The sequence below is a fragment of the Temnothorax longispinosus genome, chromosome 8, assembly GCF_030848805.1.
Source record: "Temnothorax longispinosus isolate EJ_2023e chromosome 8, Tlon_JGU_v1, whole genome shotgun sequence".
NCBI lineage: Eukaryota > Metazoa > Arthropoda > Insecta > Hymenoptera > Formicidae > Temnothorax > Temnothorax longispinosus.
Window position 1 is genome coordinate 6,842,099 of NC_092365.1, and position 288,358 is coordinate 7,130,456.

The 288,358-nt window shown below is 37.9% G+C and overlaps 5 protein-coding genes, 1 long non-coding RNA gene and 2 pseudogenes across 18 annotated transcripts in view; 4 read left to right on the plus strand and 4 right to left on the minus strand.

The window, feature by feature from the left end:
- Nucleotides 1-9,133, minus strand: part of LOC139817835 (putative nuclease HARBI1) — a 9,528-nt pseudogene extending 395 nt beyond the window's left edge.
- Nucleotides 9,134-36,257: 27,124 nt separating this feature from the next.
- On the plus strand, nucleotides 36,258-39,211 carry LOC139817785 (uncharacterized). Its single transcript, XR_011733309.1, has 3 exons — nucleotides 36,258-36,413; nucleotides 38,236-38,560; nucleotides 38,722-39,211. It is a non-coding gene; the product is annotated as an uncharacterized lncRNA (long non-coding RNA).
- Nucleotides 39,212-56,722: 17,511 nt separating this feature from the next.
- LOC139817836 (uncharacterized) lies at nucleotides 56,723-62,038 on the minus strand. Its single transcript, XM_071786121.1, has one exon. The coding sequence runs from the start codon at nucleotides 62,036-62,038 to the stop codon at nucleotides 56,723-56,725; it is 5,316 nt and encodes a 1,771-aa protein (XP_071642222.1).
- A 4,016-nt stretch (nucleotides 62,039-66,054) lies between these two features.
- On the minus strand, nucleotides 66,055-71,462 carry LOC139817837 (putative fatty acyl-CoA reductase CG5065; annotated as a pseudogene).
- Nucleotides 71,463-86,377: 14,915 nt separating this feature from the next.
- On the minus strand, nucleotides 86,378-200,891 carry Retn (retained). Of its 2 annotated transcripts, none has more exons than XM_071785927.1 (9): nucleotides 199,692-200,891; nucleotides 160,272-160,445; nucleotides 159,052-159,489; nucleotides 115,732-115,804; nucleotides 96,435-96,618; nucleotides 94,292-94,611; nucleotides 91,958-92,228; nucleotides 91,688-91,878; nucleotides 86,378-91,278 (listed from the first exon to the last, which is right to left on the minus strand). In XM_071785927.1, the coding sequence occupies exons 1-9, from the start codon at nucleotides 199,803-199,805 to the stop codon at nucleotides 91,121-91,123; spliced, it is 1,923 nt and encodes a 640-aa protein (XP_071642028.1). In that variant the 5' UTR covers nucleotides 199,806-200,891; the 3' UTR covers nucleotides 86,378-91,120. The 2 variants fall into 2 exon arrangements, with proteins under 2 accessions (XP_071642028.1, XP_071642029.1); XM_071785928.1 differs by having other exon boundaries at nucleotides 160,340-160,445; nucleotides 199,692-199,831.
- Nucleotides 200,892-261,849: 60,958 nt separating this feature from the next.
- On the plus strand, nucleotides 261,850-264,372 carry LOC139817839 (maspardin). The gene is made up of 7 exons (XM_071786124.1): nucleotides 261,850-262,358; nucleotides 262,542-262,676; nucleotides 262,799-262,904; nucleotides 262,982-263,102; nucleotides 263,224-263,332; nucleotides 263,666-263,914; nucleotides 263,987-264,372. The coding sequence occupies exons 1-7, from the start codon at nucleotides 262,260-262,262 to the stop codon at nucleotides 264,044-264,046; spliced, it is 879 nt and encodes a 292-aa protein (XP_071642225.1). The 5' UTR covers nucleotides 261,850-262,259; the 3' UTR covers nucleotides 264,047-264,372.
- A 1,535-nt stretch (nucleotides 264,373-265,907) lies between these two features.
- On the plus strand, nucleotides 265,908-270,334 carry LOC139817708 (major facilitator superfamily domain-containing protein 12). 11 transcript variants are annotated; one of them, XM_071785981.1, is made up of 8 exons: nucleotides 265,908-266,148; nucleotides 266,364-266,611; nucleotides 267,151-267,408; nucleotides 267,489-267,771; nucleotides 268,219-268,333; nucleotides 269,067-269,435; nucleotides 269,664-269,917; nucleotides 270,108-270,334. In XM_071785981.1, the coding sequence occupies exons 3-8, from the start codon at nucleotides 267,225-267,227 to the stop codon at nucleotides 270,226-270,228; spliced, it is 1,326 nt and encodes a 441-aa protein (XP_071642082.1). In that variant the 5' UTR covers nucleotides 265,908-266,148; nucleotides 266,364-266,611; nucleotides 267,151-267,224; the 3' UTR covers nucleotides 270,229-270,334. The 11 variants fall into 11 exon arrangements, with proteins under 11 accessions (XP_071642082.1, XP_071642089.1, XP_071642088.1 ...); XM_071785988.1 differs by having other exon boundaries at nucleotides 266,364-266,434; XM_071785987.1 differs by having other exon boundaries at nucleotides 266,508-266,611.
- Nucleotides 270,335-276,632: 6,298 nt separating this feature from the next.
- The window catches only part of Inr-2 (insulin-like receptor-like), a 60,013-nt gene continuing 48,287 nt past the window's right edge, over nucleotides 276,633-288,358 (plus strand). The window contains exon 1 of one of the 2 annotated variants that reach the window (XM_071786997.1): nucleotides 276,633-277,118. The gene's annotated coding sequence lies outside the window, so the exon portion shown is untranslated. Of the gene's footprint in view, nucleotides 277,119-285,540; nucleotides 285,850-288,358 lie in introns of those variants that run through there. The other variant, XM_071786995.1, reaches the window with a different exon arrangement.

Genomic DNA, 288,358 nt, shown 5'->3' on the forward strand with positions numbered 1-288,358 from the left:
ATATAATAATTGTCACAATGGGAGGAATTTTTCTCCTTCATTGATCTGGTTGAAATGCGACCAGATTGTATATGGTCAGGAGTGACAAAGATAAGTACGATCTGGCCCGACAAAAGAAAATCGGATACAATAAGGTAAGTGGTCAATATTGACCACAATGGTGTAATGCATAAGGTAACATAAATTGATTTTATATAATATGTATAATTGTATTTATTTGCCCAAAGTATAACATGATATAATAGTAATTAAGTGTAATAAATAGAACATGAAAACCATTACGATCAATCAACTCGTTGCTTCAAGGTAACGTGGCAGAAATTGATAACAGAGTCATATTGCCGCTGCGAGGACGATTGACTATCTGAGTAGCAACGCATCTGGAGGTGATCGAAGTAATACCACTTAACCGCAGCGGCCGCAAAACTATTAAGCCAGCCATTGATATTCTTTAAACAATTCCAGAATTTTTTTGTCGTAGTAACGACGCGACATAGTATAGCGTCCAGAATTGTGTATCTTCCTAGTTACGTCGTATTGTTCCGGCGCTATATCGTTTCTGGCAGTAGTCTCGGCAACAAGCATCTAAGGCCGAAAGTAAGCACAAAATTCTTCGTACGAAGATGCCATGTTTCCGACTCCACACCACAAAGTGCCCGGAAGTATTTTAGGAAAGGTGCGCGGTTGATTCTGAAAAAAAGATCGTTGTTGATTTAGAAATTGAATATTATTTTATTCAAAATAACATTCAATTATTTTATTCAAAATAATATTCAATTTCTAAATCAACAACAATCTTTTTTTCAGAATCAAGCGCGCACCTTTTCTAAAATACTTCCGGGCACTTATTGTAGCGTGGAGCAGGAACCATGGCATCTGAGTACAAACAATTGGGCTTACTCGAGAACTTAGATGCTTGTTGCCGAGACCATGACTACTGTCCAGAAACGATAGCGCCGGGACAACACGACGTAACTGGGAAGATACACAATTCTGGACGCTATACTATGTCGCGTTGTTACTGCGACAAAAAATTCCGGAATTAGTTTAAAGAATATCAATGGCTTAATAGTTTTGCGGCCGCTGCGGTTAAGTGGTATTATCCTCCTTCGATCACCTCCAGATGCGCTGTTACTGAGATAGTCAAAACCGTCCTCGCAGCGGCAAATCTGTAACACTTACTACTCGAAAACTTTATAGCAAACGTTTTTTAAGGTGGTGTATATATATTTGTAGTCGTTTTGAATCTTTCGTCTTTGACACTTATTCGAGTATGAGCGTTCTCCCAATGCGGGTAAAATGGATCGCAAGGCATCATTGTTTTCCGTTTATCTCCAGTGGTTCTTATCCAATCCTAGGGGGAGGGATATAGATTTGATTCTTTGTGTTGAATTCATCGAAAATATCGGTAATCCAATGTTGATACAGAGGTGGTAAAGTGTCGTTTTTTTTCTTGAGCTGGACAAAGCTGATAAAGAAATCCTCTATTCCCCCTGCATTGCCCCAATCATTGTTCCACAATACGGATAATTATATAAATCGTTAAAATTATAATTTGGGGACGGTCTGTCATTTGTATCACATGGCGCACCGACAATCTCATTGGTTGCCGATAATTCCTCGTTACTTCTGTATGGATTTTGCATATAGGTAACGAAAGGTGGTTGATATTGTACAGAAGTAGGTGTTGCCGCCGTATCGGCGTATTGGTAAGCTTTCGGTGTCACTTCAGAGTAAAAAGGAATTTGTAATGTCTTATCCTGGCTTGGCTCTGCCGTGTTGATTATGTTCATATTTGTGATTTCCTGTAACATATATAATGCGTTTTATTAAAATTTGTAAAAAAATGTTTCGTTCTTTTTCTAAAAATATTATATAAGATATTTTGTATCATAGACCATACAAATATTTATATATTTTACATTGCAGAAAATAATATTTTTTAGACTTTATGAAACACATTCATAATGTTCGACAAATGTTCCATTTTCCAATATTAAAATTTGTGCACATAGTGCATTTTATATTAATCAGATTTAAATTGAGAAATTTAATTAAATTTTTAAATTTTAATTGAAAAATATTTGAGCAAGAAATCCCTATCATTTTGGTCGTAATAATCCATTAAATTTCAATAGATCGGACAAAAATAAAAATTTTTATGCACACATAAAAGCTAGAATCTTTACCTGCAAAGATTTCTTTTTAGGTTCGTGGTGTGCAGCCCGTCCACATGCTTCCTCCATATAATATCTGGTCTAAATGATCAAATAGATTTAATTAAAGTATCATTTATTCAAAGTGCCGTGTATAATAATTCCGCCTCCTCCGTGAACCGAAAGAACTCGGTGCCTCTCCTCAAAAAGGGGCACAACAGATTAGTTAATGACATCTTAAGATTGTACTTAAGACGGTCTTAAATATAAGAACCGACTATAAATACCGGCCTTAGAATCGTTCATTAGAGAATCATAAAACAGTTGCAATACTGTTGCGTTCTGCTGAACGTAGTCAAAATGAGAAATTAATTTATAAAAAAAAAAATGCAAATCAGGATGCGTCCGTGCGGTTCGACGAGAAGCTGCAGCCTATAGGCAACGTTCACGTTGTAGGCGCGTGGCGAGGCATTGGGAGGAACGCTAAGGGTCACTTCGACCAACGCCGATTAACTTTAATCGACGATTAACTCAATCAGCAGTGTCGCCAACAACAAGATATTTGTCGTTGTGTGTATGTCGTTCTTAACCAATCTTTTCAAATATTATACTACTTCTCTTTAATTTGAATAAAGGTGTTTCTATTTTTATTTAAAATATCTACGAAAACGTGTTTATCTACAATAACATGGATAGAATTATTAATTTTTTATTATTTGATGAATATATGATGAAACGAGGGTTATGATCTTCCAATATGAATCGACGAAAACCACATATAATCAGGCCACGTATAAATTATTTAGAAATTTTTGATGATGATCATTTTAAAAGAAGATTTGCAATATCAAAGGAAAACTTTAACATGATATTAGAAAAAAAATTATGTTAAATTACAACATAAAACTAATCGGTATGTATTAATATTTTATACAACAATTTAAAATTATATATAATATAATAAACAAGACAAAATAAGTTTATTATAAAAAAATAAAACAAAATAAGAAGCTTCCTTCGCCAGTAAATAAATACAAAACAAAAAGTCGTGTTTGTTCGACCCGACTGGCCAAATAATAAATATATTCAAAATTCACAACGTTTCAACCGCATTTTCGGTCCTTCTCAAGTGATTCAGCTATGCATCCTCAAAACCGCGTACAAAATATCGATTAAAAAATAAAACATTAAAAAATTTTATACATACTATGGGAATGCATATATGTATTCTGTCAGCTTATTAGTTTATTTTAATTAATATTCTCTCAGTTCTCTGGTGAATAGTATATTATATATTACAACAACACAAATTAGATTATTAACACACACAGCCATTTGTATATAATTAAATAAATAAATATACATGTGTATATATATATATATATATAAACATACAAATATTTATTTATTTATATATATAAATAAATGTGTGTGTGTGTGTGTGTGTGTGTGTGTGTGTGTATATATATATATATAATAGGAATAATGCCATTCCACCTGTGATCCAATTAATGGTTGCTTTGCGGTTTTATGCAACTGGATCATTTTTTATGACTGTTGGTGATTTCTGTGGCATCAGCGAAGTAAGCGCTCATAGTATTGTTCATCGAGTATCTCCTGCCATTGTTGCGTTAAGAAATCAATTTATAAAACTTCCTACTTCACCAGAAGAAATTTGTCGAAATCAGCAAGAATTTTATCAAACAGCTAAATTTATACGTGTTGTTGGTTGTATGGATTGTACGCATGTGAAAATTCAATCATATGGTAAGAATAATATAATTGCAGGATATATAAACATATATCTTGTTTTTACAAAGTTTCTTTATATCCTATAAGGTGGAGAAACCAGTGAGTTGTACCGTAATAGAAAGGGATTTTTTTCAATAAAGAAAAAATTTATGTTGAATTACAACATCGGTATGACGCGAAAAAAAATCGCGAATTACGAAAAAATCGACAGATGATGACAGCAAAAAATCGCGAATCACGAAAAAATCGACAGATGATGACAGATTGCGTGTTCACGCGATTTTTTTTTGCGTCATACCGATGTTGTAATTCAACATAAATTTTTTCTAATCATCTCTGCGTGACATATCTATTGTATGTGCATATTGTGATAAGTGATAGATTAAAATATCTCTCTCAAAAACATGCAAACAATACGAGCAAAAAATTTTACGAATGAGGAGAAAATTGATTTATTGGATAAGATATTCGTAAAGAACAGAGTGATATAACTTTTAAATTATAAGCCAAAGTACGAAAATAAGTTTTTTTTATGAGTTAACTATATCTATATAATACTAAAATATATAAACAGTATTAATAAATAATTTTAATTTTTACGTTTTATGTGCATTAGGTACTTGTTTATTTCAAAGTAATCATTTCTTGTTCCTCTTAATGTTAAGCAGGGAAAGATATTTTGTATGAATAAGAGAACATGTTTGTTATAAAATGTTTCCTTATATTGTAACGTGTCAAAATAAAATAAAAGATGTTATAATAAAATATATACGCAACATTCTAGGCATTAATTATTATTTTTACAATTCGTTTTACTCCTTTTTTACCAAAATATGAATGCACAAACAGATTCAAAGTTGCCCGCAGATAACATTTATCTGCTGTTTCCAAATATGTTCTTCTTTAATTATATGTTTTACAGTAACCTGTAATTATTGAAATATATATATTAGTCATAATATCAAATATAAGATTACCTATATGTTATAATTGATTCATATCAACATTACCTATTAAAATATTGCAAAATTAAATCTTTTTCATTATTGATATTCATCTCATTATTTACATATCGCATTTGCGCAACAGCATTATTGTATATCTGGGGATTAATTGGATTTGGAATAACATTCTGTTGAACAATATTATGCAGAACAGCTGTTGCCACAATAACAGGAATAAGCGCCCTTTTAACTGTATGAAAACGTGTTCCAATTGACAAAACTGCAAATCTTCGTTTCCAAATTCCAAAACATCTTTCAATTTTTGATCGTGTTCGAATTTGTGCTTCATTATAAAGATGCTCTGCTGGTGTTGTGGGATTTAGTACCGGAGTCATCAAGTATGGTAAATTTGGATAACCGGAATCTCCAAGGAGTAAACCGTCACCAAATGTACCCAATTCAAATAATGTTTTAATTCTTGAGTGATTAAAAATAGTAGAATCATGTGTAGATCCGGGCCAACGCGCTACTATGTCAATTATTTCCAATCTTGCATTAATAATCACTTGTACGTTTATTGAAAAAAAAACCCTTTCTATTACGGTACAACTCACTGGTTTCTCCACCTTATAGGATATAAAGAAACTTTGTAAAAACAAGATATATATGTTTATATATCTTGCAATTATATTATTCTTACCATATGATTGAAAGGGTCAAAGTGACCCTAAGTAATTAAATAACAACGGCATGGACAAAATTTTTGAGTGTGCAAATTTGGAGTTTGCACATTGCATCATCAACATTTTATTGCGCTTACCTAACTCCTCTTATGAGGAAACTGTATTTTATTTGATGCATAATTATTAGTATTTATTATTTAGTATAGTATAGTTTGGCTTTCTCACAAAGAAAGTTATATGAGCGCAATAAAATGTTGACGAAGCAATGTGCAAATTCCTAATTTGCACACTTGTTTATTTTTATCTCCATCTTTATCCATTTTATTTAGGCTCCATCCTGTTCCGGGTGCCATTCCATTGAACTTTACGACCCGGGGGCAGGCCTTTAATCGGTTTTTTGCTCAATATTAAAAAAAAAAGAATTTCCACCGATTATCGCCAAATTCAATACTTCAATTCAATATTAACCTTTCTTTAATGATACTTATTTATCGATTAAAAAAAAGTCAGTCCGAAATTTCTAAATTTGCAGAAGTTAGAGCGCAACCACGGATATTTCTCACTAAATTTCAAATTTTATTAGAAAAGAATCCTTTTATTGATTATCGCCCAATTCAATATCAACTTTCCTTTAATAATACTTTATTAATTAAAAAAAGTACATTTATATTTATTAAATTGATTTTTTCCCAATGCTTTTGTTACAGCAAATGCTGCTGCAAATACACCACACAATGCTAGGCTCAGTTGTTTTGTAACTTCTTCAAATATTACATCATTCTGGGACAGAATATGTGTCTATATAATATGTGTTCTAACAATGAATAATTAAGATTTCTTTCAGTTTTTTCTAGCACCAATAAACCACTTGTCGGATGGATAGAGAATATGTTTGGGCCACTAGGCCTTATGGTACCTTCGCAACTTGGAATCACAAGATTTTATCGTTATACTCCCGATTTCGAAACAGATATAGTGCCCGTCGACTTTGCGGTAATTTTTTAATCGCTAGTGCGTGGGACGTTTTTAATCGATTCAGGTATGATCAGGTACTTGACCAACATCTCCATAGCTAATTTACTCTAAATGTTATTTCTTCTGTTTTGAACATTGTCAGATAATGTTCAAAACTGGTTCATTTGAACCAGATAATGGCATAATAATGGTTCAACCTCATAAATTGTTTAGATTGTATTTTAGACACGATTTTTAATGACTTATTATAATTTAATATTATTTCTCAATGCTTATAAGAAACTAACATCATGCGAAAGTATAATATAACAATTAAATATAAAAGTTAATATAGATCGAAAAAGTAAAAGAATTAGTATTTAGTTGCTATTATCATTTAGAATATCGCAAATAAAACTATTCTAAAATACTGTAGTTTGTGGGGAGCGGGGGGGGGGAGCATATTTTTAAAAAGCATGAAACACTCGGACGGATATGTGTATTTAAATACGTTATAGTTACTTACAATTAGGTATTACCGTAATCACACACACATAATGTACAATATTATGTAGGGGAGACCGGAGCGAAGTCGTTACCGGGGCGGAGTCGTCACTACAATTATCTCAAAATCTATATATGTCGTGTGAACTTGCCATTAATATTGTAAACGCTACTTATAATGCCCATGTAACCAACGGAATTTAGTGAGATTATATGCCATGTTGTGATTTTTATTAAGGCAAACATGTTTTCAAAAGTCAAAAGTGAAATTTCTTGTGCGTCGAAAATTTTAAATATTTTAAATATTATCTTCTCTCCGAATCTCGAGATACTTACGGTTTTATAGGCAATTGTGCGCCGACCACAACAGTTAGAAGACAAGGACCCTGTATATAGAGAGACACGGCCTGATTCTAGGCGACACCGATCGGCTGGTGAAAGTGGGTGCCGCACTGAGAAAAAAAATTTGTCAATCCCAAGAAATATTTAGTCCGATACGTTCAACTAAACATTTTAGTTAGTTAACTAAACATTAGTTGAATTAATTAATTCTTGATTAAAGAAACGAAATAAATTGTTAAAACAACTAATATTTAGTTAACTAACTAAAATGTTTAGTTGAACGTATCGAACTAAATATTTCTTGGGATTAACAATTTTTTTCCTCAGTGCGCATGCCGTGACCATATAGGGGCCGTACAGCAGGGAGCTCACCGGGGGGCTGTGTAGAATTAATTCGGCCGGCATCGCTATCGAACACATTTAGACTAGTTTCTCGCAGGAACGACAGGCTCCTCGGACGTGACGGAGAAGCGGATTTAAATAACTCCCACGGGCTCACCGCTCCGCTTTCTCGACGTACGTGCGATGTGCCACCACCGTCTTCCTTCCCTCCTCACGCGGTGAAGCCTTCTTTTTCCCTCTTGCTCCGTGAAACTTCGACGACCGGCGACCAAGTTGTCAGTTGCAGTTTTTATTTGCGTTTCCTTTCCGGGAGAAGTGACACACGTGTCTCTTGATTTCCCTCTCATACGATTTTGAGCTCCGCCCTCCCCCCCGCACCCCCCCTCGTGCACTAGGCGGTGTGGGTGGGGTTGAAGGGTGGGCAGGGGGGCGTCGCCCCCCTCGCCCCCCCCCTAGGATACGCCTTTGGCGTACCCGGGTAGAAGATGTACTTCACTTTATGTGGCACCTCGTTTCGCGTGGAAAATGTATACGCAGAGAAGCAGCAAATTAATATATTTGTACTTTGTATATGACTTCATGGTTGTTTACATTACTTGAGAGCTGTTTTGGTTTGTTTCGCGTGGAAAATGTATCCGCGGAGGCAGCAAGTTAAAAATATTAAAAAAGTTGCTAAACTTTGGAGTCGCAAAAAATCCTTTTGGTATATGTGTTCTTTTTATCTAAAAGGAACCTATTCACAAAGTTTCACCTAAATCTGAGTACGGACGTTTTCGGAAGTTTCGCCTATTGTTCCACTTGCGGTGAAAGGGCCACATTCACGGCCGTTATAATCGTAGCCAAAAATTTCGCGCGCGTTCGGCTGTTTTTCCGTACACAGCGCGACCTTCTCTCCACTCTACAGTGTTGCCACTTTTCCATGGCGACACACTTCTAAATACCATAAAAATACCGCTAGTGAAGAACTTCGGATTACAATTACACATAATAACGAAAATGACTATGCTGGAACATTTTCGTGATCACAGGCATGTCCGTTGATTTCATATAACGAGTCAGTTAAGGAGGGTCCACATTATCGAGCCAAACCGCGAACCGAGTCCCGAACCGAATCTCGAGCAGAACTTGCAGACGAACCTCAAATCGAACTCCATCGCGAACCGCGAACATGAGTTAAAATTTTTTGAAGTCAAATCTCGTATTGAAATTTATAATAAAATTTATATAAATTCTTAATACATGTATGCAAAATGCATATTTATATTTACAATCGTATTTTTTAACATTGCAATATATATATTATAAATTTATTGCGTATTTATCACAGGTTTAGAGTATGTTTATGCAATATTAATTCTAAATTTTGTTTTATGGTTTGAAAAGGAATTAAGTTTTGAATACAGGAAAATAATAAAAGCACATATACATATATTCACTCACCTTTTCCTGTTTCCATACTTTTTTTATTTTTGCTTTTTCTCTTTGCAGAGATGCCAATAATGTCGTCATCTTTTTTTTGCACATGTCACTATCACATTCGAGTTCTTTACTTATTTCTTCTTATAAAAAAAGTATGAGAACAGGAAAAACTAAATGTGTATACATATGCGTGCTTTTATTATTTTCTTGTATTCAAAGCTTAATTCCTTTTCAAACCATAAAACTATATTTAAACCTATATTTAATATTGCATAAACATACTCTAAATCTATGATAAATACGCAATAAATTTATAATATATATTGCAACGTTAAAAATACGATTGTAAATATAAATATGCATTTTTTTAATTGTTATAATGTTCGGGATTTTTAGCGTCCCGTATATAATAATCTTTTCTGCTCATAATCACTAATTACTTTTAAACATTTTTTATCAGACCATTCCATTTTGTCTATCAGTAGTCGTGTAGACTGCACATACGTGCATAGAATCAAATACAGCGACTGGGCAATTACTCACGTTTTCTTTCATCGTTCATTTGTTGTTTTTTTGTCTAGCTCGAAGCTTAACTACCAGTCTACCACCCGACAAAGCGTATAATCTGATCATAAAAAGCATCTTTTGATGTTTCGTCGAAATACCGACTTTTGGTGGGACACTGCGAGCCAAACCGCGTATCATCAAAATCCTTGCAGATTCGTGGGGTGAGTACGCGATGGTTCGCACTGATGTTCGATTCGAGGTTCGCGAGCCTCGCGCGAGCCCGTCGGCTCGACAATGTGGACGCATGATCGGCTCGCAACGAAGTTCGGCTCGCGGTTCGGCTCGATAATGTGGACCCTCCTTTAGACGAATAGACCGCACTTGAGAAGGGCTCGAACCTTGAGCCGAAACGTAGTGCATAGGGGAGAGTGGGGTAATTGTGAACACGGGGTAAACGCGATTACTATTGTATTGTAGAGTAGTGATATTTTCCGACTTCTCGTACTCGTACCACACTGAGCGTATATCGGACTATCGCTGGGTGCGAGAAGTATTAGGAGAATATCACTATTCTAATTTACAACAATAGTAATCGTTCGCGTTTACCTCGTGTTTACAATTACCCCACTCTCCCCTACTTTCTACTTTGTAACAGTTAGTCGAGCAATAAAATAATATTTATGTTAAGCAATAATACGTTAAATATTGATGAGGTACGATTTAACGCATTCGGCAACTCTCTCTTACTTGTTTATGTTAATAACGAGGTTGTAAAAGTGCTGATAATAAACTTGTCTAAAAAAACCTTGACTTCTTATTTCTTCGAGGAACTTCTCAACCAGAAAAAGCAGGAGTCTTCAGGCGAAGTCTTCAGTTCGGAGTGAAGTATACGTAGAACGTGAAGTATCCAGATTGACTTGTATGTTTAATTAAAGATAGACGAAAAAAGTTTACTCAATTTCGCAATTACACTATTAACTGCATATCGACGTCGTGACGATCAAAAGGCATAAGCGACAAGAATCTAAAGAGTAAGTTTAGCTAAACTTCAGTTTAAACGACTATTGAAAAACTGGCCCTAAGTTATTCACCAAATTAATAAATATATACATTAATACTAATAATATTAAATGTATTACTCAATTATATTATTCGTCTCTTTCTAACTATAGTTACAAAGAGACGAAGAGTGAGTTAAGCTAAAATTAGAGTTAAAAGCGACTATTGAAAAACTGGCTCTTAATCCCATAACAATTACATTTATTGATTATTAATTACATTACAATTATGTTTATTGATTATTACATTATAATTACATTTATTGATATTATAAAGTAATGACAAGTCAGATATATAAATTCAATGCATGAAATTATAAAGAAGATATTCCCTTCGTTTAACAAAATCTTATCATAAATGTTAAATTAAGCTTGAGATCCCTTTTTTACGAAATATTTCCAGATAAATTCTAGGAATAAAGTATGAAAGAATATTCACTATATTGAATCATCTTAATAAGTAAACTGGAATAATAAATGATCTCCTCTTTGTGTAGAATCTTTAAAAGGGATTACATCTTCGAAAACAACACATCTGTTATAATAAACAATTAAAATGATATAGAAATAATTAAGAAAGGTTAATACAGTTTGAGTTAACGAATATGGAATAATGTGAACTAAATATTTCAAAAGACGTTAAATATCAACATAACAAGTCTTATCCATAAAGAATTATGAAAGAATTCCAGTAGATAATGTTATAAATTGGCAGTATACCAGTATCTATCCATCGGTTTAGGGTTGCACGAGAACTCAAGACTAATCTTGGTATTGTCTTGTCTTGCCTCTAAATTCCTTCAAATTCGAGACAAGATCAAGACAAGATTACAACAAAATTTCAAGACAATACCAAGACAAGATGTTCGAATTCTTGGTCTTGTCTTGATATAGTATTGGTTTTTTAAAATTTATTTATATTTGATTAAATAAAAGAGAAAAATTATGTGTCTATACAAGAAACTTTATTTATATGATAGAAACATTTTAACAAAACATTCAATAAAATTATAAAATTTTTAAAAATAAAATCGCAAAAAATGTCTCGAACCATTTTTGATCTTAGATAATTATAATCCTCATTTTTCCATTATTTTTAAATAAATTATAAATTATAAAAAAATTATAAAATTTTTAAAAATGAAATCCACAAATTTTTGACATCAAAGGACATTTAATCCATGAATTTATACACATTAATGCTTTCAAAGAATCATTTTGTAATCGAGTCCTATTTTTTGTCATAGTTAAAGCTCCTATAGAAAACAATCTTTCTACTGGTACAGACGAAGCAGTTGAACTTAAAATGTCTCGAGCCATTTTTGACAATCTTGGATAAATGTCAGCATGACTTTTCCACCATCTTAAAATATTTACATCTATACATTCTCTCGGAGTCTGTAAATAATTATTAATTTCTGTCTTCCATGAAACAGGAGAAGGTTTTTTGTGTAAATAGACAGTACTTATATCTATTAGATCATTATCATTGACATCTTCGTTTTCAAAAGTACGCTCTAACATATTTTGAGTTGTATTGGCTGTCTCATTAAGATTATTTGAAGAATAATCTGAATAATAATGATTTTTATAAATATCTTCAAATTTTAAAATAGTACAATTTTTAAGTTCTTTGCCCCATGATGTTACATCAAATCCCTCAATTTTGTGTCTTGGATCTAAAATTAAAGAAATGCAATAAATCCAATTGCATTTACGATAATGTTTTAATAATTTATTACGCCCAGTTTGACATGCAAGAAGTAGAGTTTCATCTTGTACGTTTCTATCAAACTTATTATTTAAATTTAATATTATTGATTCAATTTTATCAACAAGCATATTAAATGCTAACACAACAGTAGGTAACGTTACGTCTGAATCACTTGATAAAATTTTAGAAACGTATTTAAAATGTTTTAAAAAATGTACTATTTTTTCCAAAATAACCCAGTCTTTTTCAGCAATTTTTAAATTTGTTAAATCGGAATTATCCCACATCATCACTAACTCTGATTTTAATACTAAAGCTGTGTGTAACATATCATAAGTGCTATCCCATCGTGTTCTTACGTCTAACACAGGCTTTATAAATTTAATATTGGCAGCTTCACAAAATAATTTTAATCGAATAGTTAATTGTTCCGATCTTTGTATTTTTTTACAAGTATTTCTAATATTATTTATTAACCTATTAGAAGTTAGCCCCCCACTTTTAGAATTAACATATTTTCACGGTTGTGCTGAATTGTGCTAGGTTTGTGCTATAGTGTGCTCGAATATTATAACCATAATGTGAAAAATACGAAAGAAAATTTTAAAAAACGAATTTTTAGGCCAGCCCCCCACTTTTCATTTTTTTTTTATTTTTTCGATTGTGCTGAGTTGTGCTAAGTTGTGCTAACATTGTGCTAAAATATTATTTAAAAAAAATAATAACAGAAAGAGTTATAATAAAAAAATAAATTATATCCAAAAATGATTTTTTTATCGTAACTTTTTTGTTATTATTTTTTTTAAATAATATTTTAGCACAATGTTAGCACAACTTAGCACAACTCAGCACAATAAAAAAAATTGAAAAAAACGAAAAGTGTAAGGGATTGACCTAAAAATTATTTTTTTTTATTTTTTTGTATTTTTCATATTATGGTTATAATATTCGAGCACAATATAGCACAAACCTAGCATAATTCAGCACAACTTCCGGTTTTCTAGGAACAACAATGTAAAGAGCACTTTACTCTTGAACGCTCAAATTTTATAATTCAGATTTGTAATAATCTAGTGGTGAGTGTAATATTAATTATCTAAGACGTCTCTTTGTCATGCACTTATTGCATGCATATAAGCCGTTTCACCGCGACAAGGTGGAGGTCATTGGAACAGTTTATTTTGTTTTTTTTCTTTTTGTTTTTTTTTGTTTTTTTGTTTTTTATTTTTTTTATTTGTTTTGTTTTGTTTTAAATTTTTTTGTTTAATTTTTAAAATATTTTTTTATGCCATTTAAAATTATAATTAAGAAATTTATTATTTAAATGTAAAATAAAATGTATTTTAAATATCTAAATGTAAAAAAAGAACAATATCTGATTTTTAATATTTGAATATACTCTCTCTATAATTTTGAAAGTGTTATGCTCGTTTTTAACTTTTATAACTCTGCTTTTTAATGTATTTTTATGTATAAACAAAGTACTGGATTTACAGTAGTATCTTCAGTGACAAATTGACATTTTTTTAATAAATCGTCAAAGAGAATCCATTTTTGTCCATAGGAAGTGTAAGCTGAATAATGTCCAATCGAGTTTATGTTGCGTCCTTCTCTGTAATGTATAATGCCAATTAAGGAAAATGATGCGTTATCAAGTATAAGAATTTTCGGAAAAGTTCTAATCGCTACTTCGACGTTTTTGTCGAAGATACATTCAATTAACAAATGCGAATGATAATTTACCCTTAACTCTACATTTTCTTTACATTGTTTGCATTCTTTATAATTATTTGTTGTATTATTTTGAACTGCCTGAGCAATAGCATTATATCCATGTAATTGAATGGTTTCGAAGTCAAGATTAATAAGAATCAAGTTTTTAGTCGTTATTTTTGTACAATTAATCCATTCCATTTGTATTGTGCAACTTGGCTGTTCATTTAAAAGATAGTCGCACAAATTGCACACATTTGATTCTGCGTCTATTGTTATAACACCAAACTCATTTTTTTTTTACAAAACATTCAATTTTGCGTAATATTGATGCGCGTTGTTTATAAATAGATTTGAGCGGACCTTTATCGATAAAATTTTTAATGAATTGAAACATATCCAATGTAGCATTTTTTATAAAATCATAAAATACTGGATGTTTACATGCAGCGGCAAATGACTGGACAATACTGTCGAATCCACATGTGTTTAGCACTATGAGTCTATTTTTTCCATCTTTAAATGATTCACAAAGATTTCCATTTTGCAACATGGCAATATCAATCTTTTTTCTTTTACAAACTCCTGTAAAGTCAGGTCGTGGTTGCAGATACGTTCTTTTACCTGTTTTTCTCTCATTTTTGTTTCGCCAATTATGTTCAATATTTAAATCAGAATATTCATCCTCTGAGCTTTCATTGATTATGGATTGTTCACTTAAATCGCATTTGTTATTTTCTTTTTTATTAGTATTTATAATTTCTAAGGTTTGTGGAGTTTCGATACGATTTATATTAGTAGCATCTTTGTTCTTTAGATTGTCGTTTGTTGTGTGTGTGACTTCGGTATCTATGTATGTCAGATTTTGTTGTGGATGAGGTTGTAGTGAATCCGGTACAATATCTAAATCTATTTCTTTTTCTTTAATTTTATTTTCTAGTTTATTTTTTTCGGAGACACTTTCAGGTATTTGTTCCGCTACTGCGAGTTTTGCACGACCAGAAAATGATTGTAGATGTAAAGTAATAAATTTATCGACGCGCATCGGACGTGAAATATTTTTTAAAAGTCGGTGTTTGCAGTCATTGAATTCAGCCTCTACTGCAGAAGATGTTGCAGTTAGAGACCCATAAGTAAAAATAGGCAACATCACGTTCGAATATGTTGGGTAGGATATAAATATTGCACTCTTGGCTTTGGATGCAAAAGATTTATTCGGATAAAGAAAAAACACAGCCGTAAAACGTGGCGTGACTTGGCAGAGAGAAGAAGGCGCGCGCGGAGATCGACAATCGCATATCGTCGACCTTATCGATTTACATCGAATATATCAAGAACAAAAATGGCCGCTGGCGCCAATTACAAAACCTTATAAATCTAACAGAATACATGAAACACATTCGTATTTATTAGCAACAGAATATAATGGAAAATAAAATAATAAAGATATTATTTGTTTCCCTATTCCTATCGAATAATACGGATTTACATTACATCCCGGATTGTTTATAGCATTATCTTTAGCTATTTTTATACATTCAACAGAGAATGTTGTTAACCATGTACTAATATTAGATTTGCTCTGAATCATTTCTTCTGTTTCTGTATCAAATGCATCAAAATCAACTGTATATTTTGTTGAATCTTTTTCATTGTCAATAATTTCGCATGAAACAGTATTCTGCGTAACAACTGCGTGTAATATTTTAAAGCAGTGTTCTGCATAAGACGGAATATTATCTTTCGTATTGCCATACATTTCACTATTTGCAAGAATAATGGCACATTTTGCTACTTCTTGAAATTCTAAAAAATCTGTTATTTTTGTTAAAAATGCCATAATCGTAATATAAAATAAACGGGCCTGAGGATGAATAACTTTTAATTCTTTCCATCTTAAGATCATGTGGATAAAATGTGATACATCTAAGCGCAAAAATGTAGGTGGTAGATTTTTTGATTTTTCATTCAAGCTCATGAAACATTGAGACAAATAGTCTTGTAAATTTTTACATTGACAAAATGCTCTGACAATAGCGCCTATTAAAGCTTTATCAAAATCACAAATTACTTGTTTCGGCAATGGAAAATTTGGTTTGTGTTTCATGCCAATTCGTATGATCTCTATCAACCAAAAATGTATAGTGTTTGTATTTTGAGATGCGCTCAACATTTGAAACACTGGCATGTAAGATGTATTAGTTTTTGTAACGATTTGATACAGATAAATATGGGATGATAGTTCACCTGACGGTTGTTTTAATTTTTTTACTAAAGATCCTGTTCCGTCTATATATGCAGATATATTCTGAATTTTGCACAAAAATAGCTGTTTGTTCTGGTGTCCAGTAGTGTATATAAAATGGATCTAATCCAATGCCATGTATTTGTCCTGCAAATCGATTGTATTTCATACTCTGTAAATTCTGAAGTGGATCAGAAGAAGTAAGCGCTAGATTGATTTTTTCACGTTCCTGTTTTGCTTTTGAGAGTATTTGATTCTTAGGTAAATGCGCGGGTTCTGGATCACCAAATTCCATTATTTTATTTGCTTCATTTTGACGCCAAATGCATGGTAAAATATTTTTTTCTAACATTTTATTTGAAATTTCTATTCTTCGATTTCCTTTTAAGTGTCGCTTTTTTTTGTGTTTTACGGAAAAATCAAAATTTTCGAGAATACATTCCATAACAACATCTTTTGCTGGTTCCGGTTTATTTGCAACCATTCCCGAAAAGCTACAATTACATTCCGAACAATTAGCAACTATCTTTAAAAAAATTCCAGACTCGGTCATTTTACTTCGTTTGAACGATAAAGCACATGGTATACGTATTTGCTGCCACAATTGTTCAAATAAAACGTCAGTCTAGATTTTTCGAAATAATACATTATAAGTTCTTTCCGATAGTTTTTTATCATCATATTCTACTTCTTCAGGACCCATTGCTATCCATATTTTAAATGGCAAAATCAATTGTAATTCAATTCTTTCATTATTACAAGAGTCATCTAAAGTACTTTCCGAAACATTTAACATAGACGTTGAAAGCTTTTCAATACCGTGATAATTCAGAAATTTATTCCAAAGAGCATATCTATCTTCCAGTAAAATAGTATAAATGTACTTTGGCGACAATTTTTTCCCTGTTTTATTTGCAAAATCATTACTAATATTTGTATATATCTCTGAACTTGGCACAACAGGTTTTCCGAAAGAGTTCGAAAGAATCTTATACTTTTCTGTCAAAATTATATCTAAAAGTTCCGATGCGTGTTGAGCCATATTCATAAAATAATAGATTAATATGACAAAAAACAAGAGATCTCGCGCTTGAAAGAGCTATTCGCAGCGTTAAAGCCACCGCACAAGACTCTCGTATGATCACGTAGCGTAACGTAACGTGAATCAACGCACAAGAAACGTATCGGTTAGAGCCTCCGCTCAAGCTCTCGTATGGTAACGTAACGTAGATCAACGCACAAGAAACGTATAACGCCGTAACGGCCGTAACCAATACGTTTCTTGTGCGTTGGCTCACGTTATGTTACGCTACGTGACCATACGAGAGTCTTGTGCGGTGGCTCTTACGCCCAAAATTGTGTCTCTTGATATATCTTGCGTAAGAACGGAGAAACAAAAACCTATCGCTTATTGTCCGCGCGTTCAACTATTACCCAGAGACCAGATCGCGGTGCCGCTTTCTCCACTCCAAGCACGTGTTAACGGCCGAGCGCCGTCGAAGAAGTCTAGAGTGGGGACTAGTAGGGAATAGCCGGGCTATAGACTTCTATCCCCACTAAGCGATCAAAAGAAAGAGAGAGGATCGCCACGGCTATGTCTGCACCGTAGGTTTTCCGACGCGTGCTCTTATGGCAGGGGCCGGATTATTTTTAAGTTAGCCCCCCACTTTTCGTTTTTTTCAATTTTTTTGATTGTGCTGAGTTGTGCTAACATTGTGCTAAAATATTATTTAAAAAAAATAATAACAAAAAAAGTTACGATAAAAAAATCATTTTTGGATATAATTTATTTTTTTATCATAACTCTTTCTGTTATTATTTTTTTTAAATAATATTTTAGCACAATGTTAGCACAACTTAGCACAACTCAGCACAATCGAAAAAATTGAAAAAAACGAAAAGTGGGAGGCTGACCTAAAAATTCGTTTTTAAAAATTTTCTTTCGTATTTTTCATATTATGGTTATAATATTCGAGCACACAATATAGCACAAACCTAGCACAATTCAGCACAACCGTGAAAATATGTTAATTCTAAAAGTGGGGGGCTAACTTCTAATAGGTGACATCTTATCTCTTGAGTAGCACTGAATTTTTTCAAAGATTATCATCAAATTGATATTTTTCCAAGAAAACAGGTTTGCGTCATAAAACGGCGCTATCGAGGATCCCGAGATAGTCTAAGAGCTGGCTACAGAGAAGGCGACATGCCTCGGTCCACGAAATATCTTACCTGGAAAAGGTTCGTTTGCTGCCGGCAAAGCGAAAGCTCGATCGTCAGAAGGCGCGCTGGAGGCTAAGTGGGTGGGCCGCCCGCCCAAACGTGTAAATTTTTCGACCAAAAAAACTGTCGATCGGCACGGCTGAAAATTTACATAGGTATCGAAGAGTATGAGAAAAAGCAGGGAAAAAATTGTCAGAAGAGTAAGTAGAGGCTAAAGGGTTGTCAGAAGCTGCCAAAGTTGCGAAAAATTTCGGCAAATTTACATGTTAAGCAAAACTTCTGACAATTTGCATTTGTATTGTTTACGTATAGAATAAACTAAGTGCAAAGTGTCAGAAGGCAAAGTGGAGGCGATCGTGAGAAAATCGGGTGCAAAGTGCGAGAGCGTCTTTCGGCGCGCGGCGCAGCGCCCAGTGGACCGATCGCTTTTCTCTTGATTTTCACACCGTACTTACATATTTCATAGCACTACTGACAATTTATCTGAATATTCATAAAGGACTAAAGGAACTATTATTAAAATGTCAGAAGTCAATTGAGAAGAATTAATAAATTTAATTTTGCATCCTCATAGAGGAAGCTTTGTGATGGTAAAAAATTTTTTTTTCGAGATTTTAAAGGAAATAGGTTTAGAATGCTCCAAAATGTCGAGAAATCATATTAGTAGGAAATGTCCAGAAGTATGTATGTATATGAGTGTGTGTGTGTGTGTGTGTGTGCGTACGGATTTTTGTAATACACGTATCTACTTCTACAATTTTTTAGATACCGGGTTGAAGTTTTGCACACCAAATAGAGTATCATAGAAAGTATGTCCTCCTCTAATTTTATTAAAATCCGTCGACCGGTATGAATTTTAAGGAGATTTTTATTTTTCAGAAAAGCGTATTTTACGCTGTATCTTTCTCAATATTTGAGATATCGATCTATTTCTAATTCTATTATATTTTTCAGTTTTTTCTACCCCTATTTCATATACAATTCTTTAAAATTTGGTTAATCAGTTCTTGAGTTATAGAAATTTCAGTAAACTTGACTGTTTTTTTAACAGAAATCGGTAACCCCTTTATTATTAACAATTTTTATTTTATTATATTTTTCAGTCTTTTCTACCCCTATTTCATATACAATTCTTTAAAATTTGATTAATCAATTCTTGAGTTATAGAAATTTCAGTAAACTTGACTGTTTTTTTAAACAGAAATTTTAAAGAATTATTGATTGATTAACCAAATTTTAAAGAATAATATATGAAATAGGGGTAGAAAAGACTGAAGAATATAATAGAATTAATAAAAATTGTTAATAATAAAGGGGTTACCGATTTCTGTTAAAAAAAACAGTCAAGTTTACTGAAATTTCTATAACTCAAGAACTGATTAACCAAATTTTAAAGAATTGTATATGAAATAGGGGTAGAAAAAACTGAAAAATATAATTATATTAGCCGCTTCCCACGTCCCTTGGTATGGTCTTTGTGACACTTGGCAGCTCTCAACATCAGCTACTATATAGCGATCATTTATTAGTTTTCGGATAACGCGATATGGTCCTCTATACGCTGGAGATAATTTACCGCCTGTAGTCTCAAAGTTTTTAACCATTAGAAGATCGCCTTCGGAATATTCTCGCGCTACCTTTCGCCTTTTATTTATGTACTTTTTGTTATATTCGCTCGTCTTTACAATTTTCTCAGCCGCGCTAGCTCGCATTTTCACTAAATCTCTTACATTTTCATTCTGCATTTCCACGTATTCTTTTAACGCATCATACACATGTCCACCCTGAGATACACCGAACAGTAATCGACTAGAAGTCTCGCCTGTCGCTCGATTCACAGTATTATTCATAGCAAATTCTATTTCTCTTAACGATTTATGCCAATCTTTCCCGTCATACAATTTCCCTAAAGCCGGCGTTAAAATCCGATTATATCTCTCGACCTGTCCGTTAGCCTGAGGTGACGCAGTCGCAATCTTTACATGTTTTACATCAGTCTCTTTCATAAACTCTTCGAATTCTTTTGACGTACTTAAAGCTAGTTCCGCAATCCGATATCAAAATCTTTGGCTTACTATAAGCGTTAAAATAATCCTTAAGGCAATCAATTGTCTCGCGCGATGTCGTTGACTTAACCGCGTACAGTTTTACAAATTTCGTGAATGCATCGACGACTAAAAATACATGTTTTTTTGACACATTCGCTCGATTTACCGGACCGAAATGATCAACATGTATCGTTGTAAAAGGCACATCTTCTTTAGGAATGTAATGCATAAATCCCTCGGTTTTTCCCGACGTTTTCGAAAAAGCGATACACTTCGTACAGTTTTTAATATGATCGTGAACTTTATTCTTCATACTTGGAGACCAATAGGATTCTTGTAACAATGCTAGCGTTTTCTCTATTCCGAAATGCCTGAAATTATTATGATATTTATGGAGTAAATCCTGCTCTATTGCTCGCGGAACTAAAAATCAAACTTGATCGCCTTTCTTACGATACACAAGACCATTTCCCTCATTTCTCTCATTTTGTACAAACTATCTTGCTCTTTCTCTAAACGTGTCCTCAACTCTGTAATGACTGGATCTTGCATTTGACATACCGATAATTCGAACTCGAAAGTGTTAGGCTCAACTATTAAAATACCATTCGCCCTGCTCAATGCATCCACATGTTACATTCTTTTTCTCGGCCTGTGTTCCGTGGAATAATCATAATTCTGCAACTCAAGTGCTAAACGCGCGATTCTCGGATTTATATCCTTTTTATTTAACGTCAAAACCAACGCGTTGAAATCAGTAATTATTTTAAACGGAATACCTTGTAAATAAATGCGGAATCTTCTTAAAGCGTATATTATCGCTAATGTCTCAAGCTCGTAACTATGATAGCGTGCTTCGACTTCCGTAGTTTTCTTAGAAAAATAAAAAATCGGATGAAATTTCTTATCTGACTTACGTTGAAGCAACACCGCGCCAAATCCCCGTGAACTCGCGTCGCAGTGTAGTTCTGTTTCGTCACCCGGATTGTATATTGACAAAATCGGCATCGAGATTAATTTACTCTTTAATAGTTTGAACGCCTCTTTATGTTTTAAGCTGAATTCGAATAACTCCTTTTTTAACTAAATCATATAAAGTCCAGCAATTAACGAAAAATCTTTCACAAACTTTCTGAAATAGGAGCACAGTCCCAGAAAACTCTGTACGTCTCGGACACATTTAGGAGTCGGAAAATCTCTTACCGCCGCTATACCTGAAGCATTCGGACGTATGCCTTTAGCCGATATTATACGTATCCTAAAAACTCGATTTTTTCGTACAAGAAGTGACACTTACTCAAACGCAACTCAAGCAGATTTTCTGTAAGTAACTGATAAATACATTCAAGTACCTCTAAATGCTCCTCTATAGTTTCGGTCGCAATAAGAATATCATCCATATATATTACAATTTTACCGTCTCTAATTAGCTTGTCCAAAGTTTCGTTAACGTGACGCTGAAATCGCATTGGCGCATTCTTCAACCCGAAAGGCATTTTCACATATTCAAACTGACCAAAAGGCGTAATAAAAGCCGTATATTTTATGCTCTTTTTTTCAATAAATACATGATGGAATCCATCCTTCAAGTCTAATGATGTAAAATAACGTTTACTCTCTACCGCGTCGATCTCCCTTATAGAATTTTAATACTGTAAGTGATTTTTTGGCTAGTGATTAATCATTTAAAAGCATTATTAAAAGCACTATTAACAGTGCTTTTAATAGTGTTTTTAAGTGATTAATTACTAGCCAAAAAATCACTTACAGTATTAAATTTCTATAAGGGCTGTTCTTCTATTACCGGCTTAGGAAAATTTTCTCATGACGTGATCTTATTTAAAGTGCGATAGTCTACACACATTCGTAAACTCCCGTTTTTTTCCGTACTAATACGATTGGCGATGCGTACTCTGAAGTGCTAGGACGAATTATGCCTCGCGCTAACAAGTCATCTAAAATAACGCGTAAATTCTTTTTCTCATCGATCGTTAGTTTTCTAGGCGCAAAATGAAAAGGCTGTTTCTCCTTTACATGTAATTTAAGTTCGGCTTTTATTTTCGGTTCCGACGGTCTCTCAGGTTTTGTAAATATCCCGCTCGAAATCTTTCTTTAAACTTTTTTTTAATCGCATAAAGCAAATTCGGATTCACGACGTCTAACGCATCGATTTCGTCACTGACCACCTCATCCGTTTCAATATTTAATATTTCACTTATTTCACTCGCGGTACTTTCATTATCTTTTTCGTCAGACCGTTTAGCTATCGTAGGATTTAATTGCTTTAATACGTCTCTTCCCAATAATAAATCGCATTTCATAGTGTGTTCAGGCACAACGCGTATTACCGCATCATTCGTCATAGCATCTTCGAGACCGATTTTTGCTACTATTACGCCCTTAATTTCTAATACGGAACCGTTTATACCTTCGTAATGCTCACTCTTTAACTGCGTAATCGAACCCGGCGGAACAAATTTAGCTTTAATTAAACTTATTGGACATGCAGTATCAAGCTGTGAATTCGCGAAAAATTTACAGTCCACACCATTTGTACTTATCTGAATTTCCGCTCGCTTAAGATACTCGTTACCGCATTCGCGCTGTACTGCCACGTTAAAAATCTGAGACATTATAATAGAGTGTCGAAAACACTGTAAATTTGCATTTTAAATAATTCTTCGGGTGTCATGCTACTTCTTTCATCTGGTGCTTCATCTATTTTCATTTTCTTAACTCTTATCTTCCGTTTATTAGGAAATCCAATCTCTATATTCATCGTTTTAGCCAAATTTTTTGCTTCTAGAATGAAAATAGATGAAGCACCGGATGAAAGAAGTAGCATATGACACCCGAAGAATTATTTAAAATGCAAATTTACAGTGTTTTTGACACTCTATTATACTGTCTCAAATAGATTGGCGTTATGAACAACTGAAAACTGTTTGTGACGATTTTTGCTTTCTCTATGGCTCATCTTTAGAATCGATGAGCGTTGCTTATTTACTAAAATCAGCTGCAGATCTCGCTATTAACTATAGCAAAGATTTAAATATGTACGAGCTCACATGTGAAATACAAAGCTTTAAGTTTGATGCCTTGATATTAATACAAAACATTAAAACTGCACTTGATATTTCACAGGCTCTTCATGACTTTGGATTAATTGAGTCATATCCGAATATCAATGTTGCTCTCCGAATATTTCTCACTCTTCCCGTTTCAAGTGCTTCGTGTGAGAGAAGTTTTAGCAAGTTAAAATTAATTATGAAATAATCTTGTATATTTCTTGTGTACACAAAAATTATTTATATACAATTGGTATATCGTATTTGTTTTATTATTACTGTAGGGCGCGGAGGAGAGAAAATCTTAAACGTAAAATAATTAAGAGACGATGTGGCTTGCTCGACAGTTACTTTAATTCTGACAAAAACGGGAGAGACGCGAGAGTCCTTTGTCCGACGATCGTCAAACGTACCCCGTCGCTAGGCGATTACGCCAAACAATCATCCTCCTGTTACCGCGTTCTCGTCCGAACAAGAAGACTCTACGTCTGTCTCTTTTCCTACTACATTACTTTTCCTCTAAAAAATTAAGGGGCCCAAAAATAAAACCTTGGCCAGGGCACATGAAAACCTAGTTACGGCACTCCTGGGGAGTTTAGAAGCACGCAGGTGAGAAAAAAAACGGATTTTCAAGTCATAGTATAAGTCTTAATTTTTACCGGATATTGATAATTGATAACTCAGGAACATGCAAATAAATTGCCAGTTTGATTACTCGGGGGAATTAGTCCGCCAGGCTTAATTATAAATAATTAAAAATAATTATTTTCAAGTCATACTATACTATAAAAGCTGAGTTTTTTTTACTAACAAGTATAGTGCTAACACATACCACCCAAAAAAAGCCAAATAAAAATTTTGGTGGCAACATGTCTAAAAAAATTATTGAAAATGCACAAAATCCACAAATTCGACACTTCAACAATGTTTCTTCAGAAAAAAAGACAACTGGACCACCACCACTATCTTCACAAATAACGCAACGCTGCGCCAGCAAAGCCATTTTTTTATTTTCACACACTATTTATTGGCTGGCGGTCCACTTGACGCTACAAATTCTTTGGAGCGTCCTTCTTCTCCTTCTTTCTTCATTGAAAGAAGAAAGAAGAAGAATGCTTCGAAGCATTTGTAGCGTCAAGTGGACCGCAGCCTATTTATCAATCTTTTCATAAATTGATACGATAATGATAGTTAATAATACACGTTTTTAAAAACTCATGGACGCTAAAAACAATTGAGGCCATCGTCAGACCCCTTCGCCGCGCGTCGGCTTTGTGCATTTTCAATAATTTTTTTAGAGATGTTGCCACCAAAATTTTTATTTGGCTTTTTTTTAGTGGCATGTGTTAACACTATACTTGTTACTAAAAAAAACCTAGCTTTTATAGTATGACTTAAAAACAATTATTTTTAATTATTTATAATTAAACCTGGCGACTATTCCCCCGAACAGGCAATTTATTTGCATGTTCCTGAGTAACCAATATCAATATCCGATAAAAATTGAGACTTACACTATGACTTAAAAATCTGTTTTTTTTTCTCACCTGCGTACTTCTAAACCCCCCAGGTACTGCCAGCCAGGTGTTCGGATTATCGAAGGAGAGTCGTCCACGCAGGTTAAAACGGAAAATCGTATTTTACAAAATCACTCGGCCAAAAGTGTCGTCAGCTCTTAGACTATTACTTTACATGGAATTTACGCTTTAGCACGCTTTACTCAGAGAAATATTAAGAATTACTGAGCTGATCTTCTATTAATTCATTCTTTTGTTAATTTATATTTTGCTGATTTTAATTAATATAAACGAAAAAGTATAATTAAAGAAAGTTAAGGAAGGATAGAGGCAGATAAACTTTCAGGAAAGAAGCAAGAAGAAAATGCAGCCTGTAAATTTTATGAAAAAGTTTGAAAAAAAATTGTGCAAATTAGTGCACTTGACTTCCTCATCAAATTAAAATTGTGCAAATTAGAAATTTGCACTTGGATTTCTCATCAAATTGAGGTGTGCGATTTGGAAATTTGCACATAGCAAAGTCACAATTTTAAAGTGAGAGAGTAGGAAATTAGCAAATTGAATCCACAACGTATTGCTACGCGCAAAAAGCTTCCTCTATGAGGAACTCAAACTAAAAATTATGCATCTAATAAAATACAAGATTTCTCATAGAGGAGCTTTGAGCGCGTAACAATACGTTGTGGATTTAATTTGCTAATTTCCTACTCTCTCATTTCAAAATTGTGACTTTGCTATGTGCAAATTTCCAAATCGCACACCTCAATTTGATGAGAAAGCCAAGTGCATATTTCTAATTTGCAGAATTTTTTTCACTTACATTATTATTTATTGTAGCAACTAGTCAGTTTAATAAGACTTATAACACAGATAACTGTAGTAAAAAACAAAATGGTTCATTGTAAACTATATAACATTTTTTACGATAATCTCCAAAAAATACGGTAAAATAATGCACACACACACACAATTGAAAAAAGTTGCTTACAGTATTACAAAGCCAAATATACACACAAAATTATAGAATAATGAAAAAAATTATAGATATAACAACAAAAACATGAAAAATACGTAAAACTTACAAAAAAAAACTTAGTTTGTCACCCAAAAATCACAAAATGTGGTCTCAAACAACCGTCCTTTCCGCTATTTGCCAGCCGAAGAGGGAGCCGAAGAGGGGTTCAAATGCGAGTCGTTGCAAGACAACAAGTACAATCCAACAACATTACATTTATGAAATATCGTAATAGTTTATAGTGTACTACTGGTTCACTGCTGTTGGACTACCTACCCTACAGCTAGTTCTACCATATATACCCTGATAGAAATATTTTACTGAAATTCTCTCTCCATTGATCCCAATTCATTATTATTCTATAAGTTTCATAATACCTAACGTAAAAGAAATTTTGTTATTGGTTTTCAATAATATAATATAATTTTCCTTATATTTCACAGTATTACATATATTACATTTTATAAGGAAAATTATATTATTGTTTATTTTGAAATATAAGGAAATTCAAATTATACTATTAAAAAGTAATAAAATTTCTTATATGTTAAGTATCATAAAATTTACTGAATTTAACTGAAAAAAAAACTTTTCAGATTTTTACTGAAATATTAATGGAATAACAATAAAATGAAGTCAATTGAGAAAGAATTTCAATAAAATTTTATTATACAAGAGTCGGTATGAAAGTAATGCCTTTTAATTTTTTTCTAAGAAAATTTTATTCCCGGAACTTCGGCGTTTACATGAGTTTAATCTTACATCTTTATGGTACACATTTATTATTTTTCCACATAATTACCATCTCTTTCTATACACTTTTTGTGAATAAGACGCTCAAGTAGTACATGCATATTAGTTTCACGTACGTTTCTTGAACGTATACATATAGTTTCGTAACCGTAAAGAACCATTAAGAAACGTTTAAACAAATATTATATTGTGCACCAAGGGGAGAAAGTAGCGTTTTTCAGATCAGTCTGAAAAAGCTTTCGACCCGAGGTGCACACGATATTTTTCACAACACTTTTACGGAAATATTCGACTTCCATGCAGAGTGGCCAATTTTACGCCAGGGCTTACTTTCCTCCCTAGGGGAGAAAATGGATATACTTTTCATCCGGCATAGCGGGTGGCTTTTTGAAATGTTTGTCATTTTAATTTTGTATTATGTGTGGGGCTTCGTCCCTGGACCCCGCATCACTCTATTTTTCTCTTTTTATTTAACGATACGCGCGTATAAACTATACGAATGGAATACCAAACGCACACATTCTACAGGCATTCAAAAGTCGGACATTTCCGTAAAGGTATTGTGAAAAATATCTTGTGAATCTTGGTGTACAACATATTATTGTTAAATTTTTCCTTTTAAAATTATAATTTGCTTTATCCATATAAATAATAGCTTACACAGCCTTTGTTGAAACATTTAACCCTTAACGTGGCTCTACGGCGTCCGAGCTAAAGTGATATCTGTTCGTAACTGTAAAATTTGCAATACAAGCCTATTAGAAGATTAACGATGTTTATCAAAATGACTATACAATCGTCAACTACAATGTAGACAGATATTTCATAATTTTTTTTTAGATTTTTTAAAATATACTTTAGGGTAAGGAAAAATAGTGTTGAATGTGACAGTCCCACGTATACGCTTAGAATGTACCGAAAAAACGTATACACTTTAAGAGTTAAATTTATATTAATTTATACTAATTATTGCATAAAATAAATTATTTTACTTATGCACATATATCCACTTATTTATTTAAATTAATTTTGTCCTATCGGTCGTAATCTATTGTCATCGGACAAATCTGAGCTTAGAAAACTTCCAACAGTTGCAAAATAAATGTTCTGCTAAACGTGGTTATTGAAAGAACGTTTATATGTATATATATATATATAGAGATATGTTTGTTCTGTTTTAAAAAACTTCCTGAATTGATGCCACCTCTTGAATTAGAGTTTTCTTTTTTTTTTATTGTAATACTTGTTTGATTTAAATAAAACTTCTAAAAGTATCTATGTGTGTCATAAGAGAGATATTTTGTGATAAATTTTCCATTGTTTCTTTTGTCATAAATACATAAACGGAATTTGCCTCTTGTTACAACGAACCCCGGTCTTTCCTTAGAGTGAGATAAGTATATTTTATTTCACTCTAACTTATTGCACGAATGTGCACCAGTTCACCAATTTCTTTGTAAAAGAATAGATGGTATATGCATAAAGCTTCTAGAACATTCTCACGCATGTGTCAAAGACATAATAAACACGTTCAAAAGACGTGGAAAATAGGAATTTAAAATGTCTTTATTATTAAAAAACGTTTCTATAATATATACTTTCTTAAACGTTATTTTATCAAAAAAGAAATGTTCTATCGAACGTTTTTCGAATGGACATTTTTACTCATGAGAAACGTTTCTAGAAATCGGTTATAAAATGTTTCGGAAAAATGCTTAGAAAACATTTCCGAACCGTGTATGTGCCACCTGGGACACTGTATATCCGTGCGGTAAAAGTCTTTGCTTTTATTCTTAACGGCTCGATTAGCACTTTTCTTTAGCTCATCGTCCTTCATCTGTAGAATATTTAACCTGACAAAAATCTGAATAAGGTTTTTCTTCTTTATTCATGACAACGCACGACCCAATACCTGTTTGCGGATGAGGGAGACAATTGCCAAACTATAATGGACTGTCCTTCCTCATTCTTTCGTAGCCCGGATTAGGCGTCCCCTGATAATCACCTTTTTAGTTTATTGAAAAATACACTTCGTGAACACCATTTTTCAGATGACAATGAACTGAAGAAAAGTGCTAATTGAGCCCTTAAGAATAAAACCAAAGATTTTTACCACACGGGTATACAGCGTCTTATTCATATACGGCAAAAGTGTATAGAAAGAGATGATGTTTATGTAAAAAAAATGATAAATGTGCACCATAAGGTTGTAAGATACCAAAGTTCCTGCAGGAATAAAATTTTCTGAGAAAAAAATTTGAAGGCATTACTGTTGTACCGACTCTTGTATTTTCAGTAAAATACTTCCGTCAAGGTATAATACAAAGTCATCTTTATTCCTTAATAATAATAAATATAAAAACATATTGCTTCCTCATAGAAGAAGCTTTGTAATAGTGAAAAAAAAATTTCGAGATTTTGATGGAAATAGGTTTAGAATGTTCCAAAATATCGAGAAATTATATTAGTAGAAAATGTCCGGAAGTATGTATGTGTGTGTGTGTGTGTGTGTGTGTACGGATTTTTTGTACATGCATTTACTTCTACAATTTTTTAGATGCCGGGTTGAAATTTTACACACAAATAGAGTATCATAGAAAGTATGTTCTCCTCTAATTTTATTAAAATCTGTCGACCGGTATGGATTTTAAGGGGGTTTTTATTTTTCAGAAAAATGTGTTTTACGCTGTAGCTTTCTCAATATTTGAGATATCGATCTATTTCTAATTCTATTATATTTTTTAGTCTTTTCTACCCTTATTTCATATATAATTTTTTAAGATTTGGTTAATCAGTTCTTGAGTTACAGACGTTTGAAATTTCGGAGAATCTGTACAAACATAGACACCTTATAAAGTTTGGTCTAATCACCAAAATTTTAAAGAATTATATATGAAATAGGGGTAGAAAAGACTGAGGAATATAATAGAATTAAAAATAGACCGATATCTGAAATATTGAGAAAATCCAGACAATTAAGCCAATTAAGGAAATTTATTATTTCCTACACTGTTGGAAAATTTGTGTTAAATATAACATAAATCACATGTCCAAAACGGTCCACTCAAATTTTTGTGTTAATTTAACATAACACTGATATTATGTTAAAATATTTCAACAGAAAGAAAATGTAATTCTGATCGTAATTTGAAGTTAATTATATGTACAATTAACATAACTTTTATGTTGAAGTTGTGATTGTAACATAAAATCAACACTCTATTTCTGTAAATTTTTATTCCTACTTCTTTTATAGAGTAAAATCAACATTCTTTTTCTGTAAATTGTAACACATTTAATAAATACGTTCAAATTGTGTTACTTTAACATATTTTTTAAGTTATTTTAATTATTTTACATTTTGAATTTGTAAAATTCAATTAACATAACAGGCATATGTTAAATCTACACATGTATGTGTTAATTATTTTACACAAAAATTTTAACAAGGACTTTTTCTAACACACAGGACCTCTGTTTTCAACAGTGTAATTTTATTAATAAAATCAATTTTTACATATTTAAAAAATTATTTTAAAGTAGAAATAAAAAACTATTGTAATACACTCAGAGAAAAAATTTGTACCAGCAACTAGAATTTTTTTAGTTAAACCGACTAGAAATTTGTGGATAAATAGCGCCTCAACTATGTATAATATAGTTGTAATAACAACAATAAATAAATTATTTAAACTACAAGAAAGTAGTGGCATTAACGAAAAATATATTGTGTATGCCAAAAGTATGTTGTAGTAACATGAATAATTATTCATTGTAGTGATATCAACATAATTTTTAGAGTTGTCTAATAAAGAATAATTTCTTATTTGTTAAACTAAAAGATTTATAATTAATATACCTAGGCGACTAGCGCCTGAAAATATCTGCTTTGGTCTCGTAGGGGGTCTCCTTATATACAGGTCGGTGCGGAATTTTGAACTCGAGAGAATGTACGGGCGATGCGACGCCTAGCGGCGTCGATGCAATCTATTTATAATCCAAAATTGATTAATATATATATGGGTGAACACACCCTGACTGGCGAACCTTAGAAGGATCGCTGGAAAAACCCTGCTGAGCGACCCTAGTTATAGGAATCGATGTTGAATTTTAAACACGCAAAAGTATACTGGCGATGCACCGCGTAGCGGGCGCGAGCCGAACTCTCTCGCCGCGCGAGTCCGCGCTGCCGCCCGCACCAGCTTCTGGAAGTATGCTACACAACAAAAAAATATTTGTCTAAACAATAAGTCAAGGAGTTGTCTAAACTTGAAAAATGTTATTGTCATATCTTGTTTTATGGAGTCTATATAACTATAATAATTATAGTTGAGGCGATATTTAACTATCAACTAATAGTTGACAAATATTGTTTCTGTGACCATACTTTTATAGTATTCAGTACTATTTAGTTCCTATTACTTTGGAAAACTAGTTACAAGTAGTTAAACTGCAGAGTTGCCAAAAAAATAGTTGCCACAACTATTTAGATTTCTCTCAGTGTAGTATAACAAATATTAGTCGCAATGAAGATTATCACAATAAAAAATCAATGTGGAAAAAACGACAATTTCTCCCGCGGGTGCACCGGTAGCAACGTAAAAATATCTCGGTGCACTTTGCAACTGTGATAATCAACATGCGTATGCAAATTGGGCTGCGACTTTATTTCCGACGGATCGCGTACTTGCATGTATCTGCATGCGTCTACACGCAGAATGCATTTCCGTGTGTGTCTGTGTCACATCAGCGAATATACACAGTGTCACGACCGTAAATCAGAGTGATCCTCCGTGATTAAACTATCATGAAGCCCCATCGCTAACGAAAGCGCCTCACGTTTACATCCCGATACGAATATCCGAAGCGATAAATTAATAATCTGCTTATCACTTAAGCACGTTAATTCTAGCATGGGGTTCGACAATTAAGAGAAAAGTTTATGATTTCAAAAGGGATACAAGTTTACTCGCCGAATAGGCGATCGTTACCTAACATTCCGTATCATAAAAATAAAATTTCGAAATATATATCGCGCGAATAGAAGCTTAATTAAAAGATTAAATCAAAATTCTTTCTTTATTGATTCTCTGAAATATCGTAGAACTTTATGGAAGTATGCAACACTTTAATCGAATTATAGTAGTATTAATTGACTGTGATTGAATTTGAAATATTATTAAGAATTTATAGGCATTTTTAATTGCACATAGCAAAAATTCTAAAGAATGTGGGATCGACATGAATGACCTAAAATAATTCTATCTCGAATAGGTATATGAAACGGCGACCTGTCGGTAACGTGAAAACCACGCTCGCACACGTCATTTACACGTCCACCGCATTTTCGAAATAGCGGCGGAATGTGGCTTAATTAACTTGTCAGCGAGCGCGCAGTGTCTACGGTCCATGCAGACTTCAGACGCTTTTGAAATCCGACATGACAACGTGTGTAAGTCGTGCGCTTCGCGAGTTATTAACCCGGCATGCTTACGTGTAGATACATTTCGAACAATTCGCTGCTTTCATTAATTAATTAAATATAAAACCACTTGTAATTAAACGCTCTCATTCAGAAAGCAATATCAAGTATTTTACCATAAATAAAAAATGTAATTACGTTTTTAATTTTGTTTGAGATTCGATCATTTTTGTTACGTCTCTGTTATTTTTATTTACATTACACGATATATAAATTATTTGCATCGTTTTTATATATAAATCATGCTCCGTTATAATATTAATTTGCCTTTAAATACTAAATATTTTAATTATACTTACAAAATTAAATTAAAAAAAAAAATAATAAATTTTTTGTAAAATCTATCGTACATAAATATTATCTATCAAAAATCGCGATAATATTAATCAGGACGTTATAATATTTTTTCGCGATAAAATATTATCAGAATGTAAAATAATTAGACATAATCAATACTGCACTTCTTTTATATTTTAGTACTCGAATATTTTTTATCACATTTATAAATTACAGAATTTCTGATTCAAGCTATATATATATATATATATATATATATATATATATATATATATATAAATAACATCAATTAAATGTATTGTTTGCGATATTATTTTGCGATTAGTTAACTTAGACTTTACACCGATTCATAAAGAAAACTGACCGGTAACAATGACGTAACAAAATTGTCGAATTATAAGTCAGCAGATCCATATGCCAAAAAATTTTTCCAAAGTTTAGAATGCCACAATTAATAACTTGAGATCCTAAATGAACAAGGGACTATAAGTACGATCAAAATTACTGTTGGTACAAAATTTTCATATCTCGATGTTTTTAATAAATTTCCAATAAATTATCTCATTACTATGTTACTAGATAATAGAGAATTAAACAATTATTCAATATATAATTATAATTACTCATTTTGTAAGAATTATTTTCAATATAATACATTAAAAATAATTAAAAAATTACTATAGTTTTAAATATTTTAATGCAACTAACACATGTGTAATTGATTAGATTTTTGATATAATAAATAAAAAAATCTGTTTTGTTTTGCGATAAAATATTTATTGGGAGGGCAGGAAATCTCACGTTGCACGTTATTTTGTTTCAAAACATAAATTTAAATCATTCAACAAACATAAATGGATAGGCTATGTAAAAGATTTAGTGTAATGTAAGTATAAGTGCAAGTAACACTCTCGTCTTTTTATTAAATATAAATTACGTCTCTGTTCTGGTTATGTATTGTTTCGGTGCTACATCGCACGATTAATTAAGGATGGATCGCGGATTTTTCACATTGAAAGAGTGACCCCAAAAATCGCCTATTTTTGGTCCCGCGATATTGGAACTGAATTGTGTGTCAAATGATACCTTATGACAAGACATCAATCACAAAAAATTTTTAAGTTGAGGTAAGAATTGATTCCAGAGATATGGGAGGTCAAAGTAGTCAAAATTCATTAACTCGTCAGCCCGACGATAAGACTGAAATTCATGTCCAGCGTTTTAAAGTATGAATCACGGCTAGATGCCGTGGAGTTGATAGGGACGTCAGAATTAGAGAGGTAATTAAATAAATGTAAATTGTTAAGATTATAGGTAAATTAGATATGATCAATACATATATTGATCATTATTTGTAAAAGGTATTATAATCATTAATTATATAAGTAATATTCAAACTTTTTTTATTTTCTTAAGAGGGTATTCTTGTCTAGAATGCTGTTTTTAGAAATGATTTTTAGAACAAAATAAATTTAAAACTTGGAGGGATAAGGCTCTGTTGGATGTCCACACGAGGAAAGAACGGGCTAATTAAGAGCCGATCGCTGTTGGTGGCGCGAGATTATAAATTTAAAACTGTTCGAGTACTCTTTCTGAAAATTTTCACACATATTTATTACTGCTTTAAAAACATGTTTAAATTTTGTTGGAAAATAAAGAAATTTAACATGTGGTTTTGTACGCTCGGGCATAATGATGCGTCTTTGATTAGCGACCAGTGTTGCGGACATTGTTTGTATCTGAAGAGAAAAAAATCAAACATATTCTTAATCTGTATAAGTTGTGAAGATTGATATCAGATTCGGCCAGAAAAAAATTTTTTTTACAAAAAGACGCTATATTAAATGTTGATTGTCGATTTTTCCTACGTTTTTTCCTCTTCAGCGAGTTATAAAAAGCAGAAAAAAAATTTTTGTACTCAAATCTGGTACCAACAGCATTCTAGACAAGATAGAATACCTTCTTCATCAACTGCAAATAGTCTTGCCATCAGAATATTCACAATTTCAATTTAATTTAATTTAATTTAATTTAATTTAATTTAATTTAATTTAATTTAATTTGACACCTGATCCTTTTGTTACAGGAACGATGGCAGACTCAATTTATCATTCAAATCATTTGCTTCTTATGAACACTTGGAAGACATCAACAGGAACGATGGCAGACTCAATTTATCATTCAAATCATTTGCTTCTTATGAACACTTGAAAGAAATCAATTTGGTGGATCACCATGACGATTTCAAGCAACATTGGAACAATTTATCTGTGCTCCCTGTAAGTATGTACGATTGCATGTGTGGAATATAATATAAGTCCCCCAACAATTATACCATGCGACTCTCTGCGGGTCGCGATGGTATGACTCTCCACACGTATATATGCCCCGCTTATAGCTCTTCCGACGAGATCGTCATCGGTAAAAGCGTCGATCGGGGCAATGAATATTGTTGTCGAATTTGTTTATATCTTTAAGTCGTCGCGGTCGAGCGCTCGCGAGAAAACGCGGTTGATTAGTGTGCTGCCATCTTTAGTAGAAGCACACGCGGCCACCACATGTAATCTCATGTATTAAAATTTTATTTTTTATGTTTGCAGGACGAAATAATTATAAAAATATTAAAAAACCTAGATATGAGGTCGTTGAGCCATATCTATGCAGTAGATAAACGCCTCAGAAAAATAACACGGGATCGTAGTCTCTTTACATTCAATTGTTTAAATTTACGTAATATACAATATAAAAATTATACTCACGTCCACAACATTATAAATTTTTTCGCACCATGTAAATCTTTAAAACAATTAGATTTGACATCAAGTAGAATGTCTCCTGATCATTTATTAAGATTAATAAAAATATTTGGCAGATTTTTAACACACCTGCGGTTAAGAGACTTCGCTTCTGTCAATAACCATGTTTTATTTAAAATTTCGAGGATATGTAAAAATTTGAGAGGTAATTAAATAAATTTGAATTGTTAAGATTACAGGTTAATTGGATATTATCAATATATATATATATATATATATATATATATATGTAGGTCTAGAGGTATGTTCCGGGACTGTTTACGTTTTTTGAAATGTACAGTCCTGGAATATAACGCATATATATGTAATCAGATTCAAAAAATTGTCCCGAAACGTGCCGTAGGACATGAATTTTTTCCAGGACAGTCCTGGAAACTGCCAAATGTCCTGGAATATACCGATGTAAAAAAATAAAAGTCCCGGAACATACTTCCGGACCTACATATATATATATATATATATATATATATATATATATATATATATATATTGTGACGTTGCACCGGGTGCCCGTCACTGGGACCGGACACGTGGAACCCCCTCGACCCTTTATACGGCGCGCGTACCCGCTTGTCGAGTTATCATGTTTTTAGTTTAGATATTAGTTACAGGAGGAAGCGTTCGGGCGACCCGAATAGGCCGGGTGGCGCCATCCGCCGGCGCGGTGAAGCGTCCCAAAATTATAGGAGGCCGCGAAGCGGGCCCGCCACGATCGTCACTGTTGAGCCGATCTCGAGCGTGCGTGGACGTCCGGCGAGGAGTCCTGAGGGTGTATTAAGCGAGGGCGGCGGCCCTACAAGCCCTCTAAGAAGGAAGGATCGAGGACCACGAGAGGGTTGTAAACGACCGGCAATCCCGAAAGTAAGGTAACGGGGCCAGCGGGGCGGAACGTCGAGTACCGTTTCAAGTATCGTATTTTTGGAGATGTGCGTAGGATCGCCTCCCGACCTACGCACGAATGTCGTGAATCCCTCGGGATTATTGCTTAGGTCATTTTTACGGGTCTGACAGATCCCGCCCGCTGCTACCCTGTGAACAAAGTAAAAGGGGGGTCCTTTTCCGCTCGACTCGACAATCCGGTGTATAAGTGCGTGTGATAGCGTGTCGGCGTACGACGTGGCGGCCTTGCCACGCGTCACGATCCTTGAGAGTGTTAAGCGATTAGGCGAATCGGCTCAACAGTCACCCTACTATTAGTTTTCGCGTTTCCGTTAATCCGAGTGTATATTTTCGCGTTTCCGTTAATCCGAGTGTATATTTTCGCGTTTCCGGTAGACTTAGTGTCTCGTTAATCGTAAGTCTTGCGTCCACGGTGGCGTGAATCTCGTCCGTGCGTTCAGTCTGGGGCGTATCGGCACGTAGACCCGTTAATTACCGCGCCCGGTGCTTCGAGTGTGAGGCGACGGAATAACGAGTCGGGGGTGTGCATTTCAGATTATTCCATTTTTGGTTTCGCGTTTCTGTTAGTCTTAGAGTTGCGTTCCTCCGGGTGGAGATATCGCGCGCCCCGGATTGTATCGTGCGGAAGTATCACGCGCTCGCGGCGTGGACCGAGGGGCGAGGAGAATCGTGCCCAGTATACTGCGTGTATTCTTTCGTAAGCTACGATTGCGAGTATCCTTTCGTGTGCGTGTATTATTTTGTTCGATGGCCTAGGTGATCGCCATTCGGGTATAACTTATATCATTGCATTTCGTGTATGACTTGATATTAGTTTTCGCGATCCCGTTAAGCTTGATTACCGCGTTCTGCGTCGTTCATCGCGTGTATTATTTCGTCATCCCCTAGCGTGGATTATGGTGATTGCGTGTATTATTTCGTCGGCGTATATTATTCCTTTTCGCGTAGTTCATAGAGTAGAGTACTTCTTGCGTGCATTATTTCGTCGGCGTACATACATGATTACGTTTCGTGCGTTCCATCGCGTGGATTATTTCTTGCGTGTATTAGTGGTCGACATATATTATTACGTTTCGCGCATTTCATCGCGTAGATTATCCCTGGCGTGTATTATTGTGTCGGTGTATATTATTGCGCCTCGCGTACTTCCTAGCGTAGAGTGTCCCTTATTGCGAGTATCTGTTACCCGTACGTTTTTCCGGGAATATTATTCCTGCGTCCGAGTTTATTTATACCGCGCAGACCCTTTGAAAGACCTTACGTGGTCAGTGGAGTGCGATTGATCGCGGCGAATATTTCGCTCGCGTTCTGCTAGTTGTAACACAATTATCACGCTTTCTAGTATATTATATTTTGATTTACATGTTATTTGAGTGCTTTCTTTTGTGTTTGTCTTCGCCTCACCACGGTCAAACCCCTCAGCATTCGGCCTATGGAAGAACCCCGACCCTCTACCGAAAATCCTGAGCAGTCGTTGCGATCGGTCAGAGCGGGTGTATCTGGATTATTGAATTAAGAGTCATATCGATAATGAGAGTTGGTTTCGGATCTATGTAGAGTTTATGTAGAGTACTTTTCGCGGGTTAGAGTAAACGGTGGTGTGGCCGTATCCACACCTGGCGCCCAAAACAGTTTCGTATCGCTTCCGAGACCCGCTCTGCCACCCGATCAGAGATTTGCTGCGCGAGTCAGTCCCGCCTCACGGCCCGGGGAAAATAAAATATCGAGAAATAGCGTCGCAATATATATATATATATATATATATGTATATATTATTTTTTAGTATTGGATCTCGCTGCATGTCGAGGTGTAACAGACAGAGGCCTCTCGTACGTCAAAAATTTAACAGGTCTAGAACATTTGGACCTAAGAATGACGTACGTAACATCTATATCTGTTTGCAAAATATTGCAAAATACTCCACGAATGCGCGTCTTACTTTTGCCCGGCGAGGCAGAAGATCTGGATGCAGACGCAATTACAACGCAATTGAGAAATTCGTGTCCAGATTTGGAAATTCTAGACATATCGGGAGGTATTATTTTGTCACGAAATATTGACGACCTCTGTGAATGTAAAAATTTACAAAAACTGCATATTTTATGGATGTAAGTTTGTGCTATATTTTTTTAAATGCATGTTATCATATTCTTTAATTCTTTGTTGAAATTTGTATGTTTTCAAAATTTACATCTCTTGCAAACATCATGAACGGTTGTTTTTTTTTCTTTGCGATTGAACCGTAGTAATAGTATGGTTTTTGTTACAGGAACGATGGCACACTCCATAGACATTTGTTCCATAGATTGTTTTCTTCCTGTCCACGCTTGGAAGAAATCAATTCGGTAAATCACCATGACGATTTCAACGAGTTGACACTGTCCAAAGATGTAAAAGGACTATACTTGCGACAGTTGTCTAGTTCCGCAATTGTTGAGCAGCATCCCAAATTAAGATCAATTCATGTGATGGATGACAATATTCACAATTGCGACTTCTTGGGACAGATCAAGGATGTGTCTATCTGGAGTTTAATATCTGGAGAATGTCTTAATGGAGAAATCTGACTATGAATGACTATGAATCTGACTCTGAATTTCTGACTATGTCAAGAGACATCGCAAAGTAACTCGCAAGTAGAAATAAGAATAATGTGTAGTAATGTATTAATGTAATAATGTAATAATATGATATATAAAATAATCTAATCATAGAATTGAAATTATAAGAAAAGGAACAATAAATAAAATATTTACAAATTCGTTTGAATCTTTAATTTCGCTTATAGATATAAATTTAAGATTTAAAAAGAAGATAAACGATTGAGAAAATGATTTAAAGAAAAGTTGCCGCATGTACGAATTTATTTAAAAAACATTTTTTTTTATTTTAAGCACATTTTATTCTCTCCGGAAGAATCTTAAGTTTCCCAGGGTCCTTCCACTAACGCACGCGAGGACAACCGTGGAGTTTTAGCCGGTAAGAATCCGGCACTCCCCCTGTCTTTGCCAGAAGACGGGGGGGTCTGTCTCCTCTTGAGGGGGCTACTGGGTAAACCGGGCTCGCCCGGGATCCCAGTAGTCGAAGATTTCTCCACGTTAAAAAAAAAAGCACATTTTATTCAAAACTATTTTTTCTATAAATATAGTGTAAAAAGTTGTGTTAAATATAAAATAAAGATTTATGCTAAAATGTATATGTATAATTTAAGTTATTTTTTAAATTCAATAAAATATAATCAAATTGTAGTTTGCACGTTTTTACATTTGACCGTCGAGAAGTGAGAAATCAATCCCTACGGCTATCGAGAGGTAAATTCTCTAACCTATTAGAAGTTAGCCCCCCACTATTAGAATTAACATATTTTCTCGGTTGTGCTGAATTGTGCTAGGTTTGTGCTATATTGTGTGCTCGAATATTATAACCATAATATGAAAAATACGAAAAAAAATATAAAAAAACGAATTTTTAGGTCAGCCCCCAATTTTCGTTTTTTTTAATTTTTTTGATTGTGCTGAGTTGTGCTAAGTTGTGCTAACATTGTGCTAAAATATTATTTAAAAAAAATAATAACAGAGAGTTACGATAAAAAAAATAAATTATATCCAAAAATGATTTTTTATTGTAACTTTTTATGTTATTATTTTTTTAAAATAATATTTTAGCACAATGTTAGCAGAACTTAGCACAACTCAGCACAATCAAAAAATTGAAAAAAACGAAAAGTGGGGGGCTAACTTAAAAATAATTTTTAGGTCAGCCCTCCACACTTTTCGTTTTTTTCAATTTTTTTTATTGTGCTGAGTTGTGCTAAGTTGTGCTAACATTGTGCTAAAATATTATTTTAAAAAAATTACAACAAAAAAATGAAGATATTTTTTTATCGTAACTTTTTTGTTATAATTTTTTTAAAATAATATTTTAGCACAATGTTAGCACAACTCAGCACAATCGAAAAAATTAAAAAAAACGAAAAATAGGGGTTTGACCTAAAGAGAGGTCTTAGGTAATTAATATTACATTCACCACTAGATTATTACAAATCTGAATTATAAAATTTGAGCGTTCAAGAGTAAAGTGCTGTTTACATTGTTGTTCCTAGAAAACCGGAAGTTGTGCTGAATTATGCTAGGTTTGTGCTATATTGTGCTCGAATATTATAACCATAATATGAAAAATACAAAAAAAAAGTAATTTTTAGGTCAACCCCCTACTTTTCGTTTTTTTTCAATTTTTTTGATTGTGCTGAGTTGTGCTAAGTTGTGCTAACATTGTGCTAAAATATTATTTAAAAAAAATAATAACAAAAAAAGTTACGATAAAAAAATCATTTTTGGATATAATTTATTTTTTTTATCGTAACTCTTTCTGTTATTATTTTTTTTAAATAATATTTTAGCACAATGTTAGCACAACTTAGCACAACTCAGCACAATCAAAAAAATTAAAAAAAACGAAAATTGGGGGCTAATCTAAAAATTCGTTTTTTAAAATTTTTTTTCGTATTTTTCATATTATAGTTATAATATTCGAGCACAATATAGCACAAACCTAGCACAATTCAGCACAACCGTGAAAATATGTTAATTCTAAAAATGGGGGGCTAACTTCTAGTAGGTTATTTATTATCTGAGAAAAGACATTTTCATTTATTTCATCGTCACTTAACTCATATTCATCTTCACTATTGTTATATTTGTTTGAATCTGAATATGGATTATTATAGCATTGCTTAGTATCGACTTTTATTAGTTTTAGAACATCTTGTACTGCTAAGTTGATAATATGTGCAAAACATCGAAAATGCTGATTTTCTACATCAAAAATTATTCCTTTATTATTTAATAATATACTAAGTTCTTGAATAAATGTTGTATTTGCAGCAGCATTATCTAACGTTATGCCTTGAACTTTTTTTTCTATGCCATAATCTTTAATTATATTAAGAAAAAGGTTAGCAATGTCTTTTCCAGTATGCTTTCCATTTGATGGAACAAAATCTAATGCCAATGACTGAAAATTCCAGTTGTTGTCTATAAAATGTATAGTAACCCCGTAATACGATTAAAAATTTGGCGCAGTCCAACCATCAATTGTGAAAGAAAATTTACAGTTATTTTTACTTAATATTTTTTTAAGATTATCCTTCATTTTGTAATATTCAGTCATAACTTTCTCTTTCATAATATTTCTTTTAGGCATATTTATATTAGGATTTAATGCACGGAAAAATTTTTGTGTTATTTCATCATCAAAAAATGAGAATGGAAGTCTTTTATAAGCCAGCCATGAAACAAGCCTTTGGTCCCAAACGTGATCACTTGATTGATTTTCATTCTGCAAAAAATATACATATTTTTAAAAAATAATTTGTATTTTTGCACACATCATAAATACACATACACATGCACACATACGGATTAATTGTTTATTCATGATTTCTACGCAATACAATAATACAGGCACACAAAAAAAAGTGTTTTAGCCGAGACACTACACTAGTATATTCCCATGTATTTTGACCCGCTATCCGAATCCGAAGTCAGAATTGTCAGTTTGGCTCTCAGTTCCGAGCAAACCTCAAAAAAGTTCAAAACTCCACGAAACGAACACTTTTTTTGAGGTTTGCTCGGAACTGAGAACCAAACTGACAATTCTGACTTCGAATTCGGATTCAGCGGGTCAAAATACATGGGAATACACTAGTGTAGTGTCTCGGCCAAAACACTTTTTTTTGTGTGCCTGTGTAATTAAAAACAGTAAAAAAAGCAAAATTTAAGTGTTAAAAAATATAAATACATATGCATATAATAAAAAATAAAGACATCAACAATCTGTGCAGAATTTGTTGAAAGAAGACGTATATTTATTCTGCACACATGCAGTAAATTTAAAGTAGATAAATATAATTGCAGAATAATATAAAGAAAGAATGTGTATAAGTAGTAAGTATGTATAATAATGTGTGTATGTGTATAAGTACAAAAAGCACGCTAAAGATTATTTATATAAACATACATATAAAAAAGCTATAAAGACAATAATATGTCATATAAATATAAAATAAATATATAAAATTTTATAGTATTGATTTATTCAATCTACCCAATACAAAATGAGGGGTAAATAAGATACTTTTACATGTACATGTCTTGCACTCTTTACCATTACACATTCTTATGTAATATAAAAATAGTACGGATTTAATAATACGTTATACATAATTTATAAAATTTAATTTCAATACTTACATTTAGAAATACATCCATAGTTTTTTGATTTTCTACCAATGTTTTACGTTTTATTGCTTTTGATCCAAATAAGTGTTCATATGCTTTTTCATGATTTCTCTCCAAGTGTTTTTTTAATCCCGTGGTGTTACTGTTTTTCATTTTTAATTCCTTCGTTATATTTTTCTTTTGACACAATAAACATACGCCAACTCTTTCATTGTTTCTTGTTTCATATTTAAAATAGGTCTTATAATTGCACTGTTTAATTATAACTTCTCCCGTACTTTCGTCATCATTTTCGTCACCACTTTCATGTTCAGTAGAAGTATTTGGCCTGACTTTTATGGTTGGATTTATATTAGATTTACTGCGTTTCATTTTAATTATAACTTCTCCCGTACTTTCGTCATCATTTTCGTCACCACTTTCATGTTCAGTAGAAGTACTTGACCTGACTTTTATGGTTGGATTTATATTAGATTTACTGCGTTTCATTTTAATTATAACTTCTCCCGTACTTTCGTCATCATTTTCGTCACTGCACTTTCATGTTCAGTAGAAGTACTTGGCCTGACTTTTATGGTTGGATTTATATTAGATTTACTGCGTTTCATTTTTATTAAAAGTATGCGACAAAACAGTTGTTCGAACAATTAACAAGAAAAACTCTCTTATTTGATGTAAAACGCTAATGCCCGATCTACAATAGCTGTAGTAAGCTGTAGTAAGCTTCAAGCCGTAAGAAATTGACCAATTACAGGCGAATGTGAGGAGAATAATCAACTGTGATTGGTCAATTTCTTACATCTTGAGGCTTACTACAGCTTACTACAGCTATTGTAGATCGGGCATAACGCAGCGACCGGTGAGTCTCGGCGACGCGACACGCAGTGACCGGCAGTGACATGCAACAGAGAGAATCTGCGCGAGTTTGTTAAACAAATCACTATCGCCTGCATTTGTTTTTTCCTAATTTCTCCCACCGCGAGCATACTAAAAATCTATAGGGTACGTATATTATAGATTTCAATATAGGCTATGCGTTCCGATATTCACTGCCAGTACTACAAATTTATAGTTTGTGTCACGCACATTATAGTGAATTTCGGAATGCAGCATATTTATACTTCCAGTGGAAGAAATTTGGAGAAAACACGCAGACATTTCATGTAAGTCGCGTGTATGTAATACGCACATACACACACGCACATATAATATATGGTAATATCTCGCGTCGCGGGGAAGAGCGACGCTTTTTTCTGCCAGATTCGGTCGTTTCACGCAAAAACGCGTCGATTAAGCCTAAGTTCAACGAAATCGGTGAGGAGGCCCAAATTCTTCAGATTTACCTAATATATTTAGTATTATGAAAAATAAATAAATGCATAAAAATTAAGTAATAATAGTAATATATGTTAAATCATGTTAAATATTATTAAAATTATATAAAATATTACTTTAAACGATTATTTAATATTAGATAAAAATTATTAATAAACTCAAGACAGAACAAGACAAGACGAGATTTTTGCTACGAATATTCATCAAGACCAAGACAAGATTAAAATTTCCAAAATTTTCAGTACCAATACAATATTTTTATAAATATTGTCTTGTCTTGGTCTCGTGCGGTTTAATAAAAATAAACTTCTTCATTGGAATTCATCAATGTAATTATTCCATATACGTTGCTGAAAACAGTAAATATTTGTAAATTAAGTCCTTATACTTAATCGCAAGAAATATGGAAACTATCGCAAGAATAACGTAAGTTAATGAAATCGAGTATAAAAAGTTAAAGAATTCGCACGGTTGATATAACGCATAAAACCTGTTAATCACCAAGATAACATAAAAAAGATCGAGTCGTAAACGCAGTATTTTAGACAATAATAATGTATCGGATTAATCTAAAGTTCGTTATATATAATATGTACAAGAGGCTTTTATCAAACAAGCGAAGTATGAGTCTTTAATGCAAAGGAAAACCACAACGAATCCACAAGAACATGAATTCACAACGAGTTAAATCCTTGTACGATTACCAATCCGAGATAGTAATAGTAATTTCTCGTCTCAATACGTGTCGTCCTCGAAAGATTCTGTTGACTACAGAATATGCGACGTCTCTCTTTTCCTTTGACTTGGTCGTTGATATGCTTCTTGATTTGTATGATGACCGCGTATCGCGGAACTCGTGTATGAATTTACAATAACGTAATATGCCACGACATTAGCAATTAATACGACACTAGCGATTAAGGACGACAAAAGCAATTAACATGACACAAATGATCAGTTCTCAACTGAACTTGAAAGTATTCCCGATAAAGTATTATCGTGGAAGAAAACCTAGTACGTGACTCGAGTATTTCTAACAACATGAGAAGGTAAAATGATTCGGTTAATATTTTTATGCAGCTTTAAGATTTTCTATTAATACGTGAACTTTGGAAAAGGAATTATTAGATTTAATTTCAAAAAAATTCAATTCAATAAAGTTCCAAAACATTGAACTTTCAATCGGAAAATTTAAATTAAATACATAAAAAGTTTTAAATAATATATCAACTGCCCTAAGAAAGCTGTTAAACGAATATTTAACATCGTCGAAATACACGTAAATATCTGTTATTCTTGAAATGTCTTCGCCAACACACATAATAAAGGGTTGAATGCACTGTTTTTGATTTTTGAGATACATAAGATGATCCTCTATTTCTTGATGAGATTTGCCAAAGTAAACAAAAGATTCCTGAGAATCTCTAATAGTGAATTTTATGGTACTTTTTATGCCAGTCAAATCTTTTTTCACAATTTTGTTGGTTGGAACCAAGTAACCGTGGAGGCTCCAAAAAACTATTGCATCACGACCATCTATACAAATAAAGTCAAATAAATAAAGAATGTTTACAATTGAAAAAAATATAAATTTATAACAAAATAATATAACTTATTATACTTTCAGAAAGTGTCTCCTCTTTTAACATTTGTAGGTATGCTTTTATGGATTTATCTTTTGCATGATTATCTGTGCATAAAAACGATGTAAGATTATTTAAACAACTCTCCCACTTATTTAATAGACCATTTCCCGTGTCAAATAAGACATTAAAATCCATGTCAATCTGTAAAACATTTTAAGAATTAATTCGTTTGTCAGTTCTAAATTTCCATTTAATATAGTTAATATAATATTTCCGTTTTAATATATACCAATCTAAAGCCAGATGGTTTTTTTATAGAAGGGCCACTTTTCAAAAATAGCTGCCGTGTTTGCAGCACTGTTTATTTCTTTTAATCGGTGTTGGCCACATGCTTTCCAACAGTTGTCAAATTTTTCTGATGTCAGGTTGTCAAATTTGAGTGCATTAATGCAACTTTCCGCATCGTTTTCTGGAACTAAAATATTTAACATCATTGACATTAGACATATAATTTTTAAACTTGTAAGAACTTATCAAAGATTTTCTGATTCCGTTGAGTTAGTTTTGAACTTTCTGGTTTTTTTGGCAAAATATGTTTTCCAACTGCTGTTTTAAGAGAAGATTTTAAATTGGCAAGTTTAATATATAATTTTCCGCGTTTACCTGTTCGATAATATTCCTATAAAAGCAAATCTTATAAAGATAAAATAGTTGATAATGTTATAATAGTAGTTTCGTCAGATGGAGTTGACGATCTTCTATAAGGTGAAAAACGAGATCTCGATGTCGAAGGCAGATCAGATTCAGTTGATAGAGCTGGGGATGGTGGTCCGCTTAAGTTGGAAAAATTCATATTTGGTGTTTCCAGCGGAAGGTTTAAAGAATTTCTCCACTTCTCCAAGTTATCTTTGAATAATATTTGAGTGCCAAGATCGAATGATTTCAGAAGTTTTTCGATATGATGCGGCTTTATGATTTTAAGTATTTTTATTACAACATTCTCCCCTAAAAAAAAGTATATTTTATATTGAAACATAGGTGTACACAAGAAATTTACTTACTTAGAAGATGATCCACTAATTCTTCTTGATTCCAACTTTGAAGTAGCAATCTTAATTCCTCTCTGTCTCTATTGTCCTCTAATAGTCGAAATGTATCTTGTGCAATTAATTCGTTTGGAGAACTTAAGTTTTTGAGTATTAGTTGGGCAGTTTCATTGTCAGGATGTTGGAAATTTTTATTCTGATTTTGATGAATTTGTGAATTTGCTGTCGTAGCTGTCAATTGCGAAGAAAAAATTTCGAAAACTGGAGGTAATTCATACTGATAAATATTTTCGCTCAAAGAAACGGTAGAATTGATATTTTCGACGCCTTGAGGTACCAATGAATTATTATTTATATGGGTTTCCATTCCTAACTGTGTAGTATCTTGACAGCTAGATTTAGAGATATCATCCATTATCTGTATTCTATAACAGTCACAGAGCGACGTTTGGCTGCGGGATATAATTTGACCGTCAGTATAATATTGTAATATTACTAAAAGTATAAATAATGACATTGACATTGCTATAACATTAATTTCTGGAATTTCTCCGGGCGGCGAAACACTTCGTCGATATAATATACGTATAATATACATTCTATTAACGAACAACGATTCGTGATTTAATGAATCCTATCATTGATTAATGAAAAATATTCAATGTACGATTCGTAATATCAACGATATAATTATACGAGCGTACTCGAAAACGCGACAACTTGAGAGATGAATATTGCAAAGAGGATGGCCATCCGAGGGCCAGGGAACGACGCAATGCTATGAAACGAGAATGAGTGTCGTCTTTTAACACAATTATCCGAGATAATTCGGATGTGCTCGTACGAGCGTGCAAATGCGGTACACGCGGTATCCGTGAACCGGAATTGAGAGCAACGAAGTACTTATATATCGTTGTTGTTTGTCGATGATCATTCGGCATGATCAAATGTCCGCACGAACTACCTTGTCCGATTCCGACCTCGAGGAACAGCAGTGTCCAACGCAATTCGGGAAGTCGATCCGAAAGGAAGATCCTTTTCCCTGAGCCTCCGAGAAGAAACGTACGCTTTTCCTTTTCTTTGACGCAGAGGCAGGGACGAGACTGCCGAGACCTCGCTGGCCCGCACGCACTAAAATCATTCACCGAATATCGCGTTCCGCGAATATTCTTGTTAACGGAACACAAATGTCACTACCCTATGGCATGCCGTTTTACTTTTTAATAGCATAAATAAAATTATACTCAATATAAAAGTTTCAAAAAATAATTGTCTTCAGAAAAATTGCGATTCTTATTAATGAATTAAAATTATGTCTAGACATAATAAAAATTGACGAATTAAAATTATGTCTAGACATAATAAAAATTGGATGAATTAAAATTATCTGTACACAAAAATAAAAACAAATTTTTATTATGTCTAGACATAATTTTAATTCATACAATTTTTATTCTGTCTAATAAAAATTGGATGAATTAAAATTATGTGGGTATAATTAAAATTCAAAGTTTGATCATCTAAACATTTATGTATTTAAATAAAATTTTTATTCGTTGAATTAAAATTATGCCTTGACATAATTTTAATTCTGAATTTTAATTATGTCTTGACATAATAATAATTGTAGGATTAAAAATTATGTACTGCTATAATGAAAATCTGGTTTTATTTTTATACACGTTGTGCGTTGTATTTGAGCATAATTTTAATTTAGTAAATTAAATAATGTCAGGATGCGTAATACAAATTCTAAATTATTTTTATATTTGGACAGAATTTTTATTCAGTAAATTATTGTGTCGAAACATAAATTTAGTTTACCGCATTATTGACTCAACATGATAATATTTTAAAGAAATACTATTTATCTAAACCTTCTTAAGCTTTAAATAAGAAAAGTGGGTAATACGGAAATAGTCTTTTATAAAAATAATGTGAATAAATTTTTTCTTTTACTAAGAGTGGTTTTATAAAGTAATTTACTTTCATAATGCAACGCAAAAATAAAATGCTTCTAAATTTAAATAACTGATGTCATAATAAAAATTGACACGCTTAAGGACGTTCTCTCGTCCTTATACTAGAGAAAATCGATTTTCTTAGGATTTTCTTGAAACTGTGAATATACGTTAATTTAGGTGTGCTTTATGCGTGGTATAAATTTCAGTATCTCTTCCGGGATAAAAAATGAAGATACTGAGCCTCAAAGTTTAAAAAAAAATTTTAAAATTTAATTTTTTTTAGTTTTGGCATTTTTTCCTTATAGAACTCGACGAGAGAAGCAACTTTGGTCCTCTTGGCCAACCTCGTATCTCTTACTGTTTGGCCTGGAAAACCTTTTCATTAGTAAAAGGTGAAACTTTGAGGCTCAGTATCTTGATTTTTTATCCCAGAAGAGGTACTGAAATTTATACCACGCATAAAGCACACCTAAATTAACATATATTCACAGTTTCAAGGAAATCCTAAGAAAATCGATTTTCTCTAGTATAAGGACGAGAGAACGTCCTTAAATTGTGTGGCAGCATGTAATTTACAAAATTTAAAAATGCGATTTATTCTGTACATTTTAAATAATGCATACTTTCAATGTGTTCCTATGAAATTGCATTCAATTTTTCAAAATTTTGCAAAGTGAAAGATTATATTATGTTAAGACATAATAAAAATGCATTATAATTATGTCTACACATAAGAATAATGCTACATTTCTTTATAAAACGCTGTAAAACGCCGTTTTATTTTTCAATAGCATAAATAATATTTTACTTGATATAAACGTTTCAAAAAATAATTGTCTGAGAAAAATTGCAATTCTTATTCATGAATAAAATTATGTCTAGACATAATAAAAATTGGATGAATTAAAATTATGTCTAGACATAATAAAAATTGGATGAATTAAAATTATGTCCAGACATAATGAAAATTAGGTAAATTAAAATTATATCTTGACATAAAAATAATTCCGAATTTTTATTATGTGTAGACATAATTTTAATTCATCTAATTTTTATTATGTCTAGACATAATTTTAATTCAAGAGTCGCAATTTTTCTTAAGACAATTATTTTTCTATCTTTTGTATTGAATGGAATATTTTTTATGTTATTAAAAAGTAAAACGGCTCGCCTTATCAATTTTTATTTTGTTATGACATAATTTTAATTCATCCAATTAAAATTAATTGGATGAATTAAAATTATGTCTAGACATAATAAAAATTCTTTTTATGTCCCGGCATAATTTTAATTCATTCAATTTTTATTATGTCTGGACATAATAAAAATTGTATGAATTAAAATTATGTGTACACATAACAAAAATGCGGAATTATTTTTGTCAAGACATAATTTTAATTCATCCAATTTTTATTATGTCTAGACATAATAAAAATTGGATAAATTAAAATTATATGTTAAAATTTAATAATAATTGTCGAACAAAATAAAAATTGTATGAATTAAAATTATGTCTAGACATAATAAAAATTGGACGAATTAAAATTATGTCTAGACATAATAAAAATTAGATAAATTAAAATTATGTCTTGACATAAAAATAATTCCGAATTTTTATTATGTGTAGACATAATTTTAATTCGTCCAATTTTTATTATGTGATTTCACTTTATGTCACTGGACATAATTTTAATTCATTAATAAAAATCGCAATTTTTCTTAGACAATTATTTTTCGAAACTTTTATATCGAGTACAATATTATTTATGCTATTGAAAAGTAAAACGGTGTGCCATCCAATTTTCATCAAATTTTACTTTGACGAATTAAAATTATGTCTAGACATAATTTTAATTAATTATTTTTATGCCTAGACATAATAATAATGTTTCTAAACCATTTTTCTCTTTATTGTAAATTGGAGAATTAGTTTTTATTTGTATATTAAAAATGTTTGCTATTAAAAAGTAAAACGGCATGCCATACTACCCGGTTAATCAGAGCATACTGTTATTCTTTTCGCGAAAGGCGAACTGTATCTCGCAACAGGAGAATAATACGTTGTCGAATAACGAACGCTCCTCGCCGCGCCCGCCGTTGTCGCTAACCGGGGACACTTTTCGAGACCTCTATTAAGCTGGACCCCTCACCAGCGCAAATCAAGTTCGCACTAGGTCAAAAATTTAGTGCTATTTAGGTGTTAATTAAGTGCCCTAGTCCGAATTTTGGTGCTCGAACCGTTTAGCAGGAAATCGCGTAAAAAATGGGGGGTCCAGCTTGCCATAAAGCTAGACCCTCCCATATCAGAAAATGGTCCTACAGAGAAGATAAGTACACTATAATTTAGTGCTAATTAAGTGCTAATTAAGTGCTCTAAAAAAACGATAAAATATTGACAGATTATAACATTTATTTAAATATACCACTATATATTGAACACAGTACCGTCGCGGTCGACACAAACACTTAAAAAGATTGCTGCATGAATATATTCGTTACTAAAATGATCGAAAACATATATTTTCCAAATCTGAGTTCATTGCTAACAGTAAAACAATTACAATAATTAACTTAGACCAGCCGTTGGCGCTGAGCACTAAGTTCCGTCATCTGATCGTCTACGAATTAGTTGCTCGCATGATTATAGTATTAAAATAATTCTCAGACATTGTACTTTAAAAGAATTACACGATTCGAATTTAGTGTTAGCTGCTTAGTGTTGAAATTAATTAATTAATCAATGGAGCGCGCGCTTCGCGGATAAACTAATTAATTTCAACGCTATACAACTAGCACTAAATTCGAGTCGTGGTACTTTCTTAAAGTATAATGTCTCAGGATTATTTTGGGACCAAAAACACGCGAGCACCTAATTCTTTAACGATGCAGTAACGAATTGAAGAGCGCTGCGCGCGCGCTCCATGAGTTAATTAATTGATTTCAACCCTTTGCAGCTAGCACTAAATTCGAATCGTGATATTTTCTTAAAGTAAAATGTCTCAGGATTATTTTGGGACCAAAAACACGCGAGCACCTAATTCTTTGACGATTCTGTAACAAACTTTAGAGCTCGGCGTGCACGCTTCGCGGATAAACTAATTAATTTTAACGCTATGCATCGTCAAAGAATTAGGTGCTCGCGTGTTTTTGGTCCCAAAATAATCCTGAAACATTGTACTTTAAGAAAATATCACGATTTGAATTTAGTGCTAGCTGCAAAGGGTTGAAATCAATTAATTAACTCATGGAGCGCGCGCGCAGCGCTCTATAATTCGTTACTGCATCGTCAAAGAATTAGGTAGTCGCGTGTTTTTGGTCCCAAAATAATCCTGAGACATTGTACTTTAAGAAAATATCACAATTTAAATTTAGTGCTAGCTGCAAAGGGTTGAAATCAATTAATTAACAATGGAGCGCGCGCGCAGCGCTCTATAATTCGTTACTGCATCGTCAAAGAATTAGGTGCTCGCGTGTTTTTGGTCCCAAAATAATCCTGAGACATTTTACTTTAAAAAAATATCACGATTCGAATTTAGTGCTAGCTGCAAAGGGTTGAAATCAATTAATTAATTCATGGAGCGCGCGCGCAGCGCTCTTCAATTCGTTACTGCATCGTTAAAGAATTAGGTGCTCGCGTGTTTTTGGTCCCAAAATAATCCTGAGACATTATACTTTAAGAAAGTACCACGACTCGAATTTAGTGCTAGTTGTATAGCGTTGAAATTAATTAGTTTATCCGCGAAGCGAGCGCTCCATTGATTAATTAATTAATTTCAACACTAAGCAGCTAACACTAAATTCGAATCGTGTAATTCTTTTAAAGTACAATGTCTGAGAATTATTTTAATACTATAATCATGCGAGCAACTAATTCGTAGACGATCAGATGACGGAACTTAGTGCTCAGCGCCAACGGCTGGTCTAAGTTAATTATTGTAATTGTTTTACTGTTAGCAATGAACTCAGATTTGGGAAATATATGTTTTCGATCATTTTAGTAACGAATATATTCATGCAGCAATCTTTTTAAGTGTTTGTGTCGACCGCGACGGTACTGTGTTCAATATATAGTGGTATATTTAAATAAATGTTATAATCTGTCAATATTTTATCGTTTTTTTAGAGCACTTAATTAGCACTAAATTATAGTGTACTTATCTTCTCTGTAGGACCATTTTCTTTATGGCAAGCTGGACCCCCCCCATTTTTTACGCGATTTCCTGCTAAACGGTTCGAGCACCAAAATTCGGACTAGGGCACTTAATTAGCACCTAAATAGCACTAAATTTTTGACCTAGTGCGAACTTGATTTGCGCTGGTGGGGGGTCCAGCTTAATAGAGGTCTTTTGTGGTCGTTGACGCTCGAAGACGCGATGCGAAATACACATGAAAATCGGTATAAGTTGATGTGGATACGTTACCTCAACAAATATTTCATTCAGCCAATGTCCAATTTCACATTTAATGAATGAGTTTATTGATTCTACTAAACACATTCATTGGGAGAATGAACATTTTTATTGATTTAATTAAATGTTACATTAAGCTAAGAAACGTTCAAGTACATTTTATTAACGAACAGCGATTTGTGATTTAATGAATCCTATCATTGACTAATGAAAAATATTCAATGTACGATTCGTAATATCCATTAAAATTCACTGTATCAATAAATTTTAAATCAATAAACGTTATTTACTAAGAGGCAAAATGGAATAAAAAATCCTATAATACGAAAATATGGGCTATATGAGGTTACAATAGTTTTTGAGTTATAATTAGTGATTAAAATTTGCCAACAATATTGCGCAATAATATTGCGTACAATTCGCGCGCTTAGGTTCGTAACTACACTTATACCGATTTGTCATCTGTTATTAATTTTTACAAGATAGATAATAAATAAATTGATTCTCACAAATATTTCTCCGCGTGATAAAAATAAAAATAAACTTTGTTTCTTAAATGTATCAAAATATAAACTTTATAATTGTTCGGGAGGCGATCTCGACGAGATCGTCCTGATTGAATCGCCGGAATTCGCTCAGAGATGAGCGCGAAGACGTTCGGTGGCGCGAGCTTTGAGCCCCGCTGAAAGATGTGGAGCAGGAAGAAACTTACTTACCTTGTAATTCAACACAAGATAGATCGCCACGCACACAAGAGTTTAATAGCGAACGAAAAGTACTTTTGTCGAGACGAGCGGCTTGAGATTTTCGTTGAAATGCGAACGAGCCGACGATTCGAGAGATTCTGCCCGCTTCGCGCTCGATTCGACAGTCGCGCCGCGCGAAACGGGGATAGGTAGTCAGTCACTCACGGAGCGGGTGATTTTGTTTTCGATTTTATTTGTACTTTTGTCTAAAGCCCCTTGCACAATAGGCGATAGCGATAGCGACAGCGACAGCGACAAAGTTGCCGACAAAGGTATAGCTTTTTCGGCAACCTTGTCGCTGTCACTATCGCTATTGCTATCGCCTATTGTGCAAGGGGCTTAATGCTAACGCGTGGAACACGCGTTCCTGTCGCTAGGCACGGTGCCTCGACAAATAAGCGTGCGAGACGCTCGTCGAGGCATGTGTCTGTGGTTCGCGACGTTCGTGACTGGGCTGCGCATTTCGAGCGCTCGAGAATCCGAAATTTCGGTTTGACTTTCAAACAATAATTCTATTTAAATGTAATAATTAATCAACCATTTACATTGTTATTTAAGAAAGAATTAAATATTTTACGTACAACATTTATATAACTCGTTAATATTAGTTGACCGCCGTATGTAATACCCACACAGGCACATATATAAGAAACAAATCAGCTGTGCAATACAAATCAATATCACCTGATTTGTAGAAATCAATAACAGATATGACAGATCGGTACGCGCGTATATGTATATGTATATAGTTACAGATCTGAACACGCAAATTCTACGCGATATCATTGACGATTGCTCATAACTCAAAAACTATTGCAGCCTAAAAATTTTGGTATTAGAGTTTTTGACTCTATAATTTTCCTTTAGAATACACTGTATTAAAGTATTGTGAGACACTCTGTATATTTTTTCGTTATTTATTGTATTAATTTATTTGCCGTTGCGCTAGTAAACTATATATACATACATATATACGTACATATATGTAAATATTAAAGTAAATTATGTGATACATTGACATCTTATATTTAAATGAATCCAGTAAAGCTAATACGTTAATATAATTATGTGAATTTATTGTATTTACATATGCGTTATTAAGTAAGAACTGAGTTTTATAGTTTAATAAAAAAAATTCATTAATATAATGGACAGATTATAAATCCTTCTTCGATATTTCGATACATTGGTTCAATGAATTCGGTTATTGAGCCAATGTACAAACTTTACTAATTTATAAAATAATACGTTAATATGATGAATGTATTTTATCACTTCTATGAAATTTTATGGTACCATATTTAATGAATGAGTTTTTTTATTTCACTGAACACGTTCATTGGAAGAATAAACTTTTTTATTGGTTTAATTAAATGTTACATTAAGTTATGATACACTTGAGTACAGTATATTAATAAATAGTGATTTGTTATATTAATGAATCCAATTATTTGTTAATGAAAAATATTCAATGTCATATCACATTATCAATTAAAAGTTCATTGTATCAATGAATTTGTTTAAAATATAATGTATACAAGCAGTGAAATGTTACTAAGGTGAACGAGCAACAGGGATTTAGTTATCTCAGTATATTTACAAAAGCTCTTCCTGATGAGCAGAGACACAATATTAATAAAGCATACAATAGTAATAATATAAATGACAAACACATAGAATAATAGCACATTTTAACTTAAAGTCGAAGGATAATCATCCTTATATCCTAAAAATAAAGAGCAAATTAAATATAATATAAAGGTTGGCAATAATTATGTTATTATTGCCTCTTAAAGACACTGTACGTGTCGTGATCGCAAATCACATTACTTTTCTATCTCGCAACGAAAACTTGAACTAATTCTTTGAATAATGCGCAACGTAATATCGAAACTAAGAAATATAAATGAATATTAATAGAACGCTATATAATTTGGTATAACATGTAATGCCTTTTCCGAGAATCTTTACTTTTGTTACTGGAACGTAAGAGACCCGCGTGACGGGCTAAACAATGAGGTATCAAATATCAAGGTTGTTTTACCGTACCGACATAAACACAACGAAGCGTCTCGAGTCAAAAACAACTCGGAATTCGGTAGAAATACAATTAATGCGTGTACACGTGGCGTAAACCGATGCGCGGCTTATCGATATTGCGATCTATCTCGCGATAGAAACCGTCATTAGACAGCGTTATCCGATGTAATCGGAAGGGCTTGAAAGAGCCCGCAATGGCGTGGTCCACGCTTATCCGAGACCCGGACAAGAAAGAAACGAAGTACTTAACGTTGAAGAACTCAGCTCGATCGTCATAGGCTGCATTAACCAGGGATGTAATTCTCGAGCGCCAGCGGAATTCGTCCTTCTTATTAAGCACGCGTCCTTCGTCCTTCGGGGCGTCGGCTGGAATGTTCTCGCTCTCTCTTTCTCTTTGTCTTAGGCAGTAATAACCACGGAAATCGCACGCACGCAGGAATCAATCTCGTCGTGATCTCGAGAATCACACCACGCGTGTTAACGCGGGCACGAGGCCGAAAGTACTTATTCAATGGCGCAGCTTTATGCGATACTTTCCGAACAGAATATTCTTCCGTATTTTCCGAATCACGCCTCGTACAATTAATGTATACGACCGAACGATCTAACTCGATCGCACTTTATCGGGATTACGCTTATTCGAACGAATCTTCCTAATCGAGCCAAAGAACCACGATCTCGAAACGTGCGTACTGTATCTTAGACCTTGAGCGAATGGCGCGGAACGCGGCTCGTCGCGTCGCAAGCTCGGACCGGTAACGACAAAAGAGAATCGGTAGCGCGCTCCTAGCTTCCGGCACCGTGGTCGCCGCTACGCTATCGATTTCACGAACGAGTCGATATTTTTGAGAACGCGCTAAATTCGAACATTCTCCCCGCCTTCGTTGACCAGGGTCAACGAACATTTATAATACTTCTGTTTGAATTGGTAACGGGCAAACTTTTACAATGGGTCGCTTTAATACAGAATTTTGTGTACGCACCGAGACTATTCGAGTATGCCCATCGCTGCCGGGATGCGTATCTATTATTCGGCCTAAGGGCCATTTGGATGGAGGATACCTTTCATCTACGACTAATACAAGAGAACCGATATTTAAAGAAGGAGAGACTTTATTCCATTTATAAATGGACAGGTACCGTTGCAAACATTCTTGTGACCATTTCGTCCAAAAACTATCTAGCATTTGTCGGATCATCTGCCATCGAGATAAGCGTGCAACTTTAACCGACTCTAGAGAAGGTTCTGGAATGATTGTTGGAGCACTTCCAATCAGAAAGTGTCCGGGAGTTAACGCACTGAGATCGTCAGGATCGTCAGTCAGTGGACAGAGAGGTCGCGAATTGAGGGTAGCCTCAATTTGAGTCAGTAAGGTGTTCATCTCTTCGAATGTAAGCAAGGTGTCTCCTATCACTCGCTTGAGATGGAACTTAACCGAGCGGACCCCCGCTTCCCATTTACCTCCAAAGTGAGGAGCAGCAGGTGGATTAAATTTCCACTGCGTGCCATGATTGGCTAAGATGGTGGCCAACTCTTCTAATTCCTGGGAAGAAGCAGCAAAAAGTTTTTTAAGCTCAGAATCAGCTCCCTTAAAATTCGTACCGCAATCACTCATCAGGGTTGCACATATTCCCCTTCTAGCAGTAAAGCGTTTATATGCAGCAATAAACGCATCGGTGGTGTAGTCTGTCACCAGTTCGAGATGGATTGCGGATGTGGAGTGGCAAACAAAGAGCGCTATGTAAGCCTTGTATGTCTTGGCGTTCCTTCCTCTCCAAGTTTTAAGGACCAGAGGTCCTGCGTAGTCCACGCCAGAATTTAAGAAAGCACGAGATGGAGTTAGATTCTCCACCGGAAGCGGCGCCATCAATTGTTGTGCTCTTATCTGTCTAAAACGTGCGCATCGTATGCATTTCAGAATTAGTGAACGTATTGGAGCCCGTCCTCCGATTATCCAGTATTCCGACCGTATAAAATTCGTCGTTATTTGTGTACCTCCGTGCATAGTACGTAAGTGAGCGTCAGAAATTATCAGTCTAGTAATAGGTGAGTCTTTAGGCAAGATAAACGGATGCCTTGTATTCATTGAAAGAAAAGCGGAATGGAGTCTGCCTCCCACTCTGAGAAATCCGTCGGAATCTAATATTGGTGTTAGTCGAAGGAGAGGGCTAGATTTATCAAGAGGTTTACCGGAAGCTAAGGTTTGCAAGTCATGTTTGAAATGCAATTGTTGTACTATCTTTATCCAGAAGAGTCTTGCTTTGTTTAACTCTTGTGGAGTCAATGGTGTCTCGGAGAGTATCTCGGTTGTCCGTCGAAATCGAGCGGCTGCTCTCATACATGTAGCTGTGATGCGCAATAAACGCGTTAAGTTCGAGTATCGAACTGCGAGATCCCACAAATCAGAGTTCAAATCCTTGGCGATAGTAACAACTTTAACTGGACGTTCCTCCAAGTTTACTTCGGCATTGTGAGCTTGTAACTTGTTCGGCCAGGTTTCAGATGGTTCTGAAAGCCAGAGCGGTCCTTTCCACCAGATTTCAAATTTTTGGAGTTGACCGGGTGATAACCCACGTGTAGCACAATCCGCTGGATTTTCTTTACCTGAAACAAATCTCCATTGAGCATGTGGGATAGTTTCCTGAATAAAGACTACACGGTTGTGCACGAAGTCTTTCCAACGAGACGGATGTCCATTAATCCAGGTACCTGCGACTTCAGAATCTATCCAACAGAAAAGAGGTAGATTGGCTAATTCAAGAACCTTTAAAACTTGAGAACTTAGTTTCGTGAGCAGAACTGCACCTTCGAGTTCCAAACGAGGTATGGTAATACGCTTAAGTGGTGCTACCTTTGTTTTTGCACACAACAGGGTGACCTTTGTAACGCCGTTAATATCTGTGGCACGTATATATACCACAGCAGCAATTGCCTGCTGAGAGGCGTCGCAAAATCCGTGTAATTCAATGCGATGATTAATCTTTACCCCGATCCATCGAGGAATGGCAATTTCGTAATTTTCTTGTAACTGATTTACAAATTTATTCCACTTGGCAGATACAGCGTCGGGTAGAGGGTCATCCCATTCAAGTTTCAGAGTCCATAATTCTTGTATGAGAACTTTTGCAGTTATAATTACTGGAGCGAGCAGTCCAAGAGGATCAAAAATTTTAGCGACGACTGACATGATACTTCGTTTCGAAATTATTTGAGTAACCGGTAATTCAATTGTGAAGTGGAAGGTGTCCGTAGGAGGATCCCAACACAATCCCAATGCGTGTACAGTCGTTTTCTCTTCTATTTTAACAGGAGATGTAATAGCTTGTTGTTCTGGGGGAATTGCACTTAGGATTTCTGTGTGATTAGCAGCCCATTTGTGCAGTTGAAACCCGCCTGCTTCGCAGATTTGAGTTACCTGTTTGACAGTTTCTTGTGCCAATTTAATAGAGTCAGCGCCTCCGAATCCGTCATCCATATAACGGCCCTTTTTCAAGACTGGGACCGCAAGAGGATACTTCATACCTTCATCTTTTATCAATTGTATCACTGTCCGAAGGGCTAAGAATGGGGAACAGATAAATCCGTAAGTCACAGTGTTCAGTCTAAAAGTTCTAATGGTAATGATTCCTTTTGATCGAAGAATCCACAAAATTCGTTGAAAGTCCCGATCTTCGGGATGTATCAGAATTTGACGAAACATTTTTACCATATCGAACGAAAAGACATAAGGAAATCGTCGCCACCAAACCAGAACATCGAATACGTTAATTTGAAGTTTAGCTCCTGTATGTAGCAGATCATTCAGAGAACATCCCGTGGTCGTAGGGCTTGAGCCATTAAAGACTACTCGGATTCTATTAAGATCGTTTTCCCGTAAGACTCCGTGATGTGGTAAGTAGTATACTAATTGAGGTTCCGGATCGGATTCTGGAACTAGCGTCATGTGTTGCAACTTTTCGAATTCGTCCATAAACCCCTGATAAGCTTCCGCATACCTAGAATCTGAAGTTAATCGTTTTGACAGACTATTCAGCACCTGAACGGCTTTCATACGAGAATCGCCTAATTTATGGGCTGGTTGTTTAAAAGGCAGTCGAACTTGATAACGTCCACTGGCATCTCTAGTATGCGTAGATTGAAAGTGCAATTCGCATTGCTGATCCTCAGCAGTTAATGACGAATTATTCGAGAAAGGGACCGTTTCCATCTCCCAAAATCGTTGAATTAAATCATATAGCTCCCGATCAATGGAGACGTGAAGACTTTGAGTAAGGGAAGAGGTAGGAGCATTTCCTGCGGGACCAGAAATAATCCATCCTAATTTTGTGCATTGTGCGAGTGGAGTATCCACAGCTCCCTTAACAATTCCTTCTTCAATGAGATTACTATAAATGTCTGCTCCCAGAATTACGTCTATAGAACCTGGAACTGTAAATTTAGGGTCTGCAAATTGTAAATTTTTCAGATGCTCCCATGCTGATTCTTCACAACGCAAAGAAGGTAACGAAGCTGTTAGTTTTGGTAAGATGTGAGCACAAATAGACCCTTCGTACTCGCTGTTGAAATGTGGCTTAAACTTGAAATTCACAATTCCTCTTGTTTTACGGGTTTTCTCAGCTCCTATTCCAATCAAAGGAATAAACGAATGTCTTCTCGGTAGGTTTAACCGTTGTACAATTCTTTCCGTTATTAAGGAAATCTCTGATCCTTGATCTATTAACGCACGAGCCTTAGTAAATTCCCCGTTGGGGCCCTCAATTATGATCTGAGCTGTGGCTAATAATACAGATGTTAATTGTGAGACCGAAGTGGAATTCACAGCCTTTGCATTCGTATTGGTAGAAGTAGACTGTGACGCCTGTTCCTTCGTAGAAGTAGAAGATGAATCCGTCTGTGGTTCGGCCTTGGCCGTAGCTTGATCCGAATTGGTCTGTTTTCCTTTGACTTTGTGAATGGTGGTGTGGTGTTTGCTTCCACACTTCAAACATCGCGTGGTTACGCGACATGCCGATGCTCTGTGGAAACCGAGGCAATTGAAACATAACTTATGCTTCGCGATAATTGCTAGACGTTGTTCAATGGTTTTAGCGGTGTACTGAGGGCAGTGGGCTACGTAGTGTTTCGCCGAACAAATCACGCACGAATTCTTCTTACCCGCTTTATCGTCCTTTGGTTTTCCCGAAAAATGTGATTTGGCAGATGGAACAGATTTTCCCAGTGTGCATTTTTCAAATGCTTGTAAAGAATGCAAACGATTAAACAAGAAATCCTTGAATTGTTCCCAAGTGGGGGGCTGTTTATTCGATCCTAAATGATTCTCCCAAGCCTTTACAGATTCCGAATCCAGACGTTGAACGGCAGTGAAAACAAATACATCATCCCAAGTTTCTACAGGGCGTTGTAAAGTTTCCAGCGTACGATATATTTGAGTGAGATTAGTATAAAGCATTTCCATTTCCTTATGTGACTCCTTCGTCATGCGTTTCAAAGAAAATAAGGCTTGAAGAGCCTCGTTAACAAGTAATCTAGTGTTTTCGTAAAACGCAATTAAGGCATCCCAAGCCTTTTGAAAATTGTCAGAGGTGAGCGTAGTATTTTTAAGTAATAAGGCAGCTGATCCGGACAATCTCGTTTTTAAATACTGTAATTTCTCGACAGAGGTCAATGAAGGGCGTTTTATAACAATTGAACTAAATAGATCCTTAAAGGATAACCAATTAGACTGCACTCCGTCAAACTTGGGCAACTCGATTTCCGGCAAACGTGAGTGATAATGGTAATCTGGATTATTCGAACGAAATTGCGTAGAAGTCGAAGGCGGTACTGACTCTTGTTCTCGCGAAAGAGGTTGAGTAAAAGTCGTAGGCGTTGCTGAAACTTGTTCCGGCGCGGGATGCTCAGGCGCGAGTAGAGAATTTAACTTATCTATTTCCCGAAGGTAGCTTTGATGCGTCTTTGAAAACAAGCCTTCCGAAAAATACGCGTGATTGATTACACTTAATCTTTCCTCTGCATTTAATCCGCGCACAGCCATTCCGATGGCATGGTGTCGTATCGAGAACTGATCCCAGTTATCTTGTAGATCTGCAATACGCGTGTGCACCATATGCGGCATAACATTTTCCCGCCCAATAGTCAATAAATTATCAACTGTTTTTGCAATTATGCCCATCAGGGTGAGCTGTTGATCTATATGATTTTCAATATGACTGAGTCTCATCTTGCAGCCGTACACCGTATCCGGCTCGAAGGACCAAAATGTTTAAAATATAATGTATACAAGCAGTGAAATGTTACTAAGGTGAACGAGCAACAGGGATTTAGTTATCTCAGTATATTTACAAAAGCTCTTCCTGATGAGCAGAGACACAATATTAATAAAGCATACAATAGTAATAATATAAATGGCAAACACATAGAATAATAGCACATTTTAACTTAAAGTCGAAGGATAATCATCCTTATATCCTAAAAATAAAGAGCAAATTAAATATAATATAAAGGTTGGCAATAATTATGTTATTATTGCCTCTTAAAGACACTGTACGTGTCGTGATCGCAAATCACATTACTTTTCTATCTCGCAACGAAAACTTGAACTAATTCTTTGAATCATGCGCAACGTAATATCGAAAATAAGAAATATAAATGAATATTAATAGAACGCTATATAATTTGGTATAACATGTAATGCCTTTTCCGAGAATCTTTACTTTTGTTACTGGAACGTAAGAGACCCGCGTGACGGGCTAAACAATGAGGTATCAAATATCAAGGTTGTTTTACCGTACCGACATAAACACAACGAAGCGTCTCGAGTCAAAAACAACTCGGAATTCGGTAGAAATACAATTAATGCGTGTACACGTGGCGTAAACCGATGCGCGGCTTATCGATATTGCGATCTATCTCGCGATAGAAACCGTCATTAGACAGCGTTATCCGATGTAATCGGAAGGGCTTGAAAGAGCCCGCAATGGCGTGGTCCACGCTTATCCGAGACCCGGACAAGAAAGAAACGAAGTACTTAACGTTGAAGAACTCAGCTCGATCGTCATAGGCTGCATTAACCAGGGATGTAATTCTCGAGCGCCAGCGGAATTCGTCCTTCTTATTAAGCACGCGTCCTTCGTCCTTCGGGCGTCGGCTGGAATGTTCTCGCTCTCTCTTTCTCTTTGTCTTAGGCAGTAATAACCACGGAAATCGCACGCACGCAGGAATCAATCTCGTCGTGATCTCGAGAATCACACCACGCGTGTTAACGCGGGCACGAGGCCGAAAGTACTTATTCAATGGCGCAGCTTTATGCGATACTTTCCGAACAGAATATTCTTCCGTATTTTCCGAATCACGCCTCGTACAATTAATGTATACGACCGAACGATCTAACTCGATCGCACTTTATCGGGATTACGCTTATTCGAACGAATCTTCCTAATCGAGCCAAAGAACCACGATCTCGAAACGTGCGTACTGTATCTTAGACCTTGAGCGAATGGCGCGGAACGCGGCTCGTCGCGTCGCAAGCTCGGACCGGTAACGACAAAAGAGAATCGGTAGCGCGCTCCTAGCTTCCGGCACCGTGGTCGCCGCTACGCTATCGATTTCACGAACGAGTCGATATTTTTGAGAACGCGCTAAATTCGAACAGAATTTCAAGTCAATAAACTTCATTCATTGATATTACGAACAATATTTTTTTTAGTGATACGATTGTATCAATCAAAAAATTCAAGAATCGTTAAAATTGAAGTTGAAGTGGTGCAAGCAACCAAAAAATGCCCAATTTAAAAAGCCATAAGCGACAAAAACTAATAAAAATGAAACCAGGTTGTTAACACATATTTTGTTAATAAAAAAGCATTATTATTAATTTTATTACTAGTTAATAAAAAGAATTGCATTTTTTTTTATTTTTCTCAATGGATCTCCTGTGAAAGGTACAAGGCTCTTACGTCTCTTTGTCATGACGATGTTGATATGCTCACTATCAAAACATATATTTTTAATAACGTGAAAACTGGAAATTGTATTGAAAATACATTCCTCTTGGATGCCATGAGTATTTGAGGCGCAATCAGCAGCATAATTTAAGCGAGTTTTTAATATTTCAGAATCTTCTGATATTTGATTTTAAAGAGTGATTTTATTAGCTGAACAAGCTCTACACGAATATAATGAATTAAAACTTTTGGAGAAACCAAAAATTGTATGGAGCCCTAAGTTATCTCCTACAATACCTGCTAACGCAAAATATATTTTATATATTGCCTACTATTAACGTTTACAACTAAACCATTACTTTCTAGATCCTTAATTTCATTTATTAGATTACAAAATATACTTTTGTTTCCTAGCTGTGAATGATCCTTCACATTGTGTAATTGAAGCAAAAAGATATTTTCAAGCATACTTGAATATTCATTTGGAGTAGTAGGAATAGTACAATATACGGCACCAATTTTATGTACCCCACTGTGAGATCCAAGAGGATTGTTAATTTTGAAATCATCGAAATATTATAGTAATAAAGGCAAAACAATTTTTTCTGCATATTGCTCTTCAATAAGTTTCCAAACAATTCCATCAACAATAGAAGTTAATATGTCATTACATTTACTTTCACACGTGTGTTTTATTATCACTAGACACTACAGACGCGCGCTACGCGCGCTATTTATCTTTAACATTTCACTATTAACCCTATTATACACAACTGTCAAAATATACAATGACAGCTACAAATGAAGTAAGCGCAGCAAGAAAACCAATCGGCATCGCGGAAAAGAGGCAACAATAAACTATCCATGCCTTTTTTAGAAAGGGACTAGACACTACAGACGCGCGCGCTTCGCGCGCGCCATTTAGCTTTAACATTATGCTATTGTATAATAATCGCGACACGACGCGGGACGATTAACCTCGCGACACGACGCGAGCTGTCACATCATGACACACACGACGCACTATACACGCACGAAACTCGCCACACTCCGCGATGACAGTCCCTCACGGGATGAAGCAAGCTACGCGACGCGGCAATCAATCGAGATAGCCAATCGGCATCGCGGAAAAGGAGGCTTCAATTTTACGATACAAACGAAATTCACTCAGGTAACACGCCTTTTTTAAAAGTGGATGGATCTGCAAAATATTTGGTAACTGTAAGAATCTGCTTAATACAAGTCTCAAAGGAATAAGTTGTAATGATTTATTTGTTACATGCATGCCTATGTGTGTTTTTATACGTTTTGGATGTAATGCAGTGGCAATATCTATAAACTGTGGCATAATTATATAACCGCGTTGTATAAAGTATATTGTAATGTTAGATGTACAGTTTTGAACTGAGCAAAAGCATTTTGTAAAATTGTGCACATATCGAGGCACATATCTTTTATACTAAATGATACATTTTACTTACTCTCTGTACTTTCATATTTATGTATAATAATTTCAATAGTTGATTTATAAAAATTGCTTACATATTGTATTATTTTATGTGCAAGCGATCGTGATAAAGAATTATTAGAATATTGAAACAAATAAAGCAGCGTTTCTTGTTACTATATCATCAAATTTTTTTAACGTTATTGACGGATCGTTCATTATTTGTTCGCAAGCCTCTGTGCTCAATAAATCTTCAGCATTAGTGTACTTTTTAAACAAATCATCAATTTTAAAAATTTCTGACAAATTATTATTTAGTGAATGCAGTTCAGATATAACAAAAACATTTGTATTATTTTGACTGGGATGTTTTAGTATTAAATGGCGTTTAAATGAATATAAATTTATGAAGGTATGCATACAATTGTCTTGTTTACATATAAAAGTAGAATGTGACGCGTGTTGTGCACCATTTTTAAATGTGCTAGAATTATTATCGCAAAACGAACAGATATACATGTTATGGCAGATAATTATACAATAATCTTTTTTAATGTTTAGTAGTCTATGTAGTTAAAGGAATAAGTAATATTTATAAGTAAAATAACTTATAAAACTATTGAAATAATAATTAATATATACTGTTTTAAGTATAACATAAAATAATATAGCATACATCTAAATAAAGTGATTAATTTGTCATGGAGTTGAGAGTATTAATAATTGGCGTTACATATGAAATTTGTTTATCACATTTTGTAGAAAACTTGTAAAGACAAAGCTGCAGTGTATACCAAATGTGTGTCACATTGTTTTGAGCCTTTCGATTCACGAGACTCCTAGAGATATCATTGCCACCTTTGACTAGAGAGGATACGGCCTTAGAGGCGTTCAGGCATAATCCCACGGATGGTAGCTTCGCACCACCGGCCGCTCGACCGAGTGCGTGAACCAAATGTCCGAACCTGCGGTTCCTCTCGTACTGAGCAGGATTACTATCGCAATGGTCATCAGTAGGGTAAAACTAACCTGTCTCACAACGGTCTACTTCTAGTAAAGCAACTAAGTTATAGGATTTTGCTGGCCGGTGCAACAGTTGTAGATCGGGATGGTGTCGGTGCGTTGCGTGGCGATCCTCCATGCCGCGCAAATCATCAAATTGATTAAAATGTCAACGGGCACCAGATCCGCCACTTTGTCCTCGTGGCATAGCATAGTTCTGCAAGCAAGAGATCGCGATTTGTAAGAAAGATTTATTCGCACGAGAATAATGACTTACGAAGATTGTGAGCGATACTGAAATAACAATACCGAGAGACGTCAGTATTCATTCTAATTCTATTATAATACCGATACTAGCGATCGCTAATTATGGCCGCCCGTTGTCATCTCACCTGAAGACGCATTTCCCAGCGGCGAGGATAAGCCCCGTGGACCCGTGGTAATTATCCACCCAACCGGCGACTGGTTCTTTGTACGCCGACAGCACGATCGATGGCCTGACAATCGCCACCAGTAAAGAATGCCTTTCCTGCTGGAGCAATTGCTCGGCCAGTGCTTTGGTAAATGTATACGTGTTTGGTCGATCGCCGATCAGATTTGGCGTGAGTTGCTCAAACATTTTATCGTTCATCCATTCCGTCAGAGCGATCACCTGTTTAGGTTTAGGTTTCGGTTCCACCGGATAAATCTCCTCGACGACATAGGTCTGATCGCAATTACAATATGCCGTTGACACGTGAATAAACGCCTGCGATCAAACATTTGCATTTATCGCATATTGCAGCTATAAATTGTTAAAAATACGGAATGCGTACGTCCATTATTCTTTTGCCTCGTGTCAATCGAACGTGCGCTTGTAATGACGATAATGCGTAAAAACATGTCGACGAAGGAAATTCTAAGACTAATTTACGGTAGTCTAATTTTGATAGTTTAAATTGAGCAATTCGAAAAGGAAGAATCCCGCTGTTACCTCCACGTTGTGCATGTCTTTACATAGTTGGACCAATCTTTTGGTGCCCAACGTATTTATCCTGACCGAAATTTTCAAAGCCTCATTGAAATTTACGGTTGGTGCTAAATGAAATACGATCGATATACGGATCGTATTAATAGATTTTTGTCTTCTATTGAGATGCCCAGCTCCGGTTGCGTAATATCGCTAGCCACGGGTATCATCTTGGTAAGCTCGCCAGGTGAATCCCGCCGTAGTGTCTCAAAAAGCTGCCAAAAGTAATATAACTTTAAATTTTTTGAAATAGCGATTGAAATAGCAGGAGAAAGGTGATATTATTACTGTCCCGTTTAAAAGTTCCTGCAACCCCTCTTCTACATTCTGGTTCTTTTTAGGTCTCATTAGAAGGTAAATGTTTCTGATGTCCGGACACGATCTCAGTAGCTTCTCGACAAGAACCTTGCCCATGAAACCTGTAGTTCCGGTTATAAAAATCGATCTGTCTCTGAGAATCCTTTACGGATGTATTCTCACCAGCCATCGTGGTCAGATCAATTATTACGCGTCCTTTAAAAAAATATCAGGGATTAGAAAAAGACAAAAGTATTTAATAATATATAGTTATTCATTAATTTATCTAATTATTGTGGCGAGTATCCTACCTGAATTATTTCGTTAAATCCTTGAATATTGTAGAAATTTTTAGATCGAATGTCCGTTTGACTTGACGTTGCTTATTCGAAGACTGACTGTTATAGAAGAAAGCTTGTCCTATATATATTAACATAAATAGAACAAAATTTACATAAATAGAATCTATTTATTCTTTTTATGTAGCAATGTACTTTAATCTTCACGCGTGTAATTATAATTTTTTCAATTTAGTCTCAAGGCCTTTAAGTATGAAAATTTTCAGTGATTGACTATGAGATAACATGTTGTTTTTGTTCTTAATAAGGCCGCGTTAATCAGCATCGCGAAAAACAGGCAATAATGAATTCGATTATCGACTTAACGCGGCCTTATTAAGAACAAAAGCAACATGTTATCTCATAGTCAATCACTGAAAATTTTCATACTTAAAGGCCTTGAGACTAAATTGAAAAAATTGTAATTACACGCGTGAAGATTAAAGTACATTGCTACATAAAAAGAATAAATAGATTCTATTTATGTAAATTTTGTTCTATTTATGTTAATATATATAGGACAAGCTTCCTTCTATAACAGTCAGTCTTCGAAGCAACGTCAAGTCAAACGGACATTTGATCTAAAAAATTTTACAATATTCAAGGATTTAACAAAATAATTTAGGCAGGATACTCGCCACAATAATTAGATAAATTAATGAATAACTATATATTATTAAATACTTTTGTCTTTTTCTAATCCCTGATATTTTTTTAAAGGACGCGTAATAATTGAAAATGGATCCGATGAAAATACAATAACTTCCGCTTTAGATCAAGTTACTATGTTAATAGATTATTTTGCCTTAAATTCTCGCGATGAAGAAGCAAAACAACATTTATATATAGAAATTCCACGTTATTATACGTTTAAAAAAGAAAAAATTAATGGTAGAAATGTATCGCGTTGGAGCAAACGCAAAAGTCATTTTAATTGTATAGGACGAATGTATTCTGTTAGTCCAACACAAACTGAATTATACTATTTACGACTATTATTACTCACTGTAAAGGGAGCTACAAGTTTTGATAATTTAAGAACTGTAAATGGAGAAGTTTGTCAATCGTTTTCAGAGGCATGTTTGACTTTAGGTTTAATTGAAGATGATGATGAATGGAAACGAGCTATGAATGAAGCTATTGGATGGATGATGCCAAGACAACTTCGTAGATTATTTGTACGTATATTATTGCATTGTCAACCATTGCATCCTGAAGAGCTCTGGGAAAGTTTTAAAGTAGCAATGTCGAAAGATTTTATCCGACACTTTGGAATGTTACAAGGACAAAAGAAAGCATATGCGCAAATTAATACTATGCTTTGTGCTGAAGGTAAAAGTCTTGCCGATTTTCCACAAATGGAACAATTGATAGAAAATGATGAAGAGGATAATTATATGACTATTGAAGAAGTTATGGAAATTGGTATTAGACAATATGAACAGTTAAATGACAAGCAGAAAGAAATAGTAGATATAATATTAAATAGATTAGATAATAATAATCATCACAATAGTAATTGTTTTTATATCGATGGTCCAGGTGGTTCAGGTAAAACATTTACATATACAGCTATTTATCACTTAGCTAAAATTCGTAATAAACATGTATGTACAATGGCTTTTACGGGTATTGCAGCGACGTTATTGCCAGCAGGAAAAACGGTTCATAAGACATTTGGATTGCCGGTTCCATTATTTGTTGATTCCTCTTCCAGCATTAAAATCCAATCAAAAGAAGCTCAATATTTGAAAAAAACAGATATTTTTATTTGGGATGAAGCGCCAATGGCACCGCGATATGCTCTAGAGATTATGGATCGAACGTTGCGTGATATTATGAATAACGACTTACCTTTTGGTGGAAAAATTATTGTATTAGGTGGTGATTTCAGGCAACTTCTTCCTATTAAAATACACGGTACTCGATGTGAAATTGTGAATCTTTCTATCAAGTTTAGTTCTATTTGGAAACATTTTATAAGTTTTTCTTTAACGGAAAATATGCGAGTTCTTCCAGAAGAAACTGAATTTGCAAAATTTTTATTGGATATGGGAGATGGCATATTAAATGATGCTAACGATAATATACAACTTCCAGATTATTGTATTGCACCCATTAATGCTGATATTGTAGAAGATATATATGGTGATCTAATACGAAATAAAGAATTTAATAATATGGCTAAGTGTGCGATACTTTCTGCAAGAAATGCTGATGTAGATGAAATTAATAAACGAGTTGTCGAATTATTAGATATATCTGAAGAACGAATTTATACAAGTACAGATAGTACTGAAAATTGCGATGATAACGGTGACATTGGTGACGTTTTATTGCCAGAATATTTAAATACTTTGTCTCCGTCAACTCTTCCTCCTTACGAATTGCGTTTAAAACCGAATTGTGTCATTATGTTGATTAGAAATCTTAGTATTAATGAAGGTCTTTGCAACGGCACTAGATTAATGATTATAGAACTTGCGGATCATTTATTAAAATGCGAAATTTTAACAGGTGATAAAGTAGGAGATATCGTTTTCCTAAATCGTATTACTTTGTATTGCGAAAATGTACCGGGTGGTAAAAAATTATATGTCATGGCTTTGACAGATGATTCTCCAGATCGAGATCGGTAAAGATCTGAAAAAAGTTGCATCCGCAAAATTGATCTTGACCTTGAAATTTAAGGTCAAACTTTTTTATTGGCTTAAAAAATTCTGCTCATCAAGAGGAACAAAAGTCTTAAAGAGACCATAGGTCGCAAATAAACCCTTCAACCCAAAAGAAAATCATAAAGTTGAAAAAATTGGGATATGTGATTTTGTCGCGAATATTGATAAAAGAAGTTCTGTCTTTCTCTATCGACAAACTGACAAATCAATTCATGCTTTTCTTTTCCCTCAGGAACAGAGAAAACTCATGTTCCGCTACCAACATAAGCAGTCTATTGTTAATATGTCTATGGTTTAAATCGATTTATCATTTATATCAATTATATTAATATATGTGGCGGCTGGCCCTATCGCGCCTAAGGGCCTTGGCACATAGAAAAACTTAAGCAGTAAAACTTAAGCAGTAAGAAATCAACAGTATGGATTCGCTACCGCTTAGGGCCGTGCCTTAAGTTCTTGACTGTGATTGGCTGATTTGCTTACTGCTTAAGTTTTTCTATGTGCCAAGGCCCTTAGGCGCGATAGGGCCAGCCGCCACATATATTAATATAATTGATATAAATGATAAATCGATTTAAACCATAGACATATTAACATAGACTGCTTATGTTGGTAGCGGAACATGAGTTTTCTCTGTTCCTGAGGGAAAAGAAAAGCATGAATTGATTTGTCAGTTTGTCGATAGAGAAAGACAGAACTTCTTTTATCAATATTCGCGACAAAATCACATATCCCAATTTTTTCAACTTTATGATTTTCTTTTGGGTTGAAGGGTTTATTTGCGACCTATGGTCTCTTTAAGACTTTTGTTCCTCTTGATGAGCAGAATTTTTTAAGCCAATAAAAAAGTTTGACCTTAAATTTCAAGGTCAAGATCAATTTTGCGAATGCAACTTTTTTCAGATCTTTACCGATCTCGATCTGGAGAATCATCTGTCAAAGCCATGACATATAATTTTTTACCACCCGGTATATCCTTTCACTTTTAAAAGAAGACAATTTCCGATAAAATTAGCTTTTGCTATGACGATTAACAAGTCACAGGGTCAGACATTTGACAGAGTAGGAATAGATCTTCGCAAAGATGTTTTTAATCATGGGCAACTTTATATGTTGCCCTTTCACGAGTTAGATCTTGGGAAGCATTAAAAATTTATCTTGGCAGTCAGCGGAATAATGAACAAGTTAAAAACTATGTATATAAAGAAATATATGTATGATTTCTCTTTCTTTCAATTTTAATATGAGGATAGTTTTTTGACATATATAATTATTTAGGATGTGTGCGTATATTATTAAAAATGTACAGTGTTAAAGAATAAATGGTGCTTGATATATATTGATATATATATATATATATATATGTATGTATGTATTTATTATTATATATATGTATTATATTATATATATGTAATAATGTATATATGTATTATACATATATGTAATAATGTATATATGTATTACATAAATACGTAATAATTATATATATGTGTAATAATGAATATTATATATATATTATTTATATATATATATATATATATGTAGGTCCAGAAGTATGTTCCGGGACTTTTATTTTTTACATCGGTATATTCCAGGACATTTGGCAGTTTCCAGGGCTGTCCTGGAAAAAATTCATGTCCTACGGCACGTTTCGGGACAGTTTTTTGAATCTGATTACATATATACGCGTTATATTCCAGGACTGTACATTTCAAAAAACGTAAACAGTCCCGGAACATACCTCTAGACCTACATATATATATATATATATATATATATATATATATATATATATATATATATATATATATATATATATATATATATATATATATATATATATATTATATATTTTTATATATATATTTTATAGTAAAAAAGCTAAATGGCGCGCGCGCAGCGCGCGCTTGTGATGTTCTAGTTTCAAAAAAAATATGTGAAATCTTTATTTTTTTCTTCATAAAATTATATTACCTAACTTAACTCAAGTAACATGTATTTCAAAAATAGATGTGAAATCTTTAAATTAAATTGCGCCAATTGTAAAGAAAATATGTATTATGCAACACGTGCATGGAAAGTACCCCATTACGCACGCTACGCGTGCGTGATAGACCACTTTCCACCACTTGCAACATAAAATAGGGACTGTAAGTCGAGTGTAAAGATGAAAATTCTCGGGTGCGGTTACCGCACTCGCCTTCGGCTCGTGCGTAAACTCCGCACCCGGGAATTTTCATCTTACCTCACTTGTTACACAAATAACTATATTGCTTTGAAAGATAATTGTTATACAAATACTTTAAATAAATAAAACCCAAGTGGTATCTTCGTATTCTTATTTAAGGGTCTTCCTATTCTAAACCCAAATGATAATAGCTTTTTAATTCTCTTTAACAAATTTTTAATATTACAAAGAATCATTTTAATTACAAAGAATTAAAGAAGTAACAGTACAAAATAAAAATATTTAATTAAAACAAAATAAATAAATTTTTCTTGTAAAAAAACTTGGCGCTGCTAGACTTTGAAATTTAAACATTAAAATTTAAACATTAGTACTAAGATTTTTGATTGAATAAAAAAAACAATAAACATAATTTAGGGAAGAATGCGACAGGAGTAAAAAAATCGCCAAGTTTTTTTACAAGAAAAATTTATTTATTTTGTTTTAATTAAATATTTTTATTTTGTACTGTTGCTTTTTTAATTCTTTGTAATTAAAATGATTCTTTGTAATATTAAAAATTTGTTAAAAAGAATTAAGAAGCTATTATCACTTGGGTTTAGAATAGGAAGACCCTTGAATAGAAATACGAAGATACCACTTGGGTTTTATTTCTTTAAAATAGTTGCATAACAATTATCTTTCAAAGCAATATACATATTCTTTTTACAATTGGCGCAATTTAAATTAAAGATTTTACATCTTTTTTTGAAATACATGTCACTTGAGTTAAGTTAGGTAATATAATTTTGTGAAAAAGAAAATAAAGATTTTACATCTTTTTTTTTAAATACATGTCACTTGAGTTAAGTTAAGTAATATAATTTTATGAAAAAGATATAAAGCTACTACTTATATATATAGGTTAGATACATGTCACTTGAGTTAAGTTAGGTAATATAATTTTGTGAAGAAGAAATTAAAGATTTTACATCTTTTTTTTGAAATACATGTCACTTGAGTTAAGTTAGATAATATAATTTTGTGAAAAAGATATAAAGCTACCACTTAGGTTAGATTTTTGAATTTACAAAATACATTGCGTGTACTTGGCACTTTTTTTTACTTTTTTTGAAAAAAGTAATTTTGTACTAATATCACCTATTTTGTAGTGTTAAGCAAGAATCTGCAAAACATTTTTATTTTTTATTTTTCAATTATTCACAAAATTAGCAATAACAACAAATACATAAAAATTAATAATATTTAAGTAAAAGTAAATTATACATTTCTCACAAAAATTGAAGGAACACTAAATTTATCTTTAAAAATAGGTAAAATTCAAGCAGCTGTAACTTTGTTAAAAATGAATAAAATTTGAATTTTAAGCTTAAAACCTCTATTTTCGAAAGGTTACTATTATTTTTTAGTTTCTGTAAGTTTGGTAACTTTTGCATATAGAAAACTATGAGCTGGACAAAATAGAAAATTTTTCTGTCTTTTCTGTCCTTTTGTAGGCCTGTCACGTGCAAAAAAAATCTGCGAAAATTTTTAACTTTCTAATGTGAAAGCTTGTAGTTTTCCTTCCAAAATCTTCTTTTAAAAATGTTTCTATGTGTCTGCGTTGTTGTTCTGTACAATTGTTTTCTAGGTCAAAATAAAAAAGATAAAAATCGCTAATTTTTACATTATTTTCATCAATTTGTATCATATCTACGTTATTTAAAAAAATTTGGCAATTATACCGTTTAATAGAGCAAAATTTCAGCTTTAAGAATCTGTTTTTTGAATTGCAATACGATGATTTCTAAGGGAGCTATGAGCAATCAAAGTCAAAAAGCTTATTTCTTGTTCAATCCGCGATAAATTAGTAACAAAAAATTGTAGAAACATTTTTAAAAAAAGATTTTGCAAAGAAAACTTCAAGCTTTTACGTTAAAAAATTGAAAATTTTTACGGATTTTTTTTGTGAACATGACAGGCCCACAAAGTGAAAGAAAAATTTTCTATTTTGTCCAGCTCGTAGTTTTCTATATGTAAAAATTACTAAATTCACAGAAACTAAAAAATAATAGTAACTTTTTGAAAGTAGAAATTTCAAGCTTTAAAATCCTTTTTTTAAATTTAAATTTTGTTCATTTTTAACAAAGTTACAGCTGCTTGAATTTTGCCTATTTTTAAAGATAAATTTAGTATTTCTTTAATTTTTGTCAGAAATGTAGATTACTTAAAGAATTGGTAATTTGTCAGAGAAAAATATCTAGTTTGTGAAAGTTAGTATTTAGGTAAATATGAATTAATTTCTTTTGTAAACTGGTAATTAGTAGCAATAAATTCTTTATTATTAAAATAACTAATAGATAGTTTATAAAAAATAAATAACTATTTATTTGAAAATTAATAATTAGTGTAAATAATTATTAATTTTTTTAATAATAAATAAATAGTCTCAGATAAATTACTTATTAATCAAATATACACAGTATATATGCGTACATCTGGATTAATTCTAAAGCTTAGTCTCCATCTTTTGAAACATAAAGTAATTTTATGCCACGACAGTGAAGTGCGGAATACAAGTTACCAAAAAATAATGTTCAAAAGACGAATCTTTAAATAAATTACCAACCTTTAAATAATTTGAAAAGATAACATGAGATATTAAGTAAAATGCGCCATTTAACAATAACTTCTAAAGTAACAAGTTTAATCTACGGTGACCTAAATTTAAATGTGAAAAGAAATTAAATTATTTTTCTTACTACCTCGGTCGAAAGTACGTACTTTCGGCCCCGGTTCCACGGCAGAAAGTCTCATTTTTATGCCTTGGTTAAACTACATGCGCGCCATCTAGAATAGCGGGAGTAAAAACTTATAGCGTTTTCGATTTGCGACTCAAACCGACTCGGGTCGCATCATGTATACAGGACTCTAGCATCATTGACGTGGAATACATACATATCTATGTATGTATTCCACGTCCATTGATGCGACCCGAGTCGGGTCGAGTAGTAAATCGAAAACGCCATTAGTTGCGTGCACTGGCACTCAATATATGACAAGATCCCTACCACAATATTACCACAAACCCAATTCACATCGCCCCAACCTCTACTTTTACTTTCACTCGTATAACCTAAAAATTTGTTTACAGTTAGTCAATGATAATGTTTATTAGTAAATTCTATTCAGAAAGTGATTGTGATTAGTGTAATAAAAATAAAAATAAGAAAATGCATGAACCATCATCTGGCGAGTCAACAGATGAGGAAATCAAATGCTTGATTTGATGCCTGCCCCCGACCAGCAGCACTCGCTTCGCTCGTGCCGCAAATGTCGGGGCAGGCATCAATATCTTCAACACACACATGTCATTCTTCCGTACTTTCGACCAGGCAGCAAGAAAAATAGTATACACTACACGGGCAGAAAGTTTGAGAGCCCTGAACTGCGCGCCATCGTGCTCTCGGCTTCGCCTCGAGCACGATGGCGCGCAGTACAGGAATCTCAAACTTTCTGCCCTTATAGTGTAATATACTATTAATAAGTTCTCGAATCGTCCCCAATCAGAACTAGATATTAGTCACGTAGAATAGTATATTACACTACAAGGGCAGAAAGTTTGAGATTCCTGCACTGCGCGCCATCGTGCTCGAGGCGAAGCCGAGAGCACGATGGCGCGCAGTTCAGGGCTCTCAAACTTTCTGCCCGTGTAGTGTATACTATTTTTCTTGCTGCCTGGTCGAAAGTACGGAAGAATGACATGTGTGTGTTGAAGATATTGATGCCTGCCCCGACATTTGCGGCACGAGCGAAGCGAGTGCTGCTGGTCGGGGGCAGGCATCAAATCAAATGCATCTATAAATAAAGGTATAAATACACTTTAATTAAAGGAATTGTGTTTATGTTTAGACATGACTATTTATTTGTATCACAATTACAAAACTTATTTTATAACAACTGAGGTTATTATATCTGTTATAGCTTATATATTAATAGTCATTTTTTTAAAGTAATCATCACTTTGAATATATTGCATGCTTCTAGAATAGCGGGAGTAAAAACTTAGTTGCGTGTACTGGCACTCAATATATGACAAGATCCCTACCACAATATTACCACAAACCCAATTCACATCGCCCCAACCTCTACTTTTACTTTCACTCGTATAACCTAAAAATTTGTTTACAGTTAGTCAATGATAATGTTTATTAGTAAATTCTATTCAGAAAGTGATTGTGATTAGTGTAATAAAAATATGTCGGGGCAGGCATCAATATCTTCAACACACACATGTCATTCTTCCGTACTTTCGACCAGGCAGCAAGAAAAATAGTATACACTACACGGGCAGAAAGTTTGAGAGCCATTGAGTGCCAGTGCACGCAACTAAGTTTTTACTCCCGCTATTCTAGATGGCGCGCATGTAGTTTAACCAAGGCATAAAAATGAGACTTTCTGCCGTGGAACCGGGGCCGAAAGTACGTACTTTCGACCGAGGTAGTAAGAAAACAAATTTCCTAATTCATCTGAGTTATTCGATACAAATGTTCTAGTTTAAATGTGACACTACTTTGTAAAATCAAAAATGTTAAGTTATTGTTTTCTCTACTCTATGATCAATATAGCAATCTTTATAAATTTCTTTCTTTCTAAATATAAATATTCTACACAATCGTAAAACTATTTTACAACATCAGTAAAAAACAAAGTCAAAAAGCGAAATAATCAATTTTGACGCAATTAAAGGGGACCATCAATAGCGATTGTATATTAATTAAACTCTAGTCCATACTGACTAAGAATCGCGGATTATGCGTGAAAATTATAGAGTTTCTTGACAACTCTTATATACAGATGGATTCAAGTGTTTCTAGCTTCATCTGGTCCCATGCTACTTGTTCAGCATGTCCGTTCATTACCAGTTCTTCAATAAGAGAAATTAGCTTAAAAAATTCAATTAATTTCAATTAATTTGCGCTTCTGCAAAAAGATTCTCGAAGATTGGATAATAATAACTACTTACCCCATAATTTTGTATCATAAAATAAATATTTGTATAAATATTAGTTTGAATGCAACCTTTAATCTGAGCTTGAGCAGCAACTCCCTTTGAGGAACAATTTTGTACCACATTGTAAGCTTCTGTCGACCATTTACCTGCAAAGAAGTAACATCAAAGTATAATTACATATCCAAAGATAAATAATTTTGAGTAGAGATGTATATAATCTGGAAGAATAGTACATATAACGTCAATATGTAGTTACCATTCTTTGGCTGTTTAATGCATCCTCTAATCCATTTGTCGCTCCAATATACAGCCACGTAATCATCCTCTACAAAGTAAAAATGTATTGTATAATCAGAATATAAGATTATATCACTTACTGTTCAATACATCTGGAACTGGCAGCAATTCATTGTTATACCAACCAATACATCATGAAAAAAAGGAGAAATGATGAATGAGTCGGAAGTTGAACAAAGAGCCAATTTGGCTTGACACTTGACAGTGTGAGAGATATTAATGTCATTATTAACACTCTCAACCAGGGACAGGGGCCGTTGAATCGGGACATTATGCACAACTTCTTCGATCACATCGGCTATTGTCGCGATATATATTCACGCCAAACCGCATATATAACATCGTGTTATTTTTACATTTAGGAAAATTATTTCATATTAACTCAATAGGCGTTAAACTTGCATACATAAGTGAATCTCGCGTTTTATGTAAGAAACCGGTAATCTATAACCTATACTACATTTACGCGAGTGTTACTTAATTCTGTAGTAACTTACGAACGATACGATAATTCCTCCGCATAAACGGAAGATTTTATAGTATAACTACGATGATATCGTTCGTATAAATTACTACAGAAGTAATACTCACGTAAACGTAAACTACTAAATATAATTCCTGTCACATGCACTTAGTCGCGTAAAAGAGTCACGGTGCGGTCTCGCTTCGCGTCGTATAATAATAGGATAATTACATGTAAATAAATAAAACAATTACCTTGATAGAAAAAAATATTAATCGTCGCGTCGTGTAAAGAGTAATCACGGTCAGTATCGCTCCGCGCGTACTTGACGCGAGACCGGCGAGACAGGGGGCGTTTTTTCAAACTTCCTCGGGTGAGGATGGTCAGGTGTCTTCTACCCAAGTAATTGACACAAGCGGTGTAGACCTAAAGTATATGTACAACTAATTCAGATGACCCTCCCAATTTTTTAAAAAAATTTAACAATAATATGAAGAATTTTCCAATTCTGTCTCCTGATAAGATTAAAAATGTCAATATGTGCAAGAAATCCAACGGCTCTAAGTTCCGCATCCATGTCAATTCTCAAATCGTCATATTTTCTACATTGTAACAACACGTGTTGTAAATCCTCAATCTCGTAGCCGCATAATCACACCTCTTGCTGTCAACATAACTCTTTTTGTACAGGGATGATCCCAAATTGAAATGATTGGCTCTCAATCTATTGATGAATGTGACAAAGTATCTCTCCTTATTCAGACCCCAAAACCACGGTTTCGTTGTACGATGATCGTAAAAGTTTTTGAAGTAAAAAGATCCCTTGACCGCAGACTCCGCGACGATCGACCTCTGCGTGAACTCCCAAGTTTCTCTCCTGACGCGCATCATAATGTCCCTCACCGGAACAACAATAGATGGGTCGGCCTCCTCACAAGCCGCCTCCCTAGCTAACTCGTCAGCCATCTCGTTTCCAGTGATACCAACATGCGCAGGGATCCATATCAAAATAACTCTCTTCCCATGATCATGTACCAAGTCATAAAGCAAGAGTCTAGCCTCAGTAAAATATGGATTTTTGTACACATTTAGGTGATTATTACTAATGGACTGCAGGACCGATTTACAGTCCGAAAAGATCACAATGTCACGTTTTCTGTATGCACTCTGAAGGAGCATAAGCTGCAACGCCGACTTAACGGCAAATGCCTCAGCCGTATAAGACGAGCACATAAAAGACAAACTCATTTTGTAGGCAATATCCTGATCACAAATGATTATGCTGGCACCAGTCGAACGTTTCGTAACATCATAGGAACCATCCGTAAAAATGATCTCCGGGGACTCCAAATTGTATTCACTAATTGCATCCTCAATAAAGATGTGGTCAGGATATTTTTTTTTGTTTTCTGGTTTTGCCAATTTCAGTATCAACGGTGGGCAAGAAAGAGTGACCCATATGACCCCTGAAAGATCTCGAACCCGCGCGAAGGTCCCAACGCCGTCCTGTAAGTCTGAGCCCTCCTCCAGATGTCAGAAAGGAAAGAGAATCTGTACATAGGCTGTTTAAATCGACAGTAACCCTCCAAGTCAGACATACGCTGCAATTTTTGGCTGAGGCCATTCCGATTGTAAACGATAGTTTTATTTACAAAGTTACTGCCCAACATAAAAGCCCGATCACGTAAGGACCTAACTTTGGCCTCAGCGACAATAACATTATTAGGTGAGCTAGTTCGGTAGCCCAAAGCAGTACAAATGCCCATAAACTGGGCCCTCTCCAGATCCCTTCTAAATTTTTCTTGTCAAAAAGTTTGGCGCTGCTAGACCTCAAAATTAGGTCAGCCTGGTGTGTATGTGCGAGCGAGTGGGTGTGGGTGATGTGTGTGTGTGTGTGTGTGTGTGTGTGTGTGTGTGTGTGTGTGTGTGTGTGTGTGTGTGACGGTGAATAATGCGGCTTATGATTAAGTATAGGATAAGTTAGGATAAGTTTAGATTTGTAAAGCGATTAGAATTAAGTATAGAATAAGTATAGAATAAGTAATATTTACATTTGTAAAAGGTCTCTCTCTCTCTCTCTCTCTCTCTTTCTCTCTCCCTCTCCCTCTCTAGCAGCGCCAAGTTTTTTGACAAGAAAAATTTATGTATTTTAATAAAATATTTTTATTTTTTGTATTGTTACCTCTGTAATTCTTTGCGATGTGATTAAATCTTTTAAAATACATATATAAACTTTGTATTTAAATACCTTGTATTCCCTTGTTGGGTTTAAATATTTTAATAAAATATTTGTATTTTGTACTGTTACCTCTGTGTAATTCTTCATGATTCAATCTTTTATTCTAATCGAAGAAAAGCAGTGGTAATATTATACCTCGAAAAAACCTAAGTAACAAGTGGTAGACGTAATCTTTGTATCTCGAAAAATACACTGAGAAAAGAAATTGTTAATCCCAAGAAATATTTAGTTCGATACGTTCAACTAAACATTTTAGTTAGTTAACTAAATATTAGTTGTTTCAACAATTTATTTCGTTTCTTTAATCAAGAATTAATTAATTCAACTAATGTTTAGTTAACTAACTAAAATGTTTAGTTGAACGTATCGGACTAAATATTTCTTGGAAGTTGGGATTGACAAATTTTTTTTCTCAGTGTATGTTCTCTGTAATTGGCGCTGTAATTTAAAAAGAGATATAATTTCTTTTTTGTAATTGTAATAATAGTAGATCACTTAAAGCGCGACTCATTTTTGATAAGGTAACGTAATTTTGTGATGTGTATCACTTGAGTTATAATTTTTTGGAAATAAAAATACTACTGCTTAGGATTTTTCGAGATACAAAGATTACGTCTACCACTTGTTACTTAGGTTTTTTTGAGGTATAATACTACCACTTTGTTTTTTTTTCGAGGTAAAAAGGTACTACTGCTTAGGTTTTTTTAAGATTTTTCGAGATACAAAGATACTTAGATTTTTTTTAGGTATAATATTACCACTGTTTTTTTATCGAGGTAACAACATATACACTACTATGCGTGTACTTGGCGCCTTTCTTTACCTTTTTTTAAAAAAAAGGTTATTTTGTACGGATATCACGGCTTTTTGTATTTAAAGTGATCGTGTCACTTTCAGATATTTCGCTGGAGTAACCAGCAAATTAGGCCCCTTACAAATCGTGTCGCGATCTTAATTAAAGATTTGTATATTAAATTGTAACACAAGTAGGAAAATGGATAGGTAGATCGAAATACGGGTAGGCAGAGACAAGAGGATGTGTAATTCGATAGATATAGTTGATAAAAAAGATTGTAGACAAAATAATATTGTAGTAATAATTTTAATATAATAATAATAATAATATAATAATAATAAATATAATAATAATAAATATAATTATATTAATATTATATTATATCAATATTATACATATTGAATTCTGATACTTTATACACTTATTTCAATATTTTCAGGAGTATGTAATCACAGAGGGAAATTTATTGATTGCTTCATTGGAATGCCAGGTCGAATGCACGACGCAAGAGTTTTCAGGCAAAGTCCACTATTTGAGCACATATCGAATGCAAGAATAAATTTTATATCACAACTACATTTAATAGGTGATTCAGCACTTATTAGAAGTTAGCCCCCCACTTTTAGAATTAACATATTTTCACGGTTGTGCTGAATTGTGCTAGGTTTGTGCTATATTGTGCTCGAATATTATAACCATAATATGAAAAATACAAAAAAAAATTTAAAAAAAACGAATTTTTAGATCAACCCCCCACTTTTCGTTTTTTTCAATTTTTTGATTGTGCTGAGTTGTGCTAACATTGTGCTAAAATATTATTTTTAAAAAATAATGACAGAAAGAGTTACAATAAAAAAATAAATTATATCCAAAAATGATTTTTTTATCGTAACTTTTTTGTTATTATTTTTTTTAAATAATATTTTAGCACTATGTTAGCACAACTTAGCACAACTCAGCACAATCAAAAAAATTGAAAAGAACGAAGAGTGGGAGGTTAACTTAAAAATAATTTTTAGGTCAGCCCCCCACTTTTCGTTTTTTTCAATTTTTTCGATTGTGCTGAGTTGTGCTAAGTTGTGCAAACATTGTGCTAAAATATTATTTAAAAAAAATAACAATAAAAAAAGACGATATTTTTTTATCGTAACTTTTTTTGTTATAATTTTTTAAAAATAATATTTTAGCACAATGTTAGCACAACTTAGCACAACTCAGCACAATCGAAAAAATTGAAAAAAACGAAAAGTGGGGGGCTGACCTAAAAATTATTTTTAAGTTAGCCCCCCACTTTTCGTTTTTTTCAATTTTTTCGATTGTGCTGAGTTGTGCTAAGTTGTGCTAACATTGTGCTAAAATATTATTTAAAAAAAATAATAAAAAAAGTTACGATAAAAAAATCATTTTTGGATATAATTTATTTTTTTATCGTAACTCTTTCTATTATTATTTTTTAAAAATAATATTTTAGCACAATGTTAGCACAACTTAGCACAACTCAGCACAATCGAAAAAATTGAAAAAAACGAAAAGTGGGGGGCTGACCTAAAAATTCGTTTCTTTTTATTTTTTTCGTATTTTTCATATTATGAATTTATATTCGGTTATAATATTCGAGCACAATATAGCACAAACCTAGCACAATTCAGCACAACCGTGAAAATATGTTAATTCTAAAAGTGGGGGGCCAACTTCTAATAGATTGATTCAGCATATCCATTGATGGCGAATCTAATGACACCGTATAAGGAAAACGGCCATCTGACAGTCCCGCAAACTCGATATAATATGAAATTAAGTTGTATTCATTCAATTATTAGAAGATCCTTTGGTTTGTTAAAAGGAAAGTTTAGAAGACTCAAATATCTAGACATCTCAGATTTTGATCTGGGGAACGAAATGATTGCTGCGGCGTGTATACTGCATAATTTTATAATAGAGGGTGATAACTTAAATATAGATGATGAAGATTATTTAGAAGAGCAAAATTTACATGAAATAGAAGAAGATGAAAAAGAACAAGAAGTAGTAGAGGCTGCAGAAAAGCGTAGATATATTGTAGCTCAATTATAAATAAATATTAAAATGTTTATTTCGTATATATTATATATTTATTTCCTTATGAATATAAGTACATATGTGAATAAATGCGTTATTCCATTCGTATTCCATACTATTTCTTCATTTTTGTCTCTTTAATTCTATTAAAGTTTCAAGTAATTCGTTTCTTTTTGTTTGGATGTTATTATTTTCTTTAAGAGAAGCAGTGAAGTCTTTTATCACTTGTATTTTTGTCTTTTCACATTCTATTTGATTTTTCCTTAAGTCGTACAATTGTTTCGATCTTTGAGCTTTTTGCTTCTTATTATTATTTTCGTTAATTCTATTTTGAGCAGGGGACTGTGAACAAAGACTATAACAAAATGGTATACGTTGAATAAAATCTTTATACAAATAATTATTGCCCAAATCATTTTGATTTAGGAAATAAGATTTCATATAATGAAAGAAATTCAAATTTAAACACATAATTGTGATTATGAGTACGCTATGTACATAGATAAAAAAATTTGGAGATATCGATCTATTTCTAATTTTATTATATTTTTCAGTCTTTTCTACCCCTATTTTATATATAATTTTTTAATAATTTATTTATTTTATTATTTCTAAACCTATTTCTATCAAAATCTCGAAATTTTTTTTTTTTCATATTTATGTACGGATTCTTCGAAATTTCAAACGTCTGTAACTCCAAAACTAATTAACCAAATCTTAATTAATTATATATGAAATAGAGGTAGAAAAAACTGAAAAATTTAATAGAATTAGATATAGATCGCTATCTCAAATATTGAGAAAGCTATAGGATAAAACACTTTTCTAAAAAAAAAAAAAAAAATCCAATAAAATCTATACCGGTCAACTGATTTTAATAAAATTTGAGGAGAACATACTTTCTATGATACTCTATTTGTGTGAAAAATTTCAACCCGGTCTAAAAAATTGTAGAAGTAGATGCGTGTATAAAAAATCCGTACATATACACACACACACACACACACACACACACACACATACATATATACATACTTCCGGACATTTTTTACTAATACGATTTTTCGACATTTTAGAACATTCTAAACTTATTTCTTCAAAATCTCAAAAAAAAATTTTTTTTACCATTACAAAGTTTCCTCTATGAGGAAGCAATTAAATAGCAAAATAATTATTTTTATATATTAATAATTTAGAATAATCTGCGTGTAAATGTTCATTTTCATCAGACGTTGAGGGTCTCGAAATGGATGGAACTTCAGGAATGGAAGGTGTTTGTTGACTTGTAATTAGTGTGGATAAAGTTGCAGTATTCTCAATTTCAGGTAATGTATTTTGCTGTTCTGTCAAAGGCATAATAAAAACTAAATCAATAATTTCCGTATTTGAATAAGTTTTAAGTAAATTATTTTAAGATGACGGTAACGCGATGATATTGTATTGCCCACATTAATAGTACAATCTTAAAAAAAAATGCATTAATTCGAACCATTCTCATTGTATACGTCCACGTCCTGTCGTGCTCTTTTTATTATCTTTTGTTTTAAAAAAATGCTTCATATTACGCATTTTTCTATCTAATGCATCAACAGTAACTATAGCCTTTACTCGCAAAATCTTTTTGAATTGCTTCTCATATATTCTTTTTCTTTATTTTCGGATTTCGAAAATCATGTTTTCTTTCGGCATACTTTCCTAAAAAATATTTAGTAGCTTCACGAGTCCAAATAAAATTTTTCGGTAATCCTGTTAATAAAAGTAAAGTAATGTACTCTTTAAAATATATAATAACATTAAAAGTATAAAAATTAGGTTAGATTATATTTTTAGATTTATACATATGGATATTGTATATAGATATTACCTTCTTGAGATGCCTCACAGGATTGTAGCAAATCTTGTTCTAAATTCATTTATTGAAATAAATGTTTTGGATTAACAAATATGTGTATATATATATATATATATATATATATATATATATATATATATATATAAAATATATGTAATTTATACATACCATTTTGTAACTTTCTGTGCGTTTCCACTGTATCTGTGACGTTATAAATAATATTTTTGTATGTATATTTATAATTATACAGTCTGCGTGATGTTGATACACTAGGAGCAGCCATTTTACTGATAATAACGTTTTGCTTGATAAACAGCGTACTTTTAGTTCGCTGAAAACCATGGCAACCGCTGAGTGAACCAGAGTGAACGTGTTGAGATTTTGAATGCGCTTACAATCGTTCAGCAGAGAATCATAAAACGGTTGCAAACTGTTGCGTTCTGCTGAACGCAGCCATTATAATCAAGAAAAGAAGAGAAAATTGAACGTTCGCATATCAAGGTAAAACACTAGACGATATTCAAGAAATCTTTTGTTTGTAAAATTTGTTATATTTTATTTGAGTCTGTTAATTTACTTAATATATTAATTTATGACGTAGTTCGCTATTACGAAGGAAACAATACGAATGATCGCAATATGTCATCTTCTTTAGCGTATGAACTGGTTAAATTCGCATAATTATAATAAATGTAATAATATAATTATTAATTAATGAACTGTTTTAAAATTAGATTAACAATACGCGTTAACAATTAAACGAATTTGATTACGCGTCTTTGGAGACGCTGAAAAAAATCGTAAAAATTATTAGAAAAAAATATTCCAATACGAGGCGAGAATTGATTTTGCATTGATATTTCAGTAATATTTCTAATAGTCAATGTTAACTTCTGAAATTGATATGTAATATATTAGTTTTCAACATGCAAAATGGAAAGTAATAAAAATGTGACAAAATATTATTTTAATTATTCGTTATTATTATTCACATTATAACAATTCATAATGTGTGACAGTGTGATAATATTTATAATAACGATAGTATAATAGTATTACACTAATAATACACTTATTAATAACTATTCTAGCAACTATACTATCCTTTCTCGCTCTGGTATGGCAGTAAGCGCCTAGCATATTTCAAATAGAAATCTTATATACGCTTGGAATAGCTTCATTTTGACGCTAATAATACGTTTGGACTAGCGTCATTTTGATGCTATGAATATACATATACATATGAAACGTCCAAACATATAGTACAAGCTAATCCTTCATAACGCTCATTGGGTTTAGCAGAGGAGGATAAAATGAAGGACGTTTCTCTTCTTCACTATAAACACGATAATGTCAGAATTGGCTACACATCGTTTCGCCAATACAAAATTATTTAACATTTTACTTCAATATTCTAATTATGTAACATTCAAATATGTCTACAGCTGCGAAACATCAAAGTTGAAGCAGCAACACCCTGTTAAAGTGAGTCCTTGCTAGAGTTGCAAAATTCACGAGTACAAAATACAAAAAAGAAATTATAAAAACGTTGCGCAAGATCAGATTACTTGATCTCCAATTCGCGTGCGGGTTTGTGCGCAGCATGTGATAGTGGTTACGAATAACTATCAATTTTTTTACATTTTCGTCAAGTATATTTGAAAGATGCTAGACAAACTGCTTTCTACTACTAGCCGAAAGCTATAGAAAATATACTACGACTTAACGTAATAAACAAAATGATATTATGTATGTGATGAACAATGATATCGTGTAATAATAATCGTAACTTAAAATTACTAAAACGTCACTTATATAATTTCACGACTTAAAATTCTAAAAATGTAATTTTTAAAACTATACAGTCTTTTTTGGTAAAACTTTAATATTGTACAATAATCTAGGAATCTCTCAGAGTTTAGTCTCTGAAAAATTGTACGACTTGATAATATCTATTTTTATCTATCTTAGTTCTTAAACAGCCTTGCGATAGATTATCGCTATAGTTTTACCATTACTTCTACACTAAATACATATTTCAATAACCATGACTAAGAATGTTTTATTTGATGTATTTAACATATATAAATCTTGTGTAGATTATTTTTTGTAAGATACGCTCTAGCACACATATATCAAACATCAGGCATTGAATAATGCGACATATGTGTATGATTCACGTATTTCTGTCGTTCTCATCGAATTTTATTTTTCTCGATGTTCTATCTTCATGATCTTTTAACTACTTCTTTTACTGACCCTCATAATTATTTTTTAATATAACTAATCATTCTAAATCAATAACTCTAAAAATGCATTACATTTATTTACATTCAGGGAGAGAAAAAAAAAGAAAGAGAGAGAGAGAGAGAGAGAGAGATTCACGAGAAGTAAATATCTACTGGAGTATAAACAAAAAAGTTATATGTTTGTTATATTAATTTATAATAGGATTGATTTATAAGATTACGAAATATAGATGCATAATTTATTTCGTAATTTTTATTAGATAATTATCAAGTATTATCTCTACTTTTGAAACTTCTCCGCGCCAAAGATGAAACAACAACGAATGTCCTTTAATATCTAAATTAAAAAAAAAAAAAAAAAATTGTGTTATCATCAAAACAACTAATTCGTCCTCTAACGTTCGTTTATCTAACGAAAGATTGTGGAATCGATGTCGAAAAATCATCTAACTATTCTAACTCATTATCATTTGTGATGCGGTCATCACACGTATGCTTTCGATTAAGATATCCTTTAGAGAATTCAATATGAGAAACAAAGGATACTTTGCTTAAAAAATTTACATTTTATATAATAAAATCATGTAAGCTAGGTAATGCAAATAATACAAATACAAAAAAAAGAAATACATGTATTATTATATAACATTTTCTATATCGATAATATCGTTCGTCCAACGAGAAAAATAGCTTATGAAATACACTTACTTAAAGAATATATTGTCTAAAAAAAGTTTGATTTTGATAATAGTGATCTTAAAATAAGAATAAAATAATCTAAATTATTACAAAAGAAATACATACATATATATACATAATATATTTTGTGAATCAATAGTTCCACATTCCTTTAATGAAGAGAAAGAATATGGCAGAGAGGTGGCACAAAAACTATTTCTGATCCTCGTATATCTACAAGTGCAAAATTTATCATGAAGCAGACAGGAAAATGTTGCATTTAAAATCATTTAATTCGGATGCACCGAGAATTAAAAATGTTTATGCCATTTGCCATTAGTTTGTTTCGATTGTAAGAAAACATACAAATGTTGATACCGTTTAAAATAATGTGATAGAAAAAAATGTGTAGATGCATATGTAAAAAAAAGCAGAAAAATCATATTTACAAAATTCGATATCTATCTAATGTATCTTAAAATAAGGTCTAACTCAATTTCAACAATTATTATAATTGTTACTTAATTTGACAAACTTACGTAAAGCTGTGTCAAAATTTGCATCGATAGTTCTTTTCACGGTTTCCACTTAAAATGAACATATCGAATAATATGATATGTACTCATACTCCGTTTGCGCATACTCCAATGATAAAAATCTATAGTCAAAATATATTGGAAAGTACAATTGTATACATTAATGGTATTCAGTGCGTTTACATTAAGAATGATACTTCATGATATGCAATTCCTTGATTTTTTATTTACGTGCATGAAGTAGTTGAACTATCATAGTAAGTAAATCAGTTGGAGCTCATTGATTGAACAAATTATGCATAAACGTATATTATTTAAATATTACAGTAATAATAAATTTAACTGTCGGATGCAAGCGCACGAAACATCATTAGTGCATATTGTATATAATAGTCACGAAATCTCTACGCATTTACAAACATACATTCATCATAATTGTTACATTTAACATTCTGTATCTAATATCACATTACATCTAAATTATTTCAGTTTATAAACAAATCTCACTTTGGTAAAAAAGATCACTGATATTTCAATACCAATAAAAATATCTAAATTCTCCTAATGATTTATAAATTTTTATCTCTAATAAAAAGTGGAGTATAGCAACGGAGCGATACAATTATTCTTTTGTTTGTTAATTATATGCATCTAATTATATGGCGTATTTCTTCGTTTTTCTTTTCTTATCAGTTCTTATGTGAAAAAGTTGCTTAGCGATGTATATGGAGCATTCTATGCCAAATCGACTTGGGTTTAACCCTCGACCTCTCGGATTTGGTCGGCGATTTTTTATGTTATTGTTCCAACTCTAAAATGCACTCAGAATTTTTTTAGATTTTTTTTTTATAAAATTGATTTAGTTATAATTTTTTAAACCGACATATTGATGGCCACAATTTAAAAATCTGGAAAAATTCTCAAAAATCCTGTGTCAGATATCAAAATTTTTAAACCTTGACCCAAAGTGGGCCGGCGTTCGCTTCTAATTTTTTCGAGCTTTTTTCAAGTTTTTTTTTGAAAAAAATATTGAAAAAAATTAAAAGCAGACCTCAATCTACTGTAGGGTGTTGCTTGAACATTTTAAACCGACATATTGATGGCCACAATTTAAAAATCTGAAAAAATTTTCAAAAAATTCTGTGTCAGATATAAACATTTTTAAGCTTTGACTACAAGTGGGCCGGCGTTCGCTTCTAATTTTTCCGAGTTTTTTTCGAAAAAAATATTGAAAAAAATTAGAAGTAGACGTCAGTCCACTGTAGGCTGTTGCTTAAACATTTTTATATATAACACAGGATTTTTGAGAATTTTTTTGAGAATTTTTTTCAGATTTTTCCGACGCAATTTTTTTTATTTTGGAAAAATGCTTTAAAAAAATTTGAAAAAATTCTCAAAAATCCTGTGTTGTATATAAAAATGTTTAAGCAACAGCCTACAGTGGACTGACGTATACTTCTAATTTTTTTCAATATTTTTTTCGAAAAAAACTCGGAAAAATTAGAAGCGAACGCCGGCCCACTTGTAGTCAAAGCTTAAAAATGTTGATATCTGACACAAAATTTTTTCAGATTTTTAAATTGTGGCCATCAATATGTCGGTTTAAAAAATTATATCTAAATCAATTTTATAAAGAAAAAATCTAAAAAAGTTCTGAGTGCATTTTAGAGTTGGAACAATAACATAAAAAATCGCCGACCAAATCCGAGAGGTCGAGGGTCAAACCCAGGTCGATTTGGCATAGAATGCCCCATATATATGCGGAACTATTCGGAACTATTAATTTCCGAGCGCAATAACTCCGCTCTTCAAACATATTTGAGATATTCGGATAGACAATATAGACAACTTTTATTAAAATTTAAGTACTTGGTAATACCCAAAGTAATAAGAAAGTTTGCAACATTACACTGCAAGCAAACGAAAAGTTGATTTATTTAGTTTCCAATTAAAACGCAGCTGCGTTTTCATGTTTGAAAAGAATCGCTAATTCCTCTAATAAACCTTTCACAAAGAAACTTGTAAAGAAACATTAAAAAACAGGATAAAATGTTTTAATATATAAATGCTGGAAAGTTTTATCCTGTATTTAAAAAAAGGAAATAAAAGAAGGAAGTGACTTTTTATTTTTTAATTAAATATTCACAATGTCTGCTCGAATGTCTCGTTTGGAAAGCGGAATTATTGATTAGACTCTCCGAGGCTAATTCGTTTCGTATCAAATCACGTGTCTTCAAAGCGTTCACGATTCGTTATTTTGTGCCCGTTTATCATTATTATTAGGGCTTGACGGAGTACTACTGCTCTCATTATTACTCTCACTACGTTTAACTGACAGGACACCTTCATACAAAATACCATCAATATTTACACTAATTTCTAGTTCTCTTCGTCCACTTTCTAAAAAAGAAAAAAAAATTATTTTAATAAATAGTTTTTTCCCTTTACGAATAATGTAAATTTAATCTCCTCAACCTTCCTGAACTCACCCTACGGTCTCTCAGACCTACGAAACACAAAACCATGTTAGCTTCAAAGCACATTATCAGAAATAAAGATTGATTTTATTCACTATTTTTTTTCCATAGGAGACATCCCCAACTTTAACAAGAAATCAAATTTTAGCTAAAAACAAACTTAATGTATTATATTTTTATTATATAAGTCGATAAGTCTATGTGTCATAAAAAATAGGGTGAGTTCAGAAAGGTTAAAAGAAAATTATAATTTCGATAAAAGAAATTTTATCTCATTACCGTGTCTGTATCATAGTAAATTTAGAATTTCTTAATTCTAAACCTAGACTCACCTCGTGTGCTAACCTGCTGTCTAATGCGCAGGGAGTGTATATTATTTCCCTCCTCATCAGATAACATCATTCTTTTAATAGACGGCGATAAGAGTTCAGCAGCCTCGTGACTTCTCTTCACTTCTGGATTCGAAACTTCCGGTGGCGAACTCACGGATCTACTAGCGTTTGGAGAGGATATCGAATCCAACCTAATCGAAAGATTTTTATCATTAAACTATACACTTCCTTCCCGCCTGTCCATTAAAGCAGCCGGGAGCTCTTATTTACCTGTTTCCGGAGTTTGCGAGATCCAAGGCCTCTCTCTGTTCGGGGCTATTTGCCGGTACCAATGGCGAGTGGGACGACGTTGGAGAGAAGGCTGGCTGTCCCATCGCTGGATAGATATTACTATTGGCTTGACTGTATATATTCCAGAATTGCAGTCCGGATTTAATTCCCTCCGCCGTTGTCGGCGGTGGTGTCGATGTGCTACCTTGGATCATCGGATTATTGGGAATTGTGCTTCTGTCTCTCAGTAGCCTCATCATGTACTCTGAAACTGTGTACGTGTTCGACATTAGAGGTAAAATATGATAACTGAATTAGAAAGATAAAGAGCTGGAGCGGCGCGCTTAGTTACGCGTTTTCGATAGTTTACCATCTTGAATTATAATGATGGGATAATTATGAAAAATGATCGATAATCCTAAACATATGTATATATAAGATGAATAAAACTCATATAATTTAATGATCATTTTCTTCTCTCTTTACGAGTTTATAGTCTTATTTATATAGAATAATATTAAAATAATTTGTAATATTATAAAAATTATGATAATTATTCTAAGATGAAAAATAACCAAACAGAAAAATTTTTATTTTGCTGCTGAGTTTTGAAAAACAGGAAATCGAAGTATTGTTTGAAAAGAACAAGGAATCATCAGAAACTCGTAAGAAATGCAATTAAACATATATGAAACAAATAAAAAAAATCTGAGTTCATAAAACTTTCCAAATTTTGTGTCGAGACAATTGACACATATGTTTCTATGCATTTGGAATTAAAAATTTTTTTATTGCTTTATTTTTGGCGTTGTCAAATGAGCAATGCATCTCCATTCGCATAAAAGACTAAAAGACGAATGAGTCACTATGAAGCCTCATCAACTTCCGAACTCTACAAATTACTTTTGAAAATATATGAAATCAAAATTAGAGTTATCTTTTAGAGTTATAAAATTTAAAATAATAACATAAAAGCGACGATGTCGGATAGGGTTGCAAACATTATTGCAATAATTCATTGAACGTCTTACGTTGATAAATATTCTTGATTATTTGAAATGTCATGGATTGTCTGATTTGGATTTCGGTGTTATTCTGAAACATATATATATTATAAAACGAATTTCACAGGCGTCTTTAACTGACAGCTCAATCTCATCTTCTAAATTAAAGCAGCTCCGCTTACTTCATTATTCTACCAAATAACTGTAAGCTATAAAACGATGAAAAACTTGTTTTTGTAAGTCAATGTTTCGTCAACGGGAAACTCAAGTTTCGATATTCGTTAAAATCATATCAATGAACTTTCGAGTTTATCTACAAACTTATGTTATATTGAAATGTCTGTGATAGATGGATCGTCAAAAACCCAAAGATATCACGATATCTTGACCTCTGAATTTTTGTTGCTGCTATGATTTTTCATACCGCGGTAAAGCAGTAATAAGTATCCGGTCGCACGAGGAAACGATCGAAGGAGAGCTACGAGTGCGATCGAAGCGCGCGACGTTACCCAGATCGTTGTCGGGCGCAGCGACGAGGTGGAAAGAGAGAAGGAAAGGGGGTAGGGAAATAGGAATGCTCGTTAGCGAGAGCCATCCGTTAACGCCTGTCTTCCGGAGGATCGTACAATCAATTATGCCTCCTTCGCTCTCGCATCATCATCTCCGGGGAGGCCCGAAGCACTACCTACCGATTTAAAATAAACTCGTGTGTGTGTGCTCTACCTCTTCTCGTTTCCTTCCTCCGTTTTTTCTATCCCGTTCCCCCCCCCCCTCCCCCGATATCTTCCCTATCGTCGGGAAGTCTCTCATTTTTGCTCTTATCTCCGCTCTTTTTCTTTTTCTATTTCTGATTACGACGTTGTGAATTGCGTCTGTCACTTGGAAAAGTATCGTAGACAGTCGGAGCTATTAACTATACGCCAATAGAGCGGCAGCAATGTCAAACATACCTACCCGATGTGTACCGATAACGGAAATCGAATTTTAATCCTTAAAGGCTACTAGGTCCATATATGGTTCTAAAAATTTTTATTTTTGGGTAATTTAATATTAATTAATGGCAATTTTTCTAATTCTGTTATATTTTTCAGTCTTTTCTACCCCTATTTCATATATAACTTCTTTAAATTTGATTGATTAAACCCAGAGTTATACGCGATCAAGGTTGCGAGATTCATATACAGACAGTGTGTTGAGATTTGAAGTGTAGCCTTTAAGGGTATAGCCTCAAGTGGTTGAGATTTGAAGTGTAACCTTTAAGGGTTGATCCAACGAAATTCGCACGTGCGAACAAGTTCCATCTTCGAAAAAAGACAAAAGGAACACTTACGTTGACTACTTGACAGGTTTGGTGGAAGATGCGGCGGAGCGTGCGGATGGTGTTGCGCAGCATGCGGATGTCCATTCACGACGTGATGCTGCGACGCTTCGTTCGCAGCCACCGCCATTTGGGCGATGGAGATCGGCAACGGCATCGGATTCTGCGGCAGCGAATTGTGCTGATTGCGTGTCACTAGACTTTCGTTGTTACCGTAATTGTAATTGTTCCTGCGGCTCTCACGACGATTCGTCTCAATCGCTGTCTGGAGCTGTTCTTGGGTCGACAGCGCTTCCTTATCTCTCTCGTATGGATACAGATACTTCATATACCTATCAGCAAATTATTCGCGTTAAGTGTATGTCTTTTCACAGGACAATGGAATCTAAGAACTACAATGCGTTTGAATGTTCATAAGCATCGTAATAAGAATTTAAAAACGTTTTTCACAGATACAAGAAGTATTCTTCGGCCCAGACAGGGACATAAGACGTCTTATGTCCCGATTTTGGACATGCATGCTGTCTGGGGGAGTTTATTTTAAATGAAATCAATCTACAACTTTATAGACGCAAAAGTCATAAAATAATTAATTCTAGATCACCCTATTAAGATAAATTTCATTCATATTTTTCCCCCAAAAGGTATAATGGGTTTTCCCCATACGATGAATGGATATAATTAGCTCGAGCTCCTAAAAAGAGATGGAGAGACAGTTGGACGTCGTGGCCTCAAGTTAATCAACACCGATTCTCGCCAGATGAATGCTGTCGCGAGCAGATTTCGTTCGGGCCAGGCCGTATTTTCGTATTTTCTCCTCTATCTCGCGTACATATCGCCGAGGAAAGATAGCCGGTTGCCGGAATGATGGATGCGCCGACCGCGGCGGGGCGAGGCGAGGCGAGGCGAGGCGAGGCGAGGCGAGGCGAGGCGAGGCGAGGCGAGGCGAGGCGAGGCGGTGCGACGCGACACGACGCCGACGTTCCGTCGTGCACACAAAGCGCGTTGCGCGCGCGGAGTTATTTTCACGAGCGCACACCCCTAGCATCGCGCCCGTGTAATTCATATTAGACCGCACTTATAATGTGTCGGCGTTCATCCATCCCTCTTCTACCGGCCTGGCCGCGCGCGCGCGCATTTTCGCGTTCCTTCTCTCTTTTCCATTCCCCGCGCGACTTCCCTCTTCTTCATCGCGCGTCCGACCGCGCGGGATAAGCGGGATGCCTCGCGCCGCGGCCGTCGTCTCCACCGAATCCCGCCGACGAATCTCTATTTAGAAACTCCCCCTCATCCTTTCCCGTCTCCCTCGCGCGGGGAAACGAGACATCGCGAACGGCAGATAAATCTTCGTCGCCGCGCTGAATATGCCCGGTATTATATAAACGAATATATATCGTGCCAACGGTTCCAGGTTGTCACAACTCGCCCCGCGAGGTGTCCCCGGCTCGTGAGGGATCGCACGGGGGATCCGAGACGTAGACGACACGTCGGCTTAAGACGATGCACCTGTACGTCACGCCTCCGACTCGTCACCCTAACGTTCTTTTATCTCCTCGTCGTCGACAGGGAACGCGTAATAACACGCTTGCAGGTCCGCGCGACATCTCTGCTCCCTCCATCAGGAGGTTTTATTTGTCGTATTTTATCAGCTAATATACTAAAGACTGTAATCCGTCTTAATTTAATTGGACTTTAACGCGGCTTTGATAGGCGGATCAATTACCCAGATAACACGCATGTCCCAAATCGGGACATAAGACGTGTCTTAAAGACGTCTTAATAATGTCTTTAAGACGTCTTAAGTCTCGATCTGGGACATTGCGTTCTGGGTACAGAGATATTCATTAAGCGAAACGCAGAAAGGCGGAGAAACGAATCCAACACGACTGAACGATGCAAATATGCGCGAATAGTCGATCCGGTATCAAAAGCAGGTATCTCGCACGGCGCGGATAGCTCTATCGAGCACGATGATCTTGACGAGACGCGCGTAAAAGTCACGACGCTCTTAGTCATTGCCGCAGATTTCACGCTCGGATGACTCCACCGTCGGCTGAGACTTATTGTATGCGAATTACACGACGGGCCCCGGGCATTATGTTCCTTTATAGGCAAAGACCGGGGTCCCGGATGAGAAACTTCACGATCTACTTACTGAGTTCGCAAAGTAAACGCGGCGGAAGTGATGCTCGCTGGCAGCTTGAGACCTTTGATGATTTCCTGCCACAGCTTCTTGTTGATTACCTCGACCAATCCACCTCGCTGTACCACCAACTTGTAAAGCTCGAACAGATCCAATACGGATTTTGCCATGATGGGAAGTCGGCTGATGGGCGTTCCTATAAAATAAAAATAATTTTCAATTTACATATACATGTTTAATATCGAAACTTTGGAATAAAGACTTCAATTTGCACAACACGTGAAATGCATTAAATACATAAAAATTGTACAATGTTTTATTTTTCTGTGATCCTCTCAACGATAAAATTGGTATTATACATATTATATGGATGTAGTTAATCCATGAAATACGTTCTTTATGAAACGTGTCCGAAGAAAAACGACGATATTAACGAATGGAAATGTAAAGAGATTTCACAGGAGATTTAAATATATCAAGGGATTTCCCAAGACCACCTCGGGATTTCGCAAAATCAATGAACAGCTGACGTAGTCAGACTATAGGTGACGCAAACCATCCTTTACCCATTGCGTGATCAACCGAGGCAGATTTCGCGATCGTCTTAAAGTACGACTAGCGTAAAGCCGCTCGGATTTTACGAGGTTTGTCCAGAGATATCCAGCGTGGGGCGTTAACAAGAGCAATAACGAATTCCCAACAATCACGCGAGTGCCGCAGTCTTTTACGATCTTCCTTAGGGTGCATCGCGTCGGATGTAAGAAATAAAGAGCGCGGAGAGAAAGAGAGAAGAGAAGTATAGCGGATTAAGGGTAGAAAACGAATGCGCGGAGTCGAAAATTCGATAAGGTATCGAAACGGTTGTATTAAAAGTTATCGATTGGCTGCTTCGCGGGCAGTTCTTTTATGAGCTCCCGCGCGATAAAACGACGATGCAAATAACACTCGTATTCGCGAATTCTGACAGAAATTGGCAACAAGTTCTGCTTTTGTCCGTAATATTTGTCCGATATAATGGTCATCTTAGAGCCGGTTTCACCATCTCCGATTAGTTTAATCGGCCGATTAAGTGCCAACCATGATTGGTCAATCTGCTTAACGACATATGCGATTGGTCAGTTCTAAATAATCGGCCGATTAAACTAATCGCAGATGGTGAAACCGACCCTTACACTGTTAAATTTGTAGTGTCAAATTATATTCAATTTGAGTTATTTTTAATCATTTCTATAGAGGTCGCCACTGATCCTACTCAATATGTTGTTAATTTAATTAAACCAACGGAGTTAAAATAACACTGTTTTGTGTTAAAATAACAAATTTCGACATACATGATGGTCAAAAATAACAAAATGCTATTTAACTGAAGGTATTGGTTTAAATTTCATCCTTTAATATTCAACGGTGTATATCCAATGTTAAAAATTAATTGAGCCGTTTTAGAGAAAGACGCGTCTTTGTGGAATATAACGTAGCGGTGCTACGCGCTCAGAATTATACAACGCCACACGTGAAAGCCACACGTTGACACGTAATATCGCGAGTAATATTCCTCTCGTCTCGACGACATTCAGACAGATACGAAGAAATTCTTCGGCTAATTCGTACGCGTATTACCGCGCCGCCTACTATGGTAGCCAGGCCATCGAATTTTACGAGGTTGCCCGAGCAACGACTTAACGGAGTGTTAACAAGAGCAGCAGTCGAGCTGCTCGCGACTATCGTGCGCTTAAACTACGTAAACGTAAACGCACACCTTTACGAGCTTTCGAGTTGGCGTAATCTGAGGTTTAGAGTCGCGCATAAATGCGCGCCCGAGAGCGACGTGTCTGAAATGACCGAACGATTGAAAATCTTTCACGAAACAGCTAGAACCTGGGGAGTAATGCCCCGAAACGTTAAAAGCGCATTTTATCTGCCGCGGAGATAAAAATATAAATATATAATTTCCAACTTCGGTCGTTATTATATTTAATACTCCCTTACGTCATCAAGCGCATCGGCAATTCAATCTTTTATACATTTTTGTTATACGTTTGATTTTTATATCTCGTCGTAGGTCGTAGGCGAGGCTCGACTCCGAGGCTCGAAATTCCCCGATGACTCCTTCGCCGCCGCGCGGTGGTCGCCACTTTCCACGGAGCCGACGAATTTTACGAGTTTGTCCAGAGGCTCGAGTTAACGGGGCGTTAACAAGGGCAATACTCGCGACTATCGCGCGTGCGAAGCCCGCTTTTGCGGCTCTTTACGAGCTCGCGAACGATTCTGTACGATGCCTCGGTGTACACGTTTACCACGAACGCGCGCGCAGACAAACACAGACGCAAGATACGGACAATGAGAAGGAGAAGCGCGGGTTCGCGGCTCTCGGCCTCGGCTCGGCGTAGCGCGGCTTGGCGCGGCGCGGCGCCGTATCGCAGGATCGTTTATCCGCCATCGAGGACGATGAAGGGGGCTGCCGCCATTTCTGACCGACGAGAGGAGGCAATAAAACCGCGCTTCTCCGGGTAGGGGAACCAGCAATTTCGGGCTATCGAGCGTGCTCCCTTCGGGTTTATTATTGGCCCTGCAATTATTGTTGATATACGCGCAACCCGGCAACCCGCGCTTAATGTTCCTATGTAGGGCGCGGCGATAAAAGCTGCGCAACATGGCGACCGATAGAGCCAGTCCCTCTCGTCCCTTGTGTATCGCGCGAGGCTCCTCCGGTGAAAATGCAATCGATGGCGGCGGCGATGCGTTGAGCAGCGATAACCTATGCGAGCTAGAATGTGTGTGTGCTTTGTTAAATTTTTTTTGATAAAATATTCTGATGAAGAACGCGTCGAGCTTCCTCGAGATCCCAGACAAAGACAGCGTAAAGACATCTTTAAGATAACTTTTAGACATATATGTGTCTAAAAGACATTTTAAAGACGTCTTTACGGCGTCTTTTACGTGCTGTCTGGGATAAACCATAAAGGTCAATATTAAAAATAATTTCTCAATGAGCGATTAAAGTAAAAGAATAAAGTAAAAAAAGAACGCATCAAAATCATGTTGCTTCACCTTATATCGAATCTTCATAAAATCGTAAAGAGGCAGAATAGGATTCGCGAAGTTGCGTTTATCCTTCTTACGCGATATAATATTCCTCGACACGAGATTGACGAGAAAGGGAGGGACGATACAAAACAGCGGGAGTGAATGCTCAGGAAGATAAAATAGCGAGGGAAAGAGAAAGAATAAGAGAGGAGAATAAGAGAAAGGAAGAGGGACGGACAAAGAGAGAAAAGAAGAGAAAGAGCGAGAAAGAGAGACAGAGAGGAGGAAGGGAACGTTTCAGGATGCGATTACGACTTTTCTTGGTAGGGCGTCCAATCAGCAGTTATTTTTATAACGGCCGCCGTCGCGCCGTGCCGCGCCATACCGCGGACTCGTCCAAGTAGTGGTGGCGAAGTAGCACCGCGACGAGCAACAGTGGCCATCGCACGTTGGCTTTCAACGAGCCAAAGTAGCCATTCGCTTCGCGTACATCAGGCGTTACGCGGTATCGTCGGGCGTTCCTCGTGGAAAAAAAGCGTGCGAGAGATTTTATGATAAAAATCACGCACACCCAGCGCGTACCATCCGATAAACCTTCGTTCCCCGCAGACGACAGCGACAAGATTATTTTGTATTTTCTGCGGTATCACGATAGAATCAAACGAAGGCGCATTGGACAAACGTCGCTCGAGACCAAGACCGCTTGTTTTAGCTTCAAACGACAAAGCGGTGAAATTACGAGCTATAAAACTAAGATAATTTTCTTAGGAAACTCAAGTGCCACCGTTCGGTTTCGATATAATGTTTCTTTTAGGAGAGAGAGGAGAGGAGACACGAGACCGAGCCGAGAAATCCCACGGGCGAATGCGCGCGTCTTGGTACCATATTTGTCGAGTATACCCTCGTGAAGGTGTAGTGGGGGTAATTGACATACGAAACAAAATGTTTCGTTTTATGGGTTATTGCGAGGGGCGAACAGGCGCGGCGGGGTCGAGGGAGTGTCCGATCTAATAACGATCGGCTACGTCGGAGGCCTTTATTAACACACGCATACACCTCGTCCCCTGCCAATGTGCCGGCCGCTTCCCTCCATCTCCTTCCCGTGCTTAAAGGGGGTTTTAGACGCGCGAAATGGCTTTTCCCGGAATCTCGCGTAACGGCCCCGAAGAATCTATCGAATAATAAGCCGTCGACGGGATATACCCCTGTGAGATCGCGCGCGCCTCTTTTGCCAGTCACTTTCCCGTCGAGGTTAAGGGTTAATCTTAAGTTCCAACCCGTGCGACCCTTTCTTTTCCTAAGCGCATTAAAAAATATTTTTTGATGAAGATTAAGAAATCTATGTCGATGGATACGTGGATCCTTCGATTATCCCCTGATCAAGCTTTTCAAATTTTTCGAAATTTTCGAAGGTGGACGCGGTACCTTTGTACCGCGAGTGTTTTACCATCTAATTTGAGGTTTCGCTGTCATGCGTGTCGTCTTGCCGTCTACGGCTTGGCAATCAAATAATAATCCGTCCGATCCAGCAAGATATCTTTTGTAAAAGCTACCTGTGGCCTATGAACATCCGCATCTCGTTTCTGAAAAGAATAAGGATTCGACCTTCGACGTAGAGGTCGAGAAACGAAATGCAAAACCCGGCGCGAGAAGAGGGGAGGTCAAGAAGGGGCGAAGGAGAAGGAGGGACAATTTCTGGAGACGGGAGAGCCTCGCGCGAGTTAACTTTGTTAGCGCTTGGCATTATCAGACCGGCAAAAGAGATTGGCATTGCGAGGAATAGCTGGGAGGGGGTGGAGTTTCATATGAAATACACGTGACATTTACTGCCTTCACCGGCTGGGCCCCTGCAAAGACGCAAACGCATTATAAATAGATCTCCTCCCTGTTTACCCCCCTCTCTCTCTCTCTCTCTCTCTCTCTCTCTTTCTCTTCACCCTTCTTTTTTCTCCGCATCACTCGAGTTCTCACTCCGGCTCTCCGGTCGAGAGGCTCGAAGATTAAGAAAGGTTCCCGGGAGGAAGAGAGGGAGCACGGTACGGCCGCAGCCGCCGCGCCGCATAGACCGCTACAATCTGGTTTATAATCTTGTTAGGATTTCGCGGAAATATTGGCGTAATTTACGATCCGTCTTAGTGAAGTTAACTGTCGGAGAGTGTGCCGCAATGAAACGATGAAGGCGTACGAAGGGTTGCGCTCAACGGCTGCGCTTTTGTAGCAATGCTTACGGATCTCGTCGTTGCGTTTCTCCGTGTCCCTCCCTTCCTCTCCCTCCCCACCCTCCCTCCTTCCGTCTCCACCCTCCCCTTTCCTATTTCTTCTTCTCTTCAATCGTCTTTTAGCCGTATATTCTCTTCTTTCCGATTATTCATCCCTCAAAGTTCCCTCGCGAGAGTGTCGTGCCAGCCGGTTTTGCATTCGAGAGCTTCGAGGCGCGTCGCAATTTGAATACGCGCGACAGTCGTCAAACTCGACACAAACGCGTGAGAGACACGTAAACAAGTCGCAAATTATCAACGGCAAACTTTCATAGATGCGCCTTCTCCAGAGGATGCTGCGCGGAGCGACACACGTTGTGTTTCTCCGCGCGTTAGAAACGCGATACATCATGCCGGCCACAAATGCAACACCGTCGGTGGCGGGTTCCGCTATCGAGGCATCGAAATCTCTACGAGGATCCACCGTTAACGATGAGACCCTAAGAGCCACTTGTTGCTCGACGAATCAAATAATTGTATTTCCGTCAGCCGACGAGTTATCCACGGGGCGTCGACTGAGTTACGGGTGTGGAACAAAATAGAGAGGCGCTTCGTGGGTGGTATCGCTGGTGCCTCTCCCAGTGTCTCCTCCTCGTCGAGCGACATAATCCGAGAAAACAAGATGGATCGAATGTAGAATATTCGAGATCAGCGGCGGATTATCCGCTTACCACATCAGACGCATAAGAAAGTACGTATACAAACATATGTAAGCTTGAACGCAGCGAAGACTCGACATTTTTGCTGCTTTTGACCTTCTTGCGTTTGCAGAAAAAAATTATTGACATTTTTGCTGCTTTTGATCTTCTTGCGTTTGCAGGAAAAAAGAATCAACAGGATTGTGCCACGCCTCTCTTCAAAATTCTGAATAGCTAACAAAAGCCTCCAAAAGATGTCCCAAAAACATTTTAAAAATGTCTAAAGAAATTTAGACGTTCTTTAGACGTCTTCCAAACGTCCCCAGGACGTTCCTTATAAACTTTTGTTAGCTGAGGTGCCTTTTCATTAGTTTTTCCACGTTTATTTATTTTACATTATCGCTTTTTTCCTCCAGAACCCGTGAACGATGACGATCGCGGTCTGGGTGGGCCTCAGAGTAACGATGAGATTCGCGGTACACGCATGTATATCGGGGTTGCGTGACGACAATAAAATCTCCAAATAATATCGCGAGCGATAAAGTGCGCTCGCTTGCGGCGTCGGCTCTACGGCTTCTTTGATAGACTTTACGACAAGCTCCGATTTGCACGCTTGCCCCGCCGAGGTACCATGTGTACGATTCGGTTGCTCAAACGAAGCCGACTTTTTAAGTCGGCCGAGGAGGGATTTAAACGCGACATTCGAACACGTCGTTCGACACGATGCTTTTTGCGACGAGGTAATGTCAGGTGTTTCGCGTGCCAGATGTCTGTATCGTATCTTTCTTCCATTTTTTTCTCTTTCTCATTGTCATCTATTACGCTTGCAAATTCGGGTACGATTTTCGCGTATTAAGCTTGATAAACATGCGTTTACGTTCGAAGTCGGTCATGTCGTAATTAGAATCCAAGTACAGGGACGCGCGACGTCAGACAGGCATATTGTCTTTTACGAGAGATTCTGTCTCTTCGTGGAACACGTCGGTTGTGCTCTACGGTCGTGCTCTTCGTTCAGGCCGTTCCGCCGGGCGTTCGCATAACGGAGACGACCACGAAGAAGACAGCAACGACGACGAGTCTGTCGTCGTTCCTTTGCTCGCGCATGGCTACTCCCACATATACACGCTCACGTGGGCTAGTCGAGATTACCGCCGAGGCACTTGCCAACAATGTGGCGAAGCTTTGATGTGACGTAAAATGGCGCGTTAACCGGCGCGCCGTATCTCTACGGCCGGTCGCGCACATACGGCTTTATTTCGCTACGAGGAGGGCGGCGGCGATCGCTTTTCCGATCGGAAAGTCACCGCCGCTATCGCGTCGCGACTTATAGAAGCCGCGGATGGCGGGACGCGCCTGAGAAGCGCCAAGTTGGCAAATTATCTCGTCGAGACGTCAACCTCTCGTCGAGGGGTCGCGTATAAAGCGATAAATCATCACATAAAACGTCTCTCACCTAACGACGATCGCGCATCGGGGCAAAGGAATGCCGGTCGTAAATTAAGACCCCGAGAGTATTCGAGGAGCCAAGTAGTGAAAAATCGATATGAAAGACAAACTTGATTCCATCGTGACGAGGAAAAGATCGGACGCTCGGGATGACAGTTGGACGCGTCTCTCAAAACTCGAGCACTTTCGCGCGTTCCTAGGGTATAGAGATAGGTATCGTAATAACGCGAAATCACGCTGGAATGAGCTGTCGCGAATGGCCGTAAAAGAATTTAACGACCGACGATGCACGGCGCGCGTTATTATTCCCGTAACATTTAGCGCGGAATAATTATCGAATCTTCCGCGAACGCGTACCGTCTCGCCGCTATTCTCGGGGTTATAAAACGGCCATCCAAAGTGCGAAATCTACGCTACGTTATTGTCTGATGCCAGATATAAATCAACCTATATCGAGCCGGCAAAAATAACTTTCGATTCGTACTTGTCATTCTGCCAGAATAAGAGTTTACGTCCGTCGTGCACCACGTCCGTCACGACCCAAATCCCCTCGGCTTCCACGGCGCGGCCGCGGCGCGGGGACTTCAGCCGCGCGGCCATTGCGACTATTGCGAGATGCGAATTCGTCAGGGGTCGTAAACTCGCTGATACGCCTTTGGGCTTTAACGACGTTAATCGCATCGGGATAAATCGTCATAAGTGGTAATGAAGTTTGTTCGTTAAAACGTCTTGGATTACGCTCGCGGTGGACGCGGCTCTGAATCGTTAAACTGCGTTCTGATGAGTTTACGATTTGAATGGTTAGACGGAAATTAACGTAGAAAGAACAATTTATATAAGTCAGTCTTCACGTTTCTATACGTAATATGCCGGATCGATATAGCGAAATATCTATATTGCATCCTAGCTAGCAAAAGTTTCGTCTCGCGGGGACGTTTAAGAGATGTCTGAAGAACGTCTAAAGTCTTTTAGATGTTTTTGGGAGGCTCTTGCTAGCTGGGATATTTCGCACTTTCGTTTCGTCGAGTCGGAGGTATTTCGTCGACGACAAGTCACTTTATGCGGACGTACGTTGTCGAAGAAGTCGTCCGCGTGAATTTTCACTTCTGCCTCGGTCATGACTCAGAATGACTGACAATGCAATTTTGCGGAAAATTATTCACCGACCGGTGATCTCCGTCGCGCATTTTACACATTCGTCGGCCGTCATCGTTCACTCGGTGACGGCCTTTTCGTCGCGTGGCTCGGCGCGTCGGTCTCGACGCGAGGTCTCATATAAATCCGTAATAAAGATCGGCGCGTGTTCGGGATCGCTGAAAACTTAACCACGGCCACCTGGCCGCAGACACGTGTAGGCGTGTAGAAGCCCGCGTAGGACGCGGCCAGGCTTTCTTTCACGAGGGAAACGAAGGGCCCCGATCGTGCGCGCGTGGTGCACAAAGCCGAAGAGGTTTCGCGGCTCCTTTCAGAGTCGCGCGAGCAAGAGGGACGAGGCGAGGAAAGGTCGTCCGATGGCACACACACACATACACACACACGCACACACACACACACCAAGAGAGAGAAAGAGAGAGAGAGGAAGAGAGGGGAGGAGACTAGGGAAGAAACTGTGAGCGAGAGATGGTGGAAAGGGAGAGTGGCGATGCATCACGAACCCCCAGAGCGATTGGCGCTGTTGTGAAATATTAATAAGCAAATTAGTTCAGACTTAGTGGCCCGCCAATACCGAGGCGGCAGGATGGAAATGGCCGTCGGCCGTCTATAACAGTCGTATTTTACTTCCCACGCTACAGCATCGCGCGCCGCGCGCCGCCCGCAGAATGCGATATCCGTATCCGTTCCTCGGCTCGTCCTTCTTCCGCTCGGATCATCTTATCCTTCTCCCGCTTTCGCTGTTCCACCACCCCACTCCACTTCCCTCTTTTCATACGTTACACGCTCTTACGTTATGTCGCATGTGATCCGGAGATATCGTTCAACGAATAACGTTTATGATGCGACTCGGTGCTCGATGCGTCTAATAATGCATATACCCGCATGACTATGCTGTTCCCATAAAAAATCGTTACCTTCATCGGAGCGTGAAAATAAACGTACGCAGGCCCGTCGAGGGACTCGCGCTAAATGCCGATAAGCGACAACGTCGGTTATCCTTTCTTCAATTTAATCGGTAGACCCCGAGCGAATCTGCTGAAAACTTGGATCCGCGAAATAAAGCGACTTTTCAGTTTCTCCCGATAATTAATGATTTTGCAAAAACAGCGCTCTAATTCGATCTAATCGAGAGAGCGAGGGGTTCGAAGCTACGTGAGCCGAGAGTCGGAGCGAGCGCGAAAGATATAGTGGAATCTCCATAAATCAATCTTTACGTTCTGGGGTAGACAATAATTTCAACTGCGAGCGATGCCGACAGATACCCACGGACCGGGAAGTCGAAGCTCGTGCCTCTCCGTCCGTTGGTAAACGAAGGCTGACTCTTGGGACAAGAATTCGACAATTACGTCACGAGAACGTAACGGATGATCGCCCGGGGAACGCCCGGCGTCGGGACGTCTAGAATGTGCGAACGTCATCCTGCTAAATGCTTTTCGTTCGACCGTTCGTTCGTTCGTTCGTTCGTTCGCTCGCTCGCTCGCTCGCTCGTTCATTCGGGGCCGTCCGTCCGCGTATGGCTCGCGTGCGCACTATCTATAGCACTGAAACGTGCCGGAGAGCAGCCGGCGGCTCCCTCTCGGCTCTCGGATGCTGGAAGCCATCCGGTCACCTGTCTGCTACTGGAAAATGTAGGTCGAACTCTCGCGCGCGCTCGCGCGAGTGAATAACTAATTGGACAGGTGTAACGTTCCCGTGTTACTAACCATAACTGTCACGTAGACACGCGCGGTAGAAATTCAATTACCTACGACGGTCAAAGGTCAAGCGGATTCGAATTCCTGCGTCCGTGAAGCCGATTTTTCCGCGTGCGGGCGAAGCGTCACGAGCGCTCAATTTCAATTTTTCGACCTCCACCTCATCTCGGACGGCGTGTAAATAACAACTTATTAAAGTGTAATTTGATTTTCTTACACGAGCGATTGGAAGGCATTTTTTAAAACGAGAAATTTCTCGAGATCAATTGGAGAGAAATGCGAAAATTCGTGGAATCTCTCTCACATGATCCATAGAGTCTTAGGCTACCGGTTTCGGGATGCACGCTCTCTGTCAAGGTCCGCTTCGAATACCATCGAATCCACATTATAATAATTAATGTCTGAAGAGTTTCGGCTTTCTGCTGCACGAAAGCGTCATTTTTGCGTAGCCTAGCTGCAACGGGCCGCAGGGCATCAATCAGCGCGGGGGCACATCATTATTCTGGGATTCCAAATAATTAGTGATGATTGCTCGCCTCTTTAGAGAGCTACGATTAAATTTATCACGAAACTTCTGCGAAGAGTAAGGCTGGCCCACGTCACACTAGCGACGTCTTGATAATACATACACAAATGTATAACTATCACTGAAAAAAAAATCTGGTTGAATTAATTGAACGTCTGGTGGAAAATGAACGAACCAGATTCTTCCAATTAATGCAACCAGAATTCTAGTTATGCAACAATTCCTATTAATTCAACCAGATTCTAGTAAATTCAACCAGTACCTATTTTCTGATGAAAAATGAACGAACTAGATTTTCTTTTCAGTGTACGTATTTTATTTCCACACACACATACACACGAACACACACACACACACACACACACACACACACATTATATATATATATATATATATATATATATATATATATATATATATATATATATATATATATATATATATATATATGATAAGAATTAAAATACAATTTGTATATGTATTTGTACACATATTTGTACAGATACATATTTGCATGGGTTATTTGCACAAGGCAATAAATTTTTATTTTTTATTATTAAAAATTCTACTTTTTTACCTCTATTTTTTCTATTATTTCCAAGATGATACATTAGCGGACCCAATTAGCGCTAAAATGCGATAAACTATCCTTCAAATTCGATAAGAAAACTTAATCACGTTACTTCCACGAACGGCAGATACGACGGTCACGAAAGGTTTATCGAGAAAACAGGTGAACGGTTAATCGGTAGGGCGGTTAAACTACAGTTTGCGCAACTGCTATTAAAAAATAATACTGATGGGACGGCCCTTAGCAGCGGTACCTTCTACTATTCGCGATTCGATTTACTCGAACGTACGTATAAAAATTGCAACCGTTTTCGATCGCTTGGATCGGATATAAAGTCTGTCCATCGGTGATACTGTGTTTCCTTCTTGTCGAGTGCGAGTGGTACCTGTAGAGATGCAGAGAAAAGTGGCCTCTAATCCGAATAATCCCCCCCCCCCGGGTATTAGACCTTCCGAAAGCGGCGGGCGGGCGATTTTCGACGACCAAGAAAGGACTTCATCGAAGGAGGTCTATTGAAAAAAAGCCTCAAATCTATCTTACTGGCTCCATGGTGGCGCTTCGAAGAAAAGCAGGGTCTGGGGTTTACGGGTCGAGGGTATCCGTCAGAGATGAAATCCATCACCCGTGCACGAACAATACCCGTCCTCCGGTATTCGATACACGGGCACGGGCTATAGGGACTTTATTTCGTTTTATAGAGGTATCCGAGACCGACTGTTTATGGACAGGGTGCATGGATTGACTCTCTGTTTCTCTCTCTCTCTCTCTCTCTCTCTCCCTCCCTTTCTTTCTCCTTCTCCATGTCTTTCTCTCTTTCTCCAGTCATCGTCGTTGCTTGGATGTCGACACCGGCTCGTCGATTTGCTCGACAAGGTCGTAAAGACGATAAAACGACATTGGAGCGGGTGCGAGATACAAATAGAGGTATAAACGGAGGTGTTAAAGAGGTAAGGAGAGGGACCGCGGTAATCTCGCGTATAACGCCCGTCTGAGCTGCGCGCGTCTAGATTCCGTCGATTTAATCGACCGAACCTCGCGCCCTCACGCGATTCCTCAGTTTCCCAAGTGAACATATCCGCTTTGCCTTTTCGACCCGGGACGCGCCTTGCTCCGACGATTTTATAGGCGTCCCTTTGGACCGGCTGAAGATCGATTCTCGGTAAAGGTTGTAACGCGTATGAATTTTGATATTTATTACATAATAAAGGCCCGTCGTGAATAACGCGCCGAGTTCCTTGAAATCTGTAGGATGTTAGCGGTAACATTTTCCCCCCGCGACATCGTTCGTCGCGCTATGTAAATCCTTTGAGTTTTCGTTGCGCTAGCCGACCATCCGGAGTGAATTTTACGATTTAAAATCACTCACTTTTAATCAGATTGCAAGTAGTCTCGTTCGTCAAATTATTTTTTATTCGTAAATTAATATCAGTGCTGCTTTGCCGCAGAATTGAAAACGTAAATGTATTAGGCTGTCCCAAAAGTTCTTTTCCTGATTCACGCGCATGACTTTAATGGCTAGCAACGATGGAAAGTGAACGTATAGGTCGGTCTGTTCTTCGATATTCTGGTGTTCGTTCACCTTTTAACTTCCCGACAATACGTTCGTGCATTAAAAAATGTGTCCTTCCTGGTCTCCTGCAGCGGTGCGTTCCGAAAGATGAAGAACCAGAAGAGAAATTTGGCGTATTTCTTTGACCGGTCGGTAATCGGAACAAATCGCTGCCGTTTGATTGTGATTTTCTATCCCATCCTCCTTACTCTCCGGATTTCGCTCATTCTGACTACTACTTGCTCTTTTCTTTAAAAACATTCTTTTGTCATAAAAAATTCGGCTCTTTCAATGACATTAAAATTTATCTCGATCAGTATTTTTTTTAAATCATTTAAAAACATTAAAAAAACATTTAAAAAATAACATTATGAAGCTTTTATGTATACTTTTATGTATAACAAATTTAAAATTTTGTATTAATTTGTAGTGAAAGAACGAAAAGGACTTTTGGAACCACCTAATATGTTCGTTCTGCTCGAAGGATTAACGAGTTATAGCGATCGTTCGATAAGAAGCGTATCTTGAATCTTCGCCTTTCGAGAAGCTGATTCGCACGTAAACTGATTATAACAAATTTCCAATAGCGTCGGTCGTTATCTAATTTGCATTGGGAATAACCAAGGCCATCGGTGCCAAGCGCACGGTACCGCAGGCGAGGGGGAAGGGGTGGGGGTGGCGGGAGCCGCGCGCAAAAGAGAGGAGAAACAACTATTTTCGCGAAGGAACGTTGCTTTCGCTGTTGCAAGGCAAAGTCAAACATTCAAACTAGTTGCAATATGCCGTGACGGCGTGCAGTTACCGAGTAACGGCATACGAACGTGCTCCCGGCACAAAATATCGAATAATAAGAAAATGGGAGGGAAACGGGGGACGGCGAATCGTGCGTTCGTGTGTCAGCTCGCCGGCGAATCACCGTCGTCTCTCTCCTTTAGTTGCACAATGGAAAAATATGTTCTATGCGCGCGCGCGCGGGGGACGCGGAACTCGAGAGAGACTTATTCGCATGTAAGACGTGCGATGCACTAAGTATGCGCGAATCCGCGTGGACGAGGCGCATACCAAATGAACAGAAGGTACTAAAAGGTAGTAAAAGTAACGGCTGCGCGGCACGATAACTATTAAGCGTGGATTTCGCTCGGCGGGCTGCTCAATTTCATGGTGGTTCCTATATATTTACCCTTTCCGACTCCCTCCCTAATCTACGGTCGAAACTGCGAAACGCGGCGGAGCGTTTAGCCTGGAGTTCAAGCCCGGCGAAGCGACGAGCGACGAGACGCCGCCGCCGCGACGTGTACTGTACCCTTTCCCGGGAGGGAAAGGAAGAAAAAAAATCAGAGGACGAGAGCGCACCTATGAAAACCTATGTAATATCTTGTGTATGCAGACGTCACGTACGCGGTGCGTGTTCACAAGTGTGTAGCGAAAAGTGTTCGTGCCGAACACGTGTTCTCCGCGTTAATGCGTTACCCGCGCTGCTGCCGAGTAAAAAGGCATTTTTCTTGAACCGGCCCGGCCGGGCCGTAACGCGATGCAGCATTGCAGCTCCGCAGTCCGCACTTGCAAACTAACGCACTTTTAGACTCGGCGACGTGCATGCGAACGCCGTGCGATCAACTCACTCGAATGCATCCTTTCGATTGAGCACTTTTTACATGCGTCGATGAAACAAAAAGAAATAGTCACTGCCTTATTTTAACGTTCATATTTTCTCGTATTACATCGTTACCTTTTCTCCCTCTCGTACATACGCGCATAAAATGCTGGATTTCTCTTATTGTATACTAAAGATGTACCTATCTTAATTTTAAGAAAATTATCTGTGTCGTCATCTCGTACATTGAAATACATATGGCGTTAGCAAATTAATTCCTGTGAATATTTAATGCGAAAAAGACGATATCGCCTTTGATTTGTAGAATCTTTTTACATTCTTTTATCTCTGTACATATTTTGCGGCAGTGCAAATATACATGAATATAATATGTGAACGGCAAGTCGAGAAGAAGCGACAGAGAGGGAAGTAAAGATAATAACGTATTCGACGAAGAGAATGGCACCACTCGCGCAGTCGTCCGCCACGAGTATGAATTACATCGGCGATTGAAACTCGTTCGTGTGTTGGAAAAGAAATAAAAAAGAAAGCAAATGTGCGGACCTCGGGCTGTCGGAGGTGTCGGAGATTTGCATATTAAATGGGTTGGGATTTATAACGGTCGGTATTTCGGAGCGGAGTTAGCAATATGTGCGATAAATAAAGAATGTTCCTCGCGCGAATCGTAGCGCGCGAAGTCCAGTTTTCGCGCACGCCAGCTGCGAAAGAAAAAGTGACAGAAGAGTGGTGAAAAGGAAAGCCTCATGGATTTCGATGTGACCTGACGTGTCAAAATCCTTTATTTTGGCTTTAATGTGCCGTAGCACGCATAAAGCGAGGTCTACAATGAGAATTTAAGGCGTAAGATTTAAGCCTTAAGCCGTAAAAAATTGACCAATCACAGTCGAATGTGAGAAGAATACTCGACTGTGATTGGTCAATTTCTTACGGTTTAAGGCTCTTAAATTTTATGCCTTAATTCTCATTGTACACGGAAAGAACGGTTTTGCTAAAATATCTAAAAATTTAACTAGATACAGATCTGAAAATAATTTTGTTGCACCAGTAAAATAATTATAGTAGGTCGGTGAAGTATAATGATAATGCTGTAAAAAATTTTAACATTTTAGCAATCAGTTTGAGTGTTCTATATAATTATTTTTATGGTGCAACAAAATTACTTTCAGATCTGTATCTAGCTAAATTTTTAGATACTTCAGTAAAACCGTTTCTTTCAGTATAGACACTGCTTTACAGAGGAAAACAAAACTTTTTGAACATTATTAATTCACTGTAACTTAATTTACTATATCACGAAAAATAAAGCCTAAACCGACCTACGTTTGTGTAATACTTCTTTTCTTATTTTAGACTAAATTTATTCTTAAAATATTAACCCTATATATGTGGGTGGTCTACGACGTCCGAGCCAAAATGATAACTGTAAACTTGCAAGCCTGCCAAAAAATATTAAATAAACGATGTTTATCAAAATGACTACAAAATCGTCAATTACAATATAGACAGACGTTTTGTGAATTTTTTCAGATTTTTTAAAATATTTTAAAGTAAGGAAAAATAGCATCAAATGTAACAGACCCACGTAAAAAGAACGTATACAGATGAAGGGTTAAGAATTATCCTGCAAACGCGAAAAGTATAAATTTCAAAGTATAATTAATATTAATACAATTAATTAATCTATTTCAATCACAATTTGCACGTATGTCTCATTGCCCTTTTCTCTTATTTATCTCATTCAATGTTGCTCGTAAGATTGATCGAATAATCCGCGGTGTACCCCGTCAGAAAATTTTCTGGATCGTTCAAGGGTTACGCAGTCCTCTCTTGAACCGGTTCTCTCCGCTATTCGGCGGCAATATCGAAGTAAATTATGTTCCGCTTGCGCGAATTTGTGCGTTCCGCGTGCCTCGTCGGCGCTTTTGATATACGAATACCTCGTCGCGGCGGGTTCGAAACGGGTGGGACATTTTGTTGTGAAACGACCTTAGTAATATCTATTACCATGTCGGATTTAAAGGGCATTAAAAGATAAGTTCCCCGAAAAGAAGTTCCCGCGTGTGTTATACAAAGTATAAAATAAATACGATGCTAATATAAAATTCCGCGCGGCATTGGCTTTATACTTTTTTTTTTATACGGCCTCCTTTATTCCTCATATATCATTTTTGTCACACACACACACACACACACACACACACACACACACACGTATACAAACGTATACAAACAGGAAATATAATTATCTTATCAATTAGAATGCAATCTAAATTATTCTCGTGAAGTTGATAATTTATACAGACTTATGTTTATTATTCCGATAAATACGTATTATCGATGAATAATCCTATTATCTCTCGTGAGCGTTATCTATATAATAGATAGAAAATATAGTAGCATAGAAAAGATACAACGAAATAGAGTATCGCGTTTGTTCTGTTGAAAAGCACTACAATGTATCGACTTATTTATCAATCTCTTTAAACTAAGCGATGACATTTTGCAGTGTTCAAATTGTGAAGAAACCCATTTGTCTTCGTCGTTCCGCCGAATGATTTTTTTCATCTAAATAAGCATCTCGGTTGGTTAGCCAAAACGGACGTGGTACTTGCCTTAAACGCATATAGAATAACAAGCTTTTATACGGAAGTATATATAAATAATTATTTCCTTATAACTGATAAAAATTTCCTAAAAAAAAAAAAAAAAAAAAAAAAAATCCCGGTGCAAATAACATATGATAGAAAAAGTCACTTTTTTAGAAATGCGCACGAAGTTGTCGCACGTGGAAAGAAGATACGGACTACCGCTGTCAGAAGCGATAATCGGCTAATTTGTCCGCGCGTTTGTATATCTAAAAAGCCGAGCGCCTAGCCGTAGCGCGCGATGATAGCAAACACAAATTGGTGGTGGCTGGACTAATATACCCGAATATGATGAATGGTCTTTTATATCTACGGACGTAGTAAGGTGTTATGCGTTACGTTAGTGTTGAATTATTGCGTGCGTGGGGCAGCGGCGCGTCGGGCACAATAACGCAGCCCGCGGGAGGGCCCGGTCCCGGGACCCGACCCGGGTCCTTGCCCACGTTCTTCGTGGGCCCGAGCTTTTACCCGCGAGACATCGAGATACGCGGCCCGCTCGATACCTCTTTCCCCCCTTTTTCTCTTCTTTTTTTCCCTCTTTCTTCGCCGCGATTTTAATCGAACCGCGTTACGAGCGAATCGAAAGATCAATCGGCATTGATCTCCTCGAGGATTTATGATCGTCGACTCGTTATTATCATTCATGAAGTATAATAACCCGCAAAATAAACGACGCTATTCGTTGCTTCACGGTCGCGATCATCGTGATATCTCATCATCCCCGCTCGATCGATCCTATCGTTCATACATTCCCAATTTTGTTACCTCTTGAAATTTTTGCATTAAAAATCCTATCGATATTTTTCGAATCCGATGACGCAACTAAAGTTGATTAGGTTTCACGCGTTACATAAGAGTCTGTCAATGCCAGGCGTTATCACTTTCCGAACGATCATTTAGCACCTTAGCAGCTCTTTATCGTACCAAATTACCGTTCGTAAAATACCGACGCTCGACGGAGGGACGACTGGAAAGAGACAGACGGATATGTTGATCCAATCTACTCTAATTATCGCTAGGGAGGTAGAGGCATAATAATAGCATCGTCTCTCGGACTCAAAGTTGCGCCACAAAGTTCGTAGAGAAACGATGGAGGGAGAAAGAGAGACAGAGAAAAAGAGGGAAAAGAACAGAAGGCACTGACGCATCACTGGCGGGCTTGATTGATGGACGAGTCGCCATGTTTATAATTAGAGCCCGACGTTTCCGGTTCATCGTCTAACGCTCGGCCGCCGCGATTCGCCGCGGATCAATCTCCCTTCTGTAACCGTTAAAAAAAGTTTCACCGGCGGCGTAGGATAGCGCTAAAGCGCGAGGAGTCGCGACTGCGCTAATTACGATATTCTCGAGTCGTTCGAACTCCCGTCTCTGTCGTGGGGGTGAAAAACGCGCGTATACATATACGCTAATCGCGCGGAAGCGCGCGCGTGAGAAAATGTGCGATTTCACGGGCGTTGTTCCGCTGTACGCTCGTCGATTCTAATTTCGGTGCTTTCGGTGGCCGAGCAGATGCAACGTGTTATCGAACCTTTTAACCACGTGGACGTTTACGACGCGCGGTCGGACGTACCGGCTACGAAAATCCACGTGTGCAGGAAACGAGATGCGGGTCGCGCCAGTCATGCATGTGTGTATCTTTCTCAACGGTCGACAAATTCAAACGGCGGCGGATCTAAACAAATTTGCGGAATATTACGTCTTCTTTGAAGAATACGTCTTCCCCGCCTACTCTTTCAAGCTTCTTTTAATCGAGTTCCAAGTGTCTCAGGCGTATTTTTCTAAAAGATGCGACACGGTATAGGAGTAGCGCGTGATCATGACAAAACGTATGACGGAGTATGAGTTAAATATAAATTATGGATGTACGAATGTGTGTGTGAATAGAGCGCGCATCTTCTTACTTTTAAACCTGCAAAACATTCGCGGTGTATTCTCGTCTCCGCAAAGTTGGCAAGTAACGAAAGAATCGTAGAGAGCCTCGTTGAGAAAATTTTTATCAGTGGAAGAGTCCTCTCTCTCTCTCTCTTGTGAACGCGCCACGGGAACAATCAATGTTTGTAATATAAACTCCATTATGTTATTTTGTTAATTTTTTTCACAGGCATCGTAACAAGCATCATGCATTATTTTCACGTTGGATCGCTTCATCGAATACATCGGGGTAATTATTATTCAGTGATAGACTCACCTCTATTCTGCATGAAACTGAAGAGGTTGTCGAGGAATGCCTTCCGTTCGGCGGAATCGTCCAGCTCGTACAACTGAAACAGAAAGAAATAAAAATAAATAAATCTCGTTGTAATGTACAAAACAAATAAATACATTTCGATGTATGTACGAGTCCTGCCACTGACGGCTCTTTCTAGCGCGATATTTACGGAAATTAGACATCGATGTAACGACGGGACATCTTGCGCACGATGATGAATACATCTCCATTCCACGCGGTATAGCATTATCAAATTACACCTATAATTGAAGAGCATACGCGACAGGAACTTTTTGTCGATTGTACGGCTAGTACAATTCGATGTAATTAACCGACAATCAACATTTTTGTGTCGCGCACGCATTTGTAATCGCGCAAATACTTTCCTCCCCCCCCTCGCAATGCTCTCCTCGCCGTCCCGATCGGGAGAATAAAACGTTACCTCGCGGCGTGGTAATAAAAACAGGAGTGAAACAAGTGTGCTCATAGCGACAGGCAGATTAGTTAGCTCCGATTATTAATGATTCCGTTTAACCTGCCTCATAACCCGAAACCCTCGCCGAGACCGTACGAAAGCCAAACCCCCTTCGGGCTGGCGCGGTCCGTATTATCATATTTGTTATGTACGATGTGCTATATCTAATCTGAGACCTCCTAATTGCTTTTATAATATGAGCCCCGTACACCCTCGCTTTCTCTTCTCCTAGTGTCTCTCCTTATATCCTCTTTTTCTCTGGCGCTTTCTACATCCCTTAAACGCTCCATTCGACAAGCAACTACGGGCTCGTTCCTTTTCCTCTTCCGACGCTTTCCGCTCTTCGCAATTCAACTCGACTCGACTCGACTCCGCACGTTTGCCGCGACGATAAATTTCATTCAACTAATCGCGCGGTGTTTCGCAACACTATCTCGCCCCAAGGGCGAATAATAATTAATACGCCGCCTTACGCTCACCGTCTATCCCATCTAGTTTTCCCCGCCTAGACTGCCCGCGGATTATGAAAGTAACAATAAAACAAAAGTAATTGGAAAAGCGCGATATATTATTCTCGCTCGAACCTCAATCGATACTCAATTATACCCGTTCATTTAATTGTACAAAGTTTTTTCACATTTTTTTCTTTATATTAAAATATTTTTATGTCTAAATCAAGTATTTATTTTAATGTGAAAAGGTAGTTAACTGTCTATAGTCAAACTAACCATCCGAATTCTATCTCACGGTTTTCGGATTTTATTAGCGACGATATCTATAATTAATGAGAGATTATGCTTGCTCGATATGCGATGCAGAAATGTTAAGTAATACGTCAAACCACAACGTCCATGTGAAGACGTAAATGTCGACGCTTGTCACGGGAAAAAATGCTGCGCGCACGAGATGTATGGCGACAAAACGAAATATGTGCAGTATGCACGCACGACGCGACGCGACGCGACGCGCTTGTACAGCTGTGTAGAACGGGCGGTTTCTCGCGCGTACAGTGGCAGGTGTCTGGCAATCGCTACCACGTGCAGTAGATCGTTAATCCAAGTTAATCGATGAAAGAGAGAGAACGAGAGAGAGAGAGAGGGACATTTATTCTCACTCCTCACTCAATTTTCGCGACAACCCCTTCGCCCTCCCTCCAGTCGATCTCGTCCGCCACCCTTGATGAGACGAAGCGACGTAGGAGCGTATCGTAGGTACGAAGGAACGAAGAAACGAACGGATGGACGGACAGCATTTCTCAAGGGCCATTTTGTACTACTTTCTCGTGTTTTTTCTTTGGCTACACGAGCGATGAGCTCGTTAGGGGCAGCCGGAGGGAGAGGACGAAGTAAAAGGCAAGGGAGGAGGGGACGGTGCATAGAGGCTGAGGGTTCAAGCGAGGTATATTGATTGATCTACAGTTAAGCGGACTGACGGCGGCCACGTGAGGATCAGGGGAGAAGAGCAGCTCTCTCTCTCTCTCTCTCTCTCTCTCTCTCTCTCTTTCGCTCGCTCGTATCCTTACATGCCGCCCGTGTGTATACCGTGTGTATACCTCACTACCGTGGTAAAATAAAGACGAGGCAACGGAATTTGCTCTCGATGATGCATGCGCCGGCAGCCCCGCCCTCTCCTTCTCTCATCCACTGACGGCCGGGTGAATAATAATTCCTGATACGACCGCCGGTTGATCGGACGACTTTCGTCCCGGGCAACCACGGGGAAGAGCCAACTTTGCCGATGATCGATGTACGCGCGCTTAGTAACGTTAACGGACTCGAAGATGCCGTGATTATATGCGACCGAGGTGTATGCACACAGAGTGCGTCCCGCAAGAATGTCCGGTAATGATCGCGTTCGATGAACAGGGCGATTCCTTGAAAATTTTAATCAACGAATTTTAATCATCTTCTCTTAACGTCAAGACTCGTGGATTCGTTCATAAATTAGAGCCCTAAGACGTTTGCGATTTTATTTTACTGATTGCGAGCTACAATAAATGGATGGTCAATTCGCTTTGACTTTCAGCTCACTGAAGAATATTAATATTCTCGTTGAATATTAATACGGTTGAAAAGAAGTGGGACACTTACGGCAAATGTGTCACGAATTGCGCTCTTCCCGACGTTAAAGATCTCGTCGAAGCGATTTCTAACTCTTTTCCGTTCTGGCCTCTTGACCATCGCGCGATGAATTTTACGACCTCGAGACGCGAAACGCGATAGACGAGACGAATGTGGAGAGCAAGAAGAGCTCTCTCTCTCTCTCTCTCTCTCACACACAAGCACTTAGCGCGGCACACGTCGCTAGCTTTACGAGCAACGATTATCGATGCGCGACTTTTTCCACCGCGTCAGAGATTGAGATAGTTCGCTTTCTTCCGGTTGAAGGATAAAGAGCGTCGATTACTTTGTTCTCATAACGTGAAATATTGTAGTAATAAATATAGAAATAGGTATTCATGTCGTTATTGCAAACAAAAATCTCTTGTACGTTATCCAGGGTGTTTTATGTCGTGTAATAATTATCTCTACCAATTATCTCTGAAAGTATTGGTTTATTGGAAAAACGTTTCAGATAAAAGTTGAAGGGTTCAGAGAAGGCCAATAAGCGATCTTATTTTAAATCCGGGGCCCGTGTTGGGCCTCCCAAGTCAAACTTTTAAATAAAAACCCCCATTTTTTATTGTATCATCTTTTTCTACTAATTAATTTGAACAACTTTTGTCTGAAAAATTTTGTATTTGCCTTATACTTTTTGAGATATTCAAGGAAAACTTGGCAACTTTTTCTTTAAATATCTCAAAAAAGCAAATAAAAAAATGTTTCAGACAAAAAATGTTTAAATTAGTGGAAAAAGAGGATACAATAAAAAATGGGGGTTTTTATTTAAAAAGTTTGACTTGAGCCCTACTAGGCTCAACACGGGCCCCGGACCCAAAATATAAGAAGATCGTCTATTGGCCCCCTTCGAACTTTCCAACTTTTATCTGAAACATTTTTCCAATAAACTAATATTTTCTGAGATAATTGACGAAGATAATTGGCACATGAAATAAAACTCACTCTGTATATACAACATACAATATTAAGATATTTTTAACAATATATCACACGATTCCCTGAAACGGATAATAATAATTTCTGAAATTTCCATACTCGCCAAGCCTCGAAGGAGGAAGAGAGGGGAAAGAGAACGTCAAGCCTGGACCTACACCTCGCCGACTTATTATCTTAATTACGTAATTGGCCGTGGGTCCGTGTACTTTGAAAAGCTTCGTGCGGGCGATACGCCGTCGCGTCGCATCCGCCCCCGCGAACGCAAGGGATCAACTTCCTGCCGTAAACCCTTTTTAAGGGTGCGTCTCGAGGCGAACGGAAGCAGGCGCAGCCTTACGTAATGCGCTCCGACTTTTCCTTTCGAGTTTCGAGATCGAGATACCGGATAATAGTGTAGGGACGGCCATGAAAAAAATGACATCGCGCGAGGATACACCAGCACTCTCGTTACGCTAATGATAATGCTAAATTATTGATTTAACAACCGACTCCTGCATTAGGATTGCGATAGAATTAATATACTAATATATTCGCGAGTCTTAATTTAAAATTCAGTATTAATTATCGCTCTTATTATAATATAATTAAAAGACAAATTAAGAGATTGAAATCTCGCGAGATATATATACTTGAAAATATCCAAAATCTATATCCTTGGGGGTAGGGGATTCCTTTAAGTGATCGGATTATTATTAAATAATTCCTCAGCACGTCAGCTCGTTCGACCGTGCAAATTCCGCGGCAGGTTCGCTCGAACGACGAACGTAAGAGAGATAAAAATTTTATCGCTCGTTTCCTCCGATGGTCGTATTTGCTCTTTCAAAGGATTTGAGAGATCGTTAAAGCGCGAATGTGGTGTGATGCAATTATGACGACAAGAAATTTTATTATGTAGAAGTTTTTTCGGATGTAAAGTGTTTTAGGCGCATATACGCGTACGTATAATCAAAGAATATTAATATATATAAAAGTATATAAGAGTTATAAGACGCTCGTAAGTTGGCGATGAATAGCTTTAACGGACAGCGAAAAATGCGCTTGATGAGAACGAAAATCGGGGCAGAGGCTCGATTCGCCGGCGATAAGCATAGGAAGATATCCGGTGGACGTTGGAAATGGCGAACTTTAAGTAGGGATATCAAGATCGGCGGCAGGTTATACGAGCGGCCATAATAGTCGCTACCATTACCCGCTTCCAGGACATTAAAGATAGCAAAGGCAATTATAATCATTATGACGTCGAGCGGCGCGTACAATGCCGCTGGTGCGTTACGCTCCTATAAAATCTCCGTAACGTCCAGAACAACGAGAGTGGCCCGAGAGAAGCCCGGCCTTCTCTCTCTCTCTCTCTCTCTCTTTCTCTCTCTCTTCTCGCTACGCCCAGTAAACTCCACCCGCGAGCCGGTTATCGCGTCGCATCTCGAATCGCTCCACGCTCCGAGACGCGAAGCGACATATGTCGACGGACTGTCTCCTTGGAAAAGAATTCTTTAAGGATTCTAAACAAACACGACGATAAAGGCGTTAAGAAGTTACGTAAAAAACGATAGGTGGGAGCTGTGTGCATAAAGAACTGATAAAGAAGAAGATCTCTGCCAGTCCAAAAGTAAAACTGTATGTTTGACAAATGAAATGGGTTTTAGGTAATCAGTGCAAGAGCCTTAAGATAGCCTAAAAAGGTGGAAAGAAACGTAAGAAAATGCGCTTTTCTAAACTGTGGAGAGAAATGTGAGAGATATGTCTGTTACATCGTGCAGATTAGCGGAAGACTGTCTTTTATACGTTTTTGCTCGTGTTTTGGTTGGCGTCGCATTCAGACATTTATATGTAATGGAACAATCAAAAGAGAAAAAGAGAAACCGAGAGAGAGAGAGAGAGAGAGAGAGAGAGACAGAGAGACACCCAATAATTGCAACCTCCGGAAAGTGCTACGGTTCCGAGAAAATAAAGTACACTCCATGAAATTGCAAAGATATTGATTCTAGGTTACAAACAGTAGTTGTATCCGTAAATGATAGTCGAATAAAAATAAGATAAAACTGATAAATGGCGTAAAAATACCACGCGGATATAACCGCTAGCTTTTGCGGGAAACGAGAAAATACGGGGCGAAAACCGATTGACACTATCCGGAGTCGCTTTCTCGAAATAACGTGGATGAGGATCCACTTCGCGAATTCCCATTACAGGGGCGAAATCAATCGGCTTTATCCCACCGATATCGCCTCGCGGGAAGAGAAAGACCCATCCGTTGTCCTTGGACAGCTCTAATCCGAATGAGGTTCCGTTCGTATCCACTCGCGTTTCTTTGAACGGATCTATAGCCTCGAACGAAGCTTCCGAGAGAGATCATTGACGTTTTTCCAACGATTCGTCCTTACCATTTCATAGCTCTTTCTCCCCGTTTGTCTTTTGTTTATTTCATTAAATTGAAAAACGTTACAATTAGATTTTCGAGAAATATCGTATATATATGTGCATGAAGTAATGACAAATTATTAACGTCCGAGCCGAACGAGGTCATCGACCAGATCTTACCGTACAATATTTCCATTACAAAATGAAATCGACCTATTAAAAGCTAGTGAATGGATTTCCACGAGCCTCCTACGCGAACGCCGCACCGAAATGAAATTGTGAAAACAATCTCTAAGAATAATCAAGACTCGTTACGACGAAAGAAGTAAGAGTTTACACGAGAGAAGGAGGCGGTAGACTCTCCATGATGTCGGCGTCAACAAAGAAATGTAAGAAACGAAATACTCCGTGGTCCCTTTGCGTCCTCTCTTTCGTTCTTTTTCCCTCTCTCTCTTTCTCTCTTTCTCTCCCAAGAGCGAGACTCGATAGAGTCGGATTTTATGCTCGTAGCTGGAAATATTAAATCGCACCTAAGCACGTTTTATGTCGGCCGCCTAATAATCTCCGACAACTGACTTTGACTTCTCCCTTCCACCTCCCATCCTTCTCCTCCCTCCCTCTCTTGCCCATGGTCTTCGCTCTATCGTCTTTTCGTTTTCGTCTCTCTGCCTCAACATCTTTCTGCCTCTCAAGCCGGAGACCGCTCGAAAGCCCTCTGTGGGCGGCCAACGCATCCATCCGTGGCCCATAAACCCTTTAAATGTTCCGAAAGGGCCTCTGGTTTACTCTGTAACCCTGTCACGTTGATTCCTTCTTTCGCGGTTGCCAATTCAAAAAATACATAAAATCAAATAATCTATGTCGCGGTCACGCGGATTGCTCGTGAACGTGGGAATCGATCGCGAAATGGTCGATCGTGACGCATTTATAACGATGCGATGCCGCGACGTAGATTTTGTTCATCGAGAAACGCGGAAGCGTCTCTTCTATACCGGAGAAGAAACGGACTTTTTCAGACGTAATTTAGTAAATGGAATTATATTATTTTAATTGAATGAATTAAGAAAATATAAGTAACCACTGCTAAATTATTATTATTAATTATTTTTTGGCAAAAGATGGATACACCAAACAAATTATATGAATTTTTCTGAATGCATTGATGATGACAATATTTTTTTAACAAAACATTCTGATTATTCCTGACATTCGAGCGTAAATATCGTCGCCTATCTTCGATTCTCCGAGACGAGCGGCGAGACGGGAACCGGAAATGCAGCGCGCCTCGCGCCCGTCGCACCCCTTCGTTACTCGCGGTTAATTCGCTCGTAAACGTCGACGGGAGAGAAACCGATTGGCGAAACGTCGGGCGCACAATTTCACGGGCTGACTGTGGCCGACCACGGTCCGTGATCGGCCTTTGCACAAAGTAACGTTTGCACGACGACAAATTGTCCGAATCTAGAACGTATATGATGCAAATATGCTGGCGGTCGATGACGAAACTGTCGATCGGGGCACGTCGATCCGCCGAGTGTGTATATAGCTTTTTAAAGAGCCTGGCTTCTAAGGCACATATTTTTTTGCCGCATCCCGCGATGCAAAAATCCACGCGGCGCGTTAGCGCGCGCTAATTCAATTTAGATAATAAACCTCCGACCTGTGGTGGCTAATATAAATTCGCGTTAACCAACGCGTTAGTCATCTTATCGCTCCGCTCTTGTTTTATTATCGCGTCCGGACGATTCGCCGAATGACGTATCGCCGGCAGTTAATATCTCCCCAGTGTCGTTGCTCCTAATGTCCGTTTTTTTCTCACACCTGCGCGTCGACGCGCAACAGGATCGTAACGAGACGCTTACGTTCGAAGATTTACGCCCCGACCCGCGTTTTGCAATTTAATTCGGTAGCCGGTTCAATTTGATTGCGAGATATCGCGATAAAGGCCGCGCGCGCGATCGTATCCTTTCGGCGCGAAGCCACACCTTGATATTGGCTATCTGTCGTCGCGATGAATCCTTCTGTCTACATGTTCGGAGGTGTGGCAGTCATACAAAAATCCTATAGATATAATGGCAATGATTTGATTCGGTACAGTAGCGTAGTTAGCATGGTCGTCTCCTCGGAGTGGCGGAATCGTTCACGTAAGATAGAAGACGTCGATTAAAGACACGAAAAAAAAACAAGTTCAATCAAATAACGATACTGTGAACGAAAGTCTTGGAATTGCGTATCAAAGTTTCTCACCACCCGAACTAAAAGCTGCAAGTCGCGTCGAGGGTGGCAATGTCGCAGAGCTTATGAGCTACGTCACTGAGGGACAAGGTTAATACAAGTCAAGAAATCCACGGTCGTTTTCGCCTGTCCCGGCACGAACGAGAGATAAAATTACGCGGTGCGAAAGGATGCGCCGGGATCGATTAACCTGGCGACGTTTGACGTAAAATACGGCTTCTAAGTGGCATTCGTTTGTTCGTGGTCCACTCTTTCAGTCCTCCCTTCTCTCTCTCGTGCCGAACGATATGCACGAAAGAGAAATGCACAGACAAGAAGGACTGTCTCCAAACGAGCAAAGAGAGAAAGAGAAAGAGAAAAAGAGAGAGAGAGAGAGAGAGGAGGAGGAGAATGAGAGAGCGAGGGAGGAGAGAGAGAGAGTTGAAGGAGCGGAGAAGCAAGGAAAGAGAGAAAGAAAGGGCGAGAAAAAGAGAAACGGGAGTCTTACCTCGGTATGGATCAAACGGAGCTACGTGAGCGCGCTTCGATTATAATAAATCAAGACGTAAATAATGAAGGGACGGATGGCTCCGAAAGCGGACAGCGGAATGGTGGGGCGCGCGCGAAGAAACACGGCTGCACGATCGAATCGCGCTTCGTTGCATCGTATCGCGTCGCGTCGTGCATACGGCTGTATGCCCTGGCGAGAGAGCCGGCCATGAGAGAGGATCGTAACGGGTATTAATGCCTTTTGCCCGAGGGATCGAGATCTCTTATACCCATCCCCTCGGCTTCACCGAGTTTGATTTCATATTGTATGCGGATAGGCCGTTTAATGAGATTAATGCCGTGCGCGAAGTCAATTAACTTTCACGAATGATATCCGACCTGTGAGCTGTGGCACGACACCGCGGTCGTCGCCGTGATTGATATCCGTGATTGCCGGACGAAGCCGCGAGGGGATTCTCGCGTTCATGCGTATGTACACACACGTATAATCTATGTATAATACAGAGCTGCCTCGACATTTCGCGCGCGTCCAGGAACGAGAGAATATACTCCCACGCAAAAACAGCGGAGGCATTGTCTACCGTGTCCGCGGAGTTATTCGAGTTCAGCCATGAGAAGATTATGCGTGCGGCTCGAATCGCGCGTATTAGTCGATGGTGAAAAAAGATGGGAAGGGGGACAAGAAAGCGCGAACGAGTAGGAGGAAGGGAAACGCGAAGCTACAAGCTCTCTTATTAACGAGGAAGCGAAACAACTCGCACCGCAACGCTAATCGACCGGGCACACAAAACGCACCGTTTCTCGCGTATGGCCGTATCAACGGCCATCTTTGTTTCTCACGAGAGCGAGCCGTAAGACGCGGTATGTCCGATGAGAATTTATCGAGGTATATGTTTGCTAACGTAGGAAATTCGACCTCCTTCGTTAGAGGCAGAAAGAGAGAGAAAGAGAGAGAGGGAGAAAGGAATCGTCATGTAATCACCTTGCTGTCGGAAAGATGAAAAGTTTCAGCACGTTGTAGCAACGATTGAAAAGTTATAAGGTTTAACACGTATCGTTAACATTAGTGGATACTTGGAAGGTGCTAAGATGCTTTTATAGATATACGTTTAAAATACAGAAAGAATAAAGTACCTCGTTCATTACCGTTCGCACGATTAGCGCGAGTCGTCGATAGCGATCGCTAGAAGCTCGTACGAGGAATGTTCGTCAGCGCTGAGCGCCAGTAAACGTTCCATCGCATCGCGAGAGATCACGATGGAGGATCAGGACAATCGTACTACGGGGAACGGGGGAATGCTTCAGGTGTCGCGGCAGCGTACAATCGCCCGAGGATCATCCAGGGACGAGAGACTCAGAGCGAATGGCTGAGCGGCGCGCGGTCGCGTTACGGTCTCTTCGTCCAGGCGATCGCCAAAGTGAGTCGTTTACGAGTTCGACGAGACGGTCGACCGGTCGTGATGGAGGTGCAGAGACGGGCGGCGTGGCGCGGCGGCACGACCGAGATCGGCAGCGACGATGGTGGCAGTGGCGGCGGAGACGGCGGTGGAGACGGCGGCGGCCGCGGTGGTCGCGCGATAGGTAGGAACTTGGAACGCGCGACGGAGGTGGCTGAGATGGAGACGACGGCCGGCGTCGGCGAGAGGAGGCAGTTAGCGCGTGTTTACACGACAGCGCTATGTAGCCGGCGCGACCTCACAGGGCAGTCTCGAGCCGGGCGAGGAGAACGTTTCTATTTGTTCGGACACCTCGCTCGCTCTCCGTCTCTCTCTCTCTCTCTTTCTTCTCTTCCGTCTTCCCTTCTCTCACTTCTGCCCTGGCAAAGACACCTCCCACCAACGTGCTTTCTTTCTCTCCTCTCGCATTCCCTCTTTTCCTTTCTTTCCTCTGTACCTCTCGGGTCGCGGCAGCTACGGCGGTGCCGGTTTGGTAGAGCGTGTTAACATCGTTTGAGATTAGATTTTATTTTTTTTCACCCGCTTGGAGATTGATATTCGAATATATGTCGATATTTGGGAATTTTCATTTTCCGTAGCTTAATGTCCCTTCTTTTGCTTGCGTTGATGTCTCCAAGCGCGACGATCAAAAGTCGTCGGCTCGCATATCATTTTCCTTGATGAGTTTCTGCGCCGCATTGTCGTGATTGTTGTTTGTTTATAACAGGTGTAAAATTGAGACGCGGAAGAACGTAGAACAATCAGGATATGGTACTTCATAAAGGTTCTAGTGCATAAAAATAGATTTGTTTCGCTTGAAAGACGTAAATTCTGAAAACGCCTGTCTTTTACGATTCAAACACACGATTCTAAAAAGCCCTGTTTATAGATGTATCATTGGAAACGTTTTTATTAATAAATTTAATATATATACATATATCATGCCGTGGTCTTCTGATATACCTTTTCATTGTACTCGTAAAAACTACTGCGTCGTAAGAGCCATAGTTGTCACTTTTGTTAGTCATTCGAGCAACGGAGGATCGTTTTGGAGAATACAATACATTTGCCTGATCCACAGACTTTTATATAATAGAATAGAGTCCGACGGAGCAATCTTTTTTAATTTCGGCCAAATTCGAAAATGAATATTTGATTATATGTCAATTTCGGCCAAAACCAAAAACTAAAACTTTCATGGGAATCCTAGAAAGGCCTCATGTGTCAGGTAGCTCCTAATTTACTTAATATAATGCACATTTCATGTATATAGATATTTCAAATTAGATATTTTTATTTAAATAGAATGAATATTTATACTTCAATCAAAGAAAATAATTTTAAGTAAATGTATTTACTTCGTTAAAAAAATTTTATCTCTCATTGTACACATGCACATATACAATCATATTATTTCAATAATAACAAAATTTCTAAACATAAAATAAAAATATTTTTTAAACATTTGGAAAAACTGTGGAAAATAAATCAAGGCTATGTCAGCCAAAATCAAAACTCAATCGGCCAAAAGAAAAAAACCGAAACCGAAATTTCAGGACTCAATAGAAATCCATACATCCGGAGTACCTACTTCATACAATAGAAGTGTAGCCTTTAGTATAGGTATTCGGATCTTTAGCAGGTATATATTCCGTAGGAATTAGGATGCTGGCAATGGGACCTTTATATGTGACTTTATACCGATTTTATAGCAGAGATGCGGAGTGCTACCACGAGCACGATTATGATCCTACGACGTTGATTAAACGATTACCGGAACGAAGAACATTTAATGGATCATTCGATTTTTATCGCGTCTTTTTACGAGACATCATGGGATGCGGTATATTTTACATATTTTAACGCGTTCCTGCGCGCGAGTATAAAACAGCTCTTCTAGGGAACCGAAAATTTTCGGAAAGTAAGACGTAAATCGGAAAATTTTCTCATCACAATCGTGAGAAAAAAATATGATATTATTGCGTTTGGTTTTAAATTGAATTAGTTTAAAAAAGCGATTCTACGGAAGGATAATATTGAAAATATTAAAAATTTCTATGATTTTTTGGTCAATATACATCTTTCGAAAAACAGCTCGACGATTGAATAATGAATTTATTATCTCTTGATGGCTCAGACATAACGCATAAATTTTCTAGTTTCTCAAGAGAAAGATTTAGTATAACTCGCGATTTGAATTCCGGTGACCAACGGCTTCCTCCACTTTCCTTTATCCGGCACGTTCAGTCTTCCCATTTATACTACCGTCCTCTTATTAGTCTATATTTTTTAAAAATAAACGGCGCGTAATGTATTCCAGTTCCTTCATTTGTCACGTGCTTTCGCAGGAGACAAGGCGACTAACTTGGTCGCCGGCTTCAAAGGGGTTTTACATTGTAGGAGGTATTACACTGTCGTACAGTCTGAAAAGGTGAGCGCCCAGAAATCCAGGGTCGCTCTTTTCTCCAGCTCCAACAAGTAAAGAAAGGAATACATATGATAAAAATAAAAGATTAAGTGCCGCGCGCACGCGTATGTAATGTATGTGTGGAAGAGAGATGAAAATGACGAGTGTTACGCCATCGGCACTGGTCGAAAAATCGGCGCGGATAAAAGCGTTGCTTTCGTTGCTAAAATGCTAAAAAGATGAGTAAAAGGGAATGCAGGCAAAACTAACGAAATGGAAAGAACTGCGCAATTTTCGTTTCACAGCGGGCATCGAGCCCGCCAAAGGTTCCTTCTCAATGTCTTGAGACTTCGATCTAACAGCAAGCAAATCATTGCCGAAGAAAGCGGAGATCCCAAAAATATTGAAACCGAAGCGACGGTATCATTGAAACCTTGAAACCAATGCAGCGCGTTCCGCTTCTTGCTCTCGTATGCGTCAGCGGGAGCATCACCATTGAGAGCAGGCCTTACGTACAGGTGTGCGTGTCGGTGGTGATATTTTACCAGTCATAAAAAAACGATTAGTCAAGACGAGAGAGCCGCGACTCTTTCTCTCTTTCTCTCTCTCTCTCTCGCCGAGGGAAGCTGGGGTGTATGTCCTGATCTTTTTATATTATAACATCGTGCCTGCCGCTCATTTGTTAGAAATAAAACTCTCCCCCGCTCCTCCGGCCGGTCGCGAGGCCCCCTCCCCCTCTTATACCAGCCACCTGAGACCAAGCATACCGCCGGGAACAAAACTTACACACACGCAACACACACGCGTCCACCACCTTCTCTCTAACTCCCGAGTTATGACGCGTTTAACATATAAATGAAAATCAGGCCTATAAAAGTTTAACGCCCGCGATTATCTGACCGGCCGAAGTTCTTTTCGCCTAACCCCCCCCCCCCGTCACTCCGCCGCGGTCGGCCGCGGGTGCCTCTTCCTCTTCTGCTCATTTACGGACTGCTCCCCTGGACGGTGGATTCTATTTCGGCTTCTTTCTCTTGCGCGTTTATATGATGAAAGGGCGCGCGCGCAGTAAGCTACTATATCCCCAGTACTATTTATTAACAATGATAGTAATATTAATAGCACAAGTAATAATAATGTCAGTTCTTGCAAGATATCGAGATGCAAGATTTAGTAAAATAAATTAGAGTTTAAAAAATATATAATACAAGATTAAGACTAAGACTGAATAACGGAGAAGAGAAATTCGGCAAATTTTTACATACAAAATAATTTACAGAATTATCGTGTAAAATTATGCAACTTATTATATTACAATAGTTGCACGATTGTATGGGTTGAATATCATGCAAATTTTTCGAGAGAGTCGCTAGTTGCGAAAGAGCGTGTCTTCGTTATATTGAAGTATGATATATTTTGTATTGCAAATATTGAAAAACTATAGAAACTAGAATCATCACATTGTGTAATTGTGTATAAGTCGTACGAGTATCCCGCGTAAATTTTTTCGCAAGTGCCACGAAAGTTGTAGACATCACTCGATCTGCATGAATTGTGCGATAGTTGAATTGCATATAAGTCGATGGCATAATAAATTGTACGTCTTATGTATAAACGTATATAACAAAAGTTATATACGTTGATAAAAATTATATATTGTGGAAATTTCTTTAAAAACAGCAGGTGAGAATATCTTAAAAGTTTCTAACGCGGAAATCGATTTTTAAAAGATAGTAAAGCCTTCGTACTTGATTATATATTATATAGGTACTTTTCTTTGTTTAATTTTATTATTAATGTTCTAATAAAGTTTTATGTTCTGTTTAAAGTGTAGATGTTTAATTTGTGTACCGATTTGTAGCTGCTTAATGTTTCCAAAAAAATTCCGGGAACTTTTGTATCACCTCGTATTAGATATACCTGATATACAATAGTAAAGCTTTCGTACCTGATTTGCACTCCTGCTGCTTTTACAGTATAATATCTATAGGCATTATTTGAGGGTACCTAGACCACATGGGGTTAGAATTGTTGAATTTTGAATCTCCTAATACGAGAGTAAAAGAGATATCACATAAAAGCACCAGGAAAGCTGTTCAGATACAAAAGCTTTATATATAATCAGGTATAAAAAGGTCCCAGATACAAGATGTCTCAGGTACAAGGATCCCAGATACAAGGTGTCTCAGAATATTCCAAAACCAAAAAGCACGTAAGGACTTCTTAAGACTGAATAGGTAATATTTTATTCAAATATATGATAGCTCCAATCATCCTTGAATGATAAATTGTATGAATCATGTATGAACTATTATATATATAAACAATATAACAAAAGTTAAATTTAAAAAGCAACAGAAAAGAATGTCTTTCGGTACAAACTTGAGAAGTGTGTTCTATGAACAAGAAATAAGAAAAAATGTTATATAAACGTAGGTTCTAAAATGCTTTATTAGAAAGTTATTGCAAAAATACGAAATAATGTGTAAGAAACAATTTCACTTAAGTTTGTATTTTAAAGTGTCGCCCGCCTATGTCAATACATCGATATAATATCGAATTTATCACCCTAGGAATTTGAATCCGTCAAGTGTAATTGCAAATAAACATTGATAAAGACTGTGCGACGCGGCACTCTTCTGTTAGGAAATCTTGGTTGATATTCTTTAACAGAAGCCTTTGCATTTTCTGCACAAACCATATGTAACATGAATATCCGTGTATTTTTCGTTTGTGAAAACTCGTGGCATTTTGGGATAATGTTCTACAAGGTACTGCTCGTTATTTTAGTATTCATACAAGTTTTTATGATCACCTTCAATCATTTCAAATGGTAAACACGACTAAAAAAGCGGATAAGGTAAACATCATCGAATGGCGTATCACTTATCTATGGCAAGACCATTATTATTTCTTCAATACAAAATTCTGTACTTTTGCCATAATTATCTAATAAAGCATTTTGAGACCTATGTTTATATAACATTTTTTTTTTACTACTGGTCATAGAATATACTACTGAAATTTGTACGGAAGAACTTGGAACCCCTGTATACCTACATATAGAATATTTAGAAATATGTACATTGTAGGTAGCTCGTTTTTTTTCTCTTCAAATCTTACATTTTTCTAGAATCTGCCTGAGGAATATCAAATCAGGATAGGCACTGAAACAGAATTGTAGTTTGAAAACTTAATCGGGAATACATTTTAGGATAAAAAAAGTGGAGCTCTTTTCACCTATAAATATATTCACCTATAAATACCACTTGCGGTCTAAAAATCTTAATTAGGACCTGAGTTAGAAGGATTTAAAATAGAAAACCACGTAGGGGCTTCTTGAGACTGATTAGGGTTGATATTTTATTCAAATATGATAAAACTTAAATCATTCTTGAATGATAAATTGTATGAATCATGTATAAACTATTATATATAAATAATATAACATAATTCTTATATCATGCAAGTTTCTCAAGAAAACATGCAGAAAAGAATGTTTTTGTTACTAAATCGTTAGTAGAAAATCTGGCAAAAGAAACCAGTAAGGCCGATTCTACAATCAGTCGGATGTCGGAGTCAGATGTCGGAATGCAGCCGATGGTCCAATGAGAAAAATTTGTTTTCGAAAAAAAAAATTCTGTAATTGGACCATCGGCTGCGTTCCGACATGTGACTCCGCAATAAAAAGGATGGGTACAATAGGCCGATTTCTGTCTAAAAAGAGCAACAAAAGTTATGCACGTAATCTTATATGTTCTTTGGATCGCTGAATACGATGGTATTGTTTGGTTTGGTTTTATAAGTCCAAACCCGTGGGAAACTGAACAAAATCGTCACTAACCGAATTATTATACTACTAACTTGAGCTGTCCTTGACGTTGCCCGTCAAGGAATCCATGAAAACACATTTTACTCCTTTTTATTCTGTTAGAGGTTGAATTTCTAAAAATCCCTTCTTGGAGGTGCTTACGTTGGAAGGAATATACTCCCCAAATTTCATGTTTCCAGGTTTAGGGGTTTGAGCTGGGCGTTGATGAGTCAAGTCAGTCAGTCAGTCAAAACATTTGTTTATATATATATATATATATATATATATATATATATATATATGTAGATTAAAAGTGACTTATTTCGACGTCTTTAATCCTTCAACACCTTTAAACACCTCACTTTCTGGGCCACCTTTTAAAAACGCACATGGATTAGCGTAACCAAGCTTTTTTAAAAGTCTTTTTTTTAAATCGATACACCAAACAATAAGAAAAAAATATATAGATAAAAATGACATAAAACTTCTGGTATTCGAAAATTCTGGCGCGTGTTTCGAACGCTACTGGGTTACCGTAACTCACATGTGAGTTTGAGAGTTAAGGTGAACTTTGCAATGGGTTTAGACAAATAAAAATGCATCATATTCACCCAAAAAACATAAGATTACATTCATAACTTTTGTTGCACTTTCTCACCAGAATTTTTTACCACTCTGGTATATAGAAATCTCCCCGCGGGCAGTTAGTACAAATTTTAGGTGGGTATACCTATTTCAAATGGGTATCTTTCTATATTGCATGGACATCTTCCCATGTTTCGAGATCTGCCCTTTCAATTGGTCATTTTACTTAAGTATTTCCCTATGAGTCGTGCGTATCTCCTTTTTTTCTCCCACACGTTGGGCATTATCCAGTGGATTTAAAAAAGCATATAAACAATATTAATTGAATATTGTCGTAAAAAATAAAAACTGTACGTAAAACATTCGATTAAACTATAGGTAGAAGTCTCAATATAGTGCTCTAGCCCTATTCACTCCAACGTTTTTTTCGCCCCAATAATCCTCCAACCATGCACTTTCGAGTTCCACGTGTTTTTTATAATGTTAATAGCTTTGAAAAATTCCCCAAAAATTATTATAATATCTTTGTACCTTCGACTAAAAATCAATGTAAAGAAAATTTGGAAATCATTTATTTAAATATTTTTTTACAACAATTATATGTTGACAAACACACGTTACGACTCGTTTTACTTAAAAAATCATAACTCACGAACAAATTGACGAAGCTTAATGAACCAAAACGCAAATTAAAGCTAAAAGTAGTGCAAATGAGAAAAAAAATATGAGATAATTATTAATTAAATAGGAATACTTAATTTCGTCGCCGCAAATTTGGTAATTTTTAAATGGTACAGAAGGACTTTAAGGACTTAAAGAATGCTAGAAAAAGAATTTCTGAATAAGAAAAGGCAAATTTGAAGTGTGACAGATATTTTTTACGTAAAAAAATTAATTTTTTTTTATAATCGTAGCTTCTCCCCACCTCTTCCACCTGCCTCTGAGCCATAATAGACCTTTGTGGAATGTTAAATTTTTTTTTAACGACAAAAATATTTTAAATACGGTTAAATTATACACAAAAATACATTTTTATCGAAAAAAATGCTCATTTACCTTTCACACAACACTGACGTAATCCTCCAACCATGCACTTTTGTGTCCCACCGAGATTTTGATTGTTCCCCGTTTCGAGAGTAAATGAGCTAGGACTTTGAAATTTTTACCTGAGGTTCCCTGCCACAATAACTTTTTTCCGGCGTGGAGGGGATTCTCCCACAATCATTTGTTTTCCGGAACAAACGATTGTTAGAAATTCGTGGGACACGAAAGGCATGGTTGGAACGAATAGGGCTAGGTATATTCATAAGAAGAAGTCCCCATTCTCTCCAGGGATGTCTCTCCTTTTTGCCTATCTGAGACTTCCACCAGGGCATTCTGATTCTACTTACACAATAACTCAACAATGTGAATAGTTTCAGAGAATCTGCGCTATATAATCAAAGGTTGAAAGCTCTAAATAAAAAAGAAACGCCTCAAAAAAAAAAAAAAAAACCAACAATGCAGGGAGGAATGCAGAACTTGTGGTCTGCTTCTTCCTTTCAAAATTTGACATTTTTCATAATTACGTGACAGTGAAAGATACGGATTAGACGATCGGGATTATAGGTACATTGTGCGAAAAAACCTAATATAACCATGAAATTCACCAAAAGAGAATAAAAAGAAGAAAAGAAAGATTGCCATCCTTTCAAGTATACAGTTGTATATCCCGACTCAAATTAAAAAAAAAGTCAGGTAAAATTCTAAAATTCTTCTAATATAGAGGAACCTGAGGCATAACGGGACCAATAGAGCATAATAGAATATGGTGGATATCTTTTTTTATAGAGATGCTACTATGTGAAGAAATGTTTCGAAATTATTACTCTTAGATGTCTCTAACCGCGTGTTGTTATTAGTTTTAATATTATTTTTAGCTGAAAGATACTACAAATTGTTTAATGCGTTCGCCATGCTCTCCGCGACTGACAATGAATTGCAGTTTCTTTAATACATTTGCATAAGATAAATAATGATAAAATTCAACTTTTTATTACTGTAAGTATATTTACGTTATTAAACGATCTTGTTTTTATCAAATTACTAAAGTATCCGTGTAAATATCAATTATCTGTGATGATTTATATTACCTAAAAAGTAAACTTTTATACATTTCTTGGCATAACGGAGCATACGTCCACTCGGCACAGTGCTTTGTGTTCTTAAAGTGTTTTATTTTTTTTTATGCGCTATCAGCATATACCTATGTTGCGCAATATTGATGCCAAAGATTATTATATCAAATTTTGATATTTATTTATATTTTAATAAGAAAAATATATACTGTTATATAAGAGAAAAGTGTTATTAATAAACAAATTTATTAATTAAAAGTATAATAATACATTCCTACATATATTGCATGTTCGAATAAATCACTTTTAAGAAGTTTTGAACATTAATAAACAAGTTTTGTGAGATATCTCATTATACCCCGCATAAAATGCATAATAAGGAAAGCTTTCGATAAAAAACAATAATTTCGTCCTTTTGAACTATTCTTTCGCAGTAAAATTTGTGTTTTTCTTATAGTGGATATTTCAAAGAATATTTTGGTGCAAGATTAAGTTTATTTATTTATTTTTAGTATGTTTTAAACTTGTTTAAACCCCATAGCGCTTCCATTATTACCCGGGTTCCTCTAAAACTTTAACTTGATCGAAATATATTGGAATAGCATTTATAAGTATTATAGGTATAAAGTAAAAATAAATCTTTCATTCAAGTATAATAACTCGAATCATTGCGTTATAATCATCAAACTGCTTTTCCCACAGTGTGTGACATCTATTAAGAAGGCTAATAGCATTGCCAATTGTGGATACGATAGCGATGCTGCGCGCGGCGTCGGCATCGCTCTTCGCATAAAGTTTCCACGAACTTCACGCGGCGAGAAGCGAATGGTTCTCGCGGATCCCCGTGGGTTATTTTGAATATTGCATGCAAGGAATATTTCGATTCCGGGAATCGAACTTCGCCTGCAGAGCGCGATTATCCAACCCGCCGCCGAGTGCAATAACAGATCTTCGTCTGTCTGTCGATGCAGCTATCCCCGTGTATCGGTATGCGTGCTACGAGAAAGATCGTTTATAACCAACACGATCGAGGGATACGTGAGACGTCCGTTTATATTCTCTTCTGCGCGATCGTGTGCAATTGTATAGCATTTCGTGTCACGAAGGAATGATCGGCGAGACGCGAATAAACACTCGCCTGGGATAGCATTGAAATCGCGGTGGCACGGTTCGGAGTTTTTAAAAAGTGCGACCGGTTCCTGGTAGTGCGCCACGATACCATAATTGGAGTAACGTCGGCAAATCATTTTTGTCGCCTCGAAGTCGCTTCAGGTCGGATATTCGTAAGAAATGTAAACGGATAGCGGCCACGTATAAAAAATAATTACATGCGTCTTATATGAAGCGAGCGAGGATGCTCTCCCGTGTCGCGACTTTAGTCCGCGATTGACACGTTCTGAAATTTTTTAACATAAAAATGTATAAAAATGCAAAATAATTTGGCTATTAGCCGTCACCAGACTATTTTGACAATTTTACCAGAAGCGAATGTAAAGAACGTAAAAAGAGAAACGTAAGAAAATTATCCCAAACATAATTTATATTATAAATGAGAATTTTTACTGTTTGCACCTCAATGGGTCTTACTATTTTAGCACGAAAACGACACTTTCCAATTTATACTAATTTTATAACATCGGAATTTCTTAAGGATAATCAATGAATTTTTATAAGAGCTTCTCGTTTTCTACGATGGGCGGAGATTCTATGCGGTTTCTTTTAGAGAAAAATTTGATAAGATTGATCGTCGTTGATTGTCATCCTGAGAAATTCTTATATTATTCTAAAATCAACGCCACGATGAAAGAGGCCCGAATTCAGGTGCATCTTAGTCTTTAAGATCGCCGAAGAGGGCATCAGACCCTTCTGAAACCTAATTAATCAAGCTCAAATTCCAGTTAATGAGCCCTCGCACAAAAGAAAAAAAGGCAGATGTTCCACGAATCAAGTATCTAATAGAGAGCCGCATGAACATTTTAGATGCAAATTTGATTGTTATTATAGTATTGTTGCTGTAATCGTTAAAATTCGATAAGGCATTAAAATCTAGAGCCCTTCGCAGATCGTCAACATATATTCGATACGAATAAATAAACTATCATAATTAAACATTTCTCAAAGAGAAACGACGGAACTTTAATTCAAACTTGAACGTGTCTCCGTAACAAAAGGAAGAGGAGCCGGTTGACGGTTTCGAGTGATTCTCGGTAGCTGCGTGTCGATCGCGTGCGCGCTTAATTTTAGATGTCCCGTTGCTCCTGCCTTGCTCAAAAGGCGCTTAAGTGCGCAATGAGTGCGTAAGTAAGTGCAGGTTAAGTAGGTGAGTACGAAAAGTTGGGATCTGTGTCTGCACGTGCGCGCGGCGCACCGTCCGCGTCCGTCGTTACGCTCGCCGAGCGAGGATGAAAGTGCAAGTGCGCGCACTTATGCAGCACGAGATAAAAACGTCTGGCCACAATGAGAGATAGTGTGTGAAACTCAACGCGCGCGCGACGAGTACGTGAAATCGTCCGATTCCCCGTGAAAATGTAGGACGCGAACAGGAACGTTTTTCCTTTTTAGCGCGCTCCTCCGGTGCGATTTCGCCAAATTGGAATATTTCGCGACGCGTCGAACAATTTTTCCTTATCTCGTTCGGCGGAGATTTATTGGCTAGCTTGACGAGCGTATTTTGATAGCGCGGTCTCGCCGTGATTTATCATTCGCCGTGCTTGCGTTTCGACGTGACGTTATTACAGCGCTCGAGAGCGGCCGATGGCGCTTACCTACCACCGCTGACGATAACGCACGCACACCGATCGCGGTTCGCGTTCGTGTGCAGAGAGGCATCCCGAGACGCTAACGTGGGCGAAGCTGGCAGGCTTCCGTCACTCGTACCCACGCCTCTCGTCGTGCGCTCCCTTATTGGATTATCCGGCGCAAGTCATAAATCTCGCGCTGGAGCCGCCAATCCGCGAGCCGTAAACATCCCCGTGTACCATCCCCCCCGAATCGACTCGGTCGCTCGTAAATTCGTGGGTACCGGCGCAAGGCGACGACGATTCCAAAAGCTACGTCGTGTCGATGTCGGCGCGATCGATTCGAGGGCCGACCTCTCGTCAAGACGCGAAATTGCGAAAACTCGATAATTACTCGGCGATACAAATGCCGCGTTGCGCCTGGGCGCAGAGGGAGGACTTGTTGGGAGAGGACCCTGCGAGAACAGAGGAGAGAAACACGGGGGAGAGGAACGAAGGGAAAGGGAGAAGGGAGGACGAGGAGGAGAAGCGATGGCGTGATAAATGATCGAGTATTTAACACTCTTTACGGATTAGCATATAAACTACGGGCAGTCCATAGATCTTCGTGGCAACGCATTAACGGACGAGGAGCAGAGCACGAGGCTGATCATCTCTCTCTCTCTCTCTCTTTCTCACTATGTTTCTCTTTCTCTTTCCCTCTTTACTTCTTTCGTCCGTACCTCCCCTTCATAACCAATCTCTCTCTTATCCTTTCTCTCTCTCTCTCTCTCTCTCCCTCTACATCGACTTGCTCGAGCGGGTTATTGTTTCGCGGTTCCCTTCCATCGCTCCCGTTTATCCATCCTTTTTCCCATATGTCTCTCACAGACACGTCGTACGAATGCGAACAAGTCGTTAATTCAACGATAACGAACAGCACCGAACGTCGTGCAGACGCATCGTTTCCTTCGCGAATCATTAGACGTCTCTTTGACACGACTTATCAATGATATTTATGCGGATGTTGTACGCGCGGTTAAAGTAGATTCGGCATCAGTGGATAATCGCGTTAATCTACTCATTACAACGAGACGTAACGCTTCTTCGATGTATATTGCGAGTAACGTTTCGCGGCGCCGCGAGGAAGGAGATCGCCGCGAACAGATAGATACGCCAACTGAAATCGATAAAGCGATACACGAAGCCCGTCTTACGAACGAGCCACTTCCGTTCCGAGACGTTTCCCTTTGGGGATGTTATATCGCTCGCAATTAAGCCCCTTGTCGAGATGGCTCAGCGATCCGCAACCGATCCCCCTCTCGGATGAAGGGAGACCTTAATCGGTCCCCTTAATAAAGTGAGAAGGAGAAAATGACGTGGTTACACGGCGTAGATAAAAGTGAGATTTGCTGATTAATTGATTAGGGAGGCGCCAAAGTCCGCCCCGCGCATTATACCCGGCCCGTACCCCGTCATTAAGGGCGCCCTGCGCACACTCCCGTCGCGAGGCGCGCGCACGGTGTATACGTGTATCACGTTGCCACGTATAAACACGAATCCCTTCGTGCTTCGTGAGAACGCGGCCCCCTTAATGGCTGGACGAGCGAGCTCCGAGCGACAACCCTTGCGGTAAACATTTATGAAATCACGCGCCTCTTCGACTCGACGACGGGATCACATCGTGTAGAATCGAACGTCAAACATGTTTATAGATCCACTGCAACTCTTGTCTCTTCAAATCTAATTGAAGGGGAAACCGATCAATGTCCATCCGCAATTTCAAGTTTCAGGACATCAGATATCTTACAATTAGAAAGATATCTTAGAATTGAAAAAATTAATACTTAGTACGCAGCCTTAGTGTTTACATTGTATGTTGGACTCTGATGATTCTTTCCTACAAGTGCACGTGTGGGCTATGATCGTTTTTTCCCCCCAGCACGGAACATCTTTCAGCTTTGTTTCCAGTGAATTGTAACTATTCTTGATCAAAGCAGATAAAAACTATTTTTTGAAAATGCGAAGAGAGTATGATCAGATCAATTTCGACAAAAAAGTGGACTTTGATCATGGGCTTTTTCCCCTGTACTCTTCAAATAGTGAATTTATTTCGAGACAAGATTTTGCGAAAGATTGTAACGATGATCGGAGTTAATTGCGCGTTCTAAATAAGTCACAACTAAGGCGCCAGTTGCCCCGCAAATCGGCCACGTCAAACGAATTTCGCGCGCGGAACGTTTGTTTCATTCCTAACACCAGATCGGTCCGATCAAAACAGGAACAAGCGAAAGACGAGCTTCTCGAGGACCCTACTAAATCGTTGAGCGCCACCAAAGACCGAATGTTTACGTCGTCAGCGAAAGGAGCGAATTCTGGGTAAGCATAAAACTCGACTGATGTACGCCAACCGGGCTCAGATCAAAGTCGCCTGCTTTCAAACAATGTTAACGCGTTGTGCCGCATCGCTGATGCTCTCCTCTATAGCGCCGCGTCTCTCCCTCTTTTTAGAATCTACCGATTGTCTGCTCCCCTCTCTCTTTCACGAAATAATATTACAATTTTCGACTCGTGGTCTAATGTGTATTACGTATTCATATATTATATCGTATTAATAATTATATAATATATATAATAATAAATAAAAATATAAAGGCTCTCTTGAATAAAATCATATAACTAATAAATTTGGCAATAAGAGCTAAATTTAGCAATAAAAATATATATCTATACATAATAAATCATATAGCGCACGATTTATCGCGCCTGGTTCTTATTGCCAAATTTATTAAAGTTATTTGATATTTGATAATATACAGAGTGTTTCCTAAATAAGTACAAAAAATTAAAGGGAATATTCCTTGGCTTATTTTAGAAAGAAAAGGTCCTATGAACATGTGTCCTAAATTGCTCTTATAGCTAATTGTAAGTATGTTTTTAGGATCTTTTTTTCCAAATTTAATTTCCTATAAGACTGAAGTTTCTGGTTTTTTCGTTGTTTTGAGTTTATTTTCTTTTGAACGTCTTATCAGAATTAAATAAAATTGATGTAAATTAGTTTGTTATTTACTTATCCATCAGATTTATTTTGTTACTTTTTTTAAATCAAGGGTATATTGAAGTTATTTTTAAGAATTATAAAAGAATGTGATTTTTCAAAGTTTATTAGCTATAACTTTTTAACGAAGCGTTTCTGGACTTATGTTTATAGGAACTTTTTTGTTTCAAATTCAATTTCCTATAAAACCCTGAAGTTTTATTGACTTGACCTGGAACACCCTGTATATTATATGTATAATTATATAATAATTAAAATAAAACAAATAAAACGTGTGAATCGGCTTGATTTGCAGTAATTTATTGATATAACGACGTTTTAACCCTTACTTTCGGTCTTTATCAAGTTAATTTAAAATGATTAACTTGATAAGAACCCAAAGTAAGGGTTGAAACGTCGTTATATCAATAAATTACTGCCAGTCAGGCCGATTCACACGTCTTGTTTTACTATTTTATCACTGGCGAATTATAATTGTATTATATAATAATTATATAATATTAATAATTACAGTGTGATCATACAACCAAATATGTTCACTAAGTTGTTGTCAATCGATTATTTTTCATTACGACGTACTCTGTAGAAAGCGCGGTACAAGTTTGCACGAACGGAAATTGGCGATAACCGACGACGGTGACTGCAGCACAGCGATGGCGGTGGCGGTGGCGGTGACGGTGACGGTGGCCGATCATTCGGCTGGCGCGTACACCGCCATAGAGAGCTATAGCGTCTCTCTGGAATCGAGCGTACCGGCACGGTGAAGCGAAAAGGGCACGTACGCGAGACCGAAGATTCGTGCTGAAAACAATGCTCGCGGTGTAATATTAAAGAGTCGGGACTCGCGCGTGGCGGTGCACAGCCCGACAATATTGTTTTGTCCCGTACGAGCGCGGTGGTCACGAACCGGCGTATTTTCTCGGTGTGCGCGCGTTTATCGCGTCTCTTTCCTCTTTCTCCGCTGTCTCGCTGTTTCCATTTTTCTGTGCCTTAGATACGCGAAGAAAAAAAAGTTGTCGCACAGCGGTCGTTAATCACGTGTCCTAAGCGTGTCAATTCCTATATTAGAGGTGTACAATTTTGCTGCGAAGAGTCGAGGAAGGATATTGTCCTTCTGATAATATAAGAATAGAAAGTAACAACGATGTGCGAATCGGAAATCCGTGCCAAACGCTTGGATTCGAAGCTTGGAAATCTTGAGATGCGCGACACATAAATAAAAGATTATGTAAAGCATTATATAATCAGTTGATATTGTTATCAACGTTATCTCTTTGTAGATTACGCGAAAGCCCACAATGTACAATAATTTATCTTATCAATTTCAATGTCGTAACTGTATATTTACATCGTGGAACTTGGCCATCAAGAAACTACAGTCGAATCTGGGCGATATACAAAGTAACAGCGCCGATATTCGTAAAGGTCTAAATGTGACAACATAGTGTTTGTCGCGCGCGACGTGCCGTGTTGTAACTCGAGACCGCATTAAAAACTCGGCCTCCCTTTCCACTTGCTAACTATTTTTTCTTTAACTTTTATTTGTCCTTCTACGCCGCGGTACCACTGGCCGCGGCCGACAGCATTTTCTTTATAAGAGAGACGTTAAACGGGCCATGCCTCGACGAACGAAGGCTCAGAGGGTCGACACTTTATAACGGTTGAAGTCGCACGCGTTATAACAAAATACTTTCTACCTTTGGAAATTTTTCGTTTCTTTTTCGCAAAGAAATTATTATCGCGGAGAGGAGGAGGGAAAGAAGAAAAAGGAAGAGGGGAAAACATGAAGAGGATGAACTCGTCAGGATGCTTTGCGTGACAAAGATAAGTGATGCAATTAAGGCTAATAGTTTAAGTGATTAATACATTCCAAACGAATGGATTGTAAAATTGTATCCGCTCCGCAAGCACCTTTAAGTTCTACTTCGGTATAAATTGGACAATTAAAGAGAAGATTAATGTTCCAAGTCGTGGCGACATTCGCAGGCCTTCCAAACAGAAGAAAGAATCCCATCGAGGTCGATTAAAGAGAACGAAGGAGGGTTCTCGATCGGGAAGAGATCGGACATTTTGGTGAGAAAATTGCCCGATGTCGCGTCACGGTAAACATCCCAGATACACGAGTTAATGGCAGGCTAAATGTTCGCGACCTCGATCTGCAAACACACGCGCACGAAAGAGGGAGCGCCTTCATCGAGGGAGGCGTCAGCTAATTATGGTGGACCTTGCGGTCAAAAATTCCAAGTAACTTATTTGCGATCGTGCGCACGATTTCACGGTCTTGGCGCCGTACGAGGCTCAGGAACGAAACACGCCAAGAATAAGGGCGGCGGACAGACGGGAGAAAGAGAGAGAGACACGGGTGCTGAAGAAAGAGACAGGGGCGATGTCTTTGTGCGATAACCATCTCGAGGCGGCGGCGGAAAATGAGTGGAGAAAAGGCCTGCTCTCCGCAGGCATTGGACGATCGGAAGGATAGACTTCCAAATATGCCTGAAGACCCGATCGAAATCGTTGCCCACTCGTGTTCTCGTTTCCCTCAAATTACTGCCTTATGCGCCTCATGCGCACTCATTCTCGATAGCATTTTGCAATGTTCGCGCGAGAACCTAATGATATGATAATAATACATTTTTGATGCTGAATAATACAAAAGGTAGGGCATGCACCGCGATAGGGCGGTGTATATTTTTTTACGATAATATGGTATAATAGGGGTAATTAAGAAAGAAACGAGATAATGAGATAAATAAAACAAGAAACTAATGATATACCGTATATAAATCGCCGTATAAATCGCTGCGTGCATAAGAAAAAATATGAAAAGCGTATTTTTTTTTAAATAATATTACAGCGATCGAATTCTTTTTCTCTATCAACTATGGAATTCTATTCCTTATTTACAATCCATGACTGGTACGTTATAGTTTGGTGCACGAACAGAATCGTTAATGTGAAAATATTTTTTTTTACTAACGTGTTCCTTCAAAGTGGCCTTTAAAGGCGTAATGCGCATAGCAGTCATTAACCTTGTTCGAGTCGTTGGCCGTCGTTATGACCTCGTGGATTTGCAAACGGAATTTAATTTAATTTAATTAAGCTAATTAAGTAGATGTATTTTTCTATCAAATTCAAGATAACGGTATATTCAACGATAGTAATCTTCTTCCCTTCGCGAGTCGGCCGGTAGTTACGGTTTTCCAAAGCGAAGTACGCTTCACGTTGGATGTTCTCGCACAGGGTCTTGATAAAAATAACAACGTGATAATTATACTACATAATGCCGGAACCAGACAAGGCGCGTATCTGTTTCGGCTTGATTCTTAATGAGGACGAAATTAAAAGACGATCCGCGTGTAATCAAAAGAAAAAGAGAAAGGCATAATCGCAATCATAATTGGAAAAATAATACAATCTACATACAGTGAGCCATTATACTCGGTGCACAAGAAGATCACGATATCATAAGTTTTACCTTACCTTTAAGTACATGCTTTTCCAACTGTTTAATTAGCTGTTTAATTAGGAATAATTTTCCCGGCGAAAAAAAATGCATTACCGCGGAAGTTATTTTATTCAGACTTTAGAGGAGGTTATAACTGGCATTTATAACTGCCGAGGAAACGCCAGGTTGGTATAGGCGACAATTTTACATTCTCGAGAAGCGCGACGGGGCTGACATCTCGCTCGAATGGGTCGTCATCGGTGGTCGTAGTGTGTTGAGAATCCTTGAAAACCGCGAATGATATTCCTCGGGATTCCACGTGCGAACGGAACGAATTGACGCGGAACGTAAGAAGCGTTTTTCTTCGTGCGGTCGCGCAGCGTTCGGGATAAAAGGCGTCCGGATGCCACGAACCGTATTACAGATTCACCTCGGCGATCTCGGACTTCGTCCCATTATCGGCTCACTAATAATATGCGGGAGACTCTAAATCACGTCACAAAAGGCTGGAGATGGCGCGTAGCTGTGAATGGCGCGGCCCGAGGACTGGATTTCAATTTGTCTTGATCGCCGCGACGTGAATATTAAAAGCCTCTCCACCCGCGCGGGTGCAGGTGTGTGTGTGTGTGTGCATGTGTAGCGCCGCTGTTGCCGAGTGTGTACCACTCACTGTACCCTGAATAGTCGAGCCGCGCAATACCTCTTCGCGTCGTGTGACGCGTAATGCCGGTAAACGTCTGCCGCTCAAGCTAATTATTCTATCCATCGCGTCGTCCTCGAAACGGACCTCGGATCTTTCTCTCTCTCGCTGGGAGTGTCGTATGAGCGTCGTATAAGCGACCGAGGTTCGCTTGTACACAGCCAGTCTTACAAGTAAACCCCTTTAAGTCCGTATCAGACTACGGATTGGGATTGAGATTGGATTGAAATTTGACCAATCAGAACAAAGTTCACTAAACTTGAGATCAATTTTCTTTATTCTGATTGATTAAATTTCAATTTTTATCCTCGCGATTAAAATGAGACTTTGGGAAATGATTTAGGCACGCCTCCAGGATCATTTATTAGTTTGGGCGGTAGACCCCACCAAGCGCCCCAACAATGATTCCGAATTCTGGTGCTCCTGGAAATTTTGCAGCAAATCTGACTAGCTTTAAATGATCCTTAGGCTTAAATCATTTCCCAAAGTCTCATTTCAATCGCGAGGGTAGAAGGGGTTTACTTGTCAGATAAAGTTTACGATATTGATATTGAATCGTTAAGGGAGATAAGATCGCGTGAAATCGATCCGAATCTACCTTTCTAGGCCGGCACAATAAGCGCGGAGATAAAAGCCGTGGATCGATGCCCGATACTCGGATGGGCGTGCAAACGGCTCGATCATTTTTCATCGCTTGTTCCTATTAATTACCGGCGAGAGATAGTTCGATCGCTCGGGTTCGATCATTAAGCGATCGATTAAAGGGGGAGAGGTCACAACTCTTCGCTTGTTAATAGCGTTACAGCTCGTATATGCGTGTGGTGTCGATTAAAAGATACCTTAATGATTCGCTCGTAATATCATATCGCCATCGCTGCCTCGTGATCCCCGTGACTTATCGTTAATCATATTTCCCTTTCGTCCAGGCGTACATAAATTATGGAAACAGTATGATATCGCCATCGCCCGTCGACAGAATCCCGAGATTTTATTCGATACGAATATTAGATCGCGAGATAAGATATGGCGTTCCCCGGTTTGGGGGATGCACGATTGAAATTTCATACAAATTATGAGATTCGAGAGATTAGCTCGAGGGCTACGAACAATCAAATCAATTTCATCGTCAAGTGCCATCTTTTGATGTTCGACGCTTACACGGAATTTAGTGGCGTGTATAATGCGCGCGCGTGATGGGGAGAGATAGGACCTCCGTGCGAAGCGATGCGCACCCCATGTAAGAGGAATCCTAATTCGGACGATCTTGTTGCGAGTTCGATATCACGGGTGTATCTTAATGCCATTTTAATCATTGGACTCACGAACTTCGAGATCCAGATCGATTCCCTCACGAGACGAGGGAGGCACGCAGATGAATACGTAATGCCCTCTCTTGTTCAAACGTGTCCGAGGCTTTTTTGTGGCTATTATCGCTCGCCCGCGGCGATATTGGACGGAAGGAAAGGGGAAAGAACTTACATTGAGAAGTTGATTTGAGAATGATGAACGCCAGAGCGAGCACAAGTGATTTAAAAAACAAAATCAAAATCCTGCTACACGAGGCGGGCACTGCGCAGCATACTTGATGACACGCTTGTTATACTTGACACTCTCCCTATTTTGTTTTCTTCCCCGCTCTTATTGTAAAATATAAACAGATAAAGTAAAGAGAGTAGGACAAATTCTTCTCGATCGGAACAGCTGAAAATATCGAGCACAGTTTCCTATCTACTGACTGTATTATTGTTGTTTGCTCTGAACAAACGACACTTGTATGTCGAAAGAATGTAAGGTGATAAAGCGCAGGATAATATTAAAGAGTAAAGAAAGAGCGATCTACGGTGCTCATTGTGGCCCGACCACACGACGGTCGTATAAATCTACGAGGAAGTTATTGCTTCTGCATCCGTTTCCGTCCCACGGTCCCGCATTTCCCCTTTTCGTCAGCTTCGTTTTCTACTCGCCGTCTGATACTTAACAGTTTACGACTCACGGCATCATCCCCCACTCGTCACACTTTTCCGACAATTTCCTCGGGAGTTTTCCATCGTTTCTCCTTAAACGCGAACACTCGTGCTTCTTCGCAGGCTTCGGCGCATTGTTCATGCAAACTAATTATCACAAAAAAATTTTGTTTAATCATTTTAAACGATTTAAGGATACTCTGATTAATTAACTGGTAGAAAGAAATCTTTCGGTCTTTACGCAAGAGTATCTCGCTGAAAAAGATGCTTTTTGTCATCGTTGTTATTTTCATTAACATCATCAAACGCTGCTTATATTATTATAATGTAATTAACACTTTTAAGTATCGTTGTCGGCGAAAGTGCGTCATCCTATAAAGAATGCGAGCCATCCCAAAGCTAATTGCGAGAGCTAACGCGTCTCTGTACGGGATTCCACAACGTACAGTGAAAGAAGATATTCTCCAAGGATAAGAGACCCAGCGCATCGTGCGTTCGTTTTCAAGTGCACGCGACGTTACACGCAACTGCACGCGCGATGTAAAGGCAAACCGGAGCACGACGCGGCATAATACGCGGCGCATAAGTTACAATCGTCACCGCGGGTTTATTTAGGGTTTTATTAGCGGTCAGCGTTTGCTCGAGATACGACGAGAGGATCGCAACGACGACGGTGTGTGAACGGACGAACGGAGTGGTAAAATCGAACGAGAAATTATAACGGGATTAACGGGAGATGCGCAAGATTTCTTTGTCTAATTATTTTCACACTACAGTAACTTCCTCGTTCCTGTATACGCGAGAAAGCCGAGCGGATCCGGCATGTGTTCGAGTAAAATTGCTTCGACGGGTAAAACAGCTCAGCACACTCGTGAGAGGCCGTTTATGATGTAAGCGTCGTACAAATGTGGCACGTGCTTTTTTAGAGATACGCGGGAGTGGCGTGCCGCGCGAGCAAGAAAGAAATTAGCACGAATGGAAAGGGTTTGGCTCGATCGCAGTTGACACGAAATTGTGTCTGTGAAAGTTACTCAGCTATCTGCGCGCGTTTATGGAATTTAATTATCATTATCAATCGATGATTCAAGAAAGCAATGTCAATTGTGGTTTCTTCATTCGAATAATGTTTCAATATGTCAATATAAGAAATAGGATATAATTATGATATAACATATGAAGGGTACAGAAGAAAAACCATCAAAGTTCACATTTTGCCGAAATTGATCGGATTATGCTATTTTGTGGCATTTTTAAAGAACTTTTATAATTCTTATCTGTTTTGATCAAGAACAGTTACGATTCACTGGAAATAAGGCCGAAAGACGTGTACTGGGGAAAAAAAACGATCATAACCCACGCGCTTGGGAGAAAGAAACATCAAAGTCAAACATACAATGTAAACACTTGTAAGTAAACACTAAGGCTGCGTTCAGAAATTTACTAAATTTTGTACTAATTTTTTTCAATACTTTCCTAAGATATCTGATGTCTTGAAATTTAAAATTGTGTTTTTCTCGAAATTACTCCGAATGGACATTGATCATTTTCCCCCTATACCCTTCGTATGTGTATATGATATATAATTGTATGTATGAATAAAATTCATATAGAATTAATTCGTTATTAACATGAAACTCATGACCTGTAAGAGAGACCTTGTATAATAATCCATATCTTTCTCTCATGATCGGATGGCAGCCTGCGGCTGTAATAACGCAAAAAGCGGACTAAAAGGAGTGTTTTATCCTCGCTCCTCCAGTTTTTACGCTAAAAATAGTGACACCGTACCGCGCAACAATACAGCGCGCGTTGCGCGGATGCATCTGGACCGCAGCAGTCCTTCGTCACCGACTTCTCCTAAAATTATCTCAAACGCGGCATCGGCCTCCTATTTTACTAGTCGTTTCGACGCTTCGAGTGGGAGTCGCGTGCCATTAGTCGGTCTCTCTTTCTCTCTATTCATCTTACACGTAATACCCCGACTTTCCTATCGCGCCTTTCCGTTTGACTAACGTTTCCGAAACCGAGTTATATGCCCCTTCGCAGCTGCGAGCAGTCGGCTCGTAACTCTTCGTTACGAAAGGACAAGGGTTTAAAACGTACTTTTACGCCTACGGGATGTCACACAACCTCAACAGTAGTGTTAACGACGGTGACTTGGGAATAAAATTGTATTGTTTACTTGATCGCGAGCGCGAAAACCCCGCTTAAGGTTGAAAGTGATTTTTAGAATTAGCGAGAAGATGAGCGCCGGCGTTCCTCGGTCCGTTTGACGCGAACGAGTGCGCTATACGCACCTCCCCCAGGAACGTCGGCAGTTTCACTTGGAGTCTAGACATCTCCCCGGGGTCGGCTTCCCGGTATCTCTGATATTTATAATCGCGAAACCTCGTCCCCGCATTAAAAGGCCCGATTCTCGGATTAGCGGAAGCTAGGCGCAAGTCTTAGATCTCGCACGGGAGACGACCGACACGTGTCGTGTCAAAAGCCAGTCCTCCCTGCCTCTCCGCCCCCCTCCCGTTCCTTCCCCCCTATCGTCGTATCCTTCCATCAGTGTACCACTCTCTCTCGATGTCCGCGCTTCCCATTTTCCATTCTCCGTTTTCAAACGTTCCTTAAATATACACGTCGCTCCGATCCCCGGAGCCGTCTTAATTTCCCACATCATTCGATGCACCGCGACATTTGCGACACGCCTACCATATGGAAAGATAAGTTACTTTGAGCACGATAATTCTGTGATGTTAGGCGACTTCCATTGAATCAGCGCCGATTGCCACGTAATTACTCACTTCACGATTTATTTATATACTTTTTTGTATATAATTGAAAGTAATTTTATAAACCAATAATCGATTGTGCGTGAATATTTGCGCGTCTTTTCCAATCTCTCCACGATTGGAAAGTTCGATGCGTAATAAATTGACGGTGAAATTTTAGCTAACGTGGGAAATAATTTACGATCCCTTAATTGCCGTAGCGCGCCGTCACACGATTCGCTAGATACGCTTGCTGTCTGTTCTCCGTCTAATTAAATCATAGCGTCGGAGATCGCATCGCGTCGCGCTACATAGTGTGTGTTGCGCGGTCTCTGGCCGAGGAGGTTTCTCTCTCTCTCTCTCTCTCTCTCTCTCTCTCTCTCTCTCTCTCTCTCTCTCTCTCTCCTTCGCGCGTGCGAATCTTTCAGATTGGCGAGACGTACGGCGGACGTGTGCATCGTCGTGCGGTTGCACGCGTGGTCGAATAATGCGACCGGGCGTCTCTGAAATAGCGCAATTAAGCAAATGACGCGTCCCACACGTGCCTGCGCTCTTTACCTCCCTGTCCCGCCACCGCTCCTTCGTATACTTTATCATTTCGCCAAGATACGTCGCGTTAAGAAAAAAGAAGAAAAAATAAAAAAAAAATTTTGACGTCGCTACAAGAAATTCATCCATCGAATAATTTGTATTTATTTTTATATCGGGCAGTGACAAAATTTTCTGATAATCTGATATTTCACAAACGCCTCTGTACATGTACATATTCTCGCCAGCACCTGCGTTCCCATACGCGAAATAACTGCATAACGATAAATAGTTTCGACAATACCGGAAATATCGGGACCACTGTCCCTATGTAATTAAGAAAGTTATCTTGTGACCTCGATCGGCTTTTCCGTTTATCGTATCGAACGTCGCATCGTTTTTGCGCGGTAATATTTTTCGATAATTCTAATAATTTCCGCATCGTTTCGCGTGCACGAGATCGACGAAGAAGGGCCATGGCGTTTCCGCGTCCGTATATATACGCACTGATAAATGAATCCACACAAAGTGGCAGATGCCCGGTTTCACCGGGCAATCCGTGCGCGACACAAAAGTCGAATGCACGAGTTCCGCGCGCGAATGTGCGGCTGAAGCGAAACAGCTATATACGAGACGCGCAACGTGCAGCACATGCAGGCAGGTAATGTCGCCGATATACGCAAACGGTACTACCGCGAATGTTCGGTACGCGGTACCGATGCAATGAGGGCAAGTGCGTGCGAGTGCCGGGCCACACCGTTATTGCGCTCGGTGCAACCGTCACTTTTCGGCAGCTGCCCAAACTTTCGCACGCGCGCCTCTTAACCATTATATATAATTTTCGCGGAGATAGGCGCGAAAAGGACAAGGGTCGCTCGCGCTTTCGTTTGGGCCGCACGGCATTTATCGCTACGCGTCGGGCCGTTTAACGAAGACGCGTCTCCCATCCGTCACAATGTCTTTCCACAAGTAAAAACCTCGCACCATGTATTTATGTGCGGAATAATCGCGGAAGCATCGGTGCGCCGCGCGCCGCGCGCATCGACGACGACGACGTACGCCTTCCTTTCCGGGTCAGTACTTACTCGAGTCTTTGTCGTCGCAAGATTTCGACGGATAATGCGCGAAACAAAGCCGATCACTCTTCTTTCTCTCTCTCTTTCTCTCTCTCTCTTCCCCCTTCTCTTTTTTTCGCACTTTTTCTACGAGAAAAGTTAATATAAATATGTATAGAAATTACGTCTAATTATACATTAATTCTTAATTGTGCTAACGATATAAAATACATAATAAATACCTAAAGTGTAATCATATAAAAAATGGTAAATGCGAATTATTATATACTGCGTATTTACGTTATTTTTCAATTTACACTTAAATGTAAAAAAGTTTTTAAAAACAGTTGAAATAAATAAATTGACATCTCTCAAATTAATCCTATTTAAACTAAACGTTCGTCCAATCATCTATCCCAGTTGTAATAAGGTAGAAAATCGAAGCTTCAATGAACACCCACGACGTCGCCAACTTCAGGTAAAAATTTTAGAATAAAAAAAAATCGTTCCACGTCGACAGCATCGCGCGACGAAATATGCCTAACAATCTCGAAGAAACAAATCGCCTACGATCATTCGTAACTGGCGTAAAGAAAAATCGTGGCTAATTTGATACGGCTACTACGAGTGGCATTAGAATGGATGAGGAAAGGGGGTCATATAGCGAGACCCGCGCATCGTGGCTTTGATACCCGATGCGTGCGAAGCGGAAAAGCCGTCTCTCTGTAAAAACGATCGGAGATAATCTCCTTTTGTGGACGCTGGTACAATTGTGGGACACTTTTGTGTCGCTCGCCGACAAATACACGCGCGTGAATATGCTCGGATAAAGAAAGGGAGGAAGGGGAGAGAAAGGGGGGGAGAGGGGAGAAGATTCCGACATTTGTCTCCTCTCTCGCTACACGGGGGATAAACGAGGTGGAGAGACGATGAGGACTAAAAGAAGACAATATTTTACACGGAGACGTACACGAGAGAAGAAGGGCGCGTGTTCACGTCGCGTCGTTACGCGGTCTCGCGTGCGCGCACACGTATACACATGTGTTCTCTGTCGGTGTGTATAGACGCACGAATGTGGACCGAATGAATACGAACGACACTTGCACCCACATGATTCATTGAAATTCAAATGATATCTCCCTGACTCGTCCTTCTCTCTCGCCCTCTCTCTCTTTCTCCGTGCGGACTGCGGAGCCGTGATGTTCAGCAGGCGCGTCGGTGTGCGTGGCCACCGTGCACGTATATCGGCGCGTATACTAACGCGACGTATACGCGCGCGATCGTCTGTGACAGCGTGACACCCCATGAAAACGCGCGTGCTTTACATATATGCTTATACGTCGGTTGGAGATATTCATTATAATAGCGAGCGCGAGCCGTATAATATGATGCATCTTTGGTATGCTAACCGGGGTCAAAATATAACTCTCCGTCGCGCCGATGAGATTCAAGTCTGCCCGGACGAGATGGAGACATCCCCGAATTCCAACACGCATCCCGGCATCCCTCCCACACGCTGACACTCGTTCGCGTTTGCCTTATCGTAGTTATCGTACAAACCTAACGCGTATATCGTAAAGATTATTCAACATTAAAGAATAGACATTTGCATTTAATGTACTACGTACTACCTATTCGCGTACGAAGAACGTGAAAAAATATAGACTACCGAAGCAAAGAAATTGAAAAGAATAAAGGAGGAAGACGCGAAGAAAAGAAAAAGTTGACGGTATATACTATATGTTATGTTTACACGCGCGGCACCGCAGCCAAACGGAAGAAGCGGAAGAAGATGTTGCACACATGTCTTGAGGCGTACACTGGAGAATTGGGGGCCACGCGATAAGAGGGGTTATTGCGAACGTTATTCCCGCGGTGAGTCGAAAAACATCGCGGATCTTTCTTGCGCCAAACAGAGACGAGACATATTACACAAGTAATATTGTTAAAATATCCATTTAAAAAAATCGATCGTATCTTTTAATGGCGGTACTATGTATTATAAAGAATGTATATTCGAGTTTATTGTAGCGATATAATTCTACGTTTGTAATGCGAGAAAACAAGGCAGGAAATGATTAAAAAAAAAAAAACGCAATACCCGACTAGGAGGAAAGGCACTGTCAAGTTGATCAACGATATGTCACATCCTGTTGTTGAAAATCTCGTTTCTGCGAATCAGCATGCGGCGTAACGAACCCTTTAAACCAGCTGCTCAAAGTGTCGCGCTGTCTAGAGCGTGCCTCGCGATAATAATCGTAACGAAATTACGGAGAATTACGAACGACCGTTGCTCACGATATACTCGGCCGTTTTACTAGCTAACTGTGCATTGTGAAGATCGACGGAGATGATTATCCGGGTGGAAGGAAAAATTGCTAATTCTGAGCTAATTTTTGCGCCAATTTATCTAAAAAATGTCACGTACGTTGTGCGAAGCGGTAGATTTCGTACGAGATGTGCTCGTTTTTCAAAAGTAATTACCATTGGTTCCATATTTGATTCGTTTAATTCTGTTGGTGTCATTAATTAAGATACTCCGAAATAGAGCTGTTACTCTTCGACGGCTTCGAAGCTTCAAAGTTAATTTCGAAACTTCGAAGTCTTTTATCCCGAAGCTTCAAATATTAGTCTTTAAAGGTGTCAGTCTTCGAAGCTTCAATATATTAGAATGCATAATTGCAATATTAGAAATTTTATTCGGATTTTGTCATATAATTTTATAAATGTGTGCCTATTGCGGTAACTATTACTATAACATTAAATTAATAATTGTATAATTTTGGTTCTTCGAAGCTTCGAAGGTTGAAGTATGAAATTTCAAAGGTTTGAAGTTTGGAAAGTTCGAAGCTTTGAAGCTTCGAAACTTCGATCTTCGAAGATTTTAATGTCGAAGCTTCGAATCTTTCGAAGCAAATCAGCCCTACTCCAAAAGGTAGTAGCATCTCATGGATTCAATTTCCAAGTCCGTAATGGCATCCTTTAGAAATTGACGCCTTTTATCTCGCTTGCAGGATATCGGAGCGTAAGCGAAGAGCGTCTCTGAAGGTTCGGCGGAGCTGCGCCTCGCTCCGGCGGTGAAATCGCGTTATTCCCACTGTTTAGCCGAGGCACCGACTTGCCTCGACTCGAAGAAAAATATGATCGTGTCGAACTAGGCTATATTCCAGAGGCGAAGCGATCCGCAGCGGTCTCAGGCGCGCTGACCGCGGAGGGAGAAGACGAACGGCCTCGCAATTGGCTGCTTATAACGAGCGCGCGGAAAGCGTAGGTAGCTTAATAGCCATATTTACAGCCTCATCCAATTATTGAGTAAACACGAGGAATCCGCGGGTCAATATATCGTTTGAAAAAGAAAAAAAAAACGTAAGAACTAGCGCCGCCAGGCCGCTTACGGATAAGTGATGCAGGTGTTGCACGGACTAAGTAAATTAGCTCGGTATAAGGCTTTCTCGAATGCAACGTGTGTAGCTATTTTCATCTGGCTTCCGTCTGAGTCTGAGTCTCTATCGTCGGTGCTGCTCTTTTTATTCCTTCCTTTTTTTGCCCGCAATGTTGAAGTCGTGTCGCGCGCTTGGACGGGACTTGGTTAACAGATTTACGCTGTACATCACCGTTAATACCGCGTGTCTCTTGATATCGTGCGCCGTGAATTATACGAAGCGCGCGGCAGACAAATCTAATGCTTCTGCGGGCGATGCCCGTGGAGGTTGTCGCGCGTTGCGAGATTTAATTCTCTTCTTGCCAATTGCGTCATTTAAGGGAAACACTCGAGTACCAAACCCTTTCTCCTATATTCCAGAAACGACAGGGGAACCGTGACAATGGAACCGTTCAAACGAACATATGCATTACTCGTATGCAACGCTCAATAATAATCTCGTTGCACCGTGCGGTAATTGCGCTTTCGCATGCGTAACTCGGTTAATTGATCGATAAGCAGGAATAAGAACGACCGGCTGCAGTATAACGTAAAATAAAGAAGAAGAAAGGAAATATTCGGCATTATTCTTTTCATATTTCAAACTGGATGAAACAAACATTAGAATTATATAATTTATCCATATAATTATCTCGTATATCGATAGTGTGAAATAAAGTAACGTCCGATATGAGGTAGAGCAAGCAATACGGCGAGAAATTTTTTTTCGTCGTCATTACGTTATCGTACAAAGCGAAGTGCACAATTGCGCATTTAGATGCGATATAACTTTAATTACCTTCCTACACTGAAATGCAAATTAATTATAAGTATTGATAAAGTTTATGACGTTCAACGTATGGCACGTGTAGGTGATAACGGCTCGTTTTTGTTGCGTTTTGCAAGATAGTATAAGCCGTGCAAAAAAAATATATATGTACGTATACGTATAAAATATATAAATATGTAAATGCAAATATTTCAGAGAAAATAAGCGTGCAGACGTCACCGGCTGTTTTCCCGCGACGTTTTACGCGTCATTGGTAACGACGGTATGTCACGACACAATGTTACACATTGTAAGCTCCAAAATAGTGAGAAAACAACCGAGTCGTCTTATCATGCTTTCTTATATGTAACGAGTTAACATAGCTAGAAATCCAAAGTTCCTGGTTAACGTTAATGTGATTTTTTTGTGAAACTACGAAAGCGTGATTAGCCGCTGTCCGCGTTAAATAGACGCATATAGAAATATTTGTTATTCAGCTATGAAGAACCGCGTGAGAAACTATCGCGCGTGTCTAAATGAGTCACGAGAGCCGAATACAATTTTACTTTCATTGAACGATACAAAATATATCCGGAAAGATAGTGAGAAAAGCTGTGCGCGACCTTCCTTTCCATCCTTCGAACGATTCACGAAGATAGAACGCAGAGATTCCACGCTCGAGCAAAAACCGCGTTGTTTGTCGAAATTACAAAGGACCGTATTCGTCCACGTCCCACGTTAAGCGCGCCAACCACCACGGCAGCGACGACGACGGATCACATTCAGAGTTTTAGGTGCCCCGCTGCATTTGCATAATGATAATGCATTTGCATAATCACAATGATAACTCGAGGGCAATCCAGTATACGTGCGCGCGTTTGTCATCGTCAGTCGTCTCGTCGTGGCATGTTCAAAGTACCCTAATTTTGTATAATGCTCTACACAGGGTGATTCCGGTAACTGGGCTGGGTTGTATCTCTTTTTTAAGGTAGAAATAAAAATGGTAGAGAAAACTCTTTCGCTGTTTAGTATGATCTACCATTCTGTGACTATATTTTTTCAATGGTGCACTTGCAGGGCACCATTGAAAAGTCAGGCAATGGTCATTTGGCAACAAACATCTTAATAATCTCACACACAAGTATGAAATATAGATTTTTCTTAGAACTCTTGAATAAAATTCAGATAAAAAATTTAATTGCAAGTTAAAATTTTGATTTCTCAGATGCAAGTCGCAAACTAAGCTACAACTTCTCTTTCAACGATTTATAATTGTACACATTTATTAAAGAAAATTTTCATAAAGCAAAGAATGGAATTTGGACGAATTTGTGGCCGGTTTTATGTGCCGAGCGCGTCTTCGGTGCGTACGAGTGTCCTGCACACGCACCTCGGTTCACGCGCGCGAATATATACACGCTCATAGAAGAGCAGTCAACCTTCTCGATCTACGGTCGAACACGCAGTATACACAGAGACGAAACACGGCGTAAAAGGTGTGCACGCGTGTATAAGAGCGAAATAGCTGGCAATTTGCGAGGTTTACGAGTTATTTCACAATGGCTGCAAAGTATAGTCCTACAGTATTATACTGCCGTGGTAGCTCTCGAGTGCACGGTCAGCGAACGTTGTTGCACGGGGTAGGACGTGCCATGCGCGCGTGTGGGTGCGTGCGAGCGAGCGAGCGCGAAGGGGGCGAGACGGAGAGGAGAGGAGAGGAGGGCCTCGTATGGGCGCGTTGTTGTTCGTGTTGGGTATCACCGGTGTCGGTGGACTACTTTGTGTACGATAGGTGTGCGATCGTTGTTTTACTGAAACAAGTTCCTGGCCCCCGATACGTCGGATGGTACGCGACGTACTCCAGAGTAGTCGGCCCCCGTCCCGCCCCTCTGCTTACCCTATTTCAAGACAATAACCAACTGACTATAAACCTGTCCGGAGGTCGGGCGCTTTTATTTTCCCCCGAGTTAGCCCGAGTCTGGTTCTAAAAACATCTTTAAATCTCCTTCGAATCTCGATGGAAAGAGACAACCGCGCGCGGAAGCGTCGCGAGATTCGCGTTGGATAAAAGGGTAAACGACGTTTTAAAGCCGCGAGGCTCGGAACAGAGCGCGGCGAGAGCTTCAAGAAATTCGCGAAAAAAAAGAAAAAACGCGAGAGCCGCGGTACGCGAACGATTACCGACACCTCGGAAAAAAAATAGAAGGAAGAGTAAAACAGACGAAACCACCATCACGCCGAAGAAGAAAGATTAAAGAGCAGCTTGTACGCCCTCGCCGGAATGATGGATGCGATCCCTAAGATGCGGGCGCCGTTCGCCAAGTAGGTGGAGACTTCTATTTCCATTCCCCCGCGCACGTTGTTTCTCGTTACCCGCGCTCGTCTTTCGCGCGCCGTTTATCCGGCGCATTCGTCCGCTTGTTGTATGCTTTAATCGATGATACGCTATTAGGCCGATACTCTGTTAAATAAAATAACTTTCCGCTTAAAATTACGCGAAAGCCACTCTTAATAGTTTTTCGAAAAAAATTCATAGAATTTCATAGATTTCTCGGACTTATATTTTGTAGCTGAATTGTATATCGGTATGATTAGTTTTAAAAGTTGCGACGCGAATCCTCAGCAGGTTTGTCACGCGGACTATGAAAGGATATCGGCGTTTTGCGGGCTCGCGCGCGCGAAACAACAATTTAAATGGTAATCCAATACCACACCCTCTTGGGGCAAAAACCGAAAACCGCGGGCGAGCGGGGCGGCCGGACCGACCCGGCCGGATCGCCGCGCCGCGCCATTTCATACCCCATATGGCAAAAATGCATCCGCGCGAGCGAAGTGCACGACGGAGTCACCGCAAAAAGCGTTAACAAGGCTGCGATGCGAGTCCAGCTAATTCTATAACTTAGTCCCCATCCCCCTGACCGGCTCGCGCGCGCGCAGCCTCCTTTCTACGTGTCTTATGAATAGCGCGTTACTCCAGGTCCGAATATTCCTTCCTTCCTTTCTCGCAGTGTGTCGAGCCGATCGCGTCTTTCGTTCTTGCCGCGGAACCACCGTCAACGAACTCGCCGTTCGTTCGGGGACGGTCGGCTGGTAATTATCTCCCGGCCGTGTAAAAATAATAATTAGCTTCCATCGTTGCATTAATTAAAGCGCCTCTCTTTCCACCCGGTTCACCGTCTCTCCTCGCCTCGCGCTTTCGCAGGGGGAGAGAGTTCCGCCGTAATTACACGTCCCTCGCGGCACTAACCAGTGTCCCACAAAGGTGACCGCGCGAGTTGTTCACGCCCACGACACTCGGCCCGGGTTCGCGCGATCGCGCGCCATACCGCGGCGCAGCATACCTAGGCTGGGTTCCACTTATCGCTCACAACGCTCGCGAGCATCATTTCGTCCTTGTTTAACATTTGACAAACAACAAGGATGAAATGATTCCACGAGCGTTGCGAGCGATAAGTGGAACGCATGCCTATTACGCTGCCGATGCTACTCTCGAATATCGTTCAATTATTCGAATCGCTATTCTGCCTATTTTGCCAAACTCATTTCTAGACGTATTTATAGACCGTCCAACTTGGAGAAATAATCAGACATGTCGATAAGCTTTGGAATTTAAAGCATAATAACCTTTTAGCGTTCCACCAAAAGCATCAAGCGAGAAAGTGTTAGGCGTACAAATTTTTCCCCTTCACAATTGCACGTAATATATAATTTTGAGAGATTGATACGCTATATTAGTTACATAAAGTGCAAGTGTGATTAAATTGAGAGGTAAAAGAGAGAGAGAAAAATAATTGGAAAGAGACAATCGAAACGGCACGTTAAACATGTTAGTCGCCCAAAAACGCGGCGATATCGCACGATCATTGCCGACAAGCTGAGGAAGGCGTACGTACTTGCTAGGTATTTGCCTGACGCACCTGTCTGAATTGTTCTTCGAAGCTCCAGTTGGCTCCGGATGGATGCTGACTGTTCACCGACGCAGCGCGAGCTTCACCCTCACGAGCTTCTCCGTTATTCCTCGAGCTTCCTTGCAACGATTCTCCGTTATTCCTCGAGCTTCCTTGCGAAGATTCGCCGTTATTCCTGCAGCGAGGTGGCGAAGATTCGTTGGCCGGCGTGGTAGAAATCGGGACTCTAGAAGAAGAGGCAGAGCAACCCAATGCTTGATTCTCAACTCCTTGAATCCCGAGATTTCCCGCGACTTGCAGATGGTTGTTTTGCAACGGCTGTGGCGGTAGATGCGATGACGGCGGTGGCGGCTGCGACATGTATGGAAACAGGCCGAAGTTACTGCTCATCGCGGCCTGTAGAACTTCCAAATTGTTTCTACCTTGCAGCATTTCTGCGTCGTTACGCTATAAAAAGACCGTTAAAAAATACCGAATTAGTTATTTACAATCGAGCAAACATCGAGCGATAAAAGTAATTCTTATCGAATAATTAATTGACATCAGAGCATTCCTTGCTCATTAATACGAAAACTGTATAAAGATTTATTCCATTGTTTTCAAAAGTTGTAACCGATTACGAATTTTACTAAGAAATACGTTTGCAGGTGTCACAACCTTAATTATTTATACAATACAGAAGTATAATATAAAGCGTCAATTATTTCTGCTGAAACTTTCTAACTTCGCAAGAGATTCTCTTCATTTTCACGCCGCGAACAAATACTATTGTACACGAGAGAGCACAATCTCTTATCGGACCATTGATCCTAGAGAGATTTGCGTTCGGCCAGATCTGTCATCCGGTTTAGGCTGTTGCGTAAAAAAAAAAAAGAATCTATTGTCACGATGGTAACTCATTTATGACTGTCAACGTCCGCTGTTACGACTGTCTCACGATTTTCCACGATTCGTGTCATTCTACCTTGGCACTTTTGTAGGTCAACGAACGCTCGAGCCTGCCGAGCAAGTTTTATGACGAATTATGCGGCTGCTTATCTTCACGGAAACTCAACAGGGCGAACGATAGAGAATTCTTGACAATAAGACTATTTTTCGAGATCTGCGGATGTTTTCGTGCCGTTTTGGCGATAAACAGCTTATGCATTCAACGAAATGTAAAGCAAGTAGCGAAAGATTAAACATGTAAAAGAAGCAAAAAAGAGAACGAAAAGGCTTCTGTCACTAACCTCCAATCTAAACTTCGCTAGTAATGGATGATGCATGAAATTGTTCAAATGTGCTAATGAAGACGCACCAGCTGCGTCCAGGGCTTGTGGGTTGACTTGAAGTGGCGGCGAAAATAACTCTTCTTCCTCTTGTGCCTCATCATCTATATCCGATTCATCATTATCTTCTTGATACTGAAATCATAAAAAAAAAAAACAAGAAAATTATAATTCTACTCGAAGTAAAATTCCGCTTCATATTAGACGTGTGTGTCTATACGTAATCAGGTGAATGCAATGCATATGCGAAAAAACACGATAAATTATCATAAATTTGATTGATAAGTGTTCGTTCCTAATATTTTTATATGTTAGTAATTTTTATACGATGCGCAAATTTTTCCTTCGCCTTCCTTTTCGTCTCATGGTCGCGTAAATTTACAATCGCACGAAAAATAATCGATCGAATCAGGAGTCGGAATAAAGAGTAGTGGAATCGGTTGATAACAACCGGTGATATCAACCGTGCAAGTTTAATCGTGAACAAGGAGGGCAGATAGCGAGGCATTAAACATTAATTAGGAAAATGGCGAATGCGATGAGTTATATACACCGAGAGATAGCCGCTATCAAGTAACATTATTATGCTACGGGTGTCATAAGTGTTTTACGGCTGTGCCCATTGCACCGGAGCTGGCATAAAAATGTACAAGTCACATTACCGGGAACGGAAACGGCCGTCGTAAAAAAAAGAGATGGACGCTCCATATTTTTTCCACGCTTGAAATTAACTCAACCTCTCGATAAATGTCCTGCGCGCGACTCTCGGACACGGCGAGCGTCGACTCGCGTATATAGGTACTTATTTTCTATGTACATTAATTTTTGTTTCCTAAGATAAGATCACGGAATATATGTATATGACTTACAATTAGACAAGAAAACAAAAATTAAAAACTAATCGTTAATATTAAAATCTATATAGGTAATCTGCAAAAATTTTGCAGATTTTATAGACGTGTGTATATACATGTATATTTTATATATATTATCCATAATAGAACGTTGTACAAATAAGAATTAAAGGAGTGACATTCGAAAGGAGGGAGACGTCACTATTCATTATTTTAGGGAGTGTCCCTTTTATCTAAAAGAAGATGCAAATAGATTCATCGAAGCTTCAAGTATATTCAAATGGCGAAGAAGCCCGAGCTTTTACCTGGAAAGGGCGGACTCGAGTAAATATATGCCTATCGGGGATGTGCAAGTGGATTCAACGGTAAATGTACCGATGTCGGGGCCCAATCTTAAATGGGACTACGATCGAAGGACAAGACATCCGATGGGCGAGGAGTGACAAACGGCCTCTCTGTCGGCATTCTCAGCACGTGTGATAATATTGACCCTCTACGGTGGTGGTCAGGAATGAATGAGCGGCAAAAAATAGAATCCTAATCAAATATGAAACAAGTTCGTTTCTGAGATTTCGATCTAGTCCGTCAACCTGTTATAATACTTGCCTATATTTTTATTCTACATCTTTCGGGTAAATCTGTTTTATATCTTTATTCGAATAAAAAATTTCAGAATTAAATTGTATCTATAATTATAATTGCAAACGATAAAGCATTAAGATACACTGTTAAATATTAAAAGATGAAATTTAAACCAGTACCTTGAGTTAAACAATATTTTATATTAACAGTATTTTATATTTATTTTAAACAATATTTTATATTTTGTTAGTTTAATTATTTTAACATAAAAAAGAGTATTATTTTTTAACTCCATTGATTTAGTCGAATTAACGACATATTGAGTAGGAGCAGTGGCGACCTACAGGAATTATTAAAAATTACTGAAATTGAATATAATTTAATACTACGAATTTAACAATGTAAACATGCCATGTATAATAAAAGATATATCTTTAACAGAATTCAATGTGATCGATTATCGAATAGTACATACATATGTGTTAATGTTTGAAGACTTGTTCCGATAACAAATCGTGAAAGTCGTTGTGTGTTCCGGAGGCAAGTATTTATGCGAAAAATATTGTTGAAACCGGCGCGTTGGGAAAAAGGCGCGAAAATAAATTACGGTGGTTATATATATGTATATACAATATATATATATATATATATATATATATATATATATATACAACCATATATGTGGTATCGTTATTCTCACCATGGCGTGAGGTTACGAATTATATCATTCAAGTATTTGCGGACGGTACCGTCATTACAATAATCACGGTAGAGCCGCGTTCGAGGGTGCCATTGTTCTAGTCTGAACCGAGTATTCGCACGTAGGTGTCTGAATCTCGTATGGAAAGTGACGGAAGAAATACGCCGCGGCGCCGGTTGCATCCGTCGAAGCAACGAATATCACGAAACGGACGTTCAATTATATTATTAATCAGCTTAGATCCGTTTGAAGGTTCATATATAGCGAACATTTTCCACCTTGTAACTGTTACTAACTGAGGTCTAACTTTACCGTTAATATGCTAATATTTATTATATGTTGAAATTTTGTGTGAATACTTATTTACCTAGGAATTTCCTACTTCCTATATATATTTACCTTTGCAAAAAAAATCACAATGACCTGTTTTTATTCTCATCATTTTTTTATAGCAATTGGAGATGATGAGCGGGATAAATCAACATAGAAAATAATCAATAGAAAGAAAAAAAATTACATTCACGTTTCAACGAGAATATTTACAAGTGTCAATATCCGCACATAATTGCATCGTCTGTCATGGCATTTTCTCTGTTTGATAGTCGCATATATACTTTTACGCTATCTAAAGAAGAACCTTTAACGAACAAATAATTGAAAGGCATTGAGAAAAATATTACTGTTATACTGATAGACATTATAAATCACATAGCGTTCTATATTAAAACATTTATACTGTGTTACATTGTCGTAATCTCCTCCCCCCCTCTCTCTCTTTCTCTCTTCGTAATCCGTAGCGCAGCGTTGCGGTTTCATAAAGACATTTTAACGAGATTTAATATATCCTAGACACGACAATAGCTAAATTTATCGAAGGCTAAGCCACGGCGCGTTACCCTTCGCAGCCACTGCAGATAACTGTGTCCACCGTGATTTATCGCCATACCGTCACCATATCCGATTGTTTTATTGTTTATACTTTATAGTTTCCACGCTTCGAAAGCGCTCGCACTCTCCAACAAAGACTCGTGGGTGAGGGGTGCTTGAATGCGTATACGTGCATGCGTGCCCGCGCATGTACTTGTACCTCGGCGTGGCCTGTAAATCATCGCCTAAATGCTCCAGGCACTCTACACGCCGTGGCTCTAAATATTCTAATTAATGCAGGACATCGCGTTTAATTGGACTCCCGTTAGGTGAATATCTGCCAGTATTGATCATCAATATTAGCAAAGTTCGTATATACGAGTTATTTATATCAGTTACATAGTTGCATTAGTCGAAATGCGTCGGGGTAAATTTTTTTTCAGTTGTTATGATTTAAGAAGAAAAATACAATATGTAGAAAATATACTAGAATATAATTTTACATCAATATACAGTTCGGTTTGTTAGTTGTTTAGTTTATCTAAATTTTATGCAGTTAGAAAAGTTACGATATTACTTGTCTTTATTCCGAATATTTCTATTTATAATTCTAATCTAGCCGTCTGACGTCGCGCGGCTTTTATCAAATACAATACGCTATGCATATTGAACACTGCGAAATGAACATTACGGTATGCATTACTCGAAAGAGAGAGAGAGAGAGAGAGAGAGAGAGAGAGAGAGAGAGAGAGAGAGAGAGACCAGCTAGATCTCTTGGAAGTTATTACGTGGCTAAATTGTCGCGTTAGTATTTTACAACTTCGTGGAATAGAGTTCGCCTATAGAAAAGAACAATGTTATCGGACATGCACAATGCAATGTGGAAAGATTCGAAAAAGAATTCTCGTCAATGTGTAAAAGATAACGCAACTATAACCTGCAAGATTTGAACGTATTTGCGAATATTAAAATTGTCCGTAGATTTTAATTTGTTAATTTTTTTGTGACTTTTATAACACTTTTATAATTTTGACACTTTTTCATTTTATATTTAAATAGTTATATACAAAATATGCGATGCGCGTGATTGTTATAGCATATATTTGTGGAATTCGTGGTATACCTACCTAATAAATAAACATATGAAAATAATTATGTGTAATAATTTGTTCTCAAGTGTGCTGTTAAGTATTATATAAATGAAACTCTTTACACAATTCTAACATTTCTATTCCCGACAATTGATGATTAACGTGAAACTTTATGCACAAAGGGGACACAAGTATTATTTCATTTTTTTTGCAATTTATGGACCGCGTGATGTTCTCACAATAAATCTAGTACAGCCCGTTTTTTTTTACAACCGCTGCAATTACGGTTATCGTAATTGCAAGACTAAAGATATTTTGCGTCACAAAAGACTGAATTATATTAAACGCGTAAAATTTCGCAATAATTTGAGAATAATTCTCCGCGCAGCTAATATTATCGTGCGAAAGTACGGACTCGTTGTCGAGACTGTCCAGTCGAAGTATTTGGTCTAAGTTTTATGGACGGCGTTTTACACAGGTGTTTAAAATATATAGCGATTAGATATGACCGCGCGAAATAAAAAAAGAGCGTTAGCTCGTTACAAATGTATATCGTAAGGGTATTCTCCTCAGACGAAAAATATATCACGGATTTTTTCTAATCGGACGTATATGGTAGAGAAGAGATAAAACTTTTCGAAAACACATGAAACCAATGAGAAATAACGACGGACAGAATCGGCGAGCGCCGCATCAGGCATCGGAATTATAAATTATCTTTGAAAATAACGCGCGATAAATGTGTAAAACGTTTTTATGTATGTGCATATTTCGCGACTTTACTATGCGATACCATTAGATATTACTCAAAATAAATAGCACGGCGAAAAAAAAACAGGTATGCAAATCAATGGATAGATAAACGGGTGACTCTTGATGGGAATCGCGAATGCAGCGCTATAAACATGCATAGCGTAAGGATAAAGTTGAAAAGCGAAGCGAAGTATATATAAGTGTCGAAAAATCGTAATAAAATAACAGCGAGGAAAATAAAGCGAGATAAGCGCTAGAACGTATGATACGAGATATCACGGATCACATTTTTAATCTCTCGCGATAGCTAACTTTTTAATTTTTTTTTGCGCAGTTTTTTTAGCATTCAGTGCAGCGCTCGCGAGATCTTTATTGTCGAGTACCGCAATATTCAATGGGAAAGAATAGGAATATCCGCGTAACGTGTAACGCAGATAATTTTCGCTGACACGTGCAGCGAAATATGCCGCGTAATGTGCGAACGCGTGAAATAGGATGCGTTATCAGAAACGTTATCGAACTCATTTCCTCGCGGTAACGCCGAGGAGGGAGGTATGACTCGCAAGCGTATATCGATACGATATCGAAGGAAATGACTGCGAAATAATTGCTTTACATATTGTAGCGCGTTTCTAGCTCGAGTCGCTCGAGTTTACCATATTCCACGAACACGCGCGGGCGAGCGCGATTCCCGCGCCCCGTAACCGATAAAGTGTATGCGCGATATAGAGCACGCAATGAATTCGAAACGAAGACTACCGAGAATTCGAAATGGCGCGATGCCGCCGCCGCGGTGATTAATTGCGCGCTAGAAAAGTGGGAAGCCAAGTAATATAGCGCTACTGCGGAGAGCTAGAAAAAAAAACATGTATATCGAGGCTTATCATGATAGTGGTCCACTGAAAAAAAAATTCTTGGTAATCTTGTGAGATACACTTAGTAACAGTTCTTTTTAAAATATTTGATTATTATTACCGAATATGATATTAATAACAAAACATTTTGTAATAATTATAAACATTTTGAAAGAGCCAATTTTGCGTTTAGTTGAGCCAACTAAATTATATAGTACTTATTATCAAATAGCTTAGTGATAAATAACAAACAGTTTGATAATTAGTACTAAATTGTCTTAAAAAGCCTTATCTGATTGGTTTGTTGACAGTTACTCAATTATTTAGTAAGCAATTTGGTTATTTAGTAAATATTACTATAAATTTAGTAAGTATTGCTAATTCAGATTATTCTTTACGAAAGCTGTCAGTTTATTGTTCCGATCGTGCTGCATTTGTCTCATGAGCCTCAACCAGTTCATACATGTTCGTCGATCCAAGCATTCGTGCCTGTACATACTCGTTTATCACTCGCGAAAGTGCATCGTAAAACTCTACAGTTTTCGCGAAAGTACATTTTAAAGTTCTAAAAAATGAGTGAATTAGAAAATTTTCTCTTAATTTGACTTAAATATCTCATTGATGTGTTATAGGTTAACCTTTTAAAGGTTAACCTTTTGATACCTCAATCAGATGTTTAAGTCCCCAAATTAAGAGAAGATTTTCTAATTCACTAATTTCTTAGAACTTTACAATGTACTTTCGCGAAAACTGTAGTTTTACGATGCAATTTCGCGAGTGATGAACGAGTATGTAGGTACAAATGCTCGGATATATAATATACAAAATTTAATAACTATTAACAAAAAATTTGTTTACATTTAGCAACTCATTTTGTTATAATTATCAGAGTAGTTTGATAATATTTCCTAAACTATTTGATAATTATTAATAAACTATCAGTTTATAGTTACCAAACTGTTTGGTTACATTTATCATTACTTGGTAATAATTACCAATCTTTGCCAATAATTACCAAATATATCAGGTTTTATTACAATTATTTGTTAACATTAACCAAATTATTTCGTCACATTCACCTATACGTTTAGTTGAAGCTATTTCACCAGGTAGCTTGGTCACATTAACCAAGCCTGGATTATTATAACCAAGCGTCGAATGAGAAGCTCGTGAAAATGTATGCGCGTTGCTTCGCAGAACACACAATCGGCGGAGGCCGATTTATATGCGCGAAATTATACCTCGAATTGTATTTCAATGTTCTCGCTTACTCGGTTACATTTATTTTCCATTTCAGCAGTTTATAAATTATAAAAATCTAGTTTTATTTTTCTGTCAAACATGCATATTACCCAGATAACACAATGTCAAAAATCGAAACATAAGACGTCTTTAAGATATGTCATATTACAAAACGTCTTTATACACTGTTAAATATTAAAGGATGGAATTTAAACCAATACCTCAAATTAAACAACATTATTTTTAACTACTATGTGTGTCAAAATTTATTATTTTAACACAAAACAGTATTATTCTCCATTAGTTTAGTTAAATTAACGACATATTGAGTAGAAGCAGTGATAGGAATGGTTAAAAATGACTCAAATTGAGTATAATTTGACACTACGAATTTAACAGTGTAAAGACGTCTTTAAGACGTCTTGTGTCCCCGATTATGGACATTGTGTTACCTGGGTATCTAACTGTCTATCGCACCGACAGTTCGTGCACGTTGCAGACGGATAATTGATAAAAAAATCACGAATTCTTATACTGGACTTCGATAAGAAGGAAAAAAACGCACGATATTACGGCGCGTCGCAATCAAGATTCATCGGGCTCGTGGCGCCCATCGAAGGATCACGCGGATCGATCCGTAATAGATAGAAGCGGATACGTTGCGAGAAGAGTAACGATTTAACGAATGGCCCCGGCGTTTATCGATACCCAATAAGAATGAAAGTACGAGTACCTACACGAGTTCCCGCGGGCCCTCCCGCGGTGCTCCCACGCAGGGATCACGGCTTCATCGGTCGATCTTTTTCTCGTATGCGCGCGCGCGCGCGCGCACGCGAGGAATACGCGTGTAACTCTACGGTCCATAAAATAAATTCATAAGCGCCCGATGATAAACAGCTCGGAAACGGAGCCGTTTTGGCAGATCGATCGATTTAGATTGAGAGATTACCCCCGGTGTCCACCCGATGCCCGAGTGAACGGAAGAGTGCTGATTTATCGGCTCCTCCAGGACTTCTGTCAGGTATATAAATTCATTGACCATCGGAATCGTCATCGCCGTAATCGCTTTTATTTATCAATATCGCTGAGAAAGCACATCGATCAGAGCTGTCTATTTAGGTGAAACGTCCTGCGGAACGCGCTACGCGGGGAAGCGCGGCATCGACCGAGAGAGGCTCCGACAGTTTTTCCCTTTCGCATGTATTCTCACTCACTCACGTTATTATAATTTCAGATCTGAAACAAGATAAAAAACGGGCATTTCCCGATTTTCAGCATGCCGACTTGACTGTCTATCGATTTGCTCGTTCACTCGCGAAAATATACCGGAAAATATGCAGGTCACGTTTGCTCCTTTAATTCCACTTAGGTAGAGGTATTATAAAGGAAAAGGTCGTCGAATTTGGGACATTTGGTAGACGAGGGTCGGCCATACCGACGCCTTCTCGCTTCCATGTGTTTGCCACATTCGAGATCGCACACGCCGGAATCACGGGTATATCTTTCACCGCACAAGCGCAAATTATTTTTATCGATTCGTTCTTACGCAACCTTCGAGAAGATTCGCCTCGTGGGAGACATATCCAAAAGAAACGCTGGCTAAGATTCGCGCGAGTATCGTCGGCAATGAAACGTTCAATGCGCCGTTTCTTTAGCCACTTTTTCTTTCAAATAAAATTGAATAACGATATCTTGAAAAAAAAAGAAAAGAAATGTCAGAGATCTGCTACGCGCGTGACTGTCACTTCGAGGGCGGTCCGCGCGATCAAGTTCGAGGAAAAGGGTCTCCATGGTGAGCACCCATATTTATAACCGTGGCGTATTTCGTGTAAAGTAAATCGGAGACGCGGTGGAAAGACGGACGGACGATGGCTGGCTCCGCCAGATTTAATTAATGACCCGCCGAGTTTGATCTGCCGGCTACAAAGACCGTAGGCAAGATGTGCGCGCGCGCGCGTACTCTTCTCTCTATCGTTTGTGTTCTTCCTTCTTTCGTCATCGTTCCTCCCTCCCATGGTCTATCTTCTCCAACGTATGCGCGGTCACGGACGGAACGGAAAGACGCGAAAGAAAAAGCGGCAGAGGAATAGAGGGAAAGAAATGAATGTTTATTTCGGTCTTGGAGCGAAGATCGCGAGCGAGAAAGGCACTTTCTCGATATTTACGGTCTTAAAGCGTCGCGTAGCGTGTTTGTAACAATACGTAAGGATTTAATATATCGAGTCGTACAATCAAATGCCTTGCTAAAATTTTGAAATTGCTACAAATTTGTTAATATCGAAACGAAAGTCAGATCAATTATTCACAGTTATGTGACGCTAAATAGATATACAATTATGATTCAATCGCGTTAAAATGCATAATCGCGACCGTAATCTCGCGTCTTTGCGCGACAGATCTACCTGAGGGCAAGCGAGACGACCGCGCCGCTGACAAACCACATACTTCAGCGCATAGTTATTTCGAACTTGACCCACATTCCCGACTTCCTACAAACTTTGCTTTTCTCGTTCTTCTCTCGGGCGGAGTCTTTGAAAAAGACAGATTGATCGAACAGGGTCATCTTAGATGGAAGACGTTCCAATTTCGCGGACAACACCGCGCGCGATCGCGCGATGAATTTATTTCTGTGCCGAAGCCGAAATAAAACTATGACAAATTACGCAATCACCCCCGCCCCCGGGAGTACGAAGGGGGTAGCGCTTCTGATTTCACAAGCCGATATTCATCGGAACAGTCAAACGAACGTACGACAGTGACGGATCGTCTAAATTGAAGAGCGGAATCCGGCATCCGCGACGGCGAGAAGCGGATGAGACAGAGAGAGAGAGAGAGAGAGAGAGAGAGAGAGAGAGAGAGAGAGAGAGAGAGAGGGAGAGAGGGAGAGTGGATAGGCGGGGTGGGATGCGAGTGGGCCATGAAGGGAGCTATAGAGCAATATTAATAGCGTGGGTGGTGGCAAAGCGTCGTGGAAGATATTGTTAGAACTCGGAGGCTGACTCGCACGCTCCGGAGGGGAGAGCTCCTTGCTAATGGGGTTTTAATGACGGCCAGCTGTCCGTCCGTCACACACTTTTAGACAACTATTCGGTATTTCTGTATCGCCATCTCTCGATCCCGATTTCCCGACGAGCGTCGTAAGATCGACTTGTGTCTTTCTCTCTCCTCCTCCGACTCCCTGTGTCGGTACGGTGTCCGATGTCCAAAACAGCAACCTTCGAAGGCTCAAGCTGAGAAAATAATTTAAAGGAATCCAAAGAGAGAGGAGACGACTCGCACGTTGATGGAGCCTGGCGGAGCGATTGCGACTTCTATTATACAGGATGTTCTAAATTGTTTGCATTTCCTTTCACCTAATACGAATTCTTTTAGTAGATCTTTTATATTTCAATATTGTTTTCTTTCTAATCTTTTTAATAGAATATACAAGAGCATTCATATATATAAGGATTATTAATAGTCGTGAAAATAATCCAAATTATAAATTATCTAAATTATGATTAATATAACTAATCGTTTTCAAGTGGTCTTCAGGTGTTGGTACCAGACACAAAGGTAGAGATACAAATCTCTGTGCACCGCACACGATGAATGAAACGGCAGTCGGTCGGTTTCAGGTGCATTCTTATCGTTTTTGCGCGACTGTTCCATATTACCCGAGCGTGTTTTAGTCTCGACATTATAATTCTAAGTTTTCTTAAAGCAAATTTCATTGCCAAGAATCTCGAGGCATCCGAGCGTCATTTCGCCATGAGGAAGAACTTGAGGAAAAGTAGTCGGTGCATCGAAACGTTTGTTCTTACCGGCGGGCAACAATTAAGCCGCGTGCCGCGTCAATTCAGGGGGAAGAAACGAGAGAGGCTTCGGACTCCGGAGCGTGCAAGCACCACGTGCACGAAGGGGGTTACACGCGCTTACGGGTGTAGGAAGCGGACAAGCGGGAGAAAAGCGGGAGGCTACAGCGCGATTTTATGACCCATTAACTCATCCAGCCGGGATTGCTCGCGACATAGAAAATCCGCTCTGCTTAAAATTTTGACGCTAAGCTTTTATCGTAAACCCATACAAAGTTCATAAATAGATAATATTTTGCGCGAATAGAAATTTATCATATTCCACGCAGCGTGCTTCAGCTTTTCATAGTCGAACGTATCTTCTTTAATATTTGTCTGATTCTTAAATTTCGATAATTTTGAACTTAGAATGGAAAACATTTTTTTGTCGACCACCGTTCGCGAAATCGATCGATTAACCAGGGTCTTTTTCAGGCACCTCTTCCCAAGAACCATTAAAATGTAGAATTTCCCGAAAACCTTTTGTTATTTTACTACCTGGGAATCAAAGGACCAAATTGTCTCGACGTCCTTCTCGGCACAGACCTCCTCGACAAAATGCAAAGAGCCGAGTCATGTTGATCTATAATATCATTTTTTCATCGATACCAAAAAGTAGTTTATCGTAAATCACGATTGGAGACTGATATAATATTTTATGCGATATCCATAGACATCAGGTAGGATAAACAAAGAACGAAACAACAAGATAGAGTAAGAATGCATTTTTTAAGAATGTAATCTACTAAGAGCTAAAACATTATATGTTTTATCTTTCGTTCTATCTTTTACATATATCTTGAACCCTGATATATATGGATATCAATTCCTGATTACATATAATAACACTAAGTGAAATAAAATATAATAAACATAATCTTTGACCTATTAAAAAATCCTTCTTAAAGAATTAAAACCTTTTAAAACAATTAAATCTCTTACGTGCCTTCTTTAAGAAATTTAATTGTTACCGCTTTTTGACGATGTTGATTGGTTATCTCGATGCGCATTGTGCGTTACTTCGAGCGGTTGTCATTGCGAAGGTTGCATATTTTGACTGCTCATTGGATAACTCATTTAACAGTCCTTAGTTAAGAAAGAGAAGGTATAAAACGGTTCCTCTATTGTATAAAGATAAAGCCTTGTGTCCACGATACTAGAAATCGCTCCGAGATCTCGAACAGAGAAAAAATTGACCAATCACATTTAAACAATTCGGCAATTGACCAATGCGATTGGTTAATTCTTTCTCCGTTCAAGATCTCAGAGCGATTTCTAGTATCGTGAACGTAAGGCTTAAGAAAGTGCCTATATAAAAAGACTTCCGTAAAAATACACGTAAGTTGTAATTTATTTTATAATATTATATATTAAAATAAAATGTAGGTATGTAAAATGTCGGATTTTGCAACGTCAAGTTTCTGGAACGTTTTTTCAAGATTTTCTTCAATTTTATCCTTTAGAATCTTATATCATAACATTGGATATAGGCCCAGAACTCTAATCTTCAAACGAGGAAAAAGTAAAATAAATGTTTTAAATTTTCACATATAAGCTGCTGCACTTTTTATTAATAAGTTGTATTTTCTTCTTATATTGTATATGATATCTTTAAGGTTAAATAAACACGCGCAATGTTATGCCTTAGTAGGTAATATTTAAAGAATAAATAAAATTGAAGAATAGATAAAATTGGAAGAATAGACAAAATATAAAAAATTTCAAAATGTTAAAGAAAAAAAATAACTCCAGATTCCTTCAGATATTTTAAATAACTAAAACAATTCCGACAACTCTATTGTCAATTTTAAATAAGAACTCTAGCATCTGTTGACCACATGATCGACCCTCTCGCAGTTCTTCCCCTTCTTATCTCCCTCTTGTCTTGAAATCCCAGATTTCCTTTCCGCGAAAACGCCCATTTCGAACCATAGTCCGCCATAGCCTATAAAAGGCCCGGTCGTCCGCATCAAAATCAGCCTGCCTGATTCTTAAAATTCTTTTCATATCTTTCAGAAAATCTTTCAAATATCAAAGAATTTATAATCTACAAAATGAATATCATCTACAGTCATTTTTCTGAAATATTAGTGAGATAGTGAGATACTTTAAATGGGTTCAGCAATAAAGATGACAAAAACTTGACAAGATAATACCCTCTTAGTGACCGTACCAAAGCCGAAATCTAAGTATTTATCATTGCTACGAATAATGGAAAACAAAATCGATCGTTGTATTTCTGAAAGACGAATGCTACGACAAACATTCTAAAAGAATACCGAAGACATCAGACTGAATTTTTGAGTCTGTTATCAAATCTTTACAATATTTCGAACGCTTCTTATCTGGCAAAACAGGTGTGATAAATGCAAAAAATAAATGAAAGAATGAAAGAAAAATGAAAGATTGATTAAGTCAAGTAAAAACAACAAAAATTTATGTAGCAGTAATTTTGGCAACAAAAAATTATGTAGCTATATGATGCAACAAAATAACCTAATTATCTTATCACAATACATTACAAAAGGAATGCTTAGCTACTTCCGATCGGAAATACTTCCAATTACCATCAACTTTTAGTTTGAAAGTTTGACTCATTTTTTAAGATATGATACTTTTCTACTTAAATCTAAAGTGTATACTTTTAAAATCACGCATTTTAAGATTCGTGACTGGGTGTTGCATCATAAAATAGAAACTAGCTGGAAAATTCTTCGTCATAATATTATGTTTTGTACAAAGCGTTTCAATATACGTGCATAAAAACAAATTAGTATTTAAAAATCGAGTTAAACAATTGTATATATATAATAGTGCATGTATAAGTTTGTTCGCGACAATATTATTTTGAAGAAATTGAGTTCAATTTCTATGTATATCAACTTGTATAGAACTAAAATATGACTCTTTCGCGCTGCATTGAAAGTGAATAACTCAATTGAGCGTAAGCTGTTGCGTTCGACTGCGATATCGATTCGTTGCAACAATGTATCGTGTCCTAACCGGTAGCCCTTGCGGTTGCCCTCTCAGCACGTCCGGAAACGCGAGCGGTATCCTTCTATGCAACAACGGTTCGCGATCGATTTCTTCGGCAGATGGTAGTTTTCGATTTTGGCAATAATAAAGTTACAAGCAAGAAAAGAAGATGCAATTTTGTGGTAGGATGTGTGCCGCACGGTAACCGCGAGCTTCACATGTGCTATCGCAAATAACCGATGTTGCACAAAGACCATGATGCCGCGAATATAATAACTAAATATCGTAAAATGTACGCGGGATATTGCAATACACTATTTTCAGTTTTTACTGCGGATAAAATATTTTTAAAAGCCCTTTGGGGGTTTTTCAGCAAGAGAAGGAAAGAGAGAGCGAGCGAGAGAGAAAGAGAGAGAGAGAGAGAGAGAGAGAGAGAGAGAGACAGAGAGAACTTTGCGTGCAGTAAAAAATCAGATTCTTTATATATTTTCAATCGATTTAATTGTGTCCCCTCTTTCTCGTTCTCTTTGAGCATGTAATCATATAATAAAAATGACTTTTATTATAATAGTTTTCGAGAAGAAAGCACATATATGCGTTAGATATAATTAAATATCTACACTGGATCATGATGGCACGAGTTCGGAAACTTGGCGTGATCCAAGGTCGCCAAAGAAACGAAAGAGAGAGTCAACGACAAAGACGACGAAGGACGATCGCGTGTCTCGGCGAGAAAACGGGAGCCCACGGTGGCTCTTCTGGCTTCTTGAATGAATAATCGCCCCAAATTTACTGCTGGGATATAATACACCGAGGATACGATCTTTCCGAAATCACGCCCCCACGTAACCATTCATTTAACATTAATTTAATGATATATAACTGGACAGAGAAATGTTCTCGTGCCGCGCCAATCTCTTCGCGGAAGAGAATCCTGGATACGGAAGGATCCTTAGTATGAACGCACTTTCAAGTAGACAGATCCCGCACCTTTCGCACAAACCATTGCACCTTGACACTCAATCGAACGTCTTAAAAAACTCATCGACTCTTAAACCGTCATTGATATAATCGATATAATTAGATTTGTAAATTCAATATCGATACAGAAAAGATTCACAGGGAGATGCCTATTGTTACCAACTTTGTAGGTTTCGTTCTCTCGATTTTGGCGTTCAATAAATATTCTCTTTAAGATGACTACTGATATAAGGTCCAGGAGATCGCATCGAGCGTGACAGCCCGCGAAGGGATCGGGTCGGGCGAAAAAGAAAGGAGCAGAAAGAAAGAGGTGGAAAGAGGCTGGACGCGGCCGGAGTCTTCGAGGTGAAGGCATTTCGACTAACGCAATAAAGGCGCGCGCGATAATATTGCGAATAATAAATATCGGGATGTAAATCCATTGGCAAAGGTAACGTCGGGCATAAATCAACGTTCCTGGAGGCGAGGAGAGAGAGAAAGAGAAAGAGAGATGAAGCGAGAGAGAGAGAGAGGGAGAGGGAGAAAGGCGGGGGGAGCCGGTCACGAATCGTCCGTTCTGTATCCTCGTAGAATCGCGTCGTAAACTCGTCAAACTCGGCTCGCGAAATAGCATTAACTATCGGGATAATACAATCGTCGTTGCTGCGCGTACATTGGCCAATGTGCTGGAAGGAGATCGTCTTCGTCTTCGAGACGAGTGACGAAAAATGACGAACAATGGCACCTTGGCCTTGTCTTTCCGATCGACTCTGTCGCAAAACGAACGACTTAACGCTGCAGAAAAATACATACGTATACCTATACTCTTTATACTCTTTTACGCGCCTATACGTAGGTTTGAAGCTTACGTTTCCTTGCATATCTCTCAACTTGATTTGCTAAATGACTCTAACGCAGAAATGATTGCTACCTCAATTACGAAGCAATCAGCGTTTCCTGCGAGAGAAGGCAAGATTTCATTGCCGCAACGATTGCACCGGTAATACCGAAAAACACACGCGACATACACCTATATAAGCTATAACGACTTCAAGGACACTCTCGTGAATCAATCCGCCGACTTTTATATCGAATATCCGTTTTGTTCTCTTTACGCTCTCCGCGGCACGCCATGGCTCCGCGAAGCTTCTTGCCTGTATTAAACTCTCTTTCCTATACCGAGGGCAATTCGGACAGATTACAGGGCTTTATTCGACAAACGCTAATTAATCTAATTATCGACCACATCTCAACCCGTACACGAGAGATCAAAAGAAGATTCTGGTATACGTTATTATACTACCTACGGAAATTTTTGGGAACTTTCGCAGTCACGCAATGTCTCGATATAATTCGTGGAATAACTTTATACAAAGGGCCTGATATTACACCCTCCTCCTCAATCTCCCGCTCCTCTCCCTCTCTCTCTCTCTCTCTCTCTCTCTCTCGTGAAAGCGATTTGCCACGTATCGAATATCAAATACGCCTCAGAGCGAATATCGCGGCGTGTGTATACTTATCCATACCAGTTTGTTGTAGACGTTAAGACTGTCTTAAAAACTACGAAATGTATAAATGTAACATCCATTTCGAATCCGCGAGGTGCATTCCAATATGATTGTATCATTATAGGTATATCATTTACAGACAAATTGTTTTGCTCAATAAAACACGTAGAAATTTTGTAACTGCGGCTGTGCAAACGCTTGAAAATATCGGGTAACATAAAGTTCGGCTTGCCTCGCCATTCGTATCGCAATTGCGACGACAACAAACAGAATCATTAATAATAATGGCAGCAGTAATAAAAGATTACCTTACGACCCACTTCCATATGTTTATATATTATTGCCGCTTTAACGACAATACTATATAATTAACGACAATATTACAATTCCGCTCACGCATACAAGCACGTTGCAAAAGTATCAATTTTAAGGACAGGCGGAGATAAGACTGTTATATATTTTCACAAATTTGTGCTGATACGACAACTAAAACTTGTCGCATTTGCGAAAGCGTACTGTTTAATAAAAACTTTGCAAGTGGTTAATTCAAATTAATTCCTCTCTACGGATTACCCTTACAGATACGCGTCTCTCTCCTTTTGCCTTCGATATAATCTTATCACGCATTGCAGTCATGCTGTGCGAAAACATTTCGTACCTCCCTCTCTTCTCCTCGAGATCGATTACTTGCATCTTTTAAATTTGGTTAAAAAGAACCACGCGCGCGCAAGAGTGATCACCTGAGCTACGGAGTAAGGAGTGTTTGTAATAAAATAAGTCGACACGTAGTAAACTGTGCTCGTCTGCCTGCCTGCTATATGTGAGAAAGAGGTAAGCCCGTGTCAGTGATGAAAATGTACATGGCACTAAGATGAAAGGAGGTGCGCGGGGTACGTCGGTGAGCCATGCTGCATGCATGTTTCGCAAACGTAAAAGTACGACTCGCATATAATTAAACAGTTGTCAAAACATCCGAAATTAATACAGCGTGGCAGATAACGATCGTCTCGATGCAATCGAATAAATTAATTACTCGCGCGGTGTGTCGATTAAACGACGAAAGATCGAATAAAAGGGGTCACATAACGGGCGCTGACGCGACTCCGCGCGCACACGCCGCGCCAGTCATGGCATCGGTGCACAGGGCGCGAGCGTAAACGAGAAAGAAACGGGATACCGTAAACACGGGGCTTCTCACCACAGACTTAAGGTCTGCATGGGGAAGGTGGTTGGTGTCAGCACGCGACCTCGCGGATACGCAGCATGCGTCCCGCGACGCGGGACTATCTACCCGTCTCTCTTCCCGTTTCTCCTCTCCTCTCCTTTTCGCGCTCTCCGCGTTTAGTCGCTCCGATTCCAGAGCAGAGCAGCGTTGACAGATCGGCGCGGCGCGTCCTTTCAACGCTGAATCCTAATTTACGTATAAATAGAAAATATAAGTAAATAGATATTTATAAATAAAACTGAATTTCTCAATGATCACATAGTGGCGATAAAATTAAAATTTTTATAAAAATGCTACAACGCGTAAAATCATCTTCAACGTTAAACCTACAATTGTAAAGATATAAATATTTATTTATCTTCACAATTGTAGGTTTAACGCTAGAGATGATTTTACATTGTAGCATTTTTATAAAAAATTCCAATTTTATCGCGTCTATGCGATCATCGAGAAATTCAGTTTTCGTATATATGTGCACGCGAATGACACGGTGCCACAAACAATAGATTTATTGTGGAAGGTTACACACGTCGAAATCTAAATGTGTATGCCAATCGGAGCGACAGCCGCGAACGACTTGGGTCGAGCCCGCGTTCGCCTCTTCGACATTTTTCTACCGGCTGAGTAATTTATGTCCCGCTTATAACCGATACATTTGAGGTGGGGGCGTCGGCGGCTGCGAGTCGGTCGATCGCGAGAAAATGCACACCGTTCTTATGACGGTCTCGCTCGCGGCGGCGGCCGCGGCGGCGGGGTGCAGGTAATATCAAACGCGGCGGCCTTATAGGGATTCTGTTACTAATATGCCCCGGTAGCGTAGGAACCCCTGTGTTGCATATTATCCGATACCAATAATGCGACTAATCGAGTTAGCTTTACCCCTTAAGCTGATATGTAGCTTTATACGAGTATACAACGTAACGATCGCGGACCCGGGAGAGAAAGATCCGCCCGTGAACATCTACGGTTCATAAATTCGGTAATACATAACCGGCAACGATCTTTCCATCGGTGGCAGGTAATAGTTGCGGGCGATAAGGCGCAAGACGAAGGTAAAAATATTGCAGGGGCTACGAAGCTACAGAAAGAAAGAGAGATGGAGAAGGTAAGAGCGGGGGAGAGAGGGAGAGGTGGAAAGGAAAAAGAGAGAGAGAGAGAGAGAGGAGAGAGAGAGAGAGAGAGAGAGAGAGAGAGAGAGAGAGAGAGAGAGAGAGAGAGAGAGAGAGAGAGAGAGAGAGAGAGAGAAAGGACGGTAAAAAGATGAAGAGCCGTTCGCTTCTCTGGAGCGACCAGGCTCCAGAGTGTTTTACGGTCTAGCCGCGATCGCAAAAAATCACGATCACAGAGAAACGGTGATGGTGCAGCAGCTGTATGCAACCGTGGTAGACGCATGGTAATTCTCATTGAACACGTAATTATATTAATTGTCGGCTCTCGGCCGGACAAATTGCGGCTTTAAAACCGACTCAAGTCTTTTGTATATATAGTGACCGAAAAACATCGACCTCGCTTCAAGCGGAAGACCAGGTCCTCCCACCCTTCCGCCAACGTCGCCGTGCTCTTCCTTCCAGAAGTGTCCCTCTGCCTAACGAAATGAAAGAGGGGACAGCTGCCCGCGACAAGCTGCTCAAAACGTACCAAGTGTTAATTCTGTACGTTACCGCGCATCGCGATTCTCAATTACCTACACCGAGGTCGAACGAGTACTCTCACAATCAGTGACAGGTGAAAATGTCTCCTCGCTTTTTCTTCCGCAGCTTTCTTCGCGAGAGCGACGTTCGAGTTAAAGATTATTTGCGAATCAGTGAAAACGATCACGGACGAGCAAGCGTTATTTTCCAACGCTGATCAATATAATAACGAAGCACGCATGCTGTTGAAAAATCGCGCGTGTAACACGTAGCCGTATCTTGCCGTATAGCGCGTTTAAGCGCGCACGTGGAATTCGGCTATTAAGCCGAAACCCCGAACGACCTATAAAATTCGTCTGGCCTCGTGCGTTGTCTGCGAGCGTGCATTAAGCGCTTGCGGTTATGTGTCTACGCTCCGCACAGGTGTCCGAACCCCCTGCGCTATACCCGACCGAACAACTATAGCGCTGAATAAAAGATTCGCGAGTATACATACAACGCTGCTGCCGCGAATAAATAACGCGAGAGCAAGAAATTGCCGTGGTATCGACGAGCCGACGTTAAACATCCCCGGATGAGATAAACGTTTCGTTAGTTCACAGCGAAATTCCGACGTGAAGCGCCGCGCCGCCGCGGCAGAGTTTCGCGATTCGTTGCGAGTTATTAAGCGTCGTTTATCCCTCGAAGGATCGAATGCAGTCGGCGGCGGTTCTCCGGTCTCTCGTGTTGGCGAAACCTCTCCCGTTGGCGCGGCCGGAGTCTTATATCGAGATTATAGTCACGGATCGCGAACAAAGTTTCGTTCTCCGAGGTTGCGCGGTTACCCGGCGCCTCCACCTTCCTCCTAACGTGCGAGCGGCCCTCTTCGGCGCTTTACGATCTCTAATTATAACGATTACGTCGATCTTTTACGGGGCCAACTTTTGTTCCTGTCGGCTCGATGTCTCGCTTCTCGGAAAGAAGCGCAAAGAACGGACGACGTCGCGAAGGATCAGACTAGATTTGCCAAATCCGATCTTAAATCCTGCACGCTATCGATGCGCCAAAGGATGTCGCAATTCCAAAGGGTAATAGTTTCATATCTTTCTCAATATTACTGACGATCAATTAGACTTCGCAAGAATAGTTGGAGCCGATCGATATATACATATGTTGTACTCGAGGTTGTACTCGATAAAAGCTTATGTGCGTGATTGGGTCAAGAGAAAGCTGTCATCTCTACTCCATCAATTGAGTCGTTTTCTAGGAAAAAATTGAAGCAGAGATACGCGGCGAAAGGAGGCAAAAGGGAGAAGAATCGGAGGAGAGTGAGTTCGCCACGCTGGCTCGGAACGATCGCGGATTCGTCCAATCGCGTTCACATTCTTAATGCCGGCTGCGGCGAACATTCAGCTGCCGCGTGCCCTCGGGCCGTACGATTCGAACGGCTTCGACGATATATTCGAAATGATCTTCCATCCTCCTCCTTTTCCTCCTCCTCCACCCTTTTCTCCGCCGTTCTGCCTCCCTCCAGTCTGCGATGGTCTCGCTACTCCTTTTTTCTCGCGGGGTGAGCCTCGGCTCTGTCCAATCGCTGCCCACGGAATTTCATATCGACGTCGGGGATGGTGAACGGCCCTCATCGTCGTACATAATAATAGAGCAGAATATAATGTTGGCGGACGAACGACCCGCGGCTAAAATGTATTACGACCGGCAAGAACACCGATGCAACACCGACGAGAGAGCTTAGCACCGTCGCCATCATCCTCGGCACGATCGGCAACGTCTACCGCTCTTCGCCAATCGTCGAACGCGCTCCGTTACGTCCGGACGTTAGACGGTTATGTATTGCAAAATTATATATTACGTAAATACGATGCATGACTCATTGTGGGAAAATATATGATCGATTTGACTATCCGAGCTCTAAAAGGCCCGTTTTGACCTTGACGCGAGATCCCGAGATTTTATACAGTTAAAAGATATTTGACGTAAAGCGTAACTTTGGAGAAAAGAAGCTGGCCTGCCTCTTAATGCCGAGCTACAGTACTATAAAGTAATTTCCCGCGGGCGATATAGGACCGCGTTACTACAAAGATATAGCTCGAGTGTCGGTGGTAGTGCGCTATATATACAATATACTATACATATATTCTGCGTATCATATTATGTATTACGAGGAAAAGGCGGCGTGGCATCGTAGGTGCCATGCCACGGGGAGGTGGTGGTGAGGATGCTGCGCGCACCACGTGTACATAAGGCATACGGGGGGAGGGTTGACGTAAAAGTGCGAGCGAGAGAAAGAGAAGAGATTGAAGGGAAAGGGCGAGGGGAGAGATAGGCGGTAAGTACATAGGATGAGACGTTTATATACCCCCGACGATGTCTATAACGCCTCGAGTTACGAGACGCCTTTACGAGCGAATGCAACTCGCGCCAGACGTCAAGAGGCGAACCCCCGTTTCGAAGTTTGATGGCGCGACACGGGCCCCAAGCGTAACCTCCGAAATATCTCGCTCTTTTTTTCTGCCCTCCCCCTCCCCCCCCCTTCCGCTTTCGCGGCGCGGTATTTCGCTCGGTACGCTTCGGCCGAGACGCGTCTCTCAAGAGCGACGTCCTTTCCAGACGCAAATAACGCGCGCGATCTAATTGCGCGCGAATCATCGATACATTTTTGCTACAAAGTTGTAGAGGTCATTTAGAGGTTATTACATAGTCGATGTAAAAATATGTCACATGTCTACGAAGATCTCGGATTGCATACGGTGGCTCGAGGTCTAGAAAAAAAAGAAGGGATGCTGATGCAGCGGGTATATACCCAACTGCTGATGGGGAATCCGAGAACGTACAAAGTGGGAACCGGCACACGCGTGTCGCCAACAATGCCAAGCGATAGTCGCAGAGTCGTGCCAGACAATTTCTTCTTTTCTAACGAGCGTAAAATTTCCAGCGGCCATCTCTTCCCGAGTCGTAATTCCCCTCCCTCGCCGAGGGAGCAGCGGGTCGGCTGGGCCATTAAATTAATAATTTGTGGTCGACAACGGCATTGTGAGATCCGATGCAATCGTTATAATATGCAGGATTTTATTATCGGTCCCGATGGCGTATGCTAATTTACTGCTAATTGTATTCCGCGGGCGACAATGATGCCTCGGTGGCAGAATGCAATCGCTGCCGCAAACGGACGTCGGAATTATTGTCCGCGCGGACGCGGCGCGGCGTCGCCCCGAGCCCGGCCGGGCTGATGTGAGTTGGGGCTGAGGCTGAGGGGGCTCCCGCGCGCGCGGGGCCGCTTCGACGTCACGTTAAAAAATAACTCCGAGGCGTGACGATTTCCCGCTGACACGCGTGAAAAATTGCCAAGTAAAATCGAGAAACGTTAGGCGCCGACGAGGCTCCGCGCGCCGTCCGTAAAACTTCTTTACAAATAACTTGAAAAGATAGGATTAACGGATCTCTGTCGGCAGTCTTTCGATAAAGCCCCCATTCGCGTTGGAAATAATTACGCGTCTGTAATTACATCAATCTTATTGTTAAATATCAATTTCCTTATTTCGTTGCCTGCTTTCTCCAAATTTCTCCAATTTATCGTAAAAAAATCGGTACGGCGGGCAATAGAAAAAATTTTCTCGTATAATAAATGGAAAAATATAAGTATTCCCTAAGAGAATACTAAACGAAGTTCGTTTAATTCCGTTCAAAACTGCCCGAAGATCGTTAAAACGTCGATAACCTTTCATTACGCGATTGCTCGGGCCATTTTTGTATCGAAGAGGCGGCAAAATGTTGCGCCAGCAAGGGTGCTCGTTAAAGCGTGCACCGGCTTTTCAAGCATGCGATCGTTCTGTCGTGCGGAGGCGAGCATTGACTCGTCCAAGTCACCGCGATATGTTCGTAGTTTTAAAACCGGTCGTTAACAACGACGAGCTTGTTCCGGTACGTGATTATGGTATATCGGCAAAACGCACAATTTTGATACGCCAGTATTTATCTCTCTTTCTCGTCGTAATGATAATATTCTAAATCGGTTTAAGTCCGCACATCGGTAAAATGTCCTCATCAGATGAAAATTTCGCCATATCGATACGTATAACAAGGGTAATTTGTACTGTCAACTCGAAAAATTAACGACAAAAAATTAACGAGTGTTAGTGAATGCAAAGCTGGAAAATAAATTACATCCGGAAGTAGGCACATTAATATAACGCAGCGGCGGTATTTAATCTTATGCCCACAGGCGCATAGAATCGACATAAAAGCGGAAATCGAACTCTCCTCTAGAAATTTCGAAGACGGGAGCTTTAGAAACATGCGGTGGGCACGTGCTGTCCATTCCTTTGCCGCTCCCCTTTAGCTAGAGAGAGAAAGAGAATACAAATCACACAGTGGCTCTCCGCGTTCCTAGAATAGGGAAAAGGAAAAAAATATAATCTCAAAAGATCTCGATCGTGCGATCCATAATTTTCCGCATTGTAGACGGCAAGGATCAGATTTTGCTGCGCACCGTTTGAGGCGACCATTTTAGCACCATCCCTAAGTGTGTCCTTGTTTAGCCAGTATCCCCATTAAAATTCTTACAATATTAAATTAGTGTGATCAACCGATAACAGAAAATATCCAAAATGTATCGCAGACAAAGTAATAAAAATCTTTTTTCCTTTGTTTTGTTCTTGCCCTTTTTTTAATAAGATGTCGAGAAAAAAAAGACAGTTAAATATATTCGTTTTAAACATCCTGCAACTACAATAAATTAATGTATTTCGTAATAATTAGTTAGAAAAGAAAATTTTCACGTAAAAAAGAAATTCTTATAGAGGAATTATATATACGTATATGTATATATATATATATAACGATATAGCCACCTAAAGAAACCTAAATCTTAAGGAAAAAGATAGTTAAACTTAAATCCATTTGCGCTGCAAATATTTTATAACTCTAATAACTATAGGTAACTCTTTAGATATAAATTATTTTTGCAGAGGATAGAGAATCGCCGCCTAAAATTTCATCCAACTAGGGCTGCGTTCGGAAATTTCATTCGGGTGCACACCAGCGTCGTTCTGTTCTTGTTCAATTTGTAGTAAATAACAAAGATAGAACGACGCGATGTGCACCCGAGTAAAGTTTCCGAACGCAGCCTAGAAGTTGGATCCATGATGCACAGAGGTACGATAGGAAAAGGAGACGGTTAATACGGGCTAAAGCTTCCGACCATTATATAGCCGCCAAGGCGCCTTCGATCCTGCGGCGCCTCCCCGTTGAGAAAACCTGCAATCCTGAAATTGTCCTGAAAAACAGGCATCTTACAATGACTGTCGATATTGACCCATATCGACCTCGTCTATCTGAAATCTAAAGAATCATGTCGCCGAGGCTCCACATTCCATTGAAACCCAAATTCTTCTGGAATAATAGTTCTTGATTTATAGTTTTCGATGTTATTTTAATGCTAATTTTCTTTTGTTCAACCGTCTAAAAAACTTTAATCATAGATAACGGTGCCTATAATGTTTCCTCGAGCTTAAAATGTCCAAAATTTTTAATGGTTGGAAGAGAAAAAATCTAATAATGCTTTTAAACTTAAAATTTTTCTTCAACCGGATGATTTGCAGATCTATTAATTAATATGCGGATTAGTAGGTCCTCAAATTACTGCCGAAAAAAATATTAAACTCGATCGATGCTCAAGTATATTAGGCTTTTCTATCCCGTCATTAAAACTTTTGGTATAAAGAACTTATGTAAAATGTTATCAGAAACGTTAATATTAAATTTACATTTATTTAATTGCAACATGACTGCAATATAGCATCTAAAACGATAACGTCCACTTACGTCAGTACGTTAGCAACACGTTGCCAACATGCCAACTATAGTTTCTTTAGAAACGATTATTAGCGACGAATTCTTAGATAATGACAATGTCGACATTGTCGAAGCGTAATACAACTGACAATGAGTAAATATTTTAAAATGAAAGCAGGATATAAAATGCATAAAATTCAATAGCGAATCTTTTGCAAGCAATTGCGAAAAACGATTATTTTCGGCTGGCAAAATCGATTGAAAATAATAAAAATAGATGACAAAAAAAATACATTGCATTATACTTATAATATCCATAGTAACGGTATGTAATGGAGATAATTATTATCGAAGTAACAATAGCCATTGAAGCGGTAACATGTGTTTTACTGCCGTCTCAGTGTAATCGATAACTTATTTCTCTATATATTGAAACCTAGAACATATAAAATTTTCTTTTTGTCTACACAGCAATGCGCATAAAGCTTTCAACAAAGAGGAATCTCTCCAAGGAATAAATCTTTTCTTTTCTTTTCTTTTCTCAATAGCGGGATAAATGTAAGAGTTTTCTTTTAAGTTATTCCGATAAAAAAGATTTTTCATTGCGGCTATGTGACTATAAAAGCCATATATAGGCACAATAGTCCCAAAAGTTTTAAAAACTATTAAAAGAAGCCTTACCATGAAGGAAATCACTCAAAGAGACAAAAAAGAACAATATGTAGTTTAAATTACATTAAGTGCATACCTGAGCGGAAAAAATCCAAAGATATAGCTATTAGACATCAATAAGAAAAAAAGAATCGATGTGTCTTCTATTCTATTATTCTCAAATATAAACGATAAAATCATTAAATTCGACAAATATCGATATAAATCACGACATAAATCAATGTTTCCTATGATTCTGCGTATCGAGTTTTTAGCAGATATATACCGACGCGGCGCGCCACAATAAATTCTAAAGCCGTCATTCTTTTTCTTTCGTTGTCCTTAACAGCCGTTTCAAATCGTAAATTCCTTTTTCGAAAAATTCCTACGAAATTTGTTTCGATTATTTGTCAACCTTGAATCTATATGCCTATTCGATTCTTTAATTGTGGATTTTCAGTCGCAGACTGATGCGATTCGAATCTGATCTTTGTGAACTGTATTAGATGTTAGCTAGGTCGAGTCTCCATATTAGCCACGAAAAAAGCGAAAACTTTTTATCCGACAATGAGATAAATATTGAATTCAGCGGTATTAGAGATGTTATTCTCGCGTTTTCTTTCCTCGCAGCGTTCCCGGGTGTTTGCACGATCAAAACGGTACAGGAGAGGGAGAGAGAGAAAGAAAAAAGCGATCGCATTCCGGGATTGCAAGTATTTAGGTTAGCAAGCGGCGCGATCTTCGAGTGTTGCGCGTTGTTCTAGCTCGCTGGACATTAATAGTCACGAAATAGAAGCCTTGGCTAGAATCGTAAAAATATAATTGCGCCGATTGCAACAACGTTATCTAAGCACCGGCGCAGATAATGAACGTGAATGGGCCGCATTACGGCACTATATTCTACTTGGCCGGGCTATCGTACTTCGCGCGTATCGCACGTTGCGCGTTGCGTGTGACGTGCATAAGCCTATACGCGTGCACAAAGTATCCCCCACTTTTGCTTGCGCAAATCACCATTAACGTTCACGGTGGAACACGGCACGGCGGCGTATCAAGGCGCTAAAGGAAAACCGTGCCATTTCGACAGCCGATCTCACGGAACTGATTATTTTGCTACATAAAATATTAATAAAAGTATCATTTTTCATCAGTCATTACCTTGTCCCCGATCTTTCAAGATACCTCTTTAACTGTCTCGTTTCGTCATTTTCTGGTAGGGATTTTACACGTTCGCCCGATGCACCCAGGTATTCCAAAATTAAATACGTATATAAGGAAATTAAAAAGACAGCGTCAATTTCCAAAGCACAAAATCGTGTCCCCACTTTACTTGATCAAATACGCACGAAATTAAATTTAAGCGTCTCTTTTCTTCTGTTACGCGGTTCCACGAAACAGACCAGTAAGAAGTCGATGACCCGGTCGACCCGAAGGAAGCCGCGAGATTCCGAAGTGCAGAAGAGCGATGGACCTCGGTAAAGCAGGTGGAGAGGTAAGAAGAAAGGAACGAAAGAGAGAGGAAGAGAGGAGGCGAAGCAAGAGGCGCGAGTAAAGTCAAAGAGTCAATAAGAGAGCTCGTGGACCTCAGTGGTCTGTCGAAGCGCGTCTCCCGCTTCGTTGTTTGTACGAGTTCGACGAAGAACCCGTTTCCCTCGAACGTGCACGAACGGCCTCGCGGACATCCATCCAGTGCGAGTTTACTTAGGACCGCGAGTGATATACGCGATGGCTCAAATTAAATATTTCAACCGTAGGGAGGGGTGTGGCAGGGATATACCAAAAAATCATAAAATCGCTTTATGTCATTCGCCGACATGGGCGCCCCCGTGATTGTGCTTCATTGAAGAATGAAGAATTAAAATGACTTTCTACCACAATTCTCTTACTATTAGAATTCTACTAGGCAGCTATATAAGAGAGATCGGGGCTAAATGCCCCATATTTAGAATTTCCAAGTTACAATTCAGTTACTTCTCAGGCTACTAATTAACCGACTGTACAAATATGATAGAGACAGCCTTCTTCTATATGTTAATGCCATCCATGATCTTATTATTATTAACTGCATATTGTGTTTTGTAATCAAATCACGAAAATACGAACATGCAACGATGTGGTCAGCCCTGGTACCGGAGTCTATCAGTTGACCAGTAACGCAGAGTAAGAAGGCTACATATAAAATACAAATAATCTGCACCTTTTGAACAAAATTTTATCAAGCAGAGATATTTTGTAATAAATAAGCTTTCCTGTAGCTGTTTTACTGTAGCTTTAGAAGAAAATGCAAATCGACATAATCGATATAGACGTTTTCCGATTGTCAGAAAGTAATGATTTTTGTTTTTTTAGTTATAAAATTGGATTTTATGATTAGGATAAAGTTAGGTTAGAATGTCATTACTCACGTGCTAAATTATACCTACAGGGCTATCATCGAGTGCTTAAACGCCTTGCCATGGCGCTAACCTTATCGCGCTAATTATGGGCCAACCTTAGCCTGGTTGTTCATATCATATATGCTCTTTTCAATCATTTTATGAATGAAAATTGCATTTATTATCCAAAACAGTATATCATACACTTACAAGAAACTTTATTCTAGGTAAGCAACAGGTAACGCTTAACTTTATTCACTGAGAATATTCATGGAGAATATTAATACAAAATTTTGAGAGGTTCGAAAATTTACTTTGCTATTACTAAATCAGTTTTTTTTCTACTTTTTAATTGTAATATACTTTCGATTTTAATGAAACTCAGAGTAGAGTGTCTATGTTTTAAAAGGACCATTTCTATGTTTTATAAGAATTTTGTAGCCATTGTTCCTCTCAAAATAAACAATAAAAAAAGCACGTGAGAAATATACTCCTGGAATCATTTAACCCCCAGTCTCTTCTAGGTATACATTGACAATTCGCCAATTAAGGGAGAATGGGATAATCTCGAACGCGGGGTAATCTCGAATGAGAGGTAATCTCGAACGACGCCATTTTAGTACTTCCCATCCTTCTTAGCTCTGCACCCGCGTTCTATATGTAGCCTTCCTAATGTTTAATATTGTCTCAAAGTTCAAAGCGAGAGAACGCGCACGCTGTTCAAGGTAAAAACCATTAAATTATTTCGATCATTTTGATGTAATTTTTGTCTGTTAGATAAATCATGTTAATCTTTTTTAGGCCTTTAAATTATTTCTATGAATTTAGTTAGAATAGAAGAAAGAATGCATCTAATAACTTCCAAATGTAACTGTTCAGTAGCTAAAAAAATTTTTTTTTCTAGTTTTACTATAAATGCCCGTTTGGAGTAATTACGACCGATCTAAATCTAATTGCAATCGTTCGGTATTACCAGTTAATTTTCTACAAAAAGTTGCTTTTCTTTCAGATGCCTCAAAAATATATTAGAAAAACTGCATTGAAATATAATATTTACAACCTTAAATTGGCCGTAATAGACGTTCAAAATAGAGCTGTTATTCTTTGATGGCTTCGAAGTTAACTTCGAAACTTCGAAGTCTTTTATGCCAAAGCTTCGAAAATATTAGTCTTCGAAGCTTTAATATAATAGAATGTGTAATTGCAGTATTAGAAATTTCATTTGGATTTTGTCATATAATTTTATAAATGTATTTATATACCTATTATGTGGTTACTATTATATTAAATTAATAATTGTATAATTTTAATTCTTCGAATTTCGAAGCTTCAAAGGTTAAAGTATTGAAGTTTCGAAGATTCGAAGCTTGGAAAATTCGAATATCGAGGCCTTTGAAGCAAATCATCAGTTCAGAACAACGTTTTGACTTTGAGGGCCTCATGAAGATTGTGCCAGTTGTGAGAATTCGAAAGAATATGTTTGTGACTTTTGCTAAAATAAGTAGTGCGTTTAATGTAAGTAGTGATTATCCCAAGTCAATCGGTATTACCCCCAGTATTACCCCATAAACAGACTGCAATTACCCTACACTGAGAGAAATAAATGATCGGACAACTCGTTCGAAAAGTAACAAACGGATAATTCGATACTTTCAATTGGAATTGTAAAAAACCGATCAAGGCCAGAATAATGTCCGATTAATGATATCCAGATATCATTGATTATTGGATCATTGATCGGACATTATTTTGGCCTTGATCGGCTTTTTATAATTCCGATTGAAAGTATCGGATTATCCGTTTGTTACTTTTCAAACGATTTGTCTGATCATTTAAACCTGGATTTTTCTCTCAGTGTAGGGGTATCCGGGGTAGAGCCAAATGGCAAGAATGTTGTTTTTTTATGTCAATTTTATTTTTATATTTTAAATAAAAAAAAATTGTATTAATCATAGAGAAAAATTACCAAAGTTTAATTTGTGATAACAATTACATTTATAACTATAATTTTTCTGTGTTTTATTTTTACTCTCCCTTAGGTGTTCGCAATTACCTTATTTTCCCCTAATCCGTTCCTTTTGTAAACTAAACGCTCCAGAAGAAGAAAAGGGATAATTTAGTAGAATAAAATGTGTTCCAGTGAAAACGACGAGTTGACGAGTTGTGACGTAGAAAAATGAGATATGACATGGTGTCTTCTGCTTAGAATTTCCCAAAATCAGCTTAAGTAAGGAGAGAAAAGAAACGTTTATGGTACAAATGATACAGACCCGGCTCGTGCCACAGCGACACCTGCAAGGGATCTTTTTTGGACCGAGAGGACCCACAAAACCACTTAAATACCAGTAGTCTATAACTCTTACCTAATAGTCAGTCGCCTTTGTCCCAGAGAGAGGTGAGATAAACAATTGAGCGCTAACCTGTCAAACTTGTTCCGGATAGACGATAACGCATTCCATGTATCGCATGTATTTGTTTGTTTAAAAAAATAGGATTCAACGTGTACACCAAGTCAGCCTATTCCATTCATTACACTGAGAGAAATAAATGATCGAACAATCGTTCGAAAATTAACAAATGGATAATCCGCTAACTTTCAATCAAAATTATAAAAATTTTTTACGCAATTTTAATATTCGTACCAATACTAAATATTTTGAAAGAAATGTTGTGTGTACACATGGTGCACCTCTGGAAGAAAACCAGCAGGTTAACGTCTCTTTTTTCTAAAAGACAAAATATTCCAACTGTAGTCAGATGGACTCGAACCCGAGTCCTCGCAGTTATGAGTCTGGCCACTAGACCACACTGCCCTCCAGTTTGAAGCGGCGATCAAGGCCAAAATAATATTCAATGATATCATTGATCAGACATTATTTTGGCTTTGATCGGCTTTTTATAATTCTGATTGCAAGTTATCGGATTATCCGTTTGTTAATTTTCAAACGATTGTCCGATTATTTAAACCTGAATTTTTCTCTCAGTGTATCGATCACATTTGCTTTCGTTTGCTATATGCTTCAATCGATTAGGAAACAGGAAGCAAGAGAATCTATTACGTTTTATATTTTATACATTACATAATACATTACATTAAAATCTTCCGTATTTGTCTTATCCCTTAAGAGGAAAGTTATCTTAGCTCTCTCTTCCCTCGACTCTAAAACACTCTGGTATGATACGTTATATACCTACTAAAAGGAGAAAATTTATTTTTTTTCGTTCGGTGAAAATTTAGATACTGGAAAAAGCGTTCACAGGTTAATCTTTAGGAGCTGATCGAAGGGGCGAATCTCATGGGTCGATCCACGGTAGCTACGCAGTTAAGGAACTCGTCGAAACACGGAGTAATTGGCAGTTGCATTCCCGAGGTACGGCGATATCCGAGGTAATAAGCCAGTCCGGAATAGAAGATACCCACGGACGCGACTAGCTTTTAGCGACCAAGTATAGCGTTGCGCGGGCTATTATGCTCGTCGGATCGGTAATCTGCGCTCCATAATGTGGCAAGACAGCCAATTGATACCGTGATTTTAATACTCGCGTATATATACTGATACATCGGTACCTGCTGAATGTGCTTCACCACATCCTGCAGATAAAGAGAAGCATCCGGTATAAAAATATGAAATAGAAAAGGAATAATTAACAAAATTGCAGAAGGCTAGCTGATTATAAGACTAACCGTTACAGTACTTTTACGGGTCCGTACAAGCGGTTTGACGATTACTTAAAATTAATTTTTATTCGAACAAAAAACGATATAATATAAATCGTAAAGAAAGGGCTAAAATATAATATACAACAGCATTCCTAACATAATTTAATAAATCAATAAAGATCAAATTATAAAAGTAATTTTGTATGAGATACATCGTTAATTTTATACGATATATATAGATAATATACAATATGTGATTATACGCTGGCTATATAATGATCAACAAAAACATATGCAGAGCAAATACGATAATACGTGGAAAAATCAATTAACTCCAATTATCGGTATTAATACCTCCGTTCGAAGTCAAGCGATTTCAGGGTTGTTTGGAGGGAATAAGCGATTACATATCGTTATAGTGGTTATAGTTCGCGTTAATAAAGACGATACCTGCGCCAGACATCCTTCATTTTATGCACATTATTGTTCTTCTAAACGCGCAATATCGATTCAAATATAGCCTCGTGTCATTGAGTGATGCAATAAAAGTCTTATATATTCTGATAAATAATTCTTATCAATGACTTTCATAGCGCCGTTAAATGGGCAAGTATCACGAATTTCTACGATTATGGACAGAATTAAATTTACAGCTATCTCCATAATTTATTATTCATAGAAATGTAATAATTATGTGCAATGAAAATTCCAAGTACCTATCGTAAGACCCTATAGCAAAATAAATATTCCGCATAATAAACGAGTGAAGTTTAAATGTCTGAAAAATAAAATTTCTTGCCATTTATTATAGATAACCCGGATTAACGTAAAGTTTAACAACATCTTTTCGCAACCTACTTAAGAAGGCATTGTTAAAGGAGCAGAAACACACCTTTCTCCCACGCATAACTTACTCAACGTTGATGGAGACCCGAGACTGCATTGACTGCATTTTCGATAAAATCGGTGTCATTAAGCGATCGATAATCGTCGCGAGAAAGTATGCTGAAATATAGTGCGCCACGCGATCGTGCCGATCGTATCGAGCTTTTCGCCTTGTCGGTTTTAGACCCCCTTCGTCTTTCGCTCGCTGCATCGACGTATCGATAATGTCGAGCTAGATGACCGATTATCCGAGTCAGACACGCTATAACGCGGTATAACGCGACACGATGAAACTTTGCCCTAATGAGACAATTTTTTTTATTTCAGACTTCGCTCTCAATATTTTCCACATTCTATACCTTTCTCTCAACCTCTGTGTTGAGAATCATATACCGAAATCGTGAAAATATATGTAAACGAATTCGAACTCTAAACGAAAAACAAGCTACAAATTAATAATAAAAAAATGTCTGCAAATATTTCTCTACGCGGCATTTGCATTCTTTTTATATCTCTCCTCAAACAATCTTCATGTATTTAACGACGCGATCAACGGATTATGGATAGAAGTTGCGTTTTTCTTTCAATTTGCGGCATTGCAGTAAAATGGTCACGAGAATGAGGCAGGAATGCTCTTTATGTGGAAGAAGGGGGGGGGGACATGATCGATTCGCATTCGTCTCGTAAGAGGAGAGCTCGCGCATGTATAAAGGCAAGGCGTGACCGTGAGGCCGCGCGTGGACCAATCGCGATTCAGTCCTTCTCGTTTTTTTCTTCATTTCATTCAGAGACGCCCCTCTTCACCGCGCTTCGATGCTCCTGCGCCGCCGCGCTGCCGCCGTCGACGCGCCGTGATTCCCCACCAGCCGAGACTACCTTCCCGCTCGTTTCGATTCCCCACCGACGACGAAGCAACCTTCTCCTCTTGCGCTGTCTCGCTGCTCGGATCGGGATCACGCGCACTGTCGACGCGCGTTGCACGCGGATGCACGCGCCTTCCTGCGAATCGCGTCCGAGACGCGCTCCGATGCGTACGAATAATTTAACGCCACGGGGGGGAGCCGGCCACCTGCCTGCTGCTCGTTCTCGCGTAATTAATAACGTTTCATCAACCCTCCGTAGGGTTGTACACGATGGAATTCGTTGGGAAAAAGAAAAAGAGAGAGAGATTCATCGATCGATACCAACTATCAGTGGCCTTTTAACGTATATAACGTAATGTACAGGATACGGGATCTTTATCTATACCGCGCTATTCTTTAATGGCAAATTCTTCTGGCAACACCAGCCAAGTCGATTTCTCCTTGAGAAAATTATTGCTCGTCCCTGATTCACGGATGCACCCTTGAAAAGAGAGAGAGAGAGAGAGAGAGAGAGAGAAATAAAAAAAAGCAAGAGATTGGCCCTTGCAATTCCGAACCTGACCATTCGAGGGCTTGGCCAAGTTCCGGCAGGATATTACTTCCAAAATCTAATTATGAGATCTTTATAGGGCAATCGTAAAACAGCCGAATAATAAAAGAGTTCGTAGCGCTCCCCGTGAATCCGTCAAGGCCTCGCTACGTTTCTCCTCCGATATAATAGAAGATCCGTGTGTATCTTGGACAGGTCCCGTAAAACCAAATGCCGAAACGTTTGGAAAGCTTCGAAGGACGTGCCGCCAAAATCGTTTCTATCCCGGGGGGATAGATATACTGCAGACACTATATATCTATCCCCCTAATGGAACCATCTATTCAGATACACAAATACCAGAGCCATCGAAGATACAAGGCAGTATAAGAGGTTACGATTTATGATCTTTTTCCCATGACCGATGTTGGTTGTCGGTTGAACAATCGCAATTAAATAGCGATATGCGTCACGAGAATCATGTGACGCCTGTCACACTACGTATTGTGGAATCATGGGTTAGAATTCAGCCAATCACAGGCGAGCGGCTTCGGATCCAGATTGTTGAATTCCCATCCGGATCGAATTGCCATGGAATTGCGGATCATGAATCAGAATTCAGCCAATCACAGGCGAGCAGCTTCGGATCCAGATTGCTGGATTCCGACCTGCGATCCCGTAATATGTAGTGTGACACGGGCTTTAGAGATTCACAATAAAGAATTAAGAAAATTATCAGAGATACCAATCATCAATTCTCCTTCATTTTCGGTACATTCGAGAAATATATGTCGTGGGACATGTGAGACACTGGCACAATCGTGATTTCACGTATCGGAATCAAATGTCCGGAGTGAAATTTTACGAACGACTTTCGCAATCTCGCGAGGCGATACTTGTCGCGAGGCGACAATACGTCGTTACCATAAACGCCGGGGCCCGGTCGTAATGAGATGTGACGTCACGACATGGCGTCTGCAGGTGAACGAGCAGCGCGAGACGGCGGTACCGTAGGTGAGCGCATTCGCTAGTCGATCCGATTGGCCGAAGGGGGAATCCCCGCCCTTGCGCCGGTTGTGCACACCGACCCGCGAATCCCTCTAACCCTCTCCTCCCACCTTCACCCCTTTCGCGCGACTCCGCGAGTCTCTATCTTTCTCCCCCTTTCGCTGCTCTCCTCTTTCACGCCGTTCTCCGTTCCTCTCCTATCTTCCGTTTCCTTTTCCCTTCTACGCACGCCGCTCGGGTAACGTCGTTGCTGATGATAACACGCGCGCGAACGCACCCATATACACACACTCACGCACGAATCGTATATACAAATTCTCAGGTGAAGACCCGTTTATACCTGTACAATGACGAGTGTCTTCGCGACAGATCTCCCCCCGATGTTACTCTCTCTTTCTCTCTTCCGTTGCACCAAAATTGGTCGGTGCTCACTGCACGCATCACGCTCTCGTGCTCTATATCAGATGTAATTAGTATGATTAGCGCATAAATCCGAATTCGAAAAAATGCAACCCGCACGAAGCGATAGTACGCCTGTGTCTCGCGTGAATTGGAACTTTATAAATTTCACTCACGACTAGCACGCGAACGTAGATAATAATTTACGATGGCAATTATGGATTAAATGCCCAGAAATGTAAACCGAACATAAATAGACGAAGGTCATAAAGTCTGGTGTCGTAAGGTACGAATTTATAAGAAACGAAAATGCGAAAGCATTAAATACTGTCATTTTGCAAATAATCACTAAAAAAAGTATTAAGTATAGCCATTACCACTAATGACCAAGAAAAGCGGGAACGTTAGATATATGTATATGGAAGACAGAAAATCTCTCATCTTTATCACCTTATACATTTAAATAATTTTAGTTAATTTAGTTAATATGCATTTATATAGAGATAAATCCTTTAACTTTCACATTTGTGAAAATTAAATCTAATCAATACAAACCTAACTCGTTAACGTGATACATATAGACATATGCTCGGACATATGTGACCCGAATAGAAATCCATTCTTCAATTTTAAATCAATTTTTTGTGAAAAAAAATATTAAAGCATCGATAATTCAAATATTCGTAAAAAGGAAGGATACAGTTACGAAATCATAGAACAAAATTATCTTTATATTTCTCTGTCTTATCACTATAGGTAAACATACTTGAATCATATTTTTTTAAATCTTTCTCCTGCATGATTAGCTATATTTAGATACATGATTTTTTTTCTAAATCAATTCTTTCTAAATTTAAATTATAGTTTTTAAAAAGTCACTTTTCGTGCAACTTTGATTGCTGTAATTTCTACAATCATACATTTTTATAACCAATTGATTAAATCGTAATCCGTTCCTTTCTAAAGAAATAAAATAAAGTATTATAAAAATCGATTCGATATTATTCAAGAAAGAGGTATATAAAGAAACGTGATTTTATCGAAGATTTTGATGCTATTTGGCGTTACAAACCTCCCTTGCAATAAATTATTTCTTTTTTCTCTATTTCAATTCAAAGATACAAATAAAGATTGTTGATTCTGATCTAATTTAGATGAGAAATCAGATCATCAGAAAAGATTCTGAAGATCTGATTCTGAAGATCTGATTCAGATGATGAATCAAATATAAAATTTAAATTAAATTCTTACAGGAAACAATATATTCTAAAAAAAATTTTTTAAATTTATATTTCATTTTCTAGTGGACTTTCTCTCCCTTAATTAGTACGAACAATTGTGACAAAAATTAAATGCACGATCTAACGTAAATGTACTAATGCCTGACATTTAAGACCAATGTCGGAACACCTCTTTATCATATTAGTTTTTAAATAAATATAATGTAAATTAAAATCAAAGATAAAAATATAATACAAGAAAAATATTTTTATCTTTGATTCTTTGATTTCAATTCGCGTTATAACTTATTTAAAGACTAAAATGATGAAAATGTCCAGACATAGGTACGTACCCAGGCATTGGTACATTTATCTTAATTAACTTTTAAATGTTTGTTAATGTCGGAAAGTCATGATGAAAATCAGTAGTAAACAGATTTGTATGCTCCTGCAGGTTTCAAATAAATTGCCGCTATTAATATAAATTACAGCAATTATTCGCCTCGTGCACGAAACATGCAATATTATGGTCCCACTGTTACTCTGATTTTCCTTTCATCCGAGCTACTTACAAATAATTCTAAATGTAGGTTTAGACGTGTCAAATCAAAATTTTAATTGCGCGCAACGTGATACGATTCTTACTGTAAAGTCAAGCAAATAAATTGTCGCAGGAGCATATAATTATATATTACAATAATCGATCCCCTGATAGCGTTACCAATTTCGACGCAAATAACACTAAAAACTATTTTTCCGATACGTGTTTTTCCTGTTATATCGGTCGTAAAATTTCTCCGATAAGACTCGGACTTTCTCAGACGCTCGCTTAGACGTAAACAAGAAGTCAAGGTTAAAAAACTATGAAAATCGCAAGCATTAATAAATATGAATACATACAAATTGCATAAGCCAATCCAGTTGTTATATGAAACGTATGGTAAAAAGTCTAACAAAACGCAATTTACATATGTACAAATAACAGTTAAGGTTACAACAGTAGATTCGCGAGCAGACGTTCCGTATTTTTCTTTTTCGACGGATTTCAAGGATTTTGACGGACATGCTTTTTATAAACACACGCCGAAATGTGAATTTCACGAGGACGGAAATAATTATCGAGGACATAAAACACATATTTGATGTGAAGGAAAATATTCCCCGAGTGAGTGCACCCCGCAAGATTGGCGTTGTTTGTAAACTAATATTGATGCCTTACCAGCACACGATCGAGCCTTTTCTACGTATTTCTGTCGACACGATTATGATCGCTGATATTAAATTCAACCTGTTAAAAATAACACGTACAGCGATACTAGAATTTAATTCCGCGATTGTGCAAAATAATAAAAGATATAAAAGATTGTATAAAGCGTATAAAAGTGTATAAAAGATTATTACATTCGTACATATATTTTTATATCTGTACGAAAGTATTAAGAGCTTTTTCTATATGCAATAATAGCGCTAATATATGTTTTTATATTTAAAAAATTTATTTATATTTTCTTAATATTGCTTGTCATATTGTATTATGTAGTCGTAAAATTGCGCCAATTCTTATAATAAAAAAAAAGGATAATTGTTTCTCATAGTTTTTTTAGACGCTGAATACGATCCCGTTTACCAAATTGTGATTAAAATCGCAAAAAATACTTATTCTTAAATTATTTTTAAGAACTAAAAGTCCTAAAAACATGTATTTAATTTTGATTGCAATATAATTTCTCTAACACATATCACAGTTATAACGTGCCAAAATACACTAAAATTTTTATAACTTTAACCGCAGATGTCTCAAAATTGTGATGTGACAGCAGTAATTTGGTAAACGAAATCATATTCAGCACTCAAAAACTGCAGAAAATAACCTTGTTCTTAAGCTAAAAAAAAATTATTTGAACAGTGTATATAATTGTTCAATAATTTTTGCTTTTTTAGACATAATTATTTATTTATCTTATACATCTCAATTATATATAAAAATAAATAATTATACGTTGTATATTTTATGTGTATATATACTTCTTTTCGATATCTAAAACCTCGACCCTTGAAAAAAATACGCATCAAATGGTTAGGTTTAGATTTAGGTTTAGATTTAGGTCCAATCGGCCGGAGAAATTTTTTCTAAGTCAGTTAGTCAGGTAAAAAAAATGTGAATTTGATGAACGAAGACCCAGAAGTCCTTTTTATATTCTATTCTTTCCTTTGTTCCTTCATTGGCCGGAAATATCCGACTGACATGACGCAGCAAATTCTAAATCATTGATTGACCCAGGTTACGGTATTTAGGCAATGGTATGCATTGCAGAAAAATCCATTTCTTGCAAGACATCATGTCTCCAAATTTGGCTACAAATAATCCCTTTCCAGCGAAACTGCAAAGAGACTATTTCGAAGCGTATCTCGTACGATGGACCACCACAGACGTTTCTTTTAAAAGAGTCAAGATTTTTATAGTATAAGTACTCTACATTTTTTTTTCGAGATCTCTTTGCTCAGCGCGAATCTTGCTAATCCGCGGCGATCCGAAAACGAGAAACACGAATTGATACATGCCGTGTGACTCGTGTCCAATTAGACACAATTTTCCTCGAAATTACGACAGACACGAGGCGAGATCGTGCGTTTCTTTCTCGGAGCGATAAACAGAAACATCGTTCAAAAAAGAACGTTAAAGTAAAAACGGGCACATATTCAGGGCGAGAGAGTAGTGATTGAGTTAACCTCTAACGACCCGACACCTGTTTCTTTTCGATACTAACAAAAATGAGAGACGCGTCGCCGCGTCGTTACGTATCGAACGCCTCGCTGTTTACACACATCAAATCTGGCGAGGATTATTTACCAGATATAACACAGCGAATGTGGAGCGGAGCTGTGTAAAGAAATGGCGCCAACAACGTGAAAGAAAAACTTACCAACGACCCTTCCGGCGTCTGGTGTTGTCCATTAGCACCGTTGGTCCCATTCGTTCCGTTAGCCATTGAACCTCCACCCGGGTTCTCCACGTCCTGCTCGTCGGCTGGGTCCATCGCGTAGGATGGTTTCGGTTCACTCTTCACCCGAATTTTGGCTGTTTTAGCGCAACGCGGCGATTCACGAAAACTAACGTGCTGACGCGCGGAAAGATTTGTTGGAAGCTCTCGGCCGCCCAACGATGCGCCGTGCGTATATGTAAGCGCGCTCTCAAGTACGGCGAGAAGGTAGCTGAGGGTCGCGTGCGCGCGCGCGCGCGACTCAACGAGATGAAGTCCGTCGGGTATCCCGTCGGGTGGTTTCTTCACGCTGCGATATACGCTCGCGCGAGGGAGGATTTTTATCAGAGCAACGACACTGCGAGCAAACGATCGCGCCGGACGAGATGAACGCTCATGTCTCTGAACAAGGTATCGTCGCACTCTTCTCTCTTCCCCGTCGTTTTTTTCCTCTACTCCTTCCTCACCCGCTCCGGAGGAGCAAGCTTCGCTCTTCTCCGGTCTTCTGTGGGCGCGCGCGCGCGCGGGAAAGATAACGCGCACAACACAATTCGATTTCTGATCGGAGATGATACGTGCGGGAACAAAGGATGTAAGTGATATACAAATGTATACGGGAGAGACAATTTCGGAGGAGAGAACCTACGACGACGCTCACGTATAACGTAATGATAAACGGATCGAGATATTAGGACCTAAGGACCGAAGGAAAGCTCACAAAGAGAAGGATCAGCCGAGAGAGAGAGAGAGAGAAAGAGAGAGAAAGAGAGAGAGAGAGGGAGGAAGGGAATTGGATAATATGATCGGTCAAAGGGAAAGAGGGGCACAAATCAGAAGTAATCGGTGGTGAGAATCTGGGAGTTAGCGGCGGCGGGGGAGGGGAGCGGACCGGGATATTGAGTAGGAGGAGAATCCAAAACGTTTCACACGCGCGACGGAAGATCCTTGACGTGGCGATTATCGACGGCGATTTCTCGTCACGCGGACACGAGAAAATCGCGGATTTTACTGGCCCGACATCGGCGAGACGCGGGCGAGCGTGCGGCTCGCGATCAGCTGGCTTGCGAGGGAGCGATCAAGAGCCGGCGGCGCGCAGGAGCGACAGAAAATAACCGACGCGCGCGCTCTCACGTACTACCGCGATCTGAATCTACGGGGACTCGGGGGACTACGGGCAGCCGATGCTGGCCGAAGCCGGCCGATCCCGGCGGCGCGGCGCCCTAAACTTCCCCCTCCCCACTCCGACTTCTATCATCATCAACTATAGTCCCCCACCACCTTTAAGCGGAGGAGGTGGCTTGCGATCTTGCGCGCGCGAATATCAAGTAGGCGGGCAATACAGTCACGCCCGTTACGCTACCAGTGGGTATAGCCTATCACTATCAAGTCTATCTCTCTCATAATGCTTGCATTTCTTTCGATCTCGCAGAGGATTTTCTTTCTTCTCACAATCTCACGTTCCCGCGCTTTCGTCATTTTTCCCTGCCTACACCTTTGTTCTTCCCATATATGCCACCATAGGATATCAACTATCGAATTTTCGAGAAACGCTATAGATTTAGACAATTTTCTGAAGAATAAAATATCGTTTTTTCTTCCACTTCGATGCTAATTAAAATAAAAAATAGGGATAATTAAAATTATCTATTAGCTATGGTTTGAGCTATGGTATTTTTATGTAAAATAATATTTAATGTTTTTCTTTCAAAATTCACTCCAAGTCTGTAATATCTCTATATCTGTTAAGAGGTTATACAGGACTCTGACAGGAATAAAAATTAGAGGAAAATTTTGGGAAAACTGGGAGTATTAACAAAATCCGAAAATAAATAATGTTTCAAGTGTTTCTCACAATTTCTTAAAGAAAAATCGTGCAAATCAGATGTGTTGTGTAGTCCTACAGTTTTATTGATTTTTTGAACGTTTTATGGGAAGAAAAGAGAAGAAGAAAATATGAATTGTGACGGTACATTGTCAAACGTCAGGATACAAAGAATACAAAGAACGTCTAGGAAATTGATAAAATAACTGTACCTCAAGATTTTTTCATTCACTATTGAAACATCGACTACACAACATATATATACGATTTTTTTTATAATAAATTATAAGAAAAATTTTGAATATTATTCATTTTCGGATTTTATTAATACTTTCAGAGTTTGAGAAAGTGACTATATTGAACGGCGTTGAACGCCGCTGTTAAAGTTACTTGCATAGCATATGATGCATATTAGCGTCATCGTGTGTCCATTTCAATTCTGTTCTCTGCAAAAGAATCATACTTCAACGATAACCATTCTAGCTCCTTATAATAGGAGTGTGATCGGAGATCAGTATAATTAATTTCTTTTATTTATTAGAGTTATAGTTATCGGTTCACAAAGCGATTTTTGGAAAAAAAATTATATTTCGCTAAATGAGAGTTATACATATAAAGTCAAACTTAATTTTTTCACTGAAAAATTTGAGTTTGTAAATTAAGTAGGAGAGAGTTGCCGAATGCGTACCCCGCACTTAAGTTATTTTTTATATATTTCCCATTTGGTATAGTGATTTGTATGCAAATAAACGTTAGAATATGTAACTTATTGATGTTTCAGGCACCTATTATTACATGTTTAATCTTTCACCAATAACAAATTTGTTATAAGTCTTTTTGTAATATGCTGCAAAAGGTACGATTTAGGCATCCGGTCACAAATTGTACCTGTGAGTTTTTTAAATCACTATTAGACACTACAGACGCGCGCTTCGCGCGCGCTATTTAGCTTTAACATTATGCTATTACTATTACACTATTAACCCCACAACTGTCAAAATATACAAACTTATACCTATTTTGCTAATAATTTATAAAAAAAGGATTAAGTACTTATATAATAATTAATAAATTACAATAATGAAAAGGTAAGAACATCGTGTTAACATAATCTGAATTGTCACACTCTGACAGGACAAGGGAACCTCGTGAACTCAAAAATTCTAATTTTAATGAAACTTTCCATACATGTACAGAGGGGGGTGGGGGTAAAAAGATGAATTTAGAAATTTTTTGTTGCTGCCCGAAAACGGTGGGGTGAAACTACTCTTCATATGTGTAGAAGCGGCTTTTTACTTTTCTCGATATATCTCGAAAAATATTTGAGATATCAAAAAATGTGGTAATTATGCAGTTTAGGGGAAGCACCTCCGATGACCTTGACCTTGACATATGTTGTCAAGGTCACCCTCCTGAGTGACCTTCAGAAGGTTTTAGCCGTCGCTCGTTTTTTATTAAAAAGTTATTAACAAAAAAAAGTTTAGCGACCTCACCGATTTCAATGACCTTGATATATGTTGTCAAGGTTATGACCTCGAGTGACCTTCAGAAGGTTTTAGCCGTCGCTCGCTATTCGTTAAAAAGTTATTAACAAAAAAAGTTTGGAAAATATAGCATATATAAGTGCATATATAGGTTAGTTGACGCGCTTTAAACACTTAAATACTTTTAAAGCGCGTCAACTAACCTATGTAGGTTAGTGATCAACGATTTACTGCTTTAAATGTTGTGTTTTGGTATAAAGCAGCGACTTTTTCGCAAAATAAAGTATTCTCTGCTTTAACAAAAAGACTTCAATTTATCAACAATTTACTGGTTTAAATGTTGTGTTTTGGTAAAGCAGCGACTTTTTCGCAAAATAAAGTATTCTCTGCTTTAACAAAAAGACTTAAATTTATCAACAATTTACTGCTTTAAATGTTGTGTTTTGGTAAAGCAGCGACTTTCTCGCGAAATAAAGTATTCTCTGCTTTAAAGAAAAACGTAATATTAGTCGTTTATGCCTCTCAGTACTTAAAATAACTGCTATATTTTTGAAACTTTTTTTGTTTATAACTTTTTAATAAAAAACGAGCAACGGCTAAAACCTTCTGAAGGTCACTCAGGAGAGTGACCTTGACAACATATGTCAAAGTCAAGGTCATCGGAGGTGCTTCCCCTAAACTGCATAATAACCAAAAATGTTTCATATAAAAGTTTTATGGTAAACATTTCTATTTCCCCACATTAAAAAAATTTTGTTTTCTAATTTTTAATAAAAATTTTGTTTAAAAAATTATTTTTTAAAAATATTATTAATGTTGTTGAATAGAGGAGATTTTACTATAAAACTTGGTAAACTTGCAGATGTACTGCCTCATCTCAAAATCGAATGAAAAAATACGTTTTCGACGTATTTTTGGCTGCTGATTACGAATATTATAATATAATTTGGCGGTCGGACATATTGGAGCCGCCATTTTGAAAAAAAACTCGAAAAATGCGACTTTTTCTATATTTTTGCTTCTATAGTCAAAAATATGCATCGGATAAAAATATGTTTCAAATAAAAAAAATAGAGTATTAAATTCCCTATAAAAAAGTTGTGTAAATTTTTTTTCTAATCTCAAAAGGAAGCTCATAAATGAGCGATGAATGTGACCATAATGCGTTTACGTTTGTATGCAAAGTACGTATGCTTATGAGACTCGCTGTACTGTCCATACACGAAATGCCTGATAGTAGATATCCGTGCGTTATTATTTAATTATTTAAAGCAGTGAATTGTTGGTATATTGAAAGAAAAGTTATTTAAAGCAGAAAAAAGTGTCGCTCCGCCCTGCGAAGCGAGATATTAACGGTTAAAGTTGACGACTATCAGGTTATGAGACCTGTCATACCGACGAGCTGTAGCGACTACGAACATACCCTGCAGCCATATGCGCAAGCTCCCAGTGGCTGCACGCGCATGCAAGAGGTCACGTGACAACTGTTTGGTTGATGGTAATTCGAAATGATATTTAGGGCACACATGTGTGTGCCCTGCTTTAACGAAAATCACAACTTTTATAAAGCAGGGCATACCACGTGTGTGTGTGCCCTGCTTTAACGAAAATCACAACTTTTATAAAGCAGGACATACACACGTGTGTGTCTGTGTGTGTGCCCTGCTTTAACAAAAATCAAAACTTCTATAAAGCAGGACATAACACACGTGTGTGTGCCCTGCTTTAACAAAAATTAAACAGTTAAATACTTTTAAAGCGCGTTACTAACCTACATAGGTTAGTTGACGCGCTTTAAACACTTAAATACTTTTAACATAGGTTAGATGACGCGCTTTAAAAGTATTCAAGTGTTTAAAGCGCGTCTACTAACCTATGTAGCTGCTGTGAAAAGTCTTTCGATCTTAACCTCATTCACCAGATACACACACACACACACACACACACACACACACACACACACACACGTGAGAGGCAAGGGAATTACTCACTTTAAACCAACAAGGGATCAGTATCCTGCTACGTCCGTTTTTCGACGTTTTTTTCAAAATGGTGGCTCTAATATGTCCGACCGCCAAATTTTATTACGATATTCGTTATCAGCAGTCAAAAATACGTCAGAAACGGATTTTTTAATTCCACTTTTGAGTGAGGCAGTACATCTGCAACTTTACCTAAAACTTTTATATGAAACATTTTATGTGTGATATCTTAAATATTTTTCAAGATATATCGAGAAAAGTAAAGAGCCGCCTTTACATATTAGGGGTAGTTTCACCCTTTAGAACCGTTTTTGGGCAGCAAAATTTCTAAATTCATCTTTTTGCTTCTCCTACATGTGTGGAAAGTTTCATTAAAATCAGCATTTTCGAGTTCGCGAGATTCTTTTGTGAGAAAAAAGTTCTAGATTTTAGTAAATATTATATAGTTTGCATACAACTGTCACTCCATTTATTAAAATAAAAAAAATTTCCTTTATTATTAGGGGAGACCCCGGGGCGAAGTCGTCACTACAATTATCTCGAAATCTGTATGTTGTGTGAACTCGCCATTAATATTGTAAACACTACTTATGGTGCTCATGTGACCAACGGAGTTTAGTGAAATTATATGTCATGTTGTGATTTTCATTAAGGGAAACGTGTTTTCGGAGGTCAAAAGTCACTCAAAAGTAAAATTTTTTACGTGTCGAAAATTTTAAATATTTTATAAATATTATTTTCTCTCCGAATCTCAAGTGATTCTGTAAAGTAATGCATGCTGAACACGAATCCAGTGAAAATTTTTTCATTTTCGTTGATTTCTAATATTTCATGAGCGATCAAACTTAAAACGTGTATCCGGGGCGAAGTCGTCACCAAACCATATCATGGAGGCTTCGGGGGAAAATCAAAGTCAAAGAAGCAGCAGTGGTCGGATTCCGGCTAAGACTTAAATAATATACATATGTGCTGCGTGTGCTCAGAGATGACAGAATAGAGCTGACGAGAAACAGTACATTTTGTGCGAGCGTAGGACACATAAGTGTGTGCGCTTTTCTTGTAATTATTTTCCACCATCGTGTTTTTAATTAATGTTTCCATTTTTCTATTAAAAAATAATTAATAAAATGTATCCTATCATTTTTCATGATCAGAATTATGAATTTTTACTTAAAATTCGATCTGAAAATGGAGTGACGACTCCGCCCTGGCAATTTTGACATTTCAATTTTTGCACCTTTGTTGTTTTCACTCTTTACCAGTTGAACAAAGCGACGTAGACCAAAAATGCTCTTATAAATTTTGTAGCCAAGGGTTTACTCTTTACAACGGTATACCACATTTTACCAAAATTATTTGTTTTGTTGTTAAAAATCGGCACCGAAAAAATAGTGACGACTTCGCCCCGGTCTCCCCTAGTATATTTTTTTCTTAGTGACACATATACTAATAAAAAGTAAAATTTTCTTTATTTTAGTAAATAGAGTCACAGTTGTATGCAAACTAATACTTACTAAAATCAAGAATTTTTTCTCAGTGCACGTAATGTAGAGATGCGTGCGCATGAGTATACAACACGTGAGTTCCTAGATTGTATCGACACGATATAGGAAATCTTATAGTATACGATTTAGAAAACTTGGTAGATTTTATAAAAATATCAATTTAATCATTATAATAATTGCTAAATATGTATATGTAAAGAATGTAAAATCTTCTACCTACCTTATAAATAAACCTTCTTTTGTGAAAATATAAAAATTTATAATAAAATTGTATGATTACATTATTATCAGCTACATAAATTGATCAAAAATTTACATTAGTTGCACCTGAATTTTTTAAATGTTGTTAGCACGCACACAAAACAAGATGTAATCTGTTGAATTTTTGTCTGTATTACTCATTTCTTATTTATTTCATATTTTTGTTGCTAATGCTTATATTAATGTTGCTTTTATTAAGTAATATATAATATGAAATATTGATGAGATACGATTTAGGCAACCGGTACGCATTCGGCAACTATTTCTTAATTAAAAAATGGTCTTGAAATTTGCAAAAAGCTCTCTTCTGTGAACCGATGTAGACAATTATAATAAATAATAATTGTGTCAAATATAAAGCTAATCGAATAAACCGTTCTCAAGTTATCAAGGTTACAATTAAAAAAAATGCTGTTCTAAAAAAATGGATACAGTGATGTTAATTCACTATAAAATATAATTCTTTTATACTAAGATATTGTTAAATGTACTTTATAGACATACTTAATAGACATACATAACAAAAAGATTCATACTCCTATTAATTTACAATTTTTTACGATTCCCCAAATTTTTACTTTTGTCAGGGTCCTGTAACCCTTTAAAATTGAGATCTCACGCGTGGCTCGCCTTGACTCGTCAAGATTCGTCATGACTTAGTGACAAGCTTAGTGAGCTTTTACACGTCGTGGAACCAGGATGGTTTATAGTACTACTCGCGGCTCATGGAGCTTCGTTTTCAAAGATTATCGGTGATGCTGCGAGTTAAAAAGATGTAAGTGCCGAACGAATCGACAAGCCACCTACTTGCGTCATTAGACCGTCCGACTCGTCAATTATACTTGCAAGAAATTGTATAGATTTTTCTGCAGTTTGAAAAGGAAAGCAAACAAGTAAAGATAGCTGTTTGTTTAGCAATGTTTTTTAATGGGCAGATTTTAAAAATGCTAAAAAAACGTAATTCGACAATCCAACGACGCGCGATATGGTTCATTCTATAATTCAGTCAAGGCACGAGTCTTTTAACTTGCGATCATTTACTGACAATGTGCGGTAACGATGAGCCGCGAGTCATGAGTCACATTTAATTTTCAAAAATAACATTTAAGAGTGGGGATATTAATAAATATGACATTAAAAAATCTAAATACACGATTACAGAGATCACTTAATACCGTAACCTTTTTGTCTAAAACATTTTTCTATATACCTCACGGTTCCAGAGATATTCACTCATAATTTATGAAATTTCTTCGAAAGGTTAATTGTTGCGACTCTTAAACATGCTTCGAAACTGATTAAAATAATACGTATCCACCCACAGAAAAGACTTCTTATAGATACAATACTATTTAGGATCGAAATAGAGCCAATCATATTTAGTATTAAAAGAAGAATATTTTAATCTTAAATAGAAAAATTCTTAAATCTAGAATAATTCTGAGAAAATTAGAGGGATAGCATCAAGATTATTTTATTCTAGATTTAAGAATTCCTCTATTTAAGATTAAAATATTCTTCTTTCCAGAAGTCTAGATTTCCCCCAGTCATATTGGGCGTGGCGCGGGGGGGGGGGGGCCCCGGAAGAATCAGTGCGTTTCCCGGGACCCCCTCTCTTATCGAAAAACGCGCCGTGAAGGACACCCGCGGGTTTTTAGCCGCTAAAAATCCGGCACTCCCCTCGCCTCTCCCCGGAGGCGGGGGGTCTCCCCCCTCCTCTTAACAGAGGACTAGATTTAAGAATTCCTCTATTTAAGATTAAAATATTCTTCTTTCAATACTAAATATAATTGGCCCTATTTCGATCCTAACAGTATTGTATCTAGAAATCTATTCTGTGGGTGTGTTATTTTTTGCCACTCTAAAACATATCAAAAGTTCATGAAAATTAATGAGAAACTGTTCTAAACGTTCCCTTGTGAGATCACTTAATACCGTTATTTTTTTGTCTAAAATATTTTTTCATATACCTCACGGTTTCAGAGATATTCACTTGTAATCAAATACATAGAATTTCTTTCGAAGGGTTGTTTCAATCGCTAAACATGTTTCGAAGCCGATAAAAAAAAATACGTGTCTGTTATTTTTCGCTAATATATTCAAAGCCCATCAAAATCGGGACAGTGAGGGACAGTTCAAACGTTCCTTTGTAAGTCGTGGAGACGCGTTTAGTTTCAGCAACTTCCCTGGAAACTTTTTTGATTTGTTCAATTTATTGCAATCTTATTTGTAGAAAGCAAAGGCGCAGGCGTTGATTAAATAATAAATAAAACTGAGATCTTACTTGATTTTTTTAATAGCAGGCGAAATGAATTAAATTCGAACAAGGCAGGCATTGAAAAATTAAAATTCTATTAAAATGAAAAAAAAGTATTTTCCAAGGTATTTTCCTATAGATTAGGGTAGAGATCGGCAAGATTAGCACAACTTTGCTCTTTCTTTACCCAAAGGGAAATGCTTATAATTTCTTGCTGATTCTATCTTTTTTTAACATATATAATGTGCAATAAAGATAGAATATTTAGCACGAAAGCGTCCAGTGGAAACGCAGCCCTAATACATATAGGCGTCTTCAGCAAAAGGTAGCCTTGGTATCCTGCTCTTGTTAAGCGAGCCATGCTGAAGCGCCACCCGTTGCGACGTCTATGCAATTGTTCGCATTCAATAGAATACGTCTTAGCAACTCTTTACGTTGATTTATTAGTATTTATAGTTTAAAAGTAAGAGTCACGTTCGATTGCTACTAAGCGATTTGTTCTGCTGGACACGCCCAGAGGGAGATTTACACTTACACTTTTTTTGTAATGGGGGAAATCCTCATAAGATACCCCCGCCCCCGGGGAGGGGCGGACGGTTGTGCCGGACTCTTACCGGCTAAAACCCCCCCGGGTGTCCCTCTTGGCACTTATGTGAGGAGGCCCCGGGAATCACAGACTGTATAACGTTCATGGGCAGATTTACATTTCCTAGAACTAGAACTAAATCATTAGTTACAATTTTGTTACAAATGGTATAGCAAGTAAAAATACAAGCCTATTTAAAAATATCTTACAATTGCATTATAAATCACATCGAGATAGAGACTCGTGTTCGTGTGCAGAGAACACCTAAAAGTACGCCCCAACCTACATAAATAAATATAATTATTTATGTAATAATAATAAGTGAGAGAAAAACACGATCGTTATGATATACAATCAATTACAGAGAATAAAAGAAAAATTTTATTTACAGTCCGGACTGGATCTTAATAACCTAATAATATTGAATTTTATATACTTTTTTCCGGACTCACAATCAGTATTTTTTGTCGGCCTCAGTAGCAGGGTAACTGGGGGGGAATATGTCATACTTAAGAAAAATTTGATTTTTTTCCAATTTTTCTCTCTCTTTGAATTATCTTTGCATACTGGTCTCTTTTTTCCTTCTTTTATCTGTTATTTGTATACGATTTTAATAGAATATTTTGATTGTTTAATATTAAAAAGAAAGAAATACAAAAGCGTAAAGTGGTATATTATACTCAACCATGTAAGTTATATGCCACATACAAATATGTAGTAATTTAACTTCAAAAGTTACTTTATTTATAAAAACAGTACAAATAGTCTTTAAAATAAGGCACCACAAATAATTTTTTACATAAAAAATAAAAGGTGGGGGTGTAAAAATTTTTTGCCCTCAACGGGAACCTCTAAAACATGCTTTGTTATCTTATTTGAGGTTGAAAGAAGAAGGAAATAATACTCTTTTTTCACCAGGAAACTGCGAGAAATATTTTACAAGTGATAATGAATGCCTTTGAAGCGTGTGTCAAAATAACTGTGTTTGAGCGTTAATAAGAGATTAAAAGTTTTGAAAGAAGCACTACATTTCCATTTAATGAATTTCACACCACAAAATTGTATAGAAATGTTTGTACATACATACAACACGGGCGCATGCACTATTGCTCATATACCATTGCTTATCATATGTAAATACATTCATATGTATATATCTTTGTCAAAAATGATACATCTGTAAACACTGATTCTTACTGTTCACTCATAAATGTAAACTCCTACCCCTACTCTCCACCCCCGCACACATATGCGGACGCGCACACGCACGTACACGCATACACATACGAGGCACCAAGCTACGTCCTTATCTTACATATATAACATTTACTTTACACAAATAAACTTTATAACTCTCATTTATGCAATTCAAAACTTTTCATCTCTTATTAAATGCTCAAACATACAGCTACTTTGACACACGCTTCAAAGACATTCATTATCGCTTCTAAAATATTTCCCACAGTTTCCTGGCGAAAAGAGTATTATTTCCTTTTTTTTTTCAACCTCAAATAAGGTAAGAAAGCATATTTTAGTCAGGGCGAAAAATGGCGATTTTTTTATACCCCCTCCTTTAATACATTTCTTGAGTTAAATTATTTAACTCTATTGTTTTAGTTATATTAACTACATATTGAGTAGGAGCAGTGGCGACCTATAGGAGTGTTTAAAAATGACCTAAATTGAGTAGAATTTGACATTATGAATTTAACGTGTACAAAGTCTATAATTGTACAGTTCCTAAAACTTCGCTTTATTTGATATTCAGCATCAAGAGCAAAAAATGATTTAATAGCCCAATATCTCAAAATTGACGGAAATTAGAGCAACGGCCATTTCTCAAAAAATTCAAAATTTTATAAAGAAAGAACTCTTTTATCAATTATCGCCAAATTCAATACCAACCTTTCTTTAAGGGTCCATATACCTCAGTAGGTCCAAAAGAAGGTGATTTTTGTGCATTTTTTGTGGAGAAAGTAAACAAAATAAATCATTCAACATTTTTGGATTATATTTATGATACTTTTAAGTAGTTATAACAATTTTTTCAGCTTATTTGGCGAAGCGGGATACTGGGCAACGGCGACCTGTGCGCGGAATAGGTTGCTCCATGGCGGAAGTCCTCCAGGTCGTAAAATGTGTCTGAAACATCGAATCAATCGATTTTCCTGTTCAGTACAAGTGTCCCTATAGAGTAGACTATAATCATATCGATATATGCAATATTTAATTTTTTATAAGCAAAAAAGTATCGAAAATTTATAGTGAAAGTTAATTTTTTTTTTTAAACTGCCGCCATTTTATGAATTTTTTTTAGTCTACTCTATAGGGACACTTGTATTGAACAGGAAAATTCAACTCGTCAAATTCAAAACCTTCCTTTAATATATAAGATTACATGTATAACTTTATACACTTTTTAGGCAAAAATCGCTAATTCCTTTACCGATCCTCGCCAAATTCAATAACGACCTACCTTAAATGATTTACTATCCATATAAAAAAATTTGCGGAAATTACATACATACACACATACGGAAATTTTTTTTAATGCGATTTTCCAACGTTTTGTAATAGAACCATTAAGAACACATTGGCATCGAAAACTAAAAAACAATTTTTTCTTCAGTCTTTTCTACCCCTATTTCATATACATCTGCTCAAAAAAATTAGGGAATTACTTTTTCTCAGTAAATTTTTACCCATTTTTAAACTGTAATTCACCCAAAAAAAAATATTCTGCCGATAAGTGGGGAATTCCTCTTAGCAGTTCCTCTAAGCAAAAAATCTTACATGAAGAATATCCTTCTTTAAGTAATACGTATTACTTTATAAATGAGTGGATGCGTAAGCTATAATCAAGAGTAAATTCCTCTACAGTAAATTCTACTATTAGCCTCTTAAAATAAGAGGATATGCTAGATATTTGCGGCGCGCGCGTTAAAGTTAAAAGACGATCGTCTTATTAGCTACGCGATGCGTACGCTACCACACGAGACGCCCGTGTAGAAAGTTCAGCCCCTTGCACAATGCCAGGCAACAGGCAATAGGAACAGGAAATAATAAAAAATCGTTAATTACAACCTAAAATATTCGAATGTTATGATTTGTTGGCAACAGGCAATAGACACATAATTTCCAACGTGACGGAAACTCCTGTGTCTATTGCCTGTGTCACTGTTTATTCTGCATTTATACATTGATTTCTGATTTTTATTCCCTGTTCCTATTGCCTGTTGCCTGGTATTGTGCAAGGGGCTTTATTAAGAATGGCCTTATATAACATAAGTCCTCGATCATTAGTTATATATTAGGGATGCCATAAGAAACGTTTTCTTATTTTTGTCTATTGAGGCCCTTGTAAGGATTTGATAAGAATGTTTTAACGTTTTAACTTTATAAACATACTATTTTCATAAATATATTTACGAACACAAAATTTCATAATAAGCCGGCACTGGTTTCTGACATTCACCCGACATTAAGAAATATTATATCATATATCTTATATCCAATTCAAAATTTTATTACTCTTTTTAAACTGAATTTGTTTATTAAGATGATTTTTGGAAAATTATATATTTGCGCTGGTTATGTAGACAATATATAACACTTACATCAAATTAAGAAGTGGTCTACCATGTAAGGCATTTGGCTCACGATCCAGAGGTCCCGAGTTCGATCCCACCAAGGTAAGTGTTTTTTCCAATACAAAAAAATATTTATAATCATAGACTACATCTTAAGAAACAAATTTAGTTATAAAATAGTAATAAAATTTCAAAATAAATAATTTTTTTTATTTATTTCGGGTGAATATCGGAAATCAATGTCCTCTAATATTAAGAGGACTGCACAATCTTGAATCTAGAGTCTCATGATTAGAGGATATTCCTCTACAGTTTAAAACATCTTCTTAAGGCCCTATTTCAGAGGAAAATCCTCTAGCATGAACCAGGAACCGCTAAACTGCAGAATATTTTTTTTTGGGTGTTACTCAGCGAATAATTAACGTAAAAAAAAGTTTAAAAAAAGGTTTTACAGGGCAAACTCTTTACTGTAAGAGGTGCTGTTGTTTAATTTTTACTCAGGTTTACTCAAAGGCGTGATCAGCTTTAAATAAGGACGTATTTGAGATATCCAAAATCTTGAAATTTGCAGTCTTCCATTGCCTAACAAAAAAATTAGCGAACATAATCATTAATACCATCTCAAAGTACGGACTTTACCCTTTCAAATAAAAAAAAACTTCGTTCTACGCCGATTATTTAGCGAGATATCGCAATTTAAAGTAACCCCTGTTTTTTATGATTTCAACACGATACCGTTGGCATTTGCGTAACCTGATGTGCATATCATATCATAAATCTCTCTCCCCCCTTTCTCCCTCTCTCTTTCATCCCTGCCTCTCTCTCCTCTCTTCCCTTTTGCTACCCTTCCTCCAAATTAATATATAACATGTAATATTTATTTATATTCTCAAGTAATATACAGGGTGTTTCAGGATTAAATATCTGTTGAGGAATATGAGGATAGTGTGGGACAACCTTATCAGAGAAGGTTCGACAGTTAAACTGAACACTCTTAATAATTCCCTCGCGAGTATATGAATCTTATTAATGTCTATATTTACAATGTCCACATATTCATATATACATACAAAATATACACCGAACGGAATATAATCGATTCGACGGACCGGAGATCTGTTCACGCAAACGAATTCCGATTGCCAGCAGACATAGACCTAGAATAAGGTCTATGCCAGCAGAGTTCGAATCAAACGAGCGCAATTGCAACGCACGTGAACGAATGAGCAGGAGTGCTGCGCGTGACAGAACGGAACGTTGCTAGACGCGAACACACTGAAAATCTTGATGCTCGCGAACAAAACGGATGTCTTGAGTCTTGAGACGCGCGTTGACGCAAATTTTCGTAGCCGAGTACAGTTTTTGGATCTGCGAGGAGAGTGTGCTCCACGCACCACCAGCTCGCTCCCAAGAGCACGGGAGGCCAGTATTAAATTGATTCTTGCGTGTGTAATCACACCCGCACTTCCTTGTATAACGGCGGCACAATTTATTGTGCGATTTTAGACCCCTTTACACCCGCAATGATTAGTGGCGCCAATCCACGCCAGTCGACTAACGCCAGTAAAAATGCAAGTGTAAGGGCCTAAGCAGAATGGCTGTCTTGGCAGTGTTTTATGCCTTTATTAATATACTGTACAGTATTGTGCATTACATAAGACAAAGACTTAAGGCATAAAACACTGCCTTAAGGTTATAAGACAGCCATCTTGTTTATCGTTGTCGTCGTCATCGTCGTGTTAGAGGATAACGATGACGTCGTCGTCTCGCACTTTACCGTCGTTGTCTCACATTTCACCGTATTCACGGTCGTCGTCGCGGTCGTCGTCATGGCCGTCGTCGTCACAGCATCTGCCGTCGATTTCGACTGCGTCGACTGGGAAGCCGCTTCTTCCGACTTTTCCAGTTTCACCTCTGTCGCGTTCTCGAGATTCGACGGCGAGAACGGACCGGAGCTCAACGTGCCATTGTCACTGATGACACCGCCGCTCGACGGTTCTTCCTTCACGACAGTTTCCAAATCGTCAGAACCGAAGTGTTTGAGAAGGTCTTCCGCCAGCGATGTGGCTATGTCCTTCTGTGACAGCAGCGCCCGCAACTCCTGATCCGTCACACCCAAATTGTCCTTATTCGCTGGAGCCGTGGAGCTCTCCGAATAACTGCTAGTCGCTGATGTGACCTGCGTGTAACCTTGAGCAGCATACTGATTCGGCTGCTGCTGATACTGGCCACCATACTGAGCACTGCCGGTGATCTGTTGTCTCTGCGACGGATAAGTTGGATCGGAGGCGGATTTGTAAGGCATTCCTGGTGTCTGCGTAGTGTTTCCGGTTGCCACCGTATTGTAGCCAACATTGGTGTCGGAGAAACCCGTCTGCAGCGCAACCGTACCTCCTTGCGGTTGTTGCGGTATGCCATAGTTTTTGACGACACCCGATGGTTGGCCGAGGTTCTGAGGATGGTTGTATCCCGTAGGATAACTGGATTGTCCCGCTCTCAGGCCTCGCTGTCCTACTTGTTGCTGTTGCCTGATCTGTTGCTGATATTGCTGCATCGCACGATTCTGCTTAGGCCCTAAACACTTGATTCAAACTGGCGCTAGTAATGTGGCGTTTACTGGCGGTTATTGACCAAAGCATATAACCTCAAAATTTGAAGTTACTATATATGCTTGCTGTCATTTACTGTGTGTTTAATAAATGTTAAATATTTTCTATATTATACGCCAATCACTGTGTAAATACTTGTGAGTTTGCTAGTCGGTTCTGGCGCCAATGAATGCCAGTCAGTTGGCGCCACTAATCATTGCGCGTGTAAAGGGGCCTTATATAGTATAGTCCCGTGAACAATCGATCTTTATCATCGCCATTGCTGGTCCGTCAAACATGAATAACTGAACTCGCCGGATCGTCGCGCAATACGCGAAACTTCGAATTTGGAAGCGATGCAGGTATGCGGAAGCATGACTCGCGCGTGACAGGGAAGAGTGGGCCATGAAAGAGCCAGTATTTTTCAAAATATGAAGAAAAGCATTTAATCTGATGGTGTCAATGAAATAAAATCAATTTAGAACTTAAGTGCACTTATTTAGCTATAAGATTAATGAAACAAAAAAATATTATTTACCTAATAGTCATTAACAGATTTTATTCACCTTTTTTTTTAAATAGAGAATTCGGTCTTTCAACACAACATGGTTTTGAAAAATATATTTTTTGACTACTTAATTATTATACCTATTTTTACCTATTACCTACAATAAAGCCGGTTAATGACATTAATTCCTTACAACGAAGAATTATTTAAGCATGTGAAACAATAACAGCTACTCCGCTCTACCACTGCCGCTCTACCGCTGCTGCCGTGATAGAAAGATGCCAAGCCTGTCTCAATGTTCAAGAGGCTGTCACTTTGAACAAAATTTATTATAATTATGTAAAAATTTTCATATTTTCTAGTAATAACGTAGTTGAAGCACACTATTAAATTATTTATTATAACCTGATAACAATTTCATAAAATTTTATAATGAAAATGTTTAGATGTCAATGTCTCTTAAACAGAGCGTTTACGGGCATACCCCCAGAGGAAAATTTTTTCTTGTTTTGAGGTTTATATTTTAAGTTTATATTTTAAGAGAGAGTTAGGACATTTAACCCTAAAACCTGTATATTATATAATATATATTATTAATTTGTGACATACTAAAAAAATTGAATTTGAAAACATAAATAAATGTTAAATTCGGACATTTTAACAAATAATAAAATTTACTCATTTCCTTTTTCTCGTAAACTGCTTCATTGTATTATGCCAAAATCTGTGATCTCACATTAAACTCATGAGCACAACATTCCTTTTTTTCTTTTTTTTTTTTTTTTTTCAATAAAAAAAGAGAAGAAGAAGAACATACTTTTTGTTGTCATGCTAGAGGTAATGGTTGATGAGGACCAACGAAGACGTGAGTTCTATTCGAAGCAGGTCTGTCGTCATCGCCGTTACATATGGTGACGGTGAATGCGTCGATGGTTGATTCGCCATTTACGTTATGGAAAACAGTTTCTCTTGGATAATCCTTCGCTCGTTTTGGACTTCATTCGAGAATCCGCGGTGGTGAGGAGAGCATCGTTGGATGAATTATTCTTTCTTTTTATCATCACCAATAGAGAGAGATCGATTATCCCTCCTTAGAAATCATCATGATACGTGCTCATATTTTGATTTAATTACGTAATTGTGGTGATTGTGATATCTGGTATTCTTTCAAAATTTTTTGAGTTCTGAATTAATTATAAATATGTTATTGATGGATATTTTCTTGCGTAATTGAAAAAATATTTCAGTATTCTTCAAAATATTTTAAGAAAATTATTTTTTATTTCAGGATGTGTGATTGTGATTTTCGTATTTGTATCGCTGGTCCAAGTTTATTCATACAATAGCTAGCAAATACACAATTGTGATGCTGTAATTTTTTGTTAACGAAAATAATAAGTATAGCACCAGTATGTCACTTTAAAGCATTTGAAGCATATATCAAGTGCAGATTTAATTAATACAAATAACCAAATTCTTGAACATGACAGATGTCTCAGGTCTAAGTGTTAGATGTCAAGAACCTTGCATAATGCCAGGCAACAGACAATAGGAACAGGAAATAGAAATCAGAAATGCATGTATAAATGCAGAATAAACAATGGCATAGGCAATAGACACCGAATTTCCGTCATGTTGAAAATTCTGTGCCTATTGCCTGTTGTCAACCAATCATAGCGTTCGAATTTTTTAGGTTGTAATTTTAACGTAAAATTTGGCTATTTTTGACTTTGTAATTTGAACTGAAGTATCTCAGCTTAAAGAACATATATAGAGCAAAAGTAAAGACAGTTTTTATCATATAATTTAACACCAACAAATTGATTGATCCAATCCAGAAACGCAAGAGTTGGACGACTCTTATACCTGCGTTCAAATGGTTGGCAAATAAAAAATAAATAGTAATAAATAGTAGCGCAATACAGGTTCGCCTACTACTTTGGAGTAAAAAATGCGATTGAATTAATAATAATGTCATTACAGCAATCCCGAATTATATGCAATATATTAGTATAATGAATTGTGGATGCTAGTTATGTGCTATATTCTTCGTAAATTATTCGTAAGTATATAGAATATTAATAAATATATGCCGAATGAGAGCGTCAACGACTCGGGAATCTTTGTCAGGTACTTATTATCCAACATTATAAAGTAAAAGAAAAATCACAAATAATTTATAAAAACCTATATGAACAATTGTCAGAGAATACCAAAGACTTAAAATGATTAATACATTGATATGATTGTGTGTCGTGGATTCATGATTAGTGGTTAAACACTGTTTGTGAGGTTGGGTTCGCATCAGTGTTGCGTTGCCAATGGCAACGTCTGACATTACTAATTCGATCCACGAAGTAAAAGTAAACTTTGTCACAATAAAATCCATACACAGGAAAAATCCTATTTTTAAAGTTTTTATGCAATCCTTGATGTTTCATCTGTCAAATGCTAGTTTTTTAAAGTCCTAAGTTGGCTAAGTGTGTACTAAATCAATGATCATTTACCTCAGAACGACCGTTTCTCATGAAACGATAGGCTCAAAGTGGTCAATTTCTGAATAATATTACAAAAAACTATACGGTCAATATAACTCAACTTTTGGGATTATTTGTGTAAAGTGTTTATGTAAATCATATAAAAAAATTAAGACTTTAAGTTGACTTTCGATTAATAGGCGAACCTCCTTAAGGCTCCTGGATGGTCACCGCGGCCATATTGAATTCTCACTATTGAGGCGAGGAAAACACCCAATTTTGTCGTCCGTACCATTTTCAAATAAAGAGACATTTCAATAAAACATCACTATAGATCGTTTCAGAACACTTCCGAAATTGACCGAAAACTACCCTTTTCCCTCGACAATAAACAAACAGCCATAAAACAAAGCCTAAACATACGGGAAAAACAGCCGTTTAACGACTATCGAAAGGAGGTGAAAACGTTACTTCCGCATGCAAATCTTACTTTTCGGTCAATTTTACGATTTTCACGAATACGTTAAACGTTAGAGCACAAGCACAGAGCGAGTAATAAAGAAATAGCAAGGACGACAAAATAGGTTGTCAACATGTCACAAGACAGAATTCTCCATTGGAGAGAGTGAGAGGAGAGAGTGGCGGCGCCACCGTCAACGCAGATGAGTTCTCGGCTGACCATCCAGGAGCCTTAAATAGTATGATTTTGGCAACCCTTCTCTATTTTTTTCGTCAAAATTCCGTGCGTAAAATTATCTTTAAAGATTGCGCAGCGTATCTATATTATCTTGTGGATGCACGGTTAAAATCGCCGGTAAACAATTTTCTGTGTTTACTCACCTGCACCCACGTCTACCGTGTATTTCCGCTCAAATGCCGGTAAGGATAACAATAGAAATTTGAAGACCGTTTGAATGTCCGTTATTTTCCATATTTTCGACATAAAATTACGGTAGGAGATTACATGTGATTGGAGGCTTCAAGCTGTTGTTAGCAGAGGATGTTCGACGATTATTCACACGTAGGCGCTATTGACAGACATATAGGAGGCTCTTTTCTGCATTTCCTAACGAGTGTTTATGCGTACGGTGCCGCAAATCTACGTGGAGTTTTTCATTAAACACAACGGGTTTTACTCTTCGCATTTTATCCTTTGCAAGAATTATAAGATATAAATTTATATTTAAAATCATATGTTATTATGTTTATTATATTTGACTATCGCTGCTGAATGATAAAGCGTTTCAAAATCTATCATCATAAAATTATAGAGAACAATGCAGACAAAAGGATCTAACTAGTAGCTATATTCTATTTTTAAGCTGGACTTCCTGTAAGAATAAATCTTCTCTCGTTTTAAAGTATCCACACCATTTCTCCGAATTCGGAGAGTCTTATTGTTAGTGGGAGATCTATAAGTGCGCAGTGAATTTCTGTGAGCAGCCTACATGCTACGAAACGAGAGAAAGTGGGGATATTTCCGAAGCAGAAAAATGCAAACCAGCCACGGACCTGTTTTACACTGTTCATTTTTTTTCTTTCCACATAAGAAAGTTTAAAAAAATTTAACTAAAAAGAGCAGACTTTATTATTATTATTATTATTATAAAACGTTTCCACAATTCGTATGATACAGAATCACAAGCAGGTATGCAAGTTAAGAACACTGGCGGACTACAATTCCGTTTTCTATGGTAAGGGTAACATAGACGTATACCTGTAGTATTTCTATGTTTCCTCTTAAATGTCGAAATACTTAACAAGGGGAGAGCTGGCTAACTCCTTAGGTCATCGATTTTGTTGAATTTTTGCAGGAATGTAGAATTCGTATAGAAGTAACAAACGCTATACGGAGACGATGCGGCTTTCAAGCGTTTAGGTTTTAGCATGCTCCTTTAACATTACTGCAGTGAAGCATCTTCAAGGTTCAACCGTGGTGTAGCGGACTAGGCGTCGAACTACAAGTGTGAAGGTCGCGCCCCATCGTTTTTTTTTTCCTCAAGTACTTTCTATATTATTATACATTATATACAACATGTGTTTTTTAAATTGTTAAAATTTACACCACGTCTCCGCATCGTCTTCGTATAACTGTATAATATAGCATCTGTTACTTCTATACTGCATTTCTGCAAAAGTTTGGCAAAATCGGTGACCCGATTCGGGTCGAAAGGTTAGCCCTCCTTGTAAGATCTATGTCTGGACATTTTTACCATTTTAGTTTTTAAATAAGTATAACGCAAATTAAAATCAAAGATAAAAATATAATACAATTACACAATAATTTAATTGCATAACAAAATTAAATTTAAAGTTGTAAAGGTAGAGTATACTCGATGGTATTGACAGTAAACTCTACCGGGATTAAGATTATCAAGCGTTTTTTTTTTTTTTCAAAAGAAAAATTTAAAAAATTTATTTGTCATGTAATTTTAATTATTGTTTATTAAAACTGTACGTAAGAAAAATAATTATATATTATTTTAAACTTTCAGTATTTTTATTTTAAACTTTCATATTATTTTAAACTTTCTGATTACTCCGTTTAACTACTCTGTTGTTCTTTCATTAAAAAAAATTGATAAATAATATTAAGAGAAGTGTCAAATACCCCTTTGCATGAAACTTATGTCACGGCCCTGTTTTAAATATCGATTTTTTGCAGCCTTACGAGTCCCTAAAAATGCGTTGTATTCTACAGTCCAGATTATATTTAGTTCTCTCGAAGGGAGAAAAAAGGAATAATGGAAATTTGCCTTATAACGGTCGAATTACTAGAAATTCCTGGATAGAAAGTAGGGGTTTTCTGGGTTTTCAAACTCTGGCTTCTCAATAGAGAAGGTTCTCAAACTCTGGCTAAGGCATTTTTTGCAATAAATTCTTTCTTATCTTAATAATTCAAAAAAATGTTTATTAGGATCAAAAGTTAAATCGATTATTATTGATTTAAATATGTGGATTTACTGTTTCAACAAAAAACTTTGTTTAAAGACCTATAGATAATCGGCCGTTTACTGACAATGAGTTGGAAAAGGGATACAAAATTCACAGATATATTATTATTATTAGATTACCAAGATCCAGTTCGACCGAAAATGGCATCTTCTCTAATTAATTGAAAAATTTTAGGATAATTGCGATGTAATCGATATGAAACGTTGTCCAGAAAAAGACAAAAAGGAAAAGAAAAGGAAGACTAAGACGGTTTCCCCACCTGGTCGACCAACAGCTTTAAACTTCAACTCCTTCTCTCGCCGCTTCAACTCTTTCTCTTCTCTCGACTGCGCGGGCAGTTAACACCCCGACGGCTGTTTGATCCCGCCAGTAATAAGGCCCATCTCGAGTTGTTTCGCGAGATAGCATCCTCTTCGTTTCGTACTTCTCGTTTTCCTCTTTTTCGCCTTCCCCAACTATCCTTCTACCTCTTTCCCGCTCTTCTCGGCACTAAAAGTCTCCTTATGTAGCATACCAATTCGATTCTATTGTTCCATTAAGATTAATTACATTTTTCTTGATCATTAATCAGTAGCCGTTATCGCATATATCCACAATTATACATTTAGAATATCTTGATTAGGTGTAATTGATGAATTTAATTTTTTCCGATATTCAAACTTGCTTAAACATGCACTGTACTTAAAAAATCAAGTTTCATTATTTTTTACTTTCCCACTCGCTTTTTTCCCCTCGTATGACTTCTTTGTTCTCTTCTGTATTTTGCAACCGATTCTTCTACACGGTTATATATCTGCACGCGCGTCACACATACAGATAGCACACTTATAGTGTACATGTTGCTTGTAGTATAAATTGCAGGTATAAATTGCAGCCCATGGAAAATACTAAAGTCTTTGTTACGGTGGTAGTGGCGATGTTGGCGAGAAAATGGAGGCAAAGAAATTACGTTAAATTTAAAATGTTAAATTTTATTATTTAAAAATAACGATTATTACGTTTAAAAATTAATGACGTCATTGACAATTGGACCAAAAATTTTTAATTTCTTCGTGTAAATGAATTTTTTAGTTAAAAACTTCCCTTAATAGAAAAAATTTATCAATAATAATTACAATAATAACAATAACAGCAACACAGAGAGAAATGTTTCTTTAGATTTAATAAATTTTCTTAAATCTAAAGAAATTTATGCATTGGAATAGTCCAACCGAATCAGTGTTTAAACTAAAAAATGCAATTGTTTGATTTTTCAAAGAATATATATCTTTGTCTTAAATAAAAAAATTGTTTGAAACGAAAAACATATTCTCTTTGCTTTAATAATACTATTGTTTTATTTAAATATCAATGTTTTATAAAAAATGTCTTAAACATTTATTTATTATTTATTTATTTATATATGATATATGTAGTAGTCGGTTGACTGCTACGTATATAAATAAATAAATAATAAATAATTGTCATATCTCCATCACTCGAGTGACCGGTGTGATATTAGATTCCAAGTTGTACACTGATGTGTACAACTGCGAGTGATAGACGCTTTTACTGTGGGGCCTTATATACGGTCTCTGGTCTAATTTGACTTACGAGTTTAGCAGCCGCCTAGCGGTGAAAACGCTAATTACATTTATTGTAACCAAAGAAAATGTTTTTTCATCGAAACATATTCTTTCAAACAATCGTGTTTGTTCTATTAAACAATATGGTTTAATGTAATAAAACTACAAAATTTCTATTCAACAAAATAATGTTTTACTTAAAGTAAATTTGTTTCTATGAAATAAATATAATCCAAACAAATGGAAATAACGAATGTAAAGAAATATTTCTCTCTGTGAATATATTGACTTTGTCGCATTAAAAAAAAAATAAATATTTGAAAGAATTAAAGATTTTCTTTAATTTTTATTCTGACACTCTTGAGTCTACGATGGGATGATGCAAGGGTTTGTCCATCATCCGCCAAATTTAATCTTCATTGTTATCATCATGAATAGAAGCTTCCATTTCGTCCGTATTGTTCGTATTTCTCGGAAAGACAATTTCCTAATACCGTACATTGGTATGCTTTTTTGTATAAAAGAATTTCTCTCAGGACTTAATAGATACCCGATATAAGTTCCTACAAATCTTTGTATAGATTTTTATACTATTTATATAGTTAGACTATAAATGCTCAAAGTGCTCTCGTCAAAAGGATTAATAAAAAATTAATATTTTATTTAAGATTTTGTATATTTTATTTTATTTTACAATTTTCATACAAATTAACTTTTAATTGTATCTCTTTTACAGATTTTACAGATTTACATATTTTACATATTTTTTAAATATTTCTCCATTTTAAAAAGAATCTATTCTACCTCACTTGAATTTACTAGCTCAGCTAAGAAAATCTGACCATTAACAGGCACATAAAAGCAAACAGATATTAAATTACTGACAGGAATAGCACAGACCCTTACACCTACTTCAAATTGATGTATATGACATTCTTGTTCGTCATGAAATACATTAAAACTACCTACTTTTATTATTTCTTTCAATATTGCGTAATATCTGCTCTCACACCCACAATTATTATTCTCACAATGACAGGTTTTCACTTTCGCAAAAGAGGAAATTGACCCAAAAATTTTTTCATTATTCAAATGATGCAAAACAAAAGATGATCTCGTTTGCAAATCTCTGAAATAACTTTCAGCAACATACAATAATCCATCTTTGAGAAATCTGTGAAAAATTTGAATTTTCTTATACATTACACCAGAAACTCGCAAACCCTGAACTACAAGTTCTTGGTCATTAATATAATCTACAAGAGAACCTACGACTAAACAATGATCATCAATTCTATCACTTATTTTTAAGTATTTTTTCCTCTTACGGAGGCCAAAATCTTTAACTATGTCTTCTGGTAAAGACTGTAATTTTCTTGATGCGCACAGATATTGCCAGTGAAATTTACAAACTTGAGTATCAACATATCTTGTGCCATGAATAATTTTCAAAATTTGACCATTTAAATCCTCAAGAGGAAAACATGCATATGCCTACAATGGCCCTAGTTCACGTACACAATCTGCCAAATGAAGAAGCAAATGCACATTGATTGAACAAAATTCAATGCCATACAGCTGCTCAAAGTCTCGCACAAACTGTTTAAGAAGTTCTTTTGCTGTGTCTATCATTTCATCAGATATACTTGAAGCATTTAAATAAGATAACGCTGTCACAAGTTTCAAGTAATGTTCAAAATATTCTATTCGCAAAAATTGTTTGAGAACAGGAATTAAATAATAGAAAAACCATGTTTTCAGTTCCGAGACTTTCCAAAATGCCGTCTCTTAATTCAAGACTTCGAACCATTCGATGAACAAATTTTGGGGGATGCAAACTAAGCAGTAATTCATCAACTACTGGCAAAAGTAGCCGAAGAGAAAATGGATGTCTACTCAGGATGATGACGACATTCGAAATTATGATGACGAAAATGATGACATTCTGGACATGTTGACATTTCTAAAAAATAGCCAGAAATCGGTAATCCCTTCACCGATTCTTGCTAAATTCAACACCAACCTACCTTTAATGATACTTTATCTATAAAAAAAAAATTAAGCTTGATATCTCGAAATTTGCGGAAATTAGAGCAATCACGTTGATTTTTTTAAACAGAAATTGGTAACCCCTTTATTATTAGCAATTTTTATTAATTCTATTAGATTCTTCAATTTTTTCTACCCCTATTTCATATACAATTCTTTAAAATTTGGTTAATCAGTTTTTGAGTTATAGAAATTTCAGTAAACTTGACTGTTTTTTTTTAACAGAAATCAGTAACCCCTTTATTATTAACAATTTTTATTAATTCTATTATATTCTTCAGTCTTTTTTTTACCCCTATTTCATATATAATTCTTTAAAATTTCTGTTAAAAAAAACAGTCAAGTTTACTGAAATGTCTATAACTCAAGAACTGATTAACTACATTTTAAGTTATTATATATAAAATAGGGGTAGAAAAAACTGAAAAATATAATAGAATTAGAAATAAATCGATATCTCAAATATTGAGAAAGCTACAGCGTAAAACACACTTAAAAAAAAATGAAAATCTCCTTAAGCCTTAAAATCCATACCGGTCAACAGATTTTAATAAAATTAGAGGAGAACATACTTTCTATGATACTCTATTTGTGTACCAAAATTCAACACGATATCTAAAAAATTGTAGAAGTAGATGCGTATACAAAAAATCCGTACACACACACACACACACATACATACTTCCGGACATTTTTTACTAATATGATTTCTCGACATTTTGGAACATTCTAAACCTATTTCTATCAAAATCTCGAAAAATTTTTTTTTCACCATCACAAAGCTTCCTCTATAAGGAAACAAAAATAATAAAAATTTATAAGATAAACGATATTATGTACAGTTTTTTAGAATCATGATTTTTGCCAATTCTTTTAGTTTTCCATGTAGATGGAAAATGTTTAGATTTCAACAGCTCTAATCTATTGGACATAAAACATAAACAATTTCTCTTTCATTTGGGACTAATTACAGACAAAAATATTAACTATCCTTAAATTAAAAACGATTTAATTTTGGTAAGCGATATTAGGTGCGTTTACACTAACTTTTATTTCTATAAAATGTTGCAGAATTCTCTAAGATGGAATGCATCCATCTTTTAATTTTTCAGAGCAGATTTGCAAACGCATGAAAAAATTAGTGAACAAATCGGATTATATATATCAATTGAACCACCTGGCCTCAAATAAGAAAAGATCGAAAAAACGCAAGCTAGAAAGCCATAAATATCATAAAGAAAAAGCCACAAGCACTGCAAAGAATGATCCAGTCTGCAGTAATGTAAATAATTTGTCAAGCAATTCGACTTCTATATACACCACAGCAGAGTTTTCCACATGAAGAATCATCAGCTCCTCAGGTTCACAATAATACACCGCGTATACCTTCTGCATTTCAAAATTATTCATCCATTTCTCAGTCTTCTTTCACTCTCTCACAGACTCCTGCCACTGTCTCACAGACTCCTCCCACTGTCTCACAGACTCCTTCCACTGTCTCACAGCCTCCTCTCAACAAGTTTTGACAAAAATTTTGGGTTTATTTCGTCGCTGCCAAACATCCAAGAAAACTGATTTTCTTCTTGCAAATCGAAATGATCGAAATGATCAGCTAAGAGATTTCCATGCACAGCCGCTTTCACACCACTCAAGTTTTATTCCTTTTTCGAACACCTCAGAATCATCATCTCAGATATTCGACAATCCACAATTTAAGAATTTTATGACTCAATGTTTCATGCAATTCACACAACAATCAACATCACCACAACATGGCTCGACAGTTTCTCATCAATCATTTTCCAATAATCATGAGCAATCATCATTTGCATCCATTTATGAACCTAATGAACTAAATAAAAATCTTGAAGAAGATAAAACATATCATATTATGTAATATTAAATCTTTTTATATTTAGTAATAAAATATATATATGATTAATAAAATATTTTAACAGAGAAATTACTTATTTCTTAATATCTGTTCAACAAAATTACAATGTTTAAACTTAAATAGCACGCGTAATTCTGGTGATGCACACAATAATCTTTTCGTTCTTAGAGAGGAGGAGAGAAAGCTAGAAAATACAGTCGAGTTTACTATTTTCACTTATATGTGTTTATTTTATTAAATAAAAGAACTACTAAATTTAACAAATATAATTATACACAATTACATTTGGCAAATTATTATTATTTTTTTCTTGTAAATGTGGTAGTTCTTACTTCAATAGAAAAGCATATGAGCGAAAATATAGACTGGGCTCTATTTTTTGGTTCTCTTCCCTCCCTATAAGAATGAAAGGGTAGTGTGCGTTGCCAAATTTTCGAGCACAGAGAGCATTTGTAACTCACGCCGCGCCGTCAGCAGCACACGGAGCATATGAAGCACACGTAGCATGAAATTCCGGACAATAAAATAGCATTTTGAGCACTTACACGTGCTCCAAAGTCGTATTTCTTCAAAAAGCAGCTCTTGGAGCACTGGTTTTTTTAATATAATTAAATGCTACAAGTGCTACGCCTACCTTTTGAGAATTTGTATGACATATATTTTCGCCTCCGGAATGTAGGGGATTATCAGTATCAACAATATTTATAAAATTGTGATCAATAATTTTTGAAAAAACAGTGTAATCTTATCTATTGTGGAATTATTAATTACGCCATCTGCAGCTACTGTTAAAGCACCAAATGAGAATACAACTTAATCATATTTCGCTGAATAAAGGCCTAAAATATTTTCAGTTCTTAATTTTTTTACAGTATACTTGGCTGAGGACTTCCTTGGATGCGGCAATGCCAGAACCACCTTGAGTAGGCAGCGAAGCGAATTCCATGTCGCGGATGAGTGTCGAATAATTCCCATGCTTGGCATTCTCGATAGTCACCTACGTAACGGGGACACACTCACAACCAATGCAATAATCAAACATCCGCACGGAAATCTTGAATATCAACTAATCGTGCAATTGCACGAGACAAAAATCTTGAAGAGCATCGAGCAAGATGCCCTCGCGAGTGGAATTATTGACAGCGAACGGATATCTTGATCACGTTACAGGTTGCGAAGTCGTTTCGTCGCAAACGCGAAGAAACAGTTGCCTAGACTGCGTCTTCTTCGGAGCTAAACTACCGCACTCGAATACGGAGCTGGATATAAAGAAGGCGACCGGTCGGAGCACTAACCACATGAACAATCGATCGTGCGCCCGGACGCGTATAAAGTTATGTTGCGGGGAATCTCGGAATCACTCGCGATCGTGAACCGAAGACCGTGAATCGCGGTGCAGTTTGAGACGTGACAAACTCAAGAACAAAAATTTGAATCAAATGAACAATGCTCGTTGGCGGAGAGACCGTGTTACACCCACGCTCGATCGATGATACGAACGGAAGCGTGATTCCAAGAGAAAAGAATAAAGTGCTTCTTGGACCTTGTACCTGGACCTTGGCGGAAAGACAACACGCTCGACTCGATTGACGATACAAACGGAAAAGAGCAGGACCTTTTTCGGCCACGAGGCCGTTTGTTTCGACGAGGACCGTCCTTCGCATGGGGGTGAATCCGGTACGTGGTGCAATCTAATTGATCCGCGAATTTACTGAATTCTCGCGAACGTAGGTATCGCACATATCCGATGCTACGCAACGCTCCAATTTATTGGCGTGCGTCTTTACATTTATTATATAGCGTCGTGAATATTGATGTGGTGATCGACTATGAGAGGGTTGCTTCCTTCCTGACATTCCCGTATCGATCGATTAAGGGCCACGAGCTTGACGTCAGAGCCGTACTACTCAACCTCGTCGCCCAACATTTAAAACTGTTTTCTTGATCCTTAACAAGATTCGATAATTTGAATATACGATATGTGACAATTATCACCAGAAAGCTGTCGATAAGGACTAAATCTATTTTCTAGTTTGATAATTTGTAATTTTCCAAGCAATACATAATTAACATTTAATTGATTTAATGAATATTTAATAAAATCTATCATGATACTATTCTGATAAAGTGCTTTAAAGATATCTGTTAAAATACCATGATTTAAAGGTTTCCAACTAGTTAACTATGACAAAAAGTTAAGAAAAATAATGTGATTATTATTTTCATCAGTAAGAGCTGCGTCTAAGGCCTAAGGGAATTTTTGTATAAAACTTATTTTAAAAAATTTTTAATGTTAACTATTTATTGCCCACTATTAATATGATTTCCAAGAAATTTGCTGTTTCTGATTCAAACCGTATTCTTGATTGACTCTGCAGCAAGCATACTTTTATGAAAAATGTTACTAAAATAACTTTTTGCCGACCTAAGGCAGATGAAAAAAGTTTTAAAATTTAATTTAGATGGCAACTTAATTAATTGATTAAATTCTTTATGATACAACTGTCTTATATCTGAAAATTTTGCAACTAATATGTTATCATTCATAAAATGATAAATTATATCTTGATATAAAATGATAACTTAAATATTTTATGTTCACAGAATGAGCTCTAGTAAGCAAAATGATAGCAGTCTGTCGACAGATTGCATGGTAACAGATTTGTTCAGACATGTCAGCAGACTGACATCAACTGCGTCCGCATTCAGCTTATGTTTTGCTAGCAGAATCTGCTACTATAGTCAGACAGAAGATTGGCAGTAAAAGTTGCGCAGAGATTTCTGTCACCAATCTGTGGTCTGATTATGTTAATGGATTCTATTACACTTCTGTTGGTGTTCTGTCGACATCATGTGATATATCAGAACCGGCATCAAATCTGTAGTCTTTCTGCCGACAAACTTTGTAGCAGATATTGCATCTGCTTTTGACTTGGCTGTCTGGATAGGTAGGGAAATACAAAAGATTTTTCAGCATCTTTCTGGCAAAGCTAATTACTTCTTATGTTCTTAAATATATATGTACACTGTCATATAGTAAAAATTTATTTATTTTAAAAGTATGTAAAAAAGGATAAGTATATAAAATTATTATTAAAACTTGACACAACTCTCACGATTCATTCTGTTATTATCAGTAATGATCGCAATAATTATGAAATTACAAGCTGTAATCAATTTACATACTTAATTTTGTATAAGATGTTAATTCATTACCATTCACATTAATAATAAACTGGTATCAATGACATAATTTCTTTAAATGATGAATAAATGTTGAATATGAATGCTCTAACAGTTTTTAGCTGCAAATGTTACCTATATTATTATGAGCAAAACGCCTGAGAGAACCACTTTTATATTCTATTTTGTTTTATAGAGATTTTATCAATTTGTAGAAGTATACCAGAAAACCTGTGTTTTACGCTGTTACTCCTAAAAGTGATATTATAGAATATATGTGTGCAATGTATGGTGGTAACACGTCCTGTCGCCTGCAACGGAGTAAATGTTTATTATTTTCGACAAATTTGCAAACGAGTGTAATGACAAATCACTTTCGACCCTCAGATTTGGGTCCTTATCAACTAATCTAATAATTGCTTGTTTATCATGTGAAAGTATCCTTCATAGTTAGGAGACATTATTTTGTAGGTCGATGATGTGTAATAAATAGAAATAATTGTTTGTTCCACCCATATTGATTAATCATATTGTAGAATTACATATAGGTATGTTTCTCTTTCATTCAATTTACTGGCTAAAGATTTTGGAAAATGTTTATTTTTATTAGGTTTGTCAATAACAATTTGCATTGAAGAAGACAATTGTTGAAGAGTTCTAGGATGGAGTAATGTAAAAATTGCATTTTATCGTAAAGCAGAATAACAACTACAAGATTTTGTGTAAGTACTTTAAGAGAGAACACAAAGTCATGTAAATTGAATATTACAGAGCGCGTGTTTTTCCATAAATAATAATTTAAATTGCTCAATAATAATTTAATAACTTTTTCATTATCATTATTTTCTTCATTATCATTATTGCTAAGAAATAATTGAAGTCTTTGCAAATGAATATTAATAGCAGCTATACTAATAAATACGCATTATCTATTATCTCTCTCATTTCCATATCTTGACAAAATATTCTCTACTTGTGACCACCTGTTTAATTTTTCACCATTATCCACACAGAATCCAATTCAAATCTTTAGCATCCATAAAACTACCTTTTAAACACTTTAACCGATAAATCATTATTAACTTCAATACATGCTTGAACTTTAGGTAAATCAATGATAAACTCAACCTCATATAATACTCTTTTGTGACTATAAATTTCATGCTTTCAGTTTATTTTATCAATTTTGTTCTTAAATAGTTGTCAAAATATATAAGGTTAAAGCTCTCTAAGTATGCAAATCTAATAAAAGGCAAATGAGAGCCAGCGCCATTGGTCAAGTGATGATTACAATGTAACGTGTAATGATCTTAATATAACAATGTATAACAAACGTTCGATCATGTGGTTTGAACCCTCCTCCATGTAACAAAGAATATAACAGATGCAGATATGATGTCATAATTACCAGTTCACGTCGCAGTGTGTTAAAATCAAGTACGGATGTCACATCAAGAAACGACTACTACCTTAATTTAAAAAGAATGAATAATGAATTAATATAATGAGATAAAAATGAATAAGTTGATTTGCTATGAAGTTTATAACATCTGTACTCGGTACAAATTAATATATAAATAAGCGATTAAAATTCGGTGCGTCGCGTCGGTTCTAGACGAATGTGAGGTATACAATAAGATATCATGAAACATCAAATAAAACGTGTAAACATAAACAATTGACAGTAAAGATAAATACAAAATCATATATAATTTAAATTATATAAAAATAAAAAATGAGTATTTGAAACATTGGCACATGATTCTATATTCTTTTATGGTTATTAAAAAAAATCATTAAAAAATATTAATAATAACAGGAGTATTGGTAATGAAGGGAACCATTTCAGTAGCTGGTGGTGGACACGAAAAACAGCTTCAACGATTTCTTTCAAAAATTTTTTATAAGTCATTGAAAACTATATGTAAAATGTGTCGAAAACAGAATTTCGAAAAAATAAAAAAATAAAAAATATTTTAGTTGCAAAAAAAGTATAAAATTGCATTTTTTTAAAATAAAATTAAAAATAAATTGTTTTCAAATTTTGTTTTTACATTTTACAAGAGGACACTACGCGCTGCTCCCGCCGATTTTGATGAAACTTGCAGGAGTTGTAGAAGATACTATGTAGTGTAAAATACCTGTAAATCCGTTTTTCTGGGCCCTAGGAGCCGGGGTTATAAACGATCATAGGCGAATCGTTCCGCTGTGTATTCATATTAAGCCGCTTACCTTCTACCTTCGCTATTGAAATGACACTTTGGAAAATGATTTAGGCATGCTTCAGGATTATTTAAAGCTAGTTAGATTTTGCTGCAAAATTCCGAGGAGCACTAGAATGCAGAATCATTATTGGTGATTTGGTGGAGTCTGCCGTTTCTAAACTAATAATTGCATTTGCATGTATTTCTATTAGGTAATGTTTTTGAGTGTTTCCATACAAAATTGCACCGGTTTGCAACTAGCAGCAGCTGAGTGCAGTTGTGCTACTTTTTCACTTATTTATTAACTATAAATTAATTTATTTGTAATTTTACTTTATTACTGATTAGATAACAATTATAAATAACAAATTAATTTTTATAAACAATTTATACATAGTTTATATCCAATGTTTCAAGCAAACAGTGCTTAGCTTTAAGTAATTCTGAGGCATGCTTATAAATAATTTCCCAAAGTTTCATTTTAATCGCAATAATAGAAGGTATAAGCTTAATAGATAGGCAGCGAAAAGATCCATCTATGATTGTTTATAACTCGGCTCCTAGACCCATTAAAAAAAAAACATTTTTATAGGTATTTAGTGTATAGTATCTCCTACAACTCCTGCAAGTTTCATCAAAATCGGTGAAAAGAATGTCCGTGAACAGAAGATAAAATGTTCGTTCAAAGTGTTTTTCGCAAACCACAGCTCGTTTACCTGTTATTCAATTTTTACGAAAAATTATTTTTTAATCAACTTTTTTATAACTTTTTTTTTGGAAACTTAAAAACAGACACATTTTTTTTTTCTAATTTATAATTATTTTTACAGCCTGAAATGCAGTAATTTATCAGGCATATTTTATACCTACACAAAATAACATAAACATATATAAAATAATGATTTTTATAGTGTTATTTAAAATCGAGATTAAAGACAATCATATAAAAAAAATACTCACTTTTCTGATAATCTCTTCTACTTGGAAAATTAGATATATATCACATGATAACTTTCATTACAACTTTACACCTAATATATACTTATAATGTATACTCATCATTAATATTATTACTCTTGAGAGAAAGAAACAATAGAACATAAAATGCTTATAAAAAGTAGAATATAAAATACTTATAAAAAGTATTATGCAAATTTGTTCGCACAAATAAGAATAAACACTAATTTAAGAAACTTATTTTAGCAATTTTTATCACACTTCTTGTTACAGTTACACGAACATACTTTTCCCAGCCGGCACGCAACATTGTCAAAGGACCCCGCACAAAAACCTATGGAAATGGATTATCGGCGAATTTGTCTGAAACTTTGGGAAAATGTTGTTCATGTCATCCTGATCAAAAATTCTCATGGCAACAACTCTCTTTAAAGCAGTAGGTATTTTAGCTCCAGGGGACCTCAAAGATGGATATTTCATCACGCGATCACAAATGATTTTACCCATTCAGCTTTTAGAATAATGATTGTGTATGTTTGTGTGTGTATTGCATAACCCATAAACCTAATAACCTAATGTATTGATGAATAACAGTAATAACAGTATGAACCGTCGGCATTAGCGTTATCCAATGTGCACCGCAAGAAGGTTGCGCGATCGGATTTTGCACATTATTATGGCCCTGAAAAGGACCGATTTTGTTCTCAGGTTTTATGGGTTATGCAACACACACACACACACACACAATCATTATTCTGAAAGCTGAATGGGTGAAATCATCTGTGATCGCGTGATAAAATATCCATCTTTGAGGTCTCCTGGAGCAAAAATTCTGCTTTAAAGAGAGTTGTTGCCATGAGAACTTTTGATCAAGATGACATGAACAACATTTTCCCAAAGTTTCAGACAAATTCGTCGAGATCCCATTTTCATAGGTTTTTGTGCGGGGTCCTTTATGTTGCCGTAGCCTGGAAATAAAAATGGCCGATAGATACTCCAGCGATTTATTTGTTTATTGTAGAAAGTTGTAAATGTGCTCCCGCAGCAATAAGAAATGTGTTTTTCCTTGACGATGTGCGTGCCAAGAATACATATCCAATGTTCGCATCGAGAGTACATTGTTATCAAATTTGCGCAGAACGTGCATAATTTATGCTAATAACGTGCATAATACAAGAACACGAACGTCCACGTGCTTCCTGCTCATCCGCCCGTATGTACCCGGTTACTTGTTCCGATCGGAAAATTGGACACGAAAGTTGCGGCCACCGTGAGGGCCTCTATTATATATTTATTTGCCTACATTGTCTACAACTTACAATCCTCAATTCTTACTATATTCTTTCAACGAGCGTTACATCCTTAGAAATAAACTTGTAAAAGCTAACGTGATAAAGGTGTCACGATGTACATACAGAGAGAGACGTAGCGAATAGTTTGCGGAGTACATCAGCGCGCGAATAACTAAGGATTTATCGAATGTAGATATTCATACGCTCGGCGTACTATGTCCAAACACGTATAATCAGGCATACTCATAATTATACGAGAGTCCGCGCGGCCACATCCAAAGGAAGGATGTTTGAGAAGCCGCGCCTCGAAACGTTCTCTTATTTCTTGGCACCTTCGATTGACAATTCTCAGGCTAACCGCGAGTGAGCGGTACTGGATTATTTGCTCTCTATCTTCGTCGACGAGATCTCTCGTCACCTTCTTTTCGCCGTGGAAACTCTGCCACGCGGTTCTCTCCTTCTTCGTCTCTCTCCTTCTCCGTGCCGATGGCACACGCAGCCGCATAAGGATGTACACCGGGAATGTACGTTGACTATTACGGCCCCTCATGCTTTTATAGCCCGTCTGGGTGGCGCACATACCATCGCCATCTTGTTAGCCGCGATTAAATATTGATGCAAGAACCGATATCCAGCCTCAAGTGGTTTTCTCGACGGTCTTCGCGGAACGGCTCGCGAGAATCTAGGGCGGTAATTTCCAATTATACGCGTATTGCTTGCCAACGCTTTTTCTACGCGTTAATCCGCGAGATTCGCGATCCGTGCATTCGAACGGTACGGACAGGAGAATGATTCACTACCACGGGACGAACCGTTGCGTATAGTATTTATAAATAACACCGTGTCTCTCTCGAAGAGAGACGCTGGTAAACCGCGATTCCTAACGGCCATGGTGTTAATTTGTTCCTCGCCGATGCGTGTCCATTATTGTGCAAATTGTCGACGAGGCAGATTGCGCAAACGCCTGACAATGGGGGATCGCGCGCGAGTCTGCGTGACTGTCCCCGCGGGGTGTGTTAAACTACCCCATCGTTAGTGTGCCGAATCAACCGGAAATTCCAGCTTTCGTCGCTTCCGTATTCACTCGACGCGAGAGATGCGAGATGCGATGAAAAAAAAAGAGAGAAAGAGAACCAAGTCGTTTCCGAAGGAATTAGCCAAGGTGAGATAATGCCGAGCGTGTAGACGTGCCAGGCCCCTCCTGAGTCGGCTCGATTGTCATGAAAATATTTATTATCAGAAAAGAGAGTGAGAAAGAGAGAGAGGAAGAGGGAGGAGAAGAGAGGGGGGAGACACGACAGAACGGTAACCACTGTCAGAGCCTACATGTTTTCAGATAATTAGAGATCGACGGCTGTCAAGATTCTATGAAGACGCTGCGACAGCTGAAACCGCTATGCAAATCTTTGAAGGTCTATCTATTCATCTACCGAGCTCTATCGATGCTTCCTACGTCGTTGTCTTATTCTTTCGCAGTAGGCAATTTATATGGCGTTGGTTGTAGTTCAGATGGAATAACTATAATAAATTGACTTTTAAAATACGTTTTACGTAAGAATGTAGATACATAGGTGAAAAATTTCTTAATCTTTTAAAATTACTTTTATTAATAGATCTGGTTGTAGGTATATAAAATAAGATACAGTAATTTAACGTGGCAGAGAAAGAGAGAGAGAGAGTCGAGGGAAAAGGAGGGAGAAGAGAGAGAAAAAGAATTAAAAACATATGGCCTGCCTTTTCTGTCATCACGGCATTTAAAAAATAGCTTTATAGTATTTTTTCCACACTTTCTTTTTACTTTTCTATTATCTCTGACGATATTTGGTGCATTCGTGGCGTATATCGAGGGAAAATGATTATCTAACTCAAAAAAAGAATTGGCTGGAGAAGGAGGTGAAGGCGGAGGTAACGAGACTGGAGCGAGACGGGGAAAGATTACCCCGAGACAACCGTGAGGAGATCGCTTTCGGGATCATTAATTATCCTAGAAAGTGCGAGAACGGGCAAGATATATAGGGGGAGGTTGGTGGTAGCAAGGAGGGGAGGGGGAGCTGAACGAGCGACGGATAGGAAAGAGAGCGAAGGAGACGGCAAATGTCGCCACTGCAAACCGAAATTACTGTCGAAGATTAATGGTGCTTTACGCTTTATTACAAGTATTTATAAACCAATCCTCGAAATTTCTCGTAAAGTTAACTTTGCACCGTGCAGCGCGGCAACATCATCAAGATATTCAAGATCTTTGCTTGAATTATGTCTCGCTTGACTAATACCATCTGGGTAAACAAAAGGTCCGAGAAAATCTTATGATAACAAAGAAATTCATTTTTCAGGATTTCGGTTTTACTTGCAACACTATTTCCTGAATGCCGACTTTTATAAACTACATAAAATGATTTCTACAGAAAATCGCATTTTCTATTATATCTCGCTTGAGTATATACGCATCTACCTGGATGGAACAAAAGCCCGAGAAAATCATATAAACACAAAAGAATTTATTCTTCAAGATTTCAGTTTTATTTGTTGTAATACTCTACAATATTTTCTGATTCTTCACGCTTTCAAAAAATCCTCATTTATTTCAAATTTCAGTATTCAAATTCGACATTGAATAAAGTTTTTGTCTAAATAGCGATTTTTCATCTCGAAAATCAATTATAAATTGTTTATATAAAAGACGATATTTGTCTTAATATTACAAATTCCGTTAACTGCATACAATATAGATTTGGAAATACATAGAATATATATTTTAAATACATAGAATATATTTTTTATTTATTTGAATATATTATTTCATTTCATTTTTTTCAAATTATTTTATTATAATTAATAAAGCTAAATTGTTTCTAAGTTAGATTCGATGTTTTTTTCTTTACGGTATTCTATACGAAAAGAGAAATATTCGATCTCGAAGAAATGTGATTTTATTGATTACGATTTGTCGATCAATATACTGAAAGGATCTGATATTACCTATAACCTATAACATTACGAATTTAAGAAGAAAACAAGAATTGTCGAATATCTCACGATACACTGAGGAGATATTCGTCAGGATCGAAAAATACGCAAAACTACGTAGTCGTACCGATATATTATCGTATCGTACCCGCATACCAATGGTACTCACCGCATTAATTAACTTTGGTCCGAACGTTTGCTCTACGTACGATGAAAAAGACTGGCGGAATGAAAAAAAAAAAGAACAACGTGCCTTCTTTAAATAAATCGCTGGGAGTGACGGTTGCGGGAAGGAAGATTAACGAGCGCGGTGTGTCGTTCGATTCGATACGTCGAATTAACGCGAGACAGAAACGAAGCTGCGTGTATCGGTTATTAATGACTTACGGGGGTCTGCCAATGTAAATGTTAGCGATGCCGCGCGTACTTGGCGTAATGGTCGCTTTGAATCGCTTAGAGACAAGTCCGACGTGAATACCTCGGCCGACGTGGTGACCGTGAATCGAACGATAATAGGTAGAAGCGACGATTAATTGGCCGTAATTGGGTGTAGCGACGACAATTATACGTTTAAGCGCGCGTTATTAATTACACGCGCGCGGCTCACAAAAGCTCACCGCCGAAGGAATCGTTCCGCATTTTTGCAACCTCCGCGTAAAATCAGATTCCAGCACGTACGGCCGCGCATATCGGATAAAAAAAAAGAATGAGAGGTCACGTAGTGGGGCATCTCATTTTAAATACGTTCAACAATTTACGCAGCGAACTTCGTTTTCAGGGAACTAAATCATTATTGCTCGTCTCTCTGCGGAGGCTAAAACGAATTCCAGTCGTTGCGCGTATACGCGCGTACGTGGGAAGGCGTGGGGGACAAAAAATCAACCACCGCCCTCCGTTCCCTGAGTGGCAGGTTTCGCTAATACATACCCTTGCGTCCCGCCACGTTCCTCTTCTCTCCTGTGAGCAATATCGCCCCGGTTTCGCCGTTGTACCAAGATAGACGAAGACAGAAACGGTAGGGTCGCCGGTTAACGATGATACGGATAACCAGACAGAGGGAAAGAGAAAAAGAGAGAGGAATGGGAGAGGGAGAGAGAAAGACGGAAAGCGCAAAGCTCATAATGTTGGGGGAGGGTCCGACTATCTCGTGCCAATCTTTCCCCGCGTTTGCTCAGAGGCGCATTCTTTCTCTTCTTTTAAATACATCGAAGCAGAGGGACTCTGCTTGAATCATCGGCAGGTACCTATTAGTCAATAGATCGCAAAAGATATACCTACAAAGAACGATCAAACTTTTATGCTAAAAATGTGTGCATATACAATGAATTTTTACCTGACAAGACATAATATAATATATTGTCATTTTTTAGACTAATAGACCGTGACCAAATTCAAGATAACTTGAATAAGAAATCGGTCTTTTGAGGTTGAATTTGAATCTTGGTTTTTTTTTTTACGTAGTTGACCACAGGGGATCTCTCTAGCGGTTCTTCAAAGGTAAATTTTTGACAAGAGGATTACAAAAATTTTTATAATGACCAAGGGACGGAATAAGTTTTATTTTTGAAAAAAAACAAAAATAAAATAGTAAAAAAATTATGCAATTTGCAATATGCATACTATATATCATTTTGAAAAGCAACTATGTGTTTTCTTTACACCAATTAATTTATCTTATTATTCTGTACATAAAATTGTTAAGGTGCAGTTACAAAAAGAAAACTTTATCCGCTGGCAGGGGTCCGATTCCTGTGAATATCCGGGTTCACCAAGAAATTTCAATATACAGGGTGAATCACATAAAGGTTTATTCTGGAAATTTTAATATTTGATTGAAAAATAAAATATCTTGTAAACTATTAATTTTTTGATAGCTCTACTTTAATACTTTTGTATGCAGAATAACTAAAAGAATCATATTACATAAAAAAAATCATACAAGTGTATTTTAAAAAGTAGCGATGACCTTTATGTGACTGTAAAAAATTGATTTTATTCGAAAATTGATTTTACCATTATTTGTCCTCCTTCGGATGGTATATCTTTGGCCCAAAATATTTTTTTCTTAAAACTTTCTTTTCAAGATATTCAAGTGTTTCAATTTAAATGCCTCACTCTGTATAGGGCCGCTTGAAATTTCTTGGTAGACCGGATAAAAATTCACAGGAACCGGATCCAGCCAGGGGGTCGTAAGTTGAGAATTCCTACTAGAGCGAAGAAGGAAAGCCGATGCTAAAAGAGTGGAGCGATGGAACGAAAGGATGGAAAAGCAGCGGTCCGATGCTTCGAGATAATAGTGCGAAAGTTCCGACATCGTTAATCTTGCAGTTCGTAGGTCGAAACATATGTATACGTGTCGGATATACATATACGAGCATGTACTCGTTGTTACGAGTACATCACGAAGCCACACCTCTGGCATGAGATACGACGATGGTTACGATCTCCTTCCCGACAACCGCCGTATTCGCGTAATCTCCCATGCTCGTCGCAAGAATATTCTCGAACAGGAATAATCAAAATCGGAAAATTTATAGATTTATAATATATAATGACTCGATCGTAGATAAAATATCAAAAACAATTTAAAAAAATAATTATATTTTTTAAATTATAAAAATAATATAAAATTGTTTATGTCTTTTTGAGTGTGTCAAACCACATCGATCACGTCAAGATAAATCGCTTTTAATATTCGCTGGTATTGAAGAAATGTTCCTAAGTTAAACGCTGAGATGCGAAAACAGAGATTGTTGAGCCATCTATCGGTGACATTTATCGTTCGCGTTATCATTCGCGTATAATTACTATTCCTTTTTATTATTCACTTTATTTTCCTAAGGACAAGTAATTGAATTAAGAACTTTTGTTTACTTCCCATAACAAAGTTTAAAAAAATTATAAATTTTAATTTATTAATTTTTAATTTCTTTAAAGACTTATAAATTTATAATCACAGATTTGCATTTTTAATGATTAACTCAAAAGATTTTTTAAGGTTTTTGTTCATTCACCACTATTATCTTAAATTGTGACATTAGAAGCAAAAAACTTTACAAGAAAATATAATAGTAAAGGCTCATAAAGATTAGAAATCAATCAAAGAAAGATGGAGCATGGAGCCGTAACAAGGTGTTGGTGTTCATATATTCTATAATTACGTATAAAGAAATAACGAATTGTAATGTATTAGGTTGGCCAATAAGTCCGTGCGGTTTTTTACTTATAAATGTTACTTATAAATAACCGCACGGACTATCTTGGAACATTAATACCCTTCCCTACCCCGGAATTAAATCTACACGATTTACGCTCCATCTTTCTTTGATTGATTTACAAGAAAAAATCTTGCAAAATACAATATATATATTAAAATGGAAATATATTTTAATAAAACAACATTTACAAAATTGATAGAGAATAGACTTGTAAAATATACCAAAATATAACGGAAAAACTATCTTTTTGTTTCGGGGAGGAATTAAATCTCGAATGTAATAAAAAAGATTCTGAGAAGAAAAATCGTTGCTCCTGTTTTATTTGTTTATAATTAGATAAAGCAGAGAATACTCCCCGCATATAGCATCTTTCATTGCAAATATATATATTAAATACGTAACTATATTGCATTTTCATTGCATTTCATTTTACATCAAATATAATGTGTTAAGTACGTATAATTAACGCAATAGGTATGAAATATTCAAGTTCGAAATACGTATATAATACATAGCAAGTATACTGCGCATATTATATAATTGTAAGATTAAACGAACTTACCAAGTGAAGTTCGATCTTAATTATGTCGGGGCCTCGTCCGGATGAATAATATAATAATGTAGTCGCGCCTCTGCGCGCGCTTCGCCAACAGGGTTCATATCCTGCACCAATGAAAAATCGCGCCACCGAACGGGCGGGCCAATCCCGCGCGTCCCTTGGCGCGTACATCTCATATTTCAAAGCCGGGGCAAATCGCTCAAGAATATCCGGTCTGAACTAAGGTGAATCTAGATCAGAGGGAGGCGAGAGAATTTCGTTATCTCTAGGGTGGGAAGTTCATCCGGACGAGGCCCCGACATAATTAAGATCGAACTTCACTTGGTAAGTTCGTTTAATCTTACAATTATGTCTAGGGGCCTCGTCCGGATGAACAATATAATAATGTAGATGTTCAAAGCGAACGATTTGCCGGTTACCTATTAGGGCAGGAAAGCGTACAAAAGTTTCGGTTAAAATAATTTCGTCACTTATATGCGGACAAGGTTTGTACATAAGGTGTGGTACAATATGTATAACATAAAATTAAGACTCATACGAACTAATCAGAGCGGAAATCAAGCGGACAAAATATTGTTCGCAAATTCATTCGGGTTCACTATTGGCCTATTGTAAAAATTGGCAAATACCCGAGAAGCCCCCGACCAACTGGCCGCTCTGTAAATATTATCCACTGCGACACCTCTACGCGCCGCCAGCGAGGTTGACGCGTGACGCGTGCTATGGGCCGTAAACGAATCGCTGATTCCATAGCTATGCAAAGATTCGCGAATCCATCTACTAATTGTTTGTACTGAAACGGGACCGTGGGGGCGTTTATACGAAATAAACAATGAATCGTAGCCCTCGGAGCGAAGGGCTGAAGTTCGCGTAATATAATGCTCCAAGAGCTTGAATAAGCAAAGATTGTCGTGGTCTACGAAACGTGGAAAAATTAAAAGAGACTGAGATCTCCCTGGTGCCGACGTTTTTATCCGATCCGGGACCCGTAGGAAAACTCTTTCCGAATGAAAGGAGATTTGAGAAACTTTTAGGAGAGCCAACGTCTGGCAACGTTGTCCGGACGCTAAGGCCGCGAGTAATACCAACTTCTTGGTAACTATTTTCAGACTCAAATCTTCACGCGGAAATTGCTTTCCCAATTCAGTGATGACCGGTGAAGGGTCCCAAACGCAATTATACCAGGGGCGCGGCGGTTTAATGACGCTGGCTCCCTTGCAAAAACGCTTTATCAAAGGATTGTCCCCGACGCTATTCTTCGATATAAGAGAAACGGCCGTGCGGTATTCAACGTAGAATACGAGCCAACCGAAGCCAGTTCCGTTGCTAGAAAGTCGAGAACCTGGTTTGGCAGTGGGGCAAATGGCGAGAAGTTATGCTGGTGGCAAAACTGCCACTACGAACGAAGTGGACGGGCGTATTGCTTCACTGTCGCAGGAGCCAATGAGGCCATAAGCGTTTCTATCGCCGTCTCCGAGACCTGCTGCAGCCTAAATGTTTCCCGGATAATCTGGCGACCCCCAGGGATAGTGTCTTGTAAGCCGGATGCTTGGTCCTGAGTGGAGAAAAAAGCAAATTACCAGCGGGTTCTAGAATGAGTGGGTCAGATACAAGTAATTGACGAAAGAGCGGGAACCAGGGTTGGGACGGCCACCAGGGGACTACTAAAACTCCCTCCGCCCCATCTTCCACGATCCTTCTAAGAACTCGAGGAATTAGAATAAACGAAGAAAACGCATAGAAATAAAAATCTTTCCAAGAGAAAATAAAGGCGTCCACTGCAACTGAGCCTGGGTCGGGATGCCAAGAAACATATTGATCACATTTTGCATTTAAGATAGACGCAAAAAGGTCAACATCAAATGGACCAAATGTCCTGAGAATTGCATCAAGGACCTCCTCCGATAAGGACCACTCGGAATCGACCTTTAAGCAGCGAGACTCTTCGTCGGCAATCTTATTGTCAATAGACGTGATATAAGATGCGAATAGGAAGATGTTTCTTTGCTCGCACCATTGCCAAATCTCTCTGGAAATAACTGAAAGTCGAAGATGCTTTATTGATCCATATCGGTTGACGTATGAGAGTGCTGTGGCGTTATTTAGTCGCAACAAGATCTCGCAATTGCGCAAGTTAGAGGCGAAGCATCTCGGGCCGTAATATGCGGCCAAGAGTTCCAGCTCGTTAATGTGTCGAGTGCCGTCCTCGCTGGACCACCATCCGTGAGCCCGCTCGAGACCACAGCAAGCGCCCCAACCGGTCAGGGAGGCGTCTGTGAATATCTCGCAAGCGTATTGGCCAAAGCAAAATTTGTTAGCGTGGTCGCGGTCCGAAAGAGCCCTGCGCCATCAAAAAAAATCTTCCTGCAAGTTCAGCGGAATATCCATGGTTGCGTCGTAAGATCCACTGAAATCAAAGATCCTATTAAAGTTGCAAATTCTCGTATGGAGCTTCGTCGTTTTTTTGAAAAAGCCAGCACCAAACGCAGAAGCTTCTCCCGGCGGACGTCGAGGATCGACATGGCTTGTCGAATCGAATCAAAATTAAATCCAAGATATTTCTATAATGTCGAGGGCTCTAGATCTGATTTCTTAAAGTTGACGATAAAACCTAGGGATGAAAGCAGTTCTATGTGCGTGTGCACGTTATCCAGACAATCCTCTGGAGAAGAGCCGAGTATAAGAAAGTCGTCCAGGTAGAGTACGGAAGAGAATCCCCGACGTCGCAAGTAAGTCGTCACAGGGCGAAGAATTTTGGTAAAAATATAGGGTGCCGTAGAAAGCCCGAAGGGGAGAGCGACAAAAGCATAAGCCACACCTCTCCACTGGAAGCAAAGGAATTTCTTGTCATCCGGATGAATCGGGACCAGCAGGTAGGCATCCTAAAAGTCCAAGGTCGCCATATATGTTCCTGGAAACAAAAGCTGAACCACAGTTCTCCAATCTTCAAGTTTGAAGTGCGGGGGCGATCCGGGCGATAGAAATGCATTTAAATCTTTTAAGTTTAACACGAGTCTTACGCCCCCTGAAGTTTTTTTTTTTTACCAGAAAAAAAGACGAAAGGAACTGATCTGCGGATGGCTCAACTACCGTAATCGCGCCTTTAGACAATAGACGAGCAATCTCCTCGTCGCAACGAGATGCAGTCAAGCGCGAAAACTTAGGTTCCGTTATTCAGGGCCTACACGGTGGGGAGAAGGCGAAGGAAATTCTGTAATTCCGAATCGCGTCCAGAACTACGGGATCCGACGTGATGGCCTCCCACTGGTCTGCAAAATATTTTAGCCGCCCAGCAGTCCTTACCGGGTCTAATGCCGACGAGAGCGAGAACGAGAGCGGGAACGGGATCTCCGCGGTCGCCTGTCCGAGCACTGAGCTCCTGCTTAGCGCGTCGGCTTCGAGGTTCGAGCCGCAGGGGCTCTCCTGTTTCCCGGCTGTCTTACGGGCTGGTTTTTCCCTGAGGCTTGGCGCGCCGGTTGAATAACGGCCTTAGGAGCCGGAGAAACCCCTTTCTTTAGATCTTTGGCAGCTTTCTGACAAGCCTGAGCATCCTTTAGTTCTTCTGTGAAGGAGGAACCGAAAAGCCATTCGTCAATCGGTGCCAAATCCGCAATGGTCTTCCCCATTATGCTCAGAATCGGTTTGATGAAGGCTCTCCTAGCCAGGGAGAGGTTATGTTGGTGATCCGCAAGGAGACGAATCCCATTAGCCACCTGTAACAAGGAATCTCGGCTTCCTTCTGGAAGGAGAGATGTAATGTCAGGCTTCAAGAGCTCCGAGATTCCTGATCCTAAGGCTCTCAAACAAGCCGCGACTTGTATCTGCTCCTGCATTTGGTACTCGTCTCGCTTGATTACAGAAGCCGACGGCTTGAGAGCTGGGACCAGAATCTTGTTAATCTTTGGCGGGCACAACGCCGCCAATTCAGCTTTGGCTTCGATATTTCTCAAGAAGTTGAGTACGCAGTGCCTCGCCAATGCCTTCCCGAACAGCTTTTCGGGTGAATTCTAAAAGCGCAGGTTCCCAAGACGAGTTGACTGGAGGCTGCGTAGGTACCGCGAAGAGTTCGTCCGCCAAGGACGGGGGAGCCGGAGGCAGGATGCTATCCGGCTCGACTTCGCCCTCGAAAGTGACGACAGGGGCTTCTGGCGCTGCATACCGAGATAAGGAAAAGAGAGATACACCGCAGAGCAAGGGACAATCGGTTATGTCCCCTCTTTGCCAAATTCCTTTCGTAGGAAAGTAATGAGGGTCAACAAGGGGACATACCTGGATCAATGCCCCGGTCCTCAGGGACCGTCTGTCCTTGCTTCTCTGGTATCTGGCCTGAAACGGGCGCCCTAACCTCTAAGGTATCGAGACGCCTGTTCTGCCTCTCAAGGAGCTCGAGAATCCTCTGCATCGTGGTATCGTCTGCGGGAATCGTACCCAGATTCGGAGAAGGGATGCAGCGAGGTGATAGAGAGCTTTTCAGATCGCGAGATCTGTAGCTACGCGAGCGGTCAGATCCGCGAGAACGATCGCGGGATTGGGAACGCTCGCGGGATCGCGAGAGCTCGCGGGACCGCGACCGCCCACGAGACCGCGAACGATCGCGCCGATATTTATGGCGCCTTGAGGATCGACGATGTTTTCCCATTACTGCAATTCTCCTACACACCGAAAAACCGAAACTTTATCGAATAACCTGTTGACTTCACGGCAACAGAAAACACAATGAGATGTACTGTACGCGCCAAGGGACGCGCGGGATTGGCCCGCCCGTTCGGTGGCGCGATTTTTCATTGGTGCAGGATATGAACCCTGTTGGCGAAGCGCGCGCAGAGGCGCGACTACATTATATTATATTGTTCATCCGGACGAGGCCCCTAGACATAATGTATGAATGTAGTTAATACATATTTCATACATATTTAAACACGTAGTTAATACATATTTAACAAAATGTAATAAAATGGCGTATCGTGCTAGCACCACTAACCTCAAGAAATCATTAAACGGACAGTTTTTCGGTCACGTAATCGCAGTCTTATTATCTGACAAGGAAACCTCGCAAACTCGAATATTCTGATTTTAATAAAACTTCCCACACATGTAGGGGGAGTAAAAAGATGAATTTAGATATTTTTTGTAGCTGCCCAAAAACGGTTTTAAGGGATGAAACCACCCCTCATATGTAGAGCGGCTTTTAGCTTTTCTCGATATATTTCGAAAAGTATTCGAGATATAAAAAAATGTTTCAAATAAAAGTTTTATGATAAAAACATCTCTATTTAACCACATTAATAAAATTTTGAAAAAAAAAGTTTTTGCTTAAGAAATTATTTTAAAAAATCTATATTTTTTGTTAATTTTTGGTATACATGACGACAATATTTGCTTTGTACAAAAATTTCACAATAAATATCCAAAAAATTAGACCGGCATGACCTAGGGACGACAGGTATAAGAACAATATCGTACAATTGGAACTAAGAATAAAAGCTTACAAAAAAAGATTAATTGTAATGAATGCAATATAACCTAAAACCTTGTCTATCCTTGTCTATTATCATTGTCTATACAAGGACAGATATAGAATTTGGTCGGTAATACAGACCATTAATTATTATAGGAATGACGAGTGGCTCAGTGCCTACGCAAATAATAATTAGTAACATCAAGGTCCGTAGTTCAAATCCGATCCAACCTTTATCTCATATATGCCTCAATAAAAGGTTTTCCCTGCTTAATTGATCCGTATATAGGGATTAGTGGTCTGCACCATTGGAAATCGAAAAGGATTCACAAAAGCTTAAGATTCGCAAAGGATCAAAAAGATTCAGGTATTTTTTGAGTTAAGTACCGTGCTACAAAAAGACCCTAGTAGCCTTTTTGTAGGTGGATAAAGGTTGACGGCACGTTAAATTATCTCAAAGAAAAAAAAAGTATTAATTATAATAAGCGACAATTTTCCTTCTCAGAATTTATACAAAATTTAAAAATTTTAAATTAATCGGGAAAGAAGGCTGTTATATTCAATACTTACTAAATCTTTAAATAAATAAATCTTTAAATAAAACTGATCATTTCTGAAGTGTGTCTACATCAAACTTCAAGAAAATTGGTTTGAATAAGCAAACCGACACAGACCTCCTATCTTTAAGCTATATCCTTATTCTCAATTTACTACAGCATCACTAAACTTAATAATATCGCCTTTACTCTTTTTTGGCTCTATTTTATTTATTATTTAGACTTACATTATGTTTATTGATTTGACTCATGTCAGACACATTGACTTTTATTTAAAATGTTACTTTTAACAGTGCAAGTCATCTTCCTGTGGTCTGCCTATCGTGAACATGCATAATTTGGCTATTAAAGTAAATAATTTTTTCCTACCATAATTTATATGTTTGCCTCTCTTTCCGACTTATATACAATAGCTTTAGATTACATATTTGTCCGACATTTAAAATAATGCACCACCCCCGTTTAACGTGTTAAATGGGGCTTATCATATGCGATGGAACGTACGGTTACCACCCCGCGGTCGCCCGGCGCCCGTCGGATGCATAACCCCCTGGCGCCCCAAACAAAGAGTTCACGTGGAACAGGCGCGTACGCGCACACTGACAATCTGTCAAAACGGCCTGGTGAAAAAATATAATACAATTTTGACGAGGTGAAAAAATATGATGATACAATTTTATATTTTTAAATAAGATACGCTTTATTTTAATTTTCGACTGTGTTTATTTTATAATATTCAAGTGCTCAAAGTAAAATTTTCCAAATTCCGAAAATTTGTTTTCTCGCCGAATAAAATAATAAGAGATCTAAAACGGTAAGTTGTATGCAGTCACTCGACTTCACTAAGCATAATGCATGATCGATTTTATGCTATTCTTTCTTATCTGTAAGACACGGATCATGAATGAGGAAAAACCACGCCGGAGCATTTTGACACGAGCAACCGGGGCAATTCGTGACACGTCGCTTTTCATGTTGATTAATTTCTATTTATTTTCAGTCGGTTATGGTGCGTAATTACGTTCGCAAGACAGCTGTTGCGGACACGGAAAATCTCCGAAAAGTAGTTTTAGCTGTAAAAAATGAAAACTACTCATTGTCAGTGAGACAAGCAGCAATACACTTTAATGTCGGGAGAATGGCCTTGAGTCGTCAATGTACCTTTGTTCCAAGCAACGTTTCTCAGGAAAACGTAACGATTTCTCGTCCTAGAATGCGACCGGTAATTTCAAATTCATAGAATTTTTTTAAATTAAAAATTAAAAATATATATATTAATAAATCAATGAACAAATAAATGTATCAATAAATATAAAATGAATAGATGAATAAATAAATCAATTGATAAATATACAATAAACAATGAATATATAAATAAATTAATGAATAAAGCAAATAAGAATAAAAATAAAATTCTTTTAGGTTATCAGTGACAAACATGAACAAATGTTGATGAATATTATATTTTACATGCATTGGACATTTATTTCGGACTCTCGCCAAAGAAAGTTCGTAAATTAGCTTACGAATACGGAAAACGTTTTGGCTTGTCAATGCCGTCTTCCTGGGACAAACGACAAATCGATGGAGAGGACTGGTTTTCAAAATTTTTGAAACGCCATCCAAATCTCCCAATTCGAAAGCCGCAAGCAACAAGTCTCGCTAGTGCTACAGCTTTCAATCTTACTACTGTCGCTGTTTTTCAAAAAATTGAAAACAATATACGAACGTTTTCAACTTTATCCACGCTCTATCTATAACATGGATGAGACAGGCATAACTACGGTACAAACTCCAGAAAGAATTGTGAGCTGACGCGGCTTTAAACAAATTGGACGGATCACTTCCGCAGAACGCGGAACTCTCGTGACGATGACACTGGTTATATCAGCTCAAGGAAATTCGATACCACCTTTCTTTATCTTCCCACGCGTTAATTTTAAACCTCACTTTTTGAACAGCGCACCAGCTGGGAGCGCAGGAGCTACAAACGCGAGTGGCTGGATGATTGCAGAAAATTTTTTGTTGTTTTTGGAACATTTCGTGCTTTTGATTTTGGACAATCATGACTCGCACATCTCGATCGCTGCCCTTGAATTTTGCCAAAAAAATTGGATCACAGTTTTATCTTTGCCGCCACATTGCTCACATAAGCTGCAGCCCCTTGATCGTAGCATTTTTGGCCCGTTGAAAAAAGCTGTCAATCAACATTGTGATTATTGGATGACGAGTAATCTAGGGAAAACGATGTCAATTTATGACATTCCCGCGATCATCAATCGGGCATTATCGTTAGCTGTGACGAGTACCAACATCATGGCGGGATTTGCAACAACAGGAATTTTACCTTTCAATCCCGACGTTTTCGGTGAAATTGATTTTTTACCGAGCCAGGTCACTGATCGAGTATGGTATGGAGACAACGCATCACAGCCTAGCACCTCTTCAGGACAAATGCCAGAAACTCGACAGGAATTGCCCCAGACCTCAAATCCAACGAATCCAACCGAAAATATTGATGTATCCAGCTACAGCCGAAAGAGAAAACGATAGTGACGATGGTGCTGAACAGATTCTTCAAACTATTCGACCATTTCCAAAAGCAGGCGAGAGAAAAATCACGAGAAAAAGACGAAAACGCAAGAAGACCGCAATTTTTACTGACTCCGCAGAAATTGCTTCATTAATCGAGGAAAAAAAAGGCAAAGCAACAAAAAACGCTCCCAAAAAAAACCATGAAGAAGCGTTCAAAGGAAGAACCAGTTCGCAGGAACCGTGGACGTCCTCGAAAAGTGGTTTCCCGTAATCGAATGTGAGCGATGAGGGCAATTAATGGAACAGGCACTACTTTTTTCCTTATAATTTTTTATACATATAATATGTAAATTCTGACAAATAAAGGCTTTTTCAACGTATAAAGTAGATAAAAATTACAAAAACGAAAGAAATCCATATAGTTTGTTGAGTTTGTTCAGTCAAAGAAAGTGTCACGAATTACCCCGCCCTCGGGGCAATTCGTGACACATGACACACCGATACATTTCTTGATATATTTCGAGACTCGTGAGAAAAAAACCTATATTTTTTTTCTTTTAAACTAGAGAGATGGACGATTACATCGCACTAATACAAATTTTTTAAACATTTATACGAAGCGAAAAAAAATTCGAAACAAAAATGTATCACGAATAGCCCCGGTCTCGGCGGTCTCCCCTATTCAGATATATTATACTGTGTTTAACCATGTTAAGACCTATAATATGTGTTTATTAATATATTATATGTATAGGCTCTATGGTCCGTTAATACAAATTTTTATTCTTTAAAATAGAAAAATGTTATAAAGCAAAATATATTGAGATCAAAATTAAAATATATAATAGTTATTTGCGTAACAAGTGCGGGAAGTTGAGAATTGGACACAAGTGCGGAGTGACGCACGAGCCGAAGGCGAGTCGAAAAGTTGGGCGCAGGCGGGGAGGGGGGCGCTCCGCCCCTCCCCCCGCCTATGATAAAAGCAACGTTTATTACAGGAGCAAACATGATGTAATAAGAAAGGTGAAACAACATTACGTATGCACAGTAGTCCAATGTCTTGACCAATAAGAATTGAATCAAAATGCTCGTAGGCTCGAAACGTCTCCGTTTCGCAGTTGCCTTTGCAGATTAGGTTTTCGCCGGCTCGTAGCTCGAGGGAACGGTGCCGGCACGTGCCGGGCTTCCCGACGATTCGCGTTTCGTTCCCAGAAGACGCGATCCCGACGACGGACGGTTTATCAATCGTCCTGGCGTGCGAATCCGCGCGACACACGTGCACACACATACACATCCGCTACGCGACTCCTCGACGATTTCGGGTACACGAGAAATTTTACATTGAGTCGGTCTCGGTTTCTGGCGTTTCTGAGGTTATGTCTGAGTATCGCTGTGGTAATTCGCGTAGACATCTCGCAGCGCACGGAAACACGCGTAGTGTTTCGCGTAGTGCGCCGCGAGATGTCGTTAAGAACATGTCAGAAATAAGAGGACTCTAGTGGGAAAGACACAGAATGAGTGGGGAAAATAAGGAGAGTGTTGGCAATGAGTCGTGCAGGAATGAAATTTCTCGCACTGAGTGCGGGAATATAGTGAGAAATTTCTCATGCATGGAATTGGCTACTTCGCGTACAGATGGCGCGCACGGAATGGGCCACTTTCGATGCACGTGTGATATAAAAAAATTATCTATTAACAATTTATATTGTTATAAAAGAATTATGCAATGATGAAGAAATTTTTTAGTTTGACTGACATTTTAAATTTTATGTATGTACACAATATTCCCATTTGTTAGGAAAGTTAAAAAAATAGTTTTAGTAAAAATTAATGTTTTTAAAAATTATTCTCTGTAAAACAAGATTTGTTTCGTTAATTAAAATCGTTTTTTACAATGGTTGCGTTCTAATATTCATAGCCAGCACTAGAAATCTATAGTATACATGCAGTCACGTACACACGCAGAGAAAAATGTCAATAGCAATAAATGGAAGCAAGATAAATTTAGATTATATAATTTTTACGCTATAATTATAAATTGATATTATAATGCATTTTAGCATATGCTAAAAAAGCAAGGATTATTATTCTCCATATTTTTTTTGCTTTCTTTCAAAAAGAAAATATGCTATTCTATTATGAACCTTTATGTTGCAAGAGTTATAGTCGATTTATCAATTTGTGACGAAAAAATTTTGTTGTCGAGAACCACAATGCACAATAATACTAGCATATTTCATACTCCGCTAACATAATTAGGCTACCCAAAAAAGACTCCACACAAAACCAGTAGAAAAGACTTTTCGATGATGATTTTCTGAAACTACTCCAAAAAATGTTCATTCATATGATGCTGATACATACGGCAGACACACAAACGTACAAAAATATACACACAAAAGGGATCAAACTCCCGTCACGTCCACGTCGTTGATCCTGGGCTGGCGCGATGGCGCTGAGAATACAACCTTCTCCCAGCCGCTCCCCCCTACACACACACACACACACACACACACACACACACACACACACACACACACACACACACACACACACACACACACACACACACACGCACACACACGCACATACACACACACACACACGCACGCACGCACGCACGCACGCGCACACACACGCACACACACACACACATGTATACACGCACGTAATGAAGAAGCGTAAAAGTACATTCGTGTAGGAATTGTACCAGTGTACCACTAGAAAAGTGACGCATTTTTCCGACTTTTGTCGGGATGCTTCTGTCGGCTGAACAGCCGATTATTGAGTGTCGTGCTCATGAGGAGTTTTGATTAGCATCACATGAACATTTCCTGGAGTTTCAGACAATTTGACCGAAAAGCCATTTCTATTGCTTTGTCCTTTCCAAACTGTGGACAAAACTATTTCATTTGTTATGTTTCATTAGAGAAATATCGCAGTATATGTTGTCACGTCTTTTCCTTCGCGAATCGCGCACGAGGCGCAAGACGGATCAAAAGGGGTTAGAGAGAGAAGGATGGCAAGCCTCTCCGACGGTTCTCTCGCACGGTCCGATCATTAGATTTAGAATTAATATTGAGCGCCAGACGCGTAAGCTTGCGTCCACTAATTTACGCTACGATCGTAAAAACCCGAAAAGAAACACAAAACGCGATTAATCCGGCGTGCGAGAGATCGGCCAGCTCAACCTAACAGCTATATGGGCGGGGTTGATGAAGGGCAACGCAAGATTCGCGGGGTGACGCATAAATCACGCACTCAGGTAATTAACAAGGATCCATAACAATGTTTATTGTAATTTGGCAATATTGTGAAATAGTCGGTAACAGTCTTTGGTATAATTTGGAAATATAGCTTGAGATCGAATGATAAAAAGAGTTATTAAATCGCGGAAGTCAGAAATTAAACTGAATAGATCAGACATTAAATTGTATTAACGCGGGTGCATTAACAGAGTTAGGTAATATAGCGTGAGATAACATGAATTTCGGAATCTACTTAGACACGGTAGAAGTGAGCGCGAAAATAACAAAGTGAATCACATAAATCATAAACCTAACCTGAATTACATAGAATAGAATAAGAAACAGAAAATACATACGATTACGGAGTAACATCAAACATAAGATCCCATCAAAGTATAGCCGCGCCATGCTCGGCGCGCAAGGACTCGACGTCCGAAACCGCGAAAGAATTCCGTCGCCACGGCATACGATGCTCGCAGAAGGCGTGCGACTCTAAGTATAATGTGAACTATAATACGAATATCAACGCGAAGGTAGAACGCTCGCGAGAACGCTCAGAACGACGCAAAACATAATACCCCAGGACACGCAACATAACGCGGAATACCGCACGCGAGTACAATGAATAAACGAAGACGTCGGACAAAGAATGGCGCGCGAGAAGAAACCGAATTTAACACAATTAGTTCCGCGAAATCTATCACGCGACAACACAAATTACGACGCACGATAATAGGTACGCGCAATAACACACGCGGTTGCGAGCACGAATAACGCAATGATTCGATTGCTACCACAAATCGTCTGCGTTCCTTCCGCGATCTCCAGGAGCCTACATGCAATCCCCCGAGCTAACGAGACCGTCCTGGGGCCACAGTATATACTGTGCTGGGGCTCCTCGCTTTCGATGCCGATCACTAACGCCAAAATTATGTCCTTTCGGCAGGTATAACACTAAAGGTGCTTTTTCATGGGCGTCAGTTGACGCCGATATTCTGACGCGCAATATGAAGAAGCGTCAATGTGTCAATTGACCATGCGTCAATTTTTGGAACTCGCGTCGAGAAATTGATACACATAACCTGCAGTGTTATTATTTATTGCAGTAGTTTTCGAAAAAATGTGTTCGCCGTCAATGAAATATTATGAGTGGATGGTAGAATGTGCAAATGTTATAAATTCAAGAAATTCAGAAATTCAAAAAAGACGTATAGCAGCAGCATTTGCCGTGATAGCTGCAATTGAAGAAAATAAAAGAAGGAAATATAAAAAAAAGAAATACTGAATTGCAGAGATTTTTGAGAATCGTGCAGTGCATGGATTTTACCACGCGATATTTCCTATTTTGCGTTTAGAAAGTTCGCGATTTTTAACGAACCGACATGACACTTTGACGCTAGAAGTTGGAAAATCTGAACTTCTTCAGCGTCGACGCAGAAACAACATGACGTCACAAAATCGTCTTGACGCGCGTCAACTGACGCCCATGAAATCGCACCTTAATGTACGCGCCGGCGCCTGAACGAGAGTGCGACCCGGGGGGGGGGAGGGAGCAGTATCGTGGCTTTACATACGCGAAAATCTATGAGGCAACCTCGCCGAGAATCTGCTCCCTCTCGCACTGTGCTGAGTCGCCGCGCCGTCGCCACGGGCCTCTCCGTCGTCGGCAGATAATACGGCTCGATAGCCGGGCGCAATCGAAAGCGTGCACTCAACTTAGACACGTCAACGGCCGAGGACGACCAAAGACGACCAGGAAGTGATCCGAGTGATCGCGCAAATCCGCTCGGCGCTCGATAGCGGAATCGATGACGCGTCCCACTCAGGGCGTGCGCGGCCCTTCGGCGCGATAGCGCGGGCTCGCGGGTTCGTGGCAGATCCTCGCGCAGGGCGGTTGGCAGCAGGTCCTGCGGGGGCGTTCTCTGGCCCCTCGCTTTTGCAGCGGCCCCTCGGCATCCTTAAACAGCGCTCCGGACACGCTGATTCTTCCGTAATGCTTCCTTGTGACCTAATAGGGGTGCTGGCCAGCCACTCCCGGAGCCCGGTTACTGCAGTGGAGGTTGGTCGGGGAAACTCGTTCTCTTTCGGCGCCGGGGCCCTGTCGTGTCAAGCTCCGTCCGCTGTCGTACCACGCGCCACGCGCGTGCTTTCCTGCGCCCCTTCTCGTTTGGCTGCCTGCAAGCTCCGCTGATAATCGCCTCCGTCGATCGATTCCTCGTCTCTGTCCTTCCTGTTGACCCCAGTTTTCCGAATCCTCCGCATTCCGACGGGAACGTCCTGATTTAGTCTCGGCGAGGTGCCGATTAGAATACAAAAGAAATAAAGGGATCAGGAAATAGAAACGCAACTTAATTATGCCCCTGGAGATCTCGCAATCGCCTCCCTGGACCATCCTTGGGCGCGAAACCCGCGCCTTGTGACGGCGGCGGGGACACTACCACGATGCAGCGAAATTGCAACGTCACAATGTATTCCCTGGTACTATTTCTGTTATTGTCTTGTAGAAACTAATCGCAATTTAAATTTGCGCCACAAGATTTTGTAGTATTTGACACCTTACATCTTTTTAACTTTTTAATATAGAGAAATGATGATGATGTCGATATCTCCGTATCTCCATGGCAAGATAAAGAACCTGCCAGACGGATTAATTTTATACGATAATATAAAGCAACGATAAAAAATAATTACATTAGTATGTAATATTTGAATAAATTAATAAATAAGATATTGTTAAAGAAGTTACGCTTTTGTTGAGAAGAGAGTATTTATTACATATGTCCTCCGGGGCGAAGCCTGGGTAACCAGCTAGTATAATTTAAAACCCGACTGTTTGTCTGTCAGTCCGTCTGTCCGCGAACTACTCATTTGTTAGTGGACCGAATTTTTACCAAAAGTATATGAAATAGGGGTAGAATTTCCCGGAGAGTGCTATAAAGTATATAATTTTATGCAACACGTGCATGGAAAGTGCCCCATTACGCACGCTACGCGTGCGTGATAGACCACTTTCCAGGCACTTGCAACATAAAATAGGGAGTGTAAGCCGTGTGTAAAGATGAAAATTCCCGGGTGCGGAGTTTACCGCATCTTACCTCACTTGTTACACAAATAACTATTATATCACACGTGCGTGGAAAGTGGCCCATTACGCGCGCGCCATCTGTGTGACAAATAGCCAATTCCATACACGAGTCAAAACAGTGCGGTAATGTAACATTACCGCACTGTTTTGACTCGTGTATAGAATCGGCCATCCGTCGCACAGATGACGCGCGCGCAATAGGCCACTTTCCACGCACTTTGTATTAATATAAAATAGGGTGTGTAACACATGCGGGTTGAGAACGGCTCATTATTTTTAACCCCTGCAACTTTCGATTCTTTTCTAGCCGTTTTCTTGTTGTGCTCGACTAGCACAATTCAGCACAAATCGCAAAATTTCATTCTCTGTCACGGTTCAAAAGTTATAGCGGTTTGAAAATTGTAATTCTTAAAAACTGCTTTCTTTAGATACTTGTGCTGCGTAAACTAACGATTTGTGGACATTTTGTCATTAGGAAAAGTTATTGTACTCACCGAGCACACAACCCGGCACAATTTTACAAAATTTAAAAATGTATAGTGTTTTTCTCGCCCTCATTTCCCCCCCTCCCTTAGCCCGTTATTTTCAACCCCTACAACTTTCTATGCATCTCCGACCATTTCTTTGTTGTACTCATCTAGCGAAACTCAGCACTTACAGAAGTTCGGTAAATGCGTTTTAAAAATAATTATTTGTTATTTTGTTTTTGAGATTTAATATTTTTTATCTGCCAAATGAAAATAGATATCGAGTTTATTCCAACGGCACAACGTGGCACAAATTACTATCTATCAACCAAAAAAATTGGGTTTATTTCGAGAAAAGTGCGGGACTAGTATAATTTTTTTTTTGCTTCCTCATAGAGGAAGCTTTGTTTTCGTGAATTTCGTATATGAACCTTTGATTGCGTATAAAGTTGGGTCTAATCAACCAAATTTAAGTGATTTATATATGAAATAGGGGTAGAAGAAACCAACGAAGAGATTGGTTTTTGAGTTTTTGATGCCAATATGTTCAGAGTGTTCTAAAATGTCGAAATATCGCATCAAAATCGCCTGTCCGTATGTGTGTATGTATGTGCAGATTTAATGTCTGTGGTTGCTCTAACTTTCGCAAATATTGAGATATCGGGCTGTTTTTTTTTTTTAATCGATAGAGTATCATTCAAGGAAGGTTGGTATTGAATTTGGCGATGATCGGTAAAGGGGTTTTTTTTTTATTTTAATTTTTTTAGATGTGCAGATTTAATGTCTGTGGTTGCTCTAACTTTCGCAAATATTGAGATATCGGGCTGTTTTTTTTTTAATCGATAGAGTATCATTCAAGGAAGGTTGGTATTGAATTTGGCGATGATCGGTAAAGGGTTTTTTTTTTATTTTAATTTTTTTAGAAATGTCCGTGGTTGCTCTAACTTCCGCAAATATTGAGATATCGGGTTGTTTTTTTTTTTAATCGATAGAGTATTATTCAAGGAAGGTTGGTATTGAATTTGGCGATGATCGGTAAAGGAGTTCTTTTTTAAAAAAAATTTTAATTTTTTTAGAAATGTCCGTGGTTGCTCTAACTTCCTCAAATATTGAGATATCGGGCTGTTTTTTTTTTAATCGATAGAGTATCATTCAAGGAAGGTTGGTATTGAATTTGGCGATGATCGGTAAAGGAATTCTTTTTAAAAAAAATTTTTAATTTTTTTAGAAATGTCCGTGGAAGAGGAAGAGTGTGCAAGTAGAAACCTGCACATTGTTTTTAATTGTTATCGAAGTTATCAATCTCGCGTTTGCGGCACAAGTCAGCACAAATACAGCACAATACGGCACAATAAGAAAAAACTGAAAATTCGAAAAGTGCGGGGCTATCAAAAATTTTGTTTTTTTTTAATTTTCTCGAGTACGCTTTGAGTTACAGAGTTGCGGTTTGCGACACAATACAGCACAAACGTAGCACAATGTAGCACAATAATTAAAAATACAGAATTCAAAAAGTGCGGGGCTAACTTCACACACGTCAAGAACTGATTAATTAAATTTTAAAGAATTATATATGAAATAGGGGTAGAAAAAAACTGAAAAATATAATAGAATTAGAAATAAATCGATATCTCAAATATTGAGAAAGCTATAGCGTAAAACACGTTTTTTTGAAAAATAAAAATCCCCTTAAAATCCATATTCCATACCTGTCGACGGATTTTAATAAAATTGGAGGAGAACATACTTTCTATGATACTCTATTTGTGTCCAAAACTTCAACCCGGTATCTAAAAAATTGTAGAAGTAGATGCGTGTACAAAAAATCCGTACACACACACACACACATACATACTTTCGGACATTTTCTACTAATATGATTTCTCGACATTTTAGAACATTTTAAATCTATTTCCTTTAAAATCTCGAAAAAATTTTTTTTTTACTATCACAAAGCTTCTTCTATGAGGAAGCAACTGTCATTACTTTTCAGCTCAGATTTTTTCATTTTTTATAATTTTTTAAATTTTCCACATTTATATGATTTTACACGTGTTTAAATCAGTATTTTTTTACGAACAAATATACCCAAATTTTTATAACTCGGCACACATATAAAACACTGAAAATAATAGTTTAAGGGCTCATACACAATGAGAGGAATAAGGAACAAGAAATTAAAGAACAATAAAGATAGAGAGAATTCATAGTCGCATCTTATTTCAAGACGTGGAAAAAAATAATTAAACTATATACTATTTTAATGTTCTATATGTGTGTCGAGTTACAAAACTTCGGGTACATTTATTCTTAAAAAATATTGCATTAAACACGTGTACTTGTATAAAATTAAAAAATTAATTTGAGCTGAATGTAATGACAGATTTTTGTTATATTTTGATATAAGAAATAACTGTAAAAAATTTGAAAAAAATCGGAACCTTCTCTGAGGTTTATACTTGTAAGAAAGAATTGAATATTTTTATAAAGAAAAAATTTCTGACGCCAATAAACAATTTCAGACAACAATAAAATGTATGAAATGCTCAGGATAAATTGTACTTTCCAGCTAATTTTCCCTCCATTCAAAAATATTTTTTTGCCTTAGGAATTATTCCAAAGATGCTCTGCTGTTAAGGTAGTGCGTAAGGTTGTTAAAGAAACTGGTAGGTATGTCTCGATCTGTTAGAAAAGGAATCGCATCCCAAAGGAGGGGCGGGATCAATAGTATTTGGGATGACCGCTGACCAGGGATGCGGTCCACTTGGTGCTCAAAATGCTCTTGGAAACATTTCATTCTGTTGTTTATCAAATGTTAAACAAGAACAAAATGATACTATGTAGAGACCCTAATTATGGCCAATCTTTTATTATAGAGTCTCTAATATATACTCTGAAGTGTTTGAAGCGATCTAGTCTAGTGGATCGCACCCCAAGTCAATATTCGGGGGATTGTTACTTTGTCACAAATAAAGGATTTTCTAAAAATTCGACGTTGAATGGTAAAAAATTAGAAATTTGCACTTGGCTTCCTCATAGAGGAAGTGATGTTTTAAGATGCTAATACGGCCCTCTGATTGGCTGATGACGCCTTAAGACTATACTTAAGACGATCTTGAATATAAGACCCGACTATGAATACCGGCCTTAAAGAATTATATATAAAATAGAAAAAAAAAAGATAATTCAACACCAACCTACCTTTAATGATAGTCTACGATTTTTCGACGTTTTCGAACATAAGCAACACATTGACATCGAAAACTCAAAAAAACAATTTTTACTTCGGTCTTTTCTACCCCTATTTCATATATAATTCTTTTAAATTCGGTTAATTAGTTTTATATGCGAGCCTAGCTTTATATGCTCTAGCTTTATATGCGAGCAAAATTATGGACCTTTGATCGCGTATAAAGCTGGATCTAATCAACCAAATCTTAAAAAATTATATATGAAGTAGGGGTAGAAAAAACTGAAAAATATAATAAAATAAGAAATTTATCGATATCTTCAAATTTGCGGAAGTTAGAGCAACCATGAACATTTTTAAAAAAATTCAAAATTTAAATTTAAAAAAAGAACCCCTTAATTATTGATTATTAGCAATTTTTATTAATTCTATCATATTCTTCAGTTTTTTCTACCCCTATTTCATATATAGTTCGTTAAGATTTGGTTGATTAGTTCTGGAGTTATAGAAATTTCGGTAAATTTGGCACATACACACATACACACACATACATACATACAGACATTTTTTTCAATTACAATTTTTCGACGTTTTAGAACATTCTGAACACGTTCAGAAAAACAAGAAAAATTTTTTTTTGTACGGAAACAAAGCTTTTTCTATGAGGAAGCAAAAGTATAAGTTCAGCTAAAGGTCAGCTAACTTTTGATAGAAGAGATTACGATCTCGGATTTGTGAGAAATCCCACAAAATTGCTCGTTAACATCGTTTTAACAATTAAGGGGATGCTGGAGTGAAGGCCGAACTTCCTCGATGTCGATATAATGTCGAACATTTTTAATTTTGTTCTAATTCGTTTTCTATCATTTTCTATATTACCGGCTTATATCTGCCCTTGTCTAACGAGAGGCATCTGTTCTTATTTCGATTGCTGCGCCATCTCTCACTACACGCAACACTACTCCGCACGCATACATACATATGAGATTTTCAACGACAATTTTCTCTTATACTAAAGCTTATTTCTGAAAACACAACATTATTCTTTTTTGCAATTCCAATGGTGCTGTATGCTTATTTTATATGTGCAAAGTCTAAATTTTTATGTGCAGCAAATGGTTGTCACGTCATACATATAATTTTTTTATTTTTTTTTCGTTTTTGATGTAAAATCAACGCTAGCACCTTCCGTTTTTATACGTGGGTCGACAGGAGTAACACTACCGACCTCTGTCGGGTTGCTTAGCTGCAAGTCCGTATTTTATTTATTATAAATTTTTTAAAAGCCAAAATGGAAAATCCGGCTCTGTACCAGCTTGCGGCTGATCTTACTGATTAAAACGAGCATAAGTGAAATAAGATTCGTTAATTAATTTGGCTAAAATTTGGGACAAGCCGTTCCTAAGCAGCTTTGCAGGCTTGCTTAGAGCTGCATTTTCCATTTTGGCTTTTAAAAAATTTATAATAAATAAAATACGGACTCGCAGCTAAGCAACCCGACAGAGGTCGGTAGTGTTACTCCTGTCGACCCTTAATTCTGTAAAAAAGTTTTTTCAATTTCGTAAAGCCAATTCAAAGTTAAGTGTCAGCAAAAAATGTAATTGCTACTACTCCAGCATCCCCTTAAGCAAAGACATAATATGATTTAACTAATTAGTTAGTTTACCAACAAGTTGGAAAAACCGGCCTTAAAAATTGTTAAAAATCGCCCAGATGCATGGCCATTGGCCGCGAATATATTTTGGCAACGCACGTTATGCAAGTTACATTGGCTGGATTCGGGAAGCGCGCTATTAGCGCTATTTGCTTATTCTATTCTTGTTTTACACCTGATGAGCAATAAAAGATAGAACGATGATGCAATAGCGCTAATAGCGCGCTCCCCGAACGCAGCCATTATCATTATCGCAATTAATGTACGATCCCTCTTTCCAATGTCGAGAAGAACGCGACTGTCATCGAGTGACGATAACGCGATGCAACGTACCGACCACGATATAATCGTGGACATCATGGTACCGACTGGCGTCGTGAGTCGTGAGTCGTGAGTCGTGAGCGAAAACAAAATATGTCGTACTCGAGCGAGCTGTCACGCTCTCAGGAATATCTGAGCTTTCGCAGCTCCGTACCGCTTAGGAAAATCGTTGTCGACGCCGACGGCACTAAGGTACTGTTTCCTATCATTATCGGTTTCTAATCGTTCGATCTCTAGCTGTTTCCCGCCTTTTCTCTTTTTATCACCTTTTACCATCGATTTATGCCAAGTGGCGGATGGCCTCATCTGTCTGATAAGTATTTAGCATAGAAGTAAACAAAAGAACATCTTGACATGTTTCTGCAATTGTTTTAGGGATGGAAGGTGTACGATTCTAATCCAAAAACTATCAAGTGCCCACTCATATGTCTTCCACCCGTCTGTGGTACAGCTGATATTTTTTTTAGGCAAATATTGAGTCTGGCTGCCAAAGGTTACAGAGTTATCTCGGTAAGTTAGATATATGTAGATTCGATGAGCATTCCGAAACATTTGAACATATATGTAAAATAGTATAGATTTAATTCAAATCGTGTTAATATAACCGGTAAATGAGAACTTAATTTTCACAGGCTGAGGCGCCGGTATATTGGAGTATAAAGGAATGGTGCGACGGATTCAGAAAACTGTTAGATTACCTGGAACTTGACAAAGTCCATCTTTTTGGCGCTTCCCTAGGTCAGAACACGTCAGCAAGATATTTACTTTTGAATGACAATCTAATAAAAGAAATTAAAAATTTTATATATTTGCAGGTGGCTTTCTGGCACAGAAATTTACAGAGATAAATGCACACTGTCCCAGAGTGGTATCTCTGGTTTTGTGCAATACTTTTACAGACACGTCTGTATTTAGTTACAATGATTCCGCAGCAGTGTAAGTAGAGCATTTTAAACCGTAACTTTTAATATGAGGCTGATACACGCATGAATCTATGTGCGACAAAACTTGGAATTTGCTGCTTCATTACATTTTTGTATTTTCTTTATGTTCACAGCTTTTGGATTTTACCTTCGTTGGTACTGAAGAAAATGGTAATGGGAAATTTTGCAACGGAGCAAGTTGACGGAGAGATTATAGAGGCAATTGATTTTATGGTAGAACGGGTATGTGTCTTAGTTTTCTATAACGAATTTAATTGGATGCACTAGTGCGCGCTGACTTAATCTCTAAAGTAAAATGAAGATATCTCGACTGATAAAAAATGCCTAATATATATTTTATCAAATAGCACAATAAAGAACATTAAGGATTTCATGATTTTATTAAACATACACTTTACGTTGATTTGTGTACGACAGCTTTAATATGCACCAGTGCGCACTAGTGCGTCCAACCGAATTTGCTATTAGTTTTCTTCAAACTGATGAAAGAAGGCAGAAAGGAAAAAGATGCTTATTCTAGAAAATGTTATATGCACGCATATACTTTAATTATAGCTGGAAAGTTTAACGCAACCCGAATTAGCGTCCCGTTTAACAATGAATTGCATAAATTGTTATGTACAACCTCAGAAAATATGCCATTTACCTGTGACAATAATAGATGTTTTCGACGAATATGCGTTATCAAATGCAGTTAGAGAAGAAATGTATAAATGTTATCCAAATGCAAAACTAGCACACTTGAAAAGCGGTGGAAATTTTCCATATTTAAGTCGATCCGCCGAAGTTAATTTACATTTGCAGGTAAATTAATAACGTATAATTATGATAAAATCAATTGTCGATGACATGAAATATCAAAGCATTTGTTTTCAGATTCACTTAAGACAGTTTGAAGGTACGGAGTATACGGCTTTAGAGAAGATTAAGATTTAGCGTAATATATTTAGGAAAAATACTTTACGTTAGGAAAAATGTAATAAAATCCAGAAACTGTATATAAATGTTGATTAAACAGAGATTCTCCTTTGTTCATGTATAAATATTAAGACATATACCGATATTAAGACAACCTATACGCTTTTTGTATTAAGTCAAACGTATTATTTCTTAAATACGATTCTCAGTGAAAGAATATTTGTTATGTAATTCATAAGTACTTTAGGATAGAATTATATGATACTATTAAGAATTATAAATATTGTTACTTAATTTGTTACCTACTATTTCGGTTTTTAAATATAAAATGCATTTATATTTTGTGACAGCTTGATCTTCTTTTAGTTGTAAAAAGAAAAGTCTTATAAATTACACCACAAGTAACTAAAACTCTTTAATAATTTATAATACGTCGCTCTATTGATATTGATAGAAATAAGAAATATACTTTTCTAATTCTTTTAGTATGTAGATTTTATACATAATATTTTTAATTACATCTCTATGAATTTAATAATAAAATATTCTCAAAAATTATATTTTATGTATCATTTCGTACTAAAATTTAATATATATTTTCGGAAAACTTGATGTATAATCTGTTATTTTTATACTTTGGATTGCTACTTCTGTTTATTATGGTGTGCGAAGTTAGAAGTAACCATAGTTTGCTAGGTCGTCTGACCGGGAGACCGTATAAGAACTTGCTTTGGTATCGATTCCTTCGAGTCTGCCTCTCTCGCGTTTCTCTTTTGCAATCTCAGATTACAGGGCCTGTTTTACCCAGTATACGTATGACATCATCGTCCATGTCAGTTGCTTTTGAATTTTTCTCTCCCCATTTCTTTGTAATAAAATTTTAAATGGCCGCATTTACACATTTAAAAGTTTTTGCTGTATGAAAGATTTTATTGCTTCCTCATAGAGAAAGCTTTATTTTTGTGAAAAAAATTTTATTTTAGTTGCCGCTGCCAATGTGTTCAGAATGTTCTAAAACGTTGATAAATTGCATTAAAAAAAATGTCCGTATGTCCGCGCGCGCGCGCGCGCGCGCGTGTGTGTGTGTGTGTGTGTGTGTGGTGTGTGTGCGGATTTGATGGCCGTGGTTGCTCTAACTTCCGCAAATATTGAGATATCGGGCTTAATTTTTTTTTAATCGATAGAATTTCTTTCTTTTTATAAAATTTTGGCAATGCCCGTGGTTGCTCTAACTTTTGTAAATTTTGAAATATTGGGCTATTTCTAATTTTATTATATTCTTCAGTTTTTTCTACCCCTATTTCATATATATTTTATTAACATCTAATATTGCTCGGAATATCGGCCGTAATATTACTTGTGCTACTAAGCTGACTCTTTTTTAATTCATAAAAAGATTAAATTTAAAATTAAAAAAAGGGGCAAATTAGAAACTTACACATTGCTTCCTCATCATTACAGATCGCTACCATTGCTCCTATTTTATTTTGCTCATAAAGCTTTTTCTATGAGAAAGCCAAACTAATAAATACTAAAAATTATGCATCAAATAAAATACAAGCTTCCTTTTCATTCAATTTTGCAGTTTCATTAAAATATTCTCGCTAATGCCAAAAAGAATTCGCATGTTAAATATCGTTAATTCAGATTCGTATAAACGTGACAAACGTCATTTGAGCTTACGTGCGAAAAATTGGAAAAAGGTGTTTATTAAAATAATTAATGATGGTTTTGACTTGTGCGACGCGCAAGTAGGTATCGACACATTGATAAGATTACGGTTATCACTGGCTCTACTGCGTGTTATACCATAATCCGTCTGATAGTTTGACGTTATCTTTTGTAAAGAACGACGTGCATAATGTACGTTTCAGAGCTCAGTCTGCTCAGTTTCTCACCTGCACGTGACGGGAACAGACAGCCGGTGTCCGATATCGCGATATTCGCCGTCATATGTGGCGATAGCGTTCATTTTAATTATTTTTATGGCACGTTTAAAAGATCGATATCATTTGGACAGATACGTCACGCAAATTTCAATCCTATCATTTCTTCGACAATATTCACGAAATTTCTCTTCAGTCATGAAATAGAGCACGTGTTAACGCAGGCATTCGGTGGTATATCGTTCGAGTATTCGTGCTATTTTATATATTATTTAATTTTGTTAAATTTAAGAAAAGATACAAGATTGTGTCACGTTCATAAAAAAATCAATCGCCATTCAATTTTCGTGCTATAAAACACAAGTTCTTTTTTACGGATTTACATGTGTATGTGTATGTGCGAGTTTATTTTTTTAAATATCTAACAGTTTGTTCAAAATCTTTTTTAGCTATGTTAGCTTTAATGAAATATAATTTGGTTTGAACTATTGAATCTAAATAATCGGATTATCGCAATAAGGTGTTATGTTATTATCAATGATCTATACCTAATCCCTCGCGTGATGAAATGTTGATGACGTACGTGTTTTTAGACTTATTTATAATTTATTGCAATCATCACGTAACTGTTTCAACTATCCTAAAGGAAAATAGCTTGAAGCAAAATTCAATCAAGTGAAAGGAACGCTGACCACAGGTTTGCTTCAGAAAGAAATAACATCGTCACAAACATTTCATCTTTGTTATTGTACATTATAAATCGTAAATAACTTATGCTATTTAAACAATAATAACAAGTAAAACAGAATTGATATATAATATTATCTATATATAATGAATTATAGAAAAAAATACTTTTTATAAACCCTGGCTGAGGTGATATTTTTTACAGTAACTTCTTTACAATGATTTAATAAAGATACTTATTAGCATCAAAATTTAAATTGATTATCGATTTAAGTATGTGAATTTTCTGCTTTAACAAAGATCTGTGTTTTAAAAACTGACAAAAAATCGGCGCACAGTTCATTGAGTTAGAAAAAGTATATAAAATTTACACAATATCTTTAGGCGTTTAACTTTCAAATTCCTATTCCTAATATTCATGCAATCAAAAAAAAGTTTCTTCTTCCTGCATTTTACAAAACCTCAGTAATTGATTATATTATTCGTTCGTATATCCTTGTTAAAGTTGCATTTCCTGCGGATGTGCATAAGAGTGCGGAATTTTTGCAGAACACTATCGTAATGGATTCACCAGAATTGTGAAAGTTTTTACCCGATATCTCGAGAAAGACGCTCGTTAAAAAATGGATAACGAGCAAAGGCCTCTCGTGGACGTCGGGAGAATAGCAACGTCCACAAAATTCGCTTACGCGCTTGGACACATTTTCAACGATTTAGCGGCTGCTATGTGGTTCTCCTATACTTTAATCTACCTCCAACGAGTTGCACTGTTAAAACCTATCGTCGCCGGTGCGCTTTTACTCTTAGGTATGCGTCAATTTGCTCACGCATGGACGATGCTACGTTAGTCACGCTATTGATTAATGATCGAACGATTTTCATTCAAGGACAAATCGTCGACGCCGTTATGACACCTGTATTCGGTTTCCTGGTCGATCGCTATTGCAAGAAGAAAATTTGGCACGTCGTCGGTTCCGTCATGGTTACTCTGTCCTTCCCTGTAATATTCGGCGGTTTTGTCAATTCATCTACCACGATCGCCATGCTCTTATATGTAACGAGCATTACGATATTTCAAACGGGTTGGGCGGCCGTACAAATCTCCCATCTGTCAATGATTCCCTCGTTAACTAATTCCGTCCTAGCTCGAGCCGACTTGACCGCAATAAGGTATGCGATTTGCGTAATATCTCTTGAAAACGTGAGACTCTTTAGGAAGCAGCTGACAAAAAAACGGTACGAAAGTGTCAATTTAGTTCAAAGGGCGGGCTAAGACTATTAAATAAAAGGGATAGTAAAGAATAAATAATTATTTTTAGAATAGTAGGTGCGAAGATTAGACGGGATATACGGCTCAAAATTGAAGGTAAAAATTCCGGAAGTCGCAACTTCAATGCAGGCTTATTGTAATTCTATATCTTTTTTGTTGTCCACTGCACTGTGAAAAGTATTTTTGCATAAACCACAACTTTAATTCAGAAATTGCACGTAAATTGTATTCAATAAGTCTGCATTAAAGTTGTGACTTCCGGAATTGGGAATAAATTGACACTTTTGTACCGTTCCCTTGTGAGTAGCGAAGTCCAAAACATTATTTCAAGACAAACTTAATCGTAGATATTCCGCTCAAGTCGGCGCAGCTGTAATAGCTTTTGTCGTAACATGGATCATTCTACCAACTGATGGCGAATCGATGGTTCAATTGGATCAGCAGGATGACTATAAATTTAGAGTACGTATGAGAAAAAAAGCTCTCAGATAGTACAGCTAATCGTTATGAGCTCAAAAAGGACTTTTTCAAATTTTTTGTGGATTTGCGTAATTTGTTCGAAAAAAAAAAGAATTCTTTTTTGATATTTCAAAAAGACCGTAAGCGTTAGTAACACGCGCTGCCGTGAAGCGACTACCATGCGCCAGTACTTTCCCGTAAGTAAAAACTCACTCGCTAGGATAAAAGGTGAGACACTTGACCTTAATCGCTGCGGATCAGTTTAAATGATACCTCCAGTATCACACATAGTGCAGAGATGACAAAATGGACCAGTACATTTTATGTTCTTTCTGATACAGAAATTGTTTTTGGATAAATCATATGAAGGATTCTTTTTTATTCTTCTTCAAATACAAAAGGAATTATTTTTTCTAGTCCATAAGAAATCGCAATAAATTCGAAATAGTGTTTAGATAAAGCTTCATTGGCTTATTTATAATTGTAAGCATAACTTCGAATTTGTTACGAATTATTATAGAGTGGAAAAAAAATTCTTTTTGTATTTGAAGAAGGACCTCAAAATTGGTGACAAAAAAATAAATTCCTTTTAAATTTTTAAAGCAGAAATAATATGAAAAAAGAATTCGATCATTTCATAATTCGGGAATTAAAAAAAAAATTTTTTTCAATTCTGTTTCCTATCTGGGATAATTAAAAAAAAAAAGAAAGATGTGCATGTGATTCTGATTTGCAGAACATCGCTCTGATCCTCACAACTTTCGGCTTGATCGCAACCGTCTTCTTTCACATTTTCCTGAAAGCGAATCTCTTGGAACAACCAAAATCCTCAAAATCAAACATCGAAGAGCCGGCCAAACTGTCGGACGTTTCATTGAATCGCCGGATATCGTGGGCCGGCATCACGATTTTATTAAGGGTCGCGATGCTATACGTGGCGAGCAGATTATTTATCACTCTCGCTACGGTATATTTACCGCTATATATAGAAGAAACCAAAGTTGATGGTAAGCAAGCGTTGGCCAGTGTGCCGTTGGTTTCGTACGTATCCTCATTTATAGCCGCCTTGCTGCTCAAATACATCAACAGGATTTGCGGTACCAAGGTATAATATCTCGATAATAAGAAACCTAGCAAAGACCAAGTAACATGCAATTTACATACATGCAAGAGAGAACTTCCTACTTAACAATGTAAATACAATATAACACATATGTTGAGTAGGAAATTCTAACTTGCATATAAGTTGTATGTTATTTTTGGTGTTTGTTGGGAAAGGAAGAAGAGAGAGAGGCAAGGATGCTAGGTGTATTTTTGTTTCGTTGGATCGTAGGCTTGCTACTTTCTCGGCGCTATAATTGGTATAGCCGCCGCCGCCGTCACGGAATTCGTCGGGAGTAACACGACGATCGTATACGTCATCGCCGTGTTAATTGGCGCGGGAAGTTCCATCACGATGGTCACCGCATTGAGCGTCACCGCCGAATTGATCGGCTCTCGAACGGAACGTAGCGCATTCGTGTACTCGATCGTGACTTTCCTCGATAAAATCATCACTGGTCTCGTGGTGATATTCATCGAAAAATGGTGAGTACAATAACCGTCAAATAATCATGCAAATTTTATTTGATAAATTGCAGTCGCGATATATTGATTTAAAAATTGTCGTAAATAAACCTAACTTACTGTAAGAAATTTTTACTTTACGATTCGTAAATTAACCACGTAGCTTAGTTACTTTACTGTCTTTAAAAAAACCTGTTTTCGTCTTTTTTAGGAGATGCAACGACAAGGAACTTTGTCCTACATATAATCGAGACACATTGTCCATCGTTTGTGCTTCCTCAATGATATTGGGACTTGTAACTTTGCTATCTGTATCGCGTTGTCTAACTTGAAAAATTAATAAGTTAATATTTTTTTTATATTACGTGTCATTTATAAACCATATATAACTTATTTTTTCAACACTGCTGGCGAACAATAAAAATATTTCATATTGTATTCCTAATATTATTATTATTGCATTGATTTTTATATTCTAATTATAGTGAGTTTACTTAGGATTTGTGATCGTCATTTGATCGATTATATTCGCAAAACACATTCGAAAAACGTGAGAGAAGGAGGAAGCATATTGGACATAAATTGTTTTCTTAGGAAGCGTTTATTTAATTTTCTTTAATTTTTGGTATTTTATAGGAATTATTAAACTATTTCCGGGCGTTGAAATGTAACAGAATTGCAGATGTGTAGAGTATTATCCATTGGAAAATATTCTTGGATATGGTTCAGTATATATGAATATAGGAGGCGCTAGTAGATAGAGCCCACATAAAATGCGGGCATAGTGGAATATATAAGGAGCTGGAAGCAAGGAATACAATTTCTGGATTCCAGACCATTCAGGTACAGAAGGTAACAAAAGGGCGGATGTTGCAGCAAAAAATGACAATTTAAATGATTGGAATTGATTTCCAAATAACGGTTTCTTTTAAGAAGGTCAACAACTATTGGAAGGAGGAATTTCACGCCGATTTTGCACGCAGTGGTTCTCCGGTTCGGATATATATAGGGTCCCTTTATTTTAATTCTTAGAACACCACACTTCCAAAAAGTCCCGATTCCACCACACTGGGTGCACAATACCCAGTATACTTTCAATTATCAATAACTTTTCGAAAAGTCGATATTTTTAAACATGTTTTTTTTTAATTTAAACGCCAGAATGATAGAAACGCGCCTGTGTTATTATAATTACGATTAACATTTAAAGACAAAAGTTAATTTCGGAAAAAGCCCGAGTGAAAATTTCCTGATTCACAAAAAAGCGCTTTTTGCTTTCAAAAATTACTTTTTTTAACGTCGTATTTTATAAAAAGATTATAGTTATTTGTTGAATATAAAGGATGTAACTTTTCAGAAAGAAATAAGAAATAATGATTTCTTTAAAAAATGTTTTGACGTGACAAAGGTTGATTATGATAGCAATTAATGGCGTGCCATACATCTACTAAATGGCGAATGAGGCTGGCGCAGCATGAGGAGTCGTAGAGGGGGAACAAGAGTTTATTTACCTGCCTGGTAAGGTAAAATTGGTTAATTGATTCGCATAATCTGAGTAAGAGGACTGTTTACTCAATATAGATTGAGTAGTGGTCGTTCTTCATCTCTTAAGAGCAGTCTTTTTAGGATTTTTAGATTTGGCATTGTGAATTCTCCGGACTGTTTACTTTGCCTAATGGAAGAGACTATGGATGTCTTTAGCCAGAGTATGCTCCAAATTCTCTGATCAAAGAAATATCTTGATTCGAGAGGCATCCTGCGGTGAAAAAATTTCTTATATTTTCTCAGAAATGTCCTAAGAATTTTTCATATTTTACATTTATAAAAAATTCTGAAAAAATATGTCAAATTTCTTAAATACTTTCAGAAACAATTAGACGAGAATTTGCCGAATATTTCAGTATCTGTATGTATGAAAATTTCTGATAAATTGCGCAGATTTTCTCATATTTATTCAGATTTCTACAAAGATGTGTTGGCGGAAAAAATCTAAAATATTTATTATTATTTTGTCTGAGTTTATCTAAAAAATGTTCCAATTCGTATAAAAAATCTGAGAAAATGTTAAAGATTTTCCGAGACATTTTTCCGCCAGGACCGTGAAATCGAAAGGATTCCTCTCTCACCCCTTCGAATACCTACTGTGGGTACGTTAGATTGTAAGACCCTTTCTTACATAAGTAATTTCTTAAGCAGAATAGAGTTATTTATTTGACACTTTTGCGGACGGTTGAATTTGGAGTTTAGTTTTTGTTTTAGTTCTTAAACTTTAGGTTTAGTTTTATTTTCTAGTTTAAGTCCTTTTTAAATCGTTTTAATTTTCATTTTCGTCTTCTAGTGACTAGTTTAAACTTCTAATTAAACTAAATCTTAAGTTTTAGTTTAAACCTTAAGTGTTAGTTTAAGGGGGATAGTATAAAGTTTAAAATTTCAAAAAATTCGATTTTTTGTTTTTTACATATTCTGGTAGTGGTGATCCTTTAAGAATATTTCCCAGTTTAGTTTTTTGAGAAATTCGCAAAATTGAGCTCAGGAAAGTTAAAAATGTAAGTGCTGGCCGGCAAAGAGTCCGCGTGCAGATTCGCCTTGTGCTACACTTTTTCCTCTAAAATCTGTGATGTTCTGTAATTACTGCTGCAATGGAAGCTGACCTGAAGACGTCATTTTATAACGCGGATAACTTTTGAGCTTCGTACGTATCAATTTTCTAGCTAAAACTAGTACTCTAAACTTTAACCGTGTTTTTCTCGAAATGGCATTTTTCGCCAGTTTTGCCACGATAACTCACGAACGGCTGCAGATATTGACTTAATTTTTTTTTTAAATAAAGATAACGAATTTTTTCGTAAACTGAACCTATTTTAGCGCAAATTAATTTTTTGTAACTGTTTTAACAACAAATAACTTAAATTTTTGAAATTTTTTCTTTTTTGGCTGCCATTGTTGTAATCTTGACATACTTTTTTAAACTTTAGGCTGAGTCTATAGAGAGGGATCTCACCAACAAAATGGCACCAAAAAAAATTGAAAATTCCAGTTCGTTCACCAGGAATCGTAGTAAGAACAGAGCAGTGCGCAAATCGTGCGGTCGCCTTCAATCATCAATATCACTCTTAATTATTATTTATATTCTTGGGACTTTTACGTTTCGTTTAGTTCGTTAAGAAAGCACTAATAATGCTTCAAGAGAAAATTTATGTATGTTTATTTGTATGTCCACAAACGACATTTAAATTTTACCCAATTTTCAGCTGTTTAAACCTTATAAGGAAATTCCTTTAAACCTTATATGAAAATTCCCCTTAAGAGATTACATACTTTTGATCTTGTAGAATCTTTTGAAAATATCTCTTTGATTTATGGTTTAGTTTTTTTATAAATAAAAGAAAACCGATTTTTATAGTAAAAAATTGCATTTTTGTTACGAATTGTTGCTATTTTCCGAAAAATCAATATTTTCAAAATTGGCAATGACAAGCACTAGTTTTATTCATCTATAGTTTAAGGTGGTTTGGTTACCGTATAAGTCAATATAAAGCCTAAATTTTTCTTATTAAAAAAAAAAAAAAAAAATTATGCATATATTCTATTGAGACACTTTTATAATTACTGGTTTTATAATGTAACTTTTCATTCGATTATGTATCAATTTATCTACTGATAAATGTAAACAGTTCAAGATTTGACTTCAGTTGACATTCGTACAAGAGAAATGTCACGACATTGCATTTCTTCGCTGTAGGCAGTTATTATGCCTGTGCCATGTGTTTGAGTGATGTTATGTACTGTGTTGAAAAATAATGGAAGGTAACAAATAATTTCGATAATGGAAGATTAGCTTGCAAAAAAACAGTGCTATGGAAAGAAAACACTACACGGCGCGGCGTCGCCACATGTTCACGTCGCGCACAGCTGATCAAAAGGCTGACAAGAAACGCGACAATTCATCAAGTTTTGATTAAATTTTAATTAATTAATTAATTATAATTGCATAGTAATAATTTCTCTTGATTGTGCCCATGCAATACTGTAATATCAATTTCTTAATTTTTGAGTTTATCCTGTTTAAATATAACACTTGAGAGAGAGAGAGAGAGAGAGAGAGAGAGAGAGAGAGAGAGAGAGAGAGAGAGAGAGAGAGAGAGAGAGAGGGAGAGAGAGGGAGAGAGAGGGAGAGAGAGAGAGAGAGAGAGAGAGAGAGAGAGAGAGAGAGAGAGAGAGAGAGAGAGAGAGAGAGAGAGAGAGAGAGAGAGAGAGAGAGAGAGAGAGAGAGAGAGAGAGAGAGTTGAGTTGAGTTTCAATTGTATCTATAGATATTCTTTAGAGAGCTGTACAAGTGTATGGTATCTCCATGAAGATACCTCTACCAATAAGTTGCGTCCCTAAGGTTAACTGGATGTATATTCCTCTTTTTGGTTCAATAAAAAAAATGCGGGCATTTTTATTTTCACACAGAAAGAAAGAAGTGTCAAATTAACACTGATATACTTGTATATACGAAAAAATATATAATCTTGAAATGAGATTATATTGCGTTAAACGAAAAAAACTTAAATTGTTTGAATGAAGTCATTTATATAGTTAAACGAAGTTCTATATGGTTCAATTAAGAAAAACAAGTTAAAATAAAAAGTTGAAATTCTGATAAGATTATATATTCTTACGTATATACAAGTATATATCAGTGTTGATTTGATACTTCTTTTTTTTCCTGTGCAGGACGCGTATTGTGAAACTTTTTCCAGGGAGATCGGAATGGATTTTGATGGGAATAGTATAGTTATTTCCTAAGTCGGTATTCATAGTCTGATCTTAAGATCATTTTAAGTGCTATCTCGAGACGCTATACGGTCATTTCACTGACTGGATAGAGTCTTAAGACTGCCTTTGACCAGACTTAAGACGATCTTAAATATGAAGTCTGACTATGGCCAGTATATTCATAGTCGGATCTTATATTTAAGACCATCCTAAGTACGATCTTAAGATGTTATGAACCTATTACAGAGCCGTATTAGCATCTTAAGACATTATTTAAGACGGTTTTGAAATAAGACTGTGAATATCGGCCTATATATATGAATACCGCCCTTGGTTTCTATTATATTTTCTAGAGAAAAGAGAATAATTCCAATCGGATCTATTTCGAAAAGTTCCATAATACGTGTAGATTTCTTTTTGGTGTTATTAAATCTTCGGACAGAGCGGAGCTGACCACCGCATGCATAGCGGATTCGGATCAAACGTTACCTGCTAAAAGGAGCATATCAAAAGGCAGAAAAACAATTGTGAAGGTCTACTCACAAACTAAGTATATTGTTGGGTTTCGAACCCTGCTACCAGCAGAAAATTAAAAACTAAATGTACGGCACAGTCTTAAATTATAATGGCTATAATGAGAAAGACCATTATACGAGCATTAATAGATGTCACGGAAAATTCATATCTAATTTTTATATGTATTATTGTAACACATATATATTCCAACTATTCACTGTGCTCCGATCACAACCGGACTTAATACACAGTTATCATTAGAACGTTAAAAAATCCTTTCATTCCCCCACAATTAAATCGACACGATTTAATTATTAAAAAACTGTAAAGAATTTATTGCAAAAAATATCACCTCAGCCAGGGTTCGAACTTGGAACCTCCCTCATTCCGTGTAGGGCGTCGTACCAATTCGACCACCGAGGCATGTGGTAATATTCTTCGCAATAACCGGTTAATAATAGTTGTAAACACTAAGACGCATTGTAAGGTCAGCGTATATTAACAATAAGAAACTTAAATTATAATGTTAATACGTTAGTTCGAACATTGATACAGCTATTTCAAAATTTTTTTAAGGGAGAACAATTAAGCGATAACGATCTATTTTCAAGTTTATACTATAGTATATCTCATGAATTACAAATCACTACGTAGACGGTATTATCTATAATATATATATTATAAAAGCGACTTCGGCCAAACTGCCGGTTAATTTAATCGGCGGTTAATCGATAGAATTGCTCAAAAATTAATAAGTCCATCCACGTTAATAAAACAATACAGATGTCGCTTTAATTAAGTTAACCGGAAATAACTCAAAATTTTTCATTAGACGTACCTACATATATACTTAGAGGCGCGCGTTTATCGTCGCCGACCGGGCGGTTTATCGTTCGGGTAGGATTTATCATCCGCGCCGGTTTACCGTCCGCGCAGGTATCCCTCCGAGGCCTCGATTCAGATGTCACGACGTTTACGATGCGCGGTAAACGGCCGCCGGTCGCGGTGAGCGGTCGTGATCGCTTCGCATTCTTCGCAAACGGACGGAAGGCGGGTTCGGCGGGTTGCAGGTTCATAGCTAGCTAGCTTCATAACTTCATAGGTGGCCAGGCGGGTAGCGTCGCTCGGCTAGCGGTGGCGCGAGAGTACGATGACCCGACCCGTCTCCGTTGGCGCGTTACACGCTGGCTCGTCGCTCGTCGCGCGTTTGCGTCGTAGTACGTCAAGGCAGATATTCCCTTTATCGCGCGTAGAAAGCGCGGCTCGGGAAGAAGACGAAGAAGGGAGGAGAAGAGCGTAGACGAGCGGCCGGCGGCAAGCGGTGGGCCGTGGGCCACTGCCAGAGAGCGGAGCGGCGGCCACTGCGCAGACGCCTATTTTGCTCGGTGGCATCACGCGGGGCGGGCGGGGTGGCGACGGACGCACGCTCGCGGGGCATGGCGCGGTGCGCGTTCTAGACTCTAGTAAACAAGTTGTGTGCGAGTCGCGCGGGGAATCTTGCGCCCCGACCGCGAGCCAGCCGAGCGCGAATATATTTATTTAACGACGCCGACCCCGCGTCTCGTCGTGTCGCGCGCGACGACGCGGCACGCGTCGCCGTCGACCTCGCCGAGCGCGATCCTCCGCCGTTCCGTTACCGCCGTGGCGTACGCGGCTCCGACGGAATAAACAAACGGATCATCTCACGGACGGAGCGCGAGCCGATCCGACTCGCGCCTCTCTCGCGTGTTATGCGGACGCGCGCTCGCGAGTGCGAGTGGTGTTGGTGCTCGCGGAGAAAAGTGATCGCCACGGGGTTCACCAGCCGTCCCGGAATCTCTGACAACGGAGCGATCTTAGATCGTGCACGACCGAGGGTGCGAGGGTGCCGTCGGACGCCGAGTGATGACATCCCGCGACGCGTCTTAGGGCTTCCGACTAGACGCCGCCGCGCTGCTGCATCTCGGTAAGGGTTTCTCCTTTTTTTCTCTCTCTCTTTCTCTTTTCTTCTCGCCTAGCGTTTACACGCTTTTTCGTCAAACAACGCACGAGCAATTTGGCTATTATCGTCGCGAGCGGGCGATGGGGATCCCCGCTCCGGCTGTGTCGCCGAAACGGATCTTTTTTTTTCCTCGTCCTCCGTCCATCTGCCTATTTATCTACCTCCGCCGCTCTCCTCTACCCAAAGGAGCTCCGAATCGCGTTTCTTCCCCCGCTCCGGCCTCGATAGAGAGAAGGAACGCGATCGGTGGCCGCGGGGTGGGGTGGCGGAGGGGCGGGAAAAGGCAGGAAGGCAAAAGTGTGCGCGAGGAACACGCGCGCGAGAGATTTTTTTTCGGAGCAACGCTTCGTCGCTCCTGGGCGTTGTTCCGCGCGTCGTAGTCCTCGCCCGACGATGTGTAGCTCGAGCGTATGAGTCCTTTTCCACGAAACACGCATGCTTTCAACGGTGCTCGCGCGGCGCGGTGTGGCGCGGTGTGGCGCGGTGTGGCGCGGTGCGGCGACACGGGTATCAATGGCCTCCGAGACCGCCGTGAAAATTGCTCGTTTGCTCGCGAGAGGGGCGAGTAAGGGGCCTCGGTCGCCTCGGAGTAGCGGAGAGGAAGCGAGGCGGACCGGGTTCCACGTACGAGACTGTCGGTGACGATTTTTTTTTATTTTTTGAGGAACGGGGTGGGAGGGAAGGGGGGGCCGCCTCGGCGATGTTTCTGCGAATTTCGGCGAGGTGAACGAGCGGTGGGGGCCCCCGGACACGGGTAAAAGGCCCCCGATGTCGCGGAGCGTCGATAGACGGAGAGCAGCGTGGCGACGGTTATATCGCGTCCCCGCGATATTTCTCTCTTTAGTCACTGACCTCGCGGCCGCTCGGCTAACCTCGTTCGTCGCCGCGCCGCGCCGTCGCGTCGCAAAAGAGCGAACGCGTCGCGACGACGTCGCCCCCCGAGAGAGTGCTCCGGACCCACGATTTCGGCTCGGCTCGTCTCGGCTCGCCTCGGCCCCTCGATTTCAGCTCGCGTCAAAGCACTCTCCTTCGCGAGCACCTTTGCGCTTTTCCCCGCGCGCGCGCACGCACAATTGTCACAAACAGATATTGGTCCTCCAGCGATTCGTCGTACTCGCTCGATTTATTTCGCCGCTTTTGATCCTCGAACTCGCGCCGGAGGATAAACAACGTACGTTTCCCCCGTCTTGCCCTTCTCTCGAATCCAATCTTCCGGAAAATCGGCCCGTCGGCCCTCGGCGCTCTTCCGCTCTTTCGGACGGCGCTTCGATTTGGTGTTACACACAAGTCCCGCGATTCCCTTTTCACGGAATTCCGCCGGCGCGGCGGCCGGATTGATCCTCGCGAATCTCTATTTTTCTAACGATAAGCCGACGGAATACGTCTTGTTAGTATAGGAATTAGGAAACCCCGCCTCGCGTAATCACGGCGCGCCATCGTCCGAAAATGGACGCCGTTCCTTCCCGCGATTATTTTGCGAGAGTTGGCGAACCGTGCTACGGCAGGAGGGTATCGATCGAACGTTCTAGTAGTTGATTTCTGATAAGAAATGTTTGATTGACTGCTGCGACGTACCCAATGCTTTTTTACTAGATATTGAATGAGCTATAGAGCTATACGTCGGCGACGTATCTGTTGGAAAAACAGCATTTTATTAAAAAAAAAAAACATTTATTACGCACGAATTATTTTTTAACTCGAGAACGGATGCCTAATTTTTTTTTGCATAAACGGTCATCTGGGGCTATTTTTACACCTCAATTAAAAGTCATTGTTATTAATTACATCCCAGATAACAATGATTTTCACGTCAGTTGTTTTTGGTCAGTCGTTACGTCAATTATCCTTTTATAATCACTTTTATAATAATGACGTAAAAATAAAATAAGTCACAGACCGATGATGTGTATATATGTGTATAGATTTACTCAACATTTTCCGAAAAAAGGAAGAAGAGATAAAAAAAAGTATTTTAAAAATGAAAGAAACACATTAAAATTACCGTGACGTGAGCTTCTTTTTTATTAGGGTGTTTATAAGTAGCCCCAGGTGCTCGTTCTCGGGTTAAAGAGAAAGAGAGAAAGAGAGAGGAGAGACTGACTGACGGACGGACGCGTGCGTGATGATCCTTGAATGACGTCGGAATCGATACGATCGCATTCGGGAATTGAGATCAATTCCCGCGGCACATTATTTCGCGCGGCCGACACCGCATTGTTAAACGTCTTCTTATTAGGCCGCGGCGGTACGGAAAATAACCGCGTGGTAACGGTGGAACCGCATGAGTAACGACGACGTTTACGACGTCATAGACATCAGCGAGAAGTTGTTGCCTGGGGTGCCTTAACTAACGCGAAATCAGTAAAGTGTCCGGCGAGAGACGTTTTCAGCCTTGAAAAATATTCGTAAAAATGATATTGGATTATTTGACGGCTGACATTAACGGCAGGTTATTACCGCTGAGCCGCAATGCCTAACCCTTCCCTCTCTCTCTTCCCTCCTCTCCTCCCTCGCTCTTTCTCTTTCTCATTCGTGTTTTATTATTCCTATAAGCGCTGGCGGCTCGTTTTATCCTCGGGCATCGTCACAAATCACGGAAGGATGCCAATAATTTTTTTTTGTTTTTTGGTTTTTTGGCTTTTTTTAACTGTCAGACACGTTGATCCCGTCAAAAGCGAGCTCGTGGCTATTGTTTCGCATCGATAACGCGCGTCGAAAACGATTGTTGCCCTCCCGCTATTCCCGCGCCCGAGATACCACCCGACAATAAGGCAATCCTACCATTTCTACGAAATGACGACGATGTCTAGACTGGCCGCTCGCGTCGCCGTATCGTAATTGGATAGCTTGTTCGTTCTCCCGAGCAAAAGTACTACGCCAACGATGGCACGGAATGTCACCGCTGGCGCTGTTGCGCTATTAACGCGTACCAAGGGCACATGCGCCCAATAGAACGATTGGCCGGCATTGTTATGCTAAGGGGGGAACTCGCAGCACCGAATATCGTGCGCGCGCGTGCGTCGACATTTCGGGCGCTTCGCAATCGAGAAAAATTGACCGATCGGAATCTCTCCGCCGAATCTCGAAAACGAATTAAAAATACAAAAATCAATCCTGAAAAGAAAATAAAAAAATTAAAGCGGCGGACGTCTCTCGTCGACGGCGCAAAGCGAGAGCGCGAATAATTTCAACAGCTAATTTCCCTCGGGTATCGACGATCGCTCAAGATTGTTACGAGCTGTCGATATAAAGCTGAAATCGTGGGTTTCCATGGTGCTTCTCAGCGCATTCTCGCCGAGGCAACGAGATGCATCTCTCTCTCTGCATCTCGCGCATCCCGCTTTACGCGCTGTTGCAATCTCTTTACAAATATATTCCGCAGAACGTAAAACCGCCCGCGTCGCCGCCGCTGCTCGTCGCGCTGCTCCTTTTCGACTTTCCGAGGTAGCCGGTTTTTCTTATCATAATTACATGTTGCGCGCGCGTGTCCTTGTCCGCTTTTACGGAATTTCGACTTTCTATTCGAACGCGCGTACTCGTTTGGCGGTAGGAAATGTAATTATCTCCAGGGATATCTCCGTAGAGAATAAACTCGGTGCGAGCGTGTCGAGGCACGGCTACGTAGCGCGAACGGTTACTTAAAGATCGGATCTTAATTCGCTCGCTAATTCGTTAATTGGTTCGCATTACCGTTGACTAACTTGTCAATCGTGCCACCTATGACGATGGTTTTGTTCTAACGAGAGATTGCGCGGGCGAAAGAGCGTCGTTTTGCAATAACCGCGCACGTAAATACGCCGCGACACATTAGCGATTGCAATTAGTGTTATTTTAGCGCGTATTATCGTGCAGTTAAGACGAGATTGGCACGTGGAGCAAAGAAAAATCGATGCTTCAAACTTTGGCACGGTAATTAGGTCGTTTACTCAAGAAAAGAGAAAACGCTCTCCAGATCGTATAATATAACGTAATATTTCATAATAATTAACAGTTAGAGAATACTAAGGTAATAAAAGAGAAAAGGGAATTTCTCTTTCGCTTTCTCCGTTTGCGGAAAAATAAGGTTTTTCTAGGGGGGGGGGAATCGGGGCAGTTCCATTTTGGAGCATCATATTTTTTCATATTTTTTCATGACGCTCTATATTTCGTCTTTATCGCCGGCTAATCTGCGATTCTGCGTTAACTGCGTAGGTTTGAATACAATTAACCCGGTTCGCGTTTATCGAGGTGCTCGTTCCTCGATAACTCGCGCTTAGCCGAAGACTTAGCGGGCCGCGCTTCTCTCAGCTAAAGACGCTTTACGTGAGGCGAAGGTTTCCAAATACTAATTCGGCCGATGCTAAATCAGCGTTTTCACGCAAGAGCCACTCCGTTCGTTCGTGTCGTGCCGCCGACATTGTGCGCGCGCGCGTCTCGCATGCTTGCATCTCGATCGTTGTGCCCGTTTTACCTACATAGATGCCGGAACGTAAACCGCATTCCGTGCAACGCGTTAACCAGACGTCCTGAGAGTGTAACGCGACGAGTGGCTCTCTCCCGGTTTTCGAGACGTTGGGCGTTGTAACGACGAGAAGCAACGCCGGTGAAGCGGCAACGACGTCACCCTTCTTCCATCGAAGTTGTTAAATACGCAAACTGCTCTAATGGTGTGCAAGCGATTTACGTACACGTGTTCGCACGTACGTATATATGTGTAATGTGTGTACGCGCGCTCGCGTGCGCGCATGTGTGTTTGCTGCACGTACTTTCCAGGAACTATATTTCACTTGAGCCGCATGTGTGCACCTTGGAAACGCTGCGCGGATCTAAAACCACCCGCGCATTTCACCGACCGCTATATCGAGACCGAGATCCAACATGATTGTTAACGCTATAATGGTTGTCGTTTGTCGTTGATGAATTCTTTAGCTAAGGCCATCGACTAATAGCTTTCTTCATTTTCCTTTTATTGATACGAGAGAATATAGCATTTTTATCCACGGAGACATTTTTTTCCCATCATTTCACGTCGTTCTTTTTTCACTAAAGATGTACGAACTACTCGAATACGAACTATTCGAAAATTTTGAATTTAGATGAATCGAATACGAATCATATATATTTTTTATATCAATTTTATAAAATCATATTTCCCGTTAATAAACAAAAATATGATTTTGTTAATAGGTGCATTCAATGAGTGCATTTAGTATTATAACCGCTCACTGAGCGGCTATAAGTAGCAGTCCAAAAGTTCAATTCTAATTTTTTACATGCCCTGTGACCCTATCAAATTATAAATAAAAATTTGAATATGCGTAAAAAAATAGTAAGCTATGAGTATTGATAACAAAATAAACTATATTATTTTATTTTAATTTCTATGTATGTAATTGGATAACGTTATTGAGTATTACGTAAGAGTATTTTATAACTTATGATTTTTCGCCTAATTGCTTCAGTTACTGCGACATTAAATAAAGTGTATTTTAATAGCTTTATATTAAATATTGCTTTCTCATAGAGGAAGCTTTGTTTTCGTAAACCTCGTGTATGGACCTTTGATCGCGTGTAAAGTTAGGTCTAATCAACCGAATATTAAAGAATTATATATGAAATATGGGTAAAAAATACCGGAGAAAAAAAATACCAATGTGTTCAAAAATGTTGAAAAATCGCATTAAAAAAATGTCCGTGTGTGTGTGTGCGTGCGTGCGTGCGTGCGTGCGTGTACGCTTTTTACTGAAATTTCTAATACAACTCAAGAACCAATCAACCAAATCTTAAAGAATTATACATGAAATAGGGGTAGACAAGATCGGAGAAAAATTGTTTTTTTAGTTTTCGATGCCAATGTATTCAGAATGTTCTAAAACGTCGAAAAATTGCATTTAAAAAATGTCCGTGTGTGTGTGTGTGTACGCTTTTTACTGACAACTCAAGAACCAATCAACCAAATCTTAAAGAATGATACATGAAATAGGGGTAGAAAAAACTAAAGAATGTAATAGAATTAGAAAGATTGTTAATAATAAAAGGGTTAACGATTTCTGTATAAAAAAAACTTGCGTGATTGCTCTAATTTCCGCAAATTTTATGGATAGAGCATCATTAAAGTAAGTTGGTATTGAATTTGGCGAAGATCGGTGAAGGGGTTACCGATTTCTGGATACAGATTCCGCAAATTTTGAGATATCAGGTTATTTCTAACTCTATTATATTCTTCAGTCTTTTCTACTCCTATTTCATGTATAATTCTTTAAGATTTGGTTGATTAGACATAGCTTTATACGCGATCAAAGGTCCATATGCAAAGTCCATATATGGACCATGTAGCCTGAACTCCCAAAGTCAACATCGATTTGACATTGCATCAATTGTAAAACCCTACTTGTGCGACTAAGCTGACCCTTTTTCAATTCATGAATAGGTTAAAATTAAAAAGTGTGCAAATTAGAAACTTGCACATTGCTTCCTCATCATTACAGATCGCTACCATTACTCCTATTTTATTTCACTCATAAAGCTTTCTTTATGAGGATGCCAAACTAATAAATACTAATAATTATGCATCAAATAAAATACAAGCTTCCTCATAAGAGGAGCTTCGTGAGCGAAATAAAATAGGAGCAATGATAGCGATCTATAATGATGAGGAAGCAACGTGCAAGTTTCTAATTTGCACATTTTTTAAATATATTTTTTGCTTTAAAAAGAATTTATATTATACAATTAATATTATTTTTCCGCATTAAAATATTCTCTTATTATCTACGTGTTAAAATTTAATCTAATTATATTGTTAATTAAAAATTACATTTCAATGAAAGTATTCGATTCGCTTTCATTCATGAATGAAATTTTGTGGATTTGATTTGATTCGGTTCAAATTCGAATTCGAAGGAGATAATAAAATTTGATTCGATTCGACAAAAAAATCCTTGATTCTCACATCTCGATTTTTTACATCTCTATTTTAAAGTTTCGCTTCAAGGCCCCCGCACAATCAAAAATATAAGTAACAGATATTAGCGATTAAGAATAAAAAATCAGGAATAAAGCTGGTGTAACATATTAATACACGGCTTCCGATAGGTTAAAAAATCTATTGCCTGTGTTATTCCCTGTTTCTGTTGCCTGTGTTTTTCATCGTGCGTCCAGCTTTATTCCTGATTCTTTAGTCCTAATCGCTATAATATCTGTTCCTTGTTCCTTATATTTTTTATTGTGCCGGGGCCTTTTAAAGTGATTGTCTTTTCTCTCATCTATCTCTCTCCTGTATATTTCCTTCTTGATGCTTGTTTTTCGTTTTTTTTTCCATTGCCCCAGGTTCTAAACGATGCGGTTGTGCGCTATCTTCCAATATCCTTCGAACGTAGATACTCTGTACTTAGACAAGAAGATACGCTACAAGTGCCTGTATCTTCCTCGCTAATAAACTAGCGGATTATCGCCTCTCGAACGTTTGCCGTTCATTTCTCGCTATTCTTCCCCCCCCCCTCTCTATTCTCCGCGATGTACCTTCCGCGCATTGCCTTCCCGTTCAACGATCGTGCGCGATATGCCGAACGGTCGAATCTGCCAGGTATCTCAGTCGACATTCTTGCATTATCGTTGAGTCATGCTTCGCTTCGAGTCATGCTCAGGCATTCGGCCGTTGAATAGAAGTCTCAGAGAGCTTCGCTGAATAGGTTTTCAGAAGTGCGTTATCGAATAAATACGCATTTGGCGAGCGCGTGCGTCGTGCATATCTATAGAAAATAAGCATAAACATGAAATGTAGCTTTTGTACGATGTTAGTCTTATAAGACGGCGTATAGCGATTTTAATGAGCGAGGGGATGTTAGCTATACGAAATTCTTCCATTGATCATCGCGCGCACAATAGAGAAGGCTCGATCGGCCTTCCGGCCTCACCGTTGGATGGCGGCTCCATGATCCCTATGCTGCTCTCCGTCGAGATTGCGTCATTCTCCTAAGGCCGTTGTTGAAATTTGTCAGCGAAGACGAATTCCTTTTACTTACAATCGTTCGCGACGTCGTATCATTTTCCGCAAAAAAGCATATCGTTGCGATACTTCGTATTTCGCGTGCATTTATTATCATGAAATATTTACTTTTTTTCAAAAATACGAGACATATCGAAGATGTTTTCACTTTTTATTATACTTTTCCTGATTTCCATCTACTGTTCGCGAAAAAAGAAATTGATTACGCGGAAAGAGATTCGACCGACCTAATCGCGGGTTGTCTAGAAGCGACGACGAGTGGCGGCAGCGGTGGCGGCGGCGGGCGGGGTCCGTCCTTTCCTTACTGCGCACATTTTCTTACCCCTCCGCGTTCGACCCCCGACCGACGACGCCGCGACGCCCCGCGTCGCGGCGCGGTGGGTTAGTTCGCATCGCGAAAAAGGTGGCGGCGCATGCTGTCCTTGTTATCGTAACGCGACCACCTCGCGTTCGCTCGATCAAGCACCTATTAGCGGCCAACATCATCCGCATATGTGTGCGCGTGTGTACGTGCACGGGGCACGGCGTGCGTGGACGACGACGTATTACGCACCGGCGTACATAATGTACCACGCGTCGCAACGACGCACGGTTAACGTCCAGCCGACACGAGGCTGCCGTGCCCGCGGCCACTTGGACAGCGACGACGGGGACAGCGACCCTTCGCCGCGTACCTCGAGCGCGACATCCGATAGCACGTCGCTCGATGTAGGTATTAGATAAGATGACTCGCGGGCGGACGCGCGCTTTTCCCCTTCTACGCCTCGCGATATGCGGCCGCTCGATGCGTAAGTGAATCCTGCGGTGACCGACGTTTTTGTATCGCGTCGCGATAACGCGCGGGCGCGTAAGGATGAAGTTCGTGCTTCGCCCTCTAGGCCGGTTCTACAATCAGTTGTATGTCGAAACGCAGCCGATGGTCCAATGAGGAAAATTCGTCTTTGAAAAAGAAATTCTCTCATTGGATCATCGGCTGCGTTCCGACATCCGACTCCGACACACGACTGATTGTAGTGATTGTAGAACCGGGCCTTATGCCCGATCTACAATGAATGTCGGAAGTCGGAGTCGTTAGAAATTGACCAATCACAGTTCATTATTCTTCGACCGCAAGGAGAATAATAGATTGTGATTGGTCAATTTTTTACGACTCCGACTTCCGACATCCATTGTAGACCGGGCCTTAGGCCGGTTCTACAATTCAGTCGTATGTCGGAATCGGATATCGGAACGCAGCCGATGGTCCAATAAGAGAATTTCTTTTTCAAAAACAAATTTTCCTTCATTGAACCATCGACTGCGTTCCGACATCCAACTACGACATACGACTGATTGTAGACCGGGCCTTAACGCGCGCGTCTGGACATTGACTTCCACGAGATTTAATCTGAAATGGAGCGTATCTCTCGAACAAACGTACGAACGAACGAACGAACAATCGTACCTTGATATCGAATTAGCAATAATTAAAACGGCTTTATTGACGTCAATAAGCGTTATCGCGCGCTCGTTCGTGCGTGACGGCAAGTTATCGAATCGTAAAGTTCGCGATTGATTCCAGTTATCTCACGAAAAATATTGTTTTTACACTGATACACACCGGGATTATGTCGAGGGTATCGCGGCTGCGCGTCGGAATTGGTCATTGTGACTCTTGACCGTATAGGGTAACTCTCGGAGTAACGAAAAACGCTTCCGCGGAGCCTGTCTTCATCGAACGGAGATTCCCAGTTATCGTGGTACAGCCGAGCCGTCCCGTCCTACGCGCGCCTTACGTTCATCATGTATATCCTCGGCTGTATAGCCGATATCGTAATAGGTTTTCCCTAGAACTTTCTGTGCGTCGGAATAGACGATCGGAGCCTTGAAGCAGCTGTGGTTAGAATAGAAGACGCGCGCGGCATTGTGACGGAAACTCGGAAATCCATTGCATCGTCCGAGTTTCCTCGGCGATAATAAATTTTACCTCGAGAATGGGAAGGTGTAGATAGACGCGCGAGAGCCGCTCATCTCTGTCGATACCCCGGGGGAAATATCGCTTCTTTCGCGCTTCTCTCGTCCGCGCGTATTTTCCATTCGCGCTTAAAATTCTATTCACCCCTCCGCCCCCCCCCCCCGAGCTCTGGATGCAACTGTAAAAATATCTTCCGTTTATCTCAATTTCGCTCGTCGATATTTATTTATCGAGCGGGTTCCAACAGCCGCGTATGTTTTCGTCCGAGAGTGACTTTTCGTTTTTACACACGTGTACAGTGTACGCGGTATGACCGGTAGTAGCCGCCTTATAGCCAGTCGGGCAGTCCCAACGTGCTCGTTAAGCATTACCTCGCGCATTCCGATCCACGTTAGATCCGCTTTCTAACGGCTTTCCGCGTGTCGGCGAGTAATCTCGCGGCGCAATATCGCGGTGTTATGCGGAATATTATGCGATTTCCTCCATTCGACCAGATCGGCATCCAAATTATCTCGTTTCAATTCGTTTCGTGTCGCGCTTTACGAAGAGCCTAATCTGCAGACGGCCGTGTATCACCTAAGACCAACGTCTTGAGAACCATTATTCGGAGAAGAATTCGATAAACCTTTTCTCATTCGATCTTTATCTTTTCTGGCTATCCGCTATTATCTAATATAAACGTGATGCGATCTGGCAGCCAAAAAGTTATCTGACCTGACATAAAATTACTCGGCACGCCCACGCGAATGTCGTATAACGTAACGTGTCGTGACTCTCGGGCGCGTAAGCCTCGAACTCGTGAGAATTTTGGCATTGTTTCACTCTTCGCTCTCTGCTTTTATGCGCGTCAAAATGGCACGCTGTGTCGTCGTCGCCGCCGCCGCCGCCGAAGGTCGGCGTGTAAAACGCGCGGAAGATCGGAGGGATCGATCGATCGCGTTTGTAATGTAGGATTCGACGTAGTTACTCCGTCGTCCGCCTATAGCCTTATCGTGGAACACATGCGAAAATCATCTTATTGAGCGCGCGAATCGTATTATTAGGCCACGGCAAGTGGCGGGAGTTTTATAGAGCGGGGTTTTCGCGCGGCTAGGCATGTGGCAATGTTTTGGCTCGCATCGATCGTCCACCCCTTATACTGCGGCGTAGTATAGCTTCCTTGCCTTCCCGCTACTTGCCCTCCCTCGTCCAATCCACCCACGCCCTGGTTCAGTCAACTACCCTCGGCTAGCAGCGATTCTCAATTGTCAGGTGCGAAATTGT

Coding starts and splice junctions, on each gene's coding strand:
- LOC139817836 (XM_071786121.1), bottom strand. CDS start 62,038: ATGAGACTCAGTCATATTGAAAATCATATAGATCAACAGCTCACCCTG.
- Retn (XM_071785927.1), bottom strand. CDS start 199,805: ATGGACCCAGCCGACGAGCAGGACGTGGAGAACCCGGGTGGAGGTTCA. Junction 92,229..94,291: donor AAACCTGTCAAGTAGTCAAC/GTAAGTGTTCCT, acceptor ACACGTACACAG/TTTCAGAGTACATGATGAGG. Junction 91,279..91,687: donor ACAGCAGGTTAGCACACGAG/GTGAGTCTAGGT, acceptor TTTCTTTTTTAG/AAAGTGGACGAAGAGAACTA.
- LOC139817839 (XM_071786124.1), top strand. CDS start 262,260: ATGTCGTACTCGAGCGAGCTGTCACGCTCTCAGGAATATCTGAGCTTT. Junction 263,333..263,665: donor TTGATTTTATGGTAGAACGG/GTATGTGTCTTA, acceptor CTTTAATTATAG/CTGGAAAGTTTAACGCAACC. Junction 263,915..263,986: donor AAGTTAATTTACATTTGCAG/GTAAATTAATAA, acceptor ATTTGTTTTCAG/ATTCACTTAAGACAGTTTGA.
- LOC139817708 (XM_071785980.1), top strand. CDS start 267,225: ATGGATAACGAGCAAAGGCCTCTCGTGGACGTCGGGAGAATAGCAACG. Junction 267,772..268,218: donor GCCGACTTGACCGCAATAAG/GTATGCGATTTG, acceptor ACTTAATCGTAG/ATATTCCGCTCAAGTCGGCG. Junction 269,436..269,663: donor ACAGGATTTGCGGTACCAAG/GTATAATATCTC, acceptor GTTGGATCGTAG/GCTTGCTACTTTCTCGGCGC.